The sequence below is a fragment of the Dunckerocampus dactyliophorus genome, chromosome 6 (assembly GCF_027744805.1).
Source record: "Dunckerocampus dactyliophorus isolate RoL2022-P2 chromosome 6, RoL_Ddac_1.1, whole genome shotgun sequence".
Lineage (NCBI taxonomy): Eukaryota > Metazoa > Chordata > Actinopteri > Syngnathiformes > Syngnathidae > Dunckerocampus > Dunckerocampus dactyliophorus.
In genome coordinates, this window is record NC_072824.1 from 29076904 (window position 1) to 29361258 (window position 284355).

General features: G+C 42.7%; 16 protein-coding genes and 1 long non-coding RNA gene across 36 annotated transcripts in view; 9 read left to right on the top strand and 8 right to left on the bottom strand.

Annotated features, from left to right (window-relative positions):
* Positions 1 to 8442: 8442 nt before the first annotated feature.
* On the top strand, positions 8443 to 47886 carry abcc6a (ATP-binding cassette, sub-family C (CFTR/MRP), member 6a). 3 transcript variants are annotated; one of them, XM_054779132.1, is made up of 31 exons: positions 8443 to 8927; positions 13065 to 13241; positions 13339 to 13464; positions 19636 to 19773; positions 24028 to 24150; positions 26562 to 26623; positions 26752 to 26883; positions 27637 to 27843; positions 29105 to 29282; positions 30955 to 31116; positions 32417 to 32509; positions 32843 to 33046; positions 34414 to 34560; positions 36277 to 36364; positions 36871 to 36940; positions 37024 to 37150; positions 37640 to 37816; positions 37871 to 38038; positions 38226 to 38409; positions 40129 to 40213; positions 40324 to 40441; positions 41253 to 41460; positions 41532 to 41842; positions 41992 to 42191; positions 42266 to 42392; positions 42917 to 43018; positions 43136 to 43282; positions 43359 to 43517; positions 43618 to 43784; positions 44798 to 44992; positions 46555 to 47886. In XM_054779132.1, the coding sequence occupies exons 1-31, from the start codon at positions 8886 to 8888 to the stop codon at positions 46661 to 46663; spliced, it is 4533 nt and encodes a 1510-aa protein (XP_054635107.1). In that variant the 5' UTR covers positions 8443 to 8885; the 3' UTR covers positions 46664 to 47886. The 3 variants fall into 3 exon arrangements, with proteins under 3 accessions (XP_054635107.1, XP_054635106.1, XP_054635108.1); XM_054779131.1 differs by having other exon boundaries at positions 42917 to 43282; XM_054779133.1 differs by lacking the exon at positions 8443 to 8927 and adding an exon at positions 10451 to 10468 and having other exon boundaries at positions 42917 to 43282.
* Positions 47887 to 48358: 472 nt separating this feature from the next.
* Positions 48359 to 51548, top strand: cep20 (centrosomal protein 20). Its single transcript, XM_054779134.1, has 4 exons — positions 48359 to 48428; positions 48701 to 48898; positions 50871 to 50955; positions 51223 to 51548. Exons 1-4 carry the CDS (start codon positions 48401 to 48403, stop codon positions 51332 to 51334), a joined length of 423 nt encoding a protein of 140 aa, XP_054635109.1. The 5' UTR covers positions 48359 to 48400; the 3' UTR covers positions 51335 to 51548.
* A 7384-nt stretch (positions 51549 to 58932) lies between these two features.
* myh11a (myosin, heavy chain 11a, smooth muscle) lies at positions 58933 to 95249 on the top strand. Of its 2 annotated transcripts, XM_054777917.1 has the most exons (42): positions 58933 to 59090; positions 62755 to 63123; positions 63221 to 63377; positions 66785 to 66812; positions 71396 to 71495; positions 71624 to 71650; positions 74600 to 74692; positions 74820 to 74883; positions 76040 to 76138; positions 76320 to 76463; positions 76649 to 76744; positions 77941 to 78059; positions 78149 to 78301; positions 78406 to 78579; positions 78654 to 78827; positions 78924 to 79038; positions 79158 to 79351; positions 80992 to 81113; positions 81200 to 81269; positions 81350 to 81510; positions 81787 to 81895; positions 82018 to 82149; positions 82326 to 82532; positions 82623 to 82760; positions 82857 to 82980; positions 84033 to 84204; positions 84383 to 84595; positions 84675 to 84819; positions 85821 to 86027; positions 86106 to 86210; positions 86291 to 86443; positions 86522 to 86770; positions 86858 to 87070; positions 87144 to 87356; positions 87450 to 87611; positions 88533 to 88661; positions 88734 to 88822; positions 89713 to 89836; positions 89907 to 90115; positions 90195 to 90303; positions 90401 to 90573; positions 91851 to 95249. In XM_054777917.1, the coding sequence occupies exons 2-42, from the start codon at positions 62782 to 62784 to the stop codon at positions 91978 to 91980; spliced, it is 5937 nt and encodes a 1978-aa protein (XP_054633892.1). In that variant the 5' UTR covers positions 58933 to 59090; positions 62755 to 62781; the 3' UTR covers positions 91981 to 95249. The 2 variants fall into 2 exon arrangements, with proteins under 2 accessions (XP_054633892.1, XP_054633893.1); XM_054777918.1 differs by lacking the exon at positions 71624 to 71650.
* LOC129182161 (nuclear distribution protein nudE homolog 1-like) lies at positions 94243 to 103386 on the bottom strand. 2 transcript variants are annotated; one of them, XM_054777921.1, is made up of 9 exons: positions 103221 to 103386; positions 102777 to 102893; positions 102436 to 102589; positions 100975 to 101123; positions 100768 to 100904; positions 99587 to 99763; positions 99433 to 99518; positions 99190 to 99347; positions 94246 to 97137 (listed from the first exon to the last, which is right to left on the bottom strand). In XM_054777921.1, exons 2-9 carry the CDS (start codon positions 102860 to 102862, stop codon positions 97044 to 97046), a joined length of 1041 nt encoding a protein of 346 aa, XP_054633896.1. In that variant the 5' UTR covers positions 102863 to 102893; positions 103221 to 103386; the 3' UTR covers positions 94246 to 97043. The 2 variants fall into 2 exon arrangements, with proteins under 2 accessions (XP_054633897.1, XP_054633896.1); XM_054777922.1 differs by lacking the exon at positions 103221 to 103386 and having other exon boundaries at positions 94243 to 97137; positions 102436 to 102584.
* Positions 97080 to 98629, top strand: LOC129182162 (uncharacterized). Its single transcript, XR_008570577.1, has 2 exons — positions 97080 to 97954; positions 98422 to 98629. It is a non-coding gene; the product is annotated as an uncharacterized LOC129182162 (long non-coding RNA).
* Positions 103387 to 103682: 296 nt separating the features above from the next.
* On the bottom strand, positions 103683 to 111714 carry LOC129182160 (pannexin-1-like). Its single transcript, XM_054777920.1, has 6 exons — positions 111213 to 111714; positions 109030 to 109151; positions 108165 to 108370; positions 107508 to 108012; positions 107296 to 107446; positions 103683 to 104438 (listed from the first exon to the last, which is right to left on the bottom strand). The coding sequence occupies exons 1-5, from the start codon at positions 111391 to 111393 to the stop codon at positions 107306 to 107308; spliced, it is 1155 nt and encodes a 384-aa protein (XP_054633895.1). The 5' UTR covers positions 111394 to 111714; the 3' UTR covers positions 103683 to 104438; positions 107296 to 107305.
* Positions 111715 to 112160: 446 nt separating this feature from the next.
* Positions 112161 to 132649, top strand: LOC129182398 (meiosis regulator and mRNA stability factor 1). 6 transcript variants are annotated; one of them, XM_054778470.1, is made up of 27 exons: positions 112161 to 112285; positions 114291 to 114501; positions 116847 to 117740; positions 118064 to 118214; positions 118378 to 118619; positions 118690 to 118807; positions 118894 to 119066; positions 119342 to 119866; positions 120386 to 120534; positions 120681 to 120842; positions 120961 to 121147; positions 121308 to 121486; positions 121570 to 121650; positions 121752 to 121991; positions 122261 to 122380; positions 123130 to 123308; positions 123405 to 123625; positions 124064 to 124206; positions 124302 to 124435; positions 124901 to 125103; positions 125166 to 125393; positions 125517 to 125753; positions 125819 to 126067; positions 127886 to 127946; positions 128028 to 128132; positions 128927 to 129133; positions 130241 to 132649. In XM_054778470.1, exons 2-27 carry the CDS (start codon positions 114349 to 114351, stop codon positions 130402 to 130404), a joined length of 5505 nt encoding a protein of 1834 aa, XP_054634445.1. In that variant the 5' UTR covers positions 112161 to 112285; positions 114291 to 114348; the 3' UTR covers positions 130405 to 132649. The 6 variants fall into 6 exon arrangements, with proteins under 6 accessions (XP_054634445.1, XP_054634448.1, XP_054634450.1 ...); XM_054778473.1 differs by having other exon boundaries at positions 128957 to 129133; XM_054778475.1 differs by having other exon boundaries at positions 121851 to 121991.
* bmerb1 (bMERB domain containing 1) lies at positions 132508 to 146286 on the bottom strand. Its single transcript, XM_054778478.1, has 6 exons — positions 146067 to 146286; positions 140947 to 141067; positions 137399 to 137472; positions 135934 to 136048; positions 135770 to 135852; positions 132508 to 135675 (listed from the first exon to the last, which is right to left on the bottom strand). Exons 1-6 carry the CDS (start codon positions 146152 to 146154, stop codon positions 135557 to 135559), a joined length of 600 nt encoding a protein of 199 aa, XP_054634453.1. The 5' UTR covers positions 146155 to 146286; the 3' UTR covers positions 132508 to 135556.
* Positions 146287 to 148073: 1787 nt separating this feature from the next.
* Positions 148074 to 159169, bottom strand: LOC129182399 (mpv17-like protein). The gene is made up of 4 exons (XM_054778477.1): positions 158547 to 159169; positions 157570 to 157640; positions 153944 to 153973; positions 148074 to 153734 (listed from the first exon to the last, which is right to left on the bottom strand). Exons 1-4 carry the CDS (start codon positions 158848 to 158850, stop codon positions 153504 to 153506), a joined length of 636 nt encoding a protein of 211 aa, XP_054634452.1. The 5' UTR covers positions 158851 to 159169; the 3' UTR covers positions 148074 to 153503.
* Positions 159170 to 160183: 1014 nt separating this feature from the next.
* Positions 160184 to 165192, bottom strand: ntan1 (N-terminal asparagine amidase). The gene is made up of 10 exons (XM_054778484.1): positions 164993 to 165192; positions 164390 to 164492; positions 164133 to 164198; positions 162662 to 162770; positions 162498 to 162571; positions 162376 to 162429; positions 162249 to 162302; positions 162068 to 162165; positions 161838 to 161951; positions 160184 to 161682 (listed from the first exon to the last, which is right to left on the bottom strand). The coding sequence occupies exons 1-10, from the start codon at positions 165071 to 165073 to the stop codon at positions 161494 to 161496; spliced, it is 942 nt and encodes a 313-aa protein (XP_054634459.1). The 5' UTR covers positions 165074 to 165192; the 3' UTR covers positions 160184 to 161493.
* Positions 165193 to 165438: 246 nt separating this feature from the next.
* Positions 165439 to 181168, top strand: LOC129182402 (probable ATP-dependent RNA helicase DDX17). Of its 3 annotated transcripts, XM_054778481.1 has the most exons (13): positions 165439 to 165865; positions 166289 to 166451; positions 166627 to 166723; positions 168582 to 168715; positions 169442 to 169507; positions 171029 to 171170; positions 172699 to 172859; positions 172939 to 173111; positions 173184 to 173294; positions 173364 to 173425; positions 173534 to 173593; positions 178129 to 178362; positions 178482 to 181168. In XM_054778481.1, the coding sequence occupies exons 1-13, from the start codon at positions 165813 to 165815 to the stop codon at positions 178928 to 178930; spliced, it is 1905 nt and encodes a 634-aa protein (XP_054634456.1). In that variant the 5' UTR covers positions 165439 to 165812; the 3' UTR covers positions 178931 to 181168. The 3 variants fall into 3 exon arrangements, with proteins under 3 accessions (XP_054634456.1, XP_054634458.1, XP_054634457.1); XM_054778483.1 differs by lacking the exons at positions 165439 to 165865; positions 166627 to 166723 and having other exon boundaries at positions 166307 to 166451; XM_054778482.1 differs by lacking the exons at positions 165439 to 165865; positions 166289 to 166451; positions 166627 to 166723 and adding an exon at positions 166760 to 167757.
* Positions 181169 to 181204: 36 nt separating this feature from the next.
* LOC129182401 (ADP-ribosylation factor-binding protein GGA1-like) lies at positions 181205 to 196052 on the bottom strand. Its single transcript, XM_054778479.1, has 17 exons — positions 195966 to 196052; positions 195404 to 195488; positions 195167 to 195242; positions 195001 to 195099; positions 192790 to 192913; positions 192240 to 192340; positions 191982 to 192062; positions 190392 to 190529; positions 190225 to 190306; positions 190018 to 190128; positions 188861 to 189007; positions 188632 to 188675; positions 186994 to 187169; positions 186000 to 186247; positions 185740 to 185909; positions 185550 to 185660; positions 181205 to 183639 (listed from the first exon to the last, which is right to left on the bottom strand). Exons 1-17 carry the CDS (start codon positions 196009 to 196011, stop codon positions 183529 to 183531), a joined length of 1950 nt encoding a protein of 649 aa, XP_054634454.1. The 5' UTR covers positions 196012 to 196052; the 3' UTR covers positions 181205 to 183528.
* Positions 196053 to 196086: 34 nt separating this feature from the next.
* micall1a (MICAL-like 1a) lies at positions 196087 to 221230 on the top strand. Its single transcript, XM_054778737.1, has 16 exons — positions 196087 to 196860; positions 203237 to 203285; positions 206809 to 206950; positions 208705 to 208805; positions 210078 to 210202; positions 210380 to 210975; positions 211056 to 211116; positions 211295 to 211716; positions 212551 to 212912; positions 212991 to 213125; positions 213214 to 213340; positions 213472 to 213562; positions 214042 to 214115; positions 215646 to 215760; positions 215831 to 215877; positions 217104 to 221230. Exons 1-16 carry the CDS (start codon positions 196712 to 196714, stop codon positions 217229 to 217231), a joined length of 2724 nt encoding a protein of 907 aa, XP_054634712.1. The 5' UTR covers positions 196087 to 196711; the 3' UTR covers positions 217232 to 221230.
* On the bottom strand, positions 214062 to 223365 carry c6h22orf23 (chromosome 6 C22orf23 homolog). Of its 2 annotated transcripts, none has more exons than XM_054778744.1 (8): positions 223325 to 223365; positions 222989 to 223134; positions 221438 to 221500; positions 220687 to 220857; positions 220437 to 220577; positions 219216 to 219316; positions 218141 to 218236; positions 214062 to 214198 (listed from the first exon to the last, which is right to left on the bottom strand). In XM_054778744.1, exons 1-7 carry the CDS (start codon positions 223357 to 223359, stop codon positions 218150 to 218152), a joined length of 744 nt encoding a protein of 247 aa, XP_054634719.1. In that variant the 5' UTR covers positions 223360 to 223365; the 3' UTR covers positions 214062 to 214198; positions 218141 to 218149. The 2 variants fall into 2 exon arrangements, with proteins under 2 accessions (XP_054634719.1, XP_054634718.1); XM_054778743.1 differs by lacking the exon at positions 214062 to 214198 and adding an exon at positions 216366 to 217501.
* Positions 223366 to 226897: 3532 nt separating this feature from the next.
* Positions 226898 to 250743, top strand: LOC129182508 (Kruppel-like factor 1). Of its 4 annotated transcripts, XM_054778739.1 has the most exons (4): positions 226898 to 227402; positions 232855 to 233626; positions 233690 to 233896; positions 245521 to 245665. In XM_054778739.1, the coding sequence occupies exons 1-3, from the start codon at positions 227340 to 227342 to the stop codon at positions 233863 to 233865; spliced, it is 1011 nt and encodes a 336-aa protein (XP_054634714.1). In that variant the 5' UTR covers positions 226898 to 227339; the 3' UTR covers positions 233866 to 233896; positions 245521 to 245665. The 4 variants fall into 4 exon arrangements, with proteins under 4 accessions (XP_054634714.1, XP_054634713.1, XP_054634715.1 ...); XM_054778738.1 differs by lacking the exon at positions 245521 to 245665 and having other exon boundaries at positions 233690 to 235573; XM_054778742.1 differs by lacking the exons at positions 226898 to 227402; positions 245521 to 245665 and adding an exon at positions 228908 to 229273 and having other exon boundaries at positions 233690 to 235573.
* A 214-nt stretch (positions 250744 to 250957) lies between these two features.
* Positions 250958 to 260895, top strand: LOC129183050 (nuclear factor interleukin-3-regulated protein-like). The gene is made up of 2 exons (XM_054779854.1): positions 250958 to 251237; positions 256956 to 260895. The coding sequence occupies exon 2, from the start codon at positions 257497 to 257499 to the stop codon at positions 259282 to 259284; it is 1788 nt and encodes a 595-aa protein (XP_054635829.1). The 5' UTR covers positions 250958 to 251237; positions 256956 to 257496; the 3' UTR covers positions 259285 to 260895.
* Positions 260896 to 274721: 13826 nt separating this feature from the next.
* si:ch211-14k19.8 (interphotoreceptor matrix proteoglycan 2) overlaps positions 274722 to 284355 on the bottom strand; it is a 13275-nt gene continuing 3641 nt past the window's right edge. The window contains exons 1-11 of one of the 5 annotated variants that reach the window (XM_054779265.1): positions 283690 to 284355; positions 283513 to 283594; positions 280578 to 280925; positions 278617 to 279648; positions 278470 to 278558; positions 278334 to 278392; positions 278085 to 278248; positions 276666 to 276831; positions 276398 to 276589; positions 276018 to 276227; positions 274722 to 275098 (exon numbers count right to left, since the gene is read on the bottom strand). The exon at positions 283690 to 284355 is cut by the window's right edge and continues 3641 nt beyond it. In XM_054779265.1, the coding sequence (XP_054635240.1) occupies positions 274792 to 275098; positions 276018 to 276227; positions 276398 to 276589; positions 276666 to 276831; positions 278085 to 278248; positions 278334 to 278392; positions 278470 to 278558; positions 278617 to 279648; positions 280578 to 280925; positions 283513 to 283555 (2610 nt within the window). In that variant the 5' untranslated portion in view covers positions 283556 to 283594; positions 283690 to 284355 and the 3' untranslated portion in view covers positions 274722 to 274791. Of the gene's footprint in view, positions 275148 to 276017; positions 276228 to 276397; positions 276590 to 276665; positions 276832 to 278084; positions 278249 to 278333; positions 278393 to 278469; positions 278559 to 278616; positions 279649 to 280577 lie in introns of all 5 variants that reach the window. The other 4 variants (XR_008570688.1, XM_054779264.1, XM_054779266.1 and 1 more) reach the window with 4 other exon arrangements.

Below are 284355 nucleotides of genomic sequence, written 5' to 3' on the forward strand. Positions count from 1 at the left end.
AGATTTTCGAAATGGAGTTTCAAGGGGCAATTGGCACTGTCCAACAGGGGATGTTTTTCACACAAACCAGCGGCTTAAAATGCAATGGTGGCTATTGTAAAATGTGTACGCATCTTACTGCTGAGTTGTTTCTCCGCAATTCAAATAATAAATGTGGCTCCTGAAATTATGCTTCAGTCGTTGTCAGCCGCCAGCCACGGCATTGCTTGCACCAGGGCGACAGCAAATCAGGAGGGGACTTCCCGTCAGCTGACCGAAGTCATGTGACAGCTCCTGTTGTGACATGGGTTACATAAGCATCACAAGATTTTGTCTTGGGCGCATAAACAAACCAAGCACAAGTACGCACGGTGGCCTGACCTTAGGTTTCTTCCTTGAATCTGATCAGGAAATCTTTCAATTCAGCGAGTTTTACTTAGGCAAATAAAAAAAAAAAAAACAATTAGAGTCATACAGAAATACATTTATAACACAGTTCAATTGACAAATATTAGTATTTGTTTTGTTATTATTCATTTTTCATCATGGATAACCAGCATCATCCATCTCCCGAGAGAAGAGCAGTTTCCGTGGCAGATTACTATCACTCCCCTGCTCCACTGGTTGAATGAGCAGGTCATTACTCCCCTACACCATGTGACTTTTCAACACAACAGAGCGAGAGCAATAAAAACACACACAAGACTGGACTTAATAACTTGTTATGTATTGTTATTATTATTATGCGTTATTATTTATTGTGTGTTGTTGAAATTGAAGTGATCTCTTGCGTATTTATTTGTTTATTCTCCTATTTTGCTTGGCCAGCTGTGTCAAATCATTTGTGTTCAGACGGATATCATTTGTCACCTTGATCAGAGCTGTCTCAGTGCAGTGGTGGGGCCTAAAGCCTGATTGGATCGTACCAAACACATTGTTAGAGAGCAGAAAGTCAGTAAGCTGCTGGTATACAACCTTTTCTAAGACTTTTCCCGGGAAAGGCAGGTTTGATATGGGCCGATAGTTGTTCAGTACTGTGCCATCAAGACTGCGCTTCTTCGGAAGTGGCTTAATGACAGCAGTTTTTAGGGCCTTTGGAAATGTTCCAGTCTGAAGTGAGATGTCAACTGGATGAGTGAGTTGTGGTAGCAAAGCGCTCAGCACCGCCTTTAGAAACCCAGTGGGTAACTCATCAGGGCAGCGCGTTTATGGACTCGAGACTGCAGATGATCTCTTCAACTGTTCAGCCCCAGAATGCCATGATTTGCAAGAATTTGAATGTAGCATCTGCTCTTCCAGGTACAAACAAATACATTTTTTATCTTTTTTTCTCCGAAAATAGGCATTTTTTACGCAAGAAAACACATTTTAATCACCATACGTTGGTGCTAATTTATAATGACCTGATAATACAGGTTTAATAAAACGTACAGCTTGGGTGTAAGACTGTTTGAAAGCCGACAGTTGTTACAGTTTATGTCTTTGTTTCAGTCATGATGTTTTTTTAGGAGGCGCTGAGATTTTGCATTTTGTTTGGTGGTCCTTGAACGCACCACAGTTGTGTTCTGCGAGATGCAAAAGTGAATGAAGCACTAGGTTTGACAGTCAATGCGGCCTCAAAACTGGTAGCGAGGCGAATCCTAGTTTTTGTCCTGCAGGCTTGGATAACGGCCTTCTCTAGCCTGCTAGCCTCTATCACTAGCCTGATGACCAGGATAAAGGCCAGTCCATGACACTGATTCCATCTGTTCAGCAATCATCTAACATTATCATATGTTAACGTTGACTATCTATTTTGTACCTTAAATGCATTTAATAACAATATGAGGTGGAAACCTGGATTGTGTTGCGAGTCAACGATGGCAGTTGAAGAGAGACGGGGAGGGTTCTGGAGCTGGTTCTAGCCTAATAATTACAACATCAACGTCAAGCTAGCAGGAGGGGTTGGAGTGGGGGCAAGGTGTGTGTCAAAAATAAACATTTTTATGGGCGCCTCAATTACTCACGGTTTACGTTACTTTTGTTTTCGCCATTCGTGGGCGGTCTGGGAATGAAATCCCCACGAATAGTGGGGACCTATTGTATGCACCGCAGTGACAGCTCAGTGAGGTTACCTGCCTTTTGAACTTTTTAAAGTCAGTTTCACCTTTCACCTGCACTGTTCTGTTCAGCTCATGTTTTTAGTCATCACACCAACAATTAAAGTAATGTCGTCTGTCTGGGAAAAGAATGCGTGTTCACATCAAACCTTTACTTTGAAGTCCAGGACCACAAGGCTGGCAAACAGCTTTTACCCACAGGCCATCAGGCTCCTCAACGAAGCACTCGCACACGCCGCACGCAACACACGCACACACTCATAGCACTTTATTTATTTATTTGTATTATTTACTTGTATTAATGTCTCTTCTGTTGTTGTTGCTTAATTTATTGGTATATATGTTTATGTGTTTATGTTTCTTATGTTCTTATTCTTTCTTGTGTTTTCTTTCTTTTCTTGGGAGAATGAACAGAATAAGATTTTCATTGCATGGTATAACTGCTGTTTTACCATGCACATGACAATAAAACTCTCTTGAATCTTGAATCTTGAATCTTGAATCTTTACTTGACGCATTATGTGAGAGTTTTTTCTCTGCGTGAACGTGCGTCTTCTCGGCAGGTCCCAGGCCAGAAAGGTGGTAAATACCTTTGGCCTCATATCACTGGCAAAGTAATGTGAGGCAAGTCTGGATTCCAGAGACTGGAATGAAACAGGCCTGGTACACACACACACACACACACACACACACACACACACACACGCAGTGAGCATGCAAACAATATTATCCTCATTAAATCAAGTACACTTGTACAACACAGCGGGGCACCATGTGTAAAAAAAAGGAAAACAGGCTCCATTTATAATTGCTTGCGGAGCCTGATCTCAAAATGTGGGCAGTAGCGCAGTTGTGGCACTAATTTAAGACACTTTATTTAACAGTTAAGCGAGAGCAAAAACAGAACAAATATTTTGTTCGTCGGTTTCAGGCCCCTCCCTTTGCTTTGCTCTTGCTAAATGTGTCTTCCCCTCGCTCAAACGTATAAGAAGCCAAAATGACACCATTATTTTGACTAGACTGTTTTTCCTCCCAGGAACAGAGGCCAGAGGAAGTGTAGATGACCTAGACTGGTTAACCACTGCCCGACCACAGGCTGGCCGAGGCACTACCACCCCCGCAGACAACCTCCGCATCCAGCGTCTGCCAACCCCACGTTTCTACTACTACGTGCCATGACCACAAGAAGCCCAACTAATACTAGCCTCCCACTGGCTCCATGCTGCGCCCTCTCTCGCTCCCTACTGGTGTAAACCGTCTGCTGCCGAGCTATACACTGACACCGACCCTATTTTGGTTGTATTTGCAGACCAGACGTGCATCGGCTTGTTTACATTGTCCGCTCTTGGGTCCGTACCAGCAGTTTGCACGCTACTCGCGCTTTGCATGTGCGGAGTGTGTCATATTTGGGGGGGTATTTTTCGCTCTGGAGTTACACCACAAACATCCTGAAGCTCTCGGGGAACGATCAGCTGAGGAGTCTTGGCTCGAATCCTGCTGTGAGGTTTATTCTGGATGGAGCATATAGCTCCATTTGAATAGGAAAACGTATATCACACGTGCACACGTTCACTAAAGACGTGTAATTCCCCTGCAGGGGATCGGTGGAATTTTATATTTTTTAAAAATGGCAAACATTTAGGTGTGTTACATACCCTTTTCTAAATGAAATACTATTAGAAGCACAGACGACATAAAGCATTTATTAACCATGAGAAAACGACACTGCGATAATAGAAGTAAGAGTCGTAACTGTAGAGCAACACAGCGGCTCTGATTATCTATGTGTGGCCACTTTTTGCTAGGCAGATTTCATGGCACACATTAATTTGTGTGTCAAAGTAAAGAAAAATAGCTTTAAGTCTCACTCAGCTAGAGGCTGGAATGGGAAGTTGGACAGGATTTACTCCGAAAAGCACTGTAAGGATTATGAGACAAGTGGGGTGGTCCTTGGGTTACGTACGAGTTCCTGTTACACCTAAATTATAGCTAAGTCACTAGTCACTCACACTGTACAGAACACACGAAGGACATAAAATACAGGACTACAACACTAAATACAATAATTAAATGAACAGTAACAAAATAATGCAATGTGTGTGTGTGTGTGTGGGGGTGTGTGTGTGTGTGTGTGTGTGTGTGTGTGTGTTTGAGTGGCTTGGCCGACAGCAGCCAGTTTTGTTTTTGCTATAAAGAGATTTCTGATCAACCACCTCCTTGTCCGGGTAGACGTTACAATACGATCTTTATCCTTCATGACGGTCGCGGCAGTCGTGCGATTGAAACATGTACAACCAACACTGAGCACATAACTGTTTCTGCTTTTTGGTTTTCACTTTCTACTATTATTTTGTTATTGAGAGATCAATTGAGATCTATCAGTGTGGAAAAGGTTATAAAGCCATTTCTAAAGCTTTGGGACTCCAGCCAACCACAGTGAGAGCCATTATCCACAAATGGCCAAAACACGGAGCAGTGGTGAACCTTCCCAGGAGTGGCCGGCCAACCAAAATGACCCCAAGAGCACAGCGACGGCTCATCCAAGACTTCACAAAAGACCCCACAACAACATCCAAAGAACTGCAGGCCTCAATTGCCTCATTTAAGGTCAGTGTTCATGACTCCACCATAAGAAAGACGCTGGGCAAAGACGGCCGGCGTTCCAAATACTATGTGGTCTGACGAGATAAAAGTTGAACTTGTCGGAAGGTGAGTGTCCCATTACATCTGGCGTAAAAGTAATGTTGCATTTCAGAAAAAGAACATCATACCAACAGTAAAATATGGTGTTGGTAGTGTGATGGTCTGGGGCTGTTTTGCTGTTTCAGGATGTGCAAGACTTGCTGTGAAAAATGGAAGCATGAATTCTGCTGAAGGAGAATGTCTGGCCATCTGTTGGTGACCTCAAACTGAAACCAACTTGGGTTCTGCAGCAGGACAATGATCCAAAACACACCAGCAAGTCCACCTCTGAATGGCTGAAGACTTTGGAGTGGCCTAGTCAAAGTCCTGACCTGAATCCTATTGAGATGCTGTGGCATGACCTTAAAAAGGCGCTTCATGCTGGAAAACCCTCCAATGTGGCTGAATGACAACAATTCTGCAAAATTCCTCCGCAGCGCTGGAAGAGACTCATTGCAAGTTATCACAAACGCTTGATGCAATCAAGTGTTGGGTGGCCCAACCAGTTATTAGGTTTAGGGGGCAATCACTTTTTTCACACAGCACCATGTAGCTTTGTATTTTTTTTCTGCCTTAACAATAAAAAAGTTTCAATTAAAAACTGTATTTTGTGTTCAGCTGTGTTGTCATGGACTAATATTTAAATGTGTTTGATGATCTGAAACATTAAAGTGTGACAAAATAAGAAATGAGGAAGGGGGGAAACACTTTCTCACACCTCTGTATTACAGCCAGATGTGTTATTTGCAGTGTTCATCACAGAAATGCAAGTATGCAAATGACTCGAGTTCAAATATAACGGAAGCCCAAGCCCAGTCAAGACACAATCAGCGTCCCACAGTGTCATTAGGAACAAAAGGTGTACTGTTTTACAGGCACACACATGCATGCCTGAGGTGTTGCGGTTCATTTCCTGGTGGTAGCAACAGTCTGCTGCCTGTACCGCAACTTGGCGGACATAGGCCAGTAGCACCAGTAGCACCTTGGAGACATAACATTCACGAGGACCATTGATGTTCTTTTTGTTTAGGTCTGTCTAAGAAGCTACAGCAGACTCAGTGATAGATATTTATTTTCTCTTCACCCTCCAGTGGATGAGGCCTGAGGCCGTGAGGTAATAAACCTGGCATCTTTCTTATATTTTGACCCCATCGCAACACGGAACACCATACCCATCAAAGGATTTCATTTCTAACTTTTGTATTTAAGCCCGCTTAGTTGGTGAAACGTTGAAGGGTCTAAGAAATAAAAACTCCCTTGTCTGGTGGAGAACATAAAGTGATGACTCACAGTAAGAATAATAATAATAATCTCCTATTTGCACATGTCGAGACGTAGGATCAGGTAGTGGTTGTCTTCCCTGCCAAGCTTTCCATGTTTCTCTCTGTGGCTGTGATGCTGCTTGTGTTAGGCCCAGTGAGGACAGGGTCATATTTTCCTGCACAGCTGCTGCGCTGTACAAAATTTTCCCCTGTGTTTTGACCAGGGTGACAATGATCACGCAATATGATGATGCTTTTCAGCAGGCCGCGAAGAGTGCTAAAAATATTTGCCCTTTTTCTCAGCATTTGTGGAGTCCTTTAATGTCTTTATCGAAACGATATTTTCATTTACGCTTCAAAAGCAGACGGGAGAATGGTATGGATCATTTTTAGTGGCGCCTTGTAAGCAGAGAAAACAAAATCAGAATTGTAAAAAAGATCAGGAAACAACCAAAAAACGCAAAGAGGCCACCTTTTTCGGCGAGTAAGTAGTTCCAGTTTACAGAGAGCAACCAGAAGCACAATTTATACTTTAATCAAAGTTAAATCATTGTTGGAACTCAAAAATGTTGAATGTAGCCACCTGGAAGAATGTTCAGTGATGCTCCTCGGAGACCTTGAAGGTATGGCTTGCTAGCTAGCTAGCTAGCGTTTAGCAGCCTGGAAATAGTGCGTAAAATCCGGATGAAAATTGGCTATGGTGCTGAAACAGTGCAGCAAAACCATGACAGACATATACAAGATTATATTCATGCACACTGATTGGGTGTAAGAACGCAAATTGACATGTTACAAGCAATACTTCCATTGTGTCTGATGCTGAGATGAGCATGGCTGCTTTTCAATCGTCTTGCTTTCAACTATTTTACGTTTTCATGCATCACACCATGTACATTCACACAAATGGAGCAAATACATCGTTATTCCATTTAATCTCCAAAATATTGCACAAACATACTGAGTGAGTATGTGGCCGTATGGGGTGGGATTTCTCTGTTTTCCTCCCACATTCCAAAAATATGCATTTTAGGTTAATTGGCGACTCTAAATTGTCTGTTTGTGAGTGTGAATGGTTGTTTATCTGTATGTGCCCTGCCATTGGCTGGCGACCAGTCCAGGGTGTACCCCGTCTCTCGCCCAAAGTTAGCTGGGATAGGCTGGGATAAGCTCCAGCATACCCCTAATAAGGACAAGCGGTGTAGCAAGTGGATGGACGGAAAACAGAAAGGTGGTGTTGAAGAAGAAGGTGTTGATCTCGCTGTCGCATCATGTCTTTGGGAACAGTCACGTCGTCAGTGAAGGTAAAAGTTACCTTAAATATTAATTTTTCCCTTTCATTCATCATTTATATGCATTAAAATTGTTTCATGCACGTAAAACTATAATGGTAAAACTATAAAAATGTGTTTTGTGTTTGCGAGTCAACCGCTGATGACATCATGGACGTAGCTGGCATTGGGTTCCGTTGGACTCGTGCATGTACTAATAACACAACAAGACGTGCGCCATATTGCACCGGAGAATGCATGCGGGCCGAGGCTAAATTTTGCAGAACATTTTGACATTTAGCATAAACCTTGGATGTTAGCTGAAAAACATACTAACCGAGGCGGACGCTAACCGAGGTCCCACTGTATAGGAAACGCTGCACATTTGCTCGTACGGCCCCTTAGTCTTTGAAATGTTACTGTACTATACTGGAACCAGGAGAATCAAACGTCCTTCTCTTGACCTTGCTGTCATGATGACGACATACAATTGTGAGGCCCTGTGCCTTGCCGGACTTCAGCTGGAGGCTGACAGCGGACAAGCTTCCTCTATCAAGGGTTTTGTGACTGTCTTCATTTAAACTTGTGTTGCTTCCCAATTCCCGCCATTTGCATTGCATGATGATTTTACAATTTCCCCTAACGGTGCATTTTTCAAACTGGCTGCGATGACTTATTAATGAACTTCGTCCTCTTTTCACCATATATCAGCAGTTTTGGGTTTTTTTTTTTTACTTGGAAAGGCATGTGACGCTAAAAAGCCCACAGAAGAGCACATAGTCATAGATGTGCTTGGACTGAAAAACTACTGGTTGTCAGTGTAGTATAGCATGATACTACAGTATGTTTCTGCACAAACGTGTCAGATTGTTCAGCCTCACATGAAGACATGTCACCTGCTGACTGACTTTGCCACATACCGGCTTTGACAGTTTTTGAGCGATGCTCCAGTCGCACTTTTAAATGGCATAACTTGCACAAACTGTGCGGTCAGAAGAGGTGAGGTGTGAGATGTGGGGAAAAGGGCCGGGAGGAGGAGTGAGAAAGGAGGCAGCGAGCGAAAGTGGGAGGAGTGTGTCAGGGTGGGGGACTGTCATCCCATTGAGGGGAGTAGCTTTGGTGTTTTGATCGAAATCCGGCCGATGTGGGAGAGAGGAGAGGGGTGTGAGGGAGAGAGAGAAAGCGGAATATTTCCACCCACCTAACAAGGAGACACACTCATAAACAGGCGAGCAGACAGGGTGAGAGTCAGATGGACACGAGCTCTCGGGGCAGAAGCAGTTCAAACAGAAACAGACTTTCATTGAGGACTGATGTTCTATTAAAAGGGAGGACAAGTCACACAGAGACACTCCAACACGCTCGCTAATAAACACTGAGACACTCAGTGAGCCACTGAGACGCATAAGCAAGGACGGGCTTCACTACAAGTGCTGGCATCAGAATTAAAGAAGAGGTCCAGTAAGGACACACAGTGACTTCTTTATCTCACACACACACGCACACGCACACACGGGTGCTGAGGGTAGTGTGAGGAGCAGGACTGTTCCAGCCCAACAAGTAGGAGCATCACAGAGGAAGGAGCAAGCGAGTGGATGGATGACTTCTGCAGACTCAGTGGCCTGGACCCTCTGTGGGTGAGTCTCAGAAAAACTTTTGTTTTGTCTCTTCCCTCAGTGGTCATGTTTGGTCATGTTAAATACGTGTCAGGGGAACAGCAGGGCATGTAGCATCCTGCAGGTAGAGAAGGTTAAGAGGTGGAGATGCATCACATTACATGAGCCGCTGCTTCATTTGCATTCGGAAATCTCCGTTTTCCACATCTCAGCTCAAAAACAGAACAATGTCCGTGCTCCATGTGGAATGCAGAAAATTATTGAATGTGCATGGTCTCAACATGCCTCTTTTCCCACCCCCTCTGTGTTTCTGGTTCTCATTACGACGTGTTCTGTTTTTGTTCCTGCAAGTCTTCAAACAGTCGCCACACGTTGCTGGGAAAATGAAAGTACATTTTAGCATTCGTGCTGTTGCCCAGCGAAGTGAAGGCGCAATCTTTTCGGACCTGTAGCGAAGGGGCGGTTTTTCCGACTGGTTTTTGCAACGTGTTTGCCACAAAGTACCTTCACTGTAGCGGTAATGAACATCTCACATACTTTTAGAAGGACGTCACTGCTGGCTCTTTGGTCTCAGCCATGAGGTAGTGATGGGGATTTCTTTCAAACATGCACATGGCAGCAGCCTAGAAGAAGAAGGCTGACACAGAAACTGAAACTGTAAACGCACACGCAAAAGTTATTGCTTCTAACTGTGTCACGTTGTTTTGTCCACCCCGCCTTGTCCTTGCAATGGGTTTTAATCAATTCCACCTTTTGTTAGCGCACGGCTTGCACTGGAACTTTATGTACGGTCTATTAAATCCATATGGTGTCGGGTGGATGTTCAGCAGTTTCGCCACCCCCATCCTTTAACATCGGTGTGTTTGTCAGGTGAAAATAGATACCTTGTGGGACCACAAGCTGCGAGCACATTTCAGCCAAAGGTGAGAAACTAGATAAGAAGTGAAATGTACAAGAAAATGTTGGGAGTGCATTTTCATGAAAGTGTTCTGTTCATCCCTTTGCCATTGACCGCAGGAGTCAGACGACTCTGTGAAAGTTTCCTCCCACTCACTGGCTCTCAAGAGATGTACAGTTTAAATGAACCTAAATGGACCTGCAGAGTCCACCGAGGCACAGTGAGTGCAAAGCCTTTCATTACATAACAGCGACCTTTGATTTTTTTTTTTTTTTTTTTTTTACTTTGAGGATTTGTGTAGAAATACTTGCAGAAATACTTGTGACCTGCGGTAAGCAAGGCAAACACTCAGCTGGGATACAAAGTGAACAGGTAGCTGCGAGTCAGACCGTGATTCACACCCTTTTAGTTCCAGAGGCTATGACCAGTAGCATTTATGGTAAACTGGAATTATCACTATTCAAGCTGGAACATGCTATAATATGAGGGTTTTCTCCTCTTATACAAAGGTTGTAAAGTGTACTTTTCCATTCAAGGGTTGTGTTGGTCCCGTATTCTCCCATAAGCCTAATTGTCCATTTTAGATCTTCTAACCTTGTGGGAACAGTTCCAGATCTGTTCCAGCACGAGGATGGGGTGAACTAGAACAGAGATTGTAAGCAAGGTGAGTGATTTCCCCAGGACTGCAATCTAGCTGTGCTGCTGCTTTGATAGGGAAGGAAGTGTTACGCAATGACGTAATCGTCATTGCGTAACTGGCCATGACAAAAAGTCTGGCCTGAGTCGACAGTTTTAAAAAACGGAGCCTTTTGGTTTGTGTCATTAAATATGTGTGATGTTTTTAAACCTTATTTAACAAAAGGACTTGAAGTTATTGACTTACAGGTGCTGGTTTCATTTTGTGCAGCGGTAGACGTACACGCGTGCGCCATATAACGCACATGGGTGATTAAAAAAAAACATTTGTGATGTTTCCTGGGCTTCATGTAAAGTGTGTGCTGCTTTTAAAGATAATGTAGACATCAAATATCTTGCTATATTGATGAACAGATGTGTTAGAAGCTCTACACCCCTGCGAGGGAGTTTACTCAACCGGTCTACATGTGTTTTGTGGACTTGGAAAAAAAATTCACCAGGTGCCTGTTTCCGATAATAATCCATCCGTCCATCCAGACTTCCCGGTCTCCAACCACGTCTTACCATTCCACTGGGAGGACACCAAGGCGTTCCAGGGCCCGCTGTGAGACAATAATCCCTCCAGCTTGTCCTAGGTATGCCCCGGGGCCTCCTCCCTGCTGGGCATGCCCGGAACGCCTCACCATTCGGTCCTTGTACAACCGGAGCAGGAGCCTGGTTGGCATTGCCAGCAGTAAGTTGAGCCTGTTTCCGGTGAAGGTTGGCCTCCGCCAAGGCTGCCCTTTGTCACTGCATTCTGTTCATAATTTTCATGGACAGAATTTCAAGGTGCAGCCGAGGCGTCAAGGGAGTCCAGTTTGGGGGCCTTAGGATCTTGTCTCTGCTATTTGCAGATGATGTGGACCTGATGGCCTAATCGGGCTGTGACCTTCAGCCTTTACTGCAGCGGTTTGCAGCTGAGTGTGAATCCGAGGCTATAATTCATAGTCGGAAAAGGGTGGATTGCACCCTCCGGGTTGGGAACGAGGTCCTGCCCCAGGTGGAGGAGTTCAAGTATCTTGGGGTCTTGTTCACGAGTGAGTGAAGGTTGGAGCGTGAGGTCGACAGGCGGATCGGTGCAGCGTCTGCAGTAATGCGGTCGCTGTACCGGACTGTCGTGGTGAAGAGAGAGCTGAGCCGAAATGAAAATTTCTCAATTTACCGGTCGATCTATGTTCCCACCCTCATCTATGGTCATGAGCTTTGGGTCATGACCGAGAGAACGAGATCGTGGATACAAGCGGCTGAAATGAGTTTCCTCGGTAGGGTGTCTAAGAAATAGGGTGAGGAGCTCGGTCATCCAGGAGGGGCTCAGAGTAGAGTCGCTACTCCTTAACATCGAGAGGAGCCAGTTGAGGTGGCTCAGGCATCTAGTCCGGATGCCTCCCGGACGCCTCCCTGGTGAGGTGATCCGGGCATGCCCAGCCAGGAGATGGCCCCGGGGCAGACCTAGGACACACTGGAGGGGTTATGTCTCACAGCTTCCGGTTCCGGTGGAACTGGAAGAAGTGTCTGGACTTGCCTACTGAGACTGCAGCCCCCGCAACTCGGTCCAGAATAAGCGGAAGAAAATGGATGGATGGATGTGTTATAATGCGCAAACAAGTCAATTGTGGTATGTACATGTGAGGTGAGTTAAGAAGCAGTTATGATGCCATCTAATGTGCGGACAAGCTGCGCAGACAGTCCCATTATAATGTGTTTATCGGGTAAACAGAATTAAAAACAGATAAATCTGTGGCAGTCCAAATTTGTTCTTGACCGTCCGCAACGAATAAATTAATGTATAGGAAACACTGCAGGTCTTACAAATGTTCTTCTGGATGAATGGACAAAATGTCCCCTAGACATACTCCAAAATCTCTCAGAAGAAAGCTGTAAAAGGGGCAACAACTCCAGATTTTCTTCTTTGTTCCGCTTCCTGCGTAATGGCAAATGTCCCAATGCTTTCGTCCAAATAGTGCACCTTCCAGGGTTTAATGACAGAGCTGTAGGTGGTTGGTCGTTACATAATGACATTGTGGCTCGCTTGTCTAGCAATGCCAATCTGTGCCGCCATTCTAGGAACTTTTAACCGCTTCCTGTGGTGTCTCGTTAGGGCAGCCAGACACCCTGCAGGCCGCCGAGGTGACAAACAAGTCGAGCGACAACAACAAGCCACGTAGCTGCGTGTGTTTTGGGTTTTTGTTGTGTAATCTATAAATAACACGCCACCAAATTGTTTATTTATAAGCTCTTTGACCTCTTTGACTTGCTTTGTCCTACTCTACATCGGAACCTCGCCAGAGACAAGGTCAACGACATTCAAAGGCTGACTCAGCTTTTCTGAGAAAGAAAGAAGGCCTCCTCACACTGTCCAGCCTGGACTCGCACCCATTTTTGTTGGCTCTCTGTGGTTTCACTCTCCTCTGCTATGATGACTAAAATGTAGTCTGAATCCTGTGGATTTGGTCCTTGTCTGCTCACACTGTCAAATGATTGATATGATCCCACAGTTTCACCTTTAGAATCATTTCTTTCATTTTCTTAGTGTGATGACTGTATCCTTTCCAAACATTTCCTTGTTTGTCTTCTCGCTTTTGCAGGACTGGAACCGCACATGGTACACAGCCAACCCAGATTTGACCCAGTGTTTTCAGAACACCGTTCTTGTGTGGGTGCCCTGCGTCTACCTGTGGTTGCTGGCCCCCATCTACTGCCTTCACCTTTACTGCCATGACCATGGACGCATTCAAATGTCCTCCCTTTGCGTCGCCAAGATGGTGAGACGTGTTGTTTTTCTTTTGCGCACCTGCAGGGAGGACATATTTGAGTTTTCATTTATATACGTTCTGAACCCAATGTCACTCCACGGCTCAGGTGCTCGGGTTTCTGTTGGCCTCCTTCGGCTTTGTGGAGTTCTTCTACATTCTACTGGAGAGGAGCCAGGAGATAGAGCAGCACATGGTCTTCCTCCTGGGCCCCATCATACGCAGCCTGACTGTGGTAAATACTGTTGGCCTTTCTTCAATTCTTTGTACACATATTCGGTGTTTTAGAGGGTGAAAACGTTTGGACTTGTGAGTCACACTGGGTTAAAAAAATGTTAATTCATATATAATTTAGCACCGAAAATTATAAATGTCCACCTAGGATTAATTGTCCTTTGTGAGCTGTTAAAAGCGTTATGCCGTACATTCTGCTGTATGTGCTGGCCCCCATTTTTTCACTGCATGCTAACAAAATAACGACAGACCACCTCAAAAATCGGAACTTAATTTTACAGGTTTTTAATGACTAAGACGCCCAGAATGTACATGAATAAAGGGCATGGGATTTACAATATGAACTATAAAACATCGTATGTGTACGTCCCTCTTTGTTTCTGTCCCAGATGACCACATTCTTTAGTACGACGGGCCACATTGAGGGAAAACAAAAAAATCTGAGATTTCCAGAATAAAGTCGGAAATTTTAATTTTATTATTTATAAAACTTGTAACATTATGAGAATAAAGTCGTAAATTTACCAGAAAAAAACTTGGAATATTACGAGAGTAAAGTTGTAAATTTACGAGAAAAAACTTTTAATATTATGAGAATAAAGTCGTAAATGTACGAGAAAAAAGTCATTAATGTACGAGAATAAAGTCATAATATTACGAGAATAAAGTCGTAAAACTTTAATTTTATTATTTATAAAACTTGTAACATTACGAGAATAAAGTTGTAAATTTACGAGAAAAAACTCGTGATATTATGAGTATACAGTTGTAAATTGACAAGAACAAAGAATTTACAAGAAAAAAACTTGCAATGTTATGTGAATAAAGTCGTAGATGTACGAGAATAAAGTCGTACATTTAGGAGAAAAAAACTCAGACTATTACGAGAATAAAGTTGTAAATGTATGAGAAAAAGCTTGGAATAAAGTTGTAATTTTACGAGAAAAAAAAGGAAGTTCCAAGAATCAAATTGTAAATTTATGAGAAAAAACGTGTAATATTATGAGCATAAAGTCGTACTTGTACGAGAATAAAGTTGTAAATGTACGAGAATAAAGTAATTTGAGATTTCCAGAATAAAGTCGTAAATTTAAATTTTATTATTTATAAAACTTGTAATATTACAAGAATAAAGTTGTAAATTTACGAGAAAAAATTTGAATATTATGAGAATAAAGTCGTAAATGTACGAGAAAAAAGTCCTTAATGTACGAGAATAAAGTTACGAGAATTTACGAGAAAAAACTTAACTGTAAAACGTAACTGTGCTACAGTCATTGAGACAGCTGAGACAGCTATGAAAAGGGGGGACTTATTTGACCTTTGGCCTTGGGCATGTGGAGGGGGCGGGGTAAGGAAGCCGGAAGTGTGAGCGCCACGTGCGGGAAAAGGGCTAGCCGTGCTAATTTGTTTGTGCTCAGCTGCTCTATTTTGCTACAACGTTATAAATAAAAGCTTGCCTGAAGCAAGAGGAAAGTTTCCTTCCTACCTGAAGTTAGTCGCCGGACCACTCTGTACGTATAATATGATGACACGCAATCTTACGACTTTATTCACGTAAACTTTATTCTTGTAAATTTACAACGTTAGTCTCAGATTTTTTTTTTTCTCAATGTGGCCCTAATAGGCCGTCGTATTTTTGCAATCAAGCATAACAGCAAAAACACGGTGAAACACAAATGGAGCTGGTTTTCTGAAGTACTTTGGGACAGAAAGCTTGCGTCGACCCTCAAACTGCTCTGTGCACAGACCCCCACCCACGCTGCTTTCTATCAAAGCCTCGTCTTCCTGGAGCTGCTGTGACGTCGTCCCTATGATGATCGCAATGACCCACATATCACTAGAAAGTTTCTCACTTCAGACAACATTGGAATATTTTGAAAGTTCAAGAATTATCGTTTCAAAAGCTTTGACAGTAAAACAAAAAAAAAAACTTCACTTGGAAATGTGCACGGCTTACCTAGCCTATGCTACATGTTGATTCAATGTTGGCTGGCTGATTGCCAAGTCTGTTGAAAACATCTGAAACAGGCCCCAAACTCAGTGTTTTCAACAACAAAAAAACATAAATCTTTTCAGTTTGTCATGAATTGCTGAATATTCTCAACTATACTTTTTCCATTGCCAACAGTTGGCCTTGTCGTGAAAAGTTACATCATTGCATCAGTTGCATCGTTACATATCACAACAATAAGCAGTGGGCAGTGAGAAACCTTCAAGCACTCACCGGACATTCCGCCAGTGTGCACCCGGGGCAACAGGAGAGTTCTAGGAATACTGTATGAGTCTCACATTGCAATGAGCAAATACATGAAAGCATCTAGATGGTGCCGCATGCTGGCAAGACACTGAGGTGCAAAGCTGAATAACTAAGGATAGATTGATGGTGTTGCAGGCAGTGTAAATATTGCAATACCCCGTGAACATGCCAGTATTTGACCATCAATCATCAGGGTGCAGAGTACACTTGTACTGATATCCATTACTGTTTCATGCGAGGAGAGCGTACGTCAGGACGCCGGTCACTGAAAATGTGATAGTTTGGTGCTACGTTTTTTTAAACGTCTCACTCATGGAACCGAAGCGGAGCAGAATGTTGTAGTCCCTGCTTATAAAGCACTGGCTTGTACTGTATGCACGCCTGTAAATGTCCTTTTATTTCAGGGACGTATTCATCTCACGGTGTGTTTGTGTTGGAATGAAGTGGACAATGAGTGTATAAAGAAAACCGTGAATGTGTATACCAGGGATGTAAATATCTTAGGTTTCACAATACTTTGAAAAGCAAGATGTCGGTAGAGAACTTACCGCTCGTGTATAGCGTTATTCACAAAACTCCCACTCTCTGCAAGCCTTACACGGCTCCTGTTTGGTTTCTCTCTCTCCAACTCAGAAAGCCTCGCCCGCTTGCGGTCTTTGCAGACTCCTGAGTACACACAAGCACGTGTTTGGGTAAAAATACATTAAGACCTGTCTTGTATTGAGGGTTAATTTCAGAAATGGTCATTTATTTTGGGGGTATATCATTTATCACAGTAGCAGGGGAGATAATAACAAACATGTTAGTAGCAGCGATCTTCTCTCAACGCTGATCGGAGGCACCCAGCACCACTACCACAACTCAATACAAAGAATTATAGCATCTGGTGCTTGTGTGTCTCACCAAACATTATGGTAACATTACTGACACCTAGTGACCAGTGTAGAATACTACATATCATCACAACCTCTTTGAATGCGTCTTCTGAATGCCTTATATTTGTATTTTACTTCATTCAGCCACTTTTATGTTTGGGAGTGTTTCATTTAGGCAAAAAAATATGTAAAATTTGCTTAAATATGCATATGTTTTACTTATAATATGTCATATTCAACCAAAAAAAAGCGCTGATTTATTAATTAATATATTTCTGAACAGTCTGGAGATCGGGAAGACCTGGGTTCGATTCTCTCTTGGGCATTTCTGTGTGGAGTGTGCATGTTCTCCCCCGTGCGTGTGTGGGTTTTCTCCGGGTACTCGGGTTTCCTCCCACATCCAAAAACATGCATGTTAGGTTAATTGGCGACTCTAAATTGCCCATAGGTATGAATGTGAGTGTGAATGGTTGTTTGTCTATATGTGCCCTGCGATTGGCTGGCGACCAGTCCAGGGTGTACCCCGCCTGTCGCCCGAAGTCAGCTGGGATAGGCTCCAGCATGCCCCCGCAACCCTAATGAGGAGAAGCACTATAAAAAATGGATGGATGGATGGATGGATATATTTCTGAATAACCGCGATAGAGTGAAGCGCTGAAATTCGAATCACGAAGTGGCAAGGGATTACTGCCCTTGGTATCGATGCGATCCAGCCGCCTACCTGCCGTATTATGTGATCAGCTACATATTGTCACAGAAAAGCACAATCTTCAAGTTGTCCTCCTCATGTTTGTTCAGATGAAAACACTTGAAAAGCACAGTTTGTATTGGAAAATAACAGGCAAACAACAAGTCATCCGCGTTAGAACTCCAAATGAGAAGCCGGAGACGTTGTTGACATCTTTGAGGTCGCTTAATGACGTCCAACCTCCAACAAACAGAAATCTCCCATATCGGGTTGTTGATGTGAAAATCTTACTAACAAACCACTCGTTTTTAATAGACGTTACTGTGGCTCATCCCAGGCTAACCAATGTGGTGCTCTGCTGGAAACCTAAACCCACTTTCTCTCCACTGGGTGAGCTGGCCCGTGTGACATCTCACTTGGCCAACCTCTTGGATTATATAGCGGTTCAACACCCACAACATATGACTCCACCAAGGACAGCCATCACTCTTTGGAGAAAACAACACAGTTAATGGGGCTTTAACATGTGTAGGGTGTTCATCATCACAGCGTACACGTATGTCCAGACCAGGGAAAATCCCAGCAACCAAATTGTCAGAACCACAGCTGGGCCAACTTGTCAACTGTTGTCAAATCTGTCTTATTTGAGAATATACTGTTAAATATAAACACCACATGACTGTACTATCCATCAAAGATTAGGACAATTCTTATGACCATTAAGATACTAAAAATACACGTCTTTCAAATCTCTGATATGACTATGACGATGATGATGCAAAAATGACTTCTTTGATACCTACCGTAAACTCCTGTTAAACGTTAACGTCTTGTTAACCCTGCGGTTTATACAGCGGTGCGGCTAATTTATGGCTAAGTTCTAATCTCGTGACATCTCCTTTGCTTCAGAACTACTACTAATTGTTCAAATACCGTGCCGCTGGCGAGTCTGTGAGGAAACAGTAGGATTGGAAGGAGCCAATCAGGAGCTGTCAGTGCACTCACAACAAGCTTTTCAACCCACTGGAAATTGCAGGAGGTCATTATAATAGTATAACAGCATAACAGTCTGACTCGCGGTGTCATCTTTCAACAAACATACAAACATGTCCTAATGTGAGTTTAAAATAAAAAAAAAAAACATTTTAAAGTGTTCCCATAAGGCATTGCGTCTGAGCAACGCATTCATTGGGGCGCTGCCATGACATCAGCCTCCCCCTGGGCTCCTGGCCCTCTGGCTCCCATTTTCTATGCTTTCTATGCGCTTCCAATGAACTGGTTTTCTCAAACGAAAACTTTAAAGAAATCATACTTATTATTATTATTATTATTATTATTATTATTATCATTATTATTAGACTGTTCATTGTCTTGTGCTGCTTTAAAGAAACGTCCAATGGTCTTTCTGATATTTGTCAGGAATTTTTCCACAACACGTTCTTCAGAGGAGATCAGGACAGTTGATTTTTAACTCATTCAATCCCGGGCATTTTTCAAAATTCAACCCCCTTCAGTACCGGCCATTTTAGACGATTTTGACTGATTTTTCAAGGCACACAGAATATTGTGTTCTAAGGCTATATAAACATGGAACCTATCAAAAGAAAGACTAGACTGTCATCTTTCAGCAGCAAAAAAAGTTTGTTTCTACCTTTTTCCATTCTTTAGGAACCAGCAGTAGAACACAGATAAGTTTCAGGGAAATATGAGTTCCCAACTAAAACAGGGAGGAAAAACAGCTTTTTGGTGAAGAGATACATTTCACTTTGACACAAATGTTTTGCTTTTGTGACAGCTCAAATATCGAAACAACTATACCAACATAAGCCACACAAAAAAGGGTTGTTTCACATCAAAATAACAATTTATTCACAAATATAACACCATTAACTATTTACGGTTTTCACATTTGGAACTAAACTGTATCTGTGCAGGCATGTGCGGGTGCGTGCGTGCGTGTGCATGCGTTAAAATTCTCCTCCACGCTCTCTCACTTCCTCCTTGCTGTCGAGCGTGTTAATGCATGCAAAAGATCCATGCTGAGCACTTCTGACTTCTGACCTTGTGGCCGTTTTAATCGCTTAAAACTGCATGAAACGTGACCTCTTTTGTTGTGCACTTGCGTCATCACCTCTTTTTGCAAAAAAAACGTAAAAGTCGTACAAATACGGGTTTTAAAAAACGTATAAATACATCTTTGTTACTGAATGAGTTAATAGAAATGATTAAAAAAAGACAAAATAATCCACCAAGTCAAGTCATTGCACGCTTACTCACTCATTCTATTTGCTGGCTTTCGCAGGAAGCCACACATTTGAATTTATAAATCATTTCCCTTTCTCTCTCCAGATCCTGACGTTATGCATCATCCAGTTGGAAAGAATACGAGGTTGTCGCTCCTCCGTATTCCTCTTCCTCTTTTGGGTTTTGGCTGTTGTTTGTTCCCTGGTGCCTCTCAGAGCAAAGATCCAGCTGGCCCTGGATGAGGTATGTTCGTATTATTCAGTATTTATTGGCGATTACATTGGTTTTATTTCAATTCAAATGTGAACGTGTTTGGCTGGGAAGCTGCAATGTCAACTACCCTGTCGTCCGTCACGATACGCTAAGCTACCGTGTAGTGCTACCTCAGGATGTGGCGACATACTGGCAGGTTCGATCAATAAAAGGAAAAGGGGAGCTCGCAATGAGTGGCACGACTAGCAAAGGTGATAAAAAGGGGCAAAACTCGACTAGATGAAACAGCAACTGTGGCTGCAAGGAATGCTGCCGATTCAACCAGGAAGTACGGGTAAAGTTAAACTGATGAACCAACAAACACCGTTCTGTCTGTGCTTATAAGCCTCAGGTGTGCTGTGCTGCACCAAACCAAAGTAAAGGTGCAGCATACACTCAAACAGGAGAGGAAACAGGCATAGAAAATAAAGGTACAAAACAGGAAGTAACTACAGAACATAGGATGATACAGTACAGTATATCTAATTGAATATGCCGCTGCCCATCCGTTGTCTGGGTTCTCAACTGGTTTGGCTGCATGACCCACCATCGCCGATCAATTATAAGTGGCATTTTTTTCACTCAAACTTCTCAGATGTCTTATAATGAAAGGGACCGTTTGCAACACAATGTGAGCTGCCGCGGTGTCGCGTTAAGCCCCCACTCGATGACCTTGACAAAATCGCCCATAAACATGGCACACACCCCGTGGCGGCGTGGCAAGCAAATGGCGAATATTAATGGATTTATTTTTTGCCCAGGCGTAGATCTGCGACTCACTTTTGTGTCTCGACCCACCAGTTGAGAATCGCCGGCCTAGACGAGAGATTCTAGCAGCACCGGTTGAGTTACTCTATATGCTATGTCAGCAAAGCGTTTGTCTTTCGGTATTTCATCCTCCAATTGAAACCAAAGTAACCGAACATCAACCGAGTGTAGGAGGATGACACTGCCAATTCTGGTTTCTAAGCTTTCCTTTTCTTCCCGTGCCTCCTGTGAGACACTGCAATCATTGTTGAAAGGGGCTATTTTGGTACGCAAAGGCATGGGGCCGATGTATTTGCATTTCCAAAAAAAATCACGCAAACAAACACACATCCATATTTCTGTTTTATCGCCCTTGGTGTGACATTCCACACTGCTTGGGGGAGAGTAATGATGGGTGTAGCATAAATGCTGGTGAGACATGGCAGTGAAGGGTCAGACCGAAGGGACGTCAGCGCCGTGTTTATGGGCCTATGCACCATAAACACACTCCCAGATGGAGATCTATGCATCCACACATAAAGCTTTCACACACGAGGCTCACATCTCCATCAAAATAAAACACAGACTCACAAATAAAACTTCTCGTTCACATCATTGATGGGCGTAATCGGGGGGAATAAAACTACCTTCAACATAACAATATGAAAACTAGGTCTGTCACGGTAATCGGTAAATCGATTAATGGAACGATTAAAAAAAACAGGTTGACGCCCTCGATAAATTGATTGGTTCTATAGTGGAATGAACTGAGAGAGTGGGCTCTCATCTCATTCAGCAAGGCAAAATATTAAGAGAAGAGTTGTGATCTAGTAAGGAAAAAAAAGCCATAATTCTAAAGGAATAAAGTAATAGTATGAGGAAAAATGTCTTTTTAGCAGCATGAAGTTGAAATATTAAAGAACAAAAACAATGAATAAAGTTGTAATTTTGGGAAACTTAGGTTGGGGGGAAATTTTATAACATGGGAATAAAGTCAAAATATTAAGAGTAGAAAATATACAAGAAGAAAGTTGAAATATTTGGAAGAAAGTTGAAATATTTGGAAAATTACTGAAAAAAATCAACAGCAAAAATTTTACCAGAGTAAAGTCAAAATATTAAGAGAAAAAAAATGGTTTTCTAATGAGTAAAAAGTTGCAATTTTATGAGAATAAACTTGTAAAATGAGGAAAATTATCACTTTAGCAACAATGTTGAAATAAAAAAAATGCATTGTTTTAAAAGATAAAAAATATTATTGAAATAAAGTTATAATTACGGCCGAAAGCCGAAATGAAATAGTTGGGAAAAAAAACCCCACTAGAAATGGAAAAAACAGCTGTAATTTTACGGGAATAAAGACAAAATATGAAGAAAAAATGTGTCATAATCGAATGAAGAACAAACTTTTACAAGAATAAACTTGTATTATGGAAAAAAACGTCATTTTTAGTAGCATTTCACCTTTATTACAAAGATGAAATGAGCTACATATACTGTAGCTTCTTAGCATATCTCTATGTGTTGGTTTACAAAATATCAAAGTGGCCCTTGCATCCTTTCATTTTTCAGTATGTGGCCCTCGCTGGAAAGAGTTTGGACACCCCTGGTCTAGTGGTCATGAAAATAATGAATGCAAAAATTGTGTCAAAAAATGTTGCCGATCAACTTGAATATCGACTATAATTTGTAGCGCAATTATCAACCAGCAAAACATGTTATCGTGACAGGCCTAATGAAAATTCATTATTTGCAATGCCCAATTAATATGACAGAGATTAGTTTTCTGTGTCAAAGCACCTGTACCAAAGTTGACAGAGGTCATGTTTGTGAACCCTTAGCCATTGTTACTTACTGACCTACATTTTTCCCAACCACACCATCTTGACCTTGTTTTTCTATATGTGGATAGAGCCACTTGGTCCCATTATATCCCCTTTCTGGGCACAGCACCATACCGTTCAGGGAAAATTGCTTTAGTGGCTGTGGATTGCATACATACTCACACTGCTGCACAAGAAGCTTGCTGTGGCTGTGGAGCTCAGCGGTGTGCCAAGACAAACAGCTTCTGTATGTTAAGAATAACATGTAACTACAGTGCAGACAAGTATGGGTCGCTAATATCACGGCTGTCCCCTTGATTTAAAGTCAGATTGCGGCTATTTAAACCACACTTTCCTTATTTACACTCGTCTGTCGGTTTGAGGGCCGTATTTCATTTACAGTGTTCCCTCTCTCGGTGTGCGTTTTTTTTTTTTTTTTAAAGCGTTTGACCGCAGCTACAGGCCGAGACTGGCCCTTTAAGAAGAACTGCATCGTGGGAAGTTGAGTGTTGTAGTTCTGTGCTTTAGCAGGAGGCGGAGGTGTCTCTCTATTCTCTCATTCTCCATTGTCTTCTGCATCCCGATTGGTTGTAGGCCATTGTCAGTCAATCTCCTTCGTGCAGTCTCTTGTTGTGGTCATGGCTAGCAAAGTAGCTAACTGCTTGCTAACCGCCAACACTGTAAACAACAGGAGAAACAGACGAAGCTAACCACGTCGGAAAGTTTTCTTCTTGAAAAAACCCACAATGTCGACTGTGGAGGAAGTCAGCCGTCACACAGAAAGTTGGACTTCTGGACATGCTGATGGAAGGTAGAAGTTACACGACTGTAGGGCGCCATTACGGAATGCTGTAAATGACTCTTCGGTACATGGGGGAGGACGAGGAGGAGGAAAATGCGACGCCAGTAGCAATATGTTTTAACAAGGGTACAAAAACGCTACAGCTGAACGGCGCCAGGACGAACAGACACTGCCAGAGGAGTGAAACATGCGTGAGTCACTTAATAACATCTTGTGTCCAACCTAGTAGGTTGATCATTAGAACCAAATTTAAACTGGGAGTGTTTAAAATGTGAGAAAATTTGAACGCTTGTCTGAGAAAAGTGTATAAAATGTATGGTGAGGGGTTTTACTCCCTTAAAACATATATAATAATATAGTTGGCTACTTTGCGGATTTCACTTATTGCGGGCTATTTTGGGAATCTATCCCCTGCAATAAACGAGGGAACACTGTATATAAAAAACATCATGAAAGACTTTGGGTTTTTACCTCGATATTGCTCACAAGCATAAATTGTGCTTCATCGCGTCTGTGTCATTGCTGGATAGACCCTATCCTGCGCTATATGGTCTGTAAGTATGGGAAAAATAGGAAAGTGCATTTAAGGCTGTGGCGAAAGTGCACACAAAACCACCATGAAGATGAACGAACACGACAGGATGTTGGGTGATTTGTTAAGCAATGCTGGTGGAGATTAAGCACCAAAAGAAAAACCAGCAGTTGATGCAAAAAGTGACAATCATATAATGTCAATTTTCCAGCCACAAAGCCACTTAATTCTCTTTTTGGCTTTGACGGACAGAACGTGCCTGGAATAGATTAAAAGCAAATAAACTCACTGACTCATGTGACTCATAGTGCTCTCTAAGTTGGTGTTTACTTACTCCACAGGGCATTGCCTCTGATATCGTGCGATATCTGGCCTTCTTCTCCTACTTCGCCATCCAAGTGGTCCAGCTTGTTTTGTGCTGCTTTGCCGATCTACCTCCAGAGGGAAAAAATATCTTGGAAAAGGTAGGAAGGGAAGAATGCATCCCACTTGTGCCAAAAGCGCACAGGAGAGTTAATACCCGTGCGTCTATTTTGTGGTTTAGAACTTCTGTTTGCAGGACACTCTGCCTTTTGGAGGCATAAACGTGATTCACTTCCTTCCCCTCTCACCTCACGGCTTTAGCTTCCTACGAGGACAGTGTGAACTGAGTGTTTGTCCTTCTGCATACCAGTAACGTGACCCTCGAACTCTATGACAGAGTCTCCAAAGTGGGGCGCCGGGGGCCATTTGCAGCCAAATATTTTTTGGGGGGTCTCATTCATTAGTCCTGACATATTGTAAAAACAAAATAAATTCCTTGTTATTTCCATATATTATTAGCTATTCCACTAATTTGACTAATACAGTGGTGTGAAAAAGTGTTTGCTCCCTTCCTGATTTCTTATTTTTTTTTGCATGTTGCATCATCAAACAATTTAAATATTAGTCAATGACAACACAACTGAACACAAAATGCAGTTTTTAAATGAAACTTTTTATAATTAAGGGAGAAAAACAATCCAAAGCTACATGGCCCTGTGTGAAAAAGCGATTGCCCCCTAAACCTAATAACTGGTTTGCCATAACTTGCAATGAGTCTCTTACAGCGCTGGGGAGGAATTTTGCAGAATTGTTGTCATTCAGCCCCATTGGAGGGTTTTGCAGCATGAAGCGCCTTTTTAAGGTCATGCCACAGCATCTCAATAGGATTCAGGTCAGGACTTTGACTAGGCCACTCCAAAGTCTTCAGCCATTCAGAGGTGGACTTGCTGGTGTGTTTCGGATCATTGTCCTGCTCAGATCACAGAGTATTGGGGATCATCAAGATGTTTTCTGGCAAAATTGAGACGAGCCTTAATGTTCTTTTTGTTCAGCAGTGGTTTTGGTCTTAGAACAATGCCATGCAGGCCATTTTAGCCCAGTGTCTTTCTTATGGTGGAGTCATGAACACTGACCTTAACTGAGGCAAGTGAGGCCTGCAGTTCTTTGTATGTTGTTGTGGGGTCTTTTGTGACCTCTTGAATGAGTCGTCGCTGCGCTCCTGGGGTCATTTTGGTTGGCCAGCCACTCCTGGGAAGGTTTCACCACTCTTCCATGTTTTTACCATTTGCAGATCATAGTTCTCACTGTGGTTTGCTGGAGTCCCAAAGCTTTAGAAATGGCTTTATAACCTTTTCCACACTGATAGATCTAAATTAATCTCAGTTATGTTATGTTTTAACATGAGGCCAATCAATTTTTCACACAGGGCCAAGTGGGTTTGGATTTTTTTTCTCCCGTAATAATTACAAGTTTAATTTAAAAACTGCATTTTGTGTTCGGTAGTGTTGTCATTGATTAATATTGAAATTTGATGATTTGAAACATTTAAGTGTGACAAACATGCACAAAAATAAGAAATCAGGAAGGGGGCAAACCACTTTATGTGGATGTTTTGTTCCGATAGCTTAGCTTATATCGTCTCCATTCAGTGGGGGCTTTAGCTCTGGGCCATTTCCCAGGGCGGCATTGTCAAGGGGACGCTGCAAGGGAGTTAGAACCACTACTGCCTACATTGGATTGGTTTCAGCGTCTTTAGTGTACAAAATGTATCACCCTGCATCTTTCAACTTTTCTGAATGCGGCCCTCGGTGGTAAATGTATCTGTCAAGTTAAAAAGATATAAATTCAACAATATGCTGTGATTGTTGTGGGACTTTGCAGTGGTGTAGAACTGCACAGCATCATACTCAGGGTGCTCCTGATATTTGCCCACTAAACCGCCTCCTTTGGGGCAGAGAAAGTGAGGCCTCATCAATCAAATATGGTTATGATGTAATATTTCCCTGATGATAAACCATAAAAACAGCTGGAAAAGTCCCTAGCAGATTCCTGGCCAGTGGTGCGGCGTAAAAGCCACAGACTGGCGTGGTGGACACACCCACCGGTTGCTCCTTGGTGTGTCCTCCTCTTCCTCCTCCACTCCTCTCTGGTCATGGTTACTCACAGTAAGAGAGGAAGTGAAGGGTGAAGCACTGGAGTGTTGGTCATGAAAAGAGCAAATAGCCCGGTGAGGGGGTGGCAGGATGTAGAGAAACAACATATGTGCGAGAAGACAAACGTTCTGTGTGTCTGTGTGTGTGCATATATAGGATGGTTTGCGATGACACATTTCCGCTCCGTCTGCTGCTCTCAACCGCAAAACGTAATTTTTACTCTGTGCTAACACTGGCCTCTATTTATGCTGACTTGTGGGAGCTCACGGCCTCCACTCTGAACCACCTGATGTTTGCATTTCATAAATACACTCTGAACACGTATGCTAAGTTTATCTGTCAAAAAGCGTACAACTTTGTTGTGTTCAGAGGCATTTGCCGGGAAAACGAGAGTAAGTCTGGTTTTAATTCTGTTGCAGAACCCTTGCCCTGTGAAAGATGCTTCTTTTCTGTCCAAGAGCCTCTTCTGGTGGTTTACTGGGTAAGGTCCTTAAAACCACCTCTGTTTGAGCCGCAAGTGACTCACCCCAGCAACATGTTGTGCTTGTTTACGTGTGTGTGTTCTGTTGATGATTACGCTCGTGAATCATCTCCACACTCGCTCTTCAGACTTGCTGTGAAGGGATATCGCACTCCCCTGGCAGCAGAGGACCTGTGGACTTTGAGAGAGGAAGACACGTCACACAAAATTATCTCTGAGCTGCAAGACGACTGGACGGCCGAATGTGCCAAAATTCAAAAGTGAGACCTCTCGACTGCTTCGTGCGTAGCAACACAGTCACAGACACAAACACAAAAACACAGACGTGTCTCATAACGCTACCTTAACTCACATCTTCGAACTTGAACACAGACTTTGAACATTTAAGTCCCCATTCCAATGATTAGATAACTACGATGTCATCATAACCCTAATGACATAATCATATTTTCACAGACTCCAGAGGGCAGGGGCTTAGATGATATTAGGAAAGGGGTGTCCAAAGTACAGCCCGCTGTTCATTTTTTAATGCAGCACATTGCAGAAATAGAATTAAACCCCACAAACCAGCAAAAATGGGAAAAATATGGTGTGGTATTGAAGGAGTTATGAGTTATGCATATTTAAGCAAATTGTACCTATTTTTTTGCCTTGATTAAGCATTTTCAAGCATAAAAATTGCTAAATTAATTTAAATATACAGTAGATACAAGGCTTTAAGAAGACGCATTTAAATTGTGAATGTAGTATTTTGCACCAGTCACTAGGTGTCACTAATGTTACTTTAATGTTCGGTGAGACAAGCACCAGACTTGAACAACAGGCATTTATTGCAAATTTGAATGATCTCATAACAGGCACAATAATAATAACATAATAATCGTAATAATACTAATTATAATAACACAGGCAGCCGTAGCCCGTGCCAAGCTATAACTCAACTCAGAACCCATTTTATGTCCACGGCATCAGATCCCATGTGTGTTATATCACTATATGTTTTTCCGTGACAGGCAGGAGAAGGCCTTGACGTCAGGTGTGGCACTGGGGAGCAGGTTGCCTGACCAAGCTCAGCTCCTCAGGAAGCTTCATAAGGAGCAGAGCTCTGGCTTTTTTCTGTTCAGAACTCTGGCTCGCAAGTTTGGTCCGTACTTCCTTACCGGTACCATGTGTATTATATTCCACGATGCCTTCATGTTTGCCATTCCCCAGGTGTTGAGGTAAGACAAAGATATTTATGTATGTTGTACATGTATTTCAGGGGTGCACACACCTTTTATCTATCTCTTACTATAAAAAATATAACATATACCAAATGTATATAAAATCTAACGGTAAACTTTGAAACAGCTAGACTAAATACTAATGATTAGTATTTCACAATGACAGTTTCAAAGTTTACAGGTCATCAAAGCATGTAGTTGATATCGTTCACAAACTAGACAAGCACTCGGAGAGCGTAGACCTCCGCCAAGCACCATAGTTCCCCCATATTGTGATTCACACCAAAATAATAATCCCACATTTTTTGGATCAGTCTTTGATGTTTTATAGAACCTGTTGGAAACCTGTCCTGTATTTTTTTTTCCAAGTCCTATCTCGCAATGTTAAAAAATCCTTTAAAAAGTAAAGTTTCCAAAAAACGGTTGTAGTGTGACTCACAAATGAAGCAGTTTGGTTTGAAGAACAAAAAGGAGGTTTGTGGCATATTGCAGTTATGTAAGACTTCATATTTAGAAATAGAAAATGTTGAGTGTTGAGTGTGTGATGCTGAGACACATTTTCACTTCTGTACGTCCCACAAACCAAGTGACACCGAGTGCAATGTAATGTGTGACGGAGCTGCCAACATCTCCAAACCTCAAGCTGGACTGAAGCTACCTGGATGTAACTCAGTTTGGAGGTTGAAAAGAAAGCAGCGTCCTTGTTATACTGCTGTCATTTAAAAGTGCAACAAAAGTGTCACAGGCAAACTAAAGTGTGACATATTTTACCCCAGATGTCAGGGTCATGGTTCTATTTACTACTCACTTGTGTCAATGCCAACCAAACTAAAGTGTGCAGCAATGTAAACAGGTCAAGGCCGCCTCTCACCGCACCGTTCCCCTGGCCAGACTGGAATGCTGTTTTTGATGCACAAACACACAATTATTGGAAGTGTTAAATAGGGTCATGGATTTGTAAGCAAGAACTAGCCTAAGCCACAGCCCTTTGCCCCAGTAAGGCACACAGTAAACGGGCAGACCTCAGTAAGACAGCCTCTGGGGTGGTGTGAGGCCAGGCGGTGTTGCACAACCAAAACTACTTTGTGTGGCCAGCGCAGGACAATGTTTTTATACACAAAACAAAAGCCAAATGGAAACAAGAAACACAAATTATCATCACTTTGACAGTCAAATCTCATCTGCTTTGGTTTGATTTGAAAATATGCACTTTCAGAAAGATCCAACTATACTACTACTTTTTTTTTTCCATCTGCAGTCTCCTCCTGGGCTTCATGAAAGATAAAGATGCTCCCTTGTGGAAGGGCTACTTCTACGCCACTTTGATGTTCCTGCTCTCATGCCTCCAGTCCCTTTTCAACCACCAGTACATGTACACCTGCTTCACAGTGGGAATGAGGGTTAAGACAGCTGTTATGGGCTTGGTTTACCGGAAGGTGAGTGTTTCGTTATCAGTAGGGATGTCCCGATCCACATTTTTTGGCTTCCGATCCGATCCGATCCGGTACCGATCCCTTTTTTTTTTTAATAATAACCTTTTGTTACAAACAAGAATTTGTGGAATTGAATATGGTTATGAGAACGGCTCTTCAAAGCATTAAAAAAAAATGCAAGCAAAGTATTCCTGAATTGACTTTTTTTTATTGCACAGCATGACCAACAATATTGTTGGGCTTTTGTAACAAACCTCTGTGAGTCGGGTCCCTAATCCAATAAAAAATCCAATAAAAGTCCACCCAATAAAAGATAAGATTGCAAAACATGGGCGTGCAAAATACTTTTAGGGTAGGACTAATTGTTTGACATGGTTATAGGTCAATTTGTGATGTGATTTAGAATATATGACATTTTTGTTAGCAAACTCTCTTCTACGCAATAGTAATTTATTGACGGTCCCTAGTATAATCAACCAGTGGTTATGGGCGCCACACATGGGAGGCGACATCTGCTCTACTCCATTCATTTTCAATTGAACCTGCGCGACAGTGTGATTATCGCGAGTCACCGTCCAGCCAAGTGACACACAAAATCAGCGGGAGTTTCATTGATTGACCAATTAGTGGACACGATGCTAATCAGTACGCTCTCGCAAGTAAGCATGGAGGTAAAAGTAATACTTGCTGTGTCCCGGAGCTGTAATACATTTCTGAAAAAGAACGTAGAGAAATAAAGAAAAAAGCAGCGGCATGGGAACTCGTTGGCGCTAGAGTAAATATATCATACGTAAGTTTACATTGATTTACACAAACGTTTATATAAAGGGAACTACCGCTGTAGCTACGGAGCCAAATATCCAACGTCCAATGTGAAACTAACTTCACCCACGGTACACCGCGGACATGTCTGCATTGTGGTGTTGTGTTTTCTTCTTCTTGCGGGTGGCGGGAGTGAAGTGGCAACCAGCTGTGAGGCGCATTACCGCACATACTGTGTTGGAGTGTGGAGTTACGAACATTATATGGCAACCGGATCGAACCGTTCTCGTGGTGGACGCCGATTTTATCCGATTGTCAAAATACAGGGTATCGGCAGCAGATCCCGATCATCCCTGTTTAACAGTAAGCCATAGATTTCAAGACACGAATGATAATGGCAAAAGTAAAAAGGGGTGTGTGTAGGGGTGTCTATAAGGTAGGGGTTCTCAAATTTTTTGTGACCACGGACCGTTTGCCGGAGAGAACATTTTCCAAGGACTCTCTTATAATTGCATGCCGATTAAAAGAAATAAAACAAAGTCTGTAAAAATAAATTTGTGCCAGATGCCGTAGGAATGATTTATATTTCCAACTTCAGACCTGTGTCTCTGCCAGCGACGTATACTTGTAGTAACAGGCAATTAAATGCTCCACTCCACCAGATAGCAGAAGGCACATACTGTACTATAATTGACCTGGTTGCCATTCCTACAACATTTTTACTTGGTTGAGTGTCATGAGAGTTTTCTAATGTAAAATGTGTTCCTTGGCTCACTAAAGGTTTATGCCGATACCTCTGTGCATGTAGTGTTGGATTCTTTCAACGAAAAATACAGAAAAATGACATTTGGGCTTACTTTTTAAAAAGGCTAGCGTGCTTATGATTGAAATGTTTCTGTTGTTGTCAATCCAGTCTTTGGTGATAAACAGCGCCGCCAGGAGGACTTGCACTGTTGGAGAGATTGTCAATTTGGTTTCAGCGGACACCCAGAAGCTCATGGACTTTGTGGTTTACTTCAACGCTGTGTGGCTTGCACCTATAGAAATCGCCCTGTGTCTCTTCTTCCTGTGGCAAGTATGTATACCGTGTCCCTGCTGTTTTGCATGTATATTAGTGTGGAGTCGTCTATTTTGATACACACTTGCTGCTTATTGTGTGGGTGAGTGCGGTACTCATTTGTGTCAACTCAATCCAACACTTCTGTTGGTTTCTGATGTGTGAGTAAGGGTGTAAGAGTAAAAGTGTAAACATTTTCATTCTTAATTCACTGCATGTAAACAACAAGCAAGTTGGACAAATTCTATACAACTCAAGCTTTACTAACTCAGGGCAAATGATGGTTTTCTACCAATAAAGGGCTTGATTATGGAGATCATAACCACGAAATTGGGGGTTTTCCTACAAAATAATGCTAATCAAAAATCCACTGCCATTAATTCCGGTGTCTAAGCCGCACCGGTGTATAAGCCGCAGGCGTCCATGTCATAAAACGGTATATTGTGGCACACATGAGTCCATGAGAACCAGTTAGCTCTTTATTTGACAGGAGCCAATCATGAGCTATGAAAAAACTCACAATGAGCTTGTCAACCCATTGGAAATTGTAGGAGGTCATCACTGAATATACCAGTCTGACTCACAGTGTCATCTTACAAACAACATTAAACTCATCACACAGCAACTAACACTCATAATTTATACCTCAGAAATATAGAAACATGTATCAATACGCCCCCAACATTTTAAAGTGTTCCCATAGTGCATTCCGTTTGAGAACACCATTTCATTGGAGGAGAACATCATAGAGGGCATAGAAAATGGCGCCGCAATGCTGCTTATGTCCACCAGAGGGAGGCAGAGGACCCGGAGCCCAAAGCAGAAAGAGGGAAGCTGACGTCATTACAGTGCCCCAATGAATGTGTTGCTCAGACGCAATGCCTTACGGGAAAACTTACAAATTTTTAGTTTTTTTTTATTTTAAAGTCCTATTGGTACATTTTTGTATATTTGTATGTACACCTTTTGACTGTTAAGACGCTGTGTGATGACTTTAGTGTTGTTAAGTGTTCTTGTCCCCTGCCAAAGAAAGAGCTACCGTTTCCTCACTGACTCGCAAGCGGCACAGTATTTAAACAATCAGTAGTCGTAGTTCTGAAGTAAGGGAGATGTCACAAGATTAGAACTTAGCCATAAATTAGCCGCAGGGTTCAAAGTTTAAGAAAAAAGTAGCGGCTTATACACCGGAATTGACGGTAATTTGTGGGGGCAATGTACAGGGATCCACAGTAACTGTACAATGTTAACAGCGACGATTCTGAATTGTGAGTAACTGAAAAATTACTACCATAATCATTTTGTTCTTTCTAATTGTCAGCACCTTGGACCATCAGCATTAGCAGGAATCGCCACGGTCATCCTCATTTTTCCTCTGAATGGACTGATAGCAAAGAAAAGAAGCAAACTACAGGTATAAATCTTCAGGAATGCTCTAATGTTGCATGTTTGCTACAGCGGGTTTAGATAGATGATGAGGAGCCATGTGGGTTGTTGTGGTTGTTGTTTCATTGTGTCTTGTTTTTCAACAATAACTCGAAAGAGGGGTCAGCCAGAACTTTTCATTTCCCTGCGAATATGAAGGCTTCTTTAATCAAACCCAGTACTGAATTGGAACCACATTTCTGGCCCTCCTTTGTCAACTTGTCATGAAAAAAACATTATTATATTTAGGGACACTGCAGATGCAGATTTATGCTTACAAGTTTGGGTATTTGCTTTACTCTCCCATTTGTTTGCTTAACAGGAGATTCAAATGAATTTCATGGACAGCCGCATCAGACTAATGAATGAGATCTTGAATGGAATAAAGATTTTGAAGTTCTACGCCTGGGAAAAGGCATTCTTGGAGCAGGTTCTGGGTTACAGAGAAAAAGAGCTAAAGGCCCTGAAGAAATCCCAGATCCTTTATTCCATCTCTATTGCATCTTTCAATTCCTCGTCTTTTATGGTAAGGACGCTTGACTGGACAGGTTATTTTTTTCACATAAAGACCAAAACCACCAAAGCACTGATTATATTACTACATACAGTATATACAGTAATTTCTAATAATCTAATGTGAGATCATTACAAAATTGACCAATGAAAACACAATACCTGAGCTGTGTCATTTTTCCCCCTAATAAGGTCATAATAATACCGTACAATAGATCCCCACTTTTCACGGGGACCACCAGAGAATGCCGAAAATCTGCAAGAAACCGAAACGCCCATAAAAATGCTTATTTTTAACTCATGGCACACTCCCCGTCCCTCCAAACCCTTCTGCTAGCTTGAGATTGACGTCCTCCTCTAATTCCGGATCAACATTTCCAAGAAAAGTGCCCGTTGTAATGATTACATTAGATTCAGATGATGATCAATAGGGCTGCATCTAACGATTATTTTAATAACCGATTAATCGGTCGATTATTCTTTCAATTAATCGATGAATCCGATTTTTTTTTTTCCACCTCTTTATTTCAAAATGGAAGATGTGAACTGACAGAGCAAATAAGTGGACACGCACCAGGTTGCTGCTTGAATATTCTGTTAAAATAATGTTAAATAATTAAAAAATCAAAGTTTTGGCAACTAGCTTAGAACAATAGATGTGCACAAAAATACAATCATGATCATTTTCTTAGTCCATTAACCTGAAGGTTGTTGTTTCAGAAAATGGAGGAATGGGTTAGGCCATAGATGGACCAAGTGAATATGAAGCAAACACCTACAGTTAGTATCACACCCATCACTTCTTTCCAAAGTCAAAGCTGATATGTGTGAGTATCTTATTTTGGCTCAAACACAAATATAAAAGGTCTGCTTTCATGGATGACTAAGGAAATTAAATAATATTCACATTTGAGAGGCTGAAATCAGAGGATATTTACATATTTAAATTAAAAAAACATTAATCGATGACCAAAATAGTTGTCGATTAATTAGGTAATCCATTAACCATCAATTAATCGATTAATTGCTGCAGCTCTAATGATCGATGGACAGATGGAATTGGAATCATGGTGTAAAAGTTAGATTTAAGTTTCACTTTTCACTATCAAGGACTGCCAAATGGTGCTGAATGATAAAAACTACATATTTGCAGGGGCGGAGAGGGATTTTCTTAATTTTATTAATATTTTTTTTTTAATCCTCGACTGACACAAGCATCGGTAACACGGTGGTTGATTTCTGAGCAAGCCCAGTGACACAATCCTGTTTTATATGCAATGTAGAATATTTGCCTTATCACCGCTTGCCTTTCAGATACATATGTTGGGATTTGTTGATAATAACTGCATTTCTAAAATTGCATGTCTTGCCGTCCTCCAGATTGCTTTTGCAATGTTTGGCGTCTACGTGATGCTCGATGACAGAAACATCCTGGATGCTCAGAAGGTTTTTGTTTCCATGGCGCTGATCAACATTCTGAAGACGCCACTTAGCCAGCTCCCATTTGCAATAAGCACAACCATGCAGGTACGTCTAAACTCACGGCTGCCACCACATCGTGTTGTTTGTGCGTAGAGTAGATATGTTACGGGGCCACCCTTGACTAGCGAAAAAACGCGAGGAAACAAGATGCACATAAAAATGTCTGTTTTTTTTTTTTTGACAACACAACATGCCCCGCCCCCAAACCCAACAACGTTCTCCTCCGATTTTGCAGTAAAAGTGACTGTTGTGATTATGACATTAGATTCAGCTCCGGAACCCTTCCTGTCTAATTCAGTTGCCATTTTCCTAAAGTTAACAAGCTAAATGCATGAAAGCACAACCCAGCTTTAAGCCCTCACACGCTTGTTAAACAGATTTTAAATGATAAAATGGAGAAGTATTCAACACTAATGAATGAAAGTGAAGGATGAATCGGAGTCACGGTCTAGCCTTTAGCATGGTCGTCAGGCTAGCGCTGTTGTTGAGCCACCTCCATCTCCCTCTCAAGCGGCAACACGGCAACGCAGGCCGCTGGGTAGCTGTCAGAGAACCCGTTTCTCCAAGTGGCGTCTACGTAATCCATAACTGCTTGCCTGTTATAATTCCTGTGACTGCCAAGCCAGGGCTTTTGTAGCCAAGCAAACTGGGTGTCGCCGTCTGACACGTTACATCCTCATGTGGCACTATACACGTATGCTGTGCGTTTTGTTTGTGTTATCATGTACAGTGTTCCCTCGCTCCATCGGGGTTCACCTTTCGCAGACTCGCAGATTTTTTTTTTGGTGCAATTTTAGTGCTTTTCTCTTTTCTTTTTTTTTTTACAGCGTTTGAAAGCTGTTACAGGCCGAGCCCGGCCCTTTAAGAAGAATTGCATTGTGGGAAGTTGAGTGTTGTAGTTCTGCGCTTTAGCACGAGGCGGCGGTGTCGCTCTATTCTCTCTCTTCTGTCTGCACCACCCATCGTCCTAATTGGCTGTAGACCATTGTCAATCAATCTCCTTCGTGCCGTCTCTGGTCACGGCTACCAAACGAGCTAACCGTGTGAGCTGCATGCTAACCGCCAATACTGTAAACAATAGAAGAAACAGAAGACGCTAACTGTGTGAGGAAATTCTGTTGATAGGAGCAATATGTTTTAAAAAGGATACAGAAACGCTACAGCCGAACGGAGCGTGAGTTGCTTAATAATTTCTTGTGTCCAACCAAGTAGATTGATTTCACTAGAAGATTTCACTTATTGCGGGCTATTTTGGGAACCTGTCCCCCACGATAAACGAGGGATCACCATATTTATTATCCATTTAGGGTGAATTAGATGGGTTTTGTGTGGGAAAAAACAGCCTATGTTTGGAGACAAGCTTACCAAAAATTTTCCAGTGATCCATGATGATGCGTACAACATTATGCCTCGATTGCGCAATCTAGTAATGAGATCCAATGCAAGGCGTGTCGAAAAATGCAGCTATATATTTTGAAAAAGGCAGTGCTGCTCAGTGCTGATCGACCATGGAGCTGAGAGAGTTGTTTCTAATATTTTGACTCTCTAAATGAAGGAACCACAATGCAATACAGTGCAGTTCTGCACCACTGCAAACTCACCCGCCATAATAAAGTCATTGCTAAATTAATACCCCTCTGACAGTGTCAGTCAAAACTTAGATGCAGCTCTTGTCTTACAGCTCATGGGATTATGCAAGTGGTTACAGTGCTGTGGTCGGTCGGTGTACAGTCAGTGGATAAACTACTTTCTGTGTTCCAGGCCGTGGTTTCCCTAAAGCGCCTGGGAAAGTATCTGTGTTCAGAAGAACTCAAAGTGGACAACGTATCAAAGGCTCCAATGAGTTCTGGTAGGAACCACACCCATGTTTAAATGATGACACTGGATGAATAGACTGCTATTTTCCCTATACAGACGGTCATAATAAATGTAGTCATACCACAAGATTTAGTAGTTTGTGTTTTCTGGAGGACAACAGTTTGACATAAATGATGTGCGCTGTCACTTCCTGGGCCGGCAGGATGACAGATAGAGACACATAGAGTAATGACAGGATGTTCTCATTTAGCGGTTGAACATAAATCAGAGTTCAAACTTGTGATTTATGGAGAAATTAGACAAACGCGTTACAGTTTTCTGTCAACACTTGCTCAGGCAGCCTGTAAAAAGCAACAGCTCTGTAATTCCCATGATGAAGCAAATCTACATGTACAGTAATTATGCCCCGGCAGCTCACTGGCTCTTCTTTTGAAGGGGAATTTTCTTTTGAAAGTGTTATTTTGCCACTCGGGTTTAAAGACACGTCTGCAGCCTTTTATTCCTCATTCAGCTCGACTTGCTTTCTCTCTTGCTTAGACGGCGAGGATGTAGTGATTGAAAACGGAACTTTCAGCTGGTCCGCAGAGGGTCCTCCATGTCTTAAAAAGTATGAGCCATCAACAAGACTCCTTTTTTTTTTAAAAGACACCTACCACTTATTTACGGGACATGTCTTGCCTCTCTTGACAGGATCTCCGTCCGTGTGCCGCGGGGTTCCCTTGTGGCCGTGGTTGGACATGTGGGCAGCGGAAAGTCCTCTTTATTATCCGCCATGCTTGGAGAAACAGAGAAGAGAAGTGGCCATGTCAGCATGAAGGTACAATGCAAACGCTCCTCGTTGAAGAACTGTTTAGAATGATCAATGCAAGTTTTGGGTCTCACAGCAAAAGCATCTCAGACACTGTGGTGGTTCAAAATGTACAAAATTACTTTTAAAGTATAAACTGTGCATTCACTCACTACCAATGAATGCTTCCATAGCCAAACAAACAAAGAGCACACAACTATGGTGCGTTCAACGACTGCCGAACAAAGTGCAAAATCTCAACATCTGACGAAAAACCATTGTTACTGAAGAATAAAGACATAAACATGTAAAAATTGTGGCCTTTCTAACAGTGATGCATGTATGCTGTATATTTTCCCTGTATTATCACATATTTATTCAATTACAGACTTATGGCGAATGAGATGGCCTATTTTCAGAGAAACAAATAAAAATGACCAATAATCCGCAAATGCTGAATCACAACTATGCGGGGCATCCACTGTATCTCAGCCTTCTCCCTGACATGACTCTTTGCAGGGTTGTACCGCATACGTGCCCCAGCAGGCCTGGATCCAGAATGCTACGGTCCAAGACAATATCATATTTGGCCGTGAGAAGCTGAAGGCGTGGTACCAGAGTGTGTTGGAGGCCTGCGCCCTGCTGCCTGACCTCAGCATCCTACCAGCTGGAGATGCGACAGAAATTGGAGAAAAGGTAAGGAATTAGCGTCATTTTCTATGAGCATTGCCTCAAAATCTTCTCTTGCAGGGACTAAACCTCTCAGGTGGACAGAAGCAGAGGGTGAGCCTGGCCAGGGCTGTCTACAGAAAAGCTGATATATACCTGCTGGATGACCCACTGTCTGCTGTCGATGCACACGTTGGTCAGCACATCTTCGACAAAGTTATCGGACCCAAAGGCGTGCTTCAAGACAAGGTAGCGTAAAACTGTGCTTCCATAGAGAAAATGTGGTTTCGCGACACCTCAACCACTTACAAGAATGTGGCCTGCATTGTTGTTGCAACAAGACAGAGACAGTCATTTTGGCGACATTTCTTTTCTTCAGACAGCCACAATATTGCATTGGTTTGCGCATATTTTTCTGACTTGTGTGGCTCTGCAGACCCGTATCTTGGTGACCCATGGGATGAGCTTCCTGCCGCAAGCTGACCTCATCCTCGTCCTGGTGAACGGCGAAATCACAGAGAGCGGCTCGTACCAGGAACTCCTCAGCCGCCGTGGAGCTTTTGCGGACTTCATCCACACCTTCGCCAGTGCGGAGAGGAAAGAGAGCGCCATACAAAGAGGTGAGGAGTCAGCTGACGCCATGAATTGGACGTGTATTTTATTTAGTTTGGATGATTTATCATAATGTTATCCATGAAGCCTGAAAAAACAATGTATATATGGCTTGCAAAATACTGTACATCCATCCAGGGCTGTCAAATGATTAAAATCAGATTAATCAGCATTTTCAAATGAATTAATCATGATTAATCGCCATTTGCAACTATGTCTGAAATATGCTCATTTTTACGGTCCATAAATAAATGACACCAACACTAGTCTCTTTCATAGTAGAGGGACATTTGAATCACACATCAACTGTATTATTGTGAGCAGTGAGGCGTTGTGTTCAAAGACACCACGTAGTTGAATTCACAGGTTTTCAGTGTATTTTCTGGGATTTCGGAGCATACGTAAATGCAGCAAATTCCACTTTCGCATTAAGAATTATACAGTAAGCGGTGAGAATATCCACCTATTTAGACCACATATACACGCATAATAAGGAGGTCTGTTTGTGAAGTGGAGATACAGTGTTCCTTCATTCATCGCGGGGGATAGGTTGCCAGAATAGCCCGCAATAAGTGAAATCCGCAAAGTAGCCAACTTTCTTTTTTTTTTTTTAATTATTATTATTATATATGTTTTACGGCTGTAAAACCCCTCACCATACACTTTCTACACTTTTCTCAGACAGGCATGAACATTTTCTCACATTTCTCTCAAAAGTCTCAAAGTAAAAATTTTGTTTGAATTTTAATGATTAACCTACTAGTTTAGACACAAGAAATTATTAAGTAACTCACGTGTACTTCACTCTTCTGACAGTGCCTCGTTGTCCGGGTGCTGCTCCGCTGGAGCGTTTTGTATCGTTGTTAAAACATATTGCTCCTGTTGTTTTACTCCTCCTTATCGTCCTCTATGAACTGTAATGGTATTCCATAATGGCCCCCTGCAGCCGCGTAACTTCTGCCTTCCTTCAGCGTGTCCAGGAGTCCAACTTTCTGTGTGATGGCTGGCTTCCTCTGCCTTTTGGGTGCAGAACATTTTTTTGTCGACATTGCGGGTTTTGTCGGGGAGAAAACTAGCAACCAAACAGCGTTCAGAGTCACAGGCGGTTAGCTTCTTCTGTTTCTTCTATTGTTTACAGTATTGGCAGTAAGCAAGCAGTTAGCTAGTTTGCTAGCCATGACCACAACAAGAGACCACATGAAGGAGATTGATTGACAATGGTCTACAGCCAATCAGGACACAGAAGACAGTGGGTGGTGTGGGCAGAATAGAGAGACACCGCCGCCACGTGCTAAGGCACAGAACTACAACACTCAACTTCCCACAGTACAGTTCTTCTTAAAGGGCCAGGCTCGGGCTATAACAGCGTTCATTAAAAAAAAAGCACTAAAATTGCACTAAAAAAATCTGTAAAACAGCGAGCCTGCGAAAGGTGAACAGCGATGGAGCAAGGGAACGCTGCACATATATTGTGTCGGAATTGCACTGCTGTTGATGTGTTTAGGTCAGAATAAAGTTAAGAAACACAAACTTTGTGTGACACTGTGGGGACTACGCTGTGCCTCCGTCTGCTGTCATAACAGAGAGGTGTGGTTTGCCATGGTGCGCATGTGTTCATTATGCTAAAAAATGTAACTTAAGTCACAAGATAAGTTAGCTGCCGCCGTCAACGCGTTATTTTTTGACAGCCCTAATAATAATGCAAAATGTACTGTACTTTCCTGCAGCTGGTTCCAGGAGGTCCAATGCTCGTCTCAGCGTGGTTGATTTCATGCCATTCTCCAGAGATTTATCTCAGGAGCAGCTCATTGGGTACGTTAACGCACATGGGAGGCACACAAAAACAACAGGAATTACCCAAGCGGTAAGATAAGCATCTTATTGACATTTCCTCAACCCTCTTGTTTTTTCATTTCTCACAGGGGTGACACAACTAATACAAACCTGCAGAATATGGAGCCTGTGTCTGAAACAGAGCAGGAACAAGTTTCAGAGGACCTCGGCAAGCTTACAGTGGTTGATAAGGCCCGCACTGGAAGAGTAAGACTGAATATGATGTATGATTCAAACATTCCCTGACAAACAGCCACAATAAACTACTGTATTTTCCAGACTATAAGTCGCACTTTTTTTCATGGTTTGGCTGGTCCTGCGACTTATACTCCGGAGCAACTTATATATGTTTTTTCCACGCTGACACTGATTTTATAAAATGAATTCCCCCCCAAAAAATGTGACTTATTGTCCAGTGCGACTTATATACTGTATGTTTTTTTTCTTTTCATTCATTCAGTTCTCCCCTATCACTTCAGACGTGCCTCAAGGCTCTGTCCTAGGACCCCTGCATTTCATCATCTACATTCTCCCTCTCGACAATGTCTTCCAGAAAAACGACATCCATTTCCATTGCTTTGCGGATGACACCCAGCTCTACCTCTCTAGTATACAAAATTCCGTCCTCCCTCACCACCTGCTTAACTGAAATCAAATCCTGGCTCACCCCAAATTTCCTTAAACTCAACTGTGAAACAACAGAAGTCCTTCTGGTCGGTTCTAAATCTACACTATCCAAAGTTGGCAGTTTGTCCCTCAACTTCGACAACACCATAGTCTCCCCATTCCCTCAGGTTTAGAGTCTGCCTCTCCTCGATAGCTCGCTGCCGTTCCATTCCCGCGTTAATAACATGACCCGGTCTGCATACGTCCATCTACGCAACATTGATCGCCTGTCGATCGTCCTTGGGTTGCTTTAAAGGCGCTTACAAATAAAATGTATTATTGAGCATTTTTGGCTGGTGCAGCTTATACTCCGGAGTGACTGATGGTCATGTCTACCTTTTCCCCGCTACAGGTGAGGCTGGAGATGTACCAAAAGTACTTCAAGACCATCGGCCTGGCCATCATCATCCCCATTGTCTTCCTGTACGCCTTTCAACAAGGAGCCTCGCTGGCCTACAACTACTGGCTCAGCATGTGGGCCGATGACCCAATTGTTAACGGTACCCAGACTGACGCAGACCTGAAACTAGCCGTCTTTGGAGCACTGGGTTTCGTTCAAGGTTAGACCAGAAGATGCTTATTATTTTATGTTTAGTTTTCATGAATCTAAACGTACTTTGGGTCTCTTCAGGCATTGCAATCTTTGGGACAACTATGGCAATCTCCATTTGCGGCATCATCGCCTCCCGCCACCTGCACATGGACCTGCTTGTCAACGTGTTGCGTTCGCCCATGTCTTTCTTCGAGTGCACTCCGAGCGGAAACTTGCTCAACCGCTTTGCCAAAGAGATTGACGCCATTGACTGCATGGTGCCCGAGGGTCTGAAGATGATGCTGAGCTACGTCTTTAAACTCATGGAGGTGTGCATCATTGTGATGATGGCAACACCCTTTGCAATTGTGGTCATCCTGCCTCTCGCGTTCCTCTACGCCTTTGTCCAGGTAAACCGTGATGATTGTGTGCCTCACGAGTTACAAAATGTTATTGCATAGCTTTTGAGCAACCCCGCTGACGTCACCATTCACTGTCACCGTTCACCCCTGAGCTTTTGATTTCTGTCAAAAGAACTGTTTCTTTTTTCCCACTACAGAGCTTCTACGTTGCCACATCCTGTCAGTTGCGGAGGCTGGAAGCTGTGAGCCGCTCCCCCATCTATACCCACTTCAATGAGACGGTGCAGGGCGCCAGCGTCATCCGGGCCTTTGGCGATCAGACCAGGTTTATCCTACAGGCCAATGACAGGGTAGACTTCAATCAGACCTCTTACTTCCCGCGATTTGTGGCCACTCGGTGAGATATCGTCACTACGTTTTATTCATTTGCTCAGTAGAATGATGATGTTTAAACTGGAGTTTCGCCCATAGATGGTTGGCAGTCAATCTGGAGTTTGTTGGTAACGGAGTGGTGTTAGCAGCTGCCATTCTTTCTGTAATGGGAAAGAACACCCTGAGTCCGGGCATAGTGGGTCTGGCTGTGTCACACTCCCTCCAGGTAAGAAGCCAATACACTTAAGGTCGCGTAATACAGTAGATGCCCACCCACAAACGGCACAAGTAATTCAGATGCCCTACTTTTAAACTCTAACATAAACCAGCAGGAGGTTGTCAAACCAAACGCACCCCTCACTCACGGTGCAACCAAAAATCACACAGCAGGGAATGCTATGTAAAGCAGGTCTTACGTCCCGACGTACGTGCTCTTACGTGCAAAAATGGGGAAAATCGCAAGAGACACGCACGTGGCCCGCACGCAAATGATGTTCTGCATGCACGCAGGAAAACTTTGCGTGCAGCCAGGTTGCAAGGGTTCATGGTTCATCTTTCACTGACGTCATCGTGACACAAATGGCGAACATAGAACATCAGTTTCCTTCCTTCAGTTTCATAGAAATAGCTTTTGTATTTTTTGTATAATTCTTCCAGCTGTGTCTGTTGCCAGGCTTTTAACCAGCACCGCATGATTATATTCATCACAAGCATGTAAGTAATAGTCATAATAAATTCACTTTATTGCAGGTGACTGGAATCCTGAGCTGGATTGTTAGATCCTGGACTGATGTAGAAAACAACATTGTTTCAGTGGAAAGAGTAAACGAGTATGCTGACACTGCAAAAGAGGTTCGTGTTTCCACCACACACACACACATTGTACAAAAAGGGTTTGGTTCATTTTTTTCAAATTTAAAAATACACTATACACCCAGTGACTTATTCCCTTCTCTCGACGCTATACAGGCCAGCTGGAGCCTAGAAGGCAGCTCTTTGCCTCTGGCCTGGCCCCAGACGGGCACTATAGAGTTCCAGGACTACGGGCTTCAGTACCGCAAAGGTTTGGAGTTGGCGTTGAAAGGCATTACCTTGCAGATTCATGAAAGAGAGAAAGTGAGTCATTTCGATTTCGTAAATGAGGCTCACACAGAACTTTTTTCACACATGAGACCTCCCAAATGTGTTCCAGGTGGGTATCGTTGGAAGGACGGGAGCTGGGAAATCCTCACTTGCCCTGGGAATATTTAGAATCTTGGAGGCAGCAAAGGGAAAGATCTTTGTAGATGGGGTGAACATTGCCGACATTGGACTTCATGATCTTCGATCACGCATTACTATCATTCCTCAGGTACCTTATTAACAACACAAATTCAGCTCTTGATTTCGTCATATCAACCGTTAAGGGTTAGGGGTTAGGGTTACTTACTATCTGTGGGACTTTTTCTCAGGACCCTGTGCTGTTCTCTGGCTCCCTGCGGATGAACCTTGACCCCTTTGACACCTACACAGATGAAGAAGTTTGGAGTTCGCTGGAGCTTGCTCACCTCAAGAACTTTGTGTCCAACCTGCCTGACAAACTCAACCATGAATGCTCAGAAGGAGGAGAGAACCTTAGGTATGCTTGAATACAACCGGGGTCGCATTCTTAGACCACCCGCAAGTAATTGAGACACCCATAAAAAAACGTCCATGTTGACACTCTTAACACGAACCAACAGGAGGTCATCAAACCAAGCACCGCCCTCACTCACGGTGCAAGCAATGCACACAACGTAACTGCACCACACTGACAATGCGGGTATCAAAATAAACGCTTACTGCTAAAACAAAACAATACTATTTTATACTGATGTATAACCCTCAAGGCATGCTGGGTAACCTCATGATGTGCTTGTGGGCTTCCCAGAATGCCTTGTGGGTTATAAAGTTGTATAAAATTAAAAAATGCATTGTTTTGCATGTGTATTGCTGTGTAAGCGTATATTTTTGACACCCGCGTAGTCCATGTGGCAGTTACATCGTGTTTAGAGCTGCAACAATGAATCGATGACCCAATTAAACGCCAGCTACTTTGTAATCAATTCAAGGTTTTTTATTTCAATATGTAAACATCCTCTGTTTTCAGCCTCTGAAATGTGAATATTTTTTCATTTCCTTAGTCATCCATGACAGCAGACCTGTTATCTTAGTGTTTTTGCCAAAGCAAGATACTGTATTCACACATAACAGCTTTGATATCAGTCATCGAACCTAACCCTAACCCTAACCTAACCCTAACCCTAACCGCTTAATCAAAAAATAATCATCCGATTAATCGGTTGATAAAATCATCTTTAGTTGCAGCCCTAATTGTGTTCCATATGTTTTATTTGAGTTATTTCTGGTTGCACCGTGAGCGAGGTAGGCATTTTAAGCTTTAGCAGGGCAAATGAGACGTGTTCGCTACCAATAAATGGCCTAATTATGGCGATTGTAAGCACAAAGGGGCAGGTTTTCTCACAGAAAAAGATATTGTTTTGATCCAAAATCAGTGAATGTTCAGTGCCGGTCCACTGAACACTTGCAGGTTGTGTAACACTCGCACACCCCCAGCTAACACTGCTTCTTATCTGCTGCAAATGTGTGTAGTTTGGGTCAACGCCAACTTGTGTGCCTGGCAAGAGCTTTGCTGAGGAAAACCAAAATCCTGGTTCTGGATGAGGCAACAGCCGCCGTGGACCTGGAGACCGACACGCTGATCCAGTCGACAATCCGCACACAGTTTGAAGACTGCACTGTTCTTACCATCGCTCACCGCCTGAACACCATCATGGATTACACAAGGTATGTGTTGAAGTCAACTACAGTACGGTACAGCCCTGCTCTGATTTCAGCATCAAACCAATTTAAATATTAGTCAATGGCAACACGACTGAACATAAAATGCAGTTTTTAAATGAAACTTTTTATAATTAAGGGAGAACAAAAATCCAAAGCTACATCACCTTGTGTGAAAAAGTGATTGCCCCCTAAACCTAATAACTGGTTGGGCCACCTTTAGCAGCAACAACTGCAATCAAGCATTTGTGATAACTTGCAATGAGTCTCTTACAGCGCTGGGGAGGAATTTTGCAGAATTGTTGTCATTCAGCCACATTGGAGGGTTTTCCAGCATGAAGCGCCTTTTTAAGGTCATGCCACAGCATCTCAATAGGATTCAGGTCAGGACTTTGACTAGGCCCCTCCAAAGTCTTCAGCCATTCAGAGGTGGACTTGCTGGTGTGTTTTGGATCATTGTCCTGCTGCAGAACCCAAGTTGGTTTCAGCTTGAGGTCACCAACAGATGGCCGGACATTCTCCTTCAGCAGAATTCATGCTTCCATTTATCACAGCAAGTCTTCCGGGTCCTGAAGCAGCAAAACAGCCTCATACCATCACACTACCACCACCATATTTTTCTGTTGGTATGATGCTCTTTTTCTGAAATGTGACCAGATATAATGGGACATACACCTTCCAAAAAGTTAAACTTTTGTCTTGTCAGACCACAGAGTATTTTCCCAAAGGTCTTGGGGGTCATCAAGATGTTTTCTGGCAAAATTGAGACGAGCCTTAATGTTCTTTTTGTTCAGCAGTGGTTTTGGTCTTCAAACTCTGCCATGCAGGCCTTTTTTGCCCAGTGTTTTTCTTATGGTGGAGTCATGAACACTGACCTTAACTGAGGCAAGTGAGGCCTGCACTTCTTTGGATGTTGTTGTGGGGTCTTTTGTGACCTCTTGGATGAGGCGTTTCTGCGCTCTTGGTGTTATTTTGGTTGGGAAGGTTCACCACTGTTCCATGTTTTCGCCATTTGTGGATAAAGGTCACTGTGGTTGGCTGGAGTCCCAAAGCTTTAAAAATGGCTTCATAACCTTTTCCACACAGACAGATCTCACTTGTTTTCTTTCTCATTTGCTCCTGAATTTCTTTAGATCTCGGCATGATGTCTGGCTTTTTATGATCTTTTGGTCTACTTCACATTGTCAGGCAGGTCCTATTTAAATGATTTCTTGATTGAAAACAGGTGTGGCAGTAATCAGGCCTGGGTGTGGCTACAGGAATTGAACTCAGGTGTGATGAACCACAATTACGTTATGTTTTAACGGGGGGCAATCACTTCTTCACACAGGGCCATTTAGCTTTGGATTTTTCTTTCTCTATCTCATAAAAAGTTTCATTTAAAAACTGAATTTTGTGTTCAGTTGTGTTGTCATTGACTAATATTTAAATTAGTTTGACGATCTGAAACATTTATGTGTGACAAACATGCAAAACAATAAGAAACCACACCACTGTATGTACAGAATTGTTGATACTCGCAATAATACTTGCTACTGCAGTCAGAAATTCTTCTTGCTGCTCCACAGAGTGATCGTCATGGACCGGGGCCACATCTCTGAGATGGACTCTCCAGCCAACCTAATTGCACAGCAGGGACAGTTCTTCCGAATGTGCCGGGAAGCCGGGCTGGTCTAGTTCTACGCTCCCGCGCAAACTTGGCACCTTTTTTATTTTTGCATGGCTTTTCAACAAAAGTTGAATTAGCCCTTCCAAGCATTGTGGCAGCTCAACCCAGGGCATTGTGATTGACTGTCCAGAGATACTGCCGACATTCGCGCCGAGTCTTAGGTTTCTTACACACGGGGGCACGCTGTCCACAGACGTTAACATCAGATTATGAACATTCAAACAAAGTTATAGTGGGATGCTGGAAGTGTGCAAGCTATTAATAACGTATAAGAAGAAAGTGGAATATCTTTTTTTGCGATTTGAGGATGAAGCCAAAGCCTGGAATGAAAGAGGACCAGAAATTCTAAAGACTTTTATTCCCTTTTTGAATGGGAACAGTATTATTTTTGTAGTTTTCCATGTGTTATAAAACAAAACATACAGTATATTTCATGTTTTCTCAGGCTTTAACATTGATGTTTACTGTCACGTTCTCAGCCTCGAATGACAGAGAAAAAAAAAACAGGTCACAGTATTTGCATTCATGTACTGCAAATACACGATAGACTCTGACACACTGACCCCGCGGAGGGTTCAACCTGGCAAACGTGAGGGAAGTGAGGTTTTCATAACCATCAGAAATGAGTTTGAAGCGACCAATTTAGAATATTTATATGACAGAGAATAGGAGCAAAACAATAGTGCGAGCCAAGGCATTCAGAGGCGGTTGTTTATGTCAAAGTAAACACATCAAGTCCAAAGAAACCGTCTTGGTTGGGTTTAAGTTGATGCCTATATCTGAAAAACCACCATGAATGAGGAGAATGTCTCTTCTAAACAATAATAATAAATCTTGGTGAGTGATTGTCTCTCTGCCACCACCGCACAACTCAGGCCATACATATACAGTATATATATATATATATATATATATACAGTATATACAGACAATTCACTATTCTAGTTTTTTGCTGAAGCTACAGTGTAAATAGTCCTCAACGACCTTTAGCCTTGATTCAAAGAATTATGTGAACTTTTCGTAGAGGAAAGTCATATACGGTTTTTGTCTTACTGGTTTAGACAATATATTCAAGTAAAAACCATGTAGTTTATGTGGTATTTCAAAATTCTGAGGATTGTATTATATTTATACTTTTTATAACAAGCTATTTCAGTTTTCACTGATCAGTTTCTATTATTGTATTGTATTGTATTGTTATATGGCGTACTGCCGGATGGTAATAAATGTATTTGACTCAATACTGTAATAGAGTGTGTTGTTGTTGAGTTTTTACTTGTTAAAAACTGTGCAAGGCAACCTGATAGACAAAGAAAATATATGACAAGCCTTGCTTTTTGATCAGGAGTCTTGGAGTCAGTAATTCAAATGTGAGCGGTTATAACCAATACTTACTGGTGCATCTCAATAAATTACAACGTCATGCAGAGGTTATTTGATTTTAGTTAAATTCGGATTAATTTCATTCATTTACTTCATTACAGCATGAGACATTTTTTGTGTTTTTATAAGATACTGAATTTGTGTTTTTTTATTAGCTGTAAGCTGTTGTCGTCAAACTAATTAAGAAAATAAGATATACATTTATAAATATTTCACTCTGTGGCAAGTGAACCTTTCAAATATATTCTGTATTTTGCTTGTATTGTGTAGTACTGAAAAAGGCCGCTAGATGGCAGAAACTATCAGACAGTCTCATTTAAATTGCGCGAAGAAAAGCCATTGGTTTGTTTACACTTGTTGCAATGGCGACCATCACCGAACTGAAATGTGGTAAGTGCACGTTATTGTGGTTTGGTTACTTTGAGAGGTTTACATTAATAATCTAGAAATAACCTACCCTTACGGTGTAGCCGTTGTTAAAATAACAGTTATATGTTGTACACTGTACATAACTACGCTAATGCTAGCTAAGTAGCATTAGCTTTGCTTTACTTTGTTTCGCTAGCAAAGTTGTTAAAGTCCCGGTTCAACACAAGTTGCAGTTATCATACTTAAGAGTGACAACACAGACTAGTTAATGGGTTCAAATCCACACATTTTAGCCGTCCGAGAAACCCTGGAATCCCGCGGGGTGCTGGGCCAGCTGAAGGCTCGTATCCGCGCGGAGGTGTTCGGCGCCCTGGATGACCAGCGCGATCAGCGTCCGTCGTTGTCCCACGAAAACCTGCTCATCAACGAGCTCATCCGAGAGTACCTAGAGTTCAACAAGTACCGGTACGCGGCGTCAGTTCTGACAGCAGGTAAGTCATCACACGTTCGGCTCTGTGGCCACACTGTGGCTTGATGATGAATACAATAACCGTAATGCTTCATCTGCCCCATAGGTGGGTTGTAAATATCAAAGATTTCATAACATACTCAAACTCAACCATATCAGACTCCATTAGTATTCTACACGACGGTGTAACTCGGTGATCGGTGTACAGTACAGTACAGTACAGTACAGTACAGTACAGTACAGTACTACAGTATAAGTAGAGGCGGTCTGCTCGTGATGTGTCGGTCGCGAACGAATCGGCTCGAAAAGTCGGCTCTTTGAAATGAACGACAGGAGCCGGTTCGCGTCGTTGGTAGCACTGAACTCTATAACTGGAATGGCCCGGATCGCTTGCTGCGCATTGGAGGCTTGAAGCCACCGGAAGTACAGAAGTCGCCATGTTGTTTCACCCAAAACAAGAAAGCCAAACAACTAAAATGAGTTTGAGATGCCGTCTTGTGCTGCTATAGTTACACAAATCGTGATACTCGTGAAAATCGCGAGAAGGGACTTACATTTCACAGGTAGGTAAATGCTTATAAATAATAATAAAAAAATTTGATACTTTAAATCTGTAAGCATCTTTTCATCTAAGTAGTTGTAAATTACCCCTTATTCTCCTTTAGATCTCCACACTGCAATGCTCAACTTCTAAAGCAATGGGTAGTAAATATGCGGAGAGACAGGTGGATTCCTGCAGCTAGATCGCAACTCTGTTCAAGTCATTTCACCAAGGAGAATTTCGACAGGACCGGCCAGACTGTTAGATTACGACAAAATGCAGTTCCAACAATATTTTACTTTCCTGATCATCTTCTAAAGGTATGCGTTGCATTTAACTTTGATACTACGTAGATCCTTATCATAACAAATACCTTGTGAACACTGAAATTGAGTTGTTATGCATTGTAATTTCACACCATAGAGGTAGGAAAAACCTTAAACTGGAGGGAAATTTTGAGATTTGCGTCTAGTAAATTTACTCTGTTTCAATGGAATTTTTGTTAATTCGTGCGGTCAGCAGGGACGCCCCTTCCAGTAGTATAGAGTTCAGTGGTTGGTAGCCAGTTGGCAGCCGATTAGTTTTTTTCCGCGTCTGTTTTTCTGTTAAAGGCAAATGTCATAGGTCAAGATGTGTGGCGGCGTCGCTGTGTCCACACGGAGAAGAGGGAGATGCGGATAGGCTGTGGTGCTCTTAGAGCCGATTAGTTCGTGAGAAAGTTGAGAGATTTGACCAATTTTCACCTAATTTGTCTATAGAGATGGGTTTTTGTATTTTATAAAATAACATTTTATCATATTTTTGTAGCTCTTCATTGAGGTTTAAATAAATCAATTTAACATTTGATATCATGTATTTTTTTACGTTACTAATTAATTTTACACAATACACATAATTTGGTAATAAATTAACTTAAAACGACAAAAAAAACCTGAGGAGCCACTTGGGAGCCAAAAGAGCCGACTCTTTTTAGTGAACCCAGCCAAAAGAACCGGCTCTCTAAAAAGAGCCAAAATTTCCATCATTACTTATAGGAGCACACCCTTGCTCTGAAGGAAGCACAGACCTTGCAACACTGCCTCAACCTCACTCATCCATCCATCTTCTATGCCGCTTAACCTCACTGGATGCTGGAGCCTATCCCAGATGATTTTCTGGCGAGAGGCGGGGAACATCCTGGACTGGTCAACCTCACTCATCCTCGCTTAAAAATAGGACTTGTTTTGCTCACGATGGTTATTATTGGACTTTTTGCACTGTGGTCACGGTATCAATGCCAAGTAGAAACGTATTTGTCTTGCTTTTTAACAGAGTGGAACAAAATGTTTTACAGTTTGTTTGTTTGTTTTTTTTTTACTTAAGATTGCAGCTGCCCTCTATTTGAAACATAACCAATCCTCATTGTTGAGCAAAAAGTATTTCTAAACTCGGCTCTAAATGTTTGTTGTCCCAGAGTCAGGCCAACCCCAAGTTCCCCTGGATAGACAGTTTTTGGCCAGCGAGCTGAGAGTCGCAGAGGATATGAGCTCCAAGTCTGTGTAAGTGTGTTTGCTGGGACACAAGAATGGCCAGTACACATCTTTTGGAGCTTTGATCATTTGCTGGAGAGGTCTGGGAGTGTTCACCATCATTACATGTTCACACACGGATTACATAACCACGTCATTGTTTCCACATGGGCTCCTCAGAAGTACATTTTTTTCGACCCCAGTTACATTTTGAACCACAGCAATCAGTGTATATTCCCCCATACAATAACTTGAACTATATTACATTAATATTATGTTTTTCCGTTGACCTTCCAGGCCGCTCCTGTACGGGTTGGTGTCCCACTTCCTGAATAGTGGCGATGACGGGAGGAAGGTGTTCCTAAGGGGCCCCGCTGGTGGCAACACAGGACCTAAAGCTGACAGCTAAACGACGTTGCCACATTGTGGAAATGCACTGTGGACCAAAAACGTGCCAGTGGGTGGGGAAAAAAACAGACTCAATCACATTTCATTTCAGGAGTTTTTAGTCAGAAATCCTTATCACAAAATGTATTTATCTATCTAATAGTATTTGTGTGTCTTTTCACAATAGATTTTTTAAAAATTTGTTATGTCATTTAAAATAAATGTTTTATAAAGTATTTAAGTGTGCTGTTCTTACCGATTACCACATGGTGGCGGTCTTACCGTTAGAGAAGACACCGGAATTGGATACCTAACAGAAATAGAAATAGACATTGTAGATCTACAAAGACCGTTTGCCAAAAAAATGCGTGCCTTCTTGAAAATCAATACTGTAGCATCGACTGTGATGGAGATTCCTTCATTTCAGTACGCTCAGTCCAAATTAAGTGTGAATTAAGGGTTTTGAAAAAATTGCAAAATGATAGTTATTGCATTTCACTTCCTCTTCTTGGAAGGGAACTTGAAATTTTTACCACTCTAACGTCTGTAACTACACAGACACGACACTTCTGCCCTTAAACATGCAAATCCAGCTACAAAAGGCTTTGAAACTATCCCTTAATCTACGCTGCATCCGCCTCTTGCTATTTGCATCCCCGCACATTCGGCATTCAGCATATATGGCCCCCAAATTTTCAGATTTCTGGTAAAAAAAAAAAAATCCCCCACAAAATAGGCGGCTTTATCCTCAGTGAGTAATCATTTTAAAGTATGTGATAGGGATGTCCGATGGACTGCCGATCTGTATTTTGAAGACCGGATAATAACGGCTTCCACTATGAGATCGGGCCGATCCGGATGCCGTATCACGTTCGTAACTGTGCCACACTCCAACACGGTAGGTGCGGCAATGCGCCTCAAAGCAGGTTGCCATTCGACTCCCGCCACCTGCAAAAGAAGAAAACGCAACACCACCATGCAGACATGCCTCCGGTGTACCGTGGTGAAGTTAGTTTCACATTGGATATTGGGCTCCATAGCTACAGCGGTAGTTCCTTCTCACTGTGCCCAGACTGCTGTGTCGTGGTGCGGGGAGCTCGCACAAGAAGTGCAGCTCTAACCGCTGGTTGTTTATCCTAGGGATCGTCAATAAATTACTATTGCGTTGAAGAGATTTCCACGTTAACGGAATTGCGGATGGAATCATGGAATTGGCCTATAAAAACTGAATCTACTGTTAAACGCGGAATCTTGCGGAAATGGACATGTGAATGAAATTATGTCATTGTTCGTGTGCGGAAGTATTTCCCGGGCGGGCCGCTCAATTGTGTCAGAATCTCATCACAAACGCTACTAAACATGTCGTGAAGGCGGTGAAAACCCTTGTAAACTCCTCTGTTACGGAGCGTGAATGGAAACAAGCACGTTAGCTCAGTTTAGCAGAGGGTGCTAGTGCAGTTGTGTGTGTGTGTGTGTGCGCGACTCAGGCTGGACGAGTATTTTTTCACCGTGTTGTGATTTACCGCTTTAACGTAAGAACCATTTTACAATGGCCACTGACGACGTGCAGGTTCTTAGTGGAAAAAGACGAGAGGCACGTTTATTCTTGCACACAGCTCGTATCCACCGTCAACTGCCATTCTCAACACGCACGACACACTTCCGGCCTTCAAAATGAGAGCGCTGTGTGTCACGTTTGTCAATTGTGTAAACAAAATAAGGGTGTCATAAAAATATCTTGCATTAATAACGCGATTGGAGTTACATCTGTGACTACATCTTCCTTAATCGCAAGCACGGCCGTTACAGGGATCGCTACCGGATCGAATCGGCAAGACTATAAAAAAAGTAGAATCGGAATGGAAGCCAAAAAATGCGGACCAGGACATCCCTAGTATGTGATAATACAGATAAAATTTACAGCATACACGTACTCATGTTTATGTCTGTGCTTCACAGATGTTGTCATCAATCGTTGAGACAGTCGTGTGCTGTCGTTTGGCTACGAAGCATTCAGTAGTGATGAGTGTTCATGCGTTTTATACTTTAAATGTGTTGAATACGTGTGTGACGCATATTTAGGCCTTCTAAAATGGATTGTTTTGCGAGAATGGATTGCGCATTAGCAACTGAAGAGAGAAGGGATGGGTTCTGGAGCTGAATCTAATAATTACAACAATCACTTTCATGGCAAATGTTGATCCACAGTCTGAGGAGAACATCAAGCTAGCAGGAGTGTTTGTAGGAAGAGGAACAGCAAGCTTTGTGTCGCGATTTTTCATCATTTGCTGGTGGTTTCGGAACATACTACTGTTCTACTTACTGTATGCTTCTTAAGCACAGAGCAGGGTCCTGATCAGATGAGTTCAGTGTGGAAGAATTTGAGAGTACTAATTAAACTCCATTCAACACCTCTGAAATGAACGAGAAGTAGAAACATGCAGTAATTCGTAACATTTTCCTACCATATCTCAACAAAAGAGTTGAGATATATCGCGTACAGTGGTGTGAAAAAATGTTTCCCCCTTCCTGATTTTTTTTTTTTATTTTTTGCATGTTTGTCACACTTAAATGTTTCAGACCATCAAGCAAATGTAAATATTAGTCAATGATAACACAACTGAACACAAAATGCAGTTTTTAAATGAAACTTTTTGTTATTAAGGGAGAAAAAACATCCAAACCTACATGGCCCTTTGTGAAAAAGTGAATGCCCCCTTAAAAGATAACTGGAAATCTATCAGTGTGGCCAAAACATGGAACAGTGGTGAACCTTCCCAGGAGTAGCCGGCCAACCAAAATGACCCCAAGAGCGCAGCGACAACTCATCTGAGAGGTCACAAAAGACCCCACAACAACATCCAAAGAACTGCAGGCCTCGCCTGCCTCAGTTAAGGTCAGTGTTCATGACTCCACCATAAGAAAGATACTGGGCAAAAACAGCCTGCATGGCAGAGTTCCAAGACCAAAACCACTGCTGAACAAAAAGAACATTAAGGCTTGTCTCAATTTTGCCAGAAAACATCTTGATGATCCCCAACACCTTCGGAAAAATGCCTTTTGGAAGGGGTGTGTCCCATTATATTTGGCTGCATTTCAGAAAAAGAACATCATACCAACAGTACAATATGGTGGTGGTAGTGTGATGGTCTGGGGCTGTTTTGCTGCTTCAGGACCTGGAAGACTTGCTGTGATGAATGGAACCATACATTCTGCTGAAGGAGAATGTCCGGCCATCTGTTGGTGACCTCAAGCTGAAACCAACTTGGGTTCTGCAGCAGGACAATGATCCAAAACACACCAGCAAGTCCACCTCTGAATGGCTGAAGACTTTGGAGTGGCCTAGTCAAAGTTGTGACCTGAATCCTATTGAGATGCTGTGGCATGACCTTAAAAAGGCGCTTCATGCTGGAAAACCCTCCAATGTGGCTGAATGACAACAATTCTGCAAAGATGAGTGGGCCAAAATTCCTCCCCAGCGCTGTAAGAGACTCATTGCAAGTTATCACAAACGCTTGATTGCAGCTGTTGCTAAGGGGGCCCAACCAGTTATTAGGTTTAAGGGTAAAAAAAAAAATGCATTTTGTGTTCAGGTGTGTTGTCCATTGACTAATGCTTGAATTTGCTTGATGATCTGAAACATTTAAGTGTGACAAACCCACTATATATGATGTCTAATTTTGTTCTGTCCCATTCCACATCAATTTACTGTAGAGCTTCTCGTCAAGACCTGTGTTGCTTTGGACCAAACCTTATTTGCAGTGTTAGAGTCACCTAATTTACGACAGTTGATATGAGTGCTCTCTTGTAAAAGGCTATATATGTGGAGGAAGACGAACAGTGGTCGGTCAGTTGGCAGTTTGCCGTATGATTGATGGGACTGCTCCTCCTCGCTATAAAATAGTCGTGTGTAAATGACAGTTGTTTAAATATTAAATGTAGTGTTCTTTGACAAATAAAACACTGTGTTCATCTTTGCCCCCGGGCCTCAAATTAGAATGCAAATTAATTCCGTGATGGTCGAACATATCAACAAATGTATTTTCTTTCAAATAGATGGCCATTTATGGTTGCAAGGGTGAGGAAAAACCATAAGGGACCTCTATTTACCTGTTTCTGTCCAATAGAAAAGTTGATTCACAAATACTTAAAGGAAACTATAAAACATTTGTGTCAAAGTGAAAGTTATGCTTGAAATGTATCTCCTTTTCTCCCTTTTTTTGTTGGGAACTGATATTTTCCTGAAACTTACCTATTTTCTACTGCTGATTACTAAAGAACGGAAAAAGGTACAAAAAAACTTGTTTTTCTAAAGAAAGACGAGAGCCTAATCTTTCTTTTGGTAGGTTCCATGTCTATATTGGCGGAGAACACAATATTCTGTGTGCCTTGAAAGATCAGTAATAATCGTCTAAAATGGCCGGTACTGAAGGCTTTGAATTTTGGAAAAATGGCTGGGATTGAATGAGTTAATATTATTACAATGGACAATACCAAGTTTGTAGGGGTGTCACAAGACACTCTGTTCACGGGACGAGACGATGCACGAGATTGGGTTTGCGAGGTAAGATTTTACCTTTTTCATTAATTTCTACTACGTTACAGTCTTCACTTTATTCATGCTGTTGTTCTTTGGAACAAATGGGGGGGGGGGAGATAAGTCACTGTTAATACGCTACACTGCTGATGGTGATGTCATACAACTTAACGTCAAAAATCCCAGCTATCCCTTTAAGGCCGGCCAAATTATTGACTTCATTTTCATTTATTGTGTGATTGATGAATTCATTATCGTCCCAGGCCTTGTGCCCACGAGACATTTTTTTCTGAACAAGAAATCTTCTTTCATCTCGCCATCTTTTGTGACATGAGATCTTGAGACACCCCTACTAGTTAGTGCCACAGACAGGAATACTGTACCTCAACATGCCAACATTTAAGCTATCATAGCACCTAAAACCCGCCGATGTTTCTTCAGCCATCTTTCATTGCAGCTTCTCTTATCGGATCTTATCGGAAAGCTCAAATGAGCCGACCAATGACTCATACCGTAAAGGCCTAGATCAGGAGTCTCAAACTCAATATACCTGGGGGGCGGCTGGAGTCTGGGTGAGGGCCTGCGGGCTGTGACTTTAAGACCCCTGGCCTAGATGTTTCCTATTTCATGCAAATTTCCAATTAAAACCAACATCATTTTCGGTTTCTGTTTGCTCAACCGCAACCCTCCGCTGGCTACAACCACAGAAGAGCAGTTAAACACTTAAACATCAAGGGGCAGTCATTTGGTTTGGTGCTTCAGATACATCAGGAAGTACCATCTTCATTAATGAAATATCCAATGAGAAGAGGAGAGGTTGAGGTTTTGAAATAGCATACGAGTGATTGGCTGAGTGTCAAATGATGATGTGATTGGAGGAAATGAGTTAGCAAGGCAGGCGAGTGCAAGGTGATGATGGTTTTCCTGATTTAACTTTTACTCAGCTTTGTATAACGAACGCAGATCTTTAACTGGAGCAGATATCGCGTCGTCCACAGCTACCTTTGTGAAAACAAGACAATCATCCCCATAGAAATAATATCATTTACAGTTCCACTGCAAATCTATGGCTGCTGGACCATATTTAGTCACTGGGGCTGTTAGTGTTGGTCTGTGCTACACTTTGAAAGTAACACAGAAAGCTAAGATTCCAAACAGACCCCCCCCCTCTCCTTATATGGAACACACCGCAACTTCTGTTCAGTGTATCTCTCGCTTTCTTCCCCTTCACATCCTTCACATCTCCCCCTCATCTCATTCTTCATCCCTCCCTATTCCTTGCCCCCTCATTCGGTCGGCCGTGGTGGACCTACCTTTTAAATCTGAGAGCATCGCTACTGCCTCCTTGATGTTGGCCAGAGGGCGCACCGAAGGCCTACATGTCGGTATACACACACACACACACACACACACAAACACACAGCAGCGTTTCCAGTCTCTGGCACAGAACAGGCTCCAGCTATCAACTCTCACCTTGATTTATTGGAGCAAATAGTACAGTGTCCTTATATAGGAAGCTCCACTGGAAAGACGGTGGAAAGAGGGCGGGGAGGGAGGTAATGTGAGGGCTGGGGTACCGCTGTCTGTGGTGGTGGAATTTGAAAGAACACACACACACACACACAGACTGAGCCTCTCACCGTCTGAATTATGTGTTTGTTTATTAAGGGGGATCTTTCTGGAGTGGTTACAGTAAAGGGGGATTCCTATGCAGGGGACTTGCCTTATGAGGAGTGAGGGAGTTAATTGCATAATCTATATACTTTACATATGTTAAAAAAAAAATATCCATGCATTGAGGAAATGCGAGCAAGGCTCTCAGCAGGCCAACGATGCCACTTTCCATAATAAGACATCCTTAAAATAACAATTGAATTCCAGATCGTTCGTTTTCTACTGCTTAGCCTGTTCAGGGTACGCATGAGCTGCCGCTTGTCCCGCTTGACTTTGGAGGAGAGATGGGCTACAATCTGGACTCACAAGGCACATATAGACACACAACACAAACACAAAACACATAGGCGCAATGTTCATCAATCTACAGTATCGACAATAACAGTTCCACGATAACACAGATTATGCCAAGTTCAACAATATTAAAAACCCCTTCAGACCCAAAGTCTGTGCTCGTGGACATGAGACATTTGCTTTTTGAATGAATAAAATGCTGGATTTGGACGATGTCGGCACTTCTGGCTAATGATTGGCTCCTAATGAACCAATCACAATCAAGAAATGGGTGTCACGTCCGTCCCTTGATAGCATGAAAGCCGGCGAGACGAACATGACGAAGCGGATTGAGAGAGGCAAACGTGAGTACTCATTTTCGGAAAAAAAAAATGCACTTGTTGAGTCCCTATGACAACTTACGGCCATATTAAACTGGCGTCCACTGGTTTGCACATGAAAAATGACCTGGAGTAAAAATCAGTAGAAGTTTCTTTTTTTTTGCCCAGCAGGAACAATGTGGGACTGAAACACATTTAATTGATCGATTATCACCAATAAAGTACTGTATTGCTCAATTTATGAACAGAAATTAATTACTAAGCGCGAAATTCAGTCCGAATTTTTACTCTAGCATTTAGTATTTGCCCTGTTGAGATGTTTTGGATTGACTTGATTTACTTAATTATTATTTTATTTTGATCTTATTTTATTTTTCTGTTTTTATTTCTGCCTCTTCCTGAAGGCGGCACAAGGTTTATACACACAGGAAGAGAACAAAATGTAAATGACTAAATATAAGAAAGTGAAATGAAAGTGTCAGCATGTAAAAGTTATGGTGGGAATGGATGATCAGTACAACACACGGAGAAGGTTGTAGAATTAAATAAACTGGGCTTTTTCGTACTTCTTTTCAGATGTGCTGAATTGTGCAAATACAATCACGTGATGTTCCTTATCGTAACCTGTCCGAAACAAACAAAAACCATACCATACCCATGTAAGACCTGCACTATCTGCTGAATTGCTATTACTGTTTTTGTTAGTTCACAGGCGTCACTCTCCGAGCTGCCGGAGCATGCAGTGCGCATGCTCGCTGCCTCCGAGTTGATGGTACTTCCTGGCGGAGGAAAGTCAGCGCGTGCAGCCCCGCCCACGCGCGCCACTGAGCAGTTTAAATGGAGAGGGTGGGAATTTGACAGGGGTCTTTTGGACTGTTCGTGTGAGGAGTACTTCGTCAGCGCCGGATGCTCCAAACCACAACTTTCCTCGAAACACGTTTTCGCCTCTTTAAGTGAGTATGTGTTTTCATTTCGACTGATGCTGTGGTGCACTTGCTTTAGTACTGATTGTTACGCCAAGTTAACTGAGTGTGGGGCGTTTTACAACATTTTGAAATATGTCAAATCAAGACTGTGATTAATGCTACCTTGCTTTAACATTGAGTCAAGACAAAAGCTGTGATCGACCCCCCGGACCTTGGCAAGTACAACTGCGCTACAAAATATATCATAACTTAGTGTGTGAAAATCTGTTTTAAAAGCCAACAGAGTAGCCATTTACATTTTTTTTCGTCATCAAAAAGTGTCATATTTTTCACGTATATGCCTCACGCTGCCTATGCCTCTTCCCCCCCCCACATTAACCACAACAATACCTAGCTATCATCCATGACAGGAATGTAGAAAATCCACCACCCACTCCACATTTGAGAAAATCAATGATGTTGTTTTAATATCTAAATGATCATATTTTATTTGCTTTTATATTTAAAATTTCGCACAATTAGATTTTAATGAAATTTAATCTTAAGATAGACATTGGAGGTAATGAATATCCTACACACCTTTTATCTTGTCCTGCTTAAAGCTTAAAGTTTCGCTTAACATTTGAAGCATGTGTTTGAGTCGATGTGGTCCAACACACCGTATAAATCCGATATAAAATTGAAGAAGAAGACATAATCTACCTAACAAACATGTATACGAATGAAAATACACCCGATATCCTGTGTAAAAATTGCATTTTTTAAGGACGCCCACACAGGCTCTCCAAATCAGTTTCTGTTTGGGCTCAGAAAATGATCAGCTCCCGTGGTTCATTCAAAAGTAAAGTATTTGTAAATAATGTGCATTTGGTGCCTTAATATGCCCCATGCATTAAAGTGGGCAACAGAAATGAGCATTGCTGTCCAAATATGATGTTACACTGTATATGTTATATGTTTGTAGCTGACAAAGCACATTAGGGCCAATAAAAAAAGAGCTGCAGGCTGCGCTTTGGAGTGTGGCACCCCCTATGTGTTCTGCTCAAAATGTAATTGAAGGCATGCTACTACAGTATACCAGGAACACAAATACTCCTCAAAGTTTTCTAATCATTAAACTAGTGGTAAATGACTTACGGGAAACTAGTTGCAAAGTCCTGCCCATGCCCCTGCAAAGACGTTTTGATGAAATGTTCTTGTCAGTCCCCTAAAGGCGTGTACCCTAAAGTCAGTGGGTGTTTCGTAGAACACGTTGAGCTGTGTGAGGAATTGTTTGACTTGATGGGGTCAAACTTTGACGTTTAATAACAGTGCCACCATGTGGTGTATTTGCCCGAAAAATTCTATACCGTAACGCACAACAGGGGTGCCTGTGAATATTGTCATTCATCCAGGTCATTTTATTCCCAGGGCATTTAATCGATCACGACCGCACTGTTCAGGTTGTCTTAGAAGACGTTTCGCCTGTCATTCGAGCAGGCTTCATCAGTTCATGCTCAAAGACGAGGTGGGACACACACCAGTCAGACTAGATAGTCTGGTGAGAGCCTGGTGCAAGATCCAATCTATTTCCTCCTTGAGAGAACAAATAAATTGGACCTTGCAAAGACTAGGTGGGACACACTCGGTGGGTCTTTGAGCATGAACTAAACTAGAGCTGTCCTATCTAGTCTGACTGGTCAGAACAGTCCGGTTGCGATCCATTGAATGCCCTGACGGTACATCAGGGGTGCTTATTTTGCCAGATTTTCAGCCTTTTGTGTGCAGTGGTTCAGAAGCACATACAGTTATTTAATAAATAATAACACACCACTCGGGGCGGCATTTGTATGCTGCTCTGCCAACATTTTGAATAGACAAAAAATGTGAACAGATGACTTTATATGATGATAAATGCATGAATGATGTAATAAACTACAGAGGCGCTCAGTAGAAATCCACCAAGGTCCAACTATTTGGATCAGCACCAAATCTGGAAGCTTCATAGCTGTCATCCTCCTGCATATGCCTGATTTGTATCACTGAAATTCGTGCATTTGCTGAGAAATGAAGGTAAACATTGAAAAATGCTCACAATATTACCAAAGTGCTGTACCCAGATTGCCACCAAAATGTCATTAGTTCTTTGCCACATGCCCCACAGCACCATTAAAAACTGACCCTTGACTAAGGTAATAATAATATATGTAACAAAAGGGGCCATGAAGTCAAACCGAGTCTTTGAATCTGCCAGTTATTATTATCCCGTCAAATCCACTCCACACGTGTCCTCAGCATATAATGGCTGTGTTGACACAATAAGGAGAGCGAGAGAGAGTGACAGCAGCCCTTATCGCAAGTCAGAGTGGTGAGGACAAGCGTGTGAGAAGCTGGCTGCTCACACAGGAAAGGTCTGTTTAGTTTTATCATCTCAAAGCATCATCGTTGTTTCCTGAGAAGAGCGTTCATTCACTGACTGAGTCATTGCTTGTCTTTGTCTCATGGTAATATTTATACATCATTTTTTTCGCTGGTTTGTTTTGGCACGTCCCCGAGGTCCAGTTATATGTTTTCTCAGAAGGATTTAGGGACTTTCTTTCAGCATAGTTCCCACTCTCATATATAGTGCCGGTTTTGTACAGTGAAATGGAGGTAGGGTCAAAGCAGCAGGCCGTAGACAGCTGACTCTTAGTACATAATCCAAGAATCACTAAATTGTCTACTCAAGAGTTTAAAGGGCAATCCCATTTGAGTCATTATAGCTTTCGTATGCTCACTAGACCAAGGCCGTGTGATAACAGACGAGTCAAGTATTTTATTTTACATGTACATCCTCCCAACTAATCCGTGCATGAATGTTATAATTCAATCAATGACCGCTGCATATAAAAATTGATTCCTACGATGTGAAGCATGACTGTTAAAGGCCCTGCAATGTTAAAGGCCCAGGCTCAAGCCCCCCACTCCCATCCCGCCCACAAGCTGCTTTACTATTCTCATTTAGGAGTAAACTACAAGAGCAGCTCAAGACATACTATTCCCTATATGGACTTTGTTTGGGAGTTCACTTGCCTTGCTGTTTAGGTCCGCAGAAAAGAGCCATGCTCCAGGGAAGGGGCCCTTATATGGTCATCACAACACGAGACTGAAGCCTCCAGACAGACGGAGAGGGAGGGGAGTAAAAATGGATGTTGTCAATTAAATGATGGCTTAGCGTTGGTAAATGTCATGGAGAATGACTGATTGGGAGAACTGTTTGGTCAGGTGAAAAAGGACAACGTCAGTTCCACACGTGCAACTTTTGGGGATGTTGACTGGTTTGTGTAAAAGTGTAGACTCGACGATGGAGATATCTAGTAAACGTCCGGCTCACCAAGACTGCGTGTGAGAATTTACTACGGTATTTTCTAAAAAGTACATAAAATTACAACAGCACGTTGCACAGTAAGTTGCAGGCAGCTGCTTTTCCACATCATTCATTGAATATAACCCCATTTAAGTTGTCGCTCACACTGTTTCACCAGAACATCATTAAAATAACAAGTCTAATTTGCACGGTACTGCATGCTATGGAATTTCACTGACTATAGAGCAACACTTCAGTGATCAACATCGTGTTGGATCCTGTGTTTCCTTCACTAATCCGGGACTCATTTTCTGCCTCATTATTTTTGTTTCTTTTTTTTAATGCTCTTGAATTCACGCCCAACAGTTACCTCCGCCCCCACCTGGCACAGAAATGTCCAAGAAGGCCCCTAACGAGGACGAGAAGTTCCTCTATGTTGACAAGGACTTCCTGAACAGCCCCATGGCTCAGGCCGACTGGTCGGCCAAGAAGCTGGTATGGGTCCCCTCGGAGCGGCACGGTTTCGAGGCCGCAAGCGTCAAGGAGGAGCGTGGAGACGAGGTCCTGGTGGAGCTGGCTGACAACGGCAAGAAGGTGACAGTCAACAAGGATGACATCCAGAAGATGAACCCACCCAAGTTCAGCAAGGTGGAGGACATGGCTGAGCTCACTTGTCTGAACGAGGCCTCGGTGCTGCACAATATCCGTGAGAGGTACTTCTCGGGACTTATTTATGTAAGTATGCATGAAAAATGTGTTTTAACTCCATCCATACGCATCCCCAAAGCATCCCTTTTACAAAACTTGACTCAAGAGCATTTCCACCTCTCAGACGTACTCTGGCCTGTTCTGTGTGGTGGTGAACCCCTACAAGATGTTGCCCATTTACTCAGAGAAGATCATTGACATGTACAAAGGGAAGAAGCGTCATGAAGTCCCCCCGCATATCTACTCCATCACCGACAACGCCTACAGGAACATGATGCAAGGTATGGTCTGCACGTCGCTTACATGTTCCTGAGGTTATTCTGTTTTCTCGCCAAAGGTTTCAATGACAATACTTATTCAGCACGCTACTGAACACGACCTCATGTGATTGGCAGCGGCTCTGTCACTTATTACGACCTATTTGAGTGTCAGTGTTTTGTAGAGGCGGCAATAGTGTTGGCGGGAGAGCCGTGCTTACAGTAAATGGATCTTTGCTAGCTCGGCCACGGTATGACTTCAAATGAGCCGCTTTCCCATGGAATCTGTTTCTGGTGGGCCGCGGGGGTCGTGCCCACTGGATGTTTCGCTGACGTGAGGACGTTCTCTCTGAGGGGTTGACATCTGGGTTGAGAGAGGGGTGGAGGTCCGTAAAGTATTTCCTGTCTCATCTGGCTCCCTTCATTCGTTGCATTCGCTTAATTATTTGGCATTTAAAAAAAGAAAAGAGCGCACATAAATGGAGCACAGCACACAATGCGCGTTCAAAAAAAAAAAGCGAAACAGCGAGTCTGTGAAAGGTGAACCACGATGAAGCGAGGAAACACTGTAACACCCCTATACCTTTACAGTAGTGTTACATAATATGAAAACATGATAAGCGATAATATGACATAAAACTCACATGTTAGCATTGGGAAAGTTCCTTGTTGTTGTAGTGTCTCGAATGTAATGTGGGTCGATCGCATGGCATAAAAAAAAAAGATGGACGTCAGCCTTGATTGATATACAGGGCAGCAAGTCTATCTTTGTTTACACCACATCACGCAACTCTTACGTCTTCGTGGGCATTTTGGGTGGCTGTTGGACTGTGCTCTGTTGAGGGTCGATTTTTTTTTTTTTTTCTCGTCGCTAAGTGTTTGCAGAGCGTTTGGTGCCACTAGCATGCAAGGTCTCACCCTACAGCACAGTACGGGTAATCCCGCCACATTGGAGCATTTTTTTAAAATGATCAGTTATCTGAGCTATTTTTTAATGTTATGGGATTTATTGAAGTGGCATCATAGTTGGTATGTACTGTAAGTGTGTACCACAGTTTCCCACAGCGATGCAATCTATATGTGGCGTTGGGTTGCTGGTGCCGGGTGTGTGTGTGTGTGTTAACAACAGAAATGATAGAAATGTTTACTTACGGGTGTTGGCTTCATTTCATGCAGCGGTACATTACATACATTACAAAAACAGTCATGATGTTTCCTTGGCTACATGGAAGTGTGCTCTGATGTTCAAGATAATGTACACTAGGGGTGCAACGGTACAGGTACCCAACAGTACAGTCCGTACCTCAGTATTTGGGCTACGGTTTTGGTCCTGTTACGTTTTTTGTGCGTAAAGAGAACAACTTTTTTCTCCCAAAATTCTGGCTTTATTATTTATTATTGTTATTATTCAATATTAGGCATGAAAATGAAATTTCAATCTCCTGGCACTAATTATACAATAAATACAATTCTCGAATAAAAATGCAGTTGCTCCTCGCTACATAGTTTGAATATCGCTCCCTCACTCTATTGCGTATTTTCACAAAACCAGTCCAACGTAAGTCACTATATTGTACTATAAGCTTTGTATTATAGGTGACAAAGCAAATATTACTCATTAGAATGAACAAGCTGCGGGCCGAAAATGGCCCCTGGGCTGCTCTTTGGACACCACTGTTTTACAGTGTTTCTTTTTAGGAAGGTGCAAGTGCAACACTAACAGTTTGAAGTGGGTGATTATCATTTTATTTGTAGTGAAGTTCCTAACCTGTAGTACTGTGCAACAGTGCTGCTATTGCAGCATCGTTCTGATCTCTACTGAACAATGGCTGCACGCTACTTTCATCTCATGCACTCATCTTTGTCCGTTTACAGAGGTGAAGTGTTCAAAAATAGGTGCACCGCAACTCAACGTCCGGGCCTGTTGGCCCGGCAGGTGGCACGGCGGGCACATAGCTGAGGAGATCCGCCGGCTCCGAGTCGCCTGTGTCTTACTGATGTAGAATGTATTGTTCTTCATAGGCCTGTCACGATAATCGATAAATCGATGAATTGAACGATAGCAAAAAACAAAGTCAATAATTTTGCCTCTTTGATAAATCGATGTGAATATACTGTATGCCTGTTTGTTTTCCTCGTCTCTCTGTACCACACAGGCTGGATGACAAGGCCGTTCACTCTGCATGTGTCTGTGCACATTGATTCCATCGTGGAATGAATGGAGAGAGTGAACCCTCCTGTCAGCCTCTTTGTCCCTCAGTACGTCGCGGCAGGGCTACTCATGAGTGGATACACAGACAGAGTTATTAAGTTAGCAAGCAAACACTAATATGAATGAAGGCACAAAAGCCATGGAGGTGCAGCAGAGCCTTTGTCCCGACAGTCAACGCTTACTGAGGCGTTTGGTCGGCAAAGTAAATACAGTATAAAACGAAACAGCACAAAACGGTGCGTGCTCACAGACGGTGTCGCTCGCTACTTTGCAAAAGAAATGCGGTAAATACGGTCAATACGGTTGAAAAGCCAACATTTCGGGAAATGTTAGAGATGTTTAACAGACGAATTGCCTGGGAGAACATACACATCACAAACAGCAATTCCTTAACTGTACAACCGAGTGAAAGAAGACATGTTGAAGGACATCAGAAACATTGCGTTTTATTCCGCCAACACAGATATGTGGTCCAGCTCAAATATGACCCCTTACATTAGTTTAACAATACACTACATAACGGCGCACGCGTGTGTGTGTTTTATTGGGGTGTTTTTTTCCTTAATAGAGACAGGGTCTATTTTTTATTGTTTTGGGTTATCGTGATTTTTATTTTAGTGCAATTTTGCTAAAAGAGACCTGAGTCAATTTTATTTTCATTGAGGGTTTTTTTTGTCTTTTTTTATTTATTTAAAAGCTCTATACATTCCAATTACCATGCTGAATACTCTTGAGAACTTAAAGTTTAATGCTTTTGATACGATGTACTCATTATTTTGCCATCTAATTCATGAAAAAAATGGTCAAAAAAATGTTGCCAATAATATCGATTATCGCCAATAATTTGTAGGACAATTAACAAACCGTAAAAGTTGTTTTCGGGACAGGCCTAGTTCTTCATGTACATTTCCAATCTGATGTCTCACATAAATCAGCCATTCAAGGTACTGCTGCCTTGGGATTGCTCTCTTCAATGCAGGAGTGTAATTTCTCATGATGTGGTGACTACGATTGCACCCAGTGCCAAGCAGTTTACATAGGAGAGTCGTAGAGTGGTGCAAAGCTTCAACTAAGCTCTGAAAACACTTGTACCCCTGTCTTGGCAGTGGTCCCATTCATAGAATTTTTGCATCAGTCTTTCATGCAGTCCTTCGGGGAGTTGTCTCATTAAAAGCATTTCTATACAGCATTTTATATTTGCATTTCTTTGTGTCTACAGATCGTGAGGACCAGTCCATTCTTTGCACGTAAGTGAAAAGCTTCCTCTTTCAAACTCACTCACTGTTGTTGTTTTTTCCTGAACTTTTTTCCAAGATGCCACACGAAGACTGTGTGTTTGTTTGTGGTGTGCGGTGTGTGCGCCTGACTCTTACATCATGCTTGTGTAAATTCAAAGCGAAACAAATGAGGCAAATCGGTACCCTTGAAATAATAGAATGCACACAAACTGTTTACATTGGTCGTATGTTGCTATTCTGTTTATATTAGAGTCCCTGTGGTCCTGCTTTAAAGCAACTGCAGTGCTCCCAGAAGACTGAGGTCGAGCTCTCCCCTCAGAGTCGTGGTCAGGAAGTTCGGCCTTTATACTGATCGGAAAATCAGATTGACCTCCTTCAAATTTGGCCTCCATGTTATTTGTTTATTTGGTTTATGATGTTCGTTGAGAATTTTGTCAGCTCAACTGACCATCGAGAGACAAGCTGTCTAGCAGTAATAACCTGGTATCTGGCCTGAGAATAACTTAGCATTTTTAATTTTACTTTCCCAAAATAGCCCGCAATAAGTGAAATCCGTGAAATCCGTTAATATATATGTTTTAAGGCTGTAAAACCCCCGACTATCCACTTTATACACTTTTCACAAACAGCCATTAACATTTTCTCACATTTCTCACTTGTTTCAAGGCTCTCAAAGTTGAAATTTAGTTTGAATTTTAATGATCAACTTGCCTCTTTGTCCTGGCGTCGTTTAGCTGTAGCATTTTTGTATCCTTGTTAAAACATATTGCTCGTTGTATTTTCCTCACACGGTTAGCTTCTTCTGTTTCTTCTATTGTTTACAGTATTGGCAGTTAGCAAGCAGCTCACACGGTTAGCTAGTTTGGTAGCCATGACCACAACGGGAGACGGCACGAAGGAGATTGTCTGTAGGCCATTATCAATCAATCCATCAGGACACAGAAGGCAATGGGCGGCGCAGACAGAAGGGAAAGAATAGAGAAACACTGCTGCCTCCTGCTAAAGCACAGAACTACAACACTCAACTTCCCACAATGCATTTCTTTTTAAAGGGCCAGGCCTGGCCCTTAACAGCGTTACAAAAATTGCACAAAAGAAATCTGCAAAACAGCGAGTCACACTGTATAGAAAATATATATTTACCGTCTTTATAAATATGAGTATTTATGTACATTGTACATGTATATCGGGATAAACGCACTTTTTCAGCATGCAAGTTATAAGTCGACATGATCTATCTCTTACTATAAAACATATAACAACAATGTATCAAATCGAACCGGTCAACTTTTAAACTAATATATGAAATACCAATTTTTTTTTCTGAGCAATTTTTTAAAATATTATTTTCTATTTAACGGTATGACGTTATAATTTTTCATATCGCCCCGATATTTATCGTTAACCCCTAGAAAAACAATCATGAGCTCTCACCTTTTCAGCATTCAGAAGATGAGAGGAAGTGCTCCCCCAGCGATGCCCTCTAGGCTCCTCCACTTTGAAATTGCAGCGACGGTGCCAGGATGCTGTAAATGTTTTGATCTTATCAGACAACTTCCTCCAGTAGCACCCCCTTTCCAGGAAAACATTGGTGGTCTAAATGTGTGTGGCGGGAGGTTCATGCTTGAGAACATTGTAGCACGGGTGATTAGGAAAAAAGCTTTTGCATTGAGAGGAATCCGTGAAAACACTTTTGCACTGTTTAAACGACAGCATTTGAATAACCTGGGAAAATCTAGTGTCTCACAAAAGGGAATACAGTACACCTCCTGCGTTTCAGCAAAAAAAAAAAATTATTACAGTATAACTTCTCATGAGACAAAATTTAGAAGTGAAATCGTAAAGTAGTCAATGTACAGCTTGCATAGCAATGTAGTGAATAGTTCAAATGATTCAACACAGTGCAGGGCTAGATATCAGTGATGCTCACACCAAATACTGACACGTTGCTCACTGCGAGGTGTACTCACTTGTACTGTAGGTCTGCGGCTATCGAATATTTTTGTAATCGAGTATTCTAGTGAAAATGTTTTCGATTAATCGGAAAAAACGTATTTTTGCTTGGTTAAAGTGCTTCTAAATACACAAGAGAAAATAAAACGTTTCACTAAATAATGAATGACCATTTGGTTTAATTTTTTAGATAACCAACAGTTTTATTTCTTAAATTCACATTGTGCATAAGAACAAGGTGTATTTTCCTGGGTCTCATGGCCTACATGATGGTGCTTTTGTAGATGAATGTATCCATCCTAGACTCTAACTATTAACTGGAAAAGGAGAGAAAAAGTCATTGCTTTCGGTGCACCCCCACTTACTTGTGTAAGCAGCTATTTAGACAATAATGAGTGTGTGTTGAGTTTTTTTCAGAACATAATAAATCTATACTACTTTCCAAGCTGTACGCTGACTACTCCAAGTTGCTGTATATCATAAGTTTCATTTCTACAGTATTTTCCCTTGAGAAGATATAATGTAATGGTTGCTGAGGTGTGACGTATGAAATGAAATATTTTAAAGTGATAAAGTGAAAGTGATACGGCACACGAGAGCTGAACACTTGCCCAGTAATGTCCCAGCAGTCAACATTACCATTTCAGTTCAAACTACAACCGCTCTGAAGCTCAGCAGGCGAGTTGAAGCCTTATATGGCAGAAATGTTACCCGTGAAGCACATGGAATGTCATGTATGATGTGTGTGTGTGTGTCTTCATATGGTATGTTGTCATTTGGGGATCTAGTTTGTGTCAGTGAATGAAATGTTTTGTAAAACAGGCAGTAAAGTAGATCAAAACAGAAATGAGCGATGATGAAACCATGCAACCAAGAGCAAAACAGTCATCAGTGTTTTTCAGAAGGTACAGTTTGTGCTTTAGGGTTATCTTATTATAATTTTCGGTGTCCCCTATGACAGTTCAGCGGGGTTTTTTTAAAGAGGAACGAGGGCCTAACTCATCACCATCTAACAAATCACCAATCGCGTCATTAAAAACGTTTACTAAGGTCAGTTAAAAGATTTGGAGTTGAACTGAATTTTTATTTGGTGAATTTACATATTTTCAGATGGAAATTACACAAAAAATAGACGCTGTTAAGAGATTTTAAAGGGATGGTTGGGATTTTCTGACATGAACTTGTGTGACATCCCCATCAGCAGTGTAGTGCATCTAAGGTGACCAGTGGCGGTTCTGGTTTGAATGACGCCACACTTGATCCCGTAAGCCCAGTTCTGGTCGCATTTCAGTGAGGAGGAACATCGTTCCGGTTAGTTGCCGGGGTTACTTAAGTCAAGAGTTTGGCTTCTCAAAACAGTATGCGTTCAAAAGAGTAATACATGATAATACATACTTGTTTAGCGTGCTACCATGAATGCTAGAGGCTACCGCATTTACCTTTTATTGAAGACTCTTGTTGGTGAACACGGCGATGAGTGGCGGCGGGGGGGATGTAAGAGTCACGTGGATGCTGTTTCACTCTAGTTCAGGAGTGGGCAAACTTTTTCACTCGCGGGCCACATTGGGTTAAAAAATTTGCCCAAGGGGCCGTCCATATATGGGTGTCCACCAAAGAGAATAACGTACTTACTCACGGTGCAACGAAACAAAAACACAACTCTTCCACAGCAAGTTAACGCATCACATATATCAACTACTACTACTGCCTGGGTGTTAACAGCTAAGCGGCAAACATAACACGTAACATAAACTGTTATTTACAAGTGCCCGCAAGGCATGCTGGGTGGTCCAGCAGCAACAACAATATGAGCTATGAACAATAAATAGTTTAGCCATAATCAGAAGATGAAAGTTGCACCTCTGTGTGTAGTTTGAGACATCTGCTCATCATTGCCGAAGCGAGAGCGAATCAGGAGGGGAGCTTAATGTCAGCTAACTGGTGTCATATGACATCTACAAAGTGACGTTTATGCCATCGACCCAAACTACCTTCGCAATCTACCGGTAGCTTGCGATCGACGTAATGGGCACCCCTGGTATACAGTCACAATAATAAACATGTTTTTTTTCATTTTCAAGTATCGAATGATTGTTTGAATGTAATAGAAGTGTTGTGGTGTAGCTAATCTTGTGAACAGTGAGTGTTTGATAAGGCGATAGTGAGCGTGACCTGCACATCACGTACAGTTAATTTGATGGGCCATCTACATTTAAAAGTCCCACTGGAATCTATTAAACACTTAAAACTGCCGACAGATGGAGTCTGGTTGTCGTGGGTCCCTGCCAGAAAAGAACAGGATAAAATAGATTGAATCATCTCTGAGTTGCGAAGCTCTAACCCAGAGAGCCTCCCATGCCTTTTATGGACCCGAGACTTGAGTCGGCCTGTGCGAATGCTGATGGCTGGTTGCTCTGGGATTGTTGGACTCGTCTTTCCTTTAAGGATCCAAGTGCACGGGCCACATTTTATGGAGAGAAAAAAGGATGAGCTTGTGCTTCTCTTTGAAATGAATTATACAGTGAATTGCTCTAAGGTCGCTTTTACTGCTAGTCTGAGGATGGTGGCATTATTTTACTGTGAGCCAGCCCTCTTTGAAACTCTTTATTGTCTTACCTTGACAACTTTTTCTTCCTCAGTGGGGAGTCTGGTGCTGGCAAGACAGAGAACACCAAGAAGGTCATCCAGTATCTGGCTGTTGTGGCTTCATCACACAAAGGCAAGAAAGACAGCAGTGCTGTAAGTATGCATGCAAAAATATTGTGTTTTTCATGAAAAATAAGGGTCTGTCAGCCAGCTCCCTCACTCGTGATTCATTTAGGAAAGTGCCCAGTTTAATTCTCTATATTGACATTTCCTCCAAATAGCAACAATCAGGATCACAGTTGGCCTACGTGAGTAAAGGGGAATGCCTGAAGTGTGTTTTGTGTGTGCTGCTTCTTCCTGGGGTTTAAAAGTGCATGAAGATAGTGTCACTCAGATACAAAAGAACCGTTTTAATAGAAAATTTTCAACACTAAGGTTTAAGTCCTTCTGGTAGATAGCGTTTCCCCCTAACAGTAGTCTTCCCTGTGTTACCCAATGAGAGTGAATTTGCATGATTATAGTACATAGTCACCTTTCAAACCTGTAGTATGCTCAGTGATCGACATTTAGCGTTGCCGGTTGACAACTGTACGGTATGTTGAGTTTGGTGTCAAACATCTTCAATCAACACCCTTTCACTGCTGGTGGTGGACAAGACCAAGGCTCCCCTGCAGTGAAAGGGTCTCTCACAGATCAGTATGCACTGTGTGAGCATGCTTCTTGTCTCTCAAACACGTTCTCTTCCTCCCTTCCTCCTCTTCATTCTCCTGCTCTTTGCCCCCAATGTTTCCGGGAGAGTTGGTTGTTCCGACTTGATACATTTAGTTAGTCTTGTGGTTTTGTTATGACTCACTTGCCAGCCGTCCTTTTTTTTTTTTACCTGTTTCTGAGCTGCCCTGCAAAACTATTATACACTCAGAGGTCACATTTCATTCATGATCTCTTCGTGAGCTTATCATAAATATTAATTTACAAAGAGAACAGCAACGGTCAATGTTTCAAATATACTCAAGAAAATGAAAACAACATGTTTGTCACACTTAAATGTTTCAGATCATCAAACAAATTTAAATATTAGTCAATGACAACAGAAAATGCTATTTTTAAATGAAACTTTTGGAAACCCTGTGTGAAAAAGGGATTGCCCCCTAAAGCCAATAACTGCTTGGGCCACCTTTAGCCGCAACAACTGCAATCAAGCGTTTGTGATAACTTGCAATGAGTCTCTTACAGCGCTGGGGAGGAATTTTGCAGAATTGTTGTCATTCAGTCACATTGGAGGGTTTTCCAGCATGAAGCGCCTTTTTAAGGTCATGCCACATCATCTCAATAGGATTCAGGTCATGACTTTGACTAGGCCACTCCAAAGTCTTCAGCCATTCAGAGGTGGACTTGCTGGTGTGTTTTGGATCATTGTCCTGCTGCAGAACCCAGGTTGGTTTCAGCTTGATGTCACCAACAGATGGCCAGACATTCTCCTTCAGCAGAATTCATGCTTCTATTTATCACAGCAAGTCTTCCAGATCCTAAAGCAGCAAAACATCCCCAGACCATCACACTACCACCACCATATTTTACTGTTGGTATGATGTTCTTTTTCTGAAATGTGGCTAGATGTAATGAGACACACACCTTCCAAAAAGTTCAACTTTTGTCTCGTCAGACCACAGAGTATTTTCGCAAAGGTCTTGGGGATCATCAAGATGTTTTCTGGCAAAATTGAGACAAGCCTTAATGTTCTTTTTGTTCAGCAGTGGTTTTGGTCTTGGAACTCTGCCATGCAGGCTGTTTTTGCCCAGTGTTTTTCTTATGGTGGAGTCATGAACACTGACCTTAACTGAGGCAAGTGAGGCCTGCAGTTCTTTGGATGTTGTTGTGGGGTCTTTTGTGACCTCCTGGATGAGTCATCGCTGCGCTCTTGGGGTCACCACTGTTCCATGTTTTGGCCATTTGTGGATAATAGTCTCACGGTGGTTTGCTGGAGTCCCAAAGCTTTAGAAATAGCTGTATAACCTTTTCCACACTGACAGATCTCAATTAATCTTAGTAATGTTATGTTTTAACAGTGGGGATAATCACTTTTTCACACAGGGCCATGTAGTGTTATTTGTTTTCTCCATTAGTAATAAAAAGTTGTATTTAAAAACTTCATTTTGTGTACAGTTATGTTGTCATTGACTAATATTTAAATTAGTTTGAGAGTCTGAAACATTTAAGTGTGACAAACATGCAAAAAAATATCATTTTTAAAACAGTTCCTGTACTGGATCTAATTCAATTGTGCAGTTTGGCTACTCTTGTGGCCAGTGAGTGTATTACATGTGACTTGTACATGCCAATGTTTGACCTCACTGTGTCAATTGTTTATGTGCTCTCTCCCCAAGTTGGACTCCCTTGCTTACCGTCTGCCTTCTTACACATCTGCATTATGATACGAAAATCAAATCCTGACTATTTGCCGTCCCATACCTTTTCGTGTTACCTTTCTGTGCTCTCTTTCTTCTTTTTCTCTTCTCTTCAGAGTCTTTCAAGCAGCTAAAATGAACATGGCAATCCTTTCTGCTTTAATAGCTCTGATCTTCACTACCTCAGCCGGTCTGTATCCCCTCTGTTTTCGTTCAGCAGCAATGCCATATGACTATGATTCCTTCACTCTTTTCAATCAGGCCACAGTTGTTAACGCCAGTCTCAGTGACAGCGCATTTACGGGGCTCATAGAGGCAGTGTTTTGTAGCAGGAGAGTCGTTCAGGTGGAGGTCAACAGCATCTGACCTTGACTTGCGCTAAGACAGACCACTTTGATCAGGTGGATTAGTTCAATGCACACTGATGAGGTGTCCACAAGCCCACAGTCAGAGAACTCACGCTGAGAGCAAACTGCATCCCCTGAGGGCTTTCTGTGGTCAGGATCATTTCAGTTCGCCAACACATGCAAATGCAAAGACTCCAAGGATTCCTCAGAAGCGATGCACCGGTAACATTATTATAGTGTCAGCTGAATCAACATGACCTCTCCCTTCAACCTGCTTATCTGTTTATATATCAGCTTCCCCTCATTTGCCTCACAACCTCATGTCGGATGTCTGTGTTACATAATTTACCGGAATCTTGATGATTTTGCAGTATGTTGTAGATCCATTAGTAAGAATTTTTTTTCCAACTTTCGGAGTCTTTGTGGCGTTATCGCGTGTTTTCCCTATCTGTATCCCACCCCGAGTCCAAGGCCATGAAGTGTCTAACTACGTTGTCGTCACCAGGGAGAGCTGGAGAAGCAGCTCCTGCAGGCCAATCCCATCTTGGAGGCCTTTGGGAATGCTAAGACCATCAAAAATGACAACTCCTCCCGATTTGTAAGTTTTTACCTTGGCTATATGAATAGTTTAATATTAGGTTTTAGGGTATTAAATGGCTGTCAAAGGCAGCCTCCACCAATGCATGCCATTTTAGAGCATAACCATGTTTTCGTTTCTCTCACAGGGTAAATTTATCCGCATCAACTTTGATGTGACCGGCTACATTGTTGGAGCCAATATCGAGACTTGTATCCTCCAGTGTTTTGGCTCTTCAAAGCTAAAACGTGATTAAAATGAAGTAGGGCTGTCGAAGGATGACATTTTTAATCAGTTTCATCTGTTTTCAAATGAATTAGTCATGACTAATCACCATTTACAACTATATCTAAAATATGCCCAATTTTACTGTACAGTATTCCCTCGTTTATCGCAGGGGATAGGTTCCCAAAATAGCCCCCAATAAGTGAAATCCACCAAGTAGCCAACTACTGTATATATATTTTTTTACAGTTATTATATGTTTTAAGGCTGTAAAACCCCTCACCATACACTTTAGACACTTTTCTCAGACAGGCATTAACATTTTCTAACATTTCTGTCTTGTTTAAACACTCTCAAAGTTCATTTGAATTTTAATGATCAACCTACTAGGTTGGACACAAAAAATTATGAAGTGAGTATTTCACTCCTCTGACTGTGCCTCTTCATCCTTTCGCCGTTCGGCTGTAACGTTTTTGTATCCTTGTTAAAACATATTGCTCCGTCGTATTTTCCTCCTCCTCCATGAACCAAAGATTCATTTACAGTATTCCGCAATGGCGCCCTACAGCCGTGTTAATTGTACCTTCCTTCAGCATCTCCAGAAGTCCAATTTTTTGTGTGATAGCTGGCTTTTTCTGCCTTTTAGCAAGCAGCTCACACAGTTAGCTAGTTTGCCACCCATGCCCACAACAAGAGACGGCATGAAGGTGATTGATTGACAATGGTCTACAGCCAATCAGGACACAGAAGACAGTGAGTGGTGCAGACAGAAGAGAGAGAATAGAGACAGACACTGCCGACAGACACTAAAATTGCACCCAAAAAAATCTACGAAACAGCAAGTCCGCAAAAGGTGAACCGCGATGGAGCGAGAGAACAATGAATTTTATTAACAGAAAGATAAATGACAGGACATGATGTATGTTTTAACAGCTCTAAATGCCGTTAACACGGTTGACAGCCATACAATTAAGGTAAATCTACTTTGTGTCTCTGTACTATTACTCAGTACATCGAATCATCACAGTGGGGTCACAATGCGGACTATAGGAAAAAAAATGGAAATGACCTCACAGATAGCAGACAAACATCCATGAAATGAGCACATAGTTTGCTTGTGTTCTTTAACTGCTGAGTTTTCAGACCTTCTGGAGAAGTCTCGCTGTATCAGACAGGCAAAGACAGAAAGAGCCTTCCATATCTTCTACTACATGATTGCTGGAGCCAAGGACAAGCTGAAAGGTAACATAAAATGCATTTAAAAGATGTCTGGCACACTTCATACTCATAAACATGACTTTACATTGCATAGCATTGCTACTTCTTAAATTGTGAAGTTATTTAGTTTGATCCTGCAAAGTTACTGCAGGCCAATGTCAATTGATAAAAAAAGACTTTCATGTCTCACTTCATTTCTTTCCAGAGGAGCTTCTTCTGGAGCCCTTCAGTAATTACCGCTTCTTAAGTGCGGGCCACGTCCAGATCCCAGGCCAGCAGGATGATGAGATGTACGAAGAGACAATGGAAGCCATGACCATCATGGGCATTACAGATGAGGAGCGAATCGGTACAAGTCATCACACTCGTCTAACCTGGTTTGATTGAAATCGGAAGTAGGAGGCTACGGCTCAGTGGTACAGATTGGTCTCACTGACCTGCTACATCAGGAGCAACTCCTGCAAAATATGTTCAAATAAAATTGTGGTTCTATCAAAATAATAAATGTTTACCTGTACTGTCACTGTGTTTTAGATATCCTCAAAGTTTGTTCCACGGTCATGCAGCTGGGAAACATTGAGTTCAAGAAAGAAAGGAACCAGGAGCAGGCCACCATGCCTGATAACACAGGTGACATGTTTTTGCCCTTTCTATTCCATCGTACTTGTATTGTAGTAAGTCATGGACGAGTCGTACAAAACCCGCAAGTTTTTTATTGCATCAGGATCACTGCCACTCTTCTCCGTTATCTAGCCAGCTAATTAAAAAAAAAGAAAGAAACCATGTCACTAATTGTGCAACTGTTACTCCAACTGCGTTTTTATAACTTTAAAAAAATGAACGATCCACTCGCTCAGCCTGCAAGTTTCACTGACTCACAGGTGCTCGACAAAGCCTCGAGTTTCAATGACACACGGGTGCTAGACGAAGACTCGATTATCACTGGCTCACAGGTATTAGATGAAGACTCAAGTTTCACTGGCTCACGGGCACTAGACGAAGACTCGAGTTTCACTGACTCATGGGTGTTCGATAAAGTCTTGAGTTTCATTGGCTCACGGGTGATAGAGAAAGGCTCGAAAAACCGAACAATCCACTTGCTCAGCCCGCACGTTTCACTGACTCGCGGCTGCACAACGAAGACTCGAGTTTCACTGGCTCACAGGTACTAGAGATTCGGGTTTCACTGACTCATGGTTCACAATAAAGACTCTAGTTCCACTGATTCACGGATACTAGACTAAGCCTCAAGTTTCACTGACTCACGGTGCTCCACAAAGACTTGAGTTTCACTTGGTCACAGGTGCTAGACGAAAACTCGAGTTTCACTGATTCAACGGTGTTTGAGGAAGACTCGAGTTTCACTAGCTCACGGGCACTTGACGAAGACTCGAGTTTCATTGGCTAATGGGTACTAGAAAAGATTTGAGTTTCACTGACTCACGGGTGTTCGACAGAGACTCTAGTTTTAGTGGCTCACGGGTAGTAGAGGAAGACTCGAGCTTCACTGACTCACGGGTGTTTGAGGAAGACAGTGTAACTTCCTGCACATATGCGAGTTTCTACACATGCGCTCTGTGACGAGTGACATGTGAATTCAGTACCCCGTTCACTTTGGTGAGTGACTCACAAGAACTCGAGTCAGTAAAAGGAATCGAGAATAGGAATAGGAAGGAATAAAAGACAAAAAGAAAAGACGGGAAAGTTAAAATAAAATGAAATAAACTCAGTGTTACTTATTGTAAACAAAAGACAGGAAAGGTGATGTAAAAGCCAACAAATGTGGTGTTAATTATACATAACGCATCCATTTCTCCTCTTTGTAGCGGCTCAGAAGGTGTGTCACCTGCAGGGTATCAACGTGACAGACTTCACCCGTGCCATCCTCACGCCTCGGATCAAAGTGGGCAGAGAGGTGGTGCAAAAGGCACAAACCAAAGAGCAGGTAACATGACTTGATGATGAGACAAGGATACAAAATGATACGTTGCTCGTACGGATGCGTCTTTCTTAACGTATGTATTTGCTTCCAAGGCTGACTTTGCCATCGAGGCCCTGGCCAAGGCTGTGTTTGAACGCCTTTTCCGCTGGATCCTGGCTAGAGTCAACAAAGCCCTGGACAAGACCAAACGGCAGGGGGCCTCCTTTCTGGGAATCCTCGATATCGCTGGCTTTGAGATATTTGAAGTACGGACACATGAATGTGAAACTCTCACGTGCGATGTCAAGAGATGAACACTTTGTTGTTCATGTTCCTGTGCTTTAACAGCTGCGTCTCGCATCTCTTGCAGGACAACTCCTTCGAGCAGCTCTGCATCAATTACACCAACGAGAAGCTGCAGCAGCTTTTCAACCACACCATGTTCATCCTGGAGCAGGAGGAGTACCAGAGAGAAGGTATTGAGTGGAACTTCATTGACTTTGGCCTGGACCTTCAGCCCTGCATCGAGCTCATTGAGAGGCCGGTGAGTGGCACCGGGATCAGGACAGCATGATGCGTTCAGAGTCTCGCTTATCAGTCTCTACGTATTCTCTGCAGAACAACCCTCCAGGCATTCTGGCCCTGCTGGATGAAGAGTGTTGGTTCCCCAAAGCCACAGACATCTCCTTTGTGGAGAAACTCATGAACACTCAAGGAAACCATGTGAAATTTGCTAAACCAAAACAGCTAAAAGACAAGACAGAGTTTTCTATCCTTCACTATGCTGGAAAGGTGAGGATCAGTTGAGATGTGATTGCCTTGTTGCTTTTGCGATCGCTAACATGCGTAACGGGCCAGTGAAGTGAAGCCGCACTGTTTTGCGTACAGGTGGACTATAATGCCACAGCCTGGCTGACGAAGAACATGGACCCTCTGAACGACAATGTCACGTCACTGCTGAACAACTCCTCCAGCTCCTTCGTGCAAGACCTCTGGAAAGATTGTGAGATTACTGACACACTTGACCAATTCCTGTATTCCTATAACGAGGTGTAAAACCTTTCATTGTGATCCAATCCAGTGTTGTGTGTGAGTCAGTGACCGATGACTTGTATGCTTCAGCTGACAGAGTGGTTGGTCTCGACACCATCGCCAAGATGTCCGACACCTCCATGCCCAGCGGCTCAAAGACCAAGAAGGGAATGTTCCGCACGGTGGGGCAGCTCTACAAGGAATCCCTCGCCAAACTCATGACCACACTGCACAACACTCAGCCCAACTTTGTCAGATGCATCATTCCGAACCACGAGAAGAGGGTAAACAAGTGAAATCATTTACTGCAAGCACAGCGGTGCCCAGTATCACGCTGCTTTCGAGATTCAGCATTCATGACCCCGCAAAGTCGCACTTTTCTGGTCAAAACATTTAAACAGGCATTTTTTTTTTTTGCAGAAAACACATCTGCTTCACCGTAAATCGGTGGTGTCTTTTTAAATATGTGTTAACAGAAGCAAAATGTACAGCGTACATGCACCGCTGTCAGAAAGCCCGCGGTTTCTTACACGTTTACGTGTTTATCTCTCACTGATCATGTTTATTTTCATTTCGCACTTTGTTTGGCGGTTTAGACTGTAAATGCGTTTATTAAGTGCGTGAGGCATTTTTAGGGCTTGAACCTGGATTGTGGCATGAGTGAACAAAAGGGAGCGTTTTGGAGTTTTGCAACAGCCTTATTTATTACCTCCGCCAAGCGCAGCTAAGAGCGTAAGCGCAGTGGGAGGTTATGTTTGTGCCGGCGTTTATCTGTTTGGTTTTTTGTCCGTTTGCGTTCAAAAGAACTTGAAAAGGTCAGAATGGATTTTCAGAAATTGTGGGAAATGGGATATGGAAGAACTGATTACATTTTGGGGGTGATCCAAAATTCAGCTCATTCTAACATCAACCCATTCAACAAAGTAAGGACATTCATGCTATTAGCCACAGCACAAAAATTCCCGATTTTTTCCTTCCGGAATGCAAAATGCCTTTGATCTAAAGAGTTCTAGCTACTTCCACATTCCTCAACCCGTTCAGACCGTTCCAAAGTCAAAATTCTGAACTCATTTGGGACGTATAGCTTTCCCGGTGCGTTGCGTCATACTAGGCGTTAGCCTGCTAATGTTAGCATTGCTAGCATGCTAACATTAGCATGCTAACAGAGCCTAAAATACTGTATGTAGATAAAATAAATGTAGGACTAATATTTATTGTGTAAATCACAATATGGGGGGAAGACTATGGAGGTTGGCGGAGGTCTGTGCTCTCCGAATGCTTTTCTAGTCTAGTTTGTTTGTTTTTGTCTGTTTGTGTTCAAAATAACGTTAGTTATAAGTTCTGAATGGTTGTGGATGAAAATTTTTCAGAATTGTCGGAAATGGGATATGGAAGAAGTGATTACATTTCGGAGGTGATCCGGATCACCGTCTGGATCCAGGATTCTTTAACATTGCGAGATGGGACCAAATTTCGGGATTTGCGCATATAACTCCACAAAAAATGGTCAGAGCACTTGGGGGAGAAAAAACACAGGACAAGTTTCCAACACGTTCTGCAAAATGTCAAAGACTGATCCAAAAAAATGTAGGATTATTATTTTGGTGTGAATGACAATATGGGGGGGGAACTGTGGCGCTTGGCGGAGGTCTGCTCTCTCCAAGTGCTTCCGTAGTTGCAGATGTTGATCGGAGGTGAACGTCAGTGTCAAGCTAGCAGGAGGGTTTTGGAGGGAGGCGGGGGACGAGCCGTGTGTCAAAAATATACATTTTTACAGGCGTATCAATTACTCAGCATTTTTTCACCATTCGCAGGTGGTCCCGGACTTAACCCCCGTGAAAAGCTTTTTTGAAAACGTGTACTTCTCAAAACTGCTGTTCACCATGAATCCAACAAGTCCCCTTACACGTACCATTTTCCACAGGCGGGGAAGCTGGATGCCCACCTGGTTCTGGAACAGCTCAGGTGTAATGGCGTGTTGGAAGGTATTCGAATCTGCCGACAAGGATTCCCCAACCGGATTGTTTTCCAGGAGTTCCGCCAGCGGTGAGCCACATAAGAGAGGGCATAACTCTTGTAACAGGCATGTTCTATGTATTCTAATCCTGTTTATGGAAACCGTGCCCTCACAGCTATGAGATTCTGGCAGCAAATGCTATTCCGAAAGGTTTCATGGATGGAAAACAAGCTTGTTGTCTCATGGTAAACTTACTGTCCATCTGTAAAGGCAGCAGCCTGAGGAAAACACTTGGGGATCATCAATATTTTCTCTTTCTGTGCAGATCAAGCATCTTGACCTGGATCCAAACCTGTACAGAATTGGGCAGAGTAAGATCTTTTTCCGCACTGGAGTTTTGGCCCAGCTGGAGGAGGAGAGAGACCTGAAGATTACTGTGATTATCATCGCCTTCCAGGCGCAGGCGAGAGGCTTCTTGGCCAGAAAGTATGAGCATGCGAGCTGTCACGCTGCAGTACAATATAAAGCATTGTCGGGCCTTGGTTCTAATGTGTATGCATAATTGTATGCACCGCTTGCTCATGGAATTTCATTTTGATCTGTGTTTGATTTGTTCTCGCACCATTGCTTCAGATGTGGTAAAACTTCTCCTTTTTAGCTTAAGTCTAACTTTCACGCAGATGCGTGCTGGTGTTCACGTCTGGTTTGGAACTTGTGTTGCACATAACATATGCTGGTTTGTTTTGGTGGTTGTCTTTAAAGGGCGTTTGCTAAAAGGCAGCAACAACTCACTGCCATGAAAGTGATCCAGCGGAATTGCGCCGCCTACCTCAAACTTAGGAACTGGCAGTGGTGGAGGCTCTTCACCAAGGTCAGCATGTTTCTCTTTCGGTTGTGTCACTCCTCGCTGGTTTTAATTTGACTTTTTTTTTTCTTTTAAATAACAGACATGATCATATTTTAACTGATTTCACTTTGCCAAATCTGAAAAAGGTCAAGCCTCTACTGCAAGTGACCCGTCAGGAGGAGGAGATGAGCCTGAAGGAGGAGGAGCTGCAGAAATCCAAAGAAAATGCTGCCAAGTTTGAAACAGAGCTGAAGGAGATATCCTTGAAGCACACAGCGGTAAACTGTTAACTGTTACTCTTCTGAGGTGACCGTCTAATGTGCGTGCGTCAAACTCCATGTTATGCCCGTGCATACGTCCACGTTATCAGCTGACATCAGGCGTGAAGTGGAGTCAGGTGTCCAGTCACTTGCAGGGCTGGTAAATGTAGTCCATACGTGTCCATTTCCTTCAGATTTTGGAGGAGAGGAACGCACTGCAAGAGCAGCTCCAGGCGGAAACAGAGCTGTATGCGGAAGCAGAGGAGATGCGGGTGCGTCTGGGAGCCAAGAAGCAGGAATTGGAGGAAATCCTCCATGAGATGGAGGCAAGACTTGATGAAGAAGAAGAACGTTCACAGTCGCTGCTGGTAGAAAAGAAGAAGATGCAGCAGCAAATGCAGGTACGGAATTGCTGTCCGGTTCACCACCATCACTCATCCCAAGTGCAAGACAAAGCAACCTCCCACCTTATTATTCTCTCAATTGTGTAGGAATTGGAAGAACATTTAGAGGAGGAGGAAGATGCACGCCAAAAGCTGCAGCTGGAGAAGGTCACCTGTGAAGGGAAGATCAAAAAGCTTGAAGATGACATCCTTGTGATGGAAGATCAGAACAACAAGCTGCTTAAGGTGAGTGAGGAAAATGAAGTTGGGGTGAAAGATACTTTATGGGTTCGGTACCAAAGACAGGAGAGCGGAGTAATAATTGTAGTTTCTTTTTTCTAGGAGAGGAAGCTAATGGAGGAGAGGATTGCAGACTTCAGCGCTAATCTGGCTGAAGAAGAGGAGAAGTCAAAGAACCTCACAAAGCTTAAAAATAAGCATGAGTCTATGATCTCAGATCTGGAGGGTAATTAAATACTGTATATGTACACAGTACACTTCTTTGTAGAGATGTCTGATATTATCGGCTCGATATTGGCATAAAAATGAGATATTGGTATCTGTTTTTTCCCTGATAACGCAAACCGATTTTTCAGAAATGCTGCATAGATGAACATTTTAAAGTTCACATACAGCGCGAGCCCACCTCCTTTGCGCTTCCCACAGGCTCTCGTGTTCCTGTCCGCTCTGACTGTCCTGAAGTCGGCTAGCTCCCCACGTTAGCATCTGGGACGTGAGCTGTTAGCCACTCAGTGAAGCACGAATAAGCCGCACTCCCCGACAGTCTTGACTCGTCGATCTTGCTCAGTAGTGAATTCACATTTCCCGTGATAATAGAAGGTCCCGAAGGCTTGAATCTCCACTTCCTCGCTAGCCGTTTTGACTTTCATCTTAACCCCAGCTCTGCTGCCTAGATATCAATGGGTAGACAGGGAATCACACCGATGCCGGACGTCGCTCTCATGTAAACGTAAACATGTGCTTGAATAAACAAACAGAGCTGCTTGAAAGGCGGCCACTCGTGGCGGCGCTGTTAATTCCACGGCAGGAGATATCATGTCACACGGATCGGTAAAGGTGAACAATATCGGGGAAAAAATAGATAGATTGATAGATACTTTATTAATCTCCACGAGAAATTCACATTTCCAGCAGCTCTGCAAAAATGTCATAATGAACTTAATCACAAAATAAAAGAACCTAAGCAAAACATGTGCGATAAGAAAAATAAGAAAATCGAATAAGAAAAAATAAAAAATAACAGATCACGTCAAATTTGTAGTGCAATAATACATATTAAATAAGAATACATAGTAATAATAATACATAATAAGGTAATAAGTCCAGTCCAGTCCTTCCATGACAGGAGAGATGTGATGTTATACATATCGGTATCGGTGTCAGTTGATATCGGAATCGGAAATTGAGAGTTGGACAATATCAGTTATCGGGGGGAAAAAAGCCAATATCGGACATGCCAAGTTCCTTGACATCGTTCTCTTGCTGCTCCATTTTCAGTCCGCCTGAAGAAAGAGGAAAAGACGCGGCAGGAGTTGGACAAGGTTAAGCGTAAGTTGGAGGCAGAGTCGAATGATCTGCAGGAGCAGATAGCCGACCTGCAGGCCCAGATCGCTGACCTCAAGGCCCAGCTGGCAAAGAAAGAGGAGGAGCTACAAAATGCCTTAGCCAGGTCTGGTAATGAGGTTTTGAACGTGTCATAACAATGATTTGGGATCGTTAATCATTCACAAGATAATGATGCGGTATTTATTTGTATCCATAAAGGGGGAAAAAAGTCATTTCTCATATTCAAGAAGGTTCCTTGAGCAAGGTTAACAGTGCAATAAAGGAATGGTATCCTCCATTAGGTTAGAAGACGAGACTGCTCAGAAGAACAATGCCCTGAAGAAAATCAGGGAGCTGGAGGGCCACATCTCTGACCTGCAGGAAGACCTCGACTCTGAGAGAGCCGCCAGGAATAAGGCAGAAAAGATCAAACGGGACTTGGGGGAGGAGCTGGAGGCTCTTAAGTCAGAGCTGGAGGATACCCTGGACAGTACCGCCACCCAGCAGGAGCTCAGGTCACACATTTTAATCATCGGAGGTTGACAGACTGCCAAAAACCGAAAGTGACACTTTGTCTCTCCGTGTGTCCTGCAGAGCCAAACGTGAGCAGGAGGTGACCCTACTGAAGAGAGCCATAGAGGATGAGAACCGGACCCATGAGGCTCAGATACATGAGATGAGACAGAAACACACCCAGGCTGTAGAGGAGCTCACAGAGCAGCTAGAACAATCTAAACGAGTAAGACTCCACCAGTTTACTTACTTTTATTTGCGTTATTTCAGGGGTGTCCAAGGTGCGGGCCGGCGGCCATTTGCGGCCTGCGGCTGTGATTTTATCGGCCCGCCGCCGTCGAAAAATGTCATTTAACAAGGAAACATAAAAACAACAACAACAACAGCAGCAAAAATGAGAAAATCTATCAAAAGTCAAAATAGTAAGAAGTGTAATCTAGCAAGGGAAAAAAGCCATCATTTCACAAGATTAAAGTAATAGTAGGAGGGGAAAATGTCATTTTCCTAGCATGAAGTTGAAATATTAATGAAAAAAAGTTGTATTTTTGTTTTTTAAAGTCAAAAACAATGAATAAAGTTGTCATTTTTGGAAACTTAGGTTGGGGGAAAATCTACAACATGGGAATAAAGTCAAAATATTAGGAGAAGAAAGTTGAAACATTTGGAAAATTGTACAGAAATAATCAACAGCAGAAATTTGACCAGAGTTATGTCAAAATATTAAGAGAACAATTTTCTAATGAGAAAAAAGTTGAAATTTTATGAGATAAACTTAAAAATATCATTTTAGTAACAATGTTGAAATAAAGAAAAAATACAGGAACACAAAAGTTATAATTCTGAGAGGAAAACTTGGAAAATTTAAAAAACAGCAGAAATGGAAAAAAACAGCTGTAATTTTATGGGAGTAAAGTCAAAATATTAAGAACAAAGGTCATAATCAAATGAAGAACAAAAGTCGCAATTTGACAAAAATAAACTTGTATTATTATGGAAGACACGTCATTTTTAGCAGCATAGCACCTGTATTCCAAAGGTGAAAGGCAGTTTTCCTTGAGCTGCACACAGCTTCTTAGCGTACATACGTACATGTGTTGGTTCACAAAGTGGCCCCTGCATCCTTTCATTTTTCAGCATGTGGCCCTCGCTGGAAAAAGTTTGGACACCCCTGCTTTATTTTATTGCTGACTCATTTCAAATAATGCCAGAACGTCCGCTTCCCACTAGGTCAAATCAAACCTGGAGAAGGCCAAACAAGCTCTGGAGAAGGAGACATCTGAGTTAACCATGGAGGTGCGCTCGCTCACTCAAGCCAAACAAGATGGGGAGCACAAGAGGAAGAAACTGGAGGGTCAAGTGACAGATCTGCAGTCCCGTTTTGCTGACAGCGAGAAGCAAAAGGCTGAACTGGGGGAACGCTGCTCCAAGATCACTGTAATAAATGTCTTCAGTCCTCCGTTTAGTAAAGGTGGAAGGGTCAGAATCCTAATCATCTTTGTCCCCCCCACACAGGTGGAACTGGAGAGTGTGACAAACCTACTGAATGAAGCTGAGGGCAAGAACATTAAACTGAGCAAAGATGTTTCCAGCCTCGGCTCCCAACTCCAGGATGCACAGGTTACCATGATGGAAATGAAACCTTTCGACAGGAACGGGGAGGTTCTTGCTCTGACCTTTGGCCTGCTTGGCGTTCCCAGGAGCTGCTGGCTGAGGAGACACGCCAGAAGCTGCAGTTCTCTACGAAGCTCCGGCAGGCTGAGGATGACAAGAACAGCCTGCAGGAGCAGCTTGAGGAGGAGATGGAAGCCAAGAGGAACGTGGAGAGACACGTGTCTACCCTCAACATCCAGGTCTGAGACGGGTTTAAAGTGTGTTTTAAAAATGTTGCGTCCGATTTGTTAAAACAAGAAATAAAATCACTTCCACAGCTATCAGATGCTAAGAAAAAGCTTGAAGAAATGTCAGGGAACATCGAGCTGCTGGAAGAAAGCAAGAAACGTCTGCAGAGAGATTTGGAGGCAGCCAACACCCAGTTTGAGGAGAAGGCCTCCGCCTACGACAAACTGGAGAAGACCAAAAATCGTCTGCAACAGGAGCTGGAGGACACACTGATGGACCTTGACAACCAGAGGCAGAATGTTTCAAACCTTGAGAAAAAGCAGAAGAAGTTTGATCAGGTATTGTGAAGTTATTTTTCTTGCCATGGCTTCTTTATGGTTGGTACGACAGCGACATGTTTTCACCTGTGCTTGTTTGGCCTCCAGATGCTAGCTGAGGAGAAGAGTATCTCCAGTAAATACGCAGAGGAGAGGGATAAGGCTGAGGCTGAGGCCAGAGAGAAGGAGACCAAGGCTTTGTCCCTAGCGAGGGCTATGGAGGAGGCCCAGGATGCCAGAGAGGAGCTGGAGAGAGCCAACAAAGCCCTGAGGATGGAGATGGAGGATCTGATCAGCTCAAAGGATGATGTTGGAAAGAATGTGTGTTGTAAATTCTGCTTGATTCAGAGTGCCTCTGAATGCATCATCACAACGGTTATTCATTTCATGCCAGGTCCATGAGCTGGAGAAGTCCAAGCGAGGTCTGGAGGCCCAGGTGGAGGAGATGAAGACTCAGCTGGAGGAACTGGAGGACGAGCTGCAGGCGGCTGAGGATGCCAAACTGCGCCTGGAGGTCAACATGCAGGCTCTGAAAGCCCAGTTTGAGCGGGATCTCCAAGGTCGCGATGAGATGGGAGAAGAAAAGAAGAGACAGCTTGTCAAGCAGGTGAAGGAAAACATCGGGCTCCCTTCTCACCGATCCCAGAAAGCCTCTCCGGTTATTATCAGTGATCTAATAGCTTGTGCACACTGATTGCAGGTCCGAGAGTTAGAGACAGAGCTGGAGGATGAACGCAAGCAGAGGGCCTCTGCAGCAGCAGCCAAGAAGAAATTGGAGACTGACATGAAAGACCTGGAGGGCCAGATTGAGACCGCCAATAAGGGACGGGATGAGGCCATCAAGCAGCTCCGAAAGATCCAAGTGAGACTACATTTGTTGACGCATCGGGGTTCGAATTTATGTTAGCTCAGGCCTTTCTTGGGGAGCGTGGAGGTTCTCTGGATGCTCTGATTTCCTCCTAGATCAGGGGTCGGCAGCCCGCGGCTCTTCAGCCTCCTTGTTGCGGCTCCTTTGGCCAAGCATGGTTGTTTTTTTTTTTTTTTTGGGGGGGGGGGGGGGGGGGGGGGGGGTTTAAACCGAAGTAAGGGACGTGCATTTTTGAAAACAACGTGAAATGTACGACTCACCGCAAGTCTGTGAATGCATCTAGACTGTGTTCTGACTGCTGATTGGATGAGTAAGGGAGGGGGAGGTAGGCAGTGAGTCTCACTGCACGGGAGACATGAAATGGTGAGGGAGTTTTGAGTTGAGACAGAAGTACGTCACTGCGCAGGAACGAGAGCATAGCAAGATGTTTTATAACGCCAAGCGCGCCGTAGCCATGTGCTCGGAGCTTGTAGGAGAGGTAGATAGTGGGATCTCGTGTTCTTTCACTTTTACGTCTCCAAATACCAGAAGAATCTCCCAACAACGTCAGGAAAAGTCCCTACGTTTGTCCCAAGTCGCTTTTGAGAACGTAAATCACCGAGAGGGTTTGGAGAGTCGCCAGAGAAGTTGGCAACACAGGCCTGCACATGAGATGGGAAGCCATTCACAGATGGACGAGAATGCATGAAAGAATCGTCCATCAAAATAAGGAGGCAAGATGACTCATTTGATGGTAAAGGTCGCCGACCCCTGTCCTAGATTAAAAAGGCATGTACAGTACGTTGAGTTGATTGACGTCTCCAAATAGCCTGTAAATGTGACGTAAGTCATCCATACATAGGATGTATGGATAAATGGTCCCAAGACTCATCTTCTTGGAACACTAATGCTCTTGGTCTGATCAACCTTTGCCAGGCCCAAATGAAAGACTTCCAGAGGGAGCTCGAAGATGCCCGTGCTGCCCGTGAGGAGGTGCTGACTACGGCGAAAGAGAGTGAGAAGAAAGCCAAGGGCCTGGAGGCTGAGCTCATGCAGCTGCAGGAGGTAACGCGAGTGATTTGCGGCAGCGCCAATAAATAATAAAGTCGGAACTTACGTTTTACGTCACGTTTGTAGGAATTGGCTGCAGCTGAAAGGGCACGGAAGCAAGCAGAGGCCGAACGGGACGAGCTGTCGGACGAGCTGGCAAGCAACTCTTCTGGAAAGTCAGTCATGCTGCTGCTTCCTACGTATTTGGAAACATTTGGGATTATCATCATCAAATCTGATTTGTTAGATTTTGTCCGTAGCCTACTAATATTCAACATCTTTTTTGTTTTTTAAAAGCAGAGCTGAAAGAAATCCCGACAAATAAACAGATCTCATTTGCCACGTTTTTAACCTCGAAGAAAAAGGCTAAAACGCTCAGATAAACACATCAAGTGTTCGATCCGTGCACGTGTGGGTTTCTCCGGCGTCCTCCCACATTCCAAAAACATGCATGTTAGCTTAAATGGCAACTGCAAATTGTCCATAGGTGTGAATGTGAGCGTGAATGCTTGTTTGTCTATATGTGCCCTGCGATTGGCTGGCGACCAGTCTACGGTGTGAACCGCCTCTCCCCCGAGGTCAGCTGGGATGGGCTCCATCATACCAGCCACTGAAGAAATTACAATCCAAGTTCGTCTCGTGGAGCGTATCTGCTTTACTTTCACGCAGTGTAGACGAGGTCCTGATGTAGTCCCATTCACAGCCCTGAGTGACGTGGAGGATCCAGGCACTTGCAAGGAGAAGCCCTAAATCTCTCAAAATAGCGTCTTTTATACATTTTCAATTCTTTATTTGCACAAATTAGACGGATTTTGTATCAAAATACATTATTTATATAAAAAACAAAGACATTATTTGTAAGAATGTATGCTCAGCAGCAGCCGTGGGCACCCACCCTGTAGCCTGAATGGTGCGATCTTGATCACATGACATTATTTTATGATTTGACAGCGAGAGAGTCGAATCAGACTCCTCAAATATTCAAGACACCCCCAGTAAAAATACTGATGATCATGAGCAATCATTTGGACGTGCAGCATCATTTCCCGTGCTTCTTGATTTGTAGGTCTGCCTTGGCAGATGAGAAGCGTCGTCTGGAAGCTAAGATCTCCCAGCTGGAGGAAGAGCTGGAAGAAGAGCAGAGCAACATGGAGATCCTCAACGACCGGCTGAGGAAAAGCACACAGCAGGTTGCCGTAGCGGCGAGATCCCGTCGCGCCCTCACCTAAGCGTCAGTTAACAGGTGCCTTCTCTCCACAGGTGGATCAGCTCAACGGCGAGCTGCAGACTGAGCGCACTGCCTCCCAGAAGAACGAGAGTGCCCGGCAGCAGATGGAGCGCCAGAACAAGGAGCTGAAGGCCAAGCTCAGTGAAATGGAGAACCAGGTCAGGTCCAAGTTCAAGTCCTCCATCACCGCTTTGGAGGCCAAAGTGGCCCAGCTGGAGGAGCAGCTGGAGCAGGAGAACAGGTCAGAGCCAGGCAACACTCACGGATCCATCCAGACCAAGACTGCCAAGCCCTTACAGGATGATGTCTTTTTTCCACAGGGAGAAGCAGGCTACCGCCAAGAGCGTTCGCCAGAAAGACAAGAAGCTCAAAGACCTGGTGATGCAGGTGGAGGACGAAAGGAAACAGGCAGAACAGTACAAAGACCAGGCAGGCTCGCTCATCCTCAAGCAATTGTGGAACCACTTGCAGCAGCAAAAGCGGAGACTGTTTGACTTGACTCCGCCCTTGATCCATTTCACCACAGGCGGAGAAGGCCAACACGCGCATGAAGCAGCTGAAGAGGCAGCTGGAGGAGTCGGAGGAGGAGTCTCAGCGAGCTACAGCCGCCCGCAGGAAGCTCCAGCGTGAGCTGGATGAAGCCACCGAGGCCAACGACGCCATGAGTCGCGAGGTCAACTCTCTCAAGAGCAAACTCAGGTGAGTCGGATGAAGAAAGCGTGAAAAGGGTCAAGACTGTGTTATTAGAAGTGTCTTTGGGAGGCAGACCTTATGAAATAAGGTACAGTTGGCCCTCGTTTATTGCGATTAATTGGTTCCGGACCCGACCGCGATAAGTGAATTTCTGCAAAGTAGGATTCAATATTAATAAATATTTATTTTAATATTTTCATAGAGCATAAAAAAACCTGTTTATGACCTTCTGAAAACCTTTTTTAACATTATTAGAGCTCTGTAGACATGAATTAACACCCGATAGCCACCTTTATACTCGCATTACCTAATATAGTACACATAATAAGTGATCATAAGACATGAGTCACATGTTAGCGGTGGAGTAGCGCGAACGTAACGTGAGTCCACCGCATGGCATTAAAAAAGCAAAAAAAAAAGATGGACGTCAGCCTATCATCCATCCTCACTACAATGTTAGTCGCTTGATGATATGCAGGGCAGCAGGCTGACAGACATCTGGCATGACGTACATCTGTAAAATAATGGACTCTGTATTTGGGCTGTCACGAGATCCCGCGAGATCAAAACGTGACAAGATTTCTCTATGGAGTTAAAAATCATGCCCCTCCTCCACCCGGGTTCTCCTGCACTCCGGAGCAGCACCCTGGCTAAAACGTCCACCGATACTCCATGGAGAAGTGTTTGCTACGGAGCTCAGACTCTGCCAAATGATGAAGGACACATACAAGAATGTACTCATGCAGACTGATTTGGCCTAAAGACACACACAGTGGTGTGAAAAAGTGTTTGCCCCCTTCCCGATTTCTTATTTTTTTGCACGTTTGTCACACTTAAATGTTTCAGATCTTCAAACAAATTAATCAATGACAACACAACTGAACACAAAATGCAGTTATTAAATGAAACTTTTTATTATTAAGGGAGAAAAACAATCCAAACCTAAATGGCCGGTGGAAAAGTGATTGGGACCCCCCCCCCTCGTAAAACAAGTTAATTGAGATCTATCAGTGTGGTAAAAGTTATAAAGCCATTTCTAAAGCTTTGGTACTCCAGCAAACCACAGTGAGAGCCATTATCCACAAATGGCCAAAACATGGAACAGCAGTGAATCTCCTCAGGAGTGGCCGGCCAACCAAAATGACGCCAAGAGCGCAGCGTCGACTCATCCGAGAGGTCACAAAAGACCCCACAAAAACATCCAAAGAACTGCAGGCCTCACTTGCCTCTGTTTTCCAAGTATACACTACTCTCACTGTCTTCTTGCATCTGTGTCTCCGAAGGCGGGGAAATGAGCCCTCTTTCGGCAGCACGCCTCGGCGTATCGGCGGAGGCCGGAGGGCGGTCGAGGATGCATCCGAGGAGGAGGCAGACTCCCAAAGTGACTTCAATGGAACCAAGTCTGCAGACTGAGAGACGAGATGAAATCTAATCGACTAACCAGAGTCTTATTTGCACCTCCCCAGTTCCACGCCACATGAAAATATACACTGCCCGGCCAAGGAAAAGTCACACACTGTTTTGTTGGGCCGCCTTTAGCTTCCACGTGGCGTCATACAGCATCATAAGAAACGCAGCTTTGTAAATCCTGACAGTTACGAGATACTGGTGAGTGAACGTGATGCCCCTTATGCCGTCAAACTCTACTCTGTTCCTTCGGTCGTTAGCTTGCAACATTTTTGGGCACACAATGTTGTTGAAGGTTGACGCGACCAACCCAAACAAGCCCAGATCTTAACACGGCACCAACAGGCAAGCTATTCAATCAAATACGGCATTTGTTTTCGGCCATGGACCTTAGGTGTCATGTCAAAAGATGAATAAATATAGCTTTTTTTTTTTTTTGCTACATCTACAAATGTCCTGGCTCACGTGTCAGTTTTAAAACCCAAACTTGCTCTAGAACAGGGGTGGGCAAACTTTTTGACTCGCGGGCCACGCTGGGTTAAAAAATGTGGCCATCTGTATCGATGGTCATGAAACAGAACGACCTACTTGCTCACGGTGCAACAAAGCGACAACACAACACATCCACAGCAAGGTAAAGCATCGCATAAATCAACTACTGCTATTACGTGGGTGATAAATGGCAACTAAGCGCTGAACGTGACATAACTTCAAACTGTTACTTTGTCACCACCTCCTCAATCAGGGAAAAATGCATTAAAGACGGAAAAATGCTGGGAGAAAGGGTACCACAAGCTACCCTGCATGTCTTGCGGCGGGAATATATGGGTGTTTTTTGGCATGGGTACATACATTGTGCGTACATATTTATTTTCATGCCCACATGGTGCAGTGGTACTTTGTGCGTTGTGTGTGTTGTTTGGGTCGCTTTTTCGTACAAGCTGCAGATTGCATCGCACTATTTTGGCAACTCAAGCGTTCCCCAATAGCCCTGCGAGTCATGTCAAAGGTTTTAAAAAATATATTAAAAAAAGAGTTTGGAAATGCCCGGTGGCCTAGATTAAGACGCTTGACGGCCGCAGTTTTCCCACCCCCGCTCTAGAACGTTTGTGCTCATTTGACCACGTGCACTTTCCATGCTCGCCAGTATTTATGCACCCTGGCACGTTACAGTTCATAGCTTTTAAGGCATCCACCAGCTATTAAGAGAATTTTCGGGAGTGTGTATCAGTTTCAGATTCAGGTGAATAACTTTTTAGATGCTGGCCTCACGGCTTGGTGAAATGCACATTTTTTCAGAAGCACAACACAACACAGCTAGAGCAGTGGTTCTCAACTGGTGTGGCTGCGGGACCCGCGGAAAACTTTCAGCTCCTACTTCTTACGTATCTTATATTTAAAGGGCCCTTTTGCAACAATTACATGGAAGCATAGGGAGCGCAAACCTTCCAACATGTTGCAAGCATTATATCCCGCCTTCCTCCTGCTCAGGAACAATAAGCTTTGAAATTATTTGAGCCAAAAGTGTGTTTACCGGTTTTCGGTCAGCAAGTGGTTTATCTGAGGAGTTGAATCAGAGCAACTGGCCTTGGGCCTGGATGACAGGATGAGAGCTTCTGATTAATGCAGTAGGTACAGTAATAGTAATAATAAGAGGTCCATTACTTCGGTAGACCACCCTTCTGCCTGGGTCAGCAGATCGAATTGGGCATGAAAACGTCAAACGTCATACTGTACCTGTAGTTTTTGTTATGGGCAGAATTCCCCCATACGACATGAGACGCCTTTGTGTCTTCTCCAGCTTGTATAAAGACCATGTAGCTGTGTGTCGGACAGACGGCACGTTAAACGGAGAGTTAGGATGTTTTGGCATGAAGTTGTATGACATCCCCATCAGCAGTGCTTGGTCCGGTGAGCATTGTTGCCACCTTTTCAGTAAGAAAAACACCTATTGGCTGTCCTGGACGTCTCTAGATGACATCAACGTCTAATTTGCATATGAAGCTGTAAAATGCGGTAGGAAAAAAGCATAACCTCGTAGAACAGACAAAAAAGTGAGTATAAACACCTTAATTGCCTTTAGAAGTACAAATAAACTTGCTTCTTGGTTTGTTAATTTAAAATTGTCCATTTCATCAAAATAAAATAACCTTAATATTTTGTGCCTCTCAGGTTCTCCCATCACACGTTGGCTATCGAGAATTGTTTTTAAATGAGCACAAATGAACAGAGAGTATCAGATTATGCTGTGTTTATTCCATAGCTCGCATTAACATGAGTCGGTGTAGTTCGTGAGTAGCACACTCTTGTGGTGAATATATGTAATAGCAATTCATTTGCACTTCACTCTTTACTTAAGTGGCCGCAACCATAGACAGATAGATGCCGCATCGAGTAGGTTTGTTCACTGCTGCGATACACGTCAACGTCGCGGACATATTGTAGGTGTCACGGCTGCGTTGTAAATTAATAGGAAACAGTGAGGCACCAAAACGATTCAGGTTTTCGGTGGTATTCAATTCCAAGCGCAGACTTGACACATCCAATATGGCGTCGACGTTAACGTACCGCTCGGCGGTCAATGCGATGTGTATGTCTATTGCCCCAGCAACTAGCGGAACTACGGTCTTTGTCCCAGCATGTGGACGCTTATGGCCATGTCCTACAACTTCATGTAAAAAAAAAAAATCACACTCCATGCCCTTCAAACCACTTTTGGGTCGCGACCCACCAGTCTGAATAAGAATGACTTAAAAAAAACCAACCAAGCTGTGTGATTTGCTGTTATTGACGCCATTTTGTGTTGCACCGAATGTAGTATTAATTACCGTGCCAACCCGCCAGCAGAGCCAAAATTGTACGTCAAGTGTGGATGGTATGTCACCTTGAAGTGTAAAAGTGGAACTACTATCAGCTACTCTTGTCTTGTCTTGCCTGTGACTGCTGTTAATGTTTTAGAGCAGTGTTTAATAGGTTGGAAATGTAGATTATTCTACACCCAGTCTGCTTTTTGTATCCTAACTACTAGTCAGCTATGGCATTTTTGTATGGTCACTGTTTTATACTTTTTGCCCATATATATATAAAAAGATTATTCATCAAGAGTTTTGGGTTACTCCATGAACAATTTGGAACTATTTGTTGACTAAAGCGTGCCCCTGTCATCACACTCCACTCTTCAATAATTGTATTACCGACGGATGTTTACGTTGCACACTTTCCTTCTACTAATTGTTGAACCACTTGCACAAAATAAAACATCAGTACCAAAAAAATGGTGGTTTTGCCCTTTTAATGATTCAGTGGAGGTCGGCGAGGGAGAAACACCGCAAACCAAGAGGGGTGTAGTACATCACACAAGCACTGACAGAGGCCATCACAGCACAGATGATCTTTGCTGCATAGCCGCCATAATTCACCTCTTAAAAAGGGAAAACGTTAAAAGCATTCATCTAATTCCCATTTTACAATCCCTCCGACCGGTTAAAAAAAAAAAGGCAGGAAATGGGTTAGCCAATGTACTCTTTTGAACCTGATGGGCTACATTATTGCTCCGCAGTACAAGACCCCGGTTACCACAACTATTACATTCAGTGGAGGGCGTGCGTTATGCACAAATTAAACCGTGAAAGAGCTAAGTAATCGTGTGGATGAAGGCAGCAATGGTTTAAAGGTAACCCCCCTCCCCAGCAGCACCATTTTTCAATATGAACCACATCAGATACATTAAAAAAATCATCTCTGCCACTTGATGATTAAAAATGTTGTGATTAATCCCGACATCTCTCAGCACAGTTCCAAGGATTAAAAAGAATCCTACCGTATTGGAAGGGGACAATGTTTTAATTAATTTTATTAATTTCCTTTATCGCAGCTTTGGTTTGCCACAGCACAGTGCGGTGGAACATCAGTTGGCGTGCTTTCCGGTTAACGTGGAAAATGAACGCCAGTGTTGCATCGGTTTTCGTACATTTTCCGGTGAGCGTACAGTGTGCTGCACGTGCTGTTGTGTTAGTAATACGCTGCATGAGTCCGACTGTGCTCTTAATGCGTTTTATACAAATGTCCCCGTTAGCATCTTTAGCTCAAAGTCGGCCGTCGATGATGATCATCAGTGGTTGACAGTAGTTTCAGTGGCAGATTACTATCACTGCCCTGCTCCGCTGATAGAATCATTCCTCCCACACGCCATGCGACTTGTCAACAATAGAGGGGAGGGGGAGCGGTAAAAATACACACAGGACTGGACTTGAGCATAAACATGCATATAAATGACAAATGAAAGGGATAAATGACCATTTAAGGTTACTTTCACCTTCACTGAAGACGTGACTGTTGCCAAAGACACGGCGTGGCAGCGAGATCAACACCTTCCTCTCCGACAACACTTTCCTGTTTTGTCATGAGTTGTTTCTCACCTTCTTTATCACAACGCCGGCACTGACTCACACGGCTGGATTCAAGAAATAACTCATGGGGAAACAGGAAGGAGGCGTTGCAGAGGAAGGTGCTGCCGCATCGCGTTTTTGGGGAAGAGTCAGGTCAAGAATCACATTTTCAATGAAGGTAAACGTAGCCTTAAATGTTCATTTATCCATTTCATTCATCATTTATATGTATTTCCAATGGTTTCCTGCATGTAAAACTATTAAAATGTGTTTTGTGTTAACATTTTGGGCTTTCTGGAACAGATTAATTGGATTTACATGATTTGTTATGGGGAAAAATTTATTTGATTAGCGTCCGTTTTGGACCTTCTGGAACGTATTAATGATGCTAACCGAGGTTCCACTGAATTTGAATGGGACCCTGAATGTGGGTCTGTAACGCTTGTTACATGGGACTTTTGTTTCTGGTCCATCTGGTCACAAATGACTCCGCTTTAAAGCTTGACGCGTACCTCCTCCGTTGCAATTCTATGCACTGCGTCCCATCTCGCAAGTCATGTGGTGTGTGGAGCAGAAAGACAGTGGGTTTTCAGCATGGGATAGACGACTCCGTTCCGAAAGTTGCGATGCCGTGAGGAGGTGCGTGGAGGGTTGGTGTGAGCGGATGCAGGCACATCTTCCTCAGAGCAGCATCTTGACTCCTCCCTGTGGCGACTGAGCCCCCTGGGAGATACCACGTGGGGGTGCTGGTCCAAATTCTAACCGCTTCACTAAACTGCAAGACAGGCACAAATAGAAAGTTGTGACACCTAAAACACAGGAAGTGAACAAACACGTTTAATGACAATGTGAATTACTGTGTAAACATCTGTGTGAGTGAGTGAGTGAGTGAGTGAGTGAGTGAGATAGATGTAAAAAAAAGTGTTTGCCCCCTTGTCACACACGCACACACTGATTCAGAGTTTTTACATCTCCCATTTTCCGGAAGCTCAGTTTTTAAGGACAAAAACGTATTTTTGCAGGCCAAAATGCATTAAAAAATGTGTTTTTTTTACAATGTCCATATTCGTGTGAACGCAGCCTCACAGCAGTCAATTATGCAAATTCGACCATGTCGTGACAACAGGCTCAAAGTGAAGCCCAATTGTACTGAAACTCCTTCAGTTTTGTCTTTGTACACCAGCGAAGCGTAAAAACAGTTCACTGTTTCCACCATGACGGTGTAAAAAGGTAAAGCAATTTTCGTGCTTTTATCTCCGTCATGCCAGCGTGATTAAGTCACGTCTTCTACACCACAAAATTGGCCAAGGATAAGAACATTTGAGAGTTAAATTGAATGATTCTCCAGGAATCGCTTACGTCACCAACGCAGAGGACGAGGAAGAAAGCGGATGTTTGAAGACGCGGGAAGACTGAAGGGGCTCGAGAAAGCGAAAGAGAAGTAAAACAAAACGTTAATAAATAAATAAATAACTTACATACCGCAACAGCAGCTACCTCCTGATTCGCCGTAACAACGAAATAAATCCCAGTGTGCAAGCAACCACCGGCTGCTGCTGTGGCTGGCGGCTGACGGATAAATGGACTCTGCGGTAAGTTTTCACTATTGCCACCCATCGTATTTTAAGCCGCCATGTTGTGGAGGTTGTGTGGAACAGTTACGTGTTTGATTGCGCCGATCGTGCCATGAATTCTATTGCGGAAATGTGTTTTTTCCTCATTTACTTGTTTGTTAATTTATATTTATTATTGCGTGACTAAGCGACTATTGGTGTCATTAGCTGAAGTTTTTGTTGCGTTACCATGATTTCGGCTGTTTTTTTTTTTTGTTTTTTTTTTTTTACAATTGTCTGTGTTTATATTACCTTTAGTGGTTGCTAAACTATGCTAAAGCATTAGAACATGCACTGTGTATAATCTGACTGAAATGCTTATTGAATCTACGGACAGAAATACGAAAGAATTGTGTCTTCATTGCCATATTGAACTGAAATGTGAGTTATTGTAGACTTTTGACAATATGAAATACTGACGTTTACATGTTTTCTGGCCTTTACAGGTGACGTTTTTTTGTTGTGTTTTTTTTGCACCGAAAACGAACTGGATTTCATTCCTTGGTAACGAAGTGGTGAGCTGGTAGGGCTGTTGTTTTCCCCTTCACTATCAATGGATTAAGGACCCCTGAACTGATTAATGAACTTTTACCACCCAGACTCAAGGACCTCCCAAACCCCATCAAAGTACTATTTTGTCTCTCCCCCCCCCCCCCCCCCCCCCCAAAAAAAAAAAAAAAAAACATATACCCATCAACTTAAGTAAAAGCTGTGATTTTCTGTTTATTAAATCATTTGGGTTTTTTTTTTTACTGGCTGTTTGTTATATGGTTATATTTTCTTCCACTTACCCCTTTTCCAAAACATTTATAATATTCCATTTCATTTCATTTCAACTTAATCTTTGTTTGCCTGCCTCATTCACACCAGTGAGACTCCCTGAAGAACCGTTTCTTCTGCGTGCAGTCAAATTAGTATCGTGTATATTAAAAAAAAAACAAAAAACGGTTGATTATTTAAAAAAATGTTAACAATTGGTCATTCACTATGTTGTGAAATGTTTTGTTTTTTCGTGTGAATTTCTCATTGCGCTTTAACCAAGCAAAAATGTTTTTTCCGATAAATCGGAAAAAAAAATGTTGGTAGATACTCGATTACTAAAATATTTGATAGCTGCAGCCCTAATCTCAGTGACTACTAGATTGTGATGTGCAAGGCTGCTAGTATTGCTGTTATTGTACTACGGTGCATATAGCTGCTATGATTTCCCTCACCTGTCGTACTGAGGAGGCGGGGGGCTTATGCTGCCAGCTTGGACTTCAGCACCTGCGTCTGGACCACATGGACTACCAGGGGCGGCGGGCAGTGCAGGCCGGCTAACTGACGTGTCGTACACAAAGTCTCGACACGAGGCCAGCTTGGACTCCAGATTCTGCCATGACATGACAGCAAGAATTAGCTTGCAAAAAATAAATAAATAAACAAACATTGATGCAAACATGACAGACAACCCTTACTCCGACTTTTCTCAGCAGCTCCCCGACTATGTTCAGTGCAGATATTCTAGCAGATGTTGTGAGTGGAGTTCCTGTTAGACCGTCACCTGACACAAAACATGATAATCATTCCTGCAGTCGTTCACACAAGAGTATGACGAGTACGTCCATTCACCTCGTCGGATGCTGGATGCAGGAGGTGTGGCAAAAGAGCAAAGCGGTTTGGAGGGGGTAACGGGGATAGTGGTGATACTGCTGGAGGGACACTGCGGGTCTGGTCGGTCTGAATCTTTGCCCAGGCTGCTGGATGGCCGCCTTTCTTTCTGACGTACAGCCAGCTCCTGACGAAGATCTGCATCACAAAGTGCACAGAAAATAATCAAAAGCTAAAGAGACTCTGAGGTCAGGCAATTCATAATTTGAACCGCAATCACACGTGCCGTCTTAACACTTCACAAGTGTGCTTTGCTGGTTGTGTGTGCGTGGTTTATTTTTGTGTGTATTGCCACCCCAAAAGGATAGCAGTGATGACAAAGAGGAAAAGTGTGACGGTTACCGCAAAACCTGAATAAAATCAATTACATGTTTGTCCTGGTGGCTTACGCAAGAAATGAACTGTACACTGCAAAGTATGCCTTAATGATTTGAGAAGAAAAATACACAACATTGCAAGTTTATTTGGGTTTTTTTTCCAACTACAAGTTATTTGTGGCAATGGGTTGCAGGGCGGAGGCTTTGACGACGTCATCGTCGAACCTGCATCATTGTCCATGGCGCATGTGCAGGTCATTTTCAAAAGTGAGCAAAAACACAGCAGCACCTGCTCGCTAAGTTGGCCAAATGATCATGGTGTGTTAACAGGCAGAGTCGACAAAATGCTATGAGAAACACTGGTATTGTAGTGACAGGATGCTATTCTGCTGGGTCACAGCTGTGGTTTATGGGCCCGGCAGTAGGGGCAGCTCCTAACAGTGAATCTTGTGGCCCACCAGGCTTAGAAGAAGTGTAGCTGGAACAGGTTGCTTGCTGTTTTGTGGTGTCGTTTGTCTACAGCACAGTCTACTAACGGCAATAAAAGGTGGTCGTTTGACTCCTCAATATTCGGACGGTGATGCAGCATCAACCCATAGCAGGCACTGCATTTGTTTTGCAACTTTTTGCACAGCTCTGGTATAATATTCTGACTCAAGTATGTACTCGGGGAGGGTAAAAGTGTACCGTTTATCAAGCATATGTAGCCAGCGACACTTTCTGAGCGCGCACCGTTTTGCACTGCTTTATTTATATTTGCCGACCAAACGCCTCAGTAAGCGTTTACAAAGTGACACAAGGTGTGATAACAGTGTGCATGTTTACCTCTGGCTTCATCTTTGAGTCTCTGAACAGACTCAAGCAGGTTCTCTTTCTCATCCAGCTCACTTTCAAGAAAAGCGTTCCTCTCAATGACCTGGTTCATCCTCTGCTCAAAGTCTTCCAGGGACATGATGGTCGCCCTGGAGAGTAACGGGGATGATTAAACGTTACACACACACACATACACACACACATACAGTATATACAAACCTTTTGGTCCTCTCGAGGTCATCATTGGACTGTTCCAGTTCTCTGATATATTTCTGCAGGTGATCTCGGACTGCTGTGGTCTCTGCTAGATTTTCCTCAAGGGTTGAAATGTGCTTAAAAGTATCCAAGTGTTGACTCTCAAATTTCTCCTGCAATCAGTGCACAAATCATTCAGATGACACATTTTTTTTTTGTTGACATTCTAGTTTCCATTACAGATTCTTTGCGGTGACATGCTCTAGTCAAAGCTTTTTGGGTTTACCGGTTTGTTTTTTAGCACAATCCTACAGTCATGATGTCCAATAACGTAACAATAACATTGAGCTTCCGTCCTGATTCGCTGTTGCTCCTCTGCGGCAAAGATTAAGTGGTGAACAAATATGCACACGGAAATGCACCTTTTCATCTTTTAATATTCAGATTGCGGATAAACTCAGCGGTATGATACGTGTATCGACAACTAAAGTTATGTGCTCCCTTGTAGCAGCGAGTTAAGGAGACAAAAAAAAAGTGAATTGTTTGACGGCTCTGCTCCGCGTCCTGAACTCCACTATAGAAATGTGTGTTTTCTACACTTGTTTGTGAAGCTATTATTTCATAGGAATTGGACAATGTGCTCATTCCTGAAACCTTTGTAATATGTTGCCTTGACAAACATCTTTTGCATAAAAATAATTTTCATTTCTTGTATATCTGTAATGTTTGATAGCAAATGCTAAGTGGAAGTAATACATGAACTATATGTACAACGAAGACTTGTAGCTATTTTGTTTGACATAATACTCGGGTTATGTACACAACTATTGAGGAATTATGTGTAATTATCTTGTGAATTTATTAAATTGTGAATACTGCGTACTACAGATACTACTAAAAAGAACTGTCCGACACATTATTAAAGGGGGCGTATCTTGGGGATTTTAAAATGATATTGGATGGTAGCGAGACACTATAGTAAGTTTTCTTAAGTTGTGTACAGGATAAATTTTATCCTTCTCCCCTTGGTCCGACATGCTCGGATTCCTCAGCCTCCTCCCCGACCACGCCTACTCTGTTGCAAAGTGCCATATAAATGAAACCAGGGATAAGTTAAAAACACACCAACCTCGTGAGATGGTCCTTGCACATCATGTACAACATTTGAAACCTACACATACAGTAAGTGTGAAACATTGCGAAATTTAGAAACTGGAAGACCATTGCGGAACCTTTGAGCAGTGGTTCAATTCTACCGTCATAATAGAGGAGCTTGGCGAAAAATTAATGCAACTCTGGACCTAAAAGTTGTGACATTGCAGAAGCTGGTGGAAACAATGCCACTGCCAATGCAAGTTGGAATCAAAGCTAAAGGCGGTCCAAAGAAATATTAGTGTGTGTTTTATGGCCAGAGTCAGTGTAGCTTACAGCATTTTATTGACCCAGGTCATTTCGGAATGACTGCACGTTTCAGACGACTCATACCTTAATGTTTTCCAGCTCCACTCGGAGTCGGTTGTTGTCTTGCAGCAGTTCCTTGTTCCGAGCCTCGCACTGCTTGAGTTCCGCTTCCAGCTCCGCTTCATAGTCTCGACTCATCTGCTGAAACTCATGCAGCTCCTCTTGAGCCTCATCTGCCCTAATGACAGCACAAAGTTTACACGCAAAAATGACGACTTGAATCCTCATGCTTCTTCATGGTAAGTGTGAAGATGGTGCATCAGCAATGACTAATCCATTCAAGACGACAACCAATGACAGCACTTTTGTAATAGGAAGTATGCATCAGTCACATATGTTGTAATACTGTTTTATTATTAGATTACCTCTGCTGGTGTCTGTTCGCCTGCTCCTTCCAGAAGCCCAACTCCTCTTCTAAAGACGCAAACTTGTGTGTCGTTGGCTCGACCATATCTCAGGATGCTTATAGCGATGGGGACAAACTAAAAGGTGCGACACAAAAAAATGCTGAACGATGTTTTTTTGTCATACAGCATCCAACCCATAAAGCCATGTCTGTTAGCAAACGTTAACATGCTAATTGAAATCAATGAATATCCATACTATTTCCCACATTAGACTATGTTTCGGAAATACAATAATCCTTTTTTTAAGGTAAAATCTGTGTATATTTGACTATAAAACATACGGGGTTTTTTGTTTTATATGTAAACGTTGTTGTGGCTTAGCAAACTTAGCCAGCTTAGCAATTAAACTAGACTGCCAGGCTATCCCAAGCCAGTTTGAACAGATGATTAAAATAGACTCACCTGTATAGAGCGAAGTTGTTAAAGCACATGAGGTGAATGTTTATATTCCTGTTAAGTGTTTGTTTAGGTTTGTTCATCGACAATGCGTGGTTTATAAAAAACGTACTTTGGCTCGCTCGCCTACAGCTCAAAACTCTACTAGACGACGGTAGCCAATCAATTACGAGTAAGGCTTGCATTCTGAGACGCTATTGGTCTAGATGGATGACGATAACTACATATTTCCCAATCATCTATTATGTAGCTAAAATAGGCGGGCCCTTCTGAAACAACCAAGAAGGGATCCTTTCCTGTTTACGAGAGCCGATAATAGGTAACTTCCGCTTTGAACGTGTTTCAAAAAAATAATCATATGTATACATAAAATAATACACTTCAGTACAAGGTTTATGGAGTTAAATAAATGCTATATGTAAATATACAAAAGTGAATAGCATTGTTATGTAAGACATCCACACCAGGTTGGCTTGGCACTTTATTTCATCTATCCATGTTAGTCATTTCTATTACTCCGCTGACAGGCAACCGTTACAACATACATATGCAGTAAATTGCATTTTACATGCTTCGGGAAGTCTGCCAAATAACATCGAGCATGTCGTTGCAGCTCTTGGTAGTACAGCCATGAACTCCAGTAGTAGGTTTTAATACACTACTTTTTAATAACCTTAGCTGAAAATTCTAATACAGAAATGCATCTCACTCATACAAGGCAAGTCGTGTAGTATGCTACGTAGAAAATAAATCCTGAGCCAAAGTTAGAGTTAGTTACAATACTTACATTCTCAAATTGAAATGATAGGAAGGCATTTGGCAGTACATCTGAGAAAAGCAGCGAGGCTCGTAAAAAAACTAAAAAAAAAAGAAAAATGTCCAAATCTTCTTTTTACGACAAACAATGAATGAAGAATAAGCATATTTGATGTGTTAATTTACTGTTGTCAAATATTTGTGGCAAACACTTCTTGACTGTGGTGTCTTGTATTAAAACATAAGAATGTTGATCATTTCAGTACTTTCCGTTGCAAGTGTGTGACATCGGGGTAAACAAGGCACATCACTAAGCATTCATGTATTAATTAATAATTAATGTATTATGTGTATCAACAAATGACAAATGTAAATGTCAAGAGAATGCATTGAATGAGTAACCCAATAACACACTCCACAACCAGATCAGGCTGTATTTGTTCTTGGCAGGACTTCATTAATGAAGATCTAGAAGGAAGGGAGACAAACTCAAGGTTACAGTAAATCTGAAAAACAAAAATTACAATACACTGGAATTCAGTGTATCAGTTTTTCCATTGCCGCAATTTGCTAAAATCATACAAAAGCTATTCAGCAACAGATTAGATAAATGTGTAAATAAGAATGAATTGTTGACGGATAGCCGATATGAATACAGAGCAAACATTTCAACTTCCATGGCGCTGATCGAAATAACCCAGGAAATTACCAACACTATAGACCTTAGAGAGTGCGCAGCTGCAGTATTTATGGATTTAACAAAAGCATTTGATACAATTAATCACAATATCTTAATCAACAAACTAGAAAGGTATGGAATCAGAGGAGTAGGCTTAACTGGTTAAAAAGCTACTTAGCAAACAGAAAGCAATATGTGAAGCTAGGAGAATATACATCTGCATGCTTAAATATCTCATGTGGTGTACCCCAAGGGTCAACACTGGGGCCAAAACTGTTTCACTTATACATAAATGACACCTGTAATGTCACAAAAGACCTAAAGCTAGTATTATCTGCAGACGACACAACCGCATTCTGTTCTGAAGATAGCACACAAAGGCTAATAAAAATGATCACAGATGAAATGACTACACTAAAAAGATGGTTTGATTAAAAATAGATTATCCATGAACGTAAGTAAAACTAAAATGATGCTATTTGGTAATAGCAAAAAAGATACTTACAAATAGATGCCGTGGACATTGACAAAGTGAATGGAAATAAGTTTGTAGGCGTTATAATACATGACAAAATGCTGAGTTGGAAACCCCACATTAAAAATATACAACATAAAGTAGCAAGAAACATTTCTATACTGAATAAGGCAAAATGTGTTTTGGACCAAAAAACACTCCATACTCTCTATTGTTCTCTAGTATTACCATATCTAACTTATTGTGTGGAGATATGGGGAAATAACTACAAAAGCAAGCTAAAAAAAAAGGGTCATCCACGAGGCTGCTTGTAGAGAACATACAAACACCCTATTCCTAAAATCACAACTACTAAAATTTGCCGATCTGGTAAACTTTCAAACAACTAAATTTATGCATAATGCAAAAAATAACAAGCTACCCAGAAACGGAATATGATTATTTTCATCAAAAGAGAGTAAATATGATCTTTGACTTAAAAATTTGACTTAAAAACACTTAAGACACGCACAACGCTAAAAACCTTCAGCATATCTGGATGTGGAATCAAAGTATGGAACAACGTGAAGAACTCAAACAATGCACTAAAATGACCCAATTCAAAAGACACTACAAGCAGCTGATGTTTAGATATAATATAATATAAGGAAGAAGAATGATGAACCACAGAGAGATATTATCCTAAGCCATATGACACCCGCACTTTCACTTTGTAGCAGCTTGTCCAGGCAGAGTTACAAACCTCGCCTTCATTGTAACACATTGTTATATTGCTTTACCACGTTCTCAAACAACACACAGAGATGCAACTTTCAGCTCCCGATTATAGGTAAGCTAACTGAGCGGTAAGCTGCCTACTGTACTGTATATCTATGACAAAAGTTAGCAGTTCACTTGTAGAGGCTAGTTAAGTAGAAAAAAAGTGAATTATTTGAGGGCTTTGCTTCGCGTCATGAACTCCACTATAGAAATGCGTGTTTTTCTACTCTTCCCCTGCTTAAACCTATTAGTTCATGATGAATTGGAAAATGTGCCCGTTGCTGAAAGCTTTTGAAACTTCGGCTGCATTGCCTTTTTGCATAATCATTTTCATTTCTTGTATGTCGGGAATGTGTGATAGCAAAAATGCTAAGTGGATGTAATACATGAACTGTGTGTCATGACACACATGACTGACATATTACTTACTTATGTACACAACCGTTGAGGAATGATGTGTAATTATCTTTACTGCCGTATTGAATTGAATTGCGAATGATTTGTGAATGATATCGACTACTTTGATTAACTGTAAACTTTGAAACTCTGAATGTGAAATATTAATCATGAGTATTTAGTATGGTAGTTTAAAGGTTTACCAGTTAGATTTGCTATATATGTTATATGTTTTATAGTAAGATATAGATCATGTCCACTTATAACTTGCATGCTGAAAAAGTGCGTGCATCCCCGATATCCATGTACAATGTACATAAATACTCATAGTTATAAAGACAGTAAATATTATTTTCTAGATTTATAGTAGGAGGTAGATCTTTGGGACTTTTAAAAGTAGCTGGCAGACTGAAAAAGTGTGAGCACCTCTGATTTTGGTTCTCCAGTGAACCAAACATGCATATTTTTGGAATGCTGGAGGAATCTGGAGTACCTGGAGAAAACCCACGCACGCACAGGGAGAACGTGCAAACTCAACACAGAGATGCACAAACGGAGAGTTGAACAACCTCCTGTGTGGCCAACATGCTAACACTACCATATATATATATATATATATTGTATATGATATGATATGACATTATATTTAATTAACTTTTAAAATGTATATAAAGTACAGTATATAAACCTATTAGTAAACCTATTAAAGTGGGACCCCTGCTTCCTTTGATTATTCGCTAGACTTATGTGACCCTCCGTGGGAAAGGTGTAGCTTGTACATTGGGGTGCCGAAATTGCCTCACACCCTTATTGCTGTCAATACCACTACTCATCAGTTACTCATTAATTCTTCGTTAGTTCCTCTGTAACTACTCCACTCATTAGTTCTTCATTAGTTCCTCAGTAATTAGTCTAAACTTATGTGCCTTAGTCATTAGTTCCTAATTAGTTCTTCATTAGTTCCTCACTAACTACTGTATTTTTGTGTGCCTTATTGTAAAGTGTGACCCCCTTACCTTAGTGGAATTATGCTGTGACGTCCTTAGTTTTGTTGCGTGGGCATGACTTCTTACAGTCTGTCACGTCTGTCTTCACCTGACCCAGCATTCTCAGCAGACACATGGCGTCAAAGCCCTCATCACTGGTTTCTTGCAGCAACTCCAGCACCTTTTAAGTTGACGTGACAATTAAACGAGCGTAACTCCGTTTTCTGCTTACTCTTGCTCACCTGCAGGCACTTGAAGGACTTGAGTTCACTCAGGTTCTCCTGCAAGAAGAGTAGATAGATGCTGAGGTCGTTGTAGAAGGGTGTGACAACACCCAAAGCACCGAAGCCTGGCAGCATCTCATACGGTCGAAGGAAGCTGGAACTCTGGCGTGCCGGTCCGACAGCAGCATATACCACCACCGGAGCAAGAAGCACATACACCCCCAGGTTGATGTAGCTGAGCAGCCTGAAGACGCCCACTGCCACAAGCTTACACTGGACAGCTGAGGGCACAGTGCTATCATTGGTTAGCACCCCTGTCCGCAGATCACAAGGAAACTCATCTGTGAGGGAGGCCAGTCGGATGTAGTATCCCAGGTAGAAGCAGGCTAGAAGCAGGATGAGCAGAGTCAAGCTCCTGCAAGCCAGGTACATGACTACAAGGCGGTGAGAGAAGCGCTTGGTCTTCAGATACTGCTCAACTAAGGGGTATTTGAAGCAACCCTCTGTCAACTCCAGAGCACTGCTACAGAGAAGAACAAACAGCGTGAAAATGTAGTTTGTTGCTTATACACACTAAATGAGCATCTTTCTCCCCACTAATATAATCTCACATGCAGACGTCTAATCTAAGCGTGAAAACAACGATAGCTGAGAATACAGTGCTGGGGTGTTTACCTCGCTGTGTCATTGGGACCATCTTTATCTTTTGTATTCAAGGATGCCAGGTTCTTTGCCAATTTAATGGCACGGTTATAAAAGCGGTCCAGCTCCTCCATAATGAAGCTGAGGTCCGAGGATAGATGTGGGGCTGCAGAGAAGCGCCAGAAAAGGGCAGGGATGTACACAAGGATGGCCAGTGAAAGCAGGATGTATGGAAAGAACTACATGAAAAAGGAGACAAGAGGATAGATTGTGTTGAAATGCGTTTCATATGCTATCAAATGCTCTAAGTGGGGACACGGTGAACTATTTTGCATGAGACGATACTGCTGTACAATTCACTAGACACACTGATACCGTGCAGTATCAAATGGCAAAAAAACACCAGTAACTGAGTAACTGTAGCACCAACGGGCACAGACTGATGCCAAGTGAACCCCCTCGTCACCCAGCCTGAAAGAGCGAAGAGAAATACAAACGTGCATGCATGCGCGTGTCAATTTATCGAGGCCGGCAAAAATGACCAACATCTGGGTTTTTTTTATCGTTCGATTAATCAATTTATCGATTATCGTGACAGGCCTATACGTAAGCTTCACATTTGCGTGTCACAGCTGCTATGGTATGTTCGAGAACTGCCAAACAAAGTGCGAAATCTCAGCGTTCAACGAAAAAACATCAACAGTGAAGCATGTGCAGTGGTACAGGTTTGCTGTACATTTTACCTGCACTTTCAGGTATTCATAAATTAGGGTGGATGAAATATGTTTTCTGCAGGAAAAAAGCCCATTTTCAAATATTTTTTTTCTTTTACATAAAACCAAAAAATGCCTTTAAGCATGTGTATTGTTTTCCCCTGGCAGTGAATGTTTTTAGGTACCTTGTGAAGCCATAGTGGTGAAGTGTCAGCTTGTTGCTGCACTGCTGCCCAGCAAAAGGAATCCACATATGCTGCCTGTCTCCAGGAGAAATTGGTGGGGGCAAAACAGCTGATTTGCGTACCTGAAGGAGCACAGTATGGATGTTTAAATTATTTTTTAAAAGTCAACATAGTAGGGGTGTCACGATACACTCAGCCCATGAGACAATACACTATATTGGGTTCACAAGACGCTATTTTTAAGAAAACTACAATGACAAAATCTAGGACTGGACAAACAGATGTTTTTATTTAACGGAGTCACAAAACAACACAGGTGCATTTTGAAATGTTTGATAACTTTACAACTTTTTATCCACAAACTGAAGCAAGTACGACGTTAAAATAATGACGGCAGTTGTAGCTGCTACTACTAATCGATTATGCAGATGTGTAGTTACGTAAAGACACGTGTAAAAAAAAATGCAAAAAGAACTACAGTTTAGAGCGCCAAACCAAGAAGTGGTGAAATAGATGCCACCATCACATATTTAGAAAAAAGTCTCATAAAGGGGTCGTGTTTTGATCTGACTAATCTTCAGTAACTTTGATCAAATGTAGAATGACTGCAGCTTCTGCTTGGACATTACCACGGCGGCGGTCGTCCAAGCCCGATGGGGAAAAAACAGCCACACGTCACGAGCGAGTGACGCTGGGAACACCAAGGCAGTTTGGATTGCAAGGTTTATAGTGTAAAGTACTTAATTTGCTCCTCCAATCCTGCCTCGTGATGCCATAGTTTAGTCTGTTTTTGCGAGATCGTTTTTCTCTAAACGAGAATTATCATCAGTTTAGTCTCGCAAGATTTTGTAATAGCCTACTATATAGGCTATAAACTATGATACTATTCTCTCATCTTACTCCTTTTACCACTGCAAACTACAACCACTATAAATGATACTGGTTGTAGTTTATTGAATAAAGTGCAGTACAATACCTCTTTGAAAGTTTCAATCAAAACCGAGGCATTATTATCTTTGTAAAGCCAGAATTACTGTTACAGTTCTTGCAAAGTCGCTCATTAGCCATTTAGCTCATTGGCAATTAAGATGCCTCTTACATCTCAGGGGCAGAAAAAAAAGGAGGCGCAATTAGGCAAGAATGACTCAGAAAGCAAGCTGGCAGAAGCCTGGTGATTTCCCCCCCCCAAATTACTAAAACATGTATTTTTTTCATTTGTCTCCAAATGCAGAGTCACATACTCCCCCAGAAATGCAGTGCATTGACCATAAAAATAACAACACACTGTAAATCAAAGTGGAAAACACAGTGGCTGAATGGTTGGCACTGTAGTCCCACAGTGAACAAACGTGTACGGAGAATGTGAGCGTACAGTCTGTCTCTATCTGTCGACCCTGTGATTGAGTGATCACCTTCAGCTTCCCTGTGACCCTGAACCGGACAAGTAGCGGACTGATGGATGGATATATAAAAGCCAGCTCAGACGTTGACATGAATTTAAAATTCCCTCAAAAACCTGTTAATTAGGTAACGTTGTCAGTATTATTTTATTACATCATCATTCATCATGGTATTGTATGATGTGCATGGTCACGCTGTCGTGGCTTCTGGGCACATGTGGGTTTGTTGAGCCTGGCATCTTCCTCCTCCATCGAACCCTGTCTCACCTGGAGTTTCCTGGAAGCTCTGTTTGGGTCTTCTTCCTGGACCCGAGCAGTGATTTCAACACCATAAGGCCGGACATTATGAGAGACAAGCTGGAACGTTCAGGGGTGGACCATCACCTTGCATGCTGGATTGTGGACTACCTCACCAAATGTGAGGACCCGTGACTGTGTGTCAGGGACTGTTCTGTGCAGTGTAGTGTTTAGATTTTTTTAGGTTGGGAAAGAACGCATATCGGGAAAAAAAAAGCACATGAGCTTTATTTTCATGTCCTCCAGCAACAGCTGCGGGAGAGGCGTCCTGCTACTGTTTGGGCGTGATTGAAAGTAAAAGGGTGGAGCCTTGACAGTATGCTGTCAGCGCTTCATAAACCTCTATAAAGTAATGCACATATTTTATACATATATTCTCTATGTATATTTACAAAGAGCGCCCATCACAACTGTATAAAGGAATTTTCATTTCCACAAAAAGCGTGGATTCTGCCAGAGGATGCTTGCAAATTCACACCAACTCACCTACGGACACCTCCTGAGCAAACGCGAGCGAGATGAGAAACAAAGGTAGTCCCACGGCCAGGAAGGTGACTATTTTGTCCACAGCCAGCTCCAAACGCATCCCTTTGTACTTAGCCTCCGTGGGGTCCTTCAGCAAAAAATCCGAAAAAACATATTCTGTTGCTACGTGTGCGATCGCCATGATGTGCGCGGACACCGAAACAATAACTATTTCATTAATAAAAATGTTTTAATTGACTACAAATGAAGTGACGAGAGCCGAAGAAGAGCAACAATGCATAGAACTATGAGCCGCTATTGTCCAGACAGCTATTCACTGGTGGGATGGTGGTTGCACCTGCAGTACTGTCCCGTTACTGCAGCGCTCACACCCTGGCCACCAGAGGGCGCTAGAGGCTGCCAGCCAGAGCGAGCGCGAGACACCACTGCCCGGCAAGATGTACAATTATTTATTTTTCAAATAATAATTTATACCATGACTGTGTAAGACTGTGTAATAGCACGCAAATTTTCATCACAAAAATTACAATACTGTATTGCACGTTCATTGTGAAATAGTGCGTAAAATCCGGCCGAAACTTTGACTTTGCCAAACAGTGCATCGAAACGATGAAGGACATCTATTACACCAATAGACTGATTTGGTGTAAAAACGCTAATTGACATGTTTACAAGCAGCATTTGTTATTATGTCTGACGCTGAGATAAGCTTTCACTTCTTTTTGATCGTTTTACTTTCAACTATTTCATGTCTTCACACCATCACACCATCACACCATGCACACTCACACAATTGGAGTAAATAATTTCAGCAACATGCGCCGTTATTCGCGTTAATGTACAAAATATTGCACAAATATTCTGATCGCGTCGTTTATGTTTACTGGTCTGATCACCGGAAGTGACGTAACTGCCTCTGACATAAACCCAGCAAAATAAGACGTTTGGATTTTACGACAGTTGTCAGTGCTTTCTGGCAGAGGTAGGTTACAAAAAGGTGCGGGGTTCCGTAGACTGCTGGCTGGAGTGGAGCAACCAATTTGAGAAAGATGTGACGAACGTGACCTCCTCAGGTATTTAAACCATTATTGACGTTAGACGTCGCATGATATTGTCGAACGGAGTTAACCAAACTGGCCTTATAAATGACATTACACTGGTGCGCCCGGCTGTGTGAATGTTAGAAAACTAAGCTAATTATTGTTAGCTTCGATGTAACATGATATAGCACCACCGGGTAACTGTTAAAATTGATGTGAGTGTTATAGCTCGGTTACGTCGTAGTTGCATGTTTAGTTAACAGTCGACGATGCTGTGGTAGCCCAGAGCTAACGTGCTAGCAAACGTTACGTCAAGTTTATGCTGTTTACCTCAGGCTGGTCCAAAATCCCGGGGGTCATGTGAGGCCTTAGTCCATTTTTTATTGGTCCTCGGGAGATTCTGTGATACATGATCAAACACAGCCTCACATCAGAACAATTTCAAAGTACTTGCTTTGTCAACTGTAACAAAAAAGCTGAGATGCTGTTCTCAATATTTTGACATAACTCCTGGTCAAATTTCTGCTGTTGGTTATTTTTGTACAATTTTCCAAATATTTCAACTTTCTTCTCCTAAGATTTTGACTTTATTCCCATGTTATAGATTTTCCCCCAACCTAAGTTTCCAAAAATGACAACTTTATTCATTGTTTCTTACTTTAAAAACAAAACTTTTTTTCATTAATATTTAAACTTCATGCTAGGAAAATGACATTTCCCCTCATACTATTACTTTATTCTTGTGAAATGATGTTTTTTTTCCCCCTTGCTAGATTACACCTCTTCTCTTACTATTTTGACTTTTGATAGATTTTCCCATTTTTGCTGCTGCTGTTGTTTTTAAGTTTCCTTGTTAAATGACATTTTTAGACTGTGCTGCGGGCTGATAAAATCACAGCCCCGGGCTGCAAATGGCCCCCGGGCCGCACTTTGGACACCCCTGGTATAGACCTTGTCAACCATTATTTCAAGGCTTAAAGGAAAACTGCACGTTTTTGGGAATTTTGCCCATCATCCACAAACCGTACGTTAAACATGAACACTTACATCTTTTCCTTTTCTGTGCATTCCAATGCAAGAAAACGAGTTGGTATGAGTCGGCTAACAATGCACGTCATGGGGGGGGGGTACCTATTTCAACTATGAACAAGTAATACTTGGAGTATCTTGCCGTATTTTGGTGATTTAAAACATTACCGCAACTCCTTTCCAGGGCGCATTGATTTCACATAGCCCATATACCTAATGCTACTTCCGTCAACAACAGCAGCACAGAAACAGCAATGACACTTAGAATGTCTGCTCTCATTGGGATGGCTGTGTCTTCAAGCACAAAACTTGTGCTCCAGTCCTCAGGTAAAAAATACTGACAGCAAAAGAGCATGTTGTACATAAGATTGTGATTGATGGGCAATTTTTTTAAAAAGTGCAGTTTTCCTTTAAAAAAAAAACAAAAACAAAAAACTCCCTGTTCTGGCCTCCTGTCGTCTATGTTCTCTCTAGTGTAAGAAAGTCCAGAGGCTGTGGATCACTATATCCAGCTCCCGGACCATCAGCATTAGCACCCTCAGCTGCGTGTCTTCTCCCCTTTGCTCTTTTCCTTATGTACAAATGACTGCACCTCAGGCGACCCAGCTGTGGGTCTCATCAGTGACAGCGATGAATCTGCTTATACCCACCCACACACACACACACACCTTTTTTCAGTCTGTCGTATTGTCAGAGGGAGTGTTGTATCCAAGGAAAGTCCTCCTACACCTACATTTCGAGCATGGTCAGGGACCACATTTGGTTTGTAGGACTTATACACCCCTTAGCCGTTAGCCCTTCATTTAAGAAGAATTGGGACACCACATGATTCTTGTGAACGTGCAAAACCTAGGGGTAAGGAATGGAATTGGGATTCAGCCTAAAGGTCTCTTCTTTTTGGTTTACAATGTTCACATTGTCCCACAACAACATTACAACCTGCTCTACCATAAAGGTAGGTGACTCACCAAGGTCTTCTCCGCTAACAGTGCACTTTCGTTTCTTCTAGTGGGAAAGAATGAGAGAGGGAGGAGATAAAAGAATGGTGAGAGACCTCTCCGGGTTGTATGATGGAAGGACTGGGAAAGGAGAGATCCGAGTGCAGCCCCACAACGTCCCCGTGGCTCAGTCATCTTAAAACGGAAGGCTCGACTCTATGGAAACTCAAAGACTGCTTCACGGCCGATGACGCACCCATCCCTTTGCGAACAGACAAAAAGGTATGTCCTGATCTACTGTGCGAATGTGAAGTTCAGGGTGATGTCATTTTCATGTGAAAATGACTTTCACGCGTGATAGAACAGTTGCATTTCAGTTGTTTTATTATTGAAGACCTTATGAAGTTATTATTGCTTGCTCATCTGTTTTCTAACACACGATATTTGCTCATGCAGTTTCCAAATACATAATCAGTACATATGGGCTAATTATTGAAATGTAGGAAAGTAATCAAGACAACACCGAATCAGTACAGTGGATCTCAAGTCACAGTTCAGCATTCACAAGCTGTGCGGATTTTTGGTTACAGATCGAGCCTGCTAGCCTGACAACCAGGCTAACTCTGATTCGCTTCTTTCTTACCTGATCATTCGTGGTGAGCGCCTACATATTTTATACTTTAAATGCATTTAATAAGTGTGTGAGCCATATTTATATGTTAAACCTGTTATATATTTATAGTTTTTAAAATTATGACCATAAATGGTGAAGAAGCACCCTTCATATAGACATAGCAAACAAAGGACTACATAAATACAATCATGTAAAAAATGATTAGACCACCCTTGTTTCTTCAGTTTCTTGTTCATTTTAATGCCTGATACAACTAAAGGTACCTTTGTTTGGACAATTACAGTACAGTGTATTGATGACAAAAATGGCTCATAAGAGTTTACGTTTTTGGAAGTACAGTGTTCCCTCGTTTATAGGCGGGTAGGTTCCCAAAATAGCCTGCAATAAGTGAAATCCGCGAAGTAGCCAACTTAATGTTTTAACAATTCTTATTATATATGTTTTAAGGCTGTAAAACCCCTCACCATACACTTTATACACTTTTCTCAGACAGGCATTGACATTTTCTCACATTTCTGTCTTGTTTAAAAAAACTCAAAGTTCAAACCTTTGTTTGAATGTTAATGATCAACCGACGAGGTTGGGCACAAGAAATTAAGTGACACACCCGTATTTCACTCCTCTGAACGTGCGTCTTTGTCGTCCTGGCGCCGTTCCGCTGTACTGTAGCATTTTTGTATTCTTGTGAAGACATATTGCTCCTGTCTGCGTTTTTTTTTTTTTCTTTTCCTTCCTTCCTTCCTCCCCCTTGCCCTCTCTCTCTTCCTCCCTCTGGCACCCTACAGCTGCAACGTCTTCTTCCTCCTCTGCCCTTTGGGTGCGACCGCAGGTGCCTTTGACAGCGCAGAGCATTTCGTCAACATTGTGGGTGTTGTCGGGGATAAAACTTGGCAACATACAGCACTGCTAGCGATCAAACATTTCTGTAAATTTGGCAAGCCGAATGCATTCTGTAGTGCACAGGAAGGCACGGAGGAAATTGATTGACAGTGGTCTACAGTCCCTTAGCCAATCAGGGCGCAGAACACAATGCGTGGGTTCTCCCTTAGACAGTCACAATGCAGAACACAATGCACGTTCATATGCTGTTTGAAAAAAAAAAAAAGCACAAAAACAAAAGCTGCCATAGGTGAACCGGAGCGAGGGAACACTGTACAATGCTATGGATGGAAGAACTTATTTAATATTGGTTATTATCAAGTAAACCACAGAGATGTCTAGATATCAGCTCTTAAATTAAACTCTGAGCTATTTTTGTTGTCATTTGTTCACAAAAATTCACCTTAAGATGTACCAGGCATTAAAATGAAAAAGATGGTCTAATCATTTTTTTTCCACAGATACAATAAACAAATATAAAACAAAAGTGCCGTGGTATTTGAATGTGAACGACTGTACGCTGAGTGCAAAGATGGATTCATTGGTGTACTGGCAGCAACAGTTTTCTTCTAAACGGAGAAATGCCATCTATTCAGCCAGTTGAGACAGGACATGCCAAAAACGGTCTCCAGGAATTTGAACAAGGCCTTGTATGGACGTAGACCAGGGGTCACCAACGTTTTTCCTTGTGAGAGCTACTTTTACAAAATGAAAATGCCCAAGAGCTACTCATTTTTGTAACATTTATTTTCAGAGCTTATTTTAAACCCCAAAAAAGCGAATATGCTTGTTTTACCAGAACATTAACAAAATGCTGGCGTCCACAACTCACATTTTGTATTTCAGAATGCATTTTTTTCTACTGTTCTTTCATTATGAACTGAAAACCTGAATGAAAAGCAGGCTTGCGGGCACCTCATGTGGTCATGGGGGGGCTACCTGGTGCCCGCGGGCACCACGTTGGTGACCCCTGACATAGACCAACAAGATGCAAGGAGGATTTTTACTGTCATGCTTATTCAGCAGTATACGTAACTGGAATTTTGTAGTCCGATATCCTGCACTTGGCTAATGTACCTCCTAAATATCGATGTACTGCTCTTGTCTCTTCTAGGGCAATGACATGGACAGCAGAAACACTGTGCTGGAATTGAAGGATGTCCCTCCTCCCCCTCTGCACCATATGTTATCGTCCCAACAATCCCAGCTCTTCTCTCTGGTCCCTCTCCCTTTGCCCCCTCCTTGTTTGCTTCCTCCCCATCTTACACATGACCCCCATCAACAGCAGCTTCCACTGCAACAGCAACCAGAGGGGGCTGCCCCTAAAGTAAGCGCATGCGCCCACTGTGACTACTGTATCACAGAGGGTTATAGATTATCAGATGGTGAAGTTGTTGCTGGTAGAAGTATAGCCGGTGTTGTCTCACGCTGTGCAGCACCTGACTTATTGGCAACACCTATCTACAGCAGCAGTAGCATCAGTAGGTCTGGGCCTTGCTCTGTAGCCCCAACTGTTGACCAGTACAAGCACAGCTGGAGCTGTGGCCCTGGATATGTTTATGATTCACAGCTCAGTTGTGGCTACAAACGTCAGAGCCCGTCTTTTGTTGCCACCTCCCAGCCTGTTTCAGCACAATCCCAACCCACCTGCTGCTCAGGGATCCGTCACACCTACCCAGCTGCAGCACTTCCATGCAATCAGCCCAGACTGTTTCCCTCCTCAGCCCCTTTGGCTCCTTCGCTCCCACCTGTTTCTACTGTCCCTGCTCCCTTACATGGCTCTTGCCTGGCCTCTTCTGGCTGTTATATCTGTGGTGTGGACTGCAGTCCCATGGTCAGAAGAAGTCAGAGAAGTGCAGCACTCTATGATCACCCTACTACTAGCACCACCACCGCCATCACCACCACAACCACATCAGCACATCTCTGCTCTAATCCTATGCACTTAAATGTTGAGCACACGGTTTGTGTGAAGGGGGTGCACTACTGCCACGAGTGCTTGTTGAAGGTTGGTGAAATTCTTGTACACTGGTCATTGTTAACGTTTTCATGAGCATCTCTTAGACTTGGACATTTGCTCGTGTGTATTTTTGAGACTTTTGCGATTGTTTTGCCCAACAGATGCATATATCTGTAATATTTGTATGCATATATTTGTAATATTTGTGCCTGTTCGCAGCCAAGTCATTGTTAACGTTTTCATGAGCATCTCTTAGACTTGGACATTTGCTCGTGTGTATTTTTGAGACTTTTGCGATTGTTTTGCCCAACAGATGCATATATTTGTAATATTTGTATGCATATATTTGTAATATTTGTGCCTGTTTGCAGCCAACGAATGGTTTGGTGTCTGAGTCAGAAAAGGTGTGGCCCAATATTCCTGTTCCCCAAACAGCTCCTGTGTCTATCCCCATTTGTAATGGCTGTGGCACCTCATCTGATAGCGTGCCGCTCAGCCTGGGCAAGACTAGCCAGAAGTATGGTTAGTCCACTTTTGAATTCATGCATGTTACCTGACAACTTTAAAATATGAATTAGAAAGTTATCATTTCCTTCTTGGGATACAACATCAAAGCGGGCAGTTTTTCAGGACAAACATCATTGTGACCACCGTGCATACGTGATGTTTCCATGTGCATGCACAGACAACTCAACTCAGCTCTGTTGGTCAGGTTCTCCAGAAAGTGGTGGTACAGAGAGCGTCCCCCCAGTGGGAGTATTTTGGGACATAGAGAACTGCAGCGTTCCAAGCGGACGGTCAGCTGGGGTTGTGGTCCAGCGTATCCGCAGCCGGTTTTTCCAGGGCCACCGTGAAGCTGAGTTCATTTGTGTCTGTGATATCAGCAAGGAGAGTAAAGCGGTTATACAAGAGCTCAACAACTGCCAGGTAAATGATCAACAATGCGCATGGGGGAGTAAAACACTGCTTAACGTGAAATCCTGTTTTGCATCACAAGGTTACTGTGGCACACATCAATGCAACAGCCAAGAACGCTGCGGATGACAAGCTTCGACAGAGCTTACGGCGCTTTGCCGAGACCCACACTGCACCCGCAACTGTGGTTCTAGTATCATGTGTGTTCTCAGACTCTCACTCGTCAATCATATGACCTTGTTTGAACAAATAATTCTACAGCCGCTTTATACCTTCATGTCAACAGCGGATGTAAACTTTGCAAGCGAGTTGAGCGACCTGCGTCATCGCCATGGTTTCCAAGTAATCCTGGTCCACGGTAACCATACGTCACAGGCCCTGCTGCAGCATGCCCACTGCCATGTGTCTTTTCAAGATATCACAGCTGACCTGCCGCTACGCATGCTTGTCAAAACACAGGTAAGCATTATAGAAAAAAAACAAACACAAAACTGTTTGGAACTGTTTAGTTTTGAAAAAGGTAAGTGATGGCTTCAATGAATGCGGCGCTTTTGGATATTAAGAATGTAAATCTGAGGTTAGATGTATTTACACCATTTTCATTTAGACATAAGAACGTTTCCTAATCTTAAACCACTCAACATTTATTTTGTTCTACTACAAAGGGGGACAACAATATTTAAGTGTAAACCATACAAACCCAGACAGGGCCGTCTTTTCCTCCCCTCCTTCAGCCCAGTTACAACCTGCTCTATGTGCACAACCTTCCTGTCAACTGTGACAAGAGCCTGTGGAATGCTGTGAAACTCAGGCTCCGCCGCCTGTCGGACAACTGTGGTGGCAAGGTGCTGGGCATGTCCCAGGGCACAGCTGTCCTCCGTTTTGGCAGCCCTGAGGCAGCAGCACGTGCCCGCAAGCGAATGGAAAATGAGGACGTGTTTGGCCGTCGAATCAGCCTCTCTGTCTCTCCACGGCCCAAAGACGATGCAAGTCTAGAGTCTGAGCTTCAGCCACAGCCCCATCACGTTACCCTGACTCAGACACTGCCCCTGCCCGAACAAAGCCAGGGCGGGGTTTTTACCCTACCTGTTGCCACATCCTCCTCATCCTTTCTGCCACTGGAGAAGCCAAGGTCGCCCAGGAGGGCACGGCGAGCGACCCGCCCATGCTCCACCCCTGGCCCAGTGCCTGAAAGGCCTTACAGCCCAAAGAGGGGTTGCTCAGGGCCTCCCGGTGGCGCTCCAGCAAAGCCCCATCAGGTCAGCAGACTCGTCAGTGCCTGCTCCCGGTTTACCTCCGTTGCGCTCTATCCCTGTACGAGCTGCTTTGCAGTTGCATCTTTCCCTCCAGTGTCCTCCTCATTGCTGCCTTGACTAAGCTTGTACTGTAGTAGCTGCTTGCTTAACATTAAGCATTTGTGATTGCTGGCTTGCATTAGTTGTTGCATCGTGTGTCACCTAATGTGCTGCATGTTTTTTTTTTTGGTTTTGTTTTGTTGTACTAATGCATGACTTGATTGCAACTAACCAAGCAATTAATAGTACCAGCTCTGCTTGAGCCTGTTTGCTGATGCTGCTTCATGTGTGAGCCTGTCTGTAGTCCAAAGTTTGCTTCATGTGCTTTATTTAGCTCTGCCTGAAACCACTGGTACAACTCTTCATAATGACAAACCTGACCCCTGGTGGCTAAACATTTTTTTTTGTTTGCTTTTGAAATATGACACACAACCATCATACAGCCACTCAAAGTCTAATGTCAGACACTTCTTTTTGACGCAGGAGTTGGATAATACAGAGGGCAAACCTAAGGTTGGTTTCCACCAGATGGATAAAGGGTGTCCAACGTCTCCCCACATTGACGGTGAGACAGGATCACTGGAGCAGCTGTCAAAACCTGCCTTCAGCGGAGAATTGTTTTACAGGAGAAGGTACACACATTGAAAGGGGAAAGTGATTCATTAACATTGATTTCATTATTTGGTTATGTTTCCAAATACCTCAAATTGATGTAAGAATCTTGACTTTGTAAGATCGTTTGCTTCAACAAATGTCCATGTTTTGTTTGTCCCTGTAGAAAGGATGGTTCAAATCCTCGCAGTGGGACAGAGTCTCCTGTAGAACAAGGGGGCAGAGGCTCAGTTGAGTTTCAGATAAGCACACCCTCTGCTTTCAGCAAGCTGAACCTGCACAGAAGCTTCAGCCCACTTGCTTTGTCCCAGGGTTCTTGGTCTTCCAGGTGACTTCCCTGATTTAATTCACACACTCAACAGAGAAATGCTGCACTAGGAATTATACGGACTAGATGTAGTCCTACTGTTGATTATTTCCTAAGATGTTTTTCCCTTCACCTAAAGGACTGCATCACCCTGCCTTTCCAGCCGCTCTTCTCCCCTACTTGCTCCTCCTCGCAGCCCTTGTGCCGAAGGTCCACCTGAGCCATTTTCAAAAGGAGCGGAAATCCAGGTGGCCAATCTTGACTACAGGATGTCCCGCAAGGAAGTACAACAGACTCTACGTGACACCTTCTCCCGATATGGGCGGGTATGTCTTTCAACATCTGCCATCTCACAATAACTACATGTCACCATTAATTACCACGACAACCACTCTGTCTTTTTCTGGCCATGTGGTTGCAAAAGTTGAAGTAATTTGAGAGACAGGTTATTTTCACTTTTTGTTTGTTTGTTTTGTTTTTTTTTAGGTGAAAACAGTGGAGCTTAGTCCCCACACAGACTACCAACTTAAAGCCACAATCCAGATGCTGTCCTTACAGCAGGCCATCAGTGCTGTGAGCGGGCTTCACCGCTACAAATTGGGAAGCAAACGGATCCAGGTGTCTCTGATCACTGGTGGCCACAACAAAGCCTTGGCCATGCTTGGGTACAAATCGCAGGCTGTATTACTGTAGTTTGGATCTGTATGGTAATCTTAATCTGACCTTTTTTTTGTTTTCAAATCATCAGCTCAGAGATCATCAACATTCTTCAGGAGGCACCTGCCAGTTGCCTTCCTCTCTTCAAGTTCATTGAGGTCTATGAGAAGAAGTATGTTGGTCTCACAACTCCTGCCATTGAACCCTAACCAACCGTGCAAAGTTGCATGAGTTTTTGAGTAATGTTACCTCTAACCCTCTTCCCATTTACAGATACGCTCGTAAGCTTGTGATAAGTGATCTCTACAGGTTACCAGAGGTAGTGGCAGTTCGGGAACAGGGGGGCTCAAGGCTTGTGTGCCTTCTGTCCAGCAGCCAAGTCCATCAGAGTCCACTGGGATCGGCCCAGTCACAGGAGGGCTCCTCCACAGCAAGCGGCAGCCCTGTGGTGTTTGAGGAGCTGGAGTACCACGAACCTGTCTGCAGACAACACTACACGCAGCAAGCCTTCAGGTATGAATCTGGCACACATTACATACTATGTACATAACTTTGTGAAATACTTGTTTTTAGGATTGTCATTTTTTAAAAATCACGGGAATAAGTCTTGTTGTAGTATCTTGCTTAGTTCCACATTCTCTTAGAATGATAACTGCAGACCTTTATGCAGTTTGTATATTCACTTTTCTTTGTCGTGCCATCAAGCATGTTTTCACCGATCTAGGCTGGTTGTCTGTGTCCTTGATTCAGCATTGGTAATGTTTATCCTTTCCATTTTATAGTGAAGCAGACTTTGACCCAGACTCCTACAAAATTCCATTTGTGGTCATGTCTCTAAGCACTTTAGCCTCTGAGGTCCATACATTGCTGCAATCACACGAAGGGACCCTTCCTCTCCTCAGGTGACTATCAATTCATCAAAAGTTCAACCGTGTTTACAGTAGGCTAGATGGAATATATCAACAAAATATCCAGAAAAAATTGCATGTTATACATTTGTATTTCATTAAAATATAAATTTGATGCCCTGCCAGCCAGCAAGAACTCTAACATGGTTATGTGGTCATAAAACACACATAGTTTTGTCTCTGGACCTGTGCAAGAAACTACTAGTGCAGTAATCAGAAAATGGGAAAAACTACATGATAGCAATCGCAAGGATCATTCTGAGAAAGGTGTGGGATCACCCCAGAATTACATGGAACTAACTATCTCAAAGGAATAGAGAGGAAAACCATTGGTAACACATGTGGCATACAGCTTTACATTCGACAAAGGAGTAGCTCAAAAAGAAGCAACATAAGATCCTGGAGTCTTTTGCAGGGACCTGAAACTTTTGAGTTGCCAAGTGACAGCCTCATAACCTCCAGGATTTATAAAGTATCTGTAAAGAGGAGTGGGCCAAAATCCCTCCTGAGATTTATGCAGCCCTTGTAACCAAATACAAGAAATGTCTGACCTCTGAACTTTCCAGCAAGGGTTTTTCCACCATGTGATAGCTCACATTTTTTTCCTGTTGATTTTCTGTCTCTCTCTGTTGAAATAATATCATAAATCTGGACTGTTCATGTATTTGTAAGTGGGTAAACTCACAAAATCAGAGTAGATGAGACAATGATTTTCTCTACTGTATGTATTTTATCTTGAATAGTTTTCCAGACTGCTATGAAGCGAAGTTCAGCCGGCTGCAGCTGGGCAGCGAGACACTGGAAGGTGGTGTTCCTCTGGAGCACCTAATCACGTGTGTCCCTAGTATTACCATCGTCACTGCTCAGAACGGCTTCAAAATCATCAAATGGATTCATAACAAACCACCAGCACCCAACTCTGGTAAAAACCTAGAACATATAAAACCTATTTTAGAGAGTCTCTGTCCCTGACTGTTTTGGAAAATCCCCTCTCATAAATGCTGTCTCTTTTCTGCAGAGCCGTGGCTCCAGCGATGCAAGAGCCCCGTGGGCAACCCTCAACTTATTCAGTTCAGCAGAGAGATCATTGACCTATTAAAGAGTCAACCGGCTTGCATCATACCTATCAACAAATTTATACCCTCTTACCATCATCATTTTGCCAAGCAGTGCAGAGTCTCAGACTATGGCTACTCAAAGCTGCTTGAACTGCTGGAGGCTGTGCCACATGTCCTACAGGTACTTGAATGCTGGAATTGCAATGTTTCCAACAGATTAACCTTCTTGTGAAGTTTCTATAATCCTTTCATGCTATCATGGTTGTATTCTGGTACATATTTCATAGTGCTGTTGAATAGCAACACTACACTTTATATATATTTATATATATATATATATATATATATATATATATATATATATATATATATATATATATATATATATGTATATGTATATGGGATAGTTCTGATTTTTTTTTTTTTTTTTTTTTTTTTTTTTTTTTTTTTACATGAAATTGTATGACATCCCCATCAGCAGTGTAGTGCATCAACAGTGACTTAAAAATGCACCGCATTTTACTGATAGGGGTTTCAATTGTCAAGATGTGTAGTTGAATTATCTCTGCAACAGCGTCGGAACATTTTTTTGTAGTTGTGGAATTCTGTTTACTTTCAGATCTTGGGTATGGGTACAAAATGCCTACTGACTCTCACTCATCGTGCTCAAGTGAAGCGTTTCACTCAGGACTTACTAAAGCTCCTCAAATTTCAAGCCAGTAAGCAAGTTGCTATCAGGGACTTCATGCAGGCATACCACTGGTCAGTCAACATGTGAACACACACTGGTCATATACTCTATAGAATTCAGATGAATTTGAGTCATTAAATTTGTAACGTGTTCCACATCTTCTCAGGTGCTTCTCCAGAGACTGGAGTGTAACAGACTATGGCACGTGCAACCTCATTGACCTGCTGAGTGAGATCCCAGACACCACCATTACCATCACACATCTGGACACAGATACAGTTATCTCTGTTCCCAAGAGAGGTACTGCTGATGGACCTTTTTTTTGTCTGCAATAAAGTAGAGTATTCCATGACAAAAGGTCATTTTATAATGTATATATTCATTATTATAGGAAGTAATTATTTAATCTCCTGCAGATTTTACCACCTTTCAAAGACAAACAGTCCATACTTTTTATGGTAGGTTACTTTTAACAGAGAGACAGAATATCAGCGGAAATCTATTTTGGAATGAGGCTGTAAGATAAAATGTGGGTAAAGTGAAGAGCTGCTTTCTTACGCCATACCACAACCACCACAATTTCTACCTTGGTCGTTCCACATAAAAGAGAGTTTGGGGTGGAACATCCAGCACCACAGATATACAAATACAGCTGGTGGTTAATATGCATATGATGCCCTGTCAGAGACAAATTCAAGCCTAAGTAGAACAATAAATGTTTTTCCTCAATTGCATGTAGCTAACCTGTCTCTTATTTAACCACAGAGCGTACTGGGGATGAAATGGAGCGTACCAAGCAGTTCGGGAAGGAGGTGGTGGACCTCCTCCGACATCAGCCCCACTGCCGAATGCCCTTCAGCAAATTCATCCCCACCTACCACCACCACTTTGGTCGTCAGTGTAAGCTTAGCTACTACGGATTCACCAAGCTCATGGATCTCTTTGAGGCCATCCCCGAAGTCCTAATGGTGAGTACAAATGTGCACATGCTTCAAGTCAACTTTCAGTATTGAACCCACCACCATGTTAGGTGTTGGAGTGCGGAGAGGAGAAGATCCTGACTCTGACAGGGGTGGAGCGCGTCAAGGCTCTGGCGGCTCAGCTCATCAAGATACTACGAGCTCAGAAGAACTCCAGCCTTCCTGTGAACCAGCTGTTCACAGAGTACACAAAGACCTTTGGTTATGGTCTACGTCTGCAGGATTACGACGCCTGCTCTCTGCCTGCTTTGCTGAGCAAACTCTGCCATGTTGTTAAGGTAAAGAGGCCTCTACCAATCTATTGTTTTCATTGGTTGACTTGTCAGGCACAAACATGTTTAAAGTTACTCTGCCAGTCTTGGCGGGGGGAATACAAGCAGTTGCTTTCCTTCCATTTCAAGGTCGTGGATGGCACAGAAGGCCGAGAAGTTCAGCTCATAAACAGGAAGTCTCTGCGATTGCTGACATCAAAACTTCTGGTGCTGCTTATGTCTCAAGAGGAGCATATTGACAAAGGTCTCAAGGTGGATGTGCTGAGCCTGCAGTACCAGACTGTCCACGGAGTCCCTCTGAACCCTTGTGAATATGGGTTCCTGTCCCTCAGCGAGCTACTCAGGAGCCTGCCCTACCTTGTAGAGGTGAGAAGAGGATTTTATTAGACAACCGTGGTAGAGGCAGTGATTTAATTTTTTTTCTTTCACAGCTTTACCGTGAAGAACGTGATGGAGTTCAAGCTACTAACACCACGAGCGAACCTGGTGAGGAGTGGGTGAGGCTGACCAGGCTTTACCAGTTTGCTCGGAATGTACGTGCACTGCTCCACACCTACCATTACAACCAGATCTTCCTGTCCGAGTTCCAAGGAGCTTATGCAAAGTTTACTGGCCGCAGCCTTGAGGCTCGCTACTATGGATACACCAGCACTGATGAGCTGCTCAGTTCCATTCCACAGGTGCTTCAATTCTGTTGCTATTTTTACAGTTAGAAGCACTCCAGTTTGATTTAGATGAGGGATGCTCCGATCGGCCACCAATCAGTATTGGCTGAACCATATATGCTGATGAATGCCTTTCAAAGCTGATCACAAAAACAGACCACCTGTGGCTCAAAAACTATTGGAGCATGCAGCGAAACCCATTTGCAGTGTAGTGTCCTGCTCTAGTGTCTCGGTTGTAGTGTCCCCCTCCCTCTTTTCTTTACACTGCACAGGCGTGCGGCGGCGGCAAACTGGACATGTCCACACGGGAACGTTCCTGAGTTTTTACTGTGTTGGATTAGTAGATCGTTGCATCCAGACGGGAACGCAGCACTGAGTGAAAACGGTGTAATACACAAGCACACCTACGCGTGGCGCTATGAACAAACACACAGGGGAAACCATGTGACACACCAAACCATAGAAGGAACGCATGCGCATAAGTCCGTCTTCTGCTTTTCAAGACTTACGAGAAATGGAATTACTCCTGTAAGTCATTATGGAGTAGACAACAAAATATAAGGAGAATGTCGACTGGGCTGAGTCACGTCCGTCGAAATATTCCGATTTTATGTTATCTTCTGGTCACGTGACTGCGGCGGTGGGCCGGTAACATCATCGTTTTCGTATTTGCTGCATACACGGCAAGACAAGCCGGTGCTCTCAGAGGCTATCCACATGGAAACGTTTTCAGGTGAAAACGGCAAAGTATTTTATCGTTTCAGTCTCTCATCCACACGGGAACAATGTTCTAGGTGACAAACTGTATTTTTTTAGGGAGTGATTCCACTTCTCGACGACGGACTCATGTGCATGCGTGCGTTCTTCTGTGGATTGGTGTGTCATGTGGTTCCGCCCGCGTGTTTGTTCACAGCGCCATACGTAGGTGTGCTTGTGTATTACATCGTTTTCACTTATTTCACTAATTTACTAATCCGGCACAGTACAGGCGTGACATTTTTCAACCCACCAAAAAAATTCTCAGGAATGTTCCCGTGTGGACGGATTTTCCCAGTCTGGAAGCAATTTTCAAAAAATACCGTTTGCCATTTTGACCTGAACATTTCCGTGTGCATAGCCCCTTATGTGCCATTTGTGAGAATGATGTAAAGTTTGCATCCTGCAACACATGAAAAGTCTTGCGGGTGTAGCATGTTAGCTTTAATTTAGTACGGCATTTGAAGAACAGACGAGGTGAGTTTTTGAGGCTCTCGGTGCAGCAACAAATGGGAGCTAACAGTCAACACTCGCCCGTATGAGCGTGACAGTTGGAAGGCTAAAGCAAATAACCCAAAAAATAATTGAATTCATCAGGCTGGATGACCAGCCTTTCACAGCAGTGGAAGACCCCGGGTTCCGCTGACTGCTCTTTCACTTGGATCTTCGCTACGTGCTACCTGGAAGTCCTGTCAGAGCGCCAGCAAACAGTGTGCTCTCACATCAAAGTCTCCTTAAAGAAGGCATCTTATTCTCTGTAAATTTCACAAATGATATTTCATGGTTCCTTTCTTCAGATTATTTAGCCAAGAGCAGGGGTGCAACCAGGAATTCTGGGCCCCACGAAAAATAATCTCATTGCCCCCCCCCACCACGGTGTCCTTGGCCAATAGCACTCATAAGTATATTGAAAAATTTACAGTTAATCCATTTGTTTGGTATCGGCCGAGCTCACTCATGGATGATTGATCGGAATTGGCAGCATAAAACCCTGATCGGAGCACTCCTTATTTATAGCTGCATCGTTATTGCATTATGCAGTTCTCCGGAAGCTTTTCTTCATGCTGTTGTCATCAGGTGGTCTGGATCAAAGGGCACGGTCACAAGAGGATTATCGTTTTGAAGAACGATATGAAAGGTAAAGCTTTAGTGCACGCATTCGTTGTGGTAATGTGATCTCCACACATGACAAATAACAGGTTTTTGTGTTGTCATGCAGTGAGGGCAAGTGCTTCAGTCCCCAGCAGCCCACTGTCAGAAGAAAACGTGGCGAGCCCCAGAGATAGCCCAGCAAGCACCACACGTTCTGAAGCCCAGAGTCCAAGTAAAATATTGCTTTTTCTAACTTTGAATACCAAGATATACTTTTGTTTTGCTTTATGGTACCTGTGCTATTCACTACCTTGTTTTTCTATTGGAAGAACAAGCGGGGTCCGTCGCGTGCTGCTCAGATACTATCATAGATCCCTACTTTTCTTCTGGGTTATGGCCTGAGACCACCCACGAATGGCTGAAAAGCGAGAAATTGACTGATGATTGATAATACAGACAGATTCTGAGTCAGTGTAGTCCAGGGGTGGGCAAACTGCGGGCCACATCAGGCTCGCCAAGCGTCTTTTTTTTTTTTTTTTTTTTTTTTTTTTTAAACCTTTAACATTGAAAGTGTAGCCAACATGACTTGCAGTAGTGCTATTGTCGCCCAAATAGTCTGTAGCTTGTACAAAAAAGCCATCCAAACACGACACGTCAGTACACATGATGCACTAAGTAACCTACCCTTAGTCGTTGATTTATGATGCGTTAACTTGCTGTGGATGTGATCTGTTTTCGTTTCGTTGCACCATGAGCAAGTACGTCGTTCTGCTACCGTATATATAGATGACCCAATGTGGCTTGCGAGTCAAAGTTTGCCCACCCTTGGTCTAGCCTTCAGTCAGGTTGTCAGGCTAGCGCTACGTCAGTGCTTACGTCTGCTGAACTGCAGTGCCAAACTGAGGCAGGTAGAGCCGAGCCGGTTGTGTGCTGTGGAAAAGTGGCTGAAGTCCTTTAAAAAAATAAATAAATAAATAAATATATATATATATCAATTATTTTCTTGTGTGCCCTTATTAAATATAGGTGGAATTATCCTACACATTTACCTTCCAGGCGCCAATTTGGCACCACAGTCAGAGCTGCTGTCTATGAAGTCACCTGTGGACCTTCTCTGTGGTCCGGTACCATCATGCTTGCCATCCCCTCCGCTCCACCCAGACCCTGTCATCCTGCAGCAGGTGGATTTGATGCATTTTGAGGAGAAAACTGCGCCTGCTTCACAAACATCAGGTCAGCATCCATTCGACAAATCATCCACAGGTCCACGTTGCATGCTACTCTCTGAAGTAGGGGTGCCCATTACGTCGATGGCGAGCTACTGGTAGATCGCCAAGGCGTAAACGTCACTTTGTAGATGTCATATCACATCAGTCAGCTGACATTAAGCTTCCCGCCAATTCGCTCTTGCGCCCCCATGGCGTTTCAAGCTACACACGGGGATGCAACTTTCGTCTTTATTATTCTGATTACGGACAAACCAACTCAGATGCTTATATCTATAACAAAAGTTATCTGTTCACTTGTAGTGGCGAGTTATGTAGAGGGGAAAAAACAGTGTATTGTTTGATGGCTTTGTTTGGCGTCATGAACTCTACTACAGAAGTCGGTGTTTTCTAGCCATCTGCTTTTTAAACTATTATTTCACGATGAAATGGAAAATGTGCCCGTTGCTGAAAACTTTTTAATATGTTGCCTTGACTTCGGCTGCGTTGTCTTGCAATTCTTGCTTATCGGTAATGTTTGATAGCAAATGCTGACTGGATGTAATACATGATGTTTGTGTCCTGATGAACGTTACATAGCTATTTTGGCTGTTAGCGGTACTCAGGTTATGTACACAACTATTCAGGAATTATGTGTAATTATCTTAATTGCCATATTGAATATAATTATATCAACTACTTTGACTACCTGTAAACTTTAAAAATGTGAAATACTAATCATTATTTACAATAGTATTCCAAAGTTGACCAGTTGGATTTTATATAGGTTCATTTTTATAGCAAGAGGTAGATCATTTTGACTTGACAACTTGCCTTTTTGACTTTGATAACTTGCATGCTGAAAAAGAGCGTGCACCCCGATATACATGCATAACGTACATAAATACGTACTCATATTTTCTTTAGTATAAACAGTAAATATAAGTTTTCTATGTTTCATAGTAGGAAGTAGATCTTTGGGACTTGGTCAATTTAAAAGTAGATCGCAGGCTGGAAAAGTGTGAGCACCCCTGCTGTAAAGAGAGGAAGAAATCCATTTTAATGAAGACGGCACACTTCTTTTGGCATCTCTCCTGTTATCAGGTGCCAGCTCGGTCTGTGCTTATGCTTTCAGAAAGTCAAGAACCCAACACGGCAGCTGATGCAGAGCAACCTGAGGGGGCGCATCTTCCAACCCGGAACACCAAGACCACTTTGTCCATGGACAGTCCCAGCAGAAAAGGCCCCCGCAATCGAATTAAGCTAGCTGCCAACTTTGCATTCAAATCAGGTCTCTAAAACACAACATCAAGCCGTGCCAGTTGAGCTGTTGTTTGAACTCCAAGCAGAAGAGTTAAGTGGCTGCACTAATCACATTGCAGAGAAACTAACCCGAGTCTTTTTGCTTTGCTACTTAATGGCATTGCATGATCAAGTGTGCTTTTCCTTTCGTTCGTTCAGTCAGTGGTACTCAAAAGCTTTGATCTGTTCACCTTTTGCAGATTTTCTGCAATTTGCAAAATGTTACACTCCTTAATTGTTGAAGGAATTTTGTTGCATCCCACAGGAAATTTAATTTTGTTCCCAGATGTGCTTGGAATACAGGAGTCTGGAGATGATGCCCAACATGAGTTAGATGCCACCACGTGGAACGCATGCGCAAACATTTGGAGAGATGCCAGAGATGAGTAGCACAGCACACTTGTGTTTTTAGGAAGTTAAAACAAACTCATTCTCGCTTCATGTGCTTGACTAAAAGACAGTTTTTAGGGCAGCTGATCATTTATAAAGAACCCCTTGTTTATACTTTGAGACACAGAATTTCAGTTGTTTTTTTTTTTTTTTTTAAGAACTTTGTAGGTGCGCCCAGAATTGGCTAATACCTCTTTGTTTGCTCTTTTCAGTCTCTTGATGCTTTAAAGACCTCCATACCCACGTTTGAAGGTGTCATAAGAGATTGCCTCTTTGAGATCAAGAACGTAAATGCTGTTGTTTGTGATGTAGGTGCGCCCGTGGGGTCATGAGTCTTAACCCAAGGTCTCTCTGGGCCAATTGTGTGTGTGTGTTTGACCAAGTTAGGAGCCAGCGGCCAACATCTTTGTTCTTTTAGCTGTGTTGTGTGGTTGTCCGGTTGTGTGACATATGCACGGTGTGCATACATGAGTTGATGCATGGTGTAAGCCCAGCAGCAGCAGACGGGAAAACATGTTTTAGACCTATTGGACGTGGGGCCACCTGTGCAGCCGCTACTAAAATATTCAAGGTTTTCAGTTTTTTGGCTCAACCTTGTTGCGGCTAGTAGTGTCTGTGGGGGTTTCCTGTCTTTTTCGATGGGTCAAGGGGAAGCAGTAGAGTGCTCAAAGTTTATTTTTAATGGCAGGATGGTGGTCTTGCTAGTGGAGCAGCACGCAGGCTGTGTAACAGCTCCACGAGAGTGTAGCATCCACATAGAAGAGCCACTGTGGCTCTCTGGAATCTGCTTGGCATTTACAATGGCTTGTATTTGCCGCAGTGCCAAAGGAACGGTCATAGCAGCTCCCCAGCCATCACTGGTTGTTAGGTACCCACGTGGCGTCCGCTTCCTTCACTTTTTGCTGTCAAATGTTTTCTGGTCTGCCAGCTGCTTGGTTGCCACCAAATGCTTTTGGGTTTACTCTTAAGTTGAACATGATATCAGCACCATGGATGTCACAAGTGGCTGTTTTTGTTCAGAAAAGAACATTTTGGAGAATGGGTAAGCCCATTCCACCAGCATGATCCACTTTATGTGTTAACTCGTTCCGTTGTCGTCACGTACACAACGAGAATTTAAGTTTGCCTTGGAAGCTGAGAGTCCACCTGTTGACCACTTGCCAAATACTTGTGGCTTGTGCAGCGTATACCCTCCCCTGCCCTATGGAACACTTTTTGATCAATGAGTGCAGCTCAAGGAGTTGATGATGATGATGATAGGAGCTTTAATTCTCCCCAAGAAATGTCTATTTTTTAAACTGTCTATTTGAGTAAAGCCAAGTTCTTGCTGTTTGGTGACATCTAACTCATGGTCGCATTTGTACCATGGTGACATCTAACTCATGGTCGCATTTGTACCATGGTGACATCTAACTCATGGTCGCGTTTGTACCATGGTGACATCTAACTCATGGTCGCGTTTGTACCATGGTGACATCTAACTCATGGTCGCGTTTGTACCACTTGAAATATGCACTTCTGCATAGTCGTGGTTCATGAAATCATTAAGAGTACGTAGTTGGAGAAAGAAACTAATTCTTAGCCTCTGTTTCTTTTTACTAACCCACTTTTGTCTTGCGAGTTTTTTTTTCTCCATTTACTCCGCAGTTTTGCATTCCAACACACTACTGCTCATGATAAACGCCACTTCTTCAAAATTCAAACATATATATTTTTTTAACTGTTGCCTTGTAATCAGTTTTCATGTGACACCCAACCACCGCTCATGAATCCATTATTAAGCTGTACCACAAGTTGTTACTATTTGTTGAAGGGACCAAACACGTTTGTTAATAAACCTCACTAAGCATCACCTTTTCCCTCATTTCCTGCTTTGATACTAAATGATTAGATCCACTGGCTGCTTTCTGAAAGATGCTCTTTATTGAAACATATATGTACAGGTAGTTTCAGCTTATTTTATGCATATTTGTTACATTTTCAACGTTTCATGAATGGACTAGCACTACAGAAGGTAGGTGAGATGATGTTCATGAGACGCTCAAACATACATGGAAATGTTAACATTAACTAGAAGATTGCATTATTTATTTATTTATTTATTTATTTTTTATATTCGCCCTAAAAACACACCAAAATTTAGTGGGGGATGGACTTGCCGCTTACCACAATCGATAAACCGTATGAACAAGCAAAGCCAAAGTATGCTTGAGCTTTGTTTGCACATCCGAGCATGAATAAAACGGTTTTAGGTAACAAAATCAACACAAACAATGCTACAGCTGTTAGCCATGACATAATATGATCCCATTTAAAAATAAATAAATCAACAGATTTTAAGGATGATGTTAATATCAGCACATGTACACTTATTTTTAAACGTGGCTGGCAGTTTACCAGGAGTACATGTCGTGTGTGTGTATACTGTTGGTAAGATACAGTGGTGTGAAGAAGTGTTTGCCCCTTCCTGATTTTGTTTTTTTTGTCACACTTAAAAATTTCACATCATCAAACAAATGTAAATATTAGTCATGCCAACACCACTGAACACAAAATGCAGTTTTTAAATGAAACTTTCTATTATTAAGGGAGAAAAACAATCCAAAGCTACATGGCCCTGTGTGGAAAAGTGATTTGCCCCCTAAACCTAATAACTGGTTGGGCCCCCGTTAGCAGCAACAACTGCAATCAAGCGTTTGTGATAACTTGCAATGAGTCTCTTACAGCGCTGAGGAGGAATTTTGCAGAATTGTTGTCATTCAGCCACATTGGAGGGTTTTCTTGCATGAAGCGCCTTTTTAAGGTCATGCCACAGCATCTCAATAGGATTCAGGTCAGGACTTTGACTAGGCCACTCCAAAGTCTTCAGCCATTCAGAGGTGGACTTGCTGGTGTGTTTTGGATCATTGTCCTGCTGCAGAACCCAGGTTGGTTTCATCTTGAGGTCACCAACAGATGGCCGGACATTCTCCTTCAGTAGAATTCATGTTTCCATTCATCACACTAAGTCTTCCATGTCCTGAAGCCTCAGACCATCACACTACCACCACCATATTTCACTGTTGCTATGATGTTCTTTTTCTGAAATGCGGCCGGATGTAATGGCACACACACCTTCCAATAAGTTCAACTTTTGTCTTGTCAGACCAGAGTATTTTATAGGTCTTTGGGATCATCAAGATGTTTTCTGGCAAAATTGAGACGGGCCTTAATGTTCTTTTTGTTCAGCAGTGGTTTTGGTCTTGGAACTCTGCCATGCAGGACATTTTTGCCCAGTGTCTTTCTTATGGTGGAGTCATGAACACTGACCTTAACTGAGGCAAGTGAGGCCTGCACTTCTTTGGATGTTGTTGTGGGGTCTCATCCTCTTGGATGAGTTGTTGCTGCGTCCCTTGATCATTTTGGTTGGCTGACCACTCCTGGGAAGGTTCACCACTGTTCCATGTTTTTGCCATTGGTGGCTAATGGCTCTCACTGTGGTTTGCTGGAGTCCTAAAGCTTTAGAAATGGCTTTATAACCTTTTCCACACTGATAGATCTCAATTAATCTGTTATGTTTTAACAGGGAGGAAATTAACTTTTTCACACAGGGTCATGTAGGTTTCGATTTTTTTCCTCCCTCAAAAAGTTTAATTTAAAAACTGCATTTTGTTCAGTTGTGTTGTCATTTTTTTTCATCTAAAACATTTAAGTGTGACAAAAAAAGAAATCAGGAAGGGGGCAAACACTTTTTCACACCTTTGTACATGATTTTGTAATCTTCCATAATTAAAATATTCCTATTTCTAAACTTTAGTGAGTTTCTTGAAGTCTGTTCATCACCTGAGAAGTAGAACCCATACTTGTGTTGCATCCCTCCTCCATCTAATATGCTCAATAATCATCATTAGCATGTAAATAGCTTGTGGCCCCACTTGAAAGCAGCATTGTTTTTTTAGTGGCATGTGTAAGCCTGGTGTTTCCCACCCACTCATTTGACACAGTCCGCGTACTTGTTCGCACTTGCTCATGAACACATTTTAATGGAACTGACTGCAAATATACCTTGTCCTTGCAACTCCATCCAGTAAATGTCTGCTTAACACATCTCATGCACAGCTGGTCTGCCAGAGAATATTAAGCGAGTAATCAGACCCCTCAAGATTCTATTTTTCAAGAATCGATTAGCAACTACTTTTGGCCTCATTGGACACTGGGTGACTCTTTTACGTGAAAGCACATATCGCTCTTAACAAGCAGCGGATGCTGCTGTGCTTGCCATGTTTTTGTCTCGCCGATTATGCAAATGAGACGTCTACACCCTTGTAACCCACCGCCACAAATGGACTGCAGTCCGTTTTCCCAAATGCTTGAAGCAGCAAACATTCATATTTGCCAGCAACGTCCGTTATTTAACCACATGTTCATCTGAAATGAATAATTTGGAGTCCCTGTGCATCAGAGAACCCCCAATATTTCATCAAATTCACTCCATGGACATTGTGCTTGTTGTTCCAATTTATGATTCTGGATCTTATTGCCACTTTTTAAGAGAAAGGATACGTGGAATTATAGAATTTACACCTAATTTAATTGAAAATTCTAATATTGTGAAGGTTTTAATGTGTGAATCCATGCTTCCCCGGAATGATTGCTTTGCAGACGTGACTTATGGACAGGCAACCGTGGAACACGAAGCGGAACGGATTCTCTGATACACAGGAAGTGATGATGTGAGTTTGTGGGGATGTGGGCGTGGCCCTTGAAGGACGTCCATCCGTTACATGATGGCACACTGGGTGGCGCCACAGCAATCCTTAATGACGGCCACGCCGGATTTGGAGATGAAGGGTTTGTTGGGTGGCAGCTCCGAGATTTGTCTTCTCGGTTTAGGAGGATCTTGTTGGTTTTGAAAAAGAGAAGGAGAAAAGATTATAGATTGGAAGTCTTTGCTGTGGTCCGTGTGTGTTCAAACACGGCAACGGCAACTCACTTTGTTTGGCTTTCAGCTTCTTCTCCAGTGGCATCAGTTTCAGCCGGAGGAACTCTGCCATCTCCTTGTCCTCCTCTTGCTCCCTGAGCCATAATAATATTAATGGTGTCATGAATGTGAATGTCTGTCGTCCGCTGAACTGCTTCAAGTTGCTTCTCCTCTACCTTAATCTCTCCACCTCAGCGTCGTCTACCAAGAAATCCCTCTTCTGTACCAGTTTATGGATCTTCAGGATCAGTTCCTCTTCCTGCTGCCTGTCTTTCTTGCTTTTGTCTTTCTCTGCAGAAAGCGAAATGGTACGACAAGGTGATCATCACTGCAGGCTCGTAACACTGTGCAATTAACTCATTCAATCTTTCAAGCGATTCGGAGAATAAAGTCATACATTTACGAGAAAAAAAATCATATTACCACATAAGTCCTCCTTTTTCATAGCTGTCTCAGGCAATGCCTGTTATGACGGAGTATTAAAATCTGAGATTTCAAGAATAAGCCGTACATTTACGAGAAAAAAGTAAATATTACTGCTCCCAGTAGAGGGTGTTGTATACTCATGTCAAAGACCTGTGCAGCTCCACGTCTGTGTGTTTACTTGCATATTAGTGACCCACAGTAGACAAGAGCCGGCCAAATCTAGAGCCACAACAGTCCTTATTGGCTATATTGTGTTCTGCGTCCTGATTGGCTGCAGAGCACTGTCAATCAATCTCCTTCGTGCCGTTGCTAGAACACTAGCCAACTGCCAATAAACAATAGGAGAAAAGAAAATCAAATTAGCAGCTAACCGGCAAAATGAATCTTCGGTTCAAGGAGTAGGATGAAAAGGATGAGGGTAGGAGCAATATTTTTAACAAGGATACAAAAACGCTACAGCTGAACGGCGAAGCGCCGTCAGAGGAGTGAGATATGCGTGAGTCACAATTTCTTGTGTCCAGCCTACTAGATTAATCATTAAAATTCAAACGAAAAGAAAATGCTAATGCCTGTCTGAGAAAAGTGTATAAAGCGTATGGTGGGGGTTTTTACAGCCTTAAAACAATAACTAAACAAATAAAGTTTGCTTCTTTGCCGATTTCACTTATTGCTATTTTGGGAACCTATCCACCGCGATAAATGAGGGACACTACACACTAAGTCCACACGCTACAGGAGGCAAAACTCTACGAGGGCACACGCCTTGTCACACCGGCGCCACGTGATGCTAATGAGCCTGCTAACATCACTGCTAGCTATGCCGCGACGGTTAAGTTGCCGGCTTCTGACAACACGTCTCATGCTAGTGGTTTCCGCCCACTGAAGCCCAGTTCCGTCTACGAGGAATAACACAGGACAAGATGTTGGTGGCCATGCTGGACCTCCACTTTCTCTCATACCGTAGGACGTTAGTTTTGATACCGTGACTTTCATACCGTGGTACACCTTGAAACCCGTAAGGGGCCCATGCCAAGATGCACGTCTGTTTGATGTATACACGACGCTCTAACCCCTCAGCCACGTGACTCGGATCCAAGCTGCGTGCGTCCTATAAATACCACATTGTAGATTTGTGACTTTCTGGTGGAAGGTGTAAATGCTTTTATGGTGGATTTCTTCATGGTTGGGGTTTACGTGCGTTGGCTTGAGTTGTACCTGGCACTGCAACGATCTGCCTCAGCTCCTGCTTCAAACTCATGATGTCTTTGCACAGCTGGATGTCATCCATCCTACAACACAAGAATTCCAATCATCTCCACGAAGAACACATTCTTCTTCCTGGATGCAAAACCTTTATGGAACATGTGAAGTAAGTCTGCACAGCGTTTCCCATTTATTTGGGGCCGCTTATAAACTCTGGGACTGTCTGTGGATGTAGCTTGTTGTTCCAACTCTGTACAGTAGATGGCGGTGTAACTCTGCTTCTTAACACACCTCATAGGCACCTGGTACGCTAGAGAGTAATAAGATGTAGCAGGAGGGATCAGTGTTGCCAACTTCAGCAAAAGCAAGCAGTGGCAAATATTAGGACTTTTTCTGGTTTTACTGGACACTTCTTATTTTTTTTCATGTTCGGCACACTTAAATGTTTCAGATCATCAAACTAATTTAAATTAGTCAATGATGTTATGCTAGTTGTTGAAAAAAGTTGAATAAATAAAGTAAAGTAAAGTAAGTCATAAAAAATTGCCATTTGGCAATAAAAGGCAGTCTGCCCTCCCATGCAGCCCACCACCACAGCTTCAAAAAATCCTAGGGGAAACCCCTGCAGTTTACCATTTTTGATGTTTTTGGTCTGACCAGGATGTGATGTAATGGTGATGTATCTTGCAAGTAATGCAGAGCAGGTGGATGGAACCTGCCTCAAACTGCGTGCGAGACTCAACACTGTGTTCTTCAAAGCATTGTTTGCTAGCGCAAGAGTAACACACTTCACCTTTGGCGGAAACATGATGTAAAACAATAGTTGTACCCCTGGTACCCCTTTCAGGAGAATCCCATCGTCAGGCACCAATTAGATTCCTGTACTTCTCAATGTGAATCAAAATGCTAAGTGTACCTGTGGAAGTGCGCCAATTGAGACACAGCCACAGTGTTGATTTGCTGCAGTTGTGTTATACTATTATTAGCTAACCGCAGACATACGTCCCGTCAAAGCTGACATGACAGGTGAGGGTGAATCGCTGTTGAGGTTGTCATGAAGACGTCGCAACGCCTGGCAGATGGAGAACATGCGACACGGATTCATCCGGCAATAGATCAGCCTGATGACTCATCCACTCAGCCTCCCTCCTCCCATCACCTCTGCATTAATCCACGTTGCTCACTTCTTACAGCAGCCTTGTGCTAAAGTCTCTCAGCACTATCTGTGAATTCCAGAAGCTTCAGCCCTCTGACCGCCAGTTCTACACACCACAGGGCATCTGGCGTCGCAAATAGGCTGAGCGCAACAATAACCACCATGGCGGCTGCCTTATGGAGCCTTTGGGACGCGTTGAATGAAGTGAGCTCCTCACACTTGACACTAATTCATCAATATGGTGGACATGTATTCATTTCAACCCAAAACACCTCTGTCGTGTTCAAACTTTCATATCATATACTTCCATCAAATATGACGATTTAGCCTGCAATCTAAGACGACATAGACACTGTTTAATATTTTTCCAAATAAAAACATCCCTACAACGTGTCCCACAGTAGGTCTCCCATTCGTCTAGTCTTCAACTTGATGCCTGAGCCACCTCAACTGGCTCCTCTCCATGTGAAGGAGCTCTACTCTGAGCCCCTGGATGACCGAGCTCCTATGAAGGAAACTCATTTCTGCCGCTTGTATCCGCGACCTCGTTCTTTCAGTCACGGCCCAAAGCTAATGACCGTAGGTGAGGGTGGAAACATCGATCGACTGGTCAAAAGTTTTGCCTTCCTTCTCTCTTCACCTCGACGGCCTGGTACAGCGACCGCATTAATGCAGACGCCTGTCGACCTCTTGTGAACAAGACCCCGAGATTACTCCTCCACCTGGGGTAGGATGTCGTTCCCAACCCGGTGTAATCCACCCTTTTCCAACTGAGAACCATGGCCTCAGATTTGGAGGTGTTGAGTCTCGAACCAGAAGCTTCACACTCAGCTGCAAACCGCCCCAGTAAACGCTGAAGGTCACAGCCTGATGAGGCCATCAGGACCACATCGTCTGCGAATAGCAGAGACGAGATCCTAAGCCCCCCAAACTGGAGTGCCTCGGCTGCACCTAGAAATCCTGTCCATGAAACTTATCAACAGAATCGGTGACAAAGGGCAGCCTTGACGGTGCCCAATGTTCACCAGAAACCAGCTCGACTTACTGCTGGCAATGCCAACCAGGCTCCTGCTCCGGTCGTACACGGACCAAATGGCATCCCCCACAGGACGCGGTTGAATGCCTTTTCCAAGTCCGCAAAGCACATGTAGACCGTTTGGGCAAACCCCCATTTACTCTCCAGCATCCTTGCAAGAGCTGGTCCAGTTTCCCGCTGTCCTCAGTAGAGTTGTGGATTCGCTGGAACCTATCCCAGCTACATCCTGGACTGGTCGCCAGCCAATCACAGGGCACATATAAGACAACCATTCACACTCACATTCATACCTATGGACAATTTAGAGTCTCCAATTAACCTAACATGCATGTTTTTAGAATGTGGGAGGGAGGAAGCCGGAATACCCAGCGAGAACCCACGCACCCATGGGGAGAACATGCAAACTAAACACAGAGATGTTCCAACGATGATACGAGCTCACGATCTCGTGACTCTGACATTTACCCTCTTTTATGCTTGAAAATACTTAATTTAGCAAACAAAAATATGCGTAAATATGCATTTTTTTTTACTAATAAAAGGCCATGTTGGCCTCACGGTGCCCTGGTGGTTAGCACGTTGGTCACACAGTCAGGAGATCCAGATCTCTGTGTGGAGTTTTCATGTTCTCCCCGTGCATGCGTGGGTTTTGTGCGGGTACTCCGGTTTCCTCCCACATTCCTCAAACATGCATGTTAGGTTAATTGGCGACTCTAAATTGTCCATAGGTATGAATGTGAGTGTGAATGGTTGTTTGTCTATATGTGCCCTGCCATTGGCTGGCCACCAGTCCAGAGTGTACCCCGCCTCTCACCCAAAGTCAGCTGGGATAGGCTCCAGCATGCCCCCTAGTGAGGACAAGCGGCATAGAAGACGGATGGAAAGGCCGTATTCGACCACAGAATATCATTATGTATTAAATAATGTTTTTTTTAAGAAACGTGAGAGTAAAGTTGTTAAATTTGAACTATGATGTGACGAGGACCAAGTACGTTATCAACAGTGAACTCTGATGAAATACCCGTCTATATTTGACCCTTCGTCTGTCAACGTGATTTGTTTACATGCGAGGGAATGGTGAGTGGGTTGAACGATGAAGCAGTGCAGCTGTTACGCTGGAAGCATGTGGACAGATGAAACGCCTGCTGGATATAAATCTATCAGTGCAATCCTTGACGAGGATGCAGTAAGTTCATCACAGCGTGGTCAGCCCTCTGGATAATCAATGCACAAAGAGGTGGCACATGATGGCAACAAAGAAAACAGGATTATCCAGCAGGCAGGAATGGCCACTAGCATCGTGTGACCTTTACTTGATCAAATCTTCACCACCTTCTGTTCTTTTTTTTTTTTTTTTTTGCAACTTACATGAAGCGCAGCTCCGACTCCCGACGCACTAAGACCTCCCTCAGACGCTGGATACGAGCCATCTCCACCTCAATCTCCTCTGGAGAGATGGTGCTCTCTGCCATGGACACATCGCTGTGGCCTGGGAGACGGAAAGCAAACATTTACTAAGCTTGTCGACACGTTCTCACCGCGTCACAGGCGAGATGGAGCCTATCCCAGCGGACTAGACAGACAACCTTTCACATTTAAGGACAACTTAGAATCTCCAGTTGACATAACCTGCATTTTTTTCTTGGAAAGCAGGAGAAAAGTCTCGCAATTTGGAAAGCGGGGACAAGTATGCCCTCATTGCATCAGACTTCATCTTACCTCAAAAGAGTTCCCGTAGCGTTACATCCATGTTGGACTTTTTCTTTGGCTTGTTGTGGCTTTCTCGGCACAAATGTTACATTAGTGATGAATTTATTCTTACACTGTGACAGCTAATATAACCAAATGAGATACGAGCCTCTGCCACCACTTTTATTACGCCCCTCTCACACATTAAAGTGAAGAGGGTCATTATAGCGTGGTTTATTATTTTTTAAAAAGTAATACTACAGTTGGGCAGCAAGCTAGCATAGCTTCCTCACAGCCGAGGGGTTTTAAGTAGTGATGTGCGATATTGCTGATTTAGTTTGCGAGTAAAATTCAGGCCGGTATCGGCGACTCCGATCCGATACTTTGTGCAAATCCACTTAATGTGTCCGGTACATTTTAAGAAGTTGTGTATTTCATATCATTGCATAAAGAATACAGGACATTTAATTAAATAAATTATTGTTTTAAATAAATTATAAATTTAAATAGGTTAATAATTTATTAAAGTTATTTTAAACCTTCAGCGGGGTGGTTTACAATGTAGCGAAGCTAATATACAACAACAGAAAAAACAGGACAAGAGCACATAAAATATGTGAAAATGGTATGAAAAATAATAAAACCATTACAATAAATGATTAACAATGAAAATTTAATTCACAACTCACACACGGCTCCGTTTACGCTCAGTCGTTTTAGACAAACCAAGTATCGAAACTATCAATATTTTGATTTGAGAATCGATTTTAGTGAATGAAGAGCTGGTATCGGAAGTATCCATATTTCGAGTACCTCGATTGCAAAAAATAATCGAGGATTTTTTGTCTGCCTCGATGAATCGCTGACGTCACCCGCGCAGAGGGCAAAGAAGGTAGCCAAAGCGCAGCCCAGGGGCTCATTTGTCATTGCATCACTGCAGTAACAAAATGTTAAAAACATCAAAAATTTGTAAAAATAAAGCAAAATGAGAAAAAGATTTGGATTTAAAGACAAAGCTTTAAATAGTGATAATGACCACTGATGTGATGGAACAAGGAAGTGCGCGTCTCACTCACTTGAGCGTAATGTGTTCCACTACAGAAGGCATTTTCATTTTACTTTCAACACTGCACAAACTCAATATCTGATAAAGAATATTTGTCTTATTTCCAGCCAGCCTGTCTCACTTCAGTTATTGATAAATGCACAGCCATCAACATCATGTAATATGTCATCTAGTCTTAGTAAAGTCATTATTATTTTTCTCCTTTTCCAGTAAATAGTTAACAGTCTGGGAGGGATGAATTCATCTACAAAAGCAGCATCATGTAGGCCACCAGACCCACGAAAACACACTTTGTTCCTACACTCAATGCCAATTTAAGAAATAAAACACTTGATTATCTAAAAAAAAAATCAACCAATTGATAGTTTGTTATTTAGTGAAACGTTTCATTTTCTCTTGTGTGTTTATATTTGCTCTTTAGAAAGCAAAAATAAGTTTTTTCCGATTCATCGAAGAAATTTTCAGTAGAATACTGGATTGCTAAAATATTCGGTAGCTGCAGCCCTAGTTCAGACCTCTGTGGGGTACTCTGGAAGCTGTTTAAGTCGACGTCCTTCGGATTGGCTGAGTAACGTCAACACAGGCAAAAATAACCATTGCTTGTGCATTAACTTCTCACTTTCACCAGAGACACAAGTGGAATAGGCAATAACAAAAAAATTTCGACCTACAGCAGTTTTGTTTTCGTACATATACAAGCCGCACCGGACTATAAGCCGCGCATGTCCACGTCATAAAATGGCATATTGTAGCGCGCACGAGTCCGTGAGTACCAGGCAGCTCTTTATTTGCCAGGAGCCAATCACGAGCCATGAAAAAACTCATGTCAACCCATTGGAAACGGCAGGAGGTCATTACTCAATATAACAATCTGACTTACGGTGTCATCTTACAAAGAACACAAAATTCATCACACGGCAACTTAACACTCAAGAGCTATACCTAAGAAATATACAAACAAGTACCAATACAATAAAAATATTCCCATAATGCATTGCGTGTGCAAAGCATTTCATTGGAGGACAAGCAGCATAGAAAATGGATGGCTCTACTTTTTATTGAGAATCCTACTAACTCCTCCCTGCCAGAGGTGACTTGTTTCTTTGTCAGCTGCCTGCCGCCCACGGCATCAACATATGCGCATGACACGATACAGGAAAAGATTTCAAATTTCATGACATCATCAGAGACCCCCTTGTCAACCTTTCCTGACTCACAAGAGAGCGGCTTGCTGATGTCGTGGACTGAGCGACCAGCAGCGGCTAGCTGCTGATTGGCGTATTTCTCCCCCTCACAAGACGCCGCAGCCTTGAAACACTTAACCAAGCAATTGTTACACACATGAAATGTTGCAGCACCACATGCAGCAATGATCTTACTGCCGATCTTCCCGGCGTCCATCTTAGGACACTTATTTGCATGGATGAAAACCAACATCCTGTCATGTCTGTTCTTATTTATCTGTGCAGGAAGCCACCGTGACGTAAAATGAGGCAACGAATCTTTCAGTTATGGCCCTCAGTAGGGCACCCACCTCAGCCCAGGACAGACAACCACCAAATTACACATTTTAATAGATATATGTGTGGATTCTTTGTCTTTGGGATTCATATATAATAAGTGTGAGTGACTGATGTGGTTCCAGAAGTAATTTTTTTTAGTTTTGCTGATTACATCATCACTACAATAGTACTCGGTCGAGTGCGCACATCCTCTAAGGTTGACACGTCGACAAAAGAAGAGCGATGTGTTTGTTTCTCTGACCACATTGTGGCAGAGGACCATTTTCTGCAATCAGCAGCATTCACTCTGACAAGAACAAGGCAGCAGATGACCATCAGTGGCCTTTATTGTGAAGCCGCACACACGCATAAAGGACGGGAACTTCTATCCCGCTAACAATTTACAAGCTCGTCATTAAAACAACAGTAAGCCTGTCACGATAACACATTTTGCTCATCGATTGTCCTACAAATTATTGACGATAAACGATACTATTGTCAAAATTATTTTGAGACCATTTTTTTTTCATTAATGTAATAATAAAAAAACTTTTAATTTCTCAAGCAAATTTAACGTTGCCAGTCCTGCCTCTCGCCCAACGTCAGATGGGATAGGCTCCAGCATACCCCCGCCACCCTAGTGAGGGCAAGCAGCATAGATAATGGATGGATAAACAAACAACATAATAAATGAAACAAAAAAAGACCCAATGAAAATAAAATGGACTCTCAGTCTCATTTGGAAAAAATTTCACTTAAATAAAAATCGCACCCAAACCACAATATTCCTGATTTTGAATCAGTGGCACTTTCGTTATTGTCTGAATACAAACAAAAAAAATGGAGAAATAACCCGGAAATACTCTAAAGTCGTTGCACTTTCTTGATTCGCTTTTAGCAACATTCTGTGTGGAATACGCTGTTTAACTGCAGTCAGCGAGGACGCAGCTGACTCACCACAGCAGCTTCAAACAAACAAAAAAAAGAAAACGGGGTGCTTGTTTTGTTCCCTTAGCAAATGGAAGTTTAGACACCGGCTTTTATTGCATCCTTTTCCACACGTCTGCTCATTTTGTCTTTGTGCTCTGCCAGTGACATCAATGGACATCTTCCTTCTCATCCGCTGAACACAACAAGGCGTGAAGAGTGTCACCACTTCCTGCATCCCATGCCGCCCTCGTGAAGCAAACAGCCTCAACGTAGGTTAGGATTTAATGAGGTCAAAACCCAGTGAGGACGCCGGGGGCTCGAGAGCAGGTAAATGTCAGCATCTGCATGACATCCAGCTGATGACACATCCTGCAGTCACAATGTATACACACACACACACACACACACACACTGCCCAGTGAGGAGGGGAGGGGGCTGCCTCCATCTTTCCAGGCTTTTTGTGTGTTTGTACACAGAGGACCGACAGCGTCTTGGATCTGTGTCTAAAAATACACCATGCACTTTCCCCCCTCCCCCCACTGTCTTTTCCCTGATAAAATCCCTCGTGATGAGTTGCCGTCCCTTGTGGGGAGCGTCGTCACCCCGTCGCTTGTGTCGACGCTTGCGTCATTCCAGATACATGCTCGGTCAACAGAACAACTTAAAGGTTCTGCGTTTTCTACCAACGTGATGTTCTTCGATAGGGCGGCAGCATCCCCTTTTGCACCCGTTTTGCACAGCAATCTTCCTCAAGCGTGTTTAAATGAAATGCACGTGTTGTCTAACGCACACCGTTTTCTATTTTGTTCTCCAAATTCCGGCCAGCTCATGTTTAAAGAAAAAACAAACAACGAACGCATGAATGCGTTCACTTACATACATATTTGTCTTCATCGTACAATTTGTCCGGAGACAATAAAGTTCTGCTCTGTTCTCTGAGAAATTGACCTGCATCAGCTTGTTTCACACGACTGGGTTGTTCGTGGAATCTAAACAAAACGCTGGCTAAGCACCTTCCATAGTGGGGAGATCATTTATTACTGAGCGTCGCTTTCTTTTATTTATTTTGTTGAAAATCATCTGAGAACTTACACTTTTATTCTAATACACGGATGAGTGTAAGCTCTTCATCTTGTAGTGCGTCTTGTAAAGTTAAATATGTCGGGTTTTGCTGTATTATTGTGATTATTTTACGAAATGCCATGATGAAAACGGTACAAACACAGTCAAATCAAACGTCTACGAATGTCCTAGCATGACGTGAACGCATCTGACCTCTCCTCACAGCGGATGTTGCTCACCTTTGTCCGTCGTCCACGCGGTTTGCGACACGGCGCCGTAGCTCCGGAGTGCGCGCTCCGTGTCGGAGAAAGACTTGCTCATTTCCATGTCTGCCGACGCTAAATGTGCGCCTCTTACACCGCGATAATGACGTTCTCAGCCGGCTGAGCCAGCGACGCTGAGCATCTTTATCCGGGCTCCTTTGGTCTCTCCGCGTAGGGATGGAGACGAGACGCAGAGCGCATGCGCAGTGCTGGCAAGGAAACGGGGCGAGGGGAGACACCCATTGGCTCTGCGATGACGTTGAAATAAGCGTGGGTGACTTTAGACTAGGTCAGGTTTTTAGCCTCGGTTTTGGGCAGTGGCGCTTCTAGCTAGGGGACACATTCTCTCCGGAGCGACGCGAGGGGGTGAAAAAAATGTTTACTACTCAGCGCTCATTTCCGATGTGTGTGGCAGATGGGCGCCCTCTACAGGCGGGATTCTCGCGCCACCGTGCTGTTCAAACATGATCCAACTTCCACCACGTGAAGTGGATCAAACCAAACAGACAAGTGAGGGGGCGGGTGCCGTTAACATATCTAATTGTTAATATTATATTATATTAATTATAGTCACCTTTACGCTCCCAGTTACCCATTATAATAGATGTAATAACAGAAAATAAGACATTTAAGACATAAATAACATGTGTGCTTGTGTGTTGCAGTAAATGTGCTAGCCCGGTGCTAGGGGACAGGAAGTGATATCGGGGTTCTGAATTGAGTTTTATCTTGGTGCTGCAGTAGCTCGTGTTAAGGATTATTATGTGTTATTATTATTATATGTCTGGTGCTTGTGTGTCTAACCCGATGGTTGTCAGTTATTTTGTCATGCACCCTCGAGGGGACAGAAATGTTTTCACACCCCCTCGATTTGAAATACTATTGAGAACCTGATACCTATTTAATAAGCCCCACTATTTGAGAAGCACTTGTCTAACCGAACATTACAGTAACATTACTGACACCTAGTGACCAGTGTATACTACTACTTATCATAGCATCATATGAATGCATCTTCTGAATGCCTTATACTGTAAAGTGTTCCCTCGCTCCATCGCGGTTCACCTTTCGCGGATTCGCTTACAGCGTATGAATGCTGTTACAGGCCGAGCCCGGCCCTTTAAGAAGAATTGCATTGTGGGAGGTTGAGTGTTGTAGTTCTGTGCCTTAGCACAGGCCAGGTGTCTCTCTCTATTCTCTCTCCTCTGGCTACACCGCCCAATGTCTTCTGCGTCCTGATTGGCTATAGATCATTGTCAATTCAATCTCCTTTGTCTCTTGTTGTGGTCATGGCTAGCAAACGAGCTAACCATGTGAGCTGCTTGCTAACCGCCAATACTGTAAACAATAAAAGAAACAGAAGAAGCTAACTGTGTGAGGAAATATGACAACAGGAGCAATATGTTTTAACAAGGATAAAAAAAACAAAAACGCTACAGCCGAACGGCGCCAGGATGAAGAGGCATGAAATACGCACGAGTCACTTAATAATTTTTTGTGTCCATTCAATTTAAACTTTAGTGTTTAAACAAGAGAGAAATGTGAGAAAATGTTAATGCCTGTCTGGGAAATGTGTATGAAGTATATGGTGACGGTTGTACGGCCTTAAAACATATCTAATAATTGCAAAAAAATGTAGTTGGCTACTTCACAGATTTCACTTATTGCGGGCTATTTCACTTGTTGTGGGAACCTATCCCCGTGATGAACGAGGGAACACTGTATTTGCATTTTAGTTGTGTTTGACAATGTAAATTAGGCAAAAAAAAATGTAATTACATAAATGTGTATATTTAAATATATACATATATATTTTTTTTACTAATATGCTGTATTCAACCACAAAACAGCAGGTGATCAAAAACGTTTATGACCACGTTCTATCAAACCCTAGTAAAATTAAAGACAGAAATGGGGCCAAAAAGAAAATGTAGGAGTGGTGCTGAAGGGTGGAAAAAGAGAACATTAGAGATGGAAAAGGGGGCACAAAATAAAGTAACAGTACGGTTTTCTCCTTCTCATTATCTAATCCCATTTATTACATCAAATATGTCTTCATTGGTTCAGTTGCTATAATACACCTTGTTCAAATGAAGAAATCTGCAGTGAATTCATGACTTATCTTTATTATGCAGCATATATGTGTGTTTAGTAGCAGTATGCGTCATTTGATACGCCACAAACAAAATCTTGCCGAGGGACACAAAAAGCCTTCGGCCGGCCTGGCTGAGGAGCCAAAAATACAACAAAAACACTCACATTTGTATTTGCTTACATCTCAATCACAGTGCAACAATAACTTTAGTCGTGTCAAATACTCTGGGATTACATTAATATTAAAATCAACGTTACAAGGAGGCGACACATTTTAGCTTGTACAGTTTCACCACCGTCTCGAGTACACAATCGGCCGACACGGTCAGTGAATGGACTGTTTGCTTCCAGCGTTAGCCAGGTGCGTCTCAATACACTTTAATCTCTTTAAAAAGTTCATTTCTTTCAGAAGTTCAATTCAACAAGTGACATTTAACTCATAGACTGTGGATTCCGTACACGCAGGGTGAAACGTTTATTTTAAATTTAGATGATTATATCTTACAGTTCATACAAAGCCCAAATTCAGAAACCTTATCGTATGGTTACATTCTCTTCTGTGTGACAAACCAAACCAAAATAATCCCACCTGTTTGGTATACTGTGAATATTGTGAAGAAGTATCTTTCTATCTATCTATCTATCTATCTATCTATCTATCTATCTATCTACCTATCTATCTATCCATCTGTCTATCTATCTATCTGTCTATCTATCTATCTACCTATCTATCTATCCATCTATCTGTCTATCTATCTATCTGTCTATCTATCTATCTACCTATCTATCTACCTATCTATCTATCTATAGTGGTGTGAAAAAGTGTTTCATCAAACGAATGTAAATATTAGTCAATGACAACACAGCTGAACACTTTATGCAGTTTTTAAATTAAACTTTTTATTATTAATGGAGTAAAAATCCAAAGCTACATGGCCCTGTCTGAAAAAGTGATTCCCCGCTAAAGTCACCCTTAGCAGCAACAACTGCAATCAAGCGTTTGTGATAACTTACAATGAGTCTCTTACAGCGCTGGGGAGGAATTTTGCAGAATTGTTGTCATTCAGCCACATTGGAGGGTTTTCCAGCATGAAGCGCCTTTTTAAGGTCATGCCACAGCATCTCAGTGGGATTCAGGTCAGGACTTTGACTAGGCCACTCCAAAGTCTTCAGCCATTCAGAGGTGGACTTGCTGGTGTGTTTTGGATCATTGTCCTGCTGCAGAACCCAAGTTGCTTTCAGCTTGAGGTCACCAACAGATGGATGGACATTCTCCTTCAGCAGAATTCATGCTTCCATTGATCACAGCAAGTCTTCCACGTCCTGACGCAGCAAAACAGCCCCACTACCACCACCATATTTTACTGTTGGTATGATGTTCTCGCAATCACTATTTCACACAGGGCCAGGTGGGCGTGGATTATTTTTTTGCTTAATAATAAAAAGTTGAATTGTCATTGACTAATATTTAAATTTGTTTGATGGTCTGAAACATTTATGTGTGGCAAACATGCAAAAAAATAAGAAATCAGGAAGGGGGCTAACACTTTTTCGCACCACCATATCTATCTATCCATTCTACCCTATATACTTCTTTGCACTATATAGGTTTTGACATCATAAAAAGCAGACATAAACACATCTTTTAGTGTTATAAGGGAACACAGCTGAGTGCAAAGCTTCTTGCCAAAAATCACTGGCAGATGTTGAAAATTGACTTAGGTACTTGTTTGCAGATAACCGCATGATGGTGACATTACACCCAAAATGTCCAAATAAAAGCATGCAATAAAAATGATAAAGAAACATGTTCACTGAAACCAATACGGACATGATATAACTGATATTACATTCATATCTAGCAGAATATGGCATCAAGTGAGTGGAAGTCTCAAAACAATATTCCCTACGTCTAGTATTTACAGAGAACGGGTATTTTTAGATGAAAATGTACTGTTTCTATTGTATCTTTTGTTTTGGATTATCGTCCATAGTAAAGTTTATACTTGGTTTTGAGTGAATACAAGTATAAACTTCCTTCAAAGCAGCAGCTGCATTGTGATCATGGAATGACACGTGAGCGCCCAAAATTCTGCTTACTCTGCAACTCAGGTTCACTTATTTTCTCATGTTTACTTTCGCTGAAAAGTAGATCTAGGCCTGTCACCATACGCAATAAATGGATTAATTGAATGATTAAAAAAGACAGGTCGATAATGATGGCGCCCTCAATAAATTGACATGTGCATGTATGCGTGTGTTTGCGTGTCTGCTCATCTCACTGTGCCACACAGGCTGGATGACAAGAGGGTTCACTCTGCATCCGTCTGTGCGCATTGGTTCTATAGTGGAATGATGGGCGAGAGTGGGCCCTCACCTCATTCAGCCTCTGTGTGGAGGCGGGGCTACTTGTGAGTTGATAGGGAGGATTTAGCAGTTAGCTTTGTGAGCCAGCATATGCGAACATGAATGACGGTACAAAAGTGTTTCTAAGGCGGTGTGGGAATATTTCGGTTTCAAACAGGCAACAGGCAAACATCAACAAAATCGTGCAAAATGGTGCGCGCTGGTAGACTGTGTCACTGGCTACATTGCAAAAACATACATACAGGCAACTTCTGTGTCAAGCTAATGTCTCACACAGGTACACCGTATGCTATACTTGAGTACCATCTAGTGGTTCAAATGTGAATGACACCTCTCATGACAATAATCAATTAAAAAAAATTGCCGATAATATCGTTTATCGACGATAATTTGTAGCCCAGTTATCGACAAGCAAAATTGGTTATCGTGACAGGTCTAAGTAGATCACAATGGCTCAACAAATCATCATCATCATCAGCATGGCATCAGCCTACATATTTCTTCAATGTAACCAACCTGACGGAGTGGATGACCAAAGTACAGTGAGAAATCCATGGAATTGGATCAAGAGCAAATGAAATGCAACAGTAAAAAACATTTTTCTCTCTTACTGCACTCCCCCTACAGTTGTGAAGTACTTAGAAATAATAACAATAAATATAAATAGCCTTGGGAAAATCATTTCCCACTTTGCAGGATGCAGATGCCCGCTTTAGTTCACGTACTTATCCAACTCAGCTGTCAGGCAGATAGACCCTTTAGCTTTATAAAGAAGTCACGGAGATGCGGCATGAATTTAATTATTTCGTTTTCTGCAGACTCCACACTGTACTGTACCTGCACATTTCCCACATAAAAATGCACACACAGGGCGGGCTGGCCCTCCCAACTTGCAGAACACGCGCTGTGCGTAGGGCCCCACGATCCATGGAGAAAAAAGAAAAAAAAAAGACACGAGTAGTGTGACAGCACACAGCAGAGTAAGACAAGAAAATTATTCACTGACTCAGTACCTGGTGGCGTAATGGTTTGATCCCAGGCCCGTGCCCATACAGAAAAACTAAAGGACGATTACATTTTATGACATTAAAGATGCTAAAACCGATCCGATGTAGGTCAATGTATGCTAAGCTATCTGAACAAAAACAACATCGGAGCTTTGTGTTACATGTTACAAAGCAAACGAGTGTATTATGTAATAATGTATGTCTTTAATAATTCATTAATTTTATATTTTTAACATGCTGAGGGGCGGTAATATGATTTAGCATATCAGTTTTTGATTCAGTGATAAATTAGTCACTATTGGTTCGCGAATTATGAATGCAGCCATGTATTTATTTGCCACTGTAAATGGTATAATATGCCTCTCCGTTATTAAACACATTTAAAATTCCGTTTTCCCACATTAAGAACCAGTTTCAGGCACACACTATGAGGGTTGGGCATCGAGCGTCTAACATTCTGATTCTCCCCGAACAGTTCATTTTTAAAAATTCCGATGCCTACGTTAGGTGATCGACAAGCCCGTCGACCGGAAAAAATAGCCGCATGACACCTATGAAGAAGAAGCGTCAGGAAAGCGTTTGTGGTTGTCCGTTTCATTTCATGCAAAGGAGGGATGCGCCACTAGCATGATTAAACACCTCCACATTATTCAGAGTTCCCCGTTTTGACGCGCGCCGCCGGGCTCCTTCCAACTACCCAGGTAAATAAAACTACAAATGACGTCGATCTTACGCCAACATTGAAGCTGCATGCCAATACGGTGGCCAACTCAAACATCCCGCCAACGTAAGGCTGTGTACTTTTTCCATAGAGGACCTGACGTTAAAGCTAGCTTTAGCCAGGAAGTTGACCAGACCCCGAAGTGTTACTCCATTCGCTTGTTTGATATTCCGCACGCAGGTTAGTGGGAACTCAGTAAAGTGGTTAAGTTGGTTTGTCTGTTCTGCATCATAAGACACTAAAAAATAAAGCATAAACCACAGGATATGTGTCACATATCACATATCCTGTGATAATGAGCTTTCCAAAAATAGAACATGCGCTCCTACAGTATGTAAAGAGACTTCAAAACATTTATGTTCAAGTTCAATGGTTTGATATTTATTTACTGGTTGAAAATAGCCCTGTGAGAAATTCATAGTAAAGTAATTCATAAAAGTTCATATCATTTTTTTTTTTAAATCATGGAGACATTCAAACATTTCATCCAAGGACTTTGGTTAGCACCCTTGTTTAAGCCGTGCAAACTTACGGAACCGGAATCGAAACGAGGAATCGGATTCACTCAAATTCAGACGATGCCCAACCCCACACAGTATACAGTACTGTACTTACAATACGTGCAGTTACGCAACATCACGTCTTGCCAATGCATCTTCCTGCTGGAAGATGTTGAGTGAATTGACTTGTGAGCCGGCACCCTCTGCTGGATGGAAAGCTGCAGCACTCATTTCCCATAAAGATTTTGCCGCTTTCTATTTAGGTTAGCATAAAAGAAAAAAGAAATGTACAGGTTAAAGCAGAGAGAAGAGATCTGTGAATATGTGGGGCAGCGAATGCCAAACTGGGAACAGGTGGGGGAACTGCTGTACCGTATGCAGCCTCTATTCACTTTAATACCTGATGCATATTCACTGTGGTATATGGAAGACAACGCTTAAATAACCTCCCACTCTTACGGCAGTGTTGAGGAGCACCTTCTTACTCAATGGCCATAATATTAGGTACACAATTACATCTAATTAGTTGCATACAAATTCTGCCTTTTTATTTAACAGTATATAGTTTGCAGCGGCGTCTCTTTATATTCTCCATGTGTACCTGATGTTGTGGCCGATGCTGATTCAGGATAACCTTGGCAGTTTTAGCCTGAACATTGACCCCTGAGTGACACATGAGCTGCACTCTTCTCTCCGTGACTGCAGCTGCTTCTCCTGTCCTTTTTTACTTGTGTTGAGATGGAGGAGTTCCTGAAACTACCTTACTTTTCACTTCTTCTGTCTCCTCTGTGGGCACCGCGAGGTTCTCTTTGGAGGGGAACATCCATGCAAGGGCGGCGCCGGCTGTGCCGTCGCCGCTCTGACGTGAGAAGCATAGGAACGTGGCCCAGACGAAGGCACAGCAGCCACTAAAGGTGGTCCGCACGTATGGAGGCACCAAGGCAAAGTTTAGAAACTGTGCAGAGATAAAGTAGTAGTCAGAGTCCAGTACTGATTATACCAGTTGTACTACTCAACAGACAAATTAATATTTCAAGGAATCATGAAGAACCTTTGTAGCTTTACCACAGGTCAGGGGTAGCTGGAGGCTGTAAATCATTTGCGTTGAGCACCCAATGGCCATGAATGTAAATCTATGCCTAGAAAGGGAGATTTCATATTTACCTGCATGAAGGGCCAGAACATTAGTCCCGTCTGAAAAGAGAAACACCACAAGATAAACCCAGCATGCTTACGCCAAAATTTGTGGTCGAGACCGACCATGAAAGCTTGACAGAAATGCGAGTCAGGAGACTACACTGTGTTCCAAATTGTTATGCAAATAGGATTTTAGTATCATCAACATAAAATGTTTTGTTTTTCAATGAAATTGATGGTTGGCATTGTGTCCTGGGGCTCTTCGGATGACTGATATCAATCTGTCATAATTACTTTGCTAGGTGAGCCCAATTAAAAGAAAGCCACTTAAAAATGACGTCCACATTATTAGGCATGCCACAGATTTCAAGCAATATGGGAAAGAAAAAGGATCTACCTGCTGACAAAAAAGCGTCAAATATTGCAATGCCTCGGACAAGGCATGAAAACATTCAATCATTCACAAAAACTTCCAAACGGTGAAGACATTTGTGGCTGATTCAGACAACAGCCGTGATTGTGCTGATAAAGGCTGATGAATTTTCAAACAATCCTGTTTCCTGAGGGCCGTGCAACCTCGGGTGGTCCGGCTGGATGAAGTGGAGGATGGCCAGCATATCTCAACAAGGTTGTGATGTCAGCAAGAAGGTGGCTGAGTCGTGTTTTGGATCGGAATCACTGGGAGAGAGCTGGTAGGCCCTTTATGGTCATTGAAGGTGTGAAAATGACCTCAGCAAAGCATGTAGCGTTTCTGACTGACCACTTTCTTCCATGGTACAATATGAAGAACCATATCTTCTGGAGCAAAATGACCTTCATGCATGACAATGCACCATCTCATGATGCAAAGGATGCCCTCTTCTCGGTCATTGGCCCACTTTTTTCCCCTGACCTCAACCCAATCGAGAACCTATGGAAAATCTTTGAGGGTGGGAGGCAGATCACAGCAAAACAGCAGCTGTGGGGGGGCTATTCTGACATCTTGCGAAGACATTCAAGCAGAAACGCTCCAAAAACTCCAAAGTTCAACGTAAGAATTGAGAAGGTTCTATCAAAGGAGGGATCTTATGTTAACATGTAACTTGGCCTGTTCAAATGTTAGCCATTAAAATAGCTTTTGCTTTCAGTAAATATGACCTCCTGATGCTGCAAATTCAACAAATGACCATTTTCAGTTGTTAACAACCAGCGAAATGCTTTGAAACTCTGTTGTGTGTAATAATGTGTAAACAGTGCTTTTATTTTGGAAAAAAAACACTTATCATTGGGAGATTTGTTCAGTAACATCCAAATTGTACCCTAAAGGTCAATGACCTGAAAATGATGATGACTGCAATTTATATTGACTGTTTAAAATGTGAGAAAATGATCATTTGCATAATAATTTGGAACACAGCGTAGTCAAGCATTCACAAAAGAGTATTCCACGAGTGTTTACCATTCCCCAACATTCTACATACTTTGTGAGAGGCGACAACTACTTTTTCTTAGACAAAAACGTCTGGTTTTCGTTAATAACAGCTAGCGGCATCCCAAAAATACAATAAAAGTGCAGGGAGACAATTTTAAAAGAGGTGAACTATTAAAAATTTCACCCACACATCACACGACAGAGGACAAGCAGCATAGAAAAAGGATGGATGGATGGATGGATGGATCACACAACAGACTCTTTGTATCTATACAGTAGTACAAGCTGCTGATGACAGAGTCTGTGACACTCTAAGCTCAGCGGCCACTTCCCTTTGAGAACATCCTGTTTGAAACTTTGTAATGTTGATCAATTGTTAGGTGTCATCTTGGTCTCAGGATGTCAAAATGTGAACATGACGAAGAAGACTGTTTAAAAAACAATTCTAATTCAACCAAGGGCATTTATTGGTCCATTTGTGAATCACACATCCATCCATCCATCCATCCATCCATCCATCCTCATTAGGGTTGCAGGGGTATGCTGGAGCCTATCCCAGCCGACCAGCTGTTTCGTGGTTGACTACGGCCTATCAGTAGTCAAAAAATACGCATGTTTACGGAAATTGTATGTATTATTGGACAAAATTAAGCATTGTCAAGCATAAAAATGACTAAATGAACTAAAAAAAGCATTGAAAGACACGATAGACAGTTTTCTACACTAGTCGCTAGGTGTCAGTAATGTTACATTATGTTACATTGATGAGTCAATAGCCACCACAGGAAGTACCGGAAGTAAACAAAGAAACAAGGAATGCTAACAAGTGTGAGTCTACTTTATGCCTTATTTTCTCTAATTATGTCTACTATACTGGGTACTACGAGTCTAAAGGTGACTATAGGGCTGTTTTTTCATGTCTAGAGGGCTCTAATAATATTTCAAAAACATATTTAGAAGGTAAAACCATAAACAGGTTTTCTGTGCTCTAAATATTCCATTCATAAACAAGGAATCCTACTTCGCGGAAACTCACTCAGTCGGGTTTGGAACCAATTAATTGTGATAAACGAGGGACAACTGTAGTGCATTTTAGGTTCCTCCTGTAATTTCACCTGAAAGCTGACTACAGTGTTCCCTTGTTTATCACGGGGGCTAGGTTCCAAAATAGCCCGCAGTAAGTGAAATCCGCCAAGTAGCCAACTTTATTCGTTTACAATTATTATCGATGTTTGAATTTTAATGACCTACGAGGGTGGACACAAGAAATGATTAAGTGACTCATGCGTATTTCACTCCTGGCCGTGCCTTTTCGTCCTGCCGCCATACGGCGGCAGCGTTTTTGTATCCTCGTTAAAACATATCGCTCCTGCCGTCGTATTTTCCACCTCCTCGTCCTCCTCCTCTAACCGAAGATTTATTTATTCTGTAATGGCGCCCTACAGCCGCAACTTCTTCCGCCTCTGCCTTTTGGGTGCGACCACAGGTGCCTTTGACAGTTTGTTGTCGGGGATAAACCTTGCAAACATACGGCATTTCAGAGTCACACTGCAAGCGATCAAACATTTATGTCTATTTGGCCAGCTAAGGGTCTAAGACTAAGACTAAGGTCTACAGTCCCTTAGCCAATCGGGACGCTGTAAAACAAACAAACAAACAAAGCACCAAAAAAAATTAGGTTAAAAAGCGAGTCCACAAAAGGTGAACAGCGATGTAGCGAGGGAACACGGCATCCCTAACTTTTTCGAAGCAATATATTTTATTATCGGTTAAGAAATAATGCAGATCTGATTATTAGTTCCGCACTGCCAAAAATGTTAACACAAAATAGTCGTTTGCGTACGTAAACACAGTTCTACAAATTCATGTGAACCTGTAACCACATGACTACAACCCTCGGGAGTCCGGAGGCATTATGCCAAATTAAACACACCTGTGGAACACACCCGACACGAGCACTGCATACGCAAACACTCACCCTCTTTCTATCCACTGGGCAAAACCCATCTAATTCACCAGGTGAGTGACCTGGAAGGTAACAGGTTTGCTTTCATTCATAGGATCGTACTTAGGTACTTACCACACCGACTGGCACAAGCTCTCAGTGACCACGAGGATAGAAAGAGGGTGTGGTACGCACCCTCAGGTGTGCTTGATTTGGCATAAAGCCGCTGACTCCTGAGGGTTGTAGTCGTGTGGTTACAAGTTCACGACAATGATGACATCTTGTCTCTACGCTGACCTTGTAAGTGTTCAGGAATTTGTCCCTGCAGTCTTCCATGATGTCGTCTTTACCCTCCAAGAAGCTGACACCTGTTCGGCATAGAAGACACCTTACTGTCAGCAGACCAAATGGTGTGAACTGTCGTAGTAATGATGGCAAAACGTAGGACATGGGATACATCTCTTTTGTTTTATGATGGGATGATGTGAAGCGCTGGTTTGAAGCTCTTCTCCTGTCATGTTGTCATTGCATCACTTTGCACGTACAAATGAGGGCCTGTCACATGCATGTCCCAGTACAGTGCATCCGCAAAGTATTCACCTTTGCCAGAGCGTGATTCCAAAATCAAAATGGAATAAATTATTTTTTTCCCATCAAAAGTTTACATGAAACATAATGAAAACATTATTTCTTCAATGAGCCAAGTTCCATAAATGGCCCCTGCACCACACTTTGGACACCTACGCGTGTTTTGCCTGGAAGGCGAGTATGTCCGAGCCCTTGTTGGTCAAGGGCTCGGTTGCATTGTGGAGGGGTTTTTATAGCTTTCAGACGTTCAGCGCACGGCATTGCTAAGGTGGCGCTCACTCCTGCTTGGCTCCTCGGAGGACACTTCACCGTTGTTGATGGCTTGTATTTAATCACCCAATAAATCCATGACACAAGAAACACTTAAATGCGCACCCTTACTTGCTAAATACAGCATACCGACCATGTCGCTTAAACTCATCTTTTCTATGTATGAGGTGTGTTATTAAGTAGATGATCGCCGCTATAAATGCGATGAGCGTGAAACAGATGAATCGGTACAACAAACAAGCAGCTATTTAATGTTCTGGCTTCATACTTGACGTTGTGTATTTGTGGAAGAGTCACACGTCTGCCATGTGACCGCTCCTTCTCAAAGAACAATTGCTGACCTTTACACCACAAGACGGGACAGAAGAACCGGTTAGTCAGATAAGTGTCCATCTGCAGGTAAACCATTGACTGACCTGTGTAGAAAACGCTGGTGGCCAAGGGTGCCGCCGTGGTCTGATCCACCAACAGCTTCCTCATCACCATCCCGGCGGAATTCCCGGGAAATCTGCGCTCCAGAAAACGCATCCAGAAGAAATTGAAGTTGCCATGGAAACTGAACGCAACCACCGCAACATTCCGTGTATGGCTCCAGTCCATTTTGTCCCTCTGGGAGAAGCACTGGTGCACAAAGTCCCCTCCCGCGAACAGGCAACCGTACAACGTAACGTTGGTGACCCAGGGGAACCGGCGGACATGACGAGCAAACGTATTTATCATTCTTGTAGCCCGGCCGGCACTGCTTAATTCAACACGGCGTATGGGAGAACGGTTGGACAAACGATGTGCATCCCTGATGCAAATGTTTTACTAAATTCAAGACGGTTTAGATGTGCGTCATTTGTTCCCAATGAGATTCACGACATCAAAATGTCGGATTGTTTCCGATGGGCAACATTCCTAGCAAAAACAGCAAGGTGTGTTATGTGTCTCGATCAATGTCAGGAAGTCTTAAAAGAAATACTTGCATAGAGCATCGTCCACAGGGTCATCGACTGACTCCAGTTAGGGGAGCTGGCTTCCTTGCGGCATCGGCAACGCTCTGGGGGCGTGGTTATTTGTGTCTCCGCCCATGCTTGTTTTTGATTGGCTGCGCCATTTTGGGGCGGCAAAATAAAGACACAAATTGGTCAACTAGAAAAATGGAAGGTACAAAAAAAGGTTGGGTTGGTTGGTTTGAAGTATGCCTACACTCTTCAGCTTTCAGTCATTTATGAGCCGCTTAATACACACGTTTCATCAGTGATGGAACTTTCGGCTCTTTTTAGAGAGCCAGTTCTTTTATCTCGGAAAAAAAGACGAGGAAAAACCTAAATGGCTCTCAACGACGCGAACCGGCTCTTAGAGCTGATTCGTTCAAGACCGACACATCACTACGTTTCATACACGTACAGTACGACCGTCTAACTCAAATTCAATAGGAAGCAAAAGCAAAATTCATCAATAACCATTGCTGTCTCTTTTAGGGTGGCTTGGGCCCCTTAAAACTTTCTAAGGCTTGAGTCAAATGCGCTTAAACAAATGCTCGAACTTATTTAATCAACATCATTGCAGGGTGGGCGTTAGGACCCAGCGGTCGTATGGGTTATTAATAAACTAGACTGTCAACATGCCCTCAAATGACCAACAACATACCTAAAGGCCAAGCTCTTGTTTACACACACACAGCATAAATTGTGCCCTAACTTCCTGTTCAGTGCAAAGTCAGCTTCAAAATAAAAGCATGGTAGTGTTAACCTGAATTCTGCCACACCAGGCGGAAGCTGCACTTCATTACTTCGCTCTAAGCAGATGTAAGGCTCCTGAAGTCATCAGTGTTTTTCTTAGCTTTCCTTAAAGGTAGACTTACCTTTCAATCAAGGTGATATCCCCGTTTTAATGTAATTGCTCCACACATAAGGCACATATCCTTGCACCTAATTCCCCATCCTGATAGACTTTGTCTAGCTATACTTCCTACCCGCACTTAGGGGAGAGAGACACTTGTGTCATACTACTGTGTGATCTGTTGTCCACGGTCTCCCTTCTGCAGAATAAATACCAAAAAGACAAATTTGTCGTTCAGCGGTTTATTTCTTCTCTCCACCGGTGCCAACAGGAATTTTCCACAACTCTCATCAGCAGGTACTTATCGACTTGTTGTTCAATACATCCAGTATTCATCATACAGATTTTTACTTCCCTGCTCGAACCCACTAAATGAGTAAAAAAAAAAAAAAGAGACAATGTTTACATATTCATTAAAAGGAAAACGGTGAGGCAAAGAGGACATCAACATATGACAACATAGAAAGAGATGGAAGGTGCAGACATTATGTATAGACACATTAGCTGTTTCAGGCAAGAACCGAATGCATTTTTTTGTCTACCCTCTCCACTGGGCCAGCCAGATGAGTCAGGACAGGCATTCCATAGATGTAATGTCCATTTTAAGACACAATTAGAAAAGCAGATAGGTGATAGGAAGGGCCACTCTGTGCAAGAATCAAAAAGAGGTGAAAATAGCTGTTCCACGCTAAAGCGGTCCTTACATCCCGACATATGTGCTCCTACGTGCAAAAATGGGGATTAAAAAAAATCGCAAGAGGTGCGCATGTGTAAGACTGCAACTGGACAGTCACTGGATAAATGCTAGGCTTTGTCCCGTCCATCGGACGCTCAGCGTCTCTGGGGGTCTATGGGGCAGCGGGCTGGCCCGGACGCTCGGCTTCTGAATGATGATTGGATAATCTGTCTGAGACGGAATCCCTTTGTGATTGACAGTCAAATGAACGAATCAGCGATCTTGAAGTATAAACCTCCACCTGAACATTTTCCAAGTTTTTCAATTCCGTTGTTTTGACCTGATCTACTGTAGAGACTTCACCAATCCCCAGCGACTTTGTCTTTGTTAAAAACGACTAGCGTTGTGTGTGGTGACTCTCTTCTGTCACTCTGCGGTTTCTTTCCCCAACGAGCAGCGGCAGCTGTGGAGCTTCTACCCCCCCCCCGTCACGATCACTCACAGCCGGTCATAAGGTAGCCTCGCGCAGCAGCTCCAGCTGCACATCATGGCAGGTACTGCTGTAGGAAGCCAGTACGCGCATCTTGCAATCGAAGTGGCTGGGCTGCACGAGCCTCATACGATGCCCACACACGTACCACAGCCTTACATGAAACAGGCACAAGTCACACACCGCAATCACCATCAAAAAGCTGCCACTTTTCTCACGGAGGCCGAGCGGCAAGCACGTGGGTGTCACGAATCACGTGTGACCCCTCTAATACCCTAATTCCTCTACGTGCTGGCCACGGCCAACAAATTCCCCACAAATTGCGGAGCCCATGCATGTGGTAACTCATACGTCGGGATGTAAGGACAGCTTAGGGTGTAGACGAGGGTGAGAGGGAGACGACCCTCTCCCACTCACCGCTCTCATTCCTGTGATAGAGCTGTGGCTGACCCCCAGGGAAGAGACTGTCGGAGTCTGGGTGCTCCAGGAGGAACTGGATGGTGGATTTGATGTGGTGGACAAAGTGCGGTGGCTCAGCCATTGGCGATGTGGACAAGTACTAGGGAGGATACAAAAAAATTAAATAAAAATTAATAACAGTATACACCCTGTCCACACTGCAACCACAACCACCCCCCTGAACAACTGATCATAACACGAAGATACAATTACCAAACTTAAAAGATGAGCAGGAGCCGTTTATAAATTATTTACCTTTAAAATGATGTTGTCGTCTTGTGACAACCAAAAGGCAATTTCCATATTGGGAGACCACTTGCAAGGCCCAATTTTAACAAGTCCTTGGCTAGAGTCATAAATATCAACCATCTGTCAAATACAAAATAACACTGAAATAAAAACTTTCGAAAGATCTTTGAGTCAAACATAAGAAGGACCGACATCGTTTTGTTTGTGTGCTCTGCTAGTGAAGACGTCGCAGTTACCTGTCCACCCGTGAAGGTGCGTGCTGACCGCAACTCCTCTACTGGTCCTTTATAAGGGAAAGCTGCAGGGAACACCTCCCCTGTTTTAACATTTATACCTTTCCAAAAACACAATCATCAAGTAAATACAAGTGGTTTGCATCTCAAGCAAAGCGTGACATCCTGGCTAGCATACACATACCTACGCCATAAACTGCAGGTCTGTGAACTGTGTTGATGAGAACGTCGTTCATTTCTGGAATCACAGAACAATGGATGACGCACAAGTAGGGACAGTTGGAGACTTTTGGAAAGTCACATCATGTTACCGGTAATGCAACATGTTTCCAGATGGATATCCTCTTTCAGTTGCTGGAAGGCCACTGTAAAGTGAAAGGAGACCTATGAGCTTCCCAGAATTGTATTCCCATAATGTGGCGGCGCAACCCACCGAGAATGTTAAGGCTCAGTTCATGGGATGTCATTGACTCGTCCTTAAATCCGCCGACGAGGTGCAGCTCAAGTCTACTTGAAGGAAATATAAAAGGCAGAATAAATGGATAGAAGTTCACTACATGTATTTGTTACTACATGCATTGTGTGCCAGTAGCGTACCTGCCCTCCTTGCTGCAGTTGGTCAGTGATGTGACAGATTTGACAAAGAGCGGGACTTCAGATCGAGTATTGGAACCGTCGCAGTGTGCGAGGCAAGCAGCTCCACTTCCTTAACCCATGGAAATCTGATTTCAACTCATATACAGTAATCCCTCATTCATCTCGGTTAATTGGTTTCAGACCGTGATCAGTGAATTTCCACAAAGCTTATTTATAAATGGAATATTTTCGTAGTTAGAGCATAGACCACCCGGTTACGACCTTCTGAATACAGGTTTTAGCATTATTAAAGACCTCTAGACATGAAATAACACCCCTAAAGTCACCTTTACACTCATATTATCCAATATAGTAGACATACAGTAAGAGAAAATAACCCATTTAAGACAATTTGTCAACAAGTACTTGCAGGGCCTATTTGTAGTACTGAGTGTACCGAGTAGACACCACACTGGTCCTGCAACAGTGGTTCGATTTTGTTTTCATTTGAACAACAGTTAGCATGCTAGCATAGTCTGCTTCCACATATCGACTGGGATTCAACATCTCCTCCATCGCCTTTGAGCGTCGTCTAATCCCAGAAGATTATTTCTCTGCGGTGGGCCCTTTCTCTGTGGGCCTGTCGGTAGTAAGACTCTATGCTTTTTTTTCTTGCTTTGTCTCTCCTGCTGTTCCACCAAGCTACACCGTTTCATTGCTGTGGGATCCAGCAAGCCCGGGTCCCTGTGTCCTCTCGTCTCACTACAACTATGCCGCCGCTGCTTGTCATAGACTGAACTCTGCACTTTTAGCCCTGTACGGGCCTTCTGCAACAAGAGATGTGCTTTGTCCCTTATAATCGTGAGAATGAAAGAAGAAAAAAAAAAGTGTGTAAAATGCGTAGTCAATTGACGACGGCTTGACGCAGTCTAAGCCTATTGATGGCAGCGTGTGTTTTTGCTCACGTTTCAATCGCATTCGATCGACTTTTCTACCATCTTTGTTTACACATTTTGCCCGGCTCTCATTTCTTCTGCCTCTCTGCCTACAGTTATCCGCCTAGCTTCTGGTCCACGGACTCCAAATGTGACTGTTTTTTTTTGTTTGTTTTTTTAAACCAGCGTGACATTTAAAACAAACAAGCAATGCGGCTGGTTCGGAACTTGTTTTTGTCCCACAAGGAAGCTACATGGGGTACGTGCTGACTGACTTTTTAAAAATGCCACACGTTGCCCGCTGCTCTTGCTCTCTCCTCTCTGATTTTGAGTACCTAGCTCACCAAAGAATATTTGCTTCAACTCTTAGTATTTGCATAACTCTTCAATTCAGACATGATGCCTGTATTTAATGACAAATGAGTCCTACCCTAAAAGTATTTTGCACACCCACTTTTTAAAAACCGTGATAGAGTGAAGCCACAAAATTAAAACCACGAGGGACTACTGTACAGGCAGAAGTAGACAAAAAAAACAACAAAGTAAGCAAATGTTACCTGTATGCCGCAGCACAACCAAATGGCAGGTGGTGGCATCGTCAGAGCCAATCACTGAAACGCTATCTGGCGTACATGAGACAGAAAGGTTTGATGTGTGATCAAAGTGTCATCTTGATGCTATCTTGAAACTGCCATAATGGAGTCAGATGGGTACAAATAAACTGCAGACTGGTGGAAACCTTCAGCCACTGGGGTTTCCAGATAAAAAGAATTAGGTAACACCTGGATGTATTTAAATAAATTGTTCTGCTTACTGTCTTCTGGTGTCGTCGCAGCAAACTCTCTCTGCTGGACATACAGGAGGCACTTGGGGTCAACATCAGTGAGCGGCAGGGAACGAAAGGCTCTTGCATTTTCCTGTTGTACGAAAATTGTGTTAATCAAAAGCAAAAGTTCAAAGTAAATCATATCAATGAATTAATTTGTAGATTTTACTCCATCAGTCGCATTATAAGTTACGAGGACAAAAATCACGGACTGAAAAGAGATGGTTCTTAACAGTTTACAAACAGTACCACTAAAAACCCTTGGAAGGTTAGTTTTTCTAATTACATAATCGCAAACACATTCAACGTTATTTAATGAATGCGCTACACATTGAAATGCAAAACGACTTGTCGGTTGTCACCAGTCATCCACTCGTTCCCAAATTATGTCAAATGCTGACTTTCTGCACATATAATACCGTGAATTTTGTCAAAATAAAATTGCTTCGTTCTAAATATGTCAACTCACAAACTGATGTTAGCAATACAGGTGGCAAACCTACAGTGGATGCTGAATGAATGGCGTCACTGTTGACTGCTGATGACAGCTTCTCTCGAAGCTAACTTTAGCAAAACTGCCTGAAAACCCACCTGTAAATGAGGATACGTGTCGAACAGTTCAGCAGTCGAGGTTAAACTCTCTACTACTTTATTTCGAATAAGCAAAGGCATGTCCTTAAAACTAACAGCATAACATACTATTTTATAGTCTGATAACTACATATTTGGCTTAATATGTAAAAGACCACTTCTTCGTCTGGAAAAATTCTTCTTCTACGCTTCCTTTTGTTTTATGGCGGGTGGCACGCAACGTAAAAGGTGCATTACCGCCACTTACCGCATTGGAGTGTCAGCCAACGTTCCCTAATATTCTCACACATTTATATATACAGTCTGTCGTAAGTCTTCTCAGTGTTTAAAAAAATACCATTACTGCTTCTTAACCTGCGCTTTCCCTCCCTTTCTAAATCCACTCTAGTGTATTGTATATCTTCTTCTACGCTACAACTCAATAGTTTATTTTGTAGCGCCATCTTCTGGCAAAACTTCTTCTGGCATACTCGCAAATGTACAATATTCACCATTATCACTACGCAACTATTTATACGCAGCACCAGCTCTATAACACGGAAGCTACGATGAATAGCAAGTTGGAATTACGCCGTAAAAGAGGGCAGAGAAAATAAAGAGCGAAAGCGATAAGTTTCGTTAAGCCTGTTTATGTTACGCGTCACAAACTGCTTGGCTCATTTTTATTTTATCGTAATTTTGGTCACAAAGGAAGGTATTTGTGTAATAAGTAAGCTAAGTGTTTTTGCTGGTAGATAAGAGTGTCTGTGTTAAATTACAATTGCTATCGAAAAAATCCAACTAGCCAACTGGCCTACAAAGTACTGCTTTTTTTGTGACCATGAGACGGGGCTCCTCTTATGGCGACAGAGACCGGGACCGTGGACGAGACAGGTGACTTTTGCACATATGATCGTGTTAAACGTTGAACGGAGCCCATGTAGCAGTTATTTCCAGTTTAAATCAAGAGTGCAATGTTGTCTTCTGTCTGATCGTGAGTACTACTACTACTACTACTGTTGTCCAGGAAATGCGGTTTTTCGTGGTGATAGTAATTAGCCGTTAGTCAGTACGTAATTATAGTTCTGCTTTGTATATTTTGTTATTGCACAGTTTATTATTTACTTTATATGTGTTTTACTGTATTGTGCAGTACTCAATTCTATTGCTGTATATTTATCTACTTGTATATGTCTTGTGTTACAATAAAGTGTGTTTGGCATTTATTGTCCTTAATGTGCGGTTCTTATCTTGCAGTATGTTAGCATGGTAAAACTGCATGGTTGATTCTGCATATACTACTTTGTGACCTTATAGGCCTCGTTCTGCGCCAGTGGGTGCTCGCCATAGTGGTCCCTCGCCCATGAAGTTTGGGAATCTAGGCGACCGTCTCCGGAAAAAGCGGTGGAACCTGGACGAGCTTCCAAAATTTGAGAAGAACTTCTACACTGAGCACCCAGAAGTTCAACACTTGAGTCAGGTATACATTATTCCTTTCACTAACATTTGCACGCCCGCCCATGTTATTTAACAAATGGAGCCTTTTCAGTTGACGGTATTTCCGTCAACAAAATCGCCGATCGACCTCCCGTTATTATTAAAGATGAAAAATAAATGGTCTGTGAACGACGTCAATCCAGTTTTTACATTTCTAGTATGAAATGGAAGAGTTTCGGAGGAAGAAGGAGATCACCGTTAAAGGCTCTGACTGTCCCAAAGCTGTCATCACTTTTCAACAGGCACAGTTTCCACGTGAGTCAACCAACGCTTAACATTATGTATGTAGAGCATCGCTGCGCATCACATCATCAATGAAAATAAGATGACACTAGTCAAAAGTCCAATGCAGCCATTTATCAAAATTCAACCCCTTCAGTCGCAGCCATTTGAGATGATTTTGACTGATCTTTGAAGGGACACAGAATACTGTGTTCTATGGCTATATGAACATGGAACCTACTAAAAGAAAGGTTAGACTCCCGTCTTTCGTCAGAAGAAAAAAGTTTGTTTCTGCTCATTTCTGTTCTTTCGGAAGCAGCAGTAGAACATTGGTAAGTTTCAGGAAAATATCAGTTCCAGACTAGAAAAGGGAGAAAAATAGCTTTTTGTGAAAAGATTTCAAGCATAACTTTCACTTTGACACAAATATTTTTTGCTTTTGTGACAGCTCACATATCTAAACAACTGCACCGCAACATAAACAACACAAAAAAGGGGTTGTTTTACATCAAAATAAAATTTTATTTACAGATACAAGACCGTGAACTATTTACAGTTTTCACATTTGGAATGAAAGTGTGTGTGTGCGCGCATGTGCGCATGCGTTCAAATTTCCCCACAATGCGTAACCTTCTGCACGCTACACTCACTTCCTCCTTGCTGTGGAGGGTGTTAATCCATGCAAAAGATCCATGCCGAGCTGTCATCAAATGCACTTCTGCCATTTTTGTGGCTTAAAACTGCACCTCTTTTGTTGTGCGCTTGCTTCATCACCTCTTTTTGCCTCTTGCGCAAAAAAAAAAGTAAAAAAACATAAATACATCCTTGGTATTGAATGAGTTAATATGGATGAATCCATCATCACCGTTAATGTGATGGAAAATATGAACGCAGTTAACCCATCTGCAGGGACGAATGACTCAAAATCCCGGAAATGTCTTTAGCACAGCATTTCACAGTTTGTCCTAGTCGTGTTACAGCTGTGCATGGGCAAAAGGACAGTGGATCCAGTCATGGCAGGCTGCAGAACCAAACAACAACTCGATATGGACGACACTACACAGCACGTACGTTGTTTGCCCTCTCAATGAGAAAAGCACAAAAAACCCGTGGCAGAACAGTCAACTGACATAAAGTAGTATGCACACTCTACAGGAAGAAGTTTTTTTCACTGAAGCACTTACAGCTTAAAATACCACATTCACGGTAAACGTACGTTAGTCGGGGATTCTGCTAGCGCTTTGTCAAAGGCGCGTCGCCCAGCTTTGCAACAAGCCACCCTCACGGATCGTTTGAGCCTCAGTAAGTCTAATTCGGACAAATGGACACAATTGCCAAGTGGATTGCAACAAATTCGGATAATAACGAATTTAAATGAATCCACAGCAAGCCATCGTCATCGGAACAAAACTTCCTCGTTGTCACTGGACGAGCGCGAGATGCATTCCTGGAGACTCTGAACATCACACAACGTCTTTATTATTTGTGCACATGTGGTCTAAATAAACAGAAAAGTAGACATTCTCATCGCCCACGAACGAAACTCGAAGCAAAACTGTACTGCGAGAGTACAATTTGCTGCATGTAAATATGCTCGGAAATCCCAGAAAATACATGTACAGTACACTCAAAACATGTGAATTCATCTTAAATAACGTGGTGTCTTTGAACACAACCCCTCATTGCTCTTCATAACGCTGCTAAAGTGCGACTGAAATGATCTGCTACTATTAAATTGCAGAGTGCCATTGTTGCAAATGGTGATTAGTCATGATTGATTCATTTGAAACGGATTCATTTGATTGAACATTTTTAATCGTTTGACAGCCTTGGGTAAAAATAAAACAAAAACTGTGATTTTGGTTATTGATGGCTTCCTTGTCTCTGGTAGAATATGTGATGGACGTGTTGATGCAGCAGAACTTTACCGAGCCTACCGCAATCCAATCTCAGGGCTTCCCTGTCGCTCTGAGTGGCAGAGACATGGTGGGCATAGCGCAGACTGGATCTGGAAAGACTCTCGCTGTAAGAATGCATGCATGTTTATGGCATTTAATAAATAATAATTGTGCAGTGGAACCTCGGTTAGTGTACACCCAGGTTAGCTTGTTTTTCGGTTAACTGGGAAAATTCCCGCCTAGTCCTGTCACGATAACAAATTTTGTTGGTCGATAATTGTGCTACAAATTATTGTTGATAATCGATATTATCGGCACAGAGAAACAAGCAGCTGAGACATATGCATACATGCACATGTCAATTTATGCAGGGCGTCATAAATATCGACTTTGCTGGCCTCGATATATTGACATGACGCGTGGCCGCAGCAACCATTGGCCACCACATAGCTCCGCCACTGCGTGCGAGTGTGAATGTGTGGCTCAGAGTTACGAAAGTTATACGGCAACCGGATCGGCCCGATCTCGTGGTGGAAGCCGATATCATCTGATCTTCAAAATTCAGCTGATCCAGATCCTGAACATCAGATCGGGACATCCCTAATGTAAAGCTATTATTGTAAAACTATCCGGAACAGAGTAATTTAGGAAAATGTATTTGGTTAGAGTACATTTTGGTTAGAGTCGGACCTTCCGGAACGGATTAATGACGCTGACCAAGGTTTCACTGTATTTAATTAGCACAGTTACTAGTGCAGAAATGATTCACATGATTGATCAATGAATGTGACTCTAATCAATAATAATATCGTCCTCTTACACTACACTTTCCACTAACTTTGTGTATCTGCAGTATCTACTTCCGTCTATTGTGCACATTAACCATCAGCCCTACCTGGAGAGAGGAGATGGACCTATTGTAAGTTCATGTGCTCCGTTTTTCTGAATTGAAGTTCAAACACAATCTGTTGTCTCTATTTCAGATCATTTCCCCGTGATATGTAGAATACAGTTAGCCTGTTCAAGTGGTGAAGTGTTCGCCATTACAGGACTTTTACACTTTAGGTAATGCTGTGTATAACATTTTAGCATAAATATGCAAATATATGCAATAAATTATGATATGAAAACATGAGGGAAAGTATTAACATTAAACGTCTTTTGTTAGATTCTGTCTTTCTACCGGTTTTCCTTTTAGAATGTGTCAGGCCAATAAAATATAAGCTGTGTGCTGCAAAAGGCCCCCGGGCCACACTTAGGACACCATAAGATAGAACTATAACAGGCGACTGTGTATCAAGCAAAGGCGGCTTATACCCATAGTTTCTATTATGTCTCGAATGTGTCTCATTTTGCGGGATCTCCGTGTCAAAGAGGCTACTGTTTTTCCTTTGTTGTCGTAATTGTCTAACTGAATTATGGGCCTGCGAGCAAAGCGCAGCAGCCCATGCTACTTATTCTGCTACCGTTAATGCTGAATGAACCGTGCACCAAACCCGTGCATATGTCCACGTCATTGGAGAGGTCTTGATCATGGGTAGTGTGCTATTTACAGCGTGCAACATTTTGTCTAACAGTGGCGAAGTAATCGACGAAAAAAATTACTCTGGGGCAAGAACCATCTTCTGTTATTTCTTCGCATAGGCTGCCATCTTGTGGTTTTAAGGAACGTTAGGTCATTTTCATCGGTAGATATTACTATGCTATGTGTTAGCATGCTAACGTTAGCGTGTTAGTATTGCTAGTATGCTAACTTTAGCATAGTAGCATTTGTCTACCAATTTCATAGGTAGACACTACACATACATCCATTTTTTTAGGTTTTTATGACTATGAACTTAACGATATCATAGCATGCTAACATTAGCATAGTAGATTTTTTTTGCCAATTTCATAGGTAGACACAATTATGCTATGTGTTATCATGGTATTATCAGGTATAATGTTATCATGTTAACAGTTATCATGCTAACATTAGGATACTTGCATTTTTAGCCATTTTCATGAATATAAACTTAAGCAGACACTTAATGCTGTCATGCTAATGTTAGCATGTTAGCATTGCTAGCATGCTAACATTAGCATAGTGGGTGGGTGGAACGATCCCAATGTCAAACATTGCCGATATAGTGGGCAAATTGATCCCAGTGTCAAGGTTGTGACAACATAGTGACCTGCAAAGATACAGTGCCGTACCGGGGGTAATTGCAATGGCAGCCCAATTAAAAACTTCTACTGAAATTTTTGTAGTTAGTCGATACTGTTGTGAAAAAAACACGGTAAATGCAGATCAACCCCCTTTTTTTTTTTTTGCTTGAGTTCTAGATTATTGTTCAACTTTGCACCATGTTCCTTGATCTTCTAGGTTAAATTCTGAGTTGTTCCTAGGGTGTTCTCAGGGCCCAGTGTACTTCTAACTCTTTGCCTTCTTGCCTAATAGTGTTTGGTCCTGGCACCGACAAGAGAGCTGGCCCAGCAGGTTCAACAGGTGGCTTACGAGTATGGCAAGTCGTCCAGAATCAAAAGCACCTGTGTCTACGGCGGAGCACCCAAAGGACCACAGATTCGAGACCTTGAGAGGGGTGAGTATGCTGTTAGTCTGTATTGGCTGCTGATGGCAGTTCGACACCGAGGTTTCGATTCGTGCTGATGAAAACCCCGCTGAAGGCACTGTGGCTCTCTGTGGTGCAGGTCTCCTGAGCTCTGCCTTGTGTTTATTTGTGGGAATTATAAACATTGTAAACATTGTAAACATTATAAACATTGTAGTGTGAGACAATGTGCACCGGTCAATACCGTGAGGCTTGTGTTACATACTACATGACAGTGAGTAACATTAGCATCGTAGCTAACCATTCAACTGCAGAGAGCAGCGCTCCTCTACTCACCTCGGGTCGCAGGGCTGATGAATAAAGTTGTCCGGATGACACGACTGGTCCACGATCCAATCACTGATCCCGATTCACTGGTGCAGCTCCAAGGCCACACCTCCTATATCATGCGGACAGGATGAGACGTATGAATTATAGCGCCTGTAACACTTTTTAAACGCTGCCAATGGTTGACAGTTTTTTTGGGTGAGCGTTGTTATTGATTTGGTGTTTTTCTGTGTTTTTTGACCGTCATGGGGCCAGGAAGAGAGGTTGTTATGTGGGAACACTTCAATATGATCTGATAAATCTGTGAGCAAGTCTTCTCCAACCGTGGAGAGGTGATAAGTAAGAAAACTAGGGATGTCACCGATATTATCGGCCCGATATTGGCATAAAAATGTAATATCGGTCAATATTGGTATGGGCATTTTTCCCTATAATGAAGCCGATAATAAAGATAATGCTGTATACAGGCCTACGGGCTCCCGTATTGGTGTACCGTATATGATGACCTCAGCAAAAACGCCTCTAAAGCATTTAAACAAACGTGGGTGGCTAACAGCAAGCTAGCTTGCGCCTTCCATCCACCCATTTTGTAAATATGCCACCTATCCTCACTAGCATGTAATGTAACAATTCCCGGAAGTAAGCGACGGTAAAATCTGACGCTGTGTGTGTGCGTTCGATTAGAAGAGCCTGTGGGGCCGTCTGTGAAAATGCTGCTTTTTCATCCATCGGGTGTATTTTCATTCATTTTCATCGGATTTATACTTGGGCCACCCCGCTGCCCACCTAGACATTTCAGGTATCAACTCATGGCCACCCCTATGTGAGTAATGGTGTCACCTTGGCCACCCCAATGAAAAACAGTGAACTGTTGGGGGGCGTGAGAGGCAGGGAGTGCTTTCAGTGCTAGTGCAGACCTACCAACATGTAGAAGTTTTCTCGTACTCACCATGCAATTTGTGCGGGTGCGGCCAGGGGAAATAACCCCCAAAAACAATAACCCCAAGAAAAAAAACGTTGAACACATCCATGCCTGCAGCTTAATGCGGAAGAACTTGGCTTGGAGGTTGAAGTGTCTAATCTGGTTGTTGGATAGATGGAAGCCTGCTTCCTGTGCACTGCTGACACGCCCTCGAGCAAGACGCCAAACTCCCCATCTGGTCAGAGCGTGTGCTGTCGTGGCCACGCAATCCCGTGTGAATTTGGTTTGTCCTTTTTTTTACTTTTGCAGGTGTTGAGATCTGCATCGCCACGCCTGGTCGCCTGATTGACTTTCTGGAGTCGGGAAAGACCAACTTGCGTCGCTGCACTTACCTTGTGCTGGATGAAGCTGACCGCATGCTGGACATGGGTTTTGAACCACAGATTCGCAAGATTGTTGATCAAATCCGGGTAGGAGGACGTCTCAGCTACGTTTTACTGAATGATGGTTACTGTTACATACATTATCTCCCTCTGGTCACCATCTAAGCCTGACAGACAAACCCTAATGTGGAGTGCAACCTGGCCCAAAGATGTCCGTCAGCTTGCTGAAGACTTTTTGAGAGACTACATCCAGATTAATGTTGGTGCCCTGGAGCTCAGTGCCAACCACAACATCCTGCAGATTGTTGACGTTTGCATGGAGGATGAAAAGGACCACAAGTAACTCAGGCTTCCATCTAAATAGCACTTGCTTTTAAGTAACGCTGCTCGTTTGCCTGCCTGTGTGTGTAGACTTCTTCAGCTGATGGAGGAGATTATGGCAGAGAAGGAGAACAAAACCATCATCTTTGTGGAGACCAAGAAACGCTGTGATGATCTGACGAGAAGGATGAGGAGGGATGGGTGAGTGATACGGCTACTCGATGCATCAGTGGCATCAGACTCGGTCCTGCTGTTGTTCCCCACATGTAGGTGGCCAGCCATGTGTATCCATGGAGACAAGAGTCAGCCAGAAAGAGACTGGGTGCTCACAGGTCAGACGGACACAACTGGCAAAGTGAATCCTTGTCAACATTAGTCGTTGTTAAAACTTACATGGGAATGGATGCAGTTGAAAAATGTCTGTTTCTTATTTTGCACAGAATTCCGAAGCGGGAAAGCTCCCATTTTGATTGCCACCGATGTTGCCTCTCGGGGTCTGGGTATGTCTTCTCTTCTTTAAAAATACTCTCTCACTGTCATCGTTGAACCCCACTCTGGCGTAGTGTAGTATTAACTTCAATGTACTTGATATTAAACAAGAGTTTACTTAAGTAAGCAGTCCACTGCTTCCCACAGGGCTGCAATCTATCTGTGGCAGCGTTGGGGAGATGGTGACATAATTATGCAATCAGCAATTTTGCATGATTGGCCATGCCGCATTTGCAAAAAGTTCATTAAAAAAACATGAAAAGCAAAACGAGGCCAAAGGTTTACAACAGGGGTGCTCACACTTTTTCAGCCTGCTAGCTATTTTTACAATAACCAAGTCCCAAAGGTCTACCTCCTACTATAAGTATACAAAATATATATTTACTGTCTTGATAAACACGAGTATTTATGTGTGTGTGTGTGTGTGTGTGTGTGTGTGTGTGTGTGTGTGTGTGTGTATATAAGTGGTCATGATCTATCTCTGACTATAAAACCTATAACATATACATAAACTCTAACCAGCAGACGTTTAAACTACTACAGTAAATACTAGTGATTAATATTTCACATTCAGAGTTTCAAAGTTTACAGTTAACCAAAGTAGTTGATATCGTTCACAATTCAATTCAATACGGCAATAAAGATAATTACGCATCATTCCTCAACAACTGTGTACATAAGTACTGTAAGTAATATGTCGGCCAAAATAGCTAGCTAGCGTTCACTTGACACGCACTTCATGTATTACGTCCTGTTAGCATTTGCTATCAAACATTATCGATACACAAGAAATGAAAATAATTATGCAGCCGAAGTGAAGGCAACATAATAAAAAGGTTTCAGCAACGGGCACATTTTCCAGTTCATCGTGAAATAATACGTTTAAGCAAGGGAAGAGTAGAAAAACACGCGTTTCTATAGTGGAGTTCATGATGCGAAGCAAAGCCCTCAAATAATTCACTTTTTTTTTCTACTTAGCTAGCCGCTACAAGTGATCTTACCGCTCAGTTAGTCTATCCATAATCGGAAGATGAAAGTTGCATCTCTGTGTGTAGTTTGAGATACAGTATCTGTTCACCATTGCCGCGGGGGAGCAAGAGCGAATCAGGAGGCAAGCTGGCTATTGTCAGCTAACTGATGTCATATGACATCTACAAAGTGACATGTATACCATCGACCCAAAGTACCTCGGCAATCCACCGGTAGCTTGCGTGGACGTAATGGCCACCCCTGGTTTAGAAGCAGAATGGAATTTGTTCTGTCACTCCTTTTTGTCTTGTTTAGTCAAACTTGAGTCTGTGAGGACTTTTAGATGGGGGTGGGGGGAGAGGCCCACAGCAGCACCCGCTGCTCGTTGAGAAGAGTCGCCAAAATCTCTTGCTAGATTTGACATCAGTTGCTTTTTCGAAAAGAGTAACCCGAGGGGCCTGATCCTCCGCCTGACCAAACGCGGCATGATGTTTTATGAGCTAGGGCGAGCAGGTATTGCAAAATCTATTTGGCCGATTAATTCAATTATTTTTGGCTTTTGGCGTTATTTGCTTAGCCTTCTCACTGTCACGCACATATGGGTGAGTATTGCCCAGCTGCCGTTTCACTGATGCCGCACAGCGAGCCTCGAAAACTCACCGTATTTCAAGTGTTTGTCATTGACATCCTGTATTAAATTAAAGCTTTTTAACATGCTGCCACGCAAGATATTTTTCGTAGCATGTGTTTACAGGATGCAAACTTCACATCACTCTCACAATTGGGATATAAGTTCCACACAGCAGACATGCGCAGTGGGAAAGAAAGGGGGAGGCGGACACTATCCAAGACATGAGAGCAGGACGCTACACTGCACACGGGGCCCTATACAGGCTGCAGGCTGCGTTAGTGCAGTTTGATTTGTATAAATGTCCAGGTCTGGAAAAGTATGGAAATGGAAACTCAAGTGTGGAAAATATTCATGTTTCCGAGACTGTCACCAGTGTTCTGTTTTCTGAAAGATAAAATTATGAATAACTAAAAAAAAAGAAGAAGAAATCGATCAATCTGTTTTTCTAAGGTGTTCGAGTTCGAGCACACGGTGGCCGATGTGTCCCATTAAACATTTAGAAAGATTGACTAGTTGAATGGCGGCCAGCCCTCTGCTCTTCTTCTCCTCCAACCTTTTGTATGAGCTACATGACCTAGCTATAATCTCCTGGGAAACTGTACGGTGATATAATGGCATACATATTCCGAATAATGAAAGCAAACGATTAATCCCATCGTTTATTTACACGATACTAGGGTTGCAACTCACGATTATTTTCTTAGTCGATTAATCTGAAGCTTCTTGTTTCCATCGGTTAGACCCGAGATGGACCAAGTCAACACGAACCAAACACAAACCGTTTATGGTTTGGTACACAACGTATCACAAAAGAGGCCAAAATGTTGATCACAGTTTTCCAAAGTCAAAGTTGATGTGTGCGAGTGTCTTGTTTTGCCTAAAATAGAAAGGTAACACGTCTGAGGGACTCAGGAAATTAAAAAATATTCACATTTGAGAGGCGCAAATCAGAGGATATTTACATTTTTAAATCAAAAACGATTAATCGAACAGCAAAATACTTGTCGATTGATTGGATAATTGATTAATCGGCGTTTAATTGTTGCATACACATCTCGGAAAAGTGTGGAAATGTTGAAATGTCAAACCTGTAGGAATTTTAGTCATGTCGCCAAGCACTCACGTCTACGTCAGTCAGACAGTCCAGGGGGCGTCGACGTAAACGGGTTCCGCTGTATCAGAGCCAATTGCTATTACTGCGCCGGGAAAACACAAAGGAGGCTAGTAAGGTGAGCGTGTACGTTTTGAATGACAAGGAATCCGTCCAACCAGGACATTATGTAGGAAGTTGGCAGCTTAACGGCCGCCCAGTACGGAGGCTGGTCCACTGGTCTGTTTCTTGTTACTCTTGTTACAAAGCATCCTTCAAGCGGGGCTCTTTGGCACGCTGCCTGAATGGAGTGTCTCTGTTGGGTAGACACGCCCCAGTGACAAACACTACACACACATACATACCTGCACTGAGTGTGTGTGGTGCCCGGTGACACTGCCACAGGAGGAACGTGACTAGATGATGATCTCCTTTGTTAGTGTGCGGCTGTAAATGTGAGAAGGGGGGATAAGTGTCTTTGACTTGCCAAAATTCCCATCACTATATTCTTCTTCTTTTTTGTCCCCTCTTCTCCTCGCAGGGTTTGGCAGCACGCAGCAGCTGTAGCAATCTGCACTGTCGCTGCCCCCTCGCTCCCATTAAAAGTAGAGGTTTGTCTAGTTTTTGAGGGGTTAAAGCCCCTCCCTCGTCTTCCTGTGGTTACCTTAGATGCCCATCCCTTCCCCCTTCCCTAGCCTGATATTGTCAGCGTGTAAGTCCAACGAGCCTGTCACGGGAGCAGCCTGAGATACCCGTTTGTCTGCTTGCCGATCCGTCCATAAAAAAAAAAAGCAGACAGACTGGGGGAGAGAGAGAGTTAAGGCGGGCTCGTCTGGATCCAGTCCTGGCCAGGGCCCGAGGAGGTTTCCTGCAATGTGACGAGAGAGCAACAGAACCCGCCGTCGCATCGCTCGAGGTAAAGCGGTTCTGCTCCCGTCTGACGTTGCCGGTGTGCGTAGAAGGTGAGGGATCCGGTCTCCCTCACCCTCAGCCCCTCCCTCTGAACCAGGACTGATCACCACAAAGGGGGTAAGTACTGCATCGCCCCTTTTCCTTAACTCCTCCACATAACCGTTCATGCAGTTTCCGCCATCATGCCTTCTGTTTGAATGAAGCTGAGTTTGTGTCATGGTGCATTGTTGTGTTTGCTTCTAAGTGTCATGACGGAGGGGGGACGAATCAGAATCAGCAGTGCGGTCAGAGCCCCACATCTTCTGTAATGAGAAACAGACTACTTGTGTTCACTCAGTCTGGCCAGCGACAATCACATGACTGGTCAACGGTGTCTCGTGGATGACAATCCAAACGTCACCTGTCCCAGCGTTTTACATCAAAGCAACAGCAACGTCGTGTTGTGTTGCTCTTGCTCAATGCCGCTGTGGTAAATGCAGAAGCACGCTTGTAAAGGGACAAAAGGGAAGCCAAATCTGTTTGCACTACAAAAACTGAAATATGAGTAAATATCAGAAATCAGTATATTTGTATAATTAATATTTTATACATTTTTTTATGTTAAATGCAGGTTTTTATTTTTTTTGTCCTCAATATTTTCTTAACATCCATATTTTTCTGAGCAAAAAAGGCATTTTGCCGAGTAACTTTCCTGTTCTGTTGGCAAATTATTTCCTCATTTTAAGAAGTATTCCAATTTTAGAAGAATTCCAATTTTAGTACATAACACTTAAAGGGATAGTTGTGATTTTTTGACATGAATTTGCATGACGTCCCCATCAGCAGTGTAGTGCATCAACAGTGACTTCATCAAAATCAGTATTCATCATCTCCTGACCGAAGCGTTCATGTCTGAAGATGCTTGTTTGTCGCTCTCTTAAAAACGATTGCTTCCTATTCAAAAGATGTCGAAGACGTCAAGTTTGTCATCAACTATGACTATCCCAACTCATCGGAGGATTATGTCCACCGTATTGGACGTACAGCCCGCAGTACCAACAAGGGCACTGCCTACACCTTCTTCACGCCAGGGAACGCACGGCAGGCGCGCGACCTTGTCCGAGTTTTGGAGGAAGCCCACCAGGCCATCAACCCCAAGCTGCTTCAGATGGTCGATTCAGGCCACGGAAGAGGAGGCGGTAGTTATCATTGTTTGTTATTTTTTTTATGTCGTTATTGTGTGTAGAATTTTGAGGTCACAAAAGCTGACGTGAGCGCTGACTTGCGTTGATTGCCGTGTTGTTGTCTTACATCACAGGTGGAAGAATGCGTTACCGCGGCAGCAGCTCCCACAATCCCAACCTGATGTACCAGGACGAGTGTCATCGCCGCATGCACCCCGGAGAAGGAAGCGGCGGCAGGGATAGTCGCTCCGGCTACGGCCGCAGCGACCACGACGACGAACCTCGCTCTTCCTCCTACAGCCGCGACCACAGGAACAGCCACAGTTTGAATCAGTACCAGGGTTACAGCGGCAGCTATAACTCCCGCGGCGGAGGCCAGTCTGCGAGTAGCGGAGGGATGGATCAGTCGAGTCAGCTTCAGGGTCAGTTCGCCCAGCCTCCTCCTCCTCCGTCTGTGCTACCAGGGGGGCCTCAGCCTCTCATGGCTCAGCAGTTTGCTCCACCACAGCCCCCATTAATGGGCTTCATTGGGCAGCCGCCCTACCGTTTTAACCCTCCCCCCGGCCCGTCTCCCCGCCCGTAGTGCTATGACGAAGGGATAGTTTGTACTACGTGCCTAGAAAACATACACAGACTCTGTTTTGCTATGGTAGCTGCAGGCTTTAGTGTCGCCCTGCGTTGTGTGTGTCTGGTTTACGTCAGCATTACATTCGACTGTTTTTTTATATATTTTATATAACCTGCATGCATACACACAAATGGCATTCACTTGTCTGCGCAGTCATTCTTTTTTGTAATTGCTTAGCTTTGCTTCAGAAAGTGCTTTTAATTCATCTATCGTATTTTCCGGACTATACAGTAAATCGCTCCGGAGTATAAGCCAACTGCACAACGAAGAAAACGACATAAATAAGTCACACGGGACTATAAATGCGGGAAACCAAGAACAGACATTTCATCTTGAAAGGCAACTAGGGGTGCTCCGATCGATCGGATTTCCGTGAAAAAGCATGGTATCGGCATATGCCGATACTTGATTTATAACGCCAATCTGCTCTGCCCCCATTGCAACATAATAATAATGGATTAGATTTTATAGCGCTTTTTTTTTTTTTTTTTTCAAGGCGCCCAAAGCGCTTCACAATGAAGTGAAGCTAGTCACACACTGGTGGTGGTCAACTACATCTGTAGCTACAGCTGTCCTGGGGTAGTCTGACGGAAGCGTGGCTTCCAACTGGCACCTACGGCCTCTCCGACCACCAAACATCCATTCGCATTCATACACCAGTGTGGGCAGCAGGTCGGAGGTCTAAGGCGGATTGCCCGAAAAGTGGCTGGATTTGTCGTACTGGGTGGCCGGCCGTGGAGGAAACCGGTTTTGTGTGCTTTTGTATTGCAATTCTCCTTAAAGAAGGTGCTGATTCTCTTATTTTGAAAAAGTCAAATATGTTTTTGTCTAAATGGATGATCGTATCGGCAGCATACGGAACATCCTTTATATTAACAAAATGGAGAAATAGGCGTCTGTTCACATAACGTATTAACAGTTATTCGGGTAACTATAGCCTAAACAACATAACATAACTAGTTTACTTGCAGCTTTTAATCTGCGGAATATGATTTTCTTTTTGGGGGCATTTGTGGTCCGTCTTTCTCTGTGGTCTTTATAAGTTGAAGTTTACATTTTCAGTGGTACAGGAGTAGCAGCTGCTGGCACACAAGCCTAGAGCGCCCTCTCGTGGCTGTCGGTGTGAAAGAAAACACAAGAAAAAAACATATAAAAGTCGCTCCGGAGTATAAGTCGCAGAACCAGCCAAACCATGGAAAAAAGTTTGAATTATAGTCCAGAAAATACGGTATTTCTTTCGGAACATCTGTTGGGGCACAGCCAACCCATTTATTTTTTTTTTTGGAGAGGTGTATCTATTTGGGATTATGCGGCCTTGGCGGAGGTCGAGGGGCTTATGATGGCTTTGGCAAAGGACACAGAGAAAGGAAAAGTCTCATGCTTGGGGAACATTTTCTGTTATTTCTGAGCACCAGCTGTTGTACCAAGTGGAGGTTGTCCTCCCCCACGTACATTTGTTACCCCTGCTCTTTCACATTCCACGTCATTCCGTGTCTCTCTCGTCTAAGCAAGTTACTGCACCAAGTCTTCATACCATAATAAGACTTTATATAAATAATTTGGTATGTGGCTGTATATATTATCACATTTAAACTATAATACAACTGAGCAGATTATATTTTATTATATTGAATATATGCATGCAATTTCATCAGTGTGTTCCACATTTAGCCATCTGTATTTGTGGATCTCATACTATAATGAGGTGATTTGATACAAGCTCTGCACACACTGTGTGTTTTCACTCTTTAGGGCTAGCTGGAATTCTGCTCTTGTTGGGCCTCACAATAGTGGGACTGTTTGGGTTTGGGACAATGTCCAGGTGAGGTCAGTATATCTGCCTGTCAAACGTTTGGATGATACATTTGGCTTAGAAGTATAGACAAATGTATACCTATTGGAGCATTTTTGAAATTTTGAGTTTTTGCTTATGTGATGAAGAAAATTGAAAAAATGATTAGAAAACATGTCAAGAACGTATGCGTGTCTTGTGTATTTTTTTTTTGTTAATTCAGTATCTTATAAAATTAAACATTTCCAAAAAAGTAACGCTCAATTGAACCCCTGAAATCACTTCACTTTTGCACCATATTCTCATTTATCAAGCTGCGCCTGCAGAATTGTTGGTTCCGACTGTTTTCATGTACAATATTAATTCAATGGAACACATTAAAGATGTTTTGTTGTAACCACTTTAGTGTGCAGGTGATTTGCTGGTTCTTCAATACTAACAGTTAAGAATCAAAAATCAATCCAGTCCGCCACCAATATTTGTCTTTATTTTAATATCTGTGTAATCTCAGTGGCTGTTGACCCATGCTGTAAATTATTCTCATGTACCATTTGATGCACAATCATTACAAGAGATTTACAGTACATAAACGTATGCACAAAGGAAAAGAATGACCTTCATCCCAGGCACGTGTGGTAGATTCACTGATCAGATGTCAACTTAGGACTTTGTGGTGTCCCTCTTTGGGTCAAACAATGAAGAAAGGCAGCAAACAAGCAAAGACAAGAATCTGGCAAAGGGCGCGTCTCGTGCAAAAATCAAATAAGTGCATGTGATATCATTCTATTGATCCCGAGTGAAATCTAATGTAAATATGTTGCAAAACGTTAAGAATGTCTTCTTTAGGTCGGGAAATCACAGCTGTTGTTCACTATCCAGTGTTCCCTCGTTTATCGCGGGGGATAGGTTCCCAAAATAGCCTGGAATAAGTGAAATTCGCTGATTAGCCAACTTTATTTTACAATTCTTATGTTTTAAGGCTGTAAACCCCCTCACCATACACACACTTTATATACTTTTCTCAGACAGGCATTAACATTTTCTCACATTTCATGTTTAAACACTCTCAAAAAAGTAAAAACCTTCGCTTGAATTTTAATGATCAACCTACAAGGTTGGACACAAGAAATTAAGTGACTCACATTATTTCACTCATGTGACCGTGCCTTTTTGTCCTGGCGCCGTTCCGCTGTACTGTGGCGTTGTTGTGTGCTTGTTAAAACAAACTGCTGCAGTCCTCCTCGAAGTGAACATTCATTTATTCCGCAATGGCGCCCTACAGCGGCGTAACTTCTACATTCCTTCAGCACGTCCAGAAGGCCAACCTTTTGTGCGATGGTTAGTTAGCATCCTCCTCTGCCTTTTGGGTGCAATTGATTGGCTGTAGACCATTGTCAATCAGGACGCAGAAGCCAATGGGCGGTGCACACAGACGAGAGAGGGACGAGAGCGAGAGAGACACAAAACAAAAAAACAAAACAAAAAAATTATGATTGCACTAAAAAAAATCCGCGACAAAGAGAGTCCGTGAAAGGTGAACCGCGATAGAGCGAGGGAACACTGGACCAGCAACACGATTAGGTTGTAGTTTGCATTGGTTTCAAAATGGAAATATTGTCTTCTAATACAGTAGATGGTTCAAAGACCACCAGCGAATAGTTAAACTATTGATGCCCCCTCCAGACATTGATGTTCTGCAATTTTGGATGAATATTTGCAATCAAAGTGACTGTTGCAATTACTACATTACTGTAGATTCAGCTCCATCACCCATTGCCATTGTTCACTCGGGTCACAATGCGGGTTTCAGCCCTAAATGTGCCTCACGCTTCTTAAATGCATTTCAAGTATAAAACATATCGGTACTCACCGCTCATGAACGATAACGTAAGATGATGAACACGGCGCTGCCAGTTTTGCAGCTTTTGAAGCTGGTGCTTTCCTAGCCAAACCTTTGCGTCTCACAAGTACGGTGCGTTCAAGGACCGCCAAACAACGTGCAAAATCTCGATGCTTCACGAAAAAACATTACCAGTCGGGCATGAAGATGTCATCTATAAATTATTCCCAACTTATTGTGAACAAGATATGTTTTCTGCAGAAACAGACTATTTTGGGAGAAAATAAGCTTCAGACCAAAAATCTGCGGGAATGCTCAGTCGCTGTGTGATGATCCACTGTATTGTAAATTACTATACTCAGCAACGTAGAGGGTGAATGCATTTGAAAGTGAAGCATGATGGGGTTCTACATCACCACAATCATGACAACATTGTGAAATGTCCACCTTTCTAACAGCCAATCAACAAGCATGATCATCTTATCAAGACAAAATTTGGATATAGCTCTAGGTCTTGTCCAGCGTGTGTATACGACTTCCATTTAGCTGCGGTTCATTCAAATGCGTGAGTTGCTTCATAAAGGCCAAACTGCCCCACTTTCCGTGTGATCACAACACTCATGACGTGTCATCGATGCCAAAAGGTGGAGCTGCCATTGCCGCATGCTTTCGTGGAAAGAACAACAGGCACTCTTAACGTAACGTGATCGCCGGTATTTCAAGGTTGGCTCATTTAAAAGGAATTAATTTAAATGGAAGAGACAAAAAAACGTGAAAGACAGGAAGGCACCAGGTAGAAACGTTTCCACCCAACACGACTGGTCTCTTTAACAAAGAAGTACTTTTGCCTGAACCGGTCATGTGGCACATCTTCAACCCAAATTCCAAGGAAGCGGTGGATGACATTGGAAATCCTTCTCGCTAAAGATTGCCCCAGGTGGTTGGAGGGGGGAACTGGTCCACGTCGCCCGATTCATCGTGAGAGTTGTCCCCCAGGTTGAAGGTTAGCTTGTAACGCAAACGTACTTTTTCCTGAAACGTGAGAAACACGAGTCTTTACTTCACCTTTGATGACATGCTCAAAAGTGTTTGCCCCTTCCCGATTTCTTCTTCTTTTGCAGGATTGTCACACTTAAAAGTTTCAGATCTCAAACATTTTTAAATTTTAGTCAATGAACACAACTGAACACAAAATGCAGTTTTAATGAAACTTATTAAGGGAGTAAAAAATCCAAAGCTACATGGTTCTGTGTGAAAAAGTGATTGCCCCCTAAACCTAATAACTGGTTGGTCCGCCCTTAGCAGCAACAACTGCAATCAACTTGCAATGAGTCTCTTACAGCGCTGGGGAGGAATTTTGCAGAATTGTTGTCATTCAGCCACATTGGAGGGTTTTGCAGCATGAGGCGCCTTTTTAAGGTCATGCCACAGCATCTCAGTAGGATTCAGGTCAGGACTTTGACTAGGCCACTCCAAAGTCTTCAGTCATTCAAAGGTGGACTTGCTGGTGTGTTTTGGATCATTGTCCTGCTGCAGAACCCAGGTTGGTTTCATCTTGAGGTCACCAACAAATGGCCAGACATTCTCCATCAGGATTTTTTGGTAGACAACAAAATTCATGGTTCTTCCAGGTCCTGAAGCAACAAAACCGATCCAGCCCGTCACACTACCACCACCATATTTTACTGTTGGTTTGATGTTCTTTTTCTGAAATGTGGCATTACTTTTAGGCCAGATGTATGGGGACACACACCTTCCAAAAAGTTCAACTTTTGTCTCGTCAGACCACAGAGTATTTTCCCAAATGTGTTGTGGATCATCAAGATGTTTTCTGACAACATTGAGATGAGCTTTCATGTTCTTTTGTTCGGCAGTGGTTTTGGTCTTGGAACTCTGCCATGCAGGCCGTTTTTGCCCAGTGTCTTTCTTATGGTGGAGTCATGAACACTGACCTTAACTGAGGCAAGTGCGGCCTGCAGTTCTTTGGGTGGTGTTGTGGGGTCTTTTGTAACCTCGTGGATGAGCCGTTGCCACACTTGTGGGGTCATTTTGTTTGGGAAGGTTCACCACTGTTCCATGTTTTGGCCATTTGTGGATAATGGCTCTCACTGTGGTCCGCTGGAGTCCCAAAGCTTTAGAAATGGCTTTATAACCTTCTCCACACTGATAGATCTCAATTAAGTTATGTTTCAACAGGGGCTGCAATCACTTTTTCACACAAGGCCACGCAAATTTGGATTTTTTTCCCCTCCCTTAATAATAAAAAGCTTCATTCTAAACTGGAGTTTGTGTTCAGTTGTGTTGTCACTGACTGATATTTAAATTTGTTTGACGATCTGAAACATTTAAGTGTGACAAACATGCAAAAAAATAAGAAATCAGGAAGGGAACAAACCCATTTTCACACCACTGTAAATAAAGTTGGATACATGGTAAATCTGCATTCATCTCCCCTTGGCCGAAACACTCAGCAACCTCCTCCCATGACCACACCTACTCTGTTGCAATTGGTCAGGGGGGAGGGTCTGCTTCATGCTAATAGTTATCAGCAAACAGTGGAAGAATTGGACAGTGGATGTAATTGGATGAATATCTGAGAATCACGTGTCACTCTGTGCTTTGCTCACTAAACATCTGTCCGCCAGGTGGTGAGAAGTAGCAGTGCCCATGAGGTAGGTCTTAAGCTCCAGAGAACAACAATTCTTTCCATTGCTGCCTTATTCCAGTTTCGACAAACAAGTCCTACTCAAAAAAAAAAAAAAACATTTTCTGGCTGCCATTTTTTTGGAGTGGCATAAAAATGAAATCAGGGTTAAGTTAAAAACACCCCAACCTTATGAGATGACTCTTCCACATCAAACAGACACAGAATAAGTCTGAAAAGTGGGAAATGTAGGCTAGGGACCCTTTCAAATCCACTAGGATACATCAGAGAAGCAAACCTTGTGAGGGTTAGCCAGTAGTAGAATCTGTGTGATTGCAGCCGGAGGAAGGACGGGATTAAATGCTGGGAGTTCAGTACTAGATGGCGGCTGCAGCTTCACTTTCATTACCTGGCCAACACAGACACGTGACTCACGTTATGCATTATGCAGCTCCCTTCTTTGTTACAAGCACACAGCATGAACCTACCTTGGGCACAGCGGCTTGAAAGCGAATTTTGGTGACAGGAATTGGCGCGGAGGACAGCATGGAAATGATCACCACCAGAACGTCCGGCCGTGACGGCGGACAGTCACGGGCGTACGTGAACAAAATGCGGAGGCTGTGTTTGTCAAATACAGTCACTGGCAGCAAGCTGCCTAAAACATATCCATCAACAAAACAGACAATGCAAACACAAGCTTATGTGGATCTTTGAACGCATGCTGGGTGTAGCAGCTTCGGCTTACTTGGCTGGATTAATTCCAGAGGCATTGTAACGTCAGCTAGGGAGATGTTGTTGCAGGAGCCAGACGCAAGCGACAAGCTTTTGTCGCCAACAGATGTAGGATTGTCAGCCTGGTCATGCACAGCCACGTTGGATGAGGGCACAGGAGCCGATGGTGTTGGTGTTGACGGTGGAGCAGGCCCAGAGTTGCAGTTGGACTTGGACTGGAGCTCTCGTAAGGTCACCCGAGAATGAGGCTGGAGTTTACTCCTGCAACAGGGCAGTAATCACAATTAGGGATGGGGCCAATCCATTCTCGTACTGTATCAACATCCGCTTATGGTACCAGCGTAATTCTCGTATTGACCACCTGCGGAGATTCCCAATCCATGGGTATGGAGTTAAAATCATGCCAAAACCTCACAAACACACAAACAAACGGCCAACGATTCACAAACAAAATCCATGTGGTTTGCAAATACTATGAATTCACGTGTATAAGCCACTACTTTTTTCTTAAACTTTGAACCCTGCGGCTGATTCAGCGGTGTGGCTAATCAATGGCTAAATTCTAATCTCATGACATTTTCTTTACTGAATAGTTCATTCAGATTTGTGAGGTCAGAGGGCACAGACGCTGGGCTTGGGAGAGCGCCTGCTTGCTGTCAATCTCCGTTCCACTTCATCTCAAAGGCCTTTGATGGGTTTGAGTTCAGGGCTCTCAAGCTCTTCACACCAAAGTCATCCAAATATGCCTTAATGGACCTTGCGTTGTGCACTGGAAGGCACATCCTGGAACAGAAGGGTCTTCCCCAAACTGTTCTCCCAAAGTTGTAAGCATAGAATTGGTGAAATTAAGACGGAACGTTCAACCCTTGACTGATATGACTTTGTCCAAATGATGAATAAGATTATTAATGATGTCCTCCTTGTCTCCAAGCACTACACTTATATAATAGCTGAGTAAATCTAAAAGTCAGTACAATGAAGAATGTACTCCACTAATCCCATCTCACCATTTGACCTGCTGGTTCTCTGGAGGGAGGGACTGCTGTAACAATGTCTTCCCCAGCAGGTCCAGCTCATCCATGACTTTGGGTGCCACTGCTACAACCTGTGGAGTCTGGGCTACAGCTGGACGCAACGCCGTAGTTGGGACTGTTGGAGAGGGGAATTCTGGGGCAGCAGAAGACTGAGGGAATGAAACCAACACAGGTACACAGTTTGTTTCAGCGAGAGTTTCACTGTAGCCAAGCTTGAATTTACACTGAATTACACTTCTATTTATAAACAGTCATAAATGGGTTCACTATGATTCCCCTTGTCATGGATTTACCAGTAAGGTTATTGTGGCTTTCGCAGAAAGAACCTTCTTCAAGCTTCTCATTGGCTAAAATGGCTTTACGATTAAAGGTTATAGCACCACCTGCTGCTTTGGCATGCACGTGACAGTCTGGAGCCCCGGGAGCGGGAGGACACCACCGGCAAAGGTTTTCAAACACTCCAATTTCTCTGGAGGCAAAAGCTACATTTTTAAATGTTAAGATGATCTGCCTCTCTTCCATTCTTCATTCCCTTTTTTCTTGCCATTTTTGTGGCAGCAAATGACTTTCTCCAGTACAAAGCTGTTCAACTGATGTTTTCATGCAGACAGAGGAGGTAGTCAGTACTCCTGTAGGAATGCGTTGCCCCAACTGCCAAGGAAATATTGGTAAGGTACGGTATGTTTATTTGTTTCAGATGCGCATAACAAGTTACATTAAGGAACATCACATGGTTACATTTGAACCACTCAACATGTCCGAAAAGGAGTAGGAAGAAGCAGAGCTTGGGTAATTCTACCCCTTCTCCATGTCTACTACATGTCGACGCTTACAATACTTATTCCGCTTACATTTTTACATTCAAATCTTGTTGGCTTCCTATGCGAAAAGATGGAAGGTTTGTGTCGTGTTCAGGAAAAGGGAGAAATAAAAATGTTAAAACAGGGATAAAGTAAGATTAAAATGTAATAAAAGTAAGAAAATATGAATATTTTGTTGTCATCATGTTCTTAAAAATGTTAAAGAAATAACAATACATAAAAAATGTATTGGGGACATTAGATAATGGGTAAAGCAATATTTTGAATAAATATTAGGCCTCTTTAATTTTTAACCTGATTAATCCATTTTCAAATGAGTTAATATGATTAATCATCATTTGCAACTGTGTGTGAAATATGCCCTTTTTTACTGTATTTTTTTCAATAAAGATAAAAGACAGTACAGAATTATACAGTATATATTTGGATGTATTCAAATGGAAAAAAAGTGAACTCAAGCTAAAAGATAGATAAGCGGCATGGAAAATAGAAGGATGGATGGACAGTTTGATAGCGGCACAACATTTGAATCGCACTTAAACCATATTATTATGAGCGATGACGGGTAGCGTTCAAAAGACACCACGCCATTTGAGTTGAAATCACGTTTTGAGTGTATGTTCTATGGGATTTCCGAGCATCCGGCATTTGGCCCGCAGGGCGTTGACTTTTTACACGTTGTAGAGTTATTGTCAATTGTTGTTGAGGTGTGTCTTTTCCTTTCCTTGTAGTTGAGATGTCGTCTTCATTAAGAAATACAAATACTGGCTGCTACGTGGATATGCGTTACCTGTAACGTGCTCTGAGGCTCACAGGATTCTGTAGCATTCAGTCCTAGGAGATCAGGAACAAAGAGGGTTAATCAGGCTTGCGTTGTAGCTTGATGGTGTGACTCAACATCCTGGGTTGCAGCCAACGAGTTAACCGCAGGGCTAAGACACGACAAACCTGCTGACTCAACCCATTAAGACAGTAGTCTAGCTTGTTATTTACAAGCTAGATGAGGCTTTCGTGCTTACCCAGTGACATGAGCTCATCGTCCAGGAGGCTGATGCCTATGTTCTTACTCAGGATCTCTAAGTTGGAGGGTTTGGGGTTGAATGGTGCTGCGTTGGCTGGTGCACTCAGTTCTGCCAGTTCTAACAGGGCTGAGCTACTGCTGCCTGCTTTAAATAGAAACCATGTGCAAATCAAGAGCTGTATAGACCAGGGGTGTCCAAACTTTTTCCAGCGAGGGCCACATACTGAAAAATGAAAGGATGCAAGGGCCACTTTGATATTTCTTAAGGAAGCTACAGTATATGTAACTCAAGAAACAACTGCAATTTGTAATATAGCTGTAATATGGGTGAAATGCTACTAAAAATGACCTTTTTTCCCACAATAATACGAGTTTATTCTTGTAAAATTGCGACTCCTGTTCTTCATTCGATTATGACCGATATTTGGACTTTATTCCCGTAAAATTACAGCTGTTTTTTCCATTTCTGCTGATTTTTTAAATTTTCCAACTATTTCATTTCAGCTTTCCTCTTGTAAATTTTCTTCTCGTAATTCTAACTTGATATCTTTTAAAACAATAATGTATTTTTTCTTTATTTCAACATTGTTATCAAAATGATATTTTTCCTCATTTTAAGTTTATTCTCATAAAATTGCAATTTTTCAAATTAGAAAACTATTTTTTCCTCTTAATATTTTGACTTTATTCTGGTCTAATTTCTGCTGTTGATTTTTTTTGTATAGTTTTCCAAACATTTTAACTTCTTTTCTCCTGATATTTTGACTTTATCCCCATGTTATACATTTTGCGCCAACCCAAGATTCCAAAAATTGCAACTTTATTTCTTGTTTTTCACTTTAAAAAAAACCCAAACATTTTTCTGTAATATTTCATGCTACTAAAATGACATTTTTCCTCATACTGTTACTTTATTCTTGAGAAATTATGACTTTTGTTTTTGCTAGATTACAACTCAATATTTTGACTTTTGATTGATTTTTCCATTTTTGCTGCTGACGTTGTTTTTTTTAACTTTCCTCGTTAAATTACATTTTTAGACTGTGCGGCGGGCCGATTAAATCACAGCCACAGGCCGCACTTTGGACACCCCTGGTCTAGCTGAAAACTTGAAGGATCTGCCAATTCTGGAAATGGTGAGTTGAAGAAAGGTACCTGGTTGTGAGGGTGTGTTTATACATTCACTTGTCATCTTTTCACCCATCACCAGCTCCCTGTAGAGGTTAATCACCTGTGTCAAGCTGTCATTGGCCTGTAAGATAGACGCTGGAAGCACACATATTTATTTGTTTTTACATCATCCATCTAAATCTGTAGCCTTTGTGCTTCACGGTGAGAACCTTGCCATGCCAGTTCTCTTACCTAAAGCTTCATCGTTGTCCTCTGTATCACTGGCTAACCGGAATAGTGTGGGTCTCATTTTTTCACAACGCTGGTAAAGATCCTTTTCAGACAAGACAGGTGTTTAACAAACAAAGCACGTTCCTCACACATTTGGAGCCGAGGCCTGTGTGCTGAGCTTTCCCAACCTTAGTGAGATCCTGGTTGCTCTGTGCGCTGCCTTCCTTGCTGTAGCCCTCCAGCAGTTGGCTCAGCAGGCTCACACTCTCTTCTACCTCCTGGATGGCGTTCACCCGCTTCGAAACCTTCTCTACACGCTTCTGGTCCTACAAGAAAAAAGGAGCATCTGTATCAGAGCATTATCACGAACCCCCTGTTCAAAACTGGAGCTACTCGGGATGTCCACATTTTCTGGCTACTGATCTGATGCGCTTTTTTTTTTTTTTTATAGTCTTGCCGATCCAATCCTTATCCTTATGTATTTATTTATTTATTTAACAATAATAAGCTTTTGTTGCAAACATGAATTTGTGGAATTGAATATGGTTATGAAAACGGCTCTTCAAAGCATTAAAAATAAGGCAAGCAAAGTACTGCTGAATGCACTTTTGTATTACACGGCATGACCAACAATATTGGTTGGCTTCTGTAACAAACCTCTGTGAGTCAGGTCATTACTCCAATAAAAGTCCATCCAATAAAAGATACAATTGTAAAAAATGGCCACGCAAAATACTTTTAGGGCAGGACTAATCATTTGATTCTGGTTATTGATCAATTTCTGATGTGATTTAGTTCTAAAAACTCTCTGAGGGCCCTATGAAATCAGAATAAATTTTTCCCAAATTCCGTTTGAATTTTTTAGAATTCCATTTTTTTCCTTTTCCACTTATTTTACCAGCATAGAGTGTTCGCTATTTTGGGTTAGTGAATAAAATGTCTGTTAATTATATGCAAAAATCCTTACATTTATTGATGCAATACATCCTGTTTGTCCTGTAATAGAGAAATGGGTGTAGCTTGGCTAACTTTTCTAGTGGGATGTCAGCCTCAGCACATATTAATACAAAATCTTCAACAAACAAGCACGCGCTTGTGATTAAGGAAGATGCAGTCACAGATCTCATTTAAATCGCGTTATTAATGTAAGATATTTTTATGACACCCTATTTTGTTGACAAAATTAGACAAATGTGACAAAGAGCGCTGCTATTTTGAAGGCCCGATGTGTGTTGTGTGTGCTGAGAATGGCACTTGACGGTTGATACGAGCTAGGTGCAAAAATAAAACGTGCCTCTCGTCTTTTTTTACTCAGAACCTGCATGTCGTCAGTGGGCATTGTAAAATGGTCCTTACATTAAAGCGGTAAAACATAACACGTTGCCCCACACTCTGCTAAACTAAGCTAACCCTGCTAGCTGCCATCCATGCTCCGTAACAGAGGAGTTCCCAAAGTTTTTCGCCGCCGTTTCGATATGTTTATAGTGTTATTGATGAGATTCCACCACGACTGAGTGTTTTCTTCTTCTTGTGGCTGGCAGGAGTCGAGTGGCAACCAGCTTTGAGGCGCATTACCCCACCGACCATGTCGGAGTGTGGCCCAGAGTTACAAACGTTATACGGCAACCGGATCGGCTCGATCTCATGTCGGAAGCCGATACTATCCGATCTTAAAAATGCAGCCGATCCCGATCCTGGAGATCGGATCGGGACATCCCAAGTAGATACACATACGTGAGGTACAAAGCAACAACAACAACAAAGCAACAATGACTCACCTCCTGGACCATTTCCTTAATGAGCTGGTTTGCAGCTCTGAGATCTTCAGGGTGACAGCTATTCAATAAGCGAGACAACATCTACAAAAACAGGATAGGACAGCGGAGGCAAAGAGGAAGGCAGCTTTGTAAACTGTTGGTCCCTAGAAACTGTTCCCTGAAGTCAAACGTCATAAGTTCCTGGGAGGTTAAACACGTTCATACATCACTTGACAAGTTGACAACGATACACTTGCTCTTATTCTTCATGCTGCATACCTTAGACTTCTCTTCATCCTCAAAGATGGCACTTTTGGTTCTAGGTGGAGGGAGTGGAAGGATTTTGTCATCAGGAAGAATGGGATCCTGCTTGACAATACCTGGAAGAGAACAAGGACGTATGTCAACCTAGGAGTTCAATAAACATTTGCCATTAGCAGAGCTCCTGCACAAATGCTTCTGACCCTCCATCGACACTCACCCCGTTTCAGAGGAAATCTTCAACATATTTTACACTGCAACCATCTAGACTTGAAATTGTGTATAAACAGAGCTGTTACCAGATGTTACAGATTATAATAGAGATGGTTATTTACACTTCATAGCAGAAGATATTTGTTGTTGAGGTGACAGGCTTCAAATTAGCAACACAGGGAACACTGGTCTCATGCTTGTGGTGCACCATTACCAAAAAGGAGAACTGATATGAAAGCATGAAGTACAGGGATCTGTATCTGGCATCTTCCCCTACTTTGAGAATAGGTTTCGTATCCTGGCAGGAAAACAACTTCAACTTGTTGCTTCTCACCGTATGGCTGAGTAGACTCACCTTGTTTCTTCAACATCTGGTATGCATCAGCGATCTTGGTCTCATCTGGGAGTGTCACTGTCCAGCTAAACATCATTTCTTGAACCTTTGTCTTCACTGGCTCTGGAGCACGACTTCCTAAATACTACAAAAAAATGTTTTCCAAAAAGCCAAAAGTTATACACTTGTTTGTTATATCAGGAAATGATCATGTTTCCATCAATCCAGTGAGGGGATTTGGTACATTCCCCTTCCATTTTGTCGGTGGCCAGGAAGTGCAAAAGCCATATTCTACTGTATCTAACCCGTGACACAAAATAAAGCTACACCTTCCATGCTCTTGTCATTAACCACTACACTACGAGGGAACTCATCTTCACCTTTTTAAAACAAATATTCCAAGGCAAAGCGATACCAGTTAATTAAGGGTCTGGATTGCGTCGTTTCCAACAAATTAATGTTCATACGCGACACCCAATGGAGTAACAACGAAGTGACACAAATACAGTAGTGTGAAAAAGTGTTTGCTCCCTTCCTGATTTCTTTTTTTTTTTTGCATGTTTGCCTCACTTAATGTTTCAGATCATCAAACAAATTGAAATAGACAACACAACTGAACACAAAATGCAGTTTTCAAATGAAACTTTATTGTTAAGGGAGAAAAAAAAACAAAGCTACATGGCCCCAGCGCCTTTTTAAGGTCATGCCACAGCATCTCAATAGGATTCAGGTCACGACTTTGACTAGGCCACTCCAAAGTCTTCAGCCATTCAGAGGTGGACTTGCTGGTGTGTTTTGGATCATTGTCCTGCTGCAGAACCCAAGTTGGTTTCAGCTTGAGGTCACCAACAGATGGATGGACATTCTCCTTCAGGATTTTTTGGTAGACAGCAGAATTCCTGCTTCTATTTATCACAGCAAGTCTTACAGGTCCTGAAGCAGTAAAAGAGCCCCAGACCATCACACTACCACCATCATGTTTTACTGTTGGTATGATGTTCTTTTTTTTAAATGCGGCGTTACTTTTACGCCAGATTTACACACCTTGCAAAAAGTTAAACTTTTGTCTCATCAGACCACAGAGTATTTTCTGGGGGTCATCAACATGTTTTCTGGCAAAACTGAGACAAGCCTTAATGTTATTTTTGTTCAGCAGTGATTTTGGTCTTGGAACTCTGCCATGCAGGCCGTTTTTGCTCAGTGTCTTTCTTATGGTGGAGTCATGAACACTGACCTTAACTGAGGCAAGCGAGGCGCTCTTGGGGTCATTTTGGTTGGCCGGCCACTCCTGGGAAGGTTCACCACTGTTCCATGTTTTCGTCGTTCATGGATAGTGGCTTTATAACCTTTTCCACACTGATAGACCTCAGTTAAGATATGTTTTAACTTGGGGGGCGGATCACTTTTTCCACACAGGGCCAAGTAGGTTTGCATTTTTTTTCTGCCTTAATAATGAAAAGTTTCATTTAAAAACTGCATTTTTTTGTTCAGTTGTGTTGTCATTGACTAATATTTAAATTTGTTTGATGATCTGAAACATTTAAGTGTGACAAACATGCAAAAAATTAAATCAGTAAGGGAGCAAACACTTTCTCATACCACTGTATACTGTATATTCAGGCAGACTGACTTGGTGTACTGTAAGAACGCAGGTAGACAAGTTGGAAGCGCTATTTTCATCTACTACATTTATTATGTCTGATGCAGAAGATTGTCTTGGTTTCTGACTATTTCATGTCTTTATTCAACACACAATGCACATTCACAAGTTTAGAGCTAAACATTTCATTCACATAACCGTTATTGGCCTCCATTCCTGTCAATCTGGGATTTGCTAGATTCCCTCTCCGGTTTGTGTAATTGTAATTTGTTTAGTCTTTTACTAATGTGTTATCTGAAATGTTCATTTGTTTTGAGTTTTGTTGATGCGTCTCCTGAAATGCTAACTTGTTTGGCCAGCCTAGCTAAACTTGCTAGTGATACCTAATGCACAGCAACAGCTTCGTGACACGATCATTGGTTTAAAAAAAAAATCATCAATCACAAATGATTCCCAGGAAAATTCCTCTCTTTGCATTTTATTTTGGTGTACTTTATGAGCTATGTCAACATCTGACCTGAACTCATATGAAATGAATATGCAATCCAGGCCAGTGTTGGGTACGCCACTTTCCTATTTAGATTTTTATTAATACAGTCAATCATCAAGTTATCAACTGGAGCAATTGTTACCTTGGGTGAGACCACCTTTATGAGCTCGTTGAGAAAGCGGAACTTTCCCACTTCGCTGTGAAACCGCTTCCCACAGTTCTTCATACAGGTTTCCAAAACCTGTTAGTACAATATGTGTTAAAATAGGAGAATTAGATCAAGTTAATACGGAAAGGCCAGGTCTTACCAGAAGTGCTTGCATGGCCTCCCATTCCTGAGGAGACTGGATTTTGTGGGCCAGAAGTCTGGTAGCAAGTTGGGGCCTGAGAGGTGAGATGTAAATACAAAAATTATTTATATAATTGCGTGATGTTATGTATTTGAGTCCAAAATTGTTGAATCATTATGTTAAGAGGTAGATCAGAAACTCTAATAACTTGAAATAACTTTGTATCACACCACTGTGACTAGTTAACATATTCACCCTTCTGGTTCATTGTTGAGTTGATCACAAAAAACCTTGATATTATCCCAATCAGTCTCCTTATTCAGAGGATTGGTGGCCTTGTCTGCAAAAAAAACAAAGACATTTACATTAAGCCATACACACCTTCTTGTTCACCTCTAAGTTAAAACTGCAACTCTGACGCTGCTGTAATGGTTTCTAATTCCTTTGATTCTGCTTGATAGTTTGCCATTTTCCAAACCAGCTTGTCAAAGTATGCAGAATGTGACAGTACATTATGGTCGTGACACACAGATTTGCATCCATTCAACTGGCCTTGAGGAAAGAGACAACGTTGAATTAAAATCGCCTTTCCAAGGTTTCCATTTCGGTAAATGGAAATTACAAAGTAATGTAAAATGCTTGCAAACAATGCTTCTGTGAGTCTGTATTAGGTCTCCGAACGCACTTTTTGATGATTCGCCTTCTTGATTAGCTAAAAAAGAATTCCCTGAAAGAATGCTATAAAATAAAACTATATGCTTTATATGTCACTAGTTATGTTTAACATTAAATAATTGATTGTCTTATAACGACTTACTGATACGCGACTGTAGGCTCTCCTCAGCTAGAGGCGCCGTCGCCATCTTTTGGGAATTCCAAACAAGAGGTCAAATCTCGCGTGCTTTTGAACTATCGCGTGAACATCCCATGGGCGTATGTGTTCTTAAAGCGTGCCACTGCAGCGCCACGGTTGGGTTGCTGAATCAAACGACAGTGTGACATTGTGGAGGTTACAGGGGTGGTCAACGCTTCAGGGTGTATTGTCATCGGCGACAAGCTTCGGGATCGACTGCGTTTTAGATTTTAACACCGTATCGTGTCAATAAGAATGGACTTTTATTTGTATCTCTTCCACTCCTAACGGGGCTCCTTACCAACGAACACAAAACGTGTTGCGGTCCACACCTCAAACCAGGAGGGAACTGTTACCTCTGCTTGGATGGAAATGGGATTTTCTTTCCGTTAACAAAGAAAAAAGCATCCTTTTTCAAAAGCAAAGTGGGGCGCTAGCTTGTTAGCAAAGTTGGCTACTCTAAGAAGTTTACTGTCAAGCCTGTAATTAGCAACTCGGGATATAGCAGATGTGCTTTTTCATCTGATGGCTCAGGTCAAAGTTCCGGTTTTAGTTATCATCACTCTTGTCGGAATGACCCTGGAGCGAGATCATATAAGACTACAATGCAACTTATACGCGGAAAAGTTTGCTAATATTTGGCTAGCTTGCGAAGCGTCGTGCTAGAAAGTGACGTATGGTCCTCAGCCAGACCTCTGGAACTCCACGACATGATGATGGGCTCTCTGAAGGCACTCCAGGAGTGGTGTCGGATACAATGTGAAAATTACCACGATGTGGAGATAAAGGACATGTCGAGGTCCTTCCGGGACGGCTTGGCGTTCTGTGCCATAATACATCGCTACAGGCCGGAGTTGATGTAAGTAACACTACTGTGCTCATCGATATGAAATGCTGTGATTGAGTACACTTCTGGACAGGTAAGTTTTTGAATTGAATATGTTCTTAAAAAGTATCCTAATACAGCCAACAATATTCTAAACTACAGTATAACCAGGATAATTGGTAACAGATTACGCCGACGATGAAATAATCGAAAAGATCAAGAAAGACAGATTTTATTAAAGAAAATTGCAGCAAATTGCATGTGAACGTGAAGACACTGACAGCAAATATTACCCAAGTGGCATCATTGACATCAGATGACATTATCCTTGCATCACAGCTTTTCTGTCTCGACTTTTGAACTTTTTAAGAAACAGTTAGCAATATTTCATCGGAGTCACCCATCTGCAACAATATTGTGCTCTTTGGGGTTTACTAATGGCATGATAATGACAAACAGTAATTCTAATAATAGCATTTTTAAATCCCAGCATTCACACTATTAAAGTTATGCGTCAAATCCCTACAAGCCAGTTTTGGTTATCAGAAGGTTTTGAGAATATTGAGTGGTTTTTCGGGAACATTTCTGTTGGATGCCCCTTGTTTGTATTATGTTCCCAATGTTATGTGTTGATTACATGGTGGGTTATCTGAACATTACCATAATGTTCCCCTAACCCTGAATGTACAGTATGTTACTTTTTGACAATCCACCTGTAGCGGGCATCCTTCTGTCTCGAGGGACAATGGTAGCGCCCCGGGGCAGGGCGCAAGCCTGGGCAGAGTGTAAGGAGATCATGTGCGGCCCATTCAACATGGCCCCCCTCTCGGCCTCGCCAGCTTGGTCCAGTTGTTCGTGGCAATTTTGGCTGCAGAAGCAGGGTGGGTGAAGTGTCTTGCCCCAGGGACACAACGACAGTGACTGGGTGGAGGGAGCGAGGATCGAACCGCCAACCTTCCGGTTTTTGGACGACCTGCTCCACCTCCTCCGCCCCAATCAATCCCTCACCACCTTTAAAACAATTATCACGGTATTATAAATGACTGCTTTGGTTAACGTCATTAATCTGTTCCAGAAGGTCCGACTCTAATCGAAGCAAATTTTTCCATAGAAAATAATGTAAATCCAATTAATACGTTCCACACACCCAAAAATGTTAAGACAAAACAATAATTATAGACAATAATTAGTCTTACATGCAAAAAATGATGCAAAAATAATTACAAATGACAAATGAATGGACAACAGAACATTTAACATTATTTTTCCTAGGTTTGTTGTAAAAAAAAAAAGCAAAAAAAACTCACAAAACCATCAATTAAGTAACACAAATAACACAAAATAAACACATTATTCTTCTGCAACCACGATTTGCAAAAATGTCAAAAATATATAAAAACTAAATATCAACGTTCTAGAACCAATAAATATGTACCTTGCTGTTTTACTATCAAAAATGGAAGAAAAAAAACAACCGCTAGAGGCAGAGACGTCACGCAAGTGCGCCGGCGAGGATGGCTTATGTCTGGTGACGTGTGCTATGTTTGACTGCAGATAACGTGAACATTCTACAGTAAGTTTGAATGCTTAAGTTTTGTTGTTGGAAGCAGAAATGAGTGTTATGGATGTAAAGTGAGACGGGCAGAAACACAGTGTCCCCCTCGATGCCGGGTTGATCGTCTGTTAGGCGGGACGCTTTGTATGCATTTATGTGCGTGCAGCGCAGCCGATGACCGAGCCTCGCCGTCACATTTACGTACCTCTGAAATGACAACAGTCTGCTCCTTAAGCCGTAAAATTCGGAGGTCTTGTACAGTTGTCTCGGTACGATCCATTGCCTGTTTGTTACGTCGTGTATCTCTGTACAACTCTGATACAAATGCTGTTGTCCTAAAATGGCGCATGAGGCCCACAATGCATTGCGCGATTGTATCGCACGATTTTGATCCAAGATGGAGGCGTAAACAAACCGGACGATATTTTGGACGCTAAACAAGCGGGCGAATGTAAGCCAAGGCAAACTTATAGCGAAAGTATTGGTTGTTAACTGAAAAACGCGCTAACTGGGGCGGTTGTTAACCGAGGTACCACTGTACTTATGCATATCGTCAGTAATAAATGATGCACAGGACTTTTACAGCAACATGTAATATTAAAAAAAATACAAATAACAATATAAGGCAATAAAAATATACATGTAAAATACAAACAACAAAATAAGGCACAAAAAAGCTAATTTAAAAATATGAAAAAAGGTATAGAAAGGAATTGCAGAAACTGCTGATTCCGAAAAGAACAAAGAAGGAAAATTTGAAACACAATAATAAACACATTCACAAAAGCATGACAAATTGAAAATGTTGTAACTACCACAAGTGATAGAAATATTTCAAATTAATTTAATTATTTTGAACATTGATCAACCAAGACAAATTTGAGTGTTTGCTCGATTGACCTACTCAAACGCTGCTTCTTCCTGCCCGGGATAATTCTTCAGACAGTTTGCTAGAGTAAAAGTCAAAATAGCAAAGTCACACATCAAAATTTTGTCCGTCAAGATGGCATAAAACTGAAGTGAATAATAAACTAATAGTAACAAAAGCGAGTTTGCAACTTCCTGGTCATGAAACGGTATCAAACTGGAAATGGAAAATTGAAAGCCAGTGTACCTTGAACTGAGTCCAGAGATGTGTACAGTGGTGTATAACACATGTATCAGGGTGCCTGGCTGCGTGGTGCTGACTCATCTGAAAATAGATATGAATGTTGGTCACTTCAGCTATGGTGGGGCTGTTACACATGGCATTTGCAAAAGATGAATCTATGCTCAGAGTTTCCCCTAGGATCTTCTGAAGCTGCGGCGGTGGGCTGCATGGGACTGCCGCCGCTGTGTTGTGCCGCTGCTGCGTCTGCAATTTTTTTTTAATTATGACAAATACCAATTTTTATGACTTTATTTATTAACTTATTTAAGTAGCGTTTTTCAACAACCAGCAGAACATGAACCAAGATCATGGCAAAACTGTTAATTTAATGGCAAAGTTGCTGAGACCACTTAAACTGAGAGTCTAAACTTGCCAGCTTCCTTTTGTTACCTGACCTATTTAGTCCAATAGTGCAAACAGCTCAACAACAACAATAGTACAAATCTGTCCTGTATAAACAGCATAATTTCGGAATCCATGGTTATGACAGCTCAGGTGTATCCAACTTGCAGCACTATGAAAGCTACTTTGACAAAAAGGAGAGGGGAGCTATTTGTGTTTTATGTGACTGCCAACATTTAAATTGTACTTTATTTACAAAGCACCTCTCCACGCCGTGTGTTCATTTGTCATTAAACACAGGCGTCATGTTTGAATAGAACACTTAAAAATACTAAGAGGTGAAGCAAATATTCTTTGGTGAAATACTCAACATCCGCTGGAGAGCTACTGCTCGCATATGAGCTACCTGTTGGAGACCCCTGTGATGGCATCACTATCTTAAAGCTGGACATTGAACAACTTAGGACACAACGTAAGTCATAAGTATTCTAATGATAACAAGAGAGGAAGATTGTTCTGTGACACTTTAAAAAGGTAAGCATGAACGTGATAGCCGCTCGTAGCTTGCCCAAACGAGCTAGCTAGCTCCCGCCAAAAGAGGCAGCGAGAGGCAAAATGTGTAAACAAAGATGCCACAAAGTCGAATGAGACGGAACATCAGCGATCACACACGCTGGCTTCGCTTGTGACGAGCTGTCGTCAATTGACTCCACATTTTACCGACAAATAAAGCACAGTGAAACATTTTTATGATGTTTGAAATTGTTTTCAAAGTAATTGTGGTCTGTATGTGCGTAAATAATAAGCTATACAGCATATATATCCATTCATACAATATACAACTTAACATTGTTTTCAAGTTATTATTTATTTTTAAGGTGTGGTGGCTTTTATTTTGTCGTGGTGGTGCGCCACGATCAATTACATGTAGCGGAAACCCCGAGGACTACAGAATAATTTATTACAGTGCCTGTCATTTAATTAATGCAATCTGTCCTCTGCACCTGCCAGAGTAAGGAGAAGACAAATTGTTAATGTATGACTATGTAGACAGAAATGACATGCGTAAACAAGTATGTAAGTAATTTGTTTAATCCAAGGACAAGGTGTTTGGATGGGTCTGGGTCTGACATGAAAAGTATCTTCAAATTATTTCTGTTGATATCTGGCATTATATAGATACAAAAATGTCATGGTAGGGTAACAGAAGGACAGACCGAAATGAGGACCAACTCACTGAGTTGTGACAAATAGAGACAAGTGTTTATTTAATGTGTCATACAAGCCCTACCATAATAGAGTTGGCAATAAGTGAAGCGGAAAATATCTGAACTCTGCGCAGCAGTAAAGCTGCAAGTAGCGCAGTGAATAAAATAGTGTTTGAGCTCTTTTTTTTTTTTTTTTTTCAATTGGTTTCCCAGCAAGGCTCTCCATTCAGCCTCCAGTGTGTACAGTAGCTGCAGTCAACCAGACAGTCCAGTTAACTCTGATCCAAACAGACAGTTCATCAGACTAATCTGCAGCCGATGCCTCCCTCTGTCAAACTAGATTTAGTTTTCTAATATGCGGCACGGTCATTGTACTGATAACTCTGAAGCCAGTGTGTCCTCACGGAAATGCAGACCATCTCACTGATGCAGCGCACAGTCACTCATTCCGCTCCCTCGGCTGAGAGATTGTGGAATCAATATGACAGCATGCTCATGAAGTTCAAAGAGTTTGATGCTCTTTGATAATTTTGGTTCATATTGCGTTTTTTATGCTGCTACAAGGATAACAATTATATTACAACTGACTAGGGATGCGGTTGATCTGATCCGGTGTTCGTATCGGGTTCCGATACCAGCATAATCCACGTATTGGACATTTCTGATATCTCCCGTGGAGAGTAACGATCCGTGAGCTCTGCCTGGCTCGTTCACGGCCACACGCAACAGTCAGACATTACAAACGCTCATCACGACACCAAACTTCCAGATCCTACATCATCATACTTGCCTGCAGAGAGGAGTTTGTTACAGCCTCATATGAAATCAACTGTCCTGATTGACTAACGGAGAACCCGCCCATTGTGTTCTGCATTGTGATTGGCTGTAGACCATTGTCAATTAAACTCCTTCGTGCAGGACTGCCTGTTTACTGTTGCTAGCGATCATACATGCTGAATGAAGGCAGAAGTTACGCGGCTGTAGGGCGCCTGGAATACTGTAAATTAATCTTCGGTTCATGGAGGACGAGGAGGAGGAATATGTTTTAACAAAGAAAACAAACGGTGCCAAGACAAGCCACGATCAGAGGAGCAGATACACGAGTCACTTAATTTCTTGTGTCCAATGTCGTAAATTGATCATTAAAATTTAAACAAAATTTGAACTTGGAGTGTTTAAACAAGAGAAATGTGATAAAATGTTAATGCCTGTCCGGGAAAAGTGTATAAAGTGTATGGTGAGGGGTTTTACAGCCTTAAAACATATATAATAATTGTACAAAAATATACGTAGTTGGCTACTTGGCGGATTTCACTTAGTGCAGGCTTTGTTGGGAACCTATCCTCCGTGATAAAAGAGGGAACACTATTCTTTTCACAGTTTGTTAGGAAGGTCTGTGGTTTTTGTACAGACACGTACACGCTCTCCCCTTCACAGTTGTCCCCTTGCCCAAAAATAAACCATGTACTCAAACAGAGTCATGGTGGACTCCTCACTAGTCATCATCTGTCTGGTGGTGTGCAAGCTCAGTGACACTCTAAAATGATCCTGTGCCAGCTAAGTGACGGAATAAGACCCAGCAGGACCAGTCAGTCATTAAGTTAGAGCTGCTGCTCATTGCGTTTACGAGTATGGGAACCAGATTAGAGAGAGCACAGGTCATTTCTGGGCGGGGGGGGGTTGGCTGTCCTGGGATTTTTGCATCGTCTATGCAAACACTGCAGTGTTCTTTAAACGCTTGGACACTTTCCAACATACCTTTGCAGATGTGCAAGCAACCTGGAACGCCTCAGATATTTTCCAGGGTTACTGCAGGATGTTTACTGGTGAGAGCCTGCCTTTAGTTCCTCACCGTAGGCCCTTTCAAGGATTTTAATCATCACGGCACCGCTTCTTTCCTGTTGTATGAGGTTTTTTGCCCAACTTAATTCACTTAGGTGTACTTTGGGGTTTGTGTGCTGTGGCGGCTGAGAATCTTTACTGCTGTGTGTGCTTGCCTGTTCACCTGAACACTAGCTTTTTGATGGTTTTATAAGTGGGTCAGTTAGCTAAATACAGTAAAGCTACGATAGCTAATTATTTTATATTGACTTAAATGTTCTCCTAAGATATGATCACTTTTTCACCCACTCTTTTATGTGTGTGTTCTTACAGAGACTTTGACTCCCTGTCAAAAGATGACGTCTATGAAAACAACCGACTGGTGAGTTAATTTGAGAGCCTTGTGTTCGTTAGGTTTCCTACGGTGCAGTCATCTTTGCGTATATAAAGTACATTAATTTACTTATGCTTGTGCTTTTTTATCTGCAGCCATACAAATCTTGACTAAACCTGGCTTGCCATTTTAAGGCAATGCTCAGTTATGATTGATCTCCTTTCATGCATTCTCAGTGACAATTACACGCGCACACAATTTATGTACATGAAGACTTGCACACATACAGAGATACCGGTACATACGTACTTCCTCACATTACTCACTGAGTTAACCAGGGTGTTATTATTCTGTTGATTTTATGTTGTTGGCAATATGATTATAGTTTATACAATTGTGTGCATTACAGTTATTGTCATTCTGATCACTATATAGTTCATAATTTCATTACTACTAATATGTATGACTGTTTCAATGCAGTATTATCATTGTGGTTGTTGATATTATTTTGTCCTTTCCGTCATGGTCGTTATAGCCGTCGCAGACATTTGCTGGTGTAGTCCTGTTTGTGTCTGTTGGTTTGTTATTGTTGTCACAGTTGTTGTTGTTGCTGGTGTCCTCTCTTTTTTTGTCCCCCTCTTATCCCCGCAGTCCCCTCTCTGTTCTCTTTTCTCTTCTTCTCTATCCCCTTCCTGCTCCGGTCCGGCCGCTTCAAATTTGCATAACAACCATACATCAAAGTGAAATCAATTCTGTATAACAGGGGAAGTGTATCTCACGCTTTTGCCTGGCACGGCAAATCTGTTGAGCACGTAAGGGCGTTTAGATCAACAATATTATCTGCCCTAATGGCTGGACAGGATGAAAAAATGAAGAAAAAAAAAGATTGATGCTGATGAAGTGGTATTAATTTAACAATATTAACAATATTTCTTATTTTTTTGCATGTTTGTCACACTTAAATGTTTCAGATCATCTAACAAATTTTAATATTAGTCAATGACAACACAACTGAACACGATTTTCAGTTTTTACATGAAACCTTTTATTAAGGGAAAAAAATCCAAACCCAAGAGCGCAGTGACGACTCTCTCAAGAGGTCACAAAAGAATCAGCTCTAACTTGCCTCAGTTAAGGTCAGTGTTCATGACTCCACCATAAGAAAGACACTGGGCAAAAACGGCCTGCATGGCAGAGTTCCAAGACCAAAACCACTGCTGAACAAAAAGAACATTAAAGCTTGTCTCAGTTTTGCCAGAAAACATGTTGATGATCCCCAGAAAATACTCTGTGGTGTGATGAGACAAAAGTTTAACTTTTTGCAAGGTGTGTAAATCTGGCGTAAAAGTAACACCACATTTCAAAAAAAGTACATCATACCAACAGTAAAATATGGTGCTGGTAGTGGTCTGGGGCTCTTTTACTGCTTCAGGACCTGTAAGACTTGCTGTGATAAATAAAAGCAGGAATTCTGCTGTTTAACAAAAAATCCTGAAGGAGAATGTCCAGCCATCTGTTGGTGACCTCAAGCCGAAACTAACTTGGGTTCTGCAGCAGGACAATGATCCAAAACACACCAGCAAGTCCACCTCTGAATGACTGTAGAAAAACAAAATGAAGACTTTAGAGTGGCCTAGTCAAAGTCCTGACCTGAATCCTAAAAAGGCTTAAAAAGGCGCTTCATGCTGGAAAACCCTCCAGTGTGGCTGAATGACAACAATTCTGCAAAGATGAGTGGGCCAAAATTCCTCCCCAAGGCTGTAAGAGACTCATTGCAAGTTATCACAAACGCTTGATTGCAGTTGTTGCTGCTAAGGGTAGCTTTGGATTTTTTTTCTCCCTTAATAATAGCAGATTGATTTAAAAACTGCATTTTGTGTTCATTTGTGTTGTCATTGACTAATATTTAAATTTGTTCATTTGAAACAGTTAAGTGTGACAAACATGCAAAAAGTAAGAAATCAGGAAGGGGGCAAGCACTTTTTCACACCACTGTATATCATAATAATGCAATATTTCCTTCAAGATGTCATCTTTCACTGTTGTAAAGTTGGTGGCATTGGTGTTTGTGGCATGTACTTGATTTTCTCACAGGGAATTCGTACTGTCTGTTAAATGAAATGCTGGCTTTTCAACTGTATTAAAGAGAAGCATTTCTTTCGCGATGTAGCAAAGTACACTTTCAGTGAGCGCACACCATTTTGCGCCGTTCTTATTTGCTTTGTGGACCAAACATCTTGGTGGTGAGTGTTGACTGTCTGAGCGAAGGCACCGCCTCTATGTGTAGCTTTTTCCCCTATGGGAAAAATGGGTTGGTGGTTTTGTTTTCGATGGGGAAGTTCGTTGCATTGCCTTTTTGTTGCCACCGCTTTCGGACAAATTCGACTTACTGGCTTGTCCGTGTTGATGGGCTCACCTCTGTTACCTTGCATTGCTCTCCTCTTCTCTGCTATGCCAGCAGGCCTCGCCTGCCCTCCATTCAAGTCCAACCAGGGGCTGAAAACAAGCACAGAGTGAACCTTCTTCCTGCCTGTTTCGAGGCGAGGGAAGAGGAAAACAGACGGCACATGCACCTGGCAATATATTGATGCCGGCAAAATGATCGAGTTCATTTTTATTTATCGTGTGATTAATTAATTAATTAATTAATTATCGAGAGACTGATTTTTTTTTTTCCCTCTGAATGACAAAGCTCTTCATGTTTTAACCCCGCCAGATCTAAGCCACTAAGTTTTACAGTACCAAACTAATTGACCTGTGAGTGTATATTTAAAAACATATAATCTTAAACGTTTTGTAGAAATACTGTGAATGTTGTGAAGTTTAGACAGTGAAACCAACATTAAACATGTTTTTCTTGTTAAGAGTTTCTGTCAGTGAACCAACAGTACATTCAGCAATGAAATGAGAGCATACTCATTTTCAGTGTGAGTAAAGGTTTGGCAGGACTGCTGTCGACCTCCTTTTTAGCGCCCAGCTTACAAGAAACTGAAGACGTTGGCTGGAGAGCCGCAAAAAAAACCCCCAAAACAATCTGCTGACTAATCAATGACAGCAAATTGTTCATTATATCCTTAATGGTTAAGCGCAAGTAAGCCATTTAGGACTGCAAATAAGTAGTGTGCTATTCTGTAAGTCTCCTTCCTGATGCTTGTCAACAAGCAATCATCCCATTCTTCATCTGACCCTTTTCATAAGACTGCTGTCACATGGTAATCCACAGTTCATAACTGCTTGGTTACATTGACAAGTTGACTGTCAACATTTTTATTTTAGTCTTCGGTTTTGGTGTAATCACGTTTGGTGCTGCTCTGCCTTATCCAGCCTTATGTGGCGTGTACTTGCAGTGTACTGTATATGTGTGCGTCTGCCCAGGATTTGTTGTTATATAACGGGGGCTAACTTCTAATTTCTTCAGGAGAACTGGTTGACACAAAGGAACAAAGCACTTCTTTATGTCCAGCTGATGGTGTAACACACCATGGTTTTGGAAGTAGTATAGGAAGTAAGTGTCTGCTACTGGCTGGTGATTAGTTTGTTTCTTCAGTTTTCCTGTTTTGCTTCACTGTAGGCCTTCGAGGTGGCTGAGACACAGCTGGGGATTCCAGCCTTGTTGGACCCAGAAGACATGGTATCAATGAAGATTCCTGACAGGCTCAGCATCATCACCTATGTCTCCCAGTACTACAACTTCTTTAACAACAAGTCTCAAGGTTTGTACTCAGGATGGTCCAATTCGATAGTCAGGATCAGTATCGGTCTGTTACTGTCCAAATGTTCTGTCTCCTGCTTTATTGGAAGAGAAACTGGTGATGTGATCGGTGATTGCGATAAATTTCAGGTCGACTGCGGTGATCAGCTGGTAAAGTATTTTCTTAATCAAACATAACGGAAATGTCCGAAATGCCACTACTAGCAGTGCGGCCACCGGACCAAAGCAGCAATCAGTAGTATCAATTTTAACGTGAAACTAGCTGACCTGTATTATTAAAGATGATGCACATTTGCAAGTGACAATGTTAACAACGTACGTAGCATCATAACATGAAAATGGCAATGCAGTCGTCCCTCGTTTGTCGCACTTAACTGGTTCCATCCTGCCAGACCGCGATAGGAAACGTGATATTTTTGTGGTTAGAGCATAGAAAACCTGTTGGACCTTTTAAATACAGTGGTACCTCCGTTAACGTCCACACGGGTTAGTGCGTTTTTCCGTTAAGATCCAAACTTTTTGCTAAAATTTAGCCTTGGCTTGTGTTCGCCCGCTTGGTTGGCGTTCAAAATGGGTGCGGTTTGTTTACTTTACACCGCCATTTTGGCTCACATGCCTGCGATACTTGCACGTGATTGTGCAATGCATTGTGGGCCACAAGCGCCATCTTTAGGGCAACTGCGTTTGCTTATATCTGCCAGAGAGTGATACCTGTGAAGCAGTCGTGGCGTTATTCGGTCCCTGCAACAGCAGGCATTACCCGTAGCTTCATTAATTCCATTATTTGCAAAGGACCTATTTGGGAATTCCCCTCGATTTGCTCCAAGAGGTGGTAGAAAAGTTAACCCATTCATGTGAGTGAGACACGCAGAGGCACACTTGGATACGCACCGCCCGCATTGTTTGCACATAGGTTGCGGTGCGTTTGCTGTGCTTTTATGGATTTTACATTTGTAAAATTTTACAAATGCAAGCTACGTGATCACCGCAGGGACATAAGAGATGGCCACCGCTCATAGCATATAGCAAGTTACCGAGCTAACTAGTTAGCCTCCAATTTATTCCTTCTAAACTTAAAGTGTTTCACACAGCGTGGGTAAGAAGGACAAAGCAAGAACCCAAAAAATACCATTTCCACATGGAATGGGAGGATAACTTTTTTCACTCTGTCATGTTGGAAAATGCCATGGCTGACTGCATGCAGTCATGTCATGTCTTCGAGGTATATGCCACAATTTTTCATTTGTTTTAAGACTGACATTAAACAGATTAAAAATGTCATTTTATCAAGCAAAGTACGTGCATGCAAATCCATTATAACTACAAAGAAGAAAAGAAGGTATCGGATTGGTTTTGGCCGATGTACAACTTTGCAGTATCAGTATCCGTATCGGACACGACAAAAGTGGTATCAGCCATCCCTAGTTTGTACACAGAACTCCAGGATGGAAGTCATATAATTCACTGTACACCTGCACAACTAAATCCAACACAAAAGCTTCATCATTCATTCATTTTGTACTTCCATCACATACGCTGGAGAGCTGGAGCCTATCCCAGCTGACTTGAGGTGAGAGGCGAGGGACACCCTGGACTGGTCGCCAGCCAATCACAGGGCACATAAAAACAAAACAACCATTCACACCTGAATGCCAGTACTGTGTGTTGGTATCCATAGCAACTGTTACATCCCATGCTATGACGTTCTCTGACAAGTTACCAAAGTACGACAGTTTTACTCTTGCATTTCTACAGCCAACCCTCCCTCCATGAAGAGGCTAGGCTCTGCTAGTCTCCATGAGCCAGCACAGAAAAGGCCTCCGACCCCTCTGGAGGACAGAGAGGTTGAGTCTGAGGTAAGAACAGAACAAAGTGATCACACCAATGGTAATGCCCCTCATGCATGTGTTGATTCTGACTTCGGAGGCCTGGCAATTTCTCTTCTGCATGTTTTACTTTCCAGGCCAGTTTGTCATTTAGTGCCTGAAAAAGGTCACAGAATCTTTGTTCAGTATTTGGATGTATTATGCAGCCTTGATGTATTTGCATGCGCCAGTTGGGGGTACAAAGTTATTAGAGCTCTCTAAAACACAAAACCCTGTCCTTCCTGTTCAGTTTATAAATAAGTATTTAATATTTGTGGCTTTGTGTTGCACGGTGGGGATAAACAAGCCAAACAGCAGGAGTAGTAGTCTGCAAAGATAGCATCTATATCCTGTCTCTCTTCTTCTTGGCCTGCCTTCATCTTCTCCCCTCCGTCCCCACACACCCACGTACTGGCATCTTCACTCCTCCTTCAGATGGAAAGCCACTCCACTCCCTCTTTTTGTACTCCCTCCTCCCCCATACATGACCCCCCCTCCACTCTGGTCATGAGACTAGGCAATAGGACGGACGGGTTAGGGGCTAGGAGGTGGAAGTAAAACTCTTCTACATAATACAGTATACTATGTTTTGTACTCCCCTAACACTGTGTGCCAAGATTTCATACATGCAGCTGCTGCTAAACCACTAATCTGCTTTACGCCAAGCTAAAAAAAAAACAAAAAAACTCAAATCACGCAGTAAATCTGCCTTACATAGTGGAAATAGGGGTCACACTTTACAATAAGGTGCACAAAAATACAGTAGTTGCTGAGGAACTAATGAGGAACTAATGGCTAAGGCACACTAATTTAGACTAGTTACTGAGTAACAAAGGAAGAACTGATGAGGAACTAATGAGTAGAGTAGTTACTGAGGAACTAAGGCACATACATTTAGAGTAGTTACTGGAAAAAGTAATGAGGAACTACTGAGTAGTGTTTAGGATTAGGAAGGTTAGTTCCTCATGAACTACTGTCATTTTGTGTACCTTATTGTAAAGTGTTACCAAAATGGGGAACTACCATTACTAACCAAATGCGTGTGAACTTTTTAAAGAACTAATGACAATATTATTTCTAAGTTTAGATCAGTAATGATGTGTTGAATGACTTGAATAAGAAGCACTGTAGATGAAGAATCCACATCCTCAAATCCTGACTCCATGTTTGATTTTCCCCTCCTCCATTGCTCTGCATCTCCCCCCGCCCCCCGGTTCCCCTGACATCTCCTCCCTGTCCCTGACGTCCCGATCACTTGCTAAGGAGGCGGGTCTAGAAGTGGCAAAGCGCAGCACGCTAAGCAGCACCTGCACTGCCTGTCAGAAGCATGTCCACCTGGTGCAGCGATTTCTGGTGGACGGCAAATTGTACCATCGAAACTGCTTCAGGTGAGCACAGTCATGAGTGAAATAGTGGAGCCATGAGACACAAGCATGAACGATTGAACCATGTATCGTCTTCGTTTGGAGTTATTGGGGTTTGGACCTAAAGTTGTGCTGGACATCTGTATAGTGAACAGGGCGCGATGATGACATACTGTCCTGTGCCTTTTATTGAACTTTCAGGTGCACCGAGTGTCGTAGCACTTTGCTACCCGGGTCCTACAAACTAGAAAGTGATTCTGGGGTGTTGGTTTGCACCCACCACCTCGCAAGACAAGTTTCAGCAAATCAGAACGGCCGGACGGATCTCAGCCAGAGACCCGTTGTCGTGCAGTCAGCCAGGAACGGTCACAGCAAGACCGTCTACACCTCGACCTCTGAGACGGACCGGCGAAAGACCCCATCCCCGGTTGGCAAAGTGAGTGATACTGACGTGCCCACCAACCCAATTGTCTTAGTCACTCCCGCGCCAGCAAACACCGAGGTCTCCTTGGAAGACACAGACATACATGACGACGATAAACAGACAGAAGAGAAACCCCGTCCCCCCTCTCCTCCAAATCCTTTTGATGAGAGCGATGATGAAGACAACGAGCCAGCTGGGGCAGAAGAATCACTAACCAAAGATGAGACCAACGGTGACCTCCCCTGCACACCTGTCAGTCAAGAAGCCGCATCTCGACCGGTGCCAGCCCCTCGTCGAGTTGCTGAGATAACCCCACCACCCCGCCCTTCCCCGCGAGTGAAACTACCCCGGACAGCAGACAGCCTTGCAGCAGGTGCGTGATCACCCTCAAGGGAAAATGACTGTGAAGGTGGCAAAAGATGAGTGATGCTTACGTTTGATCTGAAATCGCAGGTGAACTTCAGAAGCAGCCCACCCCTCCAAAACCTAGAGAGAGATCCCAGTCTCCGAGAAGGTAGCTGAATTCTATGAAACCCACTTTTCTTTGTTTTCATTTCCTTCATCATCTCATCCCTGGCTTTCCCTGTGTATGATTCAAGCGACATCATATTAAATGTTGCCACTCCATGCCTCTGTTGGGATGTGTGCTGTTCCCCTCTGTGACACCTCCATGTGTCTGTCTCACTGTCCAGCTTGTCCAGTGGCTCACATAAACCCAAAGACCCACCCTGGCTTGCCCTGGTCCAATCAGAGACCAAGAAGAAGAAAGCTCCTCCCCCTCCCTCTGCAGGACTGGCAACACCTCCCAATACAGGCTCTGTGTCTTCTCTTAAAGATGAGGGCTCCAGGTCCACCACGCCCCCTTTGCCCTCTAACCCCTTTGAGGATGATCAGGATGACACGAACGAAGCAGAGGAAGACGAGGAAGCTGATGCGGTTCCGGCCACGGTGGTGGCAAGTCATCCGTGGTACAGTATTACACAGGTGGCGGATGTCTCGGGTGCGGTCACGCCCCCGAGCACAGGAAGCTCCTCCCGCTCGGCGAGCCCAGGAAGTGCTAAAAGCAAAAAGCGACCAGCACCTGGTGTGCCACAGCCACCTGCCACAAACCAAGGTTAGAAAATGTCTCTGCACACAATTTTTTTTGGGGCGGGAAATTAAATGAAAAAATGAAATGTAACTTAAATACCACTAATGCAGAGACGGTCCCTAAGATACACACATTTTTTCCAGTGTGCTTACGTAGGGCCTATACCCCCAGCCTGTGGCGCAGCCATCTTTCCTTTTTCTTTTTCAGAACTAACACCGTGCAATGATGTATAAGTAGTCCGTCTTGTGCTGCAAACGGGTTCCCATTAATTAATGGAATTAAAATAAATTTTGGTCCATAAACAAGAGACTTGCCTGAGGCAATATTTTTAAAAAGGTAGGCCAACCACGGGGATAAAAGTAAGGAGTTGTGTTTGTATTACTGTTTGATTTAATTCTTTCCTGTCATCCTGTTATTACTGAGTTGTATATGTCCATTTGCCATGTGTACATTGCACTTCGGAGTTCATTTAGGTATAAGTTCCAGCTTACACTAAAACATGATTCACATCACAGTCTAGGAACGCAACTCATTCGTAACTCGAGGACCGCCTGTATTTGGTTGTCCAGAAGCCCGCTTAATTGTGTCCGTATAGGAACGAGGACCATATAAAGCATGGCTGCCCATCATGTGATGAATTTATCGTGTTGACTCTACTCTTACCTCTTACGTGTATAATTCAATGGCTACTATTCCATCATAGTAACTTTATCCTGTTGGTGTCCCAAAGCTGTATATTGAAAGTGACTAAACTTGAAAGACAGGACTGACATGATTTCATTGATGTTTATTATGTCGTTTCTTTTTACCACCATCCTCTCTTTCCGTCCTATTCCGAACACATTCAATCCTCTTCAGCTCCTCCTCGCTGTCAGCAGTCTTCCTGCTCTCTAGCTCTCAGTGTGGAGAGTTTGTCCTCTGGGTCTGACCACAGCTCCTCCCATCGCCCCTCAGCCACCGGTGAAGGCAGCAAGCAGGAACCCAGCTTCTCCAAAAGTGTCTCGGAGCCTTCCATCTGTACACCATCTCCCGCCTTGCCACCCTCCTCCTCCTCTTCCACCGAGCGTCTGCCTCATTCTTTCCTCAGCCCTTCTTTGTCGGCGTCATCAAATGCAAGCTCCGCCCCTGCTACCCCGCAGGTCAGTCGCAGCCACGAGACCAAAGGAGCCACGACCACCCCCAGCCCATTAGCCTCAGGAACCACCTCATCGCATAACAAGGTAACAGAACAAAGAGTCAAACATTCGGCATGAATAGCAGCCTGTGCATTTTTGTTACAATCTCTTTTGTCATTTTAGCGAATATGCAAGGAAAATCCATTCAACAGGAAAGTTTCCCCTTCCCCTGCCAAATCCAAAAGCAAGCCCCCAAAAGGTCCTCGTCCTTCTAGACCTCCAGCTCCAGGTCATGGCTTCCCACTTATCAAACGCAAGGTACATAAACGTTTTGATCGTTTGACTTAAATGGAAGATTCCAACTTCTCTCCCTTAAGTGGCTCCTCTCATGCAAACACTGATGCAGGTGCAGTCAGACCAGTACATCCCGGTGGACGACATCCACTGGGAGATGAGTCAGCTGGAGAAACAGCTGGATGAGCTGGAGCTAAGAGGCGTGGGGTTGGAGAAGAAACTCAGAGACAGCACGAATGGTATGAAACCACAGTGCCTCTCTGTTTGCAGACTATGCAAATGAATTGAAAGAAAGCCATTTAGAGGACTTGCATAGCCTGAATTTTATCCTTTCATTGAAGTTTATATACTCCGTTGCCTGTGTTTTCAGATGAGGATGAAGAGCACCTTTTGGTCGACTGGTTCACGCTCATTCATGAGAAAAACCAGTTAGTCCGACGAGAAGCTGAGCTGGTCTACACGTAAGTTTACTGCTAGACCTGCGTTTCCTCAGCGCCAGTGGGCCATCCGAAGGCACCACAGTCACCACAGTGCTGCAAATTTTCAAGACACATGGTAGAAATATAATGACATCAACCAACACATTGAACTCAGCTTTATTGATAAGTGGGGAACTACAAAAAACACAAGTTTTTATGTTTTCACATTATTCCGTTTTTTTCTAAATACAATCTGTTATTCATCCAGCCATCCATTGCTTTACTGCTTTATAAAAATAATTTAAAAAATGCATCACCCGGATACTTGTTGTTGCCATTGACATCCAGTGTAGCATCACGTGCCAGATTAAAACCTAATAAGATTGATGTGTCTGTTAAACACTGTAGTTTTTTATGTACATTTACAGTAGGAAATACTAGCTTGTGTACACACTGAAGATGTTCGCAGTCTGTCCATAAGACACAAATCACAGATAATGTGTGTTTTATGCTCCCTGCAGAGTGAAGCAGCAGAACCTCGAGGAGAGGCAGGCTGATGTGGAGTATGAGCTGAGGTGTCTTCTCAACAAACCAGGTTGGTTTGAGGGCCCAAGGAAAGACCACCTGTCGCTTGTGCGTTGTATCGATGTGCTCCACTTGAGCTTGACTACAGGCTTCCTGCGTAGAAGCACAGGAAGTTCCTGCTATGTACATGATCACCTACTGCATTTACACAAAGCAAAGGATGTACAGTCGTCCCTCGCTACATCGCGGCTCGAACATCGCTCCATCACTCAGTGATTTTTCAAAACTGAATGAAGAAATGATTGCTGTTTCGTGGTTGACTACGGCCTATTATTAGTCAAAAATGCACATTTAAGCAAATATTACATATTCTTGGCCTTAAAGAAAATGTTCTAAATGAACCAAAATACAAATACTGTTCAAGGCAGGGGTCTTAAACTCGCCGAATTGTATTTTGCAGCCCGCGACTTGACATCAAAATGTAGTGCAATTGCAGCCACTGTGTCACTAGACACAACACTACCTACAATCGCTATTAGCTAACACAAAATGACAGCACAGCACGTAACAGGTAAGTAAACATGCACAGGGCAACTACCGCTATGGGGAATAAGAAACAACTACGTTAACTAACTAACTACTAACTCTAAACACATACAGTAACTTCAGCAACGTTTTACAAACCACCAAAGTACCACAATGCATGCTGGGAGCTGGCATCGCTCCCAATGAGGGGTGTCTCTCAAACTATCGCGATATTAAACCCTACTATGAATTATCCATACGCTGCTCTCGCCTTATGTTATTATTATTATTATTATTATTATTATTATTAAAATGTGCTGTAAAAATTCCAAATTCCAAATTCCAAATTCTATACCGCTTGTCCTCATTAGGGTCACGGGTACACTGGAGCCTATCCCAGCTGAATGCAGCAAACTACAGACTATGAAATTATTTATTTTTTGTGTCACCCTATCACCGTATCGAGATGAAATTATCGTGAGCCACGTATCGCGTATCATATCGTGAGGTACCCCGAGATTCCCAGCCCTGCTCCTAATAATTGACGCAGCCCAGCCTCACCCAGAGTCTGCCTCCAGTGGCCCCCAGTCAAATTCAGTTTGATACCCGTGGTTTAAGGCACTGCAAGACGTTGATGAATTGCCACCAGGTGTCACTATAAAGCACCAGACCTGATCGCCCTTTTATTATTTTAGAATGATTGATCTCACAACAGGCCCAATAATAATAATAATAACAATCATCATCATAACACAGTCCACTGTTGTGGCCGTACTCGACCTAAAACTCAACTCTGAATCTTTGATGTCACACATGAGCATGAGTTTTATTTATGTCTTAAATGGCTTATATCGCCTACATTGGGTAATAGGAGTGTAAAGGTAACTATAGGGGTGTTATTTCATGTCTAGAGTGCTCTACAAATGGTAAAAACCATATTTAGAAAGCCATAAACGGGTAGCAGGAGGGACTTTTACTTTTTCAGTCATCAAATTCACCGCTAGTTACCTGTCATTTGGATTTGAACACTGTCTTAACTGTAAGAATAAAAATCAAAATGACCGACTCCCCTCAGAGAAAGACTGGACAGAGGAGGACAAGAGCCGTGAGCAGCAGCTTATGGCCGAGCTGGTCACCATCATTGAACAACGCAACCAAATAGTCAACAACATGGACCAGGACAGACAGAGGTAACTCTCACGTTAAACCCCTTAAAACCTCCATGATGGTCTGTCAACACTAACAGCACCTGTCTCACAGGGAGGAGGAGGAAGATAAGTTCATGGAAGCTGTGCTGAAGAAAAAAGGTTGGACGGAACACTTCCTCCCATTTCTTACTGTATTAAGATTCTGCACATCTAAATACAGATTATCAATGAAAGACAACAAATCAACTATTACCGTAATTTCCGGTGCATAAGCCGCTACTTTTTTTCTTCAACTTTGAACCCCGCGGCTTATGCAGCAGTGCAGCTAATTTATGGATAAGTTCTAATCTTGTGACATCTCCCTTGCCTCAGAACTGATACTAATTGTTTAAATACTGTGCCGCTCGTGAGTCAGTGAGGAAAGGCTAGCTCTTTCTTTGGCAGGAGCCAATCACAAGCTATCGGTGCACTCCCAGCGAGCTTGTCAACCCACTGGGAATCGCAGGAGGTCATATATAACAACATAAGAGCCTAACTCACGGTGTCATCTTAGAAAAAAACACTAAACTCATCACACAGCAGCTTTACATTCAAAAGGTATACCTGAGAAATCAAACATGTACCAATACAAGTTTAAAATGGGGAAAAAAATAAATCTATTAAAGTTTTCCCATTGTGCAACACATGTATTAGTGCCTGCCCAGGCGCTGCAATGACGTCAGCCTCCCACTGGGCTCCTTTGGCTCCATCTGGTGGTCAGAAGCAGCATTGCAGTGCCATTCATCAATTTTCTATGCCACTTAAATGCTTTGCTTAGACGAAATGCATTATAGGAAAACTAGTTTTTTTTAAATTATTTAAACTCGTATTGGTACATGCTTGTATATTTATTAGGTATACCTTTTGAGTGTTAAGTTGCTGTGTGATGAGTTTAGCGTTCTGTCAGATGAGTCAGGCTGTTATACTGAGTAATGACCTCCTGCAATTTCCAATGGGTTGACAAGCTTGTCGTGAGTATTTTAATAGCTCATGATTGGCTCCTGTCAAATAAAGAGCTGCCTGGTCCTTACGAACTCTTGCGCGCCAGGACGTGCCATTTTATGACGTGGACACATATGTCCAAATCTGTTTTTTCCTCTAAATTTAGTGGGTGAGGCTAATACACCGGAATTAACGGTATGTGCAATAAACACGTGTGTTTGCACATTTTGCACAAACATTGCTTATGAGATAATAAAAGATATCTTTAACATGAGGATGTGGATGGAAGGTGCATGGCATCCCGACTTCATACTTTTAAGCACAGTCTTAAATTATCATCTGCATGACGTCATTCTTCGTCTAGGAAAGCCTATGTCGCTCATTGTGTCAATTTTCCCCATCAGACTTCCATAAGGAATCAGATGGAGGACAAGAAAAGAGAAAAGGGTCCAAGTTCAAACCCATGAAGGTTCTGAAGAGGCTGAGCCAGAAAGGAGAACCTGCTAAAAGTCCTCGTAAGGAGAACAGCTGATCCACACAAAGCGTCACACTGAAAGACCATGGGGATTTTTTGGAAGATGTGTCTCGTGACCCTCATGACTGTCTTGAAGTGCCACACAGAGTCCGCTTGCGTCTCCCTGCAGAACCAAAATGACAACTCAAGTGCTTGAACATCTCTCTGACCTTTTCAGTTTTCTGTCAAATGAAGCCAGTGAGCCTGAATCGCTCTCCTCCAATACCCATGAGCTCCTCACGTCTGACGTTGAGAGGATGTTGAGGTCAGCCTTACTTTCAAAACAACCTGTAGCGGAGATGCTCAGTGGTGAGTAGTCATAATACATCACATCTTCTCCTTATCTTCATGTTCACACGGAGAAGAGTGTCATTTATTTGCATAGTCCGGACTGTCAAGTGACATTTTGAACATATTGAGTGACTCAAGAGATGGACAGATGCCTGCCTGAGAAGTTCATAAAGGTTGCATGTGCAATTAAAAAAAAAAATGGTGAAATAGCAGTTTTAAGCTGTTTATAAAAAAAAAAACAACAAAAAAAAAAAACTGGAAAGCTCTGACTGTTCCATTGTTAATTTATATTTTACTATGCTCCAAGTGGGAATTGGTTTGTGCGACTCATTTTGTTTGTTATATATATTATCAAAGTTTTAACTTTTATTTTATACTCGGCTCAGAGCTAGTGAATAAATTGTACATTACATCCGTCAAGCCCCGCCCACCTCTCCCCATCATGGCGGACTTTCTCCTCCATAGCGTACTTCGCTTCTGTTCTGTTCACTTGCGGCCGAGTCAACCCTCCTGTTTTTAACTCTACACTCCTTGGATTTTACCCCAAAAACAGGATTTTAAGAAATGCTTACAGTGGAAGGCAGATAAATAAAAGAAGTTGATAGAAATACTGCAGTGGTTTATGGTTTATTTCACCTTTATGCACTATCTTGGATCCACTGGCCTCTCAGATGCCATCACTTCCTTATTTGGTTGTTGGGCTTCATCTAGTATCTCCAGTTCCCGGATTTTCTAAATTAGAGTTCAGAAAGAAAACAAACCTCCGTCAAGATGACTCAAATAATTCTAAGCTATAGTTTTTTTGTTTTTTGTTTTTTGTTTTAAATATACCTGTCACTTTTATACATTTTGTGCAATACAAATGCTAAAACCAATCCATCCATCCGGGTCGCGGGGGCAGCAGTCTCGGTAGGGAAGTCCAGACTTCCCAGGCCAGCTATGAGACATAATCCCTCCAGCGTGTCCTAGGTCTGCCCCGGGGCCTTGTCCCAGCTGGGTATGCCCGGAACCCCCTCACTCGGGAGGCATTCGATACACGGTTACAAAATGGTGAAAATTGTGATTAATCTGATTTAAAAAGCAATCATTTGACAACCCTATTTATAGTATTTCTAATAATTATTATATTCATATTAATTTTTCATGATTTTTTTTTTATATGCCGAGGGCCAATAAAAAAATTAAGGGTCCATCCACTTTCTGTACCGCTTGTCCTCACTAGAGTTGCAGGTATGCTAGAGCCTATCCCAGCCCTCTTGGGGCAAGAGGCGAGGTACACCTTGGACTGGTCGGCAGCCAATAGCAGAGCACATGTAGACAAACAAGCATTCACACTCACAGTCACACCTGCGGACAATTTAGAGTCTCCACTTGAACAAGCATGCATTATGTTTGGGAATGGAGAACAAAGATGATCCAACGGAGACACCAACCAACGATCTCCTGACTGTGAGGCCAACATGCTAACCGCTAGGTCACAGTGCGGCCCCTAAACGAATGAAATGTACTATTATCTGATACAAACGCAACAAATTAAACATACAAATGAAAACCTGATCTGATGGGATTTTTGGGGGCATGAAACGGTTTAATATCACAGCTTCCGTTCCCCTGTGTTGTTACAAATTTGGATTATTTTCACATCAATGTGTCGAATGTCACCAAAATGTAACCACACACGTGTCCCATTATACAAATCCAAATAGTTTACCTGTGATATTTCAGTGTTGATGATGTGGATGTACTGCTTCTCCTGTCCTAGAGAGGCCATGTCAGCCAGGAATTGTCTCCTTTCCTCGATCTCATCCAGAACTGCAAAAGAAAAATGCATCTGTACATGATTTCACTGATCACATTGCAAGCTTTCCATGAAGTCACCTGCTAATGTTTCTAACACTACTCCAGTGGTTCCCAACAATTTCACAGTCCCATACCCCTTCAGACATTTGACTTGTAGCCATGTACCCACTGCTCTGTTTGCCCCCTTCCTGATAAAACAGAACTTAGCTATGGTTTATCACACCTGAGTTCAATTTCTATAGCCACGCCCAGGCCTGCCACACCTGCTGACAATCAAAAAAATCACTTAAATAGGACCTGCTTGACAAAGTGAAGTAGACCAAAAGATCCTCAAAAGCTAGACAACATGCCGAGGAACAAATGCGAAAGAAAGTAATTGAGATCAGTGTGGAAAAGGTTATAAAGCCATTTCTAAAGCTTTGGGACTCCAGCCAACCACAGTGAGAGCCATTATCCACAAATGGCAATAACATGGAACAGTGGTGAACCTTCCCAGGAGTGGCTGGCCAACCAACTTGCTTATGCAACTCCACAATCCGACCACGTTCAAAGAGACAAAGCTTCTTAGCTTTAGCCAACAGGAGGGCATGACAGTATGCATGCCGGACAGAAAATGACAATTTTGAGCAGATTTAGGCTTTTATAGCCTGTGGTCTTAAACTTTTGATCAGGTGACAAACAACCTATTTCAGTTTTTTTTTGTTTTTTTTTTAATTACAAGTTTTTTTCTCACTCCCCCTTCTTGCTCTCCTTAAAACCTCATTAAGATCCAAATGTGCAATAGCAATTTTTCAACTGGTCTTAAGATTTTGATCAGGTCTGCACTCTGTGGTCTGACGAGACAAAAATTTAACTTTTTGGAAAGTGTGTGTCCCATTAGATGTGGCGTAAAAGTAATGTCGCATTTCAGAAAAAGAACATCATACCAACAGTAAAATATGGTGGTGGTAGTGTGATGGTCTGGGGCTGTTTTGCTGCTTCAGGACCCGGAAGACTTGCTGTGATAAATGGAACCATGAATTCTGCTTGTCTACCAAAAAAATCCTGAAGGAGAATGTCCGGCCATGAGCACTGCCCTCTGTAGTTGTAGCCTCCACTGCTGAATGTGTACCAATTCAAGTTCCTTCCTTACCTTCCTGATAACGGTCCCTCTCCTCCGTCACTGCAGCTTTTACACACGTAGCAACGTTTTTCGAAGGTGCATCATCTGCTGATTCTTCTTGTCCTGTCGCCAAGATGCTTTGAAGCCTCCTCTTCTCCTTTTCTAAGTCTCCTAGATGAAATCACAGGAGAATGCAGATGAAATGCAACAATTTTACAAGGGATTCACCAAAACAAACCAGAGCGCATTCGCATTGGCTTTTTTCACAGTACTAGCGTACTTGTGGGTGCAGGGCAAAACCTTTCTCTGACATTGTTCCCAGAGAGGCAGGAAGCGGCACTGCGTCTCTGAGGACGACCTGGCAGGAGTTTGTGGACACATTTGCTGCCTTTAGGCTGACGGGGGGAAACTGACGATGGAGGCTGAGTGGTCAGCGGCAAGGCAGATCCGTCTGTGGTGGGAAGGACATTTTTTAAATGCCGCAATATTTAGGTTTGTGCTGACACAAAGTCATGACAATGCCCATTCTGTGGTCGTACACTACTCACAAAATGTTAGAAATTCACGTGGGCACTCGGCCTGGCAGGATAATAAACACATTAATCACACAACTAAAATGAACTAGATCATTTTGCCCGCCTTGTGAAAAAGGTTTGCCACACTTAAATGTTTCAGATCATCAAACAAATTAGTCTTTGACAACTCAAATGAAGTTTTTAAATAAAATGTTTTATTATGTTAAAAAGTGATCCCACCCCCCTTAAAACAAAACTGAGATTAATTGAGATCTATCAGTGTGGGAAAGGTTATAAAGTCTAAAGCTTTGGGTCTCCAGCCAACCACAGGGAGAGCCATTATCTACAAACTGCCAACATTTGTATTTTGTCATTGTACTTTCTTAAAAGTAATGTTCAAATCGTGTCTCGTCTCGTCTCATGAACTCTGCGTCTGGTGACGACCCTAGTGACTAAACATCCCTTCAACATAAAGTGACTCTATGGTTATTATGCACCCAAAAGTGTCAAACTTACTCTTCAGGCACTCGCTGATGTGTTTTCTTTGGCGGTTGGTGAGGGTCAACTCCTGCATCATTGCTGTGCACATACACAGGGATGAATACAAACAAGGTGCACAACGGAGGTGGGAGAACGTCAGTGTTTTGCAAGTCTCAAGTCTTTAATCCCAGGTCTTGAGTCAAGTCTCAAAGATGTACAAGCCCAAGTCAGGTCTCAGGTCAAACTGTCGTCAAACTACACACAGAGATGCAACTTTCGTCTGTATTAGTCCGACTATGGATAAACTAACTCAGCGGTAAGACGCCTACATCTAATAAAAGTTACCCGTTCACTTGTAGCAGCTAGTTATGTAGTTATGTTGTCTGAGGGCTTTGCTTCGCGTCATGAACTCCACTATAGAAATGGGTGTTTTCTACCCTCCTGTTTCTATTTCTATTTCACTATTACTTCATGATGAATTGGAAAATGTGCCCGTTGCTGGAAGCTTTTTAATATGTTGCCTTCACTTTGGCTGCATTGCCTTTTGCATAATCGTTTTCATTTCTTATATATCGGTAATGTTTGATAGCAAATGCTAACTAGACGTAACGCTGTGTGTCTAATACGATGTTTTTCAACCTTTTTTGCACCAAGGCACATTTTTTTTATTTAAAAAGCCACAAGGCACACCACCAGCCGAAAATGCTAACAAATTAACTCTGTAGCCCACATTGACAACATAAAGTTGTTCTCATCACAGTGTCAGTGTCGGAATCAAATAAACAAAAATAAAAAGTATTTTAGAATTATTTACATTTCTACTCGCTCAGTGTGACACCTGGGCCTGTTTGGATGAACACAGCGCTAATAATATAACAATATTCACACTTCCTCAACAACTCTGTCTCTTTTGGAGATGGTGTTTAAGCTTACTTGTGACCAGAGCACTGTTGGATAGCTTCTCGCCACACACCGAGCACAACGTAGTCGTTTCCTTGCACCCCCAGTGAAAGTAAATCCAAATGAAAGGCTGCTAGCATCCATGCATTGATTAGTTTGCCTGTACAGGGCAATTAGCTACCTGCTGCCACCTACTGATACGGAAGTGTATTACATGGTCACTTTGCCGATCACTACTAGACAGCACAGACACTCTGCAAAGGCACAATATTTGCGGATAATAATTAGATGAAATTGGACACTTTCCCACGGCACACCAGACAATCCCTCACGGCACACTAGTGTGCCACGTCACAGTGGTTGAAAAACACTAGTCTAATAGACGCTAAATTGCAATTTTGACGTTACCAGATGCATTCAATGAGACAGATTCTGTGGGAAAAAATGGTGTCTTGCTCGAAATTACATAATAACGGTCACATTAGTTAAATATTTTGAATGAGGACACATTTTAAAGTTCCGCACTAAAAATCTCAAGTATTTTTTAGGTCATCAGACTAAAGTCCGCGTCAAATCCCGAGTCGCTGATGTCAAAGTCAAAATCGAGTTCAGAGTCAGTGTGACCCGACACCTCCGTTGGAGACAATGACGTCACAGCATTCTTATTTATGTCTGAGTGCATCTTACATCTCAGCAGGTCCTGAGTGTTCTTGCTATACTGCCTGGAACTTGGGCTCTTCCCCCGTCCCACATTGACTGTGCATTGTGAGGACCTGCCCATCTGTGCAGCACACGCCGTCTCCAAACTAGACTCTGTATACTGCAATTTGTTTCTGCAAAAAAATGGACGTTTGAAATGATTCTTATATGATTACTACCGCGATTATAGCTTTCACGTAAAAATAGCACCTTTTTCGATTTTTTTTACAGCATTTATGCAAGGTAGTTGATCGACTGAAGTTGACCAAATCCCAAATTTGGGGTTAGAATTCGATCGGTAACAGCTCAAATGCTGTAATTTACCTTTTTTGGGTCGTCTGCAGACGATGTACGGCCATAACAGTAGAGTAGTCTGTCTCCATAGCAACCAAGAAACACGAAAACAATGCAACATAATATTTGGACATTTTGTTTCCAACTGTTTGTTTTTTTAATCACAATTTTACAAAACTTAAATGTCGTGAAAAACAACACCAGCTATCACACCCAGTGGATTACAATATTTATACTTCATCATATTTCATCGCTATAAAGAACCACTATAATAACCACTAGAGGGAGACATAGATTGATTTTGCCATTACACACGGTGCACTATGTTGACACACTATACTGTATCTATCAATTGATTCAGTGCATTCAAACTTCAAAATGTACACGTTCCCCACAATTCCCAAACAAAAATCCTATTGAAATGAATGGAAAATGTCTCCAAATTCCACATTTCTTACCTGGGTCACACCACGTCAACATGTAAACATTCATCTCATTCAGGACATTCGGGCTAACAGTTTTCCACACTTCCAAATGTCCCACTATTTACAGTAATTCCATATTTTCCATCACGTAATTCCCTTCAAATTCGAATGGAATTGTCCAAATTCCGCATCTAAAAAAAAACCCCAAACAATTTAAACTATTCCAACATCAAAACATTCAACTCTGCCAGGACATTCCAATGTACATATTCCACGTTCCACAAATGTCCACTTTTCCTGTAATTCCACATTTTCTATACAACATTTCAGCACTACGGAAATTGCATTTAGTAGTTATAGATTTTCAATCATTTTTAATACAAGAAGGATATTCCATGTAGGTACTTTGTATTATAAGGGAGAAAAAAAATCCAAACCTACATGGCCCTGTGTGAAAAAGAGTTGCCCCCCTGTTAAAACATAACTTAACTGACAATAATTGAGATCTATCAGTGTGGAAAGCCATTTGTAAGCCATTTGTAAAGCTTTGGGACTCCAGCAAACCACAGTGAGAGCCATTATCCACAAATGGCCAAAACACGGAACAGTGGTGAACCTTCCCAGGAGTGGCCACGCAATTTAAAAAAAAAAAAAAAAAAGGCCACAAGAGCACAGCTACGACTCATCCGAGAGGTCACAAAAGACCCCACAACAACATCCAAAGAACTGCAGGCCTCACTTGCCTCAGTTAAGGTCAGTGTTCATGACTCCACCATAAGAAAGACGCTGGGCAAAAACGACCTGCATGGCAGAGTTCCAAGACCAAAACCACTGCTGAACAAAAAGAACATTAAGGCTCGTTTCAATTTTGCCAGAAAACATCTTAATGATCCCCAAGACCTTTGGGAAAATACTCTGTGGTCTGACGAGACAAAAGTTGAACTTTTTGGGAGATGCGTGTCCCATTACATCTGGCTGCCTTTCAGAAAAAGATCATCATACCAACAGTAAAATATGGTGGTGGTAGTGTGATGGTCTGGGACTGTTTTGCTGCTTCAGGTCCTGAAAGACTTGCTGTGATCAATGGAACCATGCACAGCCATGGAAGTAAATACATTTTATGCTGTATGAGGACTTGATTTAAATTGGTTCACTTTTGTCATCAACCGTCTGTCGTCATGAATTGTGAGGTAAGACAATGAAGCAACAAAAAAAGTAAATAGAAGTGTGTGAGGGGGAGGGAGGTCAGGCGAGAGAGTGTTTTATCAGTGCTCAATGATGGGCTGGTCATCCATTATCTGTGCAGAGGCAGCCGCTTACCTTCGGCCCGTGCCAGCAGATAGACACCAGCGAGAACGTAATCATCTTTCACACACACGCCTTCTCCAAAGTCTACGTGTCATCATGCGGGCTACCTGAATGTGTGCGTGTTTAAACTTCTTGTTTAAAGTTGTTGACTTGTTTATTTCACGATATTTTCATGATTTTAGAAAACACTTCACAGAACACGCTCCCATTGAGTGTGTCTAATCAATTCCCAATGCTTGTGTGGTTCATGAAGTAATCCTTCACCACTTCACGCTTCAAATTCCGTGGCTTCACTCAAATCATGGTTTTTCTAAAATATATTAATGAATCGGAAAAAAAAATCATACTGTTTCGTGGTTGAATATGACCTTTTGTTAGTCAAAATGTTCATATTTAAACACATTTTTGCCAAAATTAAGCATTTTTAAGCAGAAAAATGTCTAAATGAACTGAAATACAAATATAAGGCATTCAGAAGGCACATTCAAAGACATGATGATATGTAGTATTTGACTGTGTAGTCCCCCATGTGGTCAGAATGGTACACTTTGTGATCACATGACATTTTCATATGATCCGAGTGCAAGATTGACAGTCTAGACTCCTTTAAATCGTATTGCCAAATAGTGGACTATTCTAAGATGCCCCTACCGTCCATATAGAGTCATTCCATTTAAAACAGGGATCACCCTGTTTTAAATGTTATAAATAAAATTATAACACTGATCTCTTTAATAGTGGCAAAACATTTGACTGACACTTTAAACCGTGTTATCATGAGCAATGAGGGGTTGCGTTCAGCGTCATCACGTAATTTAAGGTAACTACTTGTTTTCAGTGTATTGTTCAGCATACTTAAATGTAGCAAATTGTACATCCCAATTAAGAACGAGTGATAATATCCACTTGACACACACACGCATTATAAAGCCGTTTTTGTGATGCTTGGAGTGTCCCTGAATGCATCTGGCATTCTTGTAACGCTCCCAGTATCCCGAGATACTTGAACTCCTCCACTTCCCCCATGCACCATGCATATGATATAAGAAACAAATATTGATTATGTTGTAATTTCTCCAATCTTAATAACGTTTTTGAGGAGTGGGTGAGCTTAAATTGTATTTGTGCAATTGATGTTTATCACGCTTGGCACTTGTGTCATGATACAAAAGGATGTTTGTGTCAGCGTTGCTGTAATCGCATGCTGAGACTGAATATTGTTTATTCAAATTAAAAAAACTCAGTTTGCTATCTATATTTTTGTGGATGAATTTTGATGAAAATTTGATGAACTAAATTTTTAAACTCATGTCCATTTAAAATTAAACGGTAATAGCTATGCCAATGAAGTACATTTTATTAATTTTTTTTAATCATTTTCAATGATATAGAAAAGTAAGAGTAGTGGAACTAATGAGGAACTAATGAGGAGTTACTGAGGAACTAATGAAGAACTAATGAGAAAGTAATGAGTAGTTACTGAGGAACTAATGACAAACTAATGAGTAGTTACTGAGGAACTAATGATGAACTAATGTGGAACTAATGAGTAGTTACCAAGGAACTAATGACGAACTAATAAGTAGTTACTGAGGAACTAATGATGAACTAATGTGGAACTAATAAGTAGTTACTGAGGAACTAATGATGAACTAATGTGGAACTAATAAGTAGTTACTGAGGAAGTAATGAGGAAGTAATGAGGAACTAATGAGTAGTTACTGAGGAACTAATGATGAACTAATGTGGAACTAATGAGTAGTTACTGAGGAACTGATGACAAACTAATGAGGAACTAATGAGTAGTTGCTGAGGAACTAATGACGAACTAATGAATAACCAATGAGTAGTGGTTAGGGTTAGGTAGGTTGGTTCCTCATTAACTACTGTAATTTTGTGTACCTTATTGTGAAGTGTTACCAAATGATTTTCCGTTGAGGCAGGGAAGAAGCTGCATTCGACCCTCACGCTGCAGAATTATATTCCAGTTTTCTTGGCCATGCGCCACCTCCTAACGGTCAACAGCGATGCGAAAACGAGAGATTTGAAGTTGAAGACCCAGCTGACGGAGATAGACAAGCGCAAGGAAGGAGAGATAGCAGCGAGGAAGGGCGGATGGGGGTGGGGGGCATCTTTAAGAAAGTGTTTCTCAGGCCTTTAGTCAGCGTGTGAGCGGCATCTTGTCGTGAGCGGCTTGGTGAGCTTGTGAGTGGCGGTCTGTTAGCCGAGGGCCCGGCTGGATAAAAAGAAAAGAGGTTAAAGAAAAGGAAAAGAAAAAGTAAACTTTGCTGCTGCTGTCAGCCGGCTGCTCCATGGCCGCCATCCAAGCTGCACTCCCGTCCTTCAGCTCCTTCTCAAACCTCACTGATATGAAAGTAAGTATCACATGGATTTCACTCAGTAGATTCAAACATAATGCAAGCACACCCGAAGGAAAAACTGTCATGTTTAATATGTGATTGTTCCAGCTGGGGGGCAGGAGGCCCAAGGACTTATTTTTGGTCTGTGACTGCAAACAATGAGGTTCTAGGATTGTTGCACTGTACTGTTTTTGTTGTTGTTTTTTTAACATAGTCGCTCAGAATATCTTTCTTGCTCACATCATGTGGGTGGCAACTTGTTGCTAGGCAGAATTAAAGTAGTAGAGGTGCACAGCAACGCCATGACGGCCCCTGCAGTTATTATTCATTAAACTTGAACAAATTTCATAGTAATGTTAACAATAGAAATTCTAGTAGGGTTGTCAAACGATTACAATTTTTAATCAGATTAAGTCACGTTTTTCAAATGAATAAATCATAAATAATCACCATATCCCACCGTGTTACCTTATATTACCTTATCATATCACCTTATCATTTTCATATGTATTTTAAACTACCAGAGAGTCCATTTGGAATACAGGAATACCGTGATGTGGAACGGATGGGGATAGGATTAAATAAGCTTTGCTTCATCCTACTCCTTGTTGGACATGTAGAATTGTGAATTGTACGATGTGATGTATTCCAACGTAACTTGCATGCATGTTTAGAATGAATGAAAGCATTACCATTACCATTATTATGCCTGAAATATGCCCATTTTTACTGTATTTTATTGAAAGAAAGATAAATGACAGGGCAGCATTATATGTATTTGTATGTATTCACGACATCAAATTTCAATCAAGTTACGAGATGGCACACGTCTGCAAATCTATTAACCTAACACCGGTTTCTTTAATAGCAGAATATTTGAATCAGACTTAACTGTGTTATGATGAGCAATGACATCAAAGACATCACGTCATTTAAGATGAAATCGCATGTTTTGAGTGAATTTCCTGGGATTTCCGAGCACACTTAAATGCAGCAAATTGTCCTTCGCATTAAGAGTTACAAAGTGAGTGATAAGAATATCCACTTTTTGATTTTCATTGCATTTCTGTTTCATTAGACCACCCATACACGCATGACAAAGACGTTGTTGTGATGGTCGGCGTGTCCGTAAATGCATCTCGCGGTCTGTCTCATGAGGAAGTGTTGTTGCAATGAATGGACACGTGTTTGTTTGGAGTAGGAGGTACATGCTGCACAGTATATGGTGTTGGAATGGTAGGAATAAAGTCATAAAAGAGCGACAGAGCTTGCCATGATGTGTGTGCACTAATTATACTAAACAATTTAATGAAATATATGTCTTAAAACCCGTATTTAGAAGTTCGTAAACAGGTTCTCTATGCTATAACTACAAAAATATTACATTTATAAAGAATCCACTGATCACGGTCAGGTCTGGAACCAATTAACTGCAATAAATGAGGGATATTTGTATGTGATAATACAGATGAAATGTACAGTGTTCCCTCATTCTATCGCGGTTCACGTTTCACAGATTTTTTTTAATGCTTTTTTTTATTACAGCGTATGAGCGCTGTGACAGGCTGAGCCTGGCCCTTTAAGAAGAATTGCATTGTGGGGAGTCGAGTTCCTCTCTCTTCCATACTCTCCTCGGTCTGCACCGCCATTGTTTTCTGCGTCCCGATTGGCCGTAGACCATTGTCAATCAATCTCCTTCGTGCCGCACTGCTGTGTCTCCTGTGTCATAGCTAGCTTGCTTGTTTGGAAATGAATCTTTGGTTCAAAGGAGGAGGACTGCAACAGGTGGAGCATTGCAGCAATATGTTTTAACAAGGATACAAAAACGCTACAGTACAGCGGAACAGCGCCAGGACGAAGAGGCACCGTCAGAGGAGTGAATACCCGTGAGTCACTTTGAGAGTGTTTAAACAAGAGAGAAATGTGATAAAATGTTCATGCCTTCAAACATAATAATTGTAAAAAAAAAAAGTAAAAAAGTTGCCGTTCACTTATTGCGACCTTTTTGGGGAACCTACAGTACCTCCCGCGATAAACGAGGGAACACAGTACCACTCTTTAAAAAGCCCACCGTTTTTACATGTTTATGTCCTTTATTCGGGATGCACAATATTCATATACTTTATATACTTTCTGCTTCTCAAGACCGATACGATAACCGATAAGCTAACAGGGCTAACGTCACACGTCCGTAAATCAGCAGTGAAGCTTATGTCCTTATTTCTATCTAAGGAGTGTGGCCATCATGTGGTATTTTGCTGGCAAACATACATACGTAAAACAGCGGCGGCTTGGAAATACAAACCATGGCTCTAAGTGGTTTATTAGTTAACGGTACCTTCAGCAACGGTAAAAAGCTCGTCGTCTAGTGTGGCTAGCTTCGTGCTAGGTTTGTTCCACACCAACGATGCCATGAGTGTGAAAAAGTGAGCTCACGGAAGTGGGGAAGTGTCAACAGGCCGTTGGCAAGTGCAGCACATCACACAAAAGGAGTGCTTGATTTGCTCACTTTAGCCCGCTAATACACACCACAGTATGGGTATTCTCACCTCATGGGAGATTTTTTTAAAATTTGCAATTATCTGAGCTATTTTTAATGTCATCAGATTTATCGGTATGACATTGTGATGACCCACAGTATTATTATTAAGCCCTTAACCAAGTGTGACTTTCGTTTCCGGGTCATGGGGTTGTTGTAGCCACTTCGCCATTTCTAAAGAGTTGTTGCTTGTTGCTGAGTGGAGAGTAAACTGTTTATGGCACCTGTCCTCGACTCCTGTCTCCTGTCTCATTTGGTGACCCTCGATGTGAGTAAAACGTCAACCGACAACGGAGACAACCACAAAGCCACACCAGCGCCGCTCCATGCTAACGAGTTAGCTAACGTCGGTGCTATCAACCCATGCTCGTGGCTTCCACACATCAAAACCCAGTTCCGACTGCGAAGAATAACACAGGACGTGACAAAGCATTTCCATGTGGTGGCCGCCCTGGATGCCTCGACGGCGGCCAGAGCAATGGCGGCATCGGAGGACAAGTACCGGCAAGTGTGACGGGCTCAAAACCTTCCTGTTGCGGATGTTCGAGCTGTCGGAAATAGAGAAGGCGGACCGCTTGCTGTCCATAAATGGACTCCGAGAAGGCAAGCCTTCTGAGTTGATGGAGCTGGGCTCTGCTGATCCGTCATTGCTGTTTGTGCTTTCTTTCTGCGTCAACTTCCTGCACCAGTACGCACTGCGCTAGCCAGCACGCCCCTCTCCGCTTCACACTCAGCTGCAAACTGATCCAGTGTGAGTTGAAGGTCCCAGCTCCTCCTGAACCTGAGATTCAACGATCCGGCCGATCCTCCTCTTCAGAACCCCTGAATAAGACCTTACCAGGGAGGCTGAGAAGTTGCATATTTTTGGGTTAAAGCTAATGTCATGAGTTTTTTTTTAACTGCAATGGTTTGGATCAAGGTTAAACTTGCATCCTCACTTCTCATCACATGTTTACAGTTTAAAAGTTGCACATACTTGTACACAACACTCAGTGGCCCCTTTGCACAAACGGGATCCCCATATAGGGCCATTCAAACCACAGTTTGTGGATATTCTGGAATATAGTCGTCACGTAAGGTGATACTTGTTCCTACCTTTAAAATCCGAGCCTCTTGGTTTTTTATTTTTTTTATTTTTATCCATGAAATGACATATTTAACCACTAGTTGCCAGCAGGGCAACTTGGCAGTACAGTAGGGGTCTAAATAGAGGCCCTCTTTGGATTATTACACGTCAAATATGTAATAACAACAAAAACAGTCTGGATGAATTGGAAGTGAGGTAAAGGCGTGTCGTGAATGTTCTTGAGAAAAGTGTACAATATGTGTGAGCGTTTGTCTTCAAATTCGTAGACAACTTGTGCAAATGGAAATAGTACATTTTGACACATTCCTCATGGTTTTTATGTTGTAACTGAGGTGCAGTGTAAAAAATATTTGAAAATAAAAACTGTATAATTCTGGTTGGGGCTAAAGCTAATTAAGATATTTAGGCTTTGAAAGTGGAAACATAGAATTTTTCTGCGGAGACCAATTTGGGTCAAGTGTTTTTGATGATCACTCTGCCCTGTGCTAAAATGTGTCATGTAACACCATCAATTTTCTTATAATTTATTGACATTTAGAAGGCTCTTCCCAAAGATCCCACTCCGTACTTCGGAATTTATTTTATGTTTCTTGTTAAAATAGGTGCTAGCATCACAGAAATGCGGAAAAAATATTTGAAAAACAAATAAAAATGTTATAGTTCTGATAAGGGCTAAAGCTGATTAGAAGATTTATGCTATCAAAGTGGAGAAAAAGATGAATTCTTTGGATATATATTTATTTATTAGAACTGTCAAAAATAGGGCATTAACGGCAGTAGTTAATTTATTTCATTAATTGCGTTAAAATGTTTGCATAATTAACGCACGTGCATCACGTCAAGCCATACACCTATGTTATGATGGCAGATGGAATCATAGTGTCGTGTCCCAGCACGGTTACACGAAATCTGACGCTATTTTATACCTTTATTCTGACCTGAACACATTAACAGCAATGCAATTCCAACACCATACTGTATATGTACAGTAGCTCCAACTCAAAAAAAACGTCTCGAGTCCTTCTCGAAGCGACGCTTCCTCGTTGTCACGAGACGTCCGTGAGATGCATTCATGGACACTCCGAAAATCACAAGAAAGTGTTAATTATGCGTGTTTATGTGGTCTAAATAAACACAAAGACAAAGAATAACACCAAATGGATATTCTTATCGCTCAATAACGGAACTATTACTGCGGAAGTACAAATTGAAGCATTTAAGTATGCTCCGAAATCCCAGAAAATACATCTACACTCAGAACGTGAATTTACCTTGACGTACTTGGTGTCTTTGAACGCAACTCTTCATGGCTCACTAAAGTGTGAAGTGAAGTGTAAAAATTAATATATTTCACACATAGTTGCAAATGGTGATTTATCATGATTAATTGAGTGGAAAACTGTGATTAATTTGAATAAAATGTTTAATCCTTTTACAGCCCTATCATTTATATTATGTTATACATTATTATATTTACAGTATTGATATATTTTTATTGGTGGAATCACTGCTCTGTATTAAATATAACACATATGTTGTAAAGATAGTAGAGTAGAGCTGAGTGCTGGATCTGGTGGGGCATTACACCACCTTGCCCTCATGCACAGTTGCCTGGTATTGAGGCATGTAAGTTCCATTTCGGAGGCGTTTGTTGTACAACACGATACGTTTATGGTTGCAAGCTAATTGCCGCTCCTGACAACAACAAAAAGAAAGTCTACAAGATTTTAGAAATGCTTTCATGACATATAACAGTAGTGTGCAGTGGTGGTTCTGGCGTCAACGGCGCCCTGTGCGGCGGGTGGTTAAACTTTTCTTCTCAATGCGCCCGATCATCCTAGGTGTGGAGTTCTGAGGGCTGTTCACTCCCTGTGTGCCCCGAGCAGCTGCAGCTCTCCCAGCAGATGACTGATGGGATCCTGGACGACGACAGCCAAGCAAGCTGGGATATTGAGCTACTGCTGTCCGAGTGGGGCAGCCCGTCACCTGAACTCAGTCTCTCCGTGGACCACAATGATGAGCGGTTGCAACAACAGGTGGACCCAGACAGGGTGTACCAGGAGGGAGGCTTGCTTGGGGACCAAGTGGACCAGGAGCACACGATGACCGGGTTCATAAAGTCAACAGCCCAGCAAGAAACGTACCACCAAAGTTACAACAATGACCCGGCAGGAAGAACGTCAGCTGTCGCTAACATCCATCAGTTTGGGTTCTCCCAGGAGAGGCACAACAGAGGGGGCCTCAGTGAGGTCCCATCATGGGAGCTGAACCCATATTACCCCCCGCAGCATCCCCCTTGGGTGTCTTTCCCTGGAGCCAGGTTCGTCCCCCTCCAATCCGTGACCTCCGACCCTCGCCGCAACAGCTATCCGTTCCACTTCAACCATAACGCCAGCGTTTTCTGTGACGACACCCACAGCCAGGCCACGGCTGCTTTGGGGCTTCATCAACAAAAGGTTTCACCACGGATGCCCCCTGGTGGGGTGGAGGTGAAGCACGGGCGACGGTCGACGGGGAAAAAAAAGGCGGCCATTCACAGCTGCGAATACCCAGGCTGCAGCAAGACCTACACCAAGAGCTCCCACCTCAAGGCTCACCTCCGCACGCACACAGGTACACGCTCAACGCCGTACAGGTTCCGATGATTATTTACTGACGGAATTGGTGCTTTTTCAGGGGAGAAGCCTTACCACTGTTCATGGGAGGGCTGCAGCTGGAAGTTTGCCCGTTCTGACGAGCTGACCCGTCACTACCGCAAGCACACGGGCGAAAAACCCTACAAATGTGTGCTTTGTCCGAGGGCGTTCTCCCGCTCTGACCACTTGGCGCTGCATATGAAGAGACACACTTAATACTCAGCATGGTGTCCAGCCACTTCATTAGGTACAGCAATCCGTCCAAGAGCTTGATGACACTTTCTGACTTTACCAAGACAATAATGCTCGTTATTATTCATGTCACTGGCTGCAGGATGCAGTGGAGTACAGATGCATCACATCACTGATGAAATATTAGAAACGTCTCTCACTACAACCACAAGAACAACCATTTTGTTAAATTCATACCTCTATGACAGTGTCAGTCTAAATCAGGGGGGTTCCAAGTGCGGCCCACGGGTGTTTTTTTCTACAAATATACAGTACAGGCCAAAAGATCGGACACACCTTCTCATTCAATGCGTTTTCTTTATTTTCATGACTAGATTCTCACTAAGCTGCATGGTGGTCTAGTGGTTAGCATGATGGCCACACAGTCACAGTCAGGAGATCGGGAAGACCTGGGTTCCAATCGCTCTCTCTTTCGCATTTCTGTGTGGAGTTTGCATGTTCTCTGTGTGTGTGCGTGGGTAGGATTTCTCCGGTACTCCGGTTTCCTCCCACATTGCAAAAACTGCATGTTGGGTTAATTGGCGACTCTAAATTGTCCATAGGTATGAATGTGAGCGTGAATGGTTGTTTGTCTATATGTGCCCTGCGATTGGCTGGCGACTGGTCCAGGGTGTACCTCGCCATCGCCCGAAGTCAGCTGGGATAGGCTCCAGTGACCCTAATGAGAAGCAGCATAGAAAATGGATGGATGGATTCTCATTGAAGGCATCAAAACTATAAATTAACACATGTGGAATTATGCACATAATGAAAAAGTGTGAAATAACTCCAAATATGTCTTATATTTTTTATTCCTCAAAGTAGCTTTTTTGATAGCGCTGCAAACCCTTGTTCTCTCTATGAGCTTCATGGGTTTCATGGGAAATGGGTTTCACTTCACAGGTGTGCCTTGTCAGGGTTACTTCGTGGAATTTCTTGCCTTATTAATGGAGTTGTACTGTGTGTGTCCAATCTTTTGGCCTGTCACGATAATACATTTTGCTGGTCAATAATTGTGCTATATGTCATGCGACATTTGAGCCACTAGATGGTACTCAAGTGTAGTGTATCTGTGTGAGGCACAGACGATACGGACTCTAGCACTTAGGAGTCGCCGGGTGTCAGCACTTTACATACCCTGGGTTTCGTGAGCTCACGCCGCCCGGTACTACACATTCGCCGATCAAACGCCCCAGCACATCCACACTGGAACCGTTGCATTCGGCTTAGAAACGTTTGTGCCTTTCATTCATATTAGGATTTGCTTGCTAGTTAACTGCTAGCTAGCGCTCAGTGTATTCAATCACCACCGTAGCTAGCCCCCGCCTCCACATACTGTGACAAAGACGCTGAATAGCGGACAGGAGGCTCACTCTTTCCCTTAATTTCACTATACAACCGACCCCCTCAGGCACAAGCAGAGTGAACCGCCTTATCATCCAGCCTGTGCTACAGCAAGACGACGTAATGGAACGCCCATACGTACATATCGCACATGTCGATTTATCCAGGAGTCAAAATGATCGACCTCGTTTTTTTCTATCGTTCGATTAATCGTTTTATCGATTATCGTGACAGGCCTACCAGTACTATAATTTAACAAAACAAAAAAAAACAACAGCAAAAATGAAAAAAATCAGCAATAATTTGACAAGAATAACATCACAATATTAAGAGGAGAAAAAAGTGGCGATTTCAGAGAATAAACTTGTAATAATATGTAATTTTAGTCATATAGAGTTCAAATATTAAACCAAAAATATGTACATTTATATATATATATATATATATATAAATATATATATATATATATATATATATATATATAACCAGCTCTATAAAAAAAGCAGACATTCCCAACACTACTCCTTAAAGAAGGCGCCTGATCCTCCTAAGTTTCACCAGTGAATTTGAAAAAGTAGGTCAAATATGTTTATGTCGAAATTTTATGGTTCCCCTTTCATATTAAAGCTAATAGTGCATTTAAAAATTGACACTTCATCTATGTGATCGGTATTGGCAGCATAAAAGTGACCCGAGCAACTCCTCCTCCTCACCGAAATCCAACCAGAGCTCGTCTCACGGGACAAAGTGCAGGGTAAGTCGCTGTTGATGCACTACACTGCTGATGGGGATGTCATACAACTTCATGGCAAAAAAAAAACAACTAACAATCCCTTTAAGAAAAAAGTTGAAATTTTTGGAACTTTAAAAAAAACAGCAAGAAATGAGGGAAAAAGAGCAAAGAACATACTGATAATATGATTTTTCACCTATACCACAAAACTGAGATGCATTGTTTTTTTAGCATATTGTTTTACAAAATATCAGCAAGGCCCTTGCATCCTTTCAGTTTTCAAAAAGTCTGGACACCCCTGGTGCGGACGATACTCCAAATTGCGGCATGGATCTGATACCAAGTAAATACTGACTATACCGATATTTTTTTACTTTAAATTCCTCACTTTGTGATTTTGTTTTTCATCAAGACAACACGTTTTCCCACAGAATCTCCCTCACTGAGTGCATCAATTAACGTCCAATCAGGCTCAAGAACAAACGAGGGTGTGGGTGCCAAACTGCTGGAGAGTGGTACAAAGTTATTCATAGGCGCATGCGCGTGCGCACACACACACTTACACACACACACACACACACACACACACACACACAGAACGTCTTCAGACGTTCATTTGTTGTTGATGTTTTGCACTGACCCAATTCTGAATGCTATGTCAAGCACTCCTTCTGTGACTGAGTCTTGTCACAGTGGTCTTATTTTATTTTAAGAAAATAAAACAATTCAAAATGTATTCATCGTATTTGTCAAATTGAAGAGATTGTTACATTGTTTAAATGGCGTTTTGTTTGGTAAAGATGAAACAGTGCTTAAACAGTAAGGGGAAAGGGAGGCGTCGGTGTCACCACCACCAGCCGCATGGTCCCCTGTAGATCCACCGCATATGTCCTCTACGTGGAAGGACTTGAGTGTGCCCCCCCCCCCCAAGGAAAGACAGCCCGCCACATTCAACTGGGACCGGACCGAGGACAAACAACATGGGAAGGCTTTTAAAGGCAAGCATACTGGTAGACCAGGGAAGACATCAAAGCACTAAGACAGAAAACTTGAAGCAGAATGTCTTGAAAATGCAAAATGCACAGCAAAACAAATGAGAAACAAATTGGAGGAAACCGGAGTCAACATCTTTGAGAAAGCGCCTAAAGGAAATGGGATTTACAATTTACAGACAAAAAAGCTAAATGAAAGCCATCACTAACACTTAAACCTTGAAAAAAACAAGGTTACAGTGGGCTAAGGAAAAGCAATGGTGGACTGTGGATGACTGGATGAAAGTCATATTCAGTGATGAATCGTGAATCTGCATTGGGCAAGGTGGTGATGATGGAACTTTTGTTTGGTGCCGTTCCAATGAGATTCATGAAGACCACTGCCTGAAGAAAACATGCACATTTCCACAGTCATTGGTGATAGGGGGCTGCATGTCAGGTAAAGGCACCGGGGAGATGTGCTGTCATTATATCTTCAATAAATACACAAGTCTACCTTGACATTTTGGACACTTTTCTCACCCTCTCATCAATTGAAAAGATGTTTGCAGACGATGAAATCATTTTTCAAGATGATAATGCATCTTGCCATAGAGCAAAAGACGACACACATGGCCTGCAAATAGACCTGATCTCAATCCAATTAAAAAATCTGTGGTGGAAGATGAAGAAAATGGTCCATGAGAAGGCTCCAACCTGCAAAGCTGATGTGGCAACAGCAACCAGATTGATGAAGAGTACTGTTTGTCACTCATTTAAGTCCATGCCTCAGAGGCTGCAAGCTGTTATGAAAGCCAGAGGAGGTGCAACAAAGTACCAGTGGTGTGTTGAAGTCTTCATTTGTTTCTTTGTTGTTCATGATTCCAACATTTTGTCCTCAGAATTGAGTGATTCCATCATTTTCCCCTCTGCTTGGTCTAAAAAAGGAACTGTTACTGACTACCACAGTTTTTTTTCATTATTTCTTCTCGTGTTTCTTAAAGCCACAAAGTTGCCATTTCAAATGACTTAGTTTTGTGTCGTGTCTGTGATCTGCTTTTTTTCTACCAAATTAAACAACTGAACAAACACCCTCAGAGGCTGGTGATTCCATCATTATTGTCAGGTGAGGTCCCCATAGTGCTGCAGTAAATAGAGAGTCTAGAGTCTGCGTGTGACTGAGGGATGCACAGTGCGGGGTAGAAATTCCACTCAATGTTCATTAAATCTGACTTGTTTTAATCTGAATCAACCCCCCAATCTGTTGCCATTATTCCTCTGAATTCCCATATATTCTCAATAATTTCCAACTTTTCACAGAATGACGAAAACCAGCCAGATTCAACATCCGCTGACGGTTGATGGATTGCATCCAGTTAAAAAATGCAATGTCACCTGTGCACACTGATTTGCAAACAAGTAGTGAGGTGAAATTGTGACCCATGGTGCGCACACCAGCACCACACAGCTGCTGTAAATACTGTGTTCATGATGCTGCACGCATGAAATAACATTCAAGAATAGCAGTCCTCTAGATCTCGGCATTCACAGCCTTTGTAAAGATTTATGCATGAGAAGTTGAGTCCTCGTGACCTCCCCCCCAAGAGGTTCTGCGTAGCGATTTGTTCATATTGGAATTGGAATTAAAGGTGACATGAGGACAGAGGAGGCGTTTTGTCCTGGTGTGACCCACAAAAGAGCAAACAGACTAGCTGTTTCACTCCCCCCCAAACATTTTTTTTTAAACATTTACTATTTTTTGTAGCAGTAGCTCAATACGGGACACGCCATTTTGTTTATTAATAGGGGAAGATTCCGTTTTTTTAAGGCAGTGATTCCCAACCAGGGGAACGTGTACCACGAGGGGTACAAATTGCAGGTGGTACCTTTAACATTTAATTTCCAAGACAATAAATTAAACTAGACAATAAAATGGAACATGTACGCTACCACCAGTTTCCCCAGGAAGACAATAACCTGTGGCACAGCAGTTGTGTTCCATTCTACTGTTGGAGAATTATCAACACGTATGAGTGAGGGGATACTGATGGTATGACAAAAACGTTCTGGGGCTACACAAGAAAAAAAGGTTGGGAAACAGCAGAGGATGTACTTCTTGAGACTGCTCAAGAAGTCCAACCTGCCTAAGAAACTTCTACCTTCAGTCTGTTTCTGCACTTCCATCACACTTTGGTTTGGCTGCGCTACCAAACTGGGCAAGAGCAGACTGCAACCGAGAGAAACCCATGGGGACCAGCCTGCCCTCCATAAAGGAACTGTACCGGTCCACAGTCAAGAAGAGTGCAGGCGACATCTCTGCAGACCGCTCACACCCCGGCCACAAACTGTTCCAATTTTTCCCGTCCGGTAGGCGATACAGAGCAGTGTTCGCCAAAACAACCAGACACAAAAACAGTTTCTTCCCCCTGGCTGTCAAACTATTGAATTCTTAACAACCCCCTGAAACTCTGGTTTAAGGGACCGTCTGCAACCCTACAGTGACACAGCAGATGCGTTGGGTTTGCCGCTGCACGCCTGCGTAGTGAGAAGGAAAGGGTTGCTGCAGTTGCATTAGTACGAGCCACAGGTGAACAGTTTGTGATTTTTGATCACATATTTTTCAGAAAATCAGCCAATACTGATCAGTGACCGATCGATTGGAGCATCCCTACTAAATATGTTTTTTTTACTAGTTTGCATATGGAAATAATTAAAAGCACAAACCAAACTGGTGGAAGATTTGTCATTATTTTACTGTTTGTATTTGGGTCAGGCGATATTGCAAATTTTGGTATCCAATTGATACCAAGTACAGTGTTCCCTCGCTACATCGCGGTTCACCTTTCACCAACTCACTGTTTCGCGGAACTTTTTTTTGTGATTCTTTTTTTTTTTTTACAGCATATGAACGTTCTGAATCCTGATTGGCTAAGGGAGAACCCACTCATTGTGCTTTGCATCCTGATTGGCTAAGGGACTGTAGACCATTTTTTAATCAATCGCAAAGTTTTACCCCCACAATGTCGATGAAACGTTCCGCACCGTCAAAGGCACCTGCGGTCGCACCCAAAAGGCAGAGGAAGAAGCCAGCCGTCACACAAAAAGTTGGACTTCTGGACATGCTGAAGCAAAGCAGAAGTTACGCGGCTGGAGGGCGCCATTATGGAATACCGTAAATTAATCTTCGGTTCATGGAGGACGAGGAAGGAAGAGTAAAATACGACGACAGGAGCAATATCTTTTAACAAGGATACAAAAACGCTACAGCTGAGCGGCAGCAGGACGAAGAGCCGCGGTCAGAGGAGTGAAATACACGTGAGTCACTTAATTTCTTGTGTCCAACCTAGTAGGTTGATCATTAAAATCTAAAAGAAATTTGAATTTTGAGAGTTTTAAAATATGAGAAATGTTAATGGCTGTCTGAGAAAAGTGTATAAAGTATATGTTGAGGGGTTTTACAGTCTTAAAACATGTCATAATTGTAAACAAATCAAGTTGGCTACTTTGCAGATTTCACTTTTTGTGGGCTATTTTGGGAACCTATCCTCTGCAATAAACGAGGGAACACAGTAAATACGGGGCCAGTACTGCTGACACCTGTTGCTGATACTTTTTACTTGAAAATGTTTCACAGTCATTGATTCTTTTTGTCTTTAATTTGCTGATCATGATTGAAATCAGAATAAAACACAGGACAACATTTTAGGCACACAAAAAAATCCCTCTCCACTCTGCGGTTCGAATTTCACGCTTTCACTCGGAAAATATTCAGAAATATACTAGTTAATAAATCATGCTTTTTCCTAGTTGAATACGACCTATTATTAGTAAAAAAAAAAATGCACATTGAAGCAAATTCTACATATTTTTGGCCTCAATTAACAATTTTCAAACATGAAAATGGCTAAATTAACTAGCATACAACTATAAGGCATTCAGAAGACGCATTCAAAGACACTGCGAATGATATGTAGTATTCTACACTGGCCCCTTGGTGTCAGTAATTTTACTGACGCACAAACACCAGACTTGATCGCCACAACAACAGGCTTTTATTGCAGGTCTGAATTATCCCACAACAGGCGCAATAACCCCTTTTAAAAATCCCTCATAAGAACACTGGCTACTGTTGTGGCCGTAACCCACGCCAAGCCAAAACTCAACTCTGAACCCCCGACGTCACCTCCTGACCGCTCCCCACTCAGCTCCCGTAGGGAACACATTTATAGCAACACACTTGAGCACAAGTCTTAGTTTTGCCTTAAACACTGTAGCTTATTTACTCTTATTATGTCTACGATATTAGGTAATATGAGTGTAAAGGTGACTACAAGGGGGTGTTATTTCATGTCTAGAGGGCTCTAATAATGTTAAAAACTGTATTTAGAAGGTGGTAAACAGGCTTTCTAAACTCTAACAATGAAAATATTCCTTTATAAATAAGGAATCCTAGTTTGTGGAAATTCACTTATCACGGTTGAGTCAGGAACCAATTAACTGCAATAAACGAGGGATTACAATGATCAAAAAGTCCTGATGGAGTGGGAGTCCCCTTCCAAGCAATAAACTCTCCTCCTCACCGGCTTCCATATGACTTTTCAATAAAGGTAAATGATCATCACTGTTTCCTGTATGTCAAACTAGAATTATTCTCTATATCATGTTGTTAATATTTTTGGGTGTTTGGCATGTATTCATTGGATTCACATAATTTCTTAAAGTTTTAGTTTTTGTCAGACTTTTTGGAACTAACAAAAACCGTGGTTTCCCGGTATATCAACGACTTAACAATATGAACAACATGACAAAAAGCAAACATTTGTGAAAATAAACCAAGAAGTATCGATCCGGTGCTGATATGACCCTTGCTATCTATGCTATCAATATTTGGATAGATCCGCCCCCCCTACTTTGTAGTATGTACTGCCTCGTAGTGAGGAAATGACAACAATCATTTTGTGTGGCTATCGGGTAAAAAAATGCATGCGTTTATCATAAATGATGGCAGGTGGCTCCAGTCCAAAATGCTATAAGTTGCTCTCATGGGCAGACGACTAAATACTCTTGGCGCTGTTACACAATTTCACGTAATGGGAACGTTGGCCAGATGTCAAAGGCAGGATTAGAGTGCTAAAAGCAGCTGCAGCAGTGAGACGTCGACACTGGGAGGAACTGTGATCCCGAGTGCATGGAGAGATACAGAGCAAGGGGGCGGGGGCCGGGTGGGGATTGTCCTGATTTGAACTTGGACATGCACACCCTCACACACACACACACAGGCGGATATGAAACAGCGGGACGTCTGTGTGTGTTACAGCGTCTTACAGCATGAAAGGCCATTTTAATTTGATACTAACATTTTCACAACGTTTTTTTAAACACTGGCTTTCAATCAAACATGAAGCTGAAACGGTTGGAGTTATTTTTTGTTTCTCAAACTGAACAAAGCCCTTCAAAAAACATTCATTGTTTTATTGACCAGACAGTAATTCCCCTCTAACCGTAGCTAATAATCAGTGGCGGCCACCTCTCTCCGGCCACCCCACAGGCCATCTGGACATGTCAGGTATCAACTTATTGCCACCCCTATGAGACCTTGGCCACCACAATGAAACATTTCTGGCTCTGCCACTGCTAATAATGAAAACACGAATGGGTTCTCTTCCATACACATTCCCCCTTAGGTTGTAATTAATAATATGTTTTAATCAGTGGTGTGCAGTCAGGGCCAGCAAAGCCTTCTCTGCAGGCCTAAAGGAATAGTTGGGATGTTTTGACATGAAGTTGTATGACATCCTCATTAGCAGTGTAGTACATCGACATAGACTTACCCCCCACTTTGTTCCGTAAGCGGAGTTCTGGTCGGATTTTGGTGAGGAGGAACGTAGTTCTGATTAGTTGCTGAGGTCTCTTAAGTTCAGTGTTACGCTTCTCGAAACAATATGCGTTCAAAAGAGTAATACATTTGTATCACAAAACCGTAGCTAAGGAAAAAGTCAGACAAACAGACAGGAGATAACGCCAAGCAACTGAGAGGTCTTGACTTTTGTTAGCAGTGGTTTTGTGACGCAGGTGATGCATTACTCTTTTGAAGGAATATTGTTTTGAGAAGCCAAACTCTTTACTTAAGAGACCCCAGCAACTAACCGGAAGTACGTTCCTCCTCACCAAAATCCGACCAGAACTGGACTTAGGGGACCAATTGGAGAGTAAGTCACTGTTGATGCACTACACTGCTGATGGAGATGTCATACAACTTCATGTAAAAAAAATCCAAACTATCCCTTAACCACTACCAGAAGCACTGACCTACATTTACAACTACAATTCTAATACTGGATCAATTAAATTATATTAATTTATTCCCAACAGTCCATTATCTTCATTTAGTAGTCGTGTGTTTCTTGGCTGCACTGCTTCCAGTAGTGTATGTGTATGTTGCATTTTTTTGACCAATCAGATTTCAGCTTCTGTGTGTTGCCATATCAACGTTATCACAAGTGCTGGTCCACGTCACTTACACATTATTAGCAATAGGGATGTTTTTCTTTCTTTCTTTCTTTTTTTAAGCCAATAAGACTTCTGATTCGCCTCTTAGGGCAGGCTTGCAGGCCTCTTCTGATTGGTTGATCAGAGCAAATGGCAGCGTTTAGGATTTATGCACAGCTTGTTAACGTTATTGTTATAGAAACATGCTGTTTTTCCCAGGTGGTCCTCTGGTTACAAATGAGCTAAATAAAGTCCGACTTTTCAATTTACATGGGTTTTATTTTTGGGATATTGGACCATTTCTGTTTTGTCTTTGTCATTTTAATGCGGGCCGTGTTTAATTTTGCCCAGAGAATATGTCACGAGCCAACAAAAAACTACACTACCGGTCAAAAGCTAGGAAACACGTACATTTTGAAATGTTAAGATGGTCTGTCTCTCTTCCATTGTTCATTTCCTTTTTTCTTGCTAGGAATGAGTTGCAGCAACTACCAAGGCTTGATCAACCCCCATTTCTGCACAACAGCTTTAAATTGCTGGCCCATTTTGTGGTCCCTGGAACAGTATCATTCTGAAATACACATTATTTGTCACTTTTGGGTAACCTTACCTTTTTTTTAACCTCTGGTGCTTCACCACTTACCTTTTGTACAAATAAATGGAAAAATTTGGGTGTTTTAAAACTTTTGACCGGTAGTGTAGCTACCCCAAGGCCGCACTTTGGGCACCACTACAGGAATATAGCTGCTTTCTTGCGGAACAACCATAGAGCTTTTGTGCGTGTGTGTGTGTGTGTAACCTCAGATGCACTTTCAGCACGACAGTGTCCTCACTTGCTCTTTCCCTCACTCGTTGTTTTTGTCTGTTACATAACCGCTCTCGTCCGTTCAGACCATTAATTGGCTTTCAGTTCCTTTCCACATTGGATCAGAAGCCCTAACAGAATATTCTTTACATTACATAACATATGCTATTACATGTGGTATTACATCACTGTGACGATTACACGTTCTTATGCATTCTGAACGGGGAATATGCATTTTTAGACCGTATGTTCCTTACACAAATACACACATAGGCTTTGTCCGCAGGAATGATGAAGTGGTTACTTTGGTCTACGGGATGTTTTATGTTTTTATAGGAGGAGGCAAGGAAGAGGGGAGGAGTGGGGATGAGGGGCAGAACAGGAGGAGGAGGAGGTTAGATGTGGAGACTCTGACGCGGCAGACGTCTCCACATGACTGTAGGATTCTTCCCAAGCTCCAACGATTGGGTCATTCGTGAGTAGACGCTGATGAATTTATGATATCGTTCATGCATTGGCTTTGGAAATGACTGTTTTTCCACTGTTCTAATTTAGCAGTGTGTACGTGATAGCGACTGTGAGCATGCGGTTTTATTTGTGTCAGAGAAAACAATAGAAAAAAATAAATGGATGGCGTACAAATAAAAATGCAAAATAATCAGATGGGAGTAGTTCAAACTGACTTGTGCAGAGATAAAGGAAAGGAAATGAAGAATAAAAGCTGTTTAAAAAAATCAAATCAAATAAAACTGTGTCTTAAATAAGCGCAAATAAATATGAAAAGTTTGAATTAAAAAAAAAATGGGCACAGTTAAAATAGGTGAAGAGATTAAAAATGAATGATTAAGTTAGTACTTGAGTGAAAATCTGACAGAAATGTATCAATAAATGCTGCATGTACAGTAAAGGAAGCGGTAACTTATTAATAAGAATTCATAAGTACATTGCTTTACATTGTTAGACTTGGCACACATGCTTCTGTTGCGGAGATGAATAATTCACTATTTGTTGTTAGATTTAATGTTGTTCCTGCATGTAGTAAAAGCAGTTATTGCGAAAATTGAATGTCATATTGTTGGGAACTCTGTCAATCAAATTTGTCCAAAACATGTATAATCCGTAGCTGTAACAAAGGCATTTTGGCATTGAACCCAATAATTGATTATTATTTAAATGTTTGAGTCACACAAAGATGTAAACAAATATAACATTTACTTTGAAAAACACCAATTTACATGACTTTTTCTCAACCTTATGGAGAAATCGGTCCCTGACCACTTTTTTTCTTTTGCCACTAGGGGGCGCCACCACACCAGCCTCAGCCTGTCCCTTTTGAGCATGACAGGACCGACTGTGGGAGGCAGCAGCGGTGACAGGTCTGCCCCATCTCGCCTCAGAGAGGAGGGGCGGCACAACAGGTCTCTGTGTCATGATCAGACCGCCGCCATCTTGACCAGAGACCTGCTGGGTTGCAGCGCCAAAGAGAATGTTGAACGTAATAAAGCAATTAGCAGCCGGGAAGAGGACAGTGTCCGCAATGAACGGCGTAAGCATCGCTTGATCCCCAGCAAGGAGAAAGATGAAGGCTACTGGGATAAGCGGCGAAAAAACAACGAAGCAGCCAAGCGTTCCCGAGAGAAGCGGCGTGCCAATGACATGGTGCTGGAGACGCGCGTCCTGAGCCTGCTTGAGGAGAACGCCCGTCTGAGAGCCGAGCTGCTCGCCATCAAGTTCCGCTTTGGCCTGGTGAAAGACTTTTCTGATGTTTCCATCCTGCCACTCACTCAGTCGACTCAGCCTGACTCTCATGAGCCCTCATACCCGAGCGTGCACTCCTGCAACCACCATCAGCAGGACACCACATATGAAAAGACAAGGCCGGCGCCATCTGCAGGAGAGTTTGTAGAAAAGCAGCAGCCCTACAGCACCCATCCTCTGTGGCTACACGCAAACATCCAAGACTCACCAAACGCTTTCAGGAGCCTTCCACACAAGCTCCGCTTCAAAGCGCCTGGTGGGGAAAAGTCTCCACCATTGCACCAACATTCAGCGTGGGGTGTTCGGGGTTTTGGTCAGGAGGTCTGGTCCAGTGAGGAGGCGTGTGTATCAGGTGATCAGCAGCATCACAATCCATCCTGTGGGGATCCAGCAGAGAGCGTCTCTCTCAGGTCTCAGATCAGCTGCCTGTCTCAGGAAGTCGCTCGACTCCAGCAGCTCTTCTCCCACCAGCTGGTCTCTAAGAATGTTTGAAAACTGACGCTACCTTCATGCTCATGTTCCACCCAGAAAAATTGAAGGATGCGGGGGGACCACTTTGATGCATTTCATAATTACAGATGCGATTAAAAGAAGCTAATGTGCTAAGTAGGGATGCTCCGATCAGTGGTTTTATGTTGCTGATTCTGATACCTATCACTCATGAGTGAGCTCTGCCAATACCGATCACATAGGGCTGGGCGATATATCGATATTTTTAAAATATCGATCAATCTTTTAGGATTAGGGTTAGGGTTAGAGTTAGGGTACACGGCATAACCCTAACCCTAACCCTATGAAAAACAGCTTCCCTTGGAAAAACAAGCATATCGTTCATATTGAAATAGACTGGATTTGATGCGGTGGTCTCATGTTTCAAGATGGCGCTGCCCAAGTGGCAGCTAGTTACAGAAGCTCTATATTCTTAGTGTTTAACAGTGCTTATTCATACTTTCTTATTGTTTTTTATGCCATACCGACCCCTTAAGCAAGTGTGCAGCTATGGATGTTCATCTTGTTACGTTTGTAGCTTGCCTCTTGCTTGTTGTGGGAGACGTATTCATTCACGGCTCCATTGTTTACACTCGGCAGCAGACGGAGGAGGAGAGGCTGCATAGTGGGAGTGAAGCGCTGAAAGCGGAAACAACGGTATAAACCGCGTTTGCAGTCTGTCATCCCGGGGAACGTTAGATCTCTCCCCAACAAGACGGCAGAGCTAACGGCGCCAACCCGGCTGCAGAGGGACTACCGTGAGTGCAGCCTGATTAAGATTGAAGATTTTATTTTACTTTTTCTATATTTATTTCAAAAAGAGAATGGATTATTTTATTTCAAAGTCCAAAAGTCCAACAGCGATAGGTTTGATAAGGGAATGATCAAACACGCTGGCATGGATTTGGCGTAGCCTGTAGCAAGCTGGCGAACTGAAGACATTGAGGTTACACACACTAGTTTTGTTTCTCGCGGCAATACGGGACAAAGAGCGTCCATTCTCGGCTCGATACGTGTGTTGGCAACCGTACATGACACAGCAGACATGTAGGGTTCGCCGCTGCACGCCGATCGTTTTTTGTGATCGGCTTTGAGGAAGGCATTTATAAGCATATGCCGATGACATGTTTTTTACGGAAATCAGCTGATACTGATTGGTGGCCAGTCGATCGCAGCATCCCTAATGCTAAGCTATCTGAAGAAAACATCAACATCTTAGCTTTGTGTTATACAGTAGGTGACAATGGAAGTTAGTGTAGTATCTAAGAACATATGTCTTTAATAATGAATACATTTTATTTTTTACAATATGCCCTCGGGCCAATAAACAACAAGCTTTGGACACCCTTACACCCTTACTTTTCCCAGCAAAAACTGAAATCCAAACAAAATTAAATATCTGATTGAATCTGAAATCAACTAATCAACTAACTAATCAACTATTTTTTTACTATGTTGCACCACTTACCTTCTTTTATGTAATACAGTCGTCTCTCACTATGTCAAGGCTAAATTAAGCATTTTCAAACATAAAAATAGCTCACTGGACTAACTAAATGAACGTTGTGAATGTAGTAGTCTATTTTGCAGTGTACGTTAAGCGCACACATTTGATAACAGTAGTAATTGCGACATAGTATCGACTGTATGTTGCATCCATGCTGTACCTACAACGTTTGAATAAAAGGCTGGTGAGTTATTTAAATATGTGAGTGTGGCAAATACACTGCAGGTGAAACAAGGTGCTATGTGGCATATATCACCACACACATTTGTTTTTCAGCTGAACTGTCAGGAAAAAAGTTCTGCTTTTTACCGCCATACTTTGTTTTTCATCTATCCCTGCTGCTGAAATCAAAAGAGAAAGAAGCGATTGTGCACAGGCGCACGGGGAGGAGCAAAAGACTGCATGAGTCATCAATCACGTCATTCGCACAAAAGCTATTTTTAGCTTTAAAGCAGCTTTTTTGGAGTCTGATTGGCCGATGTGAAGGATGCAGTTTGAGAATATATTAACACCTGGAGGGCGTACCAATGCTCAGAGACATCAACGACCGTTAGCCGAACCTCATCGACAGCAGATGTGATGTTCCTGTGAATGTTTTCATTCATGCAGGTCATCGTATTCTCAGGGCATTGAATTGATCACATCTGGACTGTTCAGTTTGTCTTGTGAGCACGATGACACGCATGAATTTCGCATGTCGCTTGGCTGGACAGTGACAAGCAATAAAAGCGCTATTGCGCAGGTTCCATTGAAAATGAATGGCGTACAGGCGATGTCGCCTCCCATGCGTGGCGCCCATAAGAAGGCATTTCACCTCTCATCTGAGGAAGTTTCATCGGTTCATGCTCAAAGACTAAGTGGGACACACACCAGTCAGACTAGATAGGGCAGCTCCAGTCTGAGAGCTTGGTGCAAGACTCAATCTATTGATCCTCTAAAGGAGGAGGCTAGTCCAGACAGGAATGGTTTGGATGTGTTTTCTGCGGAAAACACTGTGGAAAACACAGCTTATTTACAGAGGGAAAAAAAAACGTCTTTGTGAACAGTTCATATGCTTGTGACGTTATGGGAACGGCTTGAGCTTTTCTTTTACAAAGCAAGGTCCATAAAGGCACGCTTGGAGGAGAACCTGGTCATCAAACACCATTGGGATGAACCAGAACAGAGATGCTGACCTCACAAATTCTTCTGGACGGTTTAAAATCCCCCCTTTCTTGTAGAAGGTATTCCCAAGAATAATCCACCTCCATATTTTCTCCCTTTTTCATGTCTTGTAGGTGTAATGGCCAGTGTCCCAATACTTTTGTCCATATCGTGACAGCACAGGTGTGAGGTTTTTATATTGGTCACGCAATATAAACCCTTTCATGATTATACAGGATGCCACAAACGCAGTATGTCTTCTTCTGCTTGGATCTTTGACTCATTCATTCATTCTCTCTGTGTCTCTATGTGACCAATCTTCGCTGGGTGCAGTGGAACGACCCCCCACCATAAGCCATTACGAAAGGCTTGGTTGCTAGGCAGGCACCATATCATGGTAACCATGGGAATGTCGACTGAGTGTTGGGGGTTGGCAGTTTTAACAACATACTAGTGATGGGGGGAGGAGCGAGACAAGTTCAAGGCCACTGTTTCTGACATGGTCTAATGAGTGTGTGTGTGTGTGTGTGGACGGTGAGAGAGCGGGGAGACAAAGTGGGGGGAAGGGATTGAGAGCGAATGTGGGATGAAGCAGCGCTGATGTAACCGGTGGTGGTGAGGTTAGTGGTGTTGGATAATAGGAGAATGAAGTATATAACACACTTTCCCGGTACAAATACTGCATAAAGCTAAGCTCATTTTTGCTCAATTTTTCAGGTTTTATGAGATATTGACATCAACCAATCGCAGGGCACATCTAAACAAACAGCCATTCACGCTCACATTCATACCTATGGACAATTTACAGTCTCCATTTAACCTAACATGCATGTTTTCGGAATGTGGGAGGAAACCGGAGAACATGCAAACGCCACACAGAGATGCCAAACAGAGATTGGAACCCAGATCTTCCCGATATCCTGACTGTGTGGCCAACATGCTGACCACTAGGTCACCGTGCGGCCCAGTAACGGCATTAGTCCTTCATAAATGTGATTAGCTACCAGGGAAAGATACTTTTTTGAAAACCTTTGAATACCGTAGCATACGCACAGAGTGCACGAAATTCAATTAGTAGTATATTGTCATAGATTTTTGATATTTTTTATTGTACTTTTTCTCAAATTTATGTTAAAATATCGTCTCGAATGCCCAACCCCGTGTATCGTTTCGTCTCGTGAACTGAGTGTCTCGTTATTGAGTAATATTATACTTAATAATATGTCATACCAAGAGTAGCATCAGCATCGGATTGTGGTAAGATCAATATTTTACAGGTTTTGTCCATATTTGTGTGCTTGTTTTTGGTTGTGTTGTTAATATTGTCCCATTGTTATATTATTTTTGTGTTTTGGTATACAGTGTATTGGTATTGTACTGTATTGTTTGCAAGCTCAGGCCTTGGACACACATAAGAGGACTGTGGGGGCACAAAGCCAAAGGATTTGAAAAAGAGCCAATAGTAGCCAATAGTACACCCAATGTGTACATATTTTGCACTATTGACTTAATTTTGCTCAAATAATCGTATGTGATAAAAGGGACTAAAGAAATAATTGTATTATTTATTTGATATTGTTACATTGTTGTGTTTGTATATTGTGAATTGTTCTCAAATAATTTGTTTTATGGCTTACAAAAGAATATAATCATGATGAACAAATGAAAGGCAAAATCACAAATCATTCAATGAGCTTCAAAAACCATCCGCTCTGTTTTTACTTGGTATCGTATCGATACCAAAGTATGCGGTATTGCCCACCTCTGTATCGGGTCCTCGCATAATCTCGCGAGAACATAGAGGACACAAACGTGACGAGGCAGCAGAGGAGCTGTTACGCAACCATTGACCTACTAACACATATTTCTAGAAAGGCAGCAGCACAAAGTAGAGCAAAGTGTCCGGCAGCGCACAACACAGGGGCGGCCCGAGCCAAGAGACAGAAAGTGGACACACGGACACACACAAACGACTGAGCCGAGCGCCGAGAGCAAAGAAGGAGCAACTTTTTTGTCCTGTGGAGCTTTTTGTCTACAGAGAAGGAGGAAACGGCAGCGAGACAGCTTTTGTGTCGGGGAAGCCTGAACGTTGTGTTCCCCTCCTCCACCATATCAAAGGTATGTTTCACTGCGAGAGCGGATCTCGCTTGTTTCTTTACGTGTATTAATTCATAAAGTGTAAATGCTCCCGTTTGAGGACTTTTTATTGAGTGTGTTTAGAGGCGACGACGCGCCGGTCATGGCCGGTTATTGTTCACATGGCGACTCTTAGCCGGGTTGGTCACGTAACACAGTGCTACTCGCCTTGTGTACATTTGGACCTCCACTTTATATTTGTCTTTTTCGGCTTCGTTGGCGGGTCTAAACTACTGCTAAACAATATAAATTACATATCTTCAACGTTAAAGCGAGGTGGTTTGTTTTCCAGCTGTTGGGAGGCTAATGATGCTTATTATGTTTGCTGTGCACATGGCAGCTTCTGCCTAGCTAGCGTAATGTAGGTCATTTAAATACTACGAGCTTATCAAGACGTCACTTACACATTTACAATAAGGTAGATGCGGGTCGTGCAAAGATGCACTTTAAGCCTGTAAACCTGTTTATTTGTCATAATTACCGCGAGAAACGCCTGTTAAGTAAGGCAGAGTGTTGCTTGGAGGATGACATAACCAGTACACAGCAGGGAGAGCTGCAAATAAACAGCATCCCTCTCCTGGGACAAAACGTTCTGGACTGTAATTGATTCCTGCTCACACCCAGATTTTAAAAACAAACCTGCCAAAGTTTTATGTAATCCACATTTACCCCAGGGGCTGTAGAGCTGTAAAAGCAGCATCCAAAGATGCCCGCATGGCCTTGTCGTGACTTTACTGAAATTAGACGAGCAAGGGAACATTCAGGATGTGATGCAATGCGTGGAAAAAAGCCCCGTCTGGCGGGGCGGGCGGGCAGGCAGGTTTTGGTGAGCCCTTTTAGCCCACCTGCTGCCAGCTGGTCTGATTTCAGAGCATCTGCGTTGCTCGTCACCGGCCAGCTTTCTGAATGTAGGTCAGACGGTGTTCAAGGCAACTCGGGATGACTTTGAGCACCCAGTCTGGCTGCTCCAGGGAATACATGACCACATTACTCATGTAGGATTCACTTTTTTTCTGACAAGTGAGCAACACCTTGCAAATGTGCTTCTGCATCTCAGCTGCTTTATGTCATGACCAAAAGTTGAAACTTTCTTTAAAGGACATTCATATGAAATGGGAAGGACACCCTCAACATTTATCGGAACATTTTGGTGGCAAAGCAGCAACTGCAGGACTACTTTCGGTGTAGAAATGACAGTGGCACTTACTGGTGCTAGTATATAAATGATCTGGATGTCTGAAACACAAAACTGTAGGGCAAAGTGGACGCTCTGAGCTGGGGGCCCCTCCACGTGTGTGGTTGGATCGCTTAAAAGGTTGGAGGAGGGGTGCAAGGGTGACTGGCTGTTGACTCACATTTGCTTCAGTGGGGGGGGGGGGTCAGAGGTGAAACACACCTCCCCAAGTGGAAAGTGCCTGGGAACGGCAAACTGCAACAACAAAAACACACAAACGTGCCCTTTTTCTGTGCTGAACCGTAAGAGCCAGGTGAATGTTTTGGTTTAACGCGTCACTTTAGCTTCTTTTTCCAACCTTGCACTGACAGAGAAGTTGCAGCAATTCAAAGTCAGTCAACTGTAACTTGTGCCGTGGCCCAAACGTGCGTGTTACGCAAGCTTTGCAGTGCAACAAAAGTAATTCAGAGCACGTACATAAGGCGTACATAAAGCCCCTCCCCGTGCCGTCCGGAGAGAAGCTGTTATGTGTGAGTTTGGCTGCGGCGGTGGGTGTGCGCTCTGACGTCAATGCCATCTCCAGCTATAATTTATCATATCTGATGCCCATTGTTCTGTGCGGCTTTGCAGGCTCCGTCTCGATCATGCAGGGATCGAAAATCACGAGGGCTTTCATAATTTTTAGGCTAGTGACGCATCCCAGGTTTGCCTCTCCTCCTCTTGCTGCAGGAGGAATCTCATTTCCACCTCTTGAATTCCTCCTGCCATTCAAACCCCCTCCCAACCTCTTTCTATTGGACTATTTATAGAGTGCACTTTAATACTCTCTTACCTTCTCCAGCCCTCCCTCTCCTGCAGTCCCACTGACCTATTTTATGGCGCACTGTCAAAGACGGGTGGAGTGTTTACTGCTGAGCGTTGTTTCTAGGTCAGTGGGACAGCGCAGACGTACATGCGTGTTTTCTACCCAGCCGCCTCTTTGTTCATTCCCCATTCCTCCCTGGTGTTTATGGAAAAAAATGAAATAAATAAATTCACATCTGTTGGCAGCTATCCAAATCCATTTTGCCTGTGTAGCATTACTCCAGTTCTTTTAAGACGAGCAGGAAAAATGGAGAGCTAAACGGTAATCATACTAGTTTGGTAACATGCGTAGTCTAGTCTGGCGGCCCCCCCCCACCCCCAGTTCTAATAAAAACCGGTGTGTGTACATGCACTGTGCTGCGGTATTCAGGACATAACTCAAGCTGTTCCAAGGTCACGTCATGTTACTGTTGTTTTCCGCTGCGAGATGATGTAACAAGTTCATTGTCTCTCAAGCTTAAGCAGAGTAAGGCGGTAACCACACGCTCATTTTAATAGTTTAGTGGCGCTGACGCTGCTGGGATATGAATGTCACTTCAGGGCACACACACTTTTTTTATTATTATTATTATTTTTTTTTTTTTTTTTTACTAATAACACAGGTCTACAAAATTTGATGAAGTTGTAGAAACAAGAGTGAAAACCATGCTGTTTAGCTAATTTGAGGGTGCTGATTTAAAAAAAAAAGACATTGGTATCGTCGTAGCGGGTCATATTTTTTCAGCAATGTGATTTTTTTTTTTTTTTTTTTTTTACTGTTCATGCTGAGTGTGAAGCTGTGAAGACAAAAGCAGGCACTACAGGGTTTCCGCTACATGTAATTGATCGTGGCGATACGCCGCTACAAAATAAAAGGCGCCACGCCTTTTTAAAATAAGTTTAGTTTTTTTAAAGAATTCATATTACAGTATATGAATGGATATATATGCTATATGGATACATATATAGATTATTTACGTACGTATTGACCACAGTTAGTTGGAAAACGATTTCAAATATAATAAAAATGTTTCACTGTGCTTTATTTTGATAAGCATGCACCGGAGTCGCCTGTCTGCCTTGCTAGCACGGTATATGGTTGTTTCCCCGTCAACACTATTCCCTGCCACCAGAAGTCGATTTCTTGTCAAGCATTCGCCCACAAATATGGCAAGACGTTTCCCGGTCAGTATCGAGTCGTTTCCCAGTGGCAGACTACAAGACACAAAGTGATATAAATCAAACCGTGGGCTTTACTGACGCATGTATGTCACATGTATGTTACAACGGCGTAACCAGTATGCAGAAATATTTACAATGATTTTTATTTGTGTGAAAGTTACAGTTACACATTTTATTTAGACCTACAAGTATTCTTTGGCGTAATACGAAACATAAATAAACAAAGCGTCCAAGTCAAATAAATTCTGTATAACAGGGGAAGTGTATCTCACACTTTTCCCTGGCAGAGTAAATCAGTTGAGCACAGGAGGGCATTTAGATCTACAATTCTATCTGCCTTAAAGGCTGCACAGGACAGGGGGGAAAAAATGAAATAGGCGGTTCATCACCTGATTGAAAGTTTAAGACCACAGCTAAAAAAAAAAAAAAAGATCTGCCACTTGACGCCCCTGCACAACCTGAAGCTCCATTGTTCCATCGAAGGAAAAACCAGCCTGGATCATGATGGCGCCCCCTCCACTGTGCTCCTTGTCATGCCAGTAACGGTGGAAGCCATCAGGACCGTCAAGGTTAAAAAAAGTTTGTCATCAGAGAATAAAACTTTCTTCCACAAAAAAAAATTGTGTTTTGTAGTCTGGCAGGGAATTGACTTCTGGTGGCGGGGAATCGTCTTGACAGGGAAACGTGGGCATGTGTGACCAGATGTGTGACACGTCTTGTGTTGGCTTTCACTTTGTTTCTCATTATCGTGAGAATGAACGATAACCCGTAAAATGTGCAGTCAATTGACGACCGACCTATGACCGCGTGTGTGATTGCTCACGTTTCAGTCTCATTCTACTTTCTGCCTTTTTTTTTTTTTTTTTTTTTACATGGCTGGAGGCATCAAGCTAGCTCGTTTTTGTCGGGCAAGCTACGAGCTGGATCATCATCCCAACTTTTTTAAAGTATCACTCCATGTTGCTCTCTGGTTATCATTTATAGTACTTATGGCTTGTCTTAAAAACATTAGCCGTGTGTCGAAGCTGTGCAACAGACACACATTGTGTGTCCAGCTTCAGACAGTGATGCTATCGCAGTGGCTTCCAACAAGTACAACAGCTCACCAGCTGATATTGAGTAGTTCACCAAAGAATATTGCATTTATAAGGTTTTTTAGGGTAAGTGAGCATAAGATTACCAAAAATGAAGGCTGATTTAAAACAACAAAAAAAAAGACATCTGATTCTAAATCAGCGCCCCACAATTAGCGATAGTTTTGTTTTTGTTTGAAAAATTGTGTATACCAGTGTAATGTATCAAATATTCACAATAAATTATCACAAACTGAGATATTAAATGCTATATTTATTATAATATGCCTTGTAATTTATTACTGTCTCCTATTAGCATCTTTGTCAGCAACTTTTCTTGTTGGATCATTGTTTAGCTGCTTTAGCTTTTTCCAGTCCCTCATTATTGAAATGTTTAACAGCTATTGATCTAGAACAGTGCTTCCCGGACCCCTTCCAAACCCTCCTGCTAGCTTGATGTCCTCAACATTGGCAGTGAAAGTGATCATTGTAATTATTACATTAGACTCAGCTCACTTTTGCGTGTCACAGCAACTATGGTGCGTTCAAGGGCCACCGAACAAAGTGTGCAATCGCAATGTTGACAAAAGCACAATATCAGTGAAGCATAAAGATGGTAAAAATGGTGGACTTTTTTAACAGTGGTACGTGTATGCTGTACATTTTACCTGCATTATCACTTATATATACATTATTATTAACAGGGTGAATCCGGGGGGGAATTGCCTATTTTCAGAGTGGGGGAAAAAAAGATCTGACCAAAAAAACCTGTGAATTTGTGGGGTTGCGAATGCTGAATCGCGAGCATGCGGGGATCCACTGCATTCAGTTATTTGACTATTGTATTCACGGTGCAATCAGCTTTGCAGCAGGAGAGACAGACGTTACATAACTGTGGACTGCATTCAGCAACAACATTAAAGTTGGCGCAAGGCGTGTTGCTTGGGGGGGACTTCCTGTTGATCAACCACGGTAAATTGGTACGCCGACGTTCACAAGCCTGTGATCTAATGTCAGTCAGGGGACAAAGCAATGGCCACTGTAATGGTGCCATGAATTGCAGTCTTAACATTTGCAGTCGTTATGACACGTACTGTAATTACTTTAAAAATACTGCGCCTCTTGTACACGCTGTTGTATTCTGTCAGCATCAAGGTCCAATTTCTGTTCTTACGTGACGAGACAGAACCAGAAAAACTAGAGGTACAGTTTTTGTACTGCTGCCTACTCTGCTCATCCACACGGTCTCTTAAAAGACTCGATAGAGCAGTGATCAAGCTTGGGATATCAGTCATATCTTAGCAGTTATGTAAGGGGAGGCCTCCCAACATAAATACTTTTCCAGCTGTTCCTAAATGTAACTTTAACTGATATGTTTTGCTGTTGATCTAACTCTGTTCCTCCTCCTCTCCCTGTATCCCTTCTCAGCACCGCCGTAGCACAGCAGCGCTGACGCTGGATCCTCAGGGAGCTTAAAAAGTAGACAGCCTGACTGACCTACATCTCCTAAGACGCTGTGAGGAGCAGCGCTGTGGCCTGACGAGCGTCAAAGCTGTCCAGAACATTTGGGAAAACGTCAGTAAACTCCAGTTCGCCTCCTGAAGGACTCCAGAGACTTGTTGTGTGCGCCAGTACAACCGTGGAACTCCAAATACAAAATAGTTTCTTTTTCACGGCTTTTCGTTGGGAGGTCCAGTTCAATGTCTAAGATGTTCATGGAATTCCATCTTTTCTTAATCTTCTTGGCGAATTTGGATACTTGAGCATTCCAATTTAGAAAAGAATTGGCATAAACGCATAAATCAATGAGGCTCTCTCTTAGAAGTGCACATATACCTCATTTCGAAGTTTTTGCTGGTCCCACAACATAGTTAAAACTCTGTTTTATAACAAAACATTTGTGCTATTGCTGTGCGTCTTTCCCTTCACCACCTTGCCGGAGTTCCACTCTGGCCCTACTTGGGCAAAAATGGAAAGCCAGAGTCTACACCTTCCATCAACCAGCAACAAAAATGCCATGGAGGTGGACACTTTTACTCCCTATGGCAACGGCCTGCCATCCCCTGTTCCCGAGGGTGGGGCGCGGGCCACCCGCCCGGGTAAAGGTTCCAAGCCCACTGTGACGTCCCGTCGCAAGCGCGAGTTCATCTCTGATGAGAAAAAGGATGATTCATACTGGGAAAAACGGAGGAAGAACAATGAAGCAGCAAAACGCTCGAGGGAGAAGCGGCGCCTGAATGACATGGTACTAGAGAATCGGGTCATGGCACTGAACGAGGAGAATGTTCGTCTAAAAACAGAACTGCTTCAGCTCAAGTTGCGCTTTGGCCTCATCAGTACAGCGTCCTACATGGAGAAAAGCCAGCAGATCTCTAGCAGTGCTGCTGGTGGTAACACGAGTAGCAATTTGAGCAGCACCAATGGCACCCCCAATAGTAATGCCTACCTCTCAAGTAGCGGCTACTCCAGTGCCTCCCAGGTGATGCTCAACTCGGACTCTTCTGAAACGGAGCAGTCCATCCGCGGCGAGCGCCACACCACGCTCCACAAGTACTCTCCGAGGGGATCCGTCTCGGACATGTCTGACGGTTCCTCCAGGGACAGCCCGGAGCCTTTGGGCTACAACATAAAGAAGGAGCCTTCCGGCATGGAAATGGCCAGACTGGAAAGCGATGGGGTGCCAAGTCGGGTCTACCATGGCAACCACCCCACGTTGGTGTCTCCTCACCTGCAGGTGGTGTCGCTGGCTGAAGATACCACAGACTACCAGCAGCCCCAGCATCAGGCCTACATGGAGGCCTCCAGCTCCGCTCCCCAAACCACTTCTTCACAACGGAGTGTCATCTTGTATCGTTCTAGCAGCGGTTGTTACCCCATGGAGAGCCAGAGGCCAAGCGAGCAGCAGAGCAGGCCGCAGCAGCATGGCCAGCACTCCTTGACCGCCAAATTCTCCGACTGCTCGGTGACCATCACGGAGGTTGCGGAGAAGCTAGAGAGGGCAAAGACTGTAGACTGTGAGCAGTATGAATACGCCAATGACCACGTTGAGTCGGCCGAGGAGCTGCAAGAACGGTACAATGGCCAGCAGCAGCATGAGAGCCATCATGGACCTTACAGCTACCGGGCTCAGCAGAACAGCCTTGAGCAAGCTGACAGCCACAACCCCTTCGCCCCCAATCTGATCCACAGCACTGAGGAGGGCATGTCAGTGTTCACACAGCACAATGGCTACCTCAACACACTGGATGAAGAGCCTCCTGTTCTTACCTATGAAGGAGGCCCCAGAGCTGATGATGCCTTCTACCAAGAGAATTCCTCCACTAAAGATACATCATCCAGCGATGGGGACCCTCGCAGCTCTGACAAGGAGGGTTCAACTGATGATGAATCCCCCTCATCATCCTCCTCAGACATCAGCAGCTACCACCAGAAAGGTTCAGAAGCTGTGGAGTGCCCAGCTGAGGTCAAAGGGACTGCACTGCCTCACAAGCTGCGCCTTAAGAACCGAGCGCTGTCCACCATGGTGACTAAAGCACAGCTGGAGGCCGGCGTGAGTGCATCAATGTCTCCGTCCCCCACTCTGCCCCAGCACCCTTACCTGGCTCTGCCAAATAGCGGGCAGGCCAGCAGTGAGAGCAGAGAGACAGAAAATGAGGCGGAGTTTACCGAGGAGGCCAAGGCTCAGCCAGATGAGCTGGTGGAGTCAAAGAAGCACTCCATCAGCGGAAGAGGTGGGGGCAATAACAGATGTGTTTGAAAACAGCTGGGAGATGCTCCATTGTTCCAGTTAACAAATAGTCAATCTCATTCACTTTCACTGTCATCAACTTCCCTTTAACCTCTCCTACCTCCCACATATTCCTCCAGTTGAAATCATTTACTGAGGGAGAGAAAACAATAAAACATTTCTGGGATACATTTTTTTTTTTTTTTTTTTTTCCCAGTTCTGGCCAGCGCTCACATTTATTGTGGCATTATGAGAACATTTGTTTGACCAAAGAATATTCATTTTTCTTTAATGCCTCCTCTTTGGGTACAGTACCATCGTTCCTCTCTGTGAACCTCTTCACCTCTCAAGCACTTAGATTGTATATTGTTGTGACATGACGTATATATTTTAAAAAGAAAAGGTGGCAAAAACAACAGAAAAAAAATCGTTGGACGCAGAAGTCTTTAAGCACTCAGTTTGTTGTTGAGAAGACAACTCGTAAATGCCTCAAAAATCTCAAACAACTTACCGTTGAACAAAAATAACAGACCCCCCCTTTACAATTACAGATCAACTCTGGCTCCTGTTTGGGATGATTTGATCTCCTCAACACTAAAAACATCCTAAACAGAGTCCAGTTGTCATATCAGTCAAGGCTATGCAGTCTTACAATGCTGACAAGCACAAGGTGAGCCTCCTTTGCTGCATTTGACAGAACCCATACACCTTTGCGTCCCGGGTGTCTAATAAAAAAGATGATTCTCCCATCGCTAACCAGCAAAGCTGCTCTCGCTTCTCATAAGGTGCCTCTTTTAATCGTGTCGTCTCTTCTTGTCCTCAACTCGGCCAACGTCTCATCAAGCCCACTCACCTGTGCACTGAGCTTTAGCAGTCTACGTCATACAGTCTATAAAGTTCCAACAGTTTCACTTCCTGGTGCCTGCCTCTGGCCACTATGTATAAATGTAAAGTTGTCTCTATCACTTGTATACTGCTGTTATTTTTTTATTATTTTCTATTATATTGGCTTATTATTTTGTCTATTATCACGTGTAATTTTATTGTCGTCTGTTGTCATTTTGATCTATGCTCTTCCTGGTTGTGCTGTGTATTTTCCCATGCTAGCCCATGCAACTATTTGTACTCTGTGTTACTGTATTACTTATATTGTTCGCCGAAACCTTTTGCGAAAATGAGACAAAAAGAAGATAAGCTTGTCCCTATGTGATCATCTATGACTATACTTCACATGGATTTGCGCAATGGTTGGGGGGGGGGGAGAAAAAAAAACCTTATTTTTGATTGTAAAGGTTGGGAAAAGGGCAAGGAATAAAAGGTTGTTGAAATGTTTTTCTGATTTGACTGATATTTCTCAGCTTCCAAATGCTCAGGCAGCAACATGGTAGTCTTCAAAGGAACACAGACGGAGAAACAGTGTTTCATCTTTTCAACGCATATTGTTTTGAGAAGCCAAACTCTTAAATGGCTCCACCAACTACTTTCCTCATCACCAAAATCTCACTGGACGAGGAGGGGGCGTGTAAGTCATTGTTGATGCACTACACTGATGGGGACATCGTACAACTTGGTCAAAAAATTCCAATTATCCCTTTAATGTTGAAAACAAAATTTAAAATGCCTTTAATAACTGTGAAAGTCATTTTTAGGACTTTTTATGGCTGTGTTAACATAAGGGCTGTCAATTAAAATATTTAATCGTGATTAATCACATTTTGTCCATAGTTAACTCAATTGATCACAATCGCAGATAGAAAAGTTTTTTATCTATAATAAGTGTAACTTTGAAACTTCATTTGAAAGATCATTTTCAAGTTTTTAATACTATCAACATGGCGCTGGATAATAGATTTGCTTTATGCAAATTGTTGTTTATTAAAGATATTAAACAGCTAAACACAAAATGGACCTCAATGTATAAAAAACAAAGTACAACAAGTAGACACTGGTAAACTGTCCATCACTTACATATCATTCTCTTCAAGCAAATAATCATGAATATAATTGTGACTAACATTACTAATAAAGGTTTGCAAAAAACACTCAGTAACTAGGTGAAATGAAAACAGCTAAAAAAGAGAGTCAGTGGTTTACAGAAGTAGGACACTTCCGCCTTTGTCACATTGACACAAGCCCCCCAGTAGCTGTCCTCAGATATGCCTGCCGGGAACTAGCAGCTTGCAACTCGAATTTCAGCTTGCAGTTTAAAGCACAAAATCAGCCGAGAGACGGCTCGCATGTAAAAAACACTCGAATGCCAAGGTGCCGCTGTATAAATGACAATAAAAAAATAACTGCAGTGATCTTACCATCTCTCTTCTCCCTGGCATTTCAGAGGCGACGTATTCCGTGACAATTCAGGTCACACTGACAGTAGATACAAATAACTTCGGTCTTGTTACAAGAGCCATCTGCCAGGGCTTTGAAGCTAAATTTACCAATCAAAATACCCTTTTCTTTGTCCATTTCTGCTCAATATTTGTTCCTGCTTGTGGTCAAACAAGACACATCTTAATCGCGCGTCAAAAAAAAAGACAGTTAACTTTGACAGGCCTAAATGTAATATACTGTAATATAGTATAAGATTAATCCATCCTTTTTCTATGCCGCTTTTACTCACTAGGGTCGCGGGTGCGCTGGAGCCTATCCAAGCTGACTTCGGCCGAGAGGTGGGGCACCTGGACTGATAATATAATATAATCCTAAAGCCAATCAAGGACAGTGATACCATGATCCTTAAATCCTGTAAGGAATGTACCTGTATACTGTATAATATACAATTTTCACTTTTTGAATGAAATTACTAAAATAAATTAACTTTTTGGTTATATTCAAATTTATTGAGCAGCACATTTAAATATATATACACACTGCTCAAAAAAATTAAAGGAACACTTCAAAAACACATCAGATCTAAACTGGGGGAAAAATGATCTTGAATATCTTTCCTGATAATAAGTGGGTGATGTATTAGTAACAAAATGATGCCACATCATTTGATAGAAATGAAAATGATCACCCTATAGAAGGGGGAAATCAAAGACACCCCAAAAATGAAAGTGAAAAAATGATGCAGCACACTGGTCCATTTGGCTAAAATGTCATTGTAGCAACTCAAAATGATTCTCAGTAGTTTGTGTGGCCCCCACGTGCTTGTACGCATGCCTGACAACGTTGGGGCATGCTCCTAATGAGACTACTGATGGTGTCCTGGGGGATCTCCTCCCAGATCTGGACCAGGGCATCACTGCGGTACCTGGATACATGGAGGAGATTCCAGAAGACAGGTAGTTACTCCAGGAGAGCTGGACAGGGCCGTAGAAGGTCCTTCAAACCCTCAGCAGGATCGGTATCGGCTCCTTTGTGCAAGGAGGAACAGGATGAGCACTGCCAGAGCCCTACAAAATGACCTCCAGCAGGCCACTGGTGTGAATGTTTCTGACCAAACAATCAGAAACAGGCTCCATGAGGGTGGCCTGAGGGCCCGACGTCCTGTAGTGGGCCCTGTGCTCACTGCCCAGCACCGTAGAGCTCCATTGGCATTTGCCATAGACCACCAGAATTGGCAACTACACCACTGGTGCCCTGTGCTCTTCACTGATGAGAGCAAGTTCAACCTGAGCACATGCGACAGACGTGAAAGGGTCTGGAGATGCCGTGGAGAACGTTATGCTGCCTGCAACATCATTCAGCATGACCGCTTTGGTGGTGGGTCAGTGATGGTCTGGGGAGGCATATCCCTGGAAGGACGCACAGACCTCTACAGGTTAGATAACGGCACCCTGACTGCTATTAGGTATCGGGATGAAATCCTTGGACCCATTGTCAGAACCTACACTGGTGCAGTGGGACCTGGTTTCCTCCTGGTCCACGACAATGCCCGACCTCATGTGGCTAGTGTATGCAGGTAGTTCCTGGAGGATGAAGGAATTGATACCATTGACTGGCCCCCACGTTCACCTGACCTAAACCCAATAGAACACCTCTGGGACATTATGTTTAGGTCCATCCGGTGCCACCAAGTTGGTCCTCAGACTGTCCAGGAGCTCATTGATGCCCTGGTCCAGAGATCCCCCAGGACACCATCCCTAGTCTCAGTAGGAGCATGCCCCGACGTTGTCAGGCATGCGTACAAGCACGTGGGGGCCACACAAACTACTGAGAATCATTTTGAGTTGCTACAATGACATTTTAGCAAAATGGACCTGTCTGCTGCATCATTTTTTCACTTTCATTTTTGGGGTGTCTTTGATTTCCCCCCTCTATAGGGTGATCATTTTCATTTCTGTCAAATGATGTGGCATCATTTTGTTACTAATACATCACCCACTTATTATCAGAAAAGATATTCAAGATCATTTTTCCCCCACTTTAGATCTGATGTGTTTTCCAAGTGTTCCTTTAATTTTTTTGAGGAGTATATATATATATATACTGTAAAAATACAACACGCCAACAACAAAGCAATTGTTTTAAATATTAAAACCTGCAGTATACTATATATGTGTTATGAGAAGTAGGTACACTAAATACTGCAGTTCCCAGGCCATCAGCACGTTTTAGTGTCTTTGCAGGTCAATATTTGCTTTTACAGGCTGTGTTTTTATTATCATTTTCACACCATCATAAACCTCACCACCACATCCAGCAGTCAAAGAAGAACATGATTTGAGATTTAACAAGTTAGGGTGCTTGACACCTGAGGGAGAACTTAAAAACACACATCACACCTAATCAAATTACACAAACTTATGAGTGACGAGAAAACGCAGCTCCGCATTAGTAAGACTGTTGATTTTTCTGCAGTTGCCCAGAAGTGCTCAACGCCGTCAACCTTATTGTCACGGCGCGACAAGCATAGTTACACAACTGTTCTGAAGAGAAAAGCGTCAAGCGAGATGATGGCAAGGCGCTGAGGCGCCAGCGACCCGCGTCAGGTTGGGTGGTCTTACTTTAATTTAAATTGCATGCTGTGTAATAACAGAGATCTCAGTCGCAGAATTACAGCGCAGCATATTCTCCTTCCTCCGCATGCTTGTTTGCACTCTCGCTCACTCCTCCTCTATGGGTGCGAGAGCGTGGTTACAGGGCCGCCCCTCTTATTGGAATCGCGTTCTCAGCAAATGCACAATGTGCCGTGAGGCACAAGAGCACCACGTTGGCCCGAGATAGGAGAGAATGGTAATCTGACGCCATGCTCGTATAGTGGCAGCACGCAGCAGAACAAGGAATAAAATTATACTCACCTGTCAGTCCCTGGTGGTGTAATGGTACAGCTGTTGCCTTTTAGAGCCGAGGGCGTGGGTTCAGTCTCAATAAGGATACGTTTGTGCACACCTGGAGGCAAGAACGACTCAAAGAAGTTGGATTTGACACACTGTACCTGTAGATTTGTCCTCAGTAACTCATTTATTTCATTAATTACGTTCAATTTTTTTTGGCGTAATCGACGCATACGCATCACGGCAAGCATGGTCACACAGACTCCGTTATAACTTCATTGTGGCCTGAACACATCAACAGCAGTGCAATTCCGACACCACATGCAGTACAGGTACAGTATGTGCCTCCATCTCACACACGTCTCTAGTCCGTTTATCCTGGGAACGACACTTCCTCATTCTCATTACAAGAACGCGAGATGCATTCAGGGACACCCTGAACATCGCAAAAAAAGCTTTATAACGCGTGTGTGTAAATAAACGGGAAGAAAACATGAAGTGGATGTTCTTATCACTCACTTCGTAACTCTTAACGCGGATGTACAATTGGCTGCATTTAAGTATGCTGGAAAATACACTGAAAACAAGTACATTTACCTTAAATTACGTGATGTCTTTGAATGCAACCCCTCCTTGCTGTAATAACACGGTTTAAAGCGTGCCTTACATCCTGATGTACGTGTCACCACACGCACGGGCTCCGCAATTGTGGAAAATTTGTTGGCCATGGCCAGGAGGGTATCAGAGGGGGGTTGCAAGTGTGTCGTACTGATGGAAGAAGTGATTCGAGACACCCACGTGCTTGCCGCTCACCCTCCGTCGGTAGCTTTTAGAGCGTGAGCGCTGAGTGCGACTTGTGTGCGTTAGGTGCACTTCACGTAAGGCTACGTTTCACTCACAGGGGACGCACCGTCTGTGGGCATCGTGCGAGTCATATCGATTGCAAGATGGGCATACTGGCTTCCCACGGCTGTCGTGAGCGAGAAAACCAGAGCGTACAGCGGGAAGAGTCGTCCGCCGTGGCTGGGTAAGGTACGTGTTAATGTTGGATACGCTATGTGAGCGGCCGCCGTGCGTCCACGGAGGTCAGGCCCGCTTAAAGTGTGATTAAAATGTTGTGCTACTATCATTTGACAGCCCTGCTGTCAAAACAAAACAAGCAAACTGTGGCTCCAACGGGTTTAGCCCTTGGGTCGTCTCATTTATGCACTTTTCAAATGATGCGGCAATAGGAACAAGCCCCAGGCTTCGTAGCGATGCTGGCGTTTCAGGTGGCTGATAAGCTTTGACGTGTTTTTTTTCCCGCCCTCATCGTGGAGTGTTTGCAGCGCGTCTGTACGAAACGTCTTCCTCGTGTTTGTCTACAAGTGAGCTCAGGGGAAGTTACGACAGGCGTTTGCAGCACGTCGCCTTAAAAGAGTGCTTGATTCGCTCGCGGCACAGGGAATCTCGCCTCATTCGACATTTTTTGTTATCGTTTATTGGAGCTGTTATTTTAATGTTGTTGGATTTATCGGTATGGTGTCATATTTCCTCATAAGTTCGCTAATTCTAATTAATTTAAATCATTTATTGATCAATTTATTTCTGATGTATTCGTGTTACTTCTAAACATGCATCTCACTAAAAATAGCTTTTCATGGGTCACTTGGTCGTGGTGTGATTTTTTTTTTCCCCCAAGGGGCCCAGAATTCCTGGCGGCATTATATTCTTGATACAGCCATTTTGCAAAAGGGGGGAGGCCCCAAATAATATTCTGCCTAGTGTCCCAATTTGGTGGTGGTTGAGTACTGTGTAGAGGCTGGTGGAAAAAAAAGGGGCCAGGGAAGTAAAAGTAGGTCAGTGAGAAGGGATAGAAGAGGACGGAGTAGAGGGGTGGCGGCGCAGGTGGGGGTGGGTGGGGGTAGTGGGTTACATCATTTCACTCTGCAGAGTAAATGGTCGGGCAAACAATTCTGAAGTGAGTGGCCCGTGACACTTAGTCGACAGATACCCGAGATGGTAAAAAAAATGTAGGAATAAAGGCTCTATAACCAAAAGTGTGTGTATGTGTGTGTGAGCGAGGGGGGGGGTGCGGCTGGGGAGGGGTGCAGTGCGTGTTTGCCCTGCATCGCCTGCAGTCGTCAACAACCCGGTTATGTAACCAGGATGCTGCTGTATGTAGGTCAGCAGCACGGAGAGAGGCAGTGATGGGGTAAGAGTAAAAGAGTGCATGTGCGTGTGCGTGTGTGTCATCTAAGCTAAACGTCTTCAACAGACTTTGAATGCCACTGCACTGCCAAAGGAACATTTTATCCCCTATATGCCTACGACGTCCCGTTAGTTCATCTTTACACGGGATTTGGACCAGCACATAATGCTGTTATGATAACCATAGAAGAAGAAATGAAAGTTCTGTATGCTGTCTGCTCTGTACAGTGGAACCCGCTTGAGTCGGTACCGTTGATGTTAACAACCTGTCTCAGCAAGTCCCGTTTGAAAACAAAATAAATTCAACATTGTGGGATTTCTAACTATGTATTCTTTTTTGAATAACAGTGGCCCATATTTCCAAAATTTGTATCCCTTTACAAAAAAAGTGATGCAGTTGCTGTGCTTACAAACGTTTCCCACGAACCGGTGATTCCAGCGCGCTCGGTGCTACGATGTGCTCTTTTACACATAAAATACTGGAAGAATGACACTTTTATACAATTGGCTTCTTTGTTTTATAATGTCAGATTAGCGTCTACATCGACAAATGTAATCGTTGAATCGTCTCGAATCGAATCGTATCATTTGTACACTATATCGACTTGTTCCGTTTTTAAAATCTTATCGCATCTTAACTCGTGCATCTGGATGGGCAGGGAAGAGATTTACATCCCGACTTATTATAGATCAAAATGTCTTTCTATCTGCGATTAATTGTGCTTAATTATGGCGTTAACTACAGACAAAAAATGCGATGAATCGCGATGAGATGTTTTAACACAACCTTTTTGGACGCACGGCCCGGCTCGTGTTCCCACAAATCTCCGCGGACCGGGGGTGGTGGTGCTGGGGCTCGTATAGCGATGTAATTTATCTAATTTAGTATGTATCGTGTAAAACTAAGACAGGAACAACATCAAATTAAAAGCACAAAGTGAATACAGACCCACCATCCACCATAATGAGCTTGGAGTTTGTTTTTCAGAGAGAAGATGATAATAGTGCCACTAGCATGAATTAACTTGAAGCTGTGCACACAACAAATATACACATTAGCACTCAATAACGTCATCAAACTTTACCTTTATACATTCCCACACAGGATCAGCATTTGGGAGCAAATATGAAGTGAAAAAAAACCCGATAAAAATACAGTATAGTTGACAATCTGTGCAGAGTGGGAGAAGGCTAGCGCACGTACGATGGTGCGTTCCAGGACTGTCAAACAAAGTGGGACACCCGCAACGAACAACATAAACATGCAAAAACTTCAAACTATATTATTTTTTTAAATAAAATAATGGCCCATATTTCCAAAATTGATTGGAATTTCCTTAAAATTGTATTTAGTTATTTACAAAAGTATTTTTTGTGTGTGTGTATTTTTTTTTAATCACTGCACCTGAAATGTTTCCTCGGCCCAGTTCGGCCCCGCCACGGACCGGTACTGGGCCCCGGCTCGGTGGTTGGGGACCCCTGTTTTAATCGACTGACAGCCCTAATGACAAATAATTTCATGCGGGGGACTTGCGTGGGCTCTACTAGTACATGCGATGAGCTCTCAGGTGCAATGACCTGTAGTTTTTGGCGATTTTGCCCATTTGAACGTACAAGACGTGCTCCGAGTCTGACAAACACTCAACGGAAAGTGAATGTAACATAAGTTGTGGGTTCAGCAGGCTTGGCGGTGTTTCAGCAGGGAGTTATGTTGCCTGTCGTGACCCATTCCGTCGCGCTGCCTTGGTTCTGCACAGTGCTGTAAAATAGGTCAGTGTGTCAGTGTGTGTGTGTGTGTGTGTGTGTGTGTTTACACACTACTGTGGGTGTGTGCAGAGCAATGATTTGAGAACGCGTGATCTCACGGACACACACGGTGACCTCTAGACATAAAAATAGGCCATATGAACGGCGTGCACATGTAAAATAAAAGTAGGCCACTTGGAATAGGTCTGCCTGTGTGTGCGTGTGTGTGAGAGATGAATCAGCATCATCTTATGCAATATGAAACCACCCCCGGGCCCTATTACCATATCTTGTGGCCTCGTGCTGCAGGAAGCGACCTGCTCGTCGATGAGAGTTAGTACAAGTGTAAAGTGCGGATAATGACGTCTTGGCACGCAATCCATCATCTGCGACATGTTGCATTTACCCTTGGCTCCTAACGACGCCTCGGTGGGGTTTTTTTTTAGAAGCGTTCTTACATTCAACACAAATATAAACGCGACACTTTTGTTTTTGCTCCCATTTTTCATGAGCTGAACTCAAAGATGTACTGTAGAACTTTTTCTCTGTACACAAAAGGCCTATCGCTCTCAAAATATTGTTCACAAATCCGTATAAATACTGTATGTGTTAGTGAGCATTCATCATTCATGATTCATAATCTATCCACCAATAATAAAAAGTTTCATTGAAAAACTCCATTTTGCGTTCAGCTGTGTTGTCATTGACTAATATTTTAATTTGTCTGATGATCTGAAACCCTTTTTCACACCACTCCGTGTTTATAATTCCCACAGACTCCCTGTATTGATGCTAAGTGGCATGTCATTGGACACAGTGTTGCTCACCTTCTTCACCGGTACAGGGAGGGGTAAAGTTATGGGGAGACAGGGCTGCTGCTGACTCATCTGTTGTTAAATCTGGCAAATGGGAGAGGGACGACTCGTTTAATAATAGACGCTAACATTTACCTGCGCTGGGCCTGTCACGATAAGAAATCTTGCCGGTCAATAATTGCGCTACAAATTACCGGTGATAATCGATGTTATTGGCAACATTTTTTGAGACAATTTTTCTATTATTGTCACAAGAGGCGTAATTCACATTTGAACCACTAGATGGTAGTCAAGTATAGTGTACCTGTGTGAGCCACGTCGACTGCCAGGACGAAGGCTCCGCTGCCCGAGGTGCGCCCGTCGGTAGATTTTTTTCCCCAACTGAGAAAGCTGTCCATGTCGGTCAGTCGCCTCAGAATCCATCGCTTCTGTGGCTTCATTCATGTTAGCGTATGCTGCCTCACGAAGCTAACTGCTCTGTATCCACTCTCGAGTAGCCCCGCCTCCACAAAGAGGCTGAATGATGATGGAGGGCTCACTCTCTCTGTTCATTCCACTATTAATGCTCACAGACAGATGTCATCCAGCCTGTGTGACACGGAGAGACAAGCAGATGAAACACACACGCGTACATGCACATGTCAATTCATCCAACGTGTCATAATTATCAACCTGTTTTTTTTTGTTTTTCTTTTAATCGTTCGATTAACCGATTATCGTGACAGGCCTAAACTGCACGGATTAAATGTTGTTGAAAAAGGAGTGAGATGTAGGCTAACACAACATGCTAACACCCTGCTAGCTTATTTCACTGTGGACATTGAGCTAACAGGTTCATTTCCACGACACACAGAATGGCTATAGGCTACGAAAAAGCAGGTCACATATTGACACATTTTTCGTTTCGTTTCTCTTCTCTCACCTTTCTCTTTCCTTTTTTGACTCTCAGACTTGATTTTATTGGCACTGCCAGCATAGTTTCACTCTGCTCTGAAGCAATCACCGAATAGCTGCCGCTGCAAAGCACAGTGAATGTCGTAGCGGACCAAAACATTTCATGTAGCTATAGGGGTGTGGTCAGTCAATATGGAAGTTTACTTCTGATCAATGTGCATATTTTAATGTTACTACCAAATACAAGAGATTGTTTTAATCCTTTTCTGACTATATTTTATATTTCTATATATATATATATATATATATATATATATATATATATTTTTTTTTTTTTTTTTTTTTTTTTTTTTTTTTTGCTGTCAGTCTGTCACTGCTAATGCTATTTAGATCCATTCTTGTCTCCAGTCATGCTAAGCGGAGCATGCACACAAACTCTGGCTCTCGTGTTGTTTAAGAGATGGACTGTCAACTTCTTATCGATCCGGGAGGCTGCTATCGATGCGGCCGCATCTCTCGCTTGTCAAACCGAATATCCGGTCGCATCGGTTTATCGTTCACAACCCCAGTAACACCCTTCATTTGGGCCGTGGATCAGCCCTTGTCTTGACAGACAGCCAATCAGATCCTCCGGTTCAGGGGTGGTGACATTTCTTTAGGTCTACCACTTGACTTTGTTGTTCCTTAAGGAGGCACTGACTCCACTGGAGTTTTTCTGTGTTATTACAGGCTGCTCATGAAAAGAAGATGAGTGAGGCAAGTAAGTGGATTAACCCATTTAGTTTAGTCCATCTGTCTACTGGTACAGCACAGACATACTGCTGTACAACCACACACGCGTTAGCATTTATGAACTTGGTAACAAATCTTCTCTCCCTGACCTGCCGTATGGCTCTGCGTGACACGAGACATGCACACACACACACGTACACACACACACACAGTGTGTAACAGTTTACAAACACATGACATGCACGTTGCTGCTGCTTCACACGGTGGCCTCCACCTCACATGGAGGAAAAACACGCAAACACTAATCTGTGATTACTCGTTGGACATTCAGTGGTGTGAAAAAGTGTTTGCCCCCTTCCACACTTAAATGTTTCAGATCATCAAACTAATTTAAATATTAGTCAATGACAACACAACTGAACACAAAATGCAGTTTTTAAATGAAACTTTTTCTGATTAAGAGAAGAGAAAAAAAACCCTACATGGTGTGAAAAAGTGATTTCCCTCCTCCCCGTTAAAACACAACATAACTGAGCATAATTGAGATCTATCAGTGTGGAAAAGGTTATAAAGACATTTCTAAAGCTTTGGGACTCCAGCGAACCACAGTGAGAGCCATTATCCACAAATGGCCAAAACATGGAACAGTGGTGAACCTTCCCAGGAGTGGCCGGCGAACCAAAATGACCCCAAGAACGCAGCCACAACTCACACGAGAGGTCACAAAAGACCCCACAACAACATCCAAAGAACTGCAGGCCCCATGTGCCTCAGTTAAGGTCAGTGTTCATGACTCCACCATAAGAAAGACACTGGGCAAAAACGGCCTGCATGGCAGAGTTCCAAGACCAAAACCACTGCTGAACAAAAAGAACATTAAGGCTCGTCTCAATTTTGCCAGGAAACATCTTGATGATCCCCAAGACCTTTGGGAAAATACTCTGTGGTCTGACGAGACAAAAGTTGAACTTTTTGGAAGGTGTGTGTCTCGATACATCTGGCCACATTTCAGAAAAAGAACATCATACCAACAGTAAAATATGGTGGTGGTAGTGTGATGGTCTGGGGCTGTTTTGCTGCTTCAGGACATGGAAGACTTGCTGTGATAAATGGAAACATGAATTCTGCTGAAGGAGAATGTCCGGCCATCTGTTGGTGACCTCAAGCTGAAACCAACCTGGGTTCTGCAGCAGGACAATGATCCAAAACACACCAGCAAGTCCACCTCTGAATGGCTGAAGACTTTGGAGTGGCCTAGTCAAAGTCCTGACCTGAATCCTATTGAGATGCTGTGGCATGGCCCTAAAAAGGCGCTTCATGCTGGAAAACCCTCCAATGTGGCTGAATGACAAACGGTTGTGCAAAATTCCTCCCCAGCGCTGTAAGAGACTCATTGCAAGTTATCACAAACGCTTGATTGCAGTTGTTTCTGCTAAGGGTGGCCCAACCAGTTCTTAGGTTTAGGGCCAATCACTTTTCCACACAGGGCCATGTAGCTTTGGATTGTTTTTCTCCCTTAATAATAAAAAGTTTCATTTAAAAACTGCATTTTGTGTTCAGTTGTGTTGTCATGGACTAATATTTAAATTAGTTTGATGATCTGAAACATTTAAGTGTGACAAACGTGCAAAAAAAAAGAAGAAATCAGGAAGGGTGCAAACACTTTTTCACACTACTGGAAAGGCATATACCCAGTGAGGGGGAGACGTGACTCCCCTCAGCACGCAATCCATGTGGCATCAGTAAGGTTACATTTATTTCACACGATTTGACCTTATTTCACATGACCTCCACGCTGCATGAAGTCAGCCATGACATGTCCGACATGATAGAGTGGGGAAAAAAAGTGGTAAGTTATTGGTTTCTTACTTTGTGCTTCCTCCCCCACAATGCTTGAAACACTTTCTTAAGTTTAGATTAAGTAAATTGGAGAGGCTAACTCGTTAGCTTGGTAGTATGCTATGCCAGCAGAGGCCATCTATGTCCATGCGGTGAACCTGTAGCCTGCGCACTGTGGTGTAAACAAAGATTAACGGGGGTAAAGGTGACTATAGGGCTGTTATTTCATGTCTACAGGGTTCTAATCATGATAAAAATGTATTTTGAAAGTCATAAAACAGGTTTTCTATGCTCTAACTACAAAAATATTCCCTTTTTAATACTGAATCCTAATTTGTCTATTGAAATGGGTCTTTCTTTTTGTGTATTATAATATAATATTATATTATATTTTTGTACCTTTTCATTGAGGTTGAAATAAATCCATTGAAATAATAAACATTTGATTTAATATATTTTTACATTAGTAATTCATTTTACACAATAATAATTTGGTGATTAATTTAAAAAAGCAATAAAGAAAGACATCTGAGGAACACTTGAGAGACGAAAGAACCGGGCTCTTTTTAGTGAGCCGAGCCGAAACAACCGGCTCTCTAAAAAGAGCTGAAATTTCCATCACGACAGTCAACACTAGCACGCATGTCGCATGTCTCCAATTAACCTTATATGCACGTCAATCAAAACTGAGCTAATTGTGCTGTGTGCAGGTTTACCTAATGTGGTGGCCGACCCCTTGCACTTGTTCACAACCATTTGGGGTGGACGATTCTGTGGATTTAATATGTATAATATAATATAAATACAGGTTCAATATTGCCAATAACGATTTTGATTCTAATACCTTGAATTTTTCATGATTTTGTTGTTTTTGTCTGTAATTTGTTGGTCATGATCAGGACAAAGATCTTAGACAAATAAAAACAATATTTCATGATTATTAAAGTATTTGTGAACAATTTAACAATGTCAAAAAATACAATTGGCTGTGTGTAATTTCAGGTTTTGTCTCACGCCGCATGGAAAGCCATACTGCGGCAAATTGCGCCCTCTTGTGGTCAATGTTTTTTCCTCCTGGAAGTGGAACGATACCTACGTCATCTAACTGCCTTGAGGGCGCAGACATCACGTGAGCAGTCACACCTGTTCTCACTTTGCTTTAGCATACGTCAGCAGGGCTGCCGTCACGTCTGTGGATGATCAAACTGATGATGCTTTTACTGCCGCCACAGCAACAGCATAAACGAATGAAATGTCATTTTTCCTTGTAGTCGTAATTAACTAGGATTCAAAAACGCTACAGCCGAACGGCACCAGAGGAGTTGAGTATATTAGTGCGTGTGTGAGTGTATAAACGAGAGGCATTAACTTAAATTTCTCTGTAGAAAGGCGGTTTGTGAAAGTTACTTGTATTCATTTACAGCGCAGCCCCGATCCATCCGATATGGCGGCGACGTTGACGTAAGGCTCAGCGCTCGATGCGGCGTCTATCTATGTCTATGCTGCTACAGAGAGCATCAGAATTTAAGTCAAAGTCAACACAGAGAAAACTTTACCGGAACGGACCAAAGTAATCACGGAAAACTTACAGTGAAATGCGTCCGGGCGGAAACATACGTAAGCTGAACTAGTGTTCTGCACCACAGAGCTGCATTTGTCAAAATTGTTCCCCAGCCGTAGGGGTCGGAGAGTGACCGGTCGCGGCCAACCCGTAGCTGTGCAAACTGATATGACATTTTAGTGGGTACAAATAAAAAGACTATTTTTAAAAAGTAAAAAAATACCAATTTAGAAAAATATGATTTAGGCCTACATGTGCTTTTATACAGAAAGCATGCGTTCTAGGGATTTGATTTCGCAATTAGCTGAATTGTTAAAGTGTTGTTAAAATATATTAGTAGGGTACTTTTCATAATTGCCTTGAAATATTATTCAAGTGTAAATGTGCAACAACAACAAAAAAATCTACTTTCATAGTTCTTTTTTTTTTATATATATAAATATGGGTTCAACATGAAAAGCATAGAAATACAGCAGATAGTTTATTGTACGACAAGCGACATCATTTATGTACACAAGAACATTTCATTCATCTGCGATCAGGCGGTCCAGCTCCGGCTGAGGTCCGTCAGCTCCATGCCCTCGCAGTACGAGCGCGGCCTAGACGTGCGCACCTGTGTGGACACCGGCCATCGCCAATCATCACTGCGCCCGACACAACAAGCAACATCTTCCCGGAGACTCACCGGGTGTGTCCTTTGCGAGGCCAGCTGCTGCAGGAGCGGGAAGGGGGTCCAGTGAATGGGTTCTACGGGCCAGCTGCACACCGAGAGGTCACTGGCTTTACCCGAGTCCAGCACGCCGTCGCCCACGCTCATCTCGCTGCCTCGCCAAGCGTACTGGGAGCTGCACCGGCACCACCCAGTTAGAAGCACTCAAGCAATGCAAAGGCACTCTGCAACATACAAGAGCCGACTGTATGGCTGACAAAAGGGCTCACTCCGCTCACGCCGTTGTTCCGTGGAAGAAACGCGGCAAAGCGCTGAAAGCAATGCACAGAGTGAATCCTCTTTCTGCCTCTTTCCACATGGCGATACATTGAATTATCCAGGTCATTTTTATTTATGTTGCAATTCATTATTTGTTTATTATCGTCCCGGGCCAAGTTTTTTTTCTGAACAAGAAATAAATAATCATAATTTCACAAGTTCTTGTGACACCCCTGCTTATTTATAAATGGAATATTTCTGTAATTATGCCATAGAAAACCTGTTTACCTGCTTCTAAATATGCTTTTTAAACTTATTACTCTAGACATGAAATAACACCCCGATAGTCACCTTTATAGTATCACCCATTATAGTAGACATAATAAGAGAAAATAAGACATAAAAAAAGACTTGCGCTCGTGTGTGTTGCTGTAAATGCATTCCGGTGCTAGGGGAGCTGAGTGGGGGCCAGACAGGAAGTCACATTGTAGCCCGTGTTTGAGATTATTGTGCCTGTTGTGAGATCATTGCTTGTTCATCAAGTCTGGTGCTTGGTGTCTCAGGGAACATTACAGTAACATTACTGACACCTAGTGACCGGTGTACGATACTACATGTCATCACAACCTCTTTCAATGTGTCTTCTGAATGCCTTATATTTGCATTTTACTTCATTTAGCCATTTTTAGGCTTGAAAATGCTTCATTTAGGCACAAAATATGTAAGGTTTGCTTAAATAAGCATGTGCTTGGACAGATAGGCTGTATTCAAGCACAAAGCTTTGATTTATTCATTTGTTTTTGAAAAGTGGTGACAGGTGAGAGGTTATTGCGTACCTGTTGGGGTAGATGGTGTTGAGGCGTGTGGCGTGGCTGGCACAGGTGGAGGCCAGCGACAGAGTATCGTCGTGGTAACAGCAGGTCCGGTCGAGGGCCCGCAGGTGCAGCAGCTCGTCGGAGCGCGTGAAGGCGGGATTGTCCACCGAGTCCGCCGAGCGCTGCCAGAAGCGAGCCGACAGCTCGTCAAAGTGGTTGAACCTGCGGTAGCTGTTGGATATCAGAAAGTATGCAATCATATCAAAGTGGCCCCCACGTGCTATGAAAAGTGAGGGCACCGTCTTCCACTTGGAGCAAGAGCATTGCTGCAAGCGCAATGTGTCTGTGGCGTCCTCTGCCGGCCACACGTTACATCTGCACCAAGAATAAATCATGGCTACCTGCTCCTGGTCTGGTCCACTTTGGCCTGAATCAGAGCGTCTCGGTAGCGTCTCACGGCCACAAAGGCCAGAACGGCGATGAGCACCGCCATGATGAGCAGGATGGCCGTGCACGTCCCGACCAGCCGCGCCCTCGTCATCCTCACATCGCATCTCGCACCCATGAACCAGAAGTCTTCACCTACCAGGCAGCTAAAGACACAGGAGCCAGTGACACGCCAACGTGGAAGCGTGTATACACTGATGGCATCTATGAGCCTGGTATTACCGACAAACAGGAAGTTGGCCAGGGTGGTGCGTGCAGATGCCGTGGTGGCGGCACAACTCAAAGTGGCAGGAGGAGGAGCAGCTGAAGTTGGAAGAACCGAGCCGAGAAGCACACTGGAAGCCTGCTGGACATTCAAGCAGCCAATCACAGACGTCCGCCTGCACGCCTGCAAGGACACACACATGAACGCAACTTCAGTACCATAGTACTGCATGCTCAAGTATTAAATGCTAAAGCAGTACATGCTAAAGCACTAAATGCTAAAGTACTACATGCAAAAGGATTAAATGCTAAAGTACTACATGCTAAAGTAGTACCTGATACTAAATGCTAAATTACTACATGCTAAAGTACTACTTGCTACTAAATGCTAAAGTACTACATAATAAAGCACTGCATGCTAAAGTATTAAATGCTAAAGTACCAAATGCTAAAGCACTAATTGCTCAAGTACTACATGATTAAGTAAGGCATGCTAAAGTACTACATGCTAAAGTACTAAATGCTAAAGCACTACATGCTAAAGTATTAAATGCAAGTCATTGGCGTCAAGCACCATTGCCAGTGATGCACGTTTTCTCATCAAGGTTCTTTATGGACAATTCAGCCTCAATTTTGTCAGAAATGAAGGTACTTTCAAGAAGGGTCCTCAAATGGTCTCAACCCCACATTTTCAAATAGCCATTAAGTTGCGACCCATATTTAAGTCTTTTTTATTTTTAGTTTTATTATGTTTTTTCATTTTTATTTTTTACACTGCTAGTTATTTTTATTTTGACAATTATTTATGCTTGTCATTTTTAATTAGTACTTATTTTTTATGCATTTAAGTCAGTTTTTAATATTTTTTTTAATATTTATTTTCTTAATTATGTTAGCATTTTTGCTTATGCCATTTTTATTTCTTCATTCTTATTAATTTTATATTATTTTTTAATTTTGTCATTTTTATTCATATTTGTTTTAATTATTTTTTACCCCGAGGCCTTTTTAAGTTATTTTCACGCTTTTATTAAAGTCATTTTTAATAGTACTTATTTTAATTAATTCATTTTTAAAATGTATCAATTTCTTACATTCATTCAAGTCATTTGTTTTTATTTTAGTTTTTAAAACACTTAAGCCATTTGTAGTTGTATTTATTTTAATTATCTTTTCCACTTTCATTTAGTTCATTTTTATTTGTATTTATTTGAATTATTTTCAATTTTTTTTTTTTAACTCATTTCATATTTTTATTTTCTTTCACTTTTGTTTTCCTTTTGATTGTATTTGTTACCAGTGTGTCTTTATCATCATGAAACATGACTCCACATAATCACTTCATGTCCCAAGTGCATTTTATGAAGGCAGACTTTTGGTGCGGTGGTGTATTGTTTATCCATATGGTGATATAAAAGGCATATAAAAGGCTCTCACCTCCAAGCGTGATGTTGACCACCTTGGACCACCTGAAGCTCCTCCCCTCACGAGCGGCCCGAGCCAATCCGGTGTGCTCCAGTAGCGAGGAGGCTCCCGGCGGGGCGAGCCACTGCAGCGCGCCTCTGGTGTCAAACTCCAGTAGGATCTGCACGGCGTGACCGCTGCAACGACGACACCGCCGACGTTCATTCTGCGCGCTGCGTTTGTCACATGGCACCAAAAAAAAAAAACAAACACCGCCCTCACCTGCCCCACACTCCTTGCATCCTGCTGAACCCCGGTGCTCTCTGCAGGTATGGCTCCACCTGAAACATGAGAGTTTTGGTTTTCTGTGTGTGTGTGTGTGTGTGTGTGTGTGTGCGTCTGAGAGACAGCGTCCCACCCAAGCACGGGTGTCCTCCTCCAAGTCAGGACCTGATGCAGAAGCGGCCTCCTCCAGGATGATCTGCAGCAGCAGCTGGATGGACTCCACTGGTAAGGAAAGAAGATCATCAGAACATCATCAGAACATCAGAACACGTTCACGCACCTCCAATGGCAGCGGGCTGGTCCGGCACCACGTAGACTCGGGGCGGCTGGATAGTGGCGGGACTCAACGTTCTGCGTGTAGAAGTGGATTGGACCTCCAGGTTTGGACGTGGTGCTGTTTGGGGGGTGGTGCTACTGTGAGACACGTCTTCTTTTGCAGTGGGGGTTCCGGTGGTGTAGTCCAGGATGGAAGGGGGTACTGAAGGCTGGTTCTGATGTGTTGTTGCATGTCCAGGTGTCTCCTGGGGAACACGTTCTGAGCCTGCTAAAGTCAGGACATCTCCAGACGCCGCCGTGCTATCTCCTGTGGTCCAAAAAGAACCCGACGTCCACTGTGTGGCGTCCGGTGAGTGTGTGTTCATGTTTCTTTGTTCGCTTTGTGTTGTTGCTGCGTGTGAGGGTATGAAAGGAATTTGGGTCAGCGAGTCAGAAGTGAAAGACGTGTCTGTCCCACTAGGGACAAGGGATGAGTCAGCCTGGCTGAGGTTCTGGTGAGAACATGTGACACGCGGGTGCAGCTTTGTCATGGGGGCAGGGGGAGGTTGTGTCCCCATAGAAGTGGGCAGCGTTGACCCTAATGAGGAGGCGGGGTCAGCATTCAGGTCATCAGTACCAGCAGGGGATGTTGTAGCTTCCCATTGGGTGCTTTGATGCCCCCTGCTGGCGAGGGACGATGTGACGGGTGCGCCACTGGAGCTGCTCAGGGTCGGACTTGTTGGAGTGTTTTGGGTCAGAACCGGCGTGTGAGCGTGTGTGTTCTGGCGAGCGCTACCAGATGCTTCCTCTCCATTGTTCGTGACTTCCTCAGGAAGAGGGAGAGTTTCGCTATCGCCGCTCCCAGCCGCGGTGAGTCCCGTCCGGGGCGCGGTGGACCACAGCAGCCCCCCTCCATGGAGGTGACCTCTGGCCTGCTCCGTCACCCCCACAGAAGTGGTTGTTGTGTAGCTGGACCCTGCCTGGGATGGAGCAGCGAGGTCCGAGTGGGAATGTGGGCTGGTGTACTCCTCGGTGGAATTCTGCTGCTCTTCCTGAACTGGACGACCAGGAAGACATGGCAGAAACACAGAGGGGCGGGGCCGTGAAGGACAGTGTCACATACACGCACACACACACACACACACACGGTGATAAGAACTTTCCATGTGGATGATGCTCTGATCATCCACTGAGGTCACACAGACTCAACACAAATGTTATGAAGACCATTCCACCCTCGTGATGCCAGTTGGTCACACGGACTCAATTACTGGCTAACAACAACGCTCGCCCACTGGCCATGTTAGCTGGGAGAGGGAGGCAACTAGCACCCCAGCAGACAGCGCTGTGCTAAAAGCACGTATCACTTTGTAAATAAACGTGTGTCATGCTAGCAACAGGTATGCGCACAAACAAGTCATGTGCTCCAGAGGGTTCTAATAATGTTAAATAGCATATATAAAAGATCATACATAGGTTTTCTATGCCCACTATGTATTATTTTTTCTTATTATGTCTACTTTATGGGGTAATACTAATGTAAAGGTGATTATAGGGGTGTTACCTCATGTCTAGAGGGCTCTAATAATGTTAAAAAGGGTAATTAGAAAGTGTTAAACAGGTTTTCTATGCCCAATATGTTTTATTTTCTGTCATTATGTCTACTATATTGGGTAATAGGAGTGTAACGGTGAGTATAGGGGTGTTATTTCATGTCTAGAGGGCTCTAAGGTATTTAGAAGGTGGTAAACAGGTTTTCAATGCTCTCACTACAAAAATATTTTATTGATAAATATGGAATCCTACTTTGTGGATAAGTGGAACCGATTAACCGCGATAAAGGAGGGATTACTGTAAATGCTTTGTTGCCTTAGAAAGCAGGTACTGAGGTTTTCCTGGTACATTATCCAAGATAAAGTACCAGTACTTTAGGATGTAGTGCTTCAAGCAATGTGCCGCCACTCTGTGTCTTTAAAAATACCTTACCGTAATAGAAGAGCTGGAGGGCCTGTAAGGAGCGTCCACTTCCTGTCCAAGTCAGATTAGCATGCTCACAGTTGGATAGCTGGACAATCTCGCCGCTCGCCAGAACCCGACTGTCCTCTCTCCAGAAGCACCGCAACGAAGCGCTCGCCCCAACGTCGGTCCACACCAGCTTTAAGAGAAGTGTCCGACCGGGTGGGATGTCCAGGGTCCAGGTGCAAATGGTGGCCTGTGGGGTTTGAGGGACGTCGAGGGAAAGTTCTGGCGTGGTGAGATTGAGGTGGTCTGCAGGCTTTTGGTCCAGGATGATGTTTCCGTCACATTGGTGCTGCCATGAGGCCAACGTTTTATCTGAAAAGGCAGGAACAGGAACAAATAGTGAGGCGAAAAAAGTCCACAACTTCACAAACATACAATTTTATCATCTGCCCAACATCTGGGTTAGGAATTCAGCTTTAGAATCACATTTAATACAAAACTGAATGCAATCAAGAGCAACACAGGGACCTCCGCCAGGGCTTAAACTTGGGAACTCAAGTCCTTTGTGAAGTGTTGTCCTGTAAGTGTTGTCGTGTTGAAAAAGCCAGTCATTACCACACAGACGAGGGCCTTCAGTCATGAGCGATGCCCCCGCAGCATCTCCATGTAGCCGGCTGCCGTTTGACGCCCCTGCACAACCTGAAGATCCATTGTTCCACTGAAGGATCATGATGGCGCCCCCTCTACTGTGCCGTGTGGAAAACATCTCAGGCGGGATCTCCTCGTCATGCCAGTAACGTTGGAAGCCATAAGGACCGTCAAGGGAGAATAAAACTTTCTTCCACCTTTCAATGTCCCATGTTTGGTGCTCTCCTGCTAATTCTTGTAGGAGACCAGGCCTGTGAAGATGTTGTTTCTTCTCAGGCAGATGCAGTCTGATGGTTATTGGACCGCACTTGGCACCTGTAACAACCTTCATTTGGGCCGAGGATGGTCCCGTGTCTTGACGGACTGCCAATGGGATCCTCCGGCTCATTTTTTGGGTCTAACGCTTGACTTTTTTTTTGCTTCATGAGCCTCAGTATGTTTGAAGAAGTTTGAAATGACTGTCTTACTGCGTCCAACCTCAGCAGCTGTGAGAAGCCTTGCTTATGCAGCTCAACAATGCCACCGCGTTCCAAGAGAGAAAGCTTTCCCATCAAGAGATCTTAACAGTGTGAATACCTGACACTAAATCACATTCATGCCACACTTTTACCAGCACTTTGCCTTTTAGAAGCTGTGCTCTTCAGCTTCTGATGAACAGCCTCTTCCACTTTAATACTTCTTTGCAATAAATTGCTTTTTTTTTTGTCTCACTCCCACTTGTTCCTTTTGGATTTTGAAGCACCTCCTTAAGACCCAACAAAATGTACATTCTTGCACTTTTCCAACTGCTCTTAATATTTTCATCCAGTGTACAAATGAAGAAAAAAGTGCATCCCAGCTTCGTGATATCGGTGAAAAAGACGATTTTTAGTATCAGCGTCACTCTCTGCCTCGCCCCCATTTTTGCTGTTGATTTTTGTTTTGTTTCTAAATAATCTTCTTATAATATTCTGACTTAATTGCCACAATGCTTTTACTTTATTCCCGTAACATAACTTTATCCCCAACCTAACTTTCCCAAAATGAACACTTTATTTTATTTTGTTTTTTTTCTCATATCATGAAAAAATAAGGTATTTTTTATTTGTTTGAATTTTATGCGACTAAAATGATATATTGTTTTTCCTCATAATATTACAAGTTCATTCTCGTAAAATTGCAACTTTTTTCTCTTCATATTTTGACTTTAATCTTCTAATCTTTCCATCTGTTAACGTGGTCGTTTTTTTTTCTTCTTTTTTACATTTTCCTACTATTTCAACTTTTTCCTAGTTAATTTTAATCATTTTTGATTCCCATTATATTTGGACTTTATTCTCGTAACATAACTTTTTCTGCAACCTAACTTTTGAAAAAATTACAACTTCATTGTTTTGTTTGGTTAACTTTAAAAAATAACATCTTTTTCTTAAATTTTTCAACTTTATGCAACTAAAACGATGTTATTTCCTTAAAATTTTTACATTATCCTTGTAAAAGTACGGCTTTTTCGCATAACATGTTTTTTCACTTTATATTTTGACTTCATTCTTGTAAAACGACTCGTTTTCCACTTTTGCTGTTTGTTTTTTTTTTTTATTGTAAATTAAAATAATAATGACTTTTCCATGCAACATCTTTTTTTTCTCTTAATTTTTTTTACTTTATTCTCGAAAAATTACAGCGTTTTTTTCCATTGTTATGGTGTTTTTTTATTTTCCAAATACAGTATTGAAACCTCTACCTAGTTAATTTTCCCAATTTTTTATTCCAATCGTATTTGGACTTTATCCTCGTGACATAACTTTTCTGCAACCAATTTTTTTTTAATTACAACTTTATTCATTGTTTTGTTTGGTCACCATAATAGTACTACTTTTAAACAAATAACGACTTTTTCTTTAATTTTTCACCTTAATGCAACCAAAATGATATTTTCCTTCAAATTATTCTTGTCAAATTACATCTTTTCTCCTCTTAACATTTTGACTTTATTCTTGTAAAATGACTACAGAATTTCCCACTTTTGTGTTTTTCTTTTAGTTTTCTTGTTAAATTAGTGTGCACTGTGTAACTCTAGACCGGAAGTTGCTTAAAAAGAGACTAAAACGTAACCTCCTTGTCGAAGTATCAGCCCTTAATTTAAAAAAATCTGGGCGTTTTTCCCCCGTTTAGTCAAAACCAAAATGCACACAACCAATCTTAATTGGCGTCTCTAATCCTCGTAATTTCCCCGTAAAGTCCGTGTGTCGGTTTAACATGTCACGGCGTACAAATTGCGTTTTCCGAGTTATCCAGGTGTGCCATATGGAGTGTAAAGGTACTTTCCTACCTGTTGTGACGACCAGGAGCAACAAGCAGACAAGGAGATGCATTTCCAGTCCCTTTCAGACATTTCAGGCTCCAGCAGTCCTCTGAATGGACACACGTTGACACAGCCTCAGCTGGCGTCTCACAAACTTGACTCCTCCATCGTAAAAGGACACTTCCCCCCCCCACACACACACACCTTAAATGAGATCCACGTGTGTCTATGAAATGTAAAAGTGGACGGAGGGAGGACCGCTTCCACCCCCAGCAGGGGGCCGCTGTCACGGGCGAAGATGAGAGGCGAGGAGCGGACTGGATGCTTCCAGGCAGCCGATAAAAGAGCAACACAGGAAGGCTTCACCGCGGGAGGCGCCGACAAATGACAGCATCCAGGGATGCGGCGAGACATTGAAGACGCCCACAGACGTCGACAAGACAACACCGACACCCCCGTTTTGTTTTTCTTGACGCTTTTGCACCCCCTCTGGCTTCACTCGGAACTGCACCGCCCATGGCAACCGCATCTTTGGTTTCAAAACATTCCCGATGGAAAAACGCCTATTAACTTAAAAAAAAGAAAAAAATCAGCTCCACAGAAGCTATTGTGAAAATATGATGTAGCTACGTGATTTATCCAGAAAGTAATCAAAAACTGTAAAAATATATATCCAGTAATCCCTTGCAATTTGGCACATTGAATTTCACAGCTTCACTCTCAGTCGTTCAAAAATCCATTCATAAATCATTCTGTTCTGTGGTTTAAAAAACACATAATTAAGCAAGTTTCACATGTTTGGGAGTCCGAATTCAGCATTTTCGAACATAAAAGTGGCTAAATGACATAAACCAGAAATGAAAGGCATTC

Coding starts and splice junctions, on each gene's coding strand:
- LOC129182160 (XM_054777920.1), bottom strand. CDS start 111,393: ATGGCGATCGCACACGTAGCAACAGAATATGTTTTTTCGGATTTTTTG. Junction 108,371..109,029: donor CACCACTATGGCTTCACAAG/GTACCTAAAAAC, acceptor TTTTTCATGTAG/TTCTTTCCATACATCCTGCT. Junction 108,013..108,164: donor GGTCCCAATGACACAGCGAG/GTAAACACCCCA, acceptor TCTTCTCTGTAG/CAGTGCTCTGGAGTTGACAG.
- LOC129182508 (XM_054778739.1), top strand. CDS start 227,340: ATGGCCGCCATCCAAGCTGCACTCCCGTCCTTCAGCTCCTTCTCAAAC. Junction 227,403..232,854: donor CAAACCTCACTGATATGAAA/GTAAGTATCACA, acceptor CGATCATCCTAG/GTGTGGAGTTCTGAGGGCTG. Junction 233,627..233,689: donor TCACCTCCGCACGCACACAG/GTACACGCTCAA, acceptor GTGCTTTTTCAG/GGGAGAAGCCTTACCACTGT.
- LOC129182161 (XM_054777921.1), bottom strand. CDS start 102,862: ATGGTCGAGCCAACGACACACAAGTTTGCGTCTTTAGAAGAGGAGTTG. Junction 99,764..100,767: donor ACTCAAAGATGAAGCCAGAG/GTAAACATGCAC, acceptor TTTGTGATGCAG/ATCTTCGTCAGGAGCTGGCT. Junction 99,519..99,586: donor TGCATCCAGCATCCGACGAG/GTGAATGGACGT, acceptor GTTTTGTGTCAG/GTGACGGTCTAACAGGAACT.
- LOC129182398 (XM_054778470.1), top strand. CDS start 114,349: ATGATGGAAGGACTGGGAAAGGAGAGATCCGAGTGCAGCCCCACAACG. Junction 120,535..120,680: donor GAATTGTTTTACAGGAGAAG/GTACACACATTG, acceptor TTGTCCCTGTAG/AAAGGATGGTTCAAATCCTC. Junction 121,992..122,260: donor TACACGCAGCAAGCCTTCAG/GTATGAATCTGG, acceptor TCCATTTTATAG/TGAAGCAGACTTTGACCCAG.
- ntan1 (XM_054778484.1), bottom strand. CDS start 165,073: ATGCCTTTGCTTATTCGAAATAAAGTAGTAGAGAGTTTAACCTCGACT. Junction 164,199..164,389: donor TGCGACGACACCAGAAGACA/GTAAGCAGAACA, acceptor CATGTACGCCAG/ATAGCGTTTCAGTGATTGGC. Junction 162,430..162,497: donor ACTGAGCCTTAACATTCTCG/GTGGGTTGCGCC, acceptor TTCACTTTACAG/TGGCCTTCCAGCAACTGAAA.
- LOC129182402 (XM_054778481.1), top strand. CDS start 165,813: ATGAGACGGGGCTCCTCTTATGGCGACAGAGACCGGGACCGTGGACGA. Junction 166,452..166,626: donor AAGTTCAACACTTGAGTCAG/GTATACATTATT, acceptor TTACATTTCTAG/TATGAAATGGAAGAGTTTCG. Junction 172,860..172,938: donor AGATTGTTGATCAAATCCGG/GTAGGAGGACGT, acceptor TCACCATCTAAG/CCTGACAGACAAACCCTAAT.
- cep20 (XM_054779134.1), top strand. CDS start 48,401: ATGGCGACCATCACCGAACTGAAATGTG. Junction 48,429..48,700: donor CATCACCGAACTGAAATGTG/GTAAGTGCACGT, acceptor CACACATTTTAG/CCGTCCGAGAAACCCTGGAA. Junction 50,956..51,222: donor GATATGAGCTCCAAGTCTGT/GTAAGTGTGTTT, acceptor TTGACCTTCCAG/GCCGCTCCTGTACGGGTTGG.
- bmerb1 (XM_054778478.1), bottom strand. CDS start 146,154: ATGGAAATGAGCAAGTCTTTCTCCGACACGGAGCGCGCACTCCGGAGC. Junction 141,068..146,066: donor CGCGTGGACGACGGACAAAG/GTGAGCAACATC, acceptor TCCGTCTCCCAG/GCCACAGCGATGTGTCCATG. Junction 135,853..135,933: donor GCTGAGGTGGAGAGATTAAG/GTAGAGGAGAAG, acceptor ATTATGGCTCAG/GGAGCAAGAGGAGGACAAGG.
- LOC129182401 (XM_054778479.1), bottom strand. CDS start 196,011: ATGGCGACGGCGCCTCTAGCTGAGGAGAGCCTACAGTCGCGTATCA. Junction 188,676..188,860: donor CGATGAGCTCATGTCACTGG/GTAAGCACGAAA, acceptor CTGATCTCCTAG/GACTGAATGCTACAGAATCC. Junction 185,661..185,739: donor TTCAAGCCGCTGTGCCCAAG/GTAGGTTCATGC, acceptor TGTGTTGGCCAG/GTAATGAAAGTGAAGCTGCA.
- myh11a (XM_054777917.1), top strand. CDS start 62,782: ATGTCCAAGAAGGCCCCTAACGAGGACGAGAAGTTCCTCTATGTTGAC. Junction 76,745..77,940: donor CACCATGCCTGATAACACAG/GTGACATGTTTT, acceptor TCCTCTTTGTAG/CGGCTCAGAAGGTGTGTCAC. Junction 90,574..91,850: donor TCTCTCAAGAGCAAACTCAG/GTGAGTCGGATG, acceptor GTGTCTCCGAAG/GCGGGGAAATGAGCCCTCTT.
- c6h22orf23 (XM_054778744.1), bottom strand. CDS start 223,359: ATGGCCGTACATCGTCTGCAGACGACCCAAAAAAG. Junction 221,501..222,988: donor CACTCAGGACCTGCTGAGAT/GTAAGATGCACT, acceptor GTATGTGCACAG/CAATGATGCAGGAGTTGACC. Junction 220,578..220,686: donor GTTTTGCCCTGCACCCACAA/GTACGCTAGTAC, acceptor GATTTCATCTAG/GAGACTTAGAAAAGGAGAAG.
- abcc6a (XM_054779131.1), top strand. CDS start 8,886: ATGGATGACTTCTGCAGACTCAGTGGCCTGGACCCTCTGTGG. Junction 31,117..32,416: donor GTCTCTTCTTCCTGTGGCAA/GTATGTATACCG, acceptor TCTAATTGTCAG/CACCTTGGACCATCAGCATT. Junction 40,442..41,252: donor ATAAGGCCCGCACTGGAAGA/GTAAGACTGAAT, acceptor TCCCCGCTACAG/GTGAGGCTGGAGATGTACCA.
- LOC129183050 (XM_054779854.1), top strand. CDS start 257,497: ATGGAAAGCCAGAGTCTACACCTTCCATCAACCAGCAACAAAAATGCC.
- LOC129182399 (XM_054778477.1), bottom strand. CDS start 158,850: ATGATAAATACGTTTGCTCGTCATGTCCGCCGGTTCCCCTGGGTCACC. Junction 157,641..158,546: donor CACCAGCGTTTTCTACACAG/GTCAGTCAATGG, acceptor TATGCCGAACAG/GTGTCAGCTTCTTGGAGGGT. Junction 153,974..157,569: donor AATTCCTGAACACTTACAAG/GTCAGCGTAGAG, acceptor TTCTCTTTTCAG/ACGGGACTAATGTTCTGGCC.
- micall1a (XM_054778737.1), top strand. CDS start 196,712: ATGATGATGGGCTCTCTGAAGGCACTCCAGGAGTGGTGTCGGATACAA. Junction 213,126..213,213: donor TCCCACTTATCAAACGCAAG/GTACATAAACGT, acceptor ACACTGATGCAG/GTGCAGTCAGACCAGTACAT. Junction 215,761..215,830: donor ATGGACCAGGACAGACAGAG/GTAACTCTCACG, acceptor CCTGTCTCACAG/GGAGGAGGAGGAAGATAAGT.